The sequence below is a fragment of the Podarcis melisellensis genome (assembly GCF_964234715.1).
Source record: "Podarcis melisellensis genome assembly, chromosome: 15".
In the NCBI taxonomy this organism is placed as follows: Eukaryota; Metazoa; Chordata; class Lepidosauria; order Squamata; family Lacertidae; genus Podarcis; species Podarcis melisellensis.
The window spans coordinates 21,710,867-21,920,250 of NC_138532.1; the positions used below are offsets into that span (position 1 = coordinate 21,710,867).

General features: G+C 45.9%; 3 protein-coding genes across 5 annotated transcripts; all 3 read left to right on the forward strand.

Annotated features, from left to right (window-relative positions):
• Nucleotides 1–56,823: 56,823 nt before the first annotated feature.
• On the forward strand, nt 56,824–91,528 carry OAF (out at first homolog). The gene is made up of 4 exons (XM_081890016.1): nt 56,824–57,699; nt 78,675–78,809; nt 85,799–85,979; nt 88,032–91,528. Exons 1-4 carry the CDS (start codon nt 57,451–57,453, stop codon nt 88,304–88,306), a joined length of 840 nt encoding a protein of 279 aa, XP_081746142.1. The 5' UTR covers nt 56,824–57,450; the 3' UTR covers nt 88,307–91,528.
• A 6,525-nt stretch (nt 91,529–98,053) lies between these two features.
• On the forward strand, nt 98,054–187,039 carry POU2F3 (POU class 2 homeobox 3). Of its 3 annotated transcripts, XM_081889957.1 has the most exons (13): nt 98,054–98,242; nt 109,861–109,929; nt 136,718–136,752; nt 162,962–163,066; nt 164,111–164,213; nt 169,143–169,225; nt 172,154–172,336; nt 173,514–173,655; nt 174,585–174,721; nt 175,707–175,868; nt 179,134–179,200; nt 181,409–181,541; nt 183,807–187,039. In XM_081889957.1, the coding sequence occupies exons 1-13, from the start codon at nt 98,215–98,217 to the stop codon at nt 183,844–183,846; spliced, it is 1,287 nt and encodes a 428-aa protein (XP_081746083.1). In that variant the 5' UTR covers nt 98,054–98,214; the 3' UTR covers nt 183,847–187,039. The 3 variants fall into 3 exon arrangements, with proteins under 3 accessions (XP_081746083.1, XP_081746081.1, XP_081746082.1); XM_081889955.1 differs by lacking the exon at nt 109,861–109,929 and having other exon boundaries at nt 98,077–98,242; XM_081889956.1 differs by lacking the exons at nt 98,054–98,242; nt 109,861–109,929; nt 136,718–136,752 and adding an exon at nt 151,176–151,448.
• Nucleotides 187,040–191,780: 4,741 nt separating this feature from the next.
• Nucleotides 191,781–206,157, forward strand: LOC309357665 (TLC domain-containing protein 5-like). The gene is made up of 3 exons (XM_081890043.1): nt 191,781–192,518; nt 196,318–196,516; nt 201,764–206,157. Exons 2-3 carry the CDS (start codon nt 196,321–196,323, stop codon nt 202,300–202,302), a joined length of 735 nt encoding a protein of 244 aa, XP_081746169.1. The 5' UTR covers nt 191,781–192,518; nt 196,318–196,320; the 3' UTR covers nt 202,303–206,157.
• Nucleotides 206,158–209,384: the final 3,227 nt, after the last annotated feature.

A 209,384-nucleotide genomic window follows, 5' to 3' on the forward strand; every position in this document is an offset into this window, starting at 1 on the left:
TAATGAACTAAGGATATTAGAGTTTCCATGAGAACTAGAAGCAGAAAATGTCTGAAGCTGAGAATCTCAGCTTCTGACATTGTTGTTTGAATGTCTGCACTGCAACACTTTAATAGTTTATCTAAAGGAGGCTGAAAGTACAACATTCTGCACGCTTACTCTCTTGACAAATGGTGAGAGAATGAGAGGGAGTGGAGATTGGCAGAAATGTCTTCATTCACTTATGAGTATTCATGTGGGGAAGGCCCATAGCTCAGTGCTATAGCATCTGCTTTGCATGCAGGGGGTCCCAGATTCAATCCCTGGCATGTCTCAGTAGGACTGGGAGAGACCCCTGCCGGAAACCCTGGAGAGCTGCTACCTGACAGTGTGTGCAATACTAAGCTAGATGGACTAATGGTCAGACTCACTATAAGGCAGCTTCCTATATTCCTGCCCTCCTGGTTATTTATTCTGATTCTCTGTGGACACACACATATCCCAACACACGTCAGGTCTTTTCCTCTCTCGATGGCCCTCCAATTATCTGTGCACCCAGTTAGTTCAAAGCTTTTAATAGCTACCAGAGCATTTCAATAAATGTGGGCATTGTACGCGTCTGTGTTTATAATTTTCCGCATTAGGATTTCATTAGTGGTTCACAATAGGCCTTGCCTGCTCCTTTACAGAAGCACGGGACATGTGCTTTAATTGTTTAAAAATGCAGGTCATTAAACAAAACAAAACAAATTACATGGGCTGTTTATGACTATATATGCTGGGCTTAATCCCTCCTTCCCCTGCTGCCGCCACCTTCCTTCACTCTCTGCTTCTTGGGTTGAGGTGATCTCTTAAGACAATAGCCTTTGGGGAACTTGAGTCGATTAAGGAATGTTCTAGGGTGGAGATCTGTGTTCTCAGATGTACTGAGGCAAGTATGCAAGGCTTGCTTGCTTGCTTGCCTGCTTTTGTTCTGGATTTAACACTTCAAGTAGGAGAGAATGAACTTCAGGTAGCCAGCCATTGAACTCTGCAAAAGAATAAAGGAAGCACTTCCACAAATGTTCCATTCAACGTGGCTGGTAAGGACGTAAGAACATAAACAGCTCCTCCTGGGTCAAGCCAAATGGAGCCCAACTGGTCTAGAATTCTGTTCTCACAGTGGCCACCCAGATGCCTGCAGGAAACTCTGTTTTTTTTAATAGAATATTTATTAAGATTTTCAATAATAATACAATGAAAAAGAAAAAGAAAAAAACAACAAAAACACAAAAATAAAAATAATTAAAATCACACAGAATTTCCATTACTTATTTTCCTTTAACTTATTTCCCGGACCTCCTCATACCTCCCTTTTTTGTATTCCAATTCAGATTGTTAGTTCAGCAAATCCTTACCATTAAATTTTTACCTATTTCTAAACCTTTTTTTCATATTCTCTTAAGCATTACAGCTGGAAACCACTTAATTTCTATCCAACATCATTCTAACATTCATTAATTTTACAATATTTCTGTAAATAGTCTTTAAATTTCTTCCAATCTTCTTCCGCCGACTCTTCTCCCTGGTCTCGGATTCTGCAAGTCATTTCTGCCAGTCCCATATAGTCCATCACCTTCATCTACCTATTCTTCCAGAGTGGATAAGTCTTGTGTCTTCCAGTACTTTGCAATAAGTATTCTTGCTGCTATTGTGGCATACATAAAGAAAGTTCTGTCCTTCTTTGGCACCAATTGGCCGACCATGCCCAGGAGAAAGGCCTCTGGTTTTTTCAGGAAGGTATATTTAAATACCTTTTTCATTTCATTGTAGATCATTTCCCAGAAAGCCTTAATCCTTGGGCATGTCCACCAAAGGTGAAAGAATGTACCTTCATTTTCTTTGCATTTCCAACATTTATTATCGGGCAAATGATCAATTTTTGCAAGCTTGACTGGGGTCATGTACCACCTGTATATCATTTTCATAATATTCTCTCTTAAGGCATTACATGCCGTAAACTTCATACCTGTGGTCCATAACTGTTCCCAATCAGCAAACATGATGTTATGTCCAACATCTTGTGCCCATTTAATCATAGCAGATTTCACCATTTCATCCTGAGTATTCCATTTCAACAGCAAGTTATACATCTTTGAAAAAATCTTAGTTTTAGGTTCTAACAGTTCTGTTTCTAATTTTGATTTTTCCACCTGGAAGCCAATTTTCTTGTCCAAATTATATGCCTCCATTATCTGCCTGCAGGAAACTCAACACTTTCCCCTCTGATGATTTCCAGCAACTGGTATTCAGAAGCATTACTGCCTTTGATCACAGAGGCAGAGCACAGGAATCATGGGTAGTAGCAACTGATAGTCTTCTCCGTGAATTTGTCCAATCCTATTTCAAAGCCCCTCCAAGTTGTTGGCTATTACTGCCTCCTGTGGGAGTGAGTTCCATAGATGAACTGTGCACTGTGTGGAGAAGTGTGTGAAGAAATTGTAATTCTGGTGCTCAGACTGGGAAATGTTATGCCATTTTTGTTGTCCAAACCTCCCCAGATAACAGTTTCTGGTGAGCAGTCTACTGCAGGACTGGTTCCCACACGAGGGAGCTTTTGACACTACTGTTTTGTTTATAATCAGAATCATAGAATTGTAGAGTTGGAAGGGATCCTGAGGATCATCAAGTCCAACCCCCTGCAATGCAGGAATATGCAGCTGTCCCATACGGGGATCGAACCTGCAACCTTGGTGTTATCAGCACCAACCTCTAACCAACTGAGCTATCCAGGCATCATTGGCATTAATACAAAAATATGCAGCTTAGAGAACATTGAGACAAGCTCTGCAGGATCATACCTATGGTCCAGCAAGGACAGCATCCTGTTCCAAGACTAGCCAGTCAGATGCCTCTAAAAAGATTGCAAGCTTGATGTCAATATCCAGCAGTGACTGATGTCCATAGGCACTGGTAGGGCAGAAGGCAGGGAGCCCAACAGTAGGTGGCGCCAGAACAAATGGCAGGCAGAGGCAACTCATTCTAGTTCTGTCCCCTGTCAATCCCTTTGCAGAAATCTAAAGGGCAACACTGAGACTAAGAAGGAAGAAGTTGGCAGGCAATGCCACCTCCTGGACTGGCTGTAAGAAAGAAGGCAGGCATATGGGGGGCTGTCTGAAGGCAGACTGAGATTGGTGGGGCAGAGCTCCATCTACTGTAATGGAGCATTGTCATCAATTGTTGCTCCCCAGTAATGGGCATTTAGAGGCATATTGCCTCACAATCTGGACATTCTATATAGCTTCCATGACCTCAATTACTATAGATAGTCCCATGCTTTTGTCTTATTCTTCTTTTTACCATCTAAGCCAGCAATCATGCATCACCACACTTGGAGGCAGCATATTCCATAAATAAGGATATGTGGTGTGAGAAAGGTCTTTCTTTCACCCACTCTGACTCTGAAGCCAAATAATTTTATTGGATGATCCCCAGCGTTAAGGATTATGAGAAAAATGTCCCTTATTCCACTTTCTTCCACACCATGCATTATAAATGTAAAGCTCAGTTCTATTTCTCCTTAGGCATTTTTTTAAAAAAAAGAAATGTATTTCGTCGAGGTAACCCCTCAATCATTTTGGTTGTCCTCTTTTGCTCCTTTTGAATTAGGAAAGCTGGCAGCTGGCCAGATGGTGCTACACTTTGATATGAAGTTGGTCCCTCCAAAGCAAACATCTTGCAGAATCTCCAGCTCTTGAAGGCTTCATCTTGCTAGCCAATGGAAAAGATTAAGAATGTTGCCTAGGAGCAAGGCAAATGGAGGGATACACTGGCCCAGATCACAAAGGCAAGTCAGAATGGCTAGCTGATTGGCTACATGGCACCTGACATCATCATGTTCACAACGTGATCCCTGATTGGCTAGAATAACACCATGAAGAATCTCTATAATTGGTGCTGAAGTAGCAGCACGTTAAGGATGTAGGGGAGGGAGGAATGTAAATGAGAGAGACCAGTATTGGGGGGTGGTCACTGTAGGGACTCCTTAAAGGTAAAGGGACCCCTGACCATTAGGTCCAGTCATGGCCGACCCTGGGGTGGCGGTGTTCATCTCACTTTATTGGCCGAGGGAGCCGGTGTATAGCTTCTGGGTCAAGTGGCCAGCATGACTAAGCCACTTCTGGTGAACCAGAGCAGCACACGGAAATGCCGTTTACCTTCCTGCCTATTTATCTACTTGCACCTTGACGTGCTTTCGAACTGCTAGGTTGGCAGGAGCAGGGACCGAAGAACGGGAGCTCACCCCATCGTGGGGATTCAAACCGCCGATATTCTGCTCAGCAAGTCCTAGGCTCTGTGGTTTAACCCACAGCGCCACCCACATCCCACAGGGACTTCTTAAACCACCTGAAATATTACTCTCCACATTGAACCTCACAAAAATTCAACATATCACCCATTGATCTGTCTGGTTTTTTTCTTCAATTATCATGAGCATTCTGGGTCAGGGTTAGAATCCTATGCATGTCTTCTTCTTCCTTCTCTAGCATAATCAAGATACGCAAACTATCTAGGTCAGTGTGAGGGGTAGGGACACGAAGGAATTTCTGTGTCCTTCTACAATTGCTCAGGCCCACTTCTTGCATTTATTTAATTTTTAGTTGTTTGCACATGCGTGCAGAGAGCCAAAGTTTGTCAATAGTGGCCCATGACTCATGAGTCAGCCAGCCACTGTCATTATAATCCTTCTGTCATCTCATTCTACTCAAGGCGTGTCTAGACAGTGTAGGGTGGAGTGGGGGAAAGTGAGTGGTGGTGACGGAGTGCTGGAATCAGCGCATCTTAGGCTGTGGAAGCAATCGCATCCTCTTCATTTCCCCCACAAGCACTTCCGCAGATGTTCCATTCGCCATGGCTATTAACCCAAATGAAAGTTACCTGATGCTATGGGTGTATGATGACTTTGTCCATTTCTACTTCCTTCAGGGTCTCGTTTTCCCAATGGTTAAGTTCATTTCTCCACATTTCCACTTCAGTCTGTAGCTTCTTCTTTTTACAAGTTCTCGTGAAAACTCAGTGCATTTCAGTGCAAATTTTTCCTAATATGTGCAGGTCTGTATGAAATTTTGCATTTTTGGCCACTTGATTTCCCCTCATATAATGCATTTCTGTATGTTATTTTCACTGATATTTCCATTTTTATTCACACTTTACCCTCCATATAATGGTATCACATAGGCGCTTTCCATGTACTCCTTTCATTACCTGTTAAAAACATTTTTGTTTAGACAAGCCTATCCAAATATGTAAAATGTTGATGTGTGCTTTAATCTATTTTTAGGTTTTTGCTGGTTTAAATGTTTTTGAGTATTTTAAATAGTTGCTTTTAACTGTTTTTACTGATAATTTTATTGTTTTGTTCTCTTTGTAAACTGCTGTGAGGTTGTTTCTTTTCATAAACAAGCAGTGTATACATTTTATGAAAGAAATAAAATAAAAGGTATATGCACTTTTGTAAACATTGCTTGGATGGTGAACTGCAGTGGATAATTCAGAAAAGATGGCTGTGGTTTTGACTGTGTGCTGCTTTGGAAAATACAGGTAAGGTAGGCTCACCTTTAAATACCAACTGAATTCAATTTATCCCCCATCTCTACCAGATGCAGCAGGAAATTTGGTCTATGAAGGTCACCCAACATATCAGCGCCGTCTTTCTAGTATATCTAACCTGAGTCAATCTCTTTCAGGCTGCATGAGAGTGCAGGGCACTGAACCTCTCCCTATTCTGTCCCAGCCAGATTTTTCCTTAAAGCGAAACTCCCAAGTGAATTTTGTGTAGATGCCAGCTTGGGCAGATTATCTGAGGAAAGCCAAGGGAAGTCAAACGGGCTTCAGTAAGACTAGTCAAATTTATTAGGAGGGTTTTGTTGAACCATATTTTAATCCAATTATCAGAAGACAGTGGCAATCTGCTTCGTGAACTACATGAAATTGTCTCTACAATACTTTGGAAGCTCTTCCTATGTTGCATTCTATGGGTGATCCTATAGAATCACTTATGTTCTCCCTGTATGAGCACCATCTACTCACTATATGGAAGTGAAAGAAAGTTATTCTTGAACCCATCCTTGCTGGTTTCAGATAGACAAGATGGAAAAGACACTGCCCTCAAGCAAAATAGCAAGGGCAGCTCTAAATCCTACACCTCAAGAAGCGTCTTGTTAATGAGGCTCGGTGTCCCTTCAGAATTGTAGGATGGTAATTTAATGAACCTTAAGGTAAAGGTAAAGGGACCGCTGACCATTAGGTCCAGTCATGACCGACTCTGGGGTTGCAGCACTCATCTTGCTTTATTGGCCGAGGGAGCCAGCGTACAGGTCATGTGGCCAGCATGACTAAGCCACTTCTGGTGAACCAGAGCAGCACACAGAAACACCGTTTACCTTCCCGCTGGAGCAGTACCAATTTATCTACTTGCACTTTGACATGCTTTTGAACTGCTAGGTTGGCAGGAGCAGGGACCAAGAAACAGGAGCTCACCCCGTTGTGGGGATTTGAACCGCCGACCTTCTGATCAGCAAGTCCTAGGCTCTGTGGTTTAACCCACAGCACCACCCGCGTCCCTAACCTTTACAGGATAACAAATGCAAGGGACGAGGACAGAGCACTATGAAACTATAGAGCAAAGTAGTTTCCTTCTATTTTGCCCTGTCTATATTGTGTTCCTGCTCTGCAAATGCCAGTTTTCAATTAGGTGATGGAAATCTGAGGTTGGGTGGGTATCATTCAAGTCGTGTCTTTGCTGGATAGCTATCACTGCTGGAAGTGAACCATGGAACCAGTCTTGCCATCTTAGTTTCCAAAGGCAACTCCTTCCATCATCATCCAAACTTCACTTCCCATGCTACCTCTTCCTACTCTTCCTCTGAGATTTGTATTTTCTGCCCTATTGGCCATTCCTTCCCTGCCCATCAAATGTTATGTCTAGAGACCAATCTGCATATGCAGGAAAACACAGAGACAAGTCCTGTTTGGAACAAGCCAAATTCATATTGCAGTGTGGCGACTGCAGCATGTCACATCTGAATGCCTTTTTGAATACTATTTCACGTTAATGTATGTATAAGAAATATTTGCTTGCTGCCAACTCATGCAAAATATTGAGGCAGTGTACAGCAATATACATACAAGTTCAATAAACACAGAACACCATGAAAACAATGCAAGATAATAATGGACATGACTGGTAAACCCAGGAGGTTTAAATAGCTGCATAGACCCGTCAACATAAAAAAGGGTCTTGGAGGAAGTCGATAGCAAGGCTGCCTGCCAAATCTCTGCTGGAAGAGGGATCTACGACATGCAACCAAAGATACTAAATGCCTGATTTCTAGAGAAATCAGAGACTTCAGGGAAATGATATATAATGAATTGAAAAAGAGTATGGTGAAAATAACTTTTCCTAAGAAACCAGAAGCTTTTCTTTTAGGTATTACAGGACTAGAGATCCTGAAGGACCAGATGAAATTATTTATGTACATGTCCACGGCTGCACGGACTCTCTTAGTCCAGAAATGGAAAGATGGTACAACTCCGACCAAAGAAGAGTGGCAGTTGAAATTGATGAACTATGCCTAGATGGCAAATCTTACAGGAAGAATTAGAAGAGGAACCAGGAGGAGGAGGTCTTTAATAAAGAATGGGGAAAGTTTATAATTTATTTGGGGGGAAAACTATTGTAAACAATTACACACACTGGTAGGATTGTGTAATTTATAAGGATTTATAAGAATAGAGTTATGAAAGAGATGCAGAGGGGGAAATCATTACAGTGGTGCCTCGGGTTACATACACTTCAGTTTACATACGCTTCAGGTTACAGACTCCACTAACCCAGAAATAGTACCTCGGCTTAAGAACTTTGCTTCAGGATGAGAACAGAAATCGTGCTCCAGCAGTGCGGCAGCAGCAGGAGGCCCCATTAGCTAAAGTAGTGCTTCAAGTTAAGAACGGACCTCCGGAACAAATTAAGTACTTAACCCGAGGTACCACTGTATATTAAGATCCACAATGGGGGGGGGAGTCAAAGGGGAATTACATGTTTGCGTTTTTAATTCGCTTGCTTATGTAAAATATAAAATGCAAAAATAAAATTAAAAGAATAAAAATAAATGCCTGTGTTCTAGCTGAGGCTAGTTGGGCCTCTGTAACATGGGGGACAACTAGAAGGGCTCCTCTGGGGTTTCTCAGTAATAGGGTTTGGGAAATAAGGTGGTCCTTAAGTATTCAGGGCCCAAGTTCTTCAGGTTTGTATATTAACACAGGCAGCAGCCAAGGCATATATTTTTAGCAGAGGTGGAACATGCCGGCAACAGCCAGCTGCCACCAGTACTCTAGCCTCTGGATTCTGCACCAGCTGCAGTTTCTGGACCAGGCCCAAGGACGGCCCCACACAGATTGTGTTGCACAGCTCATTCTAGTAAAAACAACCCAGTGCATTAACAAATAATGGTTTATTTGTTTTTTGTTAACCTAGTCCTCTTGCCTGTGCAATAGCTTTCAGTGTCAAGTAGGAAGCGCCTTGTATTCCTTGATTTTCTTATGAATCTTTGCTTCCCAGATGAGTTCACCACCACTTAAGATTTTCTGAGGAGGTTCTGCTCCTTATTCCACCATAGTAGGAGGATATACCAGGCTCCACAGGGAACAGGGCCTCCTCAGTGGTCAAAAGTAAGCATTTTATGTCAAAATACATTTGAAATCTCTCTCTTTGGGGTGGGGGAGACTACACTGCAACATTCAGGGAAGACCACCATCCAATGGATAGCTGTGATCTCACTTGTACATTGGTCTCAGATGTGTGGCTCAGGTATGTTGGGGTCAGAATTTGCAAAGATAAATAGCCTCACAGGTCCCTTGTAAAAACCTTCCTATCCCAGAAGGCTTTTAATAACTTGTTGCTATCTACTATTTCTCTACCAATGCAGTCTGGGTTTTTGACACACCATGAAAACATTTTCAGCAAGCATTTCCATAATCTTATCTGGTCACTTTAATATTCTACTGCAGAAGTGGGGAACCGCAGGGTCAGGGACCGAACATGGGTCTCCACACCTCTCTGTCTAGCCTTCAGGACTCTGTCTCACAGGCCCTACCTTTCCCTTTCCCTGAGTGTTCTTGCCCAGCTGGACTTTGTCCTTGAACTCTGATCATGCCTCTCGCCATTTATGTATTCTGCATACATTTTATTTTCTTGGAAATCACTTAAGGAGCTATGATTATAGGTGATTCATGAATATTCCAAAGAAACAAATACAACTCGTGCCGTTTTATTGCTTGTTTATTGTTTTGCCCTTAGTGTTGTTGCTTGATATTGTTTCCACTTTGCGCATTGCTCCAAATGTTTTTGCATGAATAAGAGTACGAAGGAAAAACCCATCGAGTCAAGCATGGTGGCTCCTCTACCCCCTCTTGGAAGAAAGAAGGCGCTTGGAATATTACAGTCTGAAATTCCTTCTCTAACCTACCAGGGCTACAGGCTTTGCCAGATAGCTCCCCACAGACACGTTCTGCCAGTTCCACTTTCAATTTGTGTTATCTTTGGCCCTGGCTGCAAATTAGTCTTGTTCACAGCTGACTGTAACTGGAGCTTCACACGGGATTTTTCTGGACTGCAGCAAGTCTTGACGCCGCTTGCAGCAACCAATTTAATCCTCCTTGGCACAGGATTAGCAGATCCACAGAGTTTGCAAATGAACAATTTTATTTTATTTTTCTTACTGGGACAGAGGGTGGAAGAGATCCATTGAAACCCTACACTGGGTGATCATTGGCACTGTCATCAGGCTGGTTTCTGACCATCCATGCACAGAGAACATAACCCAGGATTATCTACTGTGACTGGCAGGAACACCCCAGGGTCACATGCTGAGATCTTTCCCATTACCTGCTTTGTCAGGTATGGGGAGGCTCTGGCCCTCCAGATGTTGCTGAACCACAACTCCCATCATCCCTTGACATTGTCCATGCTTGCTGAGGCTGATGGGAGTTGTAGTTCAGTGAAGTCTGGAGGGCCAAAGTTCCCACACCTGTGCTACATGATCCTTTGGGATTGCCAGGGATTGAACCTAGGACTGTATGTATGTAACATTTGTGCTCTACAACTGAGCTACAGCTCTTCCCTGAAAATATCTACCCAACATTAACTGATCAAAATTGCCCTTCACTTCCAATCTGAAGGTGTTAACAGCTTCAGTAGTGGGGGGGGGAGGGGGGAAATGTGGACACCTGTCTTTGCCCCATTCTTTATGTGTCTAACAGCAACTTCCTGCATGGAACCTATTTGGATCAGGGAAAAGTCGCAGGGGGGAAGGTCAATTTCCACCTTCTCAGCACCACTTCCATGTGGCCGCTCTGAAAAAGATGTCAAGAGATCCAGTCATGCATTTCCTACCCACGCCCTGTTTATTTCCATCTACAGAGATCATGCAGGAGATTTGGAGCAGGGGGTGACCAATTTTCTCATATGAGCCACCCAGACTGGAAGTCTGAGTCACAGAGCGAGGGAAACCCTATAAAGCATCTTTAAGTGTCATTGTGGAATCCAGAGTCCTTTGCAAAACCCAATAAAGCAAGCTTCACAACAGAGCTGTGAAATAGGTCAATTGTGCAGGTTACTAGACCTGTGTAAACAAACAAGGGAGGGACACGGCCAAGAAACAGGGAGCAAAACCTGCTGAGATATGTGTTTGAAGGATTCTCCATGTGCCACTTCCCTCCTTTGATGCAGAGTGAGCATATTTCTGCATCTTTATTTCTGCATCTTCTCCCCTTCATTTATGGGACTCAAGACTCCATATGATCCAGCTATCCCTGTTTAGAGCCACATCTCCTGGTACATGTCTCTGGTCAATCACACACTGTCAGTTGCCCCTGATTTATACTTGGCTTGTTAAAGTGCAGTTAGAATGGATTGCAGAAGTTGTCATTTTGTAGACATCAACAATTCCCATGCCCCCCACCTACTTTGGGGGTCTCTTGAAGTTGTATTGCTGAGTTGGATGCAGATGCACCTTGTTTCTGCTTTACCTACATAAAAATGCATGTTAACGAACACAAAATTTCCCCATATAAAAATGCATGTAAATGGACACAAAATTACCATGTGGCATGTAGCTACAGATAGGGAAGAATTAGGTTTTCCTTGCACTGTAATGAGGAAGTGCCTAATTTGTATTTCTCAAACCAATGCACAAAGCAAAACACAGCTTTGAAATCCACACTTCTCTGAATTTTGCAGTACAGTCAAGTAATCTGTATAAAAATGTCTATATCAAAGTAAAATGTGCCTTAAAATGCATCTTTTTGTGAAACCAACATGCAGAAATGCATGTTAGCAGGGGGAATTGTTTTGCAAAAGTGTGTGAAGAACTGCAGGTAAGATAGGAAATAAAGGAGAAACTGAAACGGATTTGCTGCCCCCTAATATCACACGCAAAGCCAAACCCACCCCACTTTGAGCCCTTTCTTCTGACATGAGGTCATGTGCAGCAGCAGCCTTCAAAGGAAATGCTTTAGCACTGGGAAAATGCAGCCCCAATGTGCAGCAAGAGGCTGTGAGCCCATCGTTTGGGAGGTGTTTTCGCTGTGAGAAACTCCTGGGAGGCTATTGGGGAAAACATGTTGAGACAAGTGAATGCTTATTCACTCTGCAACTGAGTCACGCCGCCAATTCATGTTTTCCCCCTCTTGCTTTCTCTCCAATTCTTTTTCTTTTTTTAATGAAGTGAAGGAGAAGTTTGATGGGGTGGAAGGGAAATGTAGACGGGAAGGGGAAGAGCAAACACCAAGGAGACAGGGACACAAAGAGAGGGAGCAGGATGAAAACTAGGAGAAAGTAGTAACTGAAACTGGATGTGTAAGATGGTAAACAGCAAGAGATAAGAGGCATGAAACAATGGAAGATAAGGATAGGTGGAGACCTCAGACTGGGGTCAACTGGAAAAAAAAAACACCAGACTAATCCTAGTGTAATCTTGATATAACAATGACCTTTGTATAGCTCAGTTTGTAGAGCATAAGGCTCTTTTTGTTTTTGTTTTGTTTTCTTACCAACCACCAAAACACAAACAGTGAATCCCCCCAGGCAGCTGATACATTGGGTATACAATATTCAATAATATACGTATTCAATAATATATATATTCAAATTAACCAAATCTGCACTTCTCTATACCTTAACACTCCTCCTTCCACAAGGTTTATTTAACTGTTAACATTTTAATTGCCCCAAATTGTTCAAACCTACACAAATAATTCAATATCTTCTCAAACCAATCCTCCTCTTTCTCACTGACCTTAAACCCTTTCGTTCTATGTATCTTCACAGTTAGGTATTCTAAAATTATAATATAATATATGGCTCTTAATCTCAAGGTCATGGATTCGAGTCCCACCAAGGGCAAAACATTCCTTCATTGCAGAGGGTTGGACTAGATGACCCACATGGTCCCTTCTAACTCTACGATTCTATGATCGGGGTGGAGCACCGCAGGTGTTGCCCTGCAGGTGTCGTCTGACTCCATCAGCCCCAGCCAGTATGGCCAATGGTCAGGTTTGATGGTTATCAGAGTCCAGAAGCAACTAGAGGGTTTTGTAGCAACGTAGCTGGTTTGAGCTGGGAGGGAGTAATTTCAAACTAATTCTGAATAAAATGAAAAGTAGAGCACCCCACTGTGCAGCCTGGATAGCTCAGTTGGCTAGAGCGTGGTGCAGATGATGCCAAGGTTTCAGGTTCAACCAATGAGTTGCAGAATGGGCAGGGCCATAATTCTATACAGTGGTACCTTGGGTTAAGTACTTAATTTGTTCAGGAGGTCCGTTCTTAACCTGAAACTGTTCTTAACCTGATGCACCACTTTAGCTAATGGGCCCACCTGTTGCCGCCATGCCACCGGAGCACGATTTCTGTTCTCATCCTGAAGCAAAGGTACTATTTCTGGGTTAGTGGAGTCTGTAACCTGAAGCGTACATACAGGTACCACTGTATTCACCTTCTTGGGTACAGGTCACATTGGAGATTTTTCTGAGGAAATGGGTATAGCAGTCCTTCCCAACCTGGTGCCCGGGGCTGATCTGGAGAGCATCAGGTTGGCCAGCGTATGGGTTCAAGGCTGCACTACAGGTCTAAGGTACTCCATCACAAACCAGAAGTAAGCTTAGCACAGCACAGAGTGATATCAGGAGTTTGCATTATCAGCACCTCTTTACTCTGCCATTTGACCCTTGAGGTGTATATTTTTAGAACCCACCTTATTTTTGTGATTGTCAGTTGTTTAAAACTGTGTTTCAGTGTTGTAACCCATGCTGGGACCTTACATTGAAGGGTGGATAATAATAATCATCATTATGAATAATATTATTAATAACATTTTTAACTGCCTTTAAGAGCTTCCTGCCTCTGACAAGAAAGCTCCACTACCCAAATTTCTGCTTGCCGTGCAGCTGTGAAAGGCACAGGAGCCCGCTGGAAAACAGATGGTGGCAACCCTATCAGTTAGGTGAGATACCGGCTTAGCATCCCAGAGACGCCTGCCTTGCTAGCAAGAAACACAGAAGGGTGTGCTACAGCTTTTGTGGCTCCTCTTTTTTTTTTTTTTTTTTTTGGCAGGTGAAACTTGCCTCAGCTTGCTGCATGGTTTCCCTTTGATTATCGCTGCTTTCCTTTGTAAGATGGCTTCTCTGCAGGTTTTTATGGACACAGTTTGCCTCTGTGAAATCCCTGAGTAAGCAGAAAATGTGAAGCAAGAGCAGCTCTTTCTAAACCTCATGTTTCTTTCTGAACCAGAGGTTAAGGTTCAGCTACTTTTTCTTGCTTGCTTTGCAGGCAAGGCACACAAACCATTGTTTGTAGCTCAATATTGTCTACAGTGACTGGGGTGGCAGTTCTCTGGGGTTTCAGACAGGGGCATCTCCTAGACCAGGGGTCTGCAACCCGCGGCTCCGGAGCCGCATGTGGCTCTTTTACACCTTTGCCGTGGCTCCAGGGTGGATACTAGCGAGGGGAGGAGGCGCATTGTGCGCCCTGACACTCCCCACTGTGGCGGGCGCTGTACTGGCTGTGACGTCGCATGGGGGCAGTGCGTGCGTTAGTCACGCACCGTCCCGACGTCACCTTCCCGCCCACCCACCCGCTAAATTGTAAGGGGCATGTACGCTGGTTACTGCATTGAAAGGGGGCATGTACGCTGGTCACTGTTTTGAAGGGGAGTGAAGAACACACACACAATGTTTATTTCTATGAGGAGGAGTAATTCTGAGGGGTCAAACAAAGAAATAATAAAAAAGTGACAAAAAAGTTATTTTTATAATGACGAGCTTTGCGGCTCCCAGTTTGTTTTTTTCTTTGGAAACGGGTCCAAGTGGCTCTTTTTGTCTTAAAGGTTGCAGACCCCTGTCCTAGACCTACCTGGACGTATCAGGGGTTCAACATGGAACCTCCTGCATGCTAAATTCCCCAGGAAGAGGGACTGCTTATTAAACCACTCAACAGTTGTAACTCTGTGGAGAGAATAGAGGCCTTGTAACTACACTCACTACCTCTAACTACAATTCCCAGGATTCTTTGGGGGAAGCCATGTTTGTTTGTTTTTTTAAGTGGCATGATACTGCTTTAAATGCACAAATTGAGCCCAGTTCAGACGGGATGTCAACATCAAAGCCCACTCAGAATAATGATGATAGAGCTCTGAGACTGGGGCTCTTTAAGGCCTGGTGGCATTGGATTGGTCCTTGGCTTCAGGTGACTAAGTGTTCAGTTAGGTGGTGACTCAAGTACTGCAGCCTAAATGGCATCCTTGAGAAAAACAATTCAGTCCGCAAGGCTTGTTGTGAGAGTGAAATGTGGCTCTGGTGACCCATCAGAGGGAATGTGTCACAGCCTGACTGCTGAGAGTCCTGATTCAAGACCAGCCCTGCTGGGTTCCCCCACAAGTGTGCTACAGATTCCAGAGTCAATTTTAATGGGATCCCAGAGCTCCTTGTAATGTTGCATTAGCCTTTATTCGTCAAGTCAACAATGGCTGCTTGTGTGTGTGTGTTATAAACGGTCAGTGTGAACACGTCAGCCATGTTAATAATTCGCACTTTGTTCTGAACATCTGAACATTAATCCAACATCTTCGTGATTCAAATGGACAGGGCCCTTGGAATTAATTAGACCTGCTTTCTAACGAATCACTCTCCAGAAATTATGGCTCTGTAGAAAATTGCTTCCAACCGAGCTCAGATATCAAACAATCCAACAAAATTGCAGACAGGAATACCATAAGATCCCTGTTTCAGTGTTTCTTTCTTCCTTCTCTCGGAAAGTTGTTGGCATCTTGAGACTGCGAAGGAAGACAAGCTTCCTGACCCACAACACACACACACACACACACGTACACAAACACACACATTTATTTGAAGCTGTGTCAGATCTTTGGTGCATCCAATCATGTACTGCCAACACAAGGAGTTGCCAATCTGGTATCCTCCAGTTGTATGTGGACTCCAGCTGCCATCAGCCCCAGTCAACTATGGCCAACAGTCAGGGGCATAAGAACCTAAAAAGAGCCTGTCTGATCAGGTAACCAGTCCAGCATCCTGTTGTCACAGAAGATTTGATCCTGATACGTGCTGTTTCAGGGAGCAAGATATCTGGTGGGAAGGAGACGACACTGGGCAAAAAGTCACTTGACATACAGCACCCTGCGAATCATATTCAAAGGCATCCACACACAACCACCTCTTTCTTTTCCTAGTCAGTCCTCTGACTCTCCTTATGAAGAATGGTTGAGGGAGTTGGGTATGTTTAGCCTGGAAAAGAGGAGACATGATAGCCATCTTCACATGGCTGCCACATGGAAGATGGAACATGCTTGTTTTCTCCTGCTCTAGAAGCAATGACCCGAACCAATGGATTCAAGATACAAGAAAGGGAATTCCATCTAAACATCAGGAAGAACTATCGGCCAGTAAGAGCTGTTTGGCAGTGGAATGGACTCCCTTGGAAGCTAGTGGAGGTTTTTAAGCAGAGGTTGGATGGTCACCTGTCATGGATGCTCTAGCTGAGATTCTTGCTTTGCAGGGGATGGACTGGATGACCCTCAGGGGCCCTTCCAATTCTACAATTCTATGATTCTATTATACTTCTTCCTGCTTTGCTGCCTCTACTTCTTGCCTGATGTCCTAATGCATGGCAGCCCTGGATAGCTTGGGGCCACCTGACCCAACCTGCAGCAAGTCAGGGCTGCCCCAGCCTGACTCAGGTGACACCCAGATCCCACTGAATCAGCTTAATTTGGTACGGGACTCAGGCTGCAGCTGAAACCAGTACACAGCCCTAATGAACAGAGGTTTCAAGAACTGAACCAGAGACCTATTTTACACTGGGCATAGACCCTACCAGTGTGCTATGGGTCTCCCCACCGAACCAAAATCGAGAGTCCAATAGTACTAGAGGCCTTGTGGCAGAAAATTCAACTGGATACTAAAGAACTGAAGTGATTAAAAACTCCCCTTTAATCTGTCCCAGCCTGGGAAAACCAAATCTTCTGGTACAACCTGCTCTTAGCAAACAGGCCACTTGCACCAGCTCATTCCAGAAGCACATAGCGGACTGTGGGAAGATCTTCCCCAGAAGTGGCTGCAACAGATTAGTTAGCTGTTGATTATGGATGAAGGAGGATGATTCATTGTGGTTTGTGATCTCCAACACAGAGATGACTGGCTTTAGGATTGGCAAGAAGCAGAACAGGGACAGCTAATTGTTGCTGGACTACAGTTCCCATCATCCTTGAGCCCTGGGACTGATGGGAGTTCAAGTCCAAGAGCATCTGGAAAGACAGAGGTTTCCTATCTGTGAAGGGGCAGGGAACTGTTCAGTGTGTGATCTTGGCATATCTCAAATAAGGCTCACCTTCATGCCAAACTTATCATCTCCTGCAGTCAGCATGGCCAATGGCCAAGGAAGATGGGAGTTGTTGTCCAACAACTGTTGGGGACCCAAGGTTTGGGTGTCCATGGTGCCTCTTTCAACTATCCCATCCTCCAATCTCCTGACCTCATAAATGACTTGATGCTCCTTATGCTCACAGTTCCCTTCCAAACTCTCCTCAAACATTTGAATGCAACCTTCCCTTCTCCTTTTGCAAGAGGTGAAAGTGAAATTTGGGCCAGTTCACAATCTACCTAATTCACGTTTTCTGAAACAATCTAGGATCTAAAACACAGCCATCTTTCAAACTTTGCAATTCACTGGATTTTGCAATCAAGTTCTCTAGCCAAATATTGTTCTCTAGCCAAACCGAACATACCGGGATAAACTGTCTATTAAACTCCATGTACTAGTGAAGATAACATACCCCAAAAAATTACAATACTGTATTTTAAGGGGAAATGGCTTTGCCAAAATGCGTATATTAGCTAAAATTACACGCAAACGTGCATATACGAGGAGATATTCACACTAAAATACTGATGAGTTTTTGTGAGGACTCAGGTGTGAATGTGGAGGACTGAACTAAAGAGTGGGAAAACGAGAAATGGAGAAAAACCGACATTGACAATTCACCTCTTGCCTCTGTCACCCTCCCTCTCATCTGCTGACATGTGGATTGTAAGCTCCTTGGGGCAGAGGCATTGTCTCCATGACTCTGTAATGCACCCAGAAAGGAGAAGGAACAGGACAGTGAGAAAGTAGAGGGAAAGGAAATAAGGAAAGCTTCCTGACATTAGAGAGCTGCTGTCAATCAAACCAAACAATTCTAGGCTGGATGGACTAATGATCTGACTCAGTATATGGCAGAATAATCTCTTCATATGAGTTCCCACACTGGCCAGGAGGATACACCCTGGAGCTGCAGCTGTAAAGCACACCTGTTTCATGACCCTTAAAGCCCAACATTTATTTTTGCACCTGTTGAAGTTTCAGGAGCAAAGAAGCAGATCTGCAAGGGAGCAGCCTTGGATGGATGGGTTTTTGTTGGCAAGAAAGGTTTGGAAAAGGTTCCTTTGAAGCTTCCTCCAGTTCTGCTTCATGCGGTGTGTTTTCCTCTGCCACCCAGTTGCTCGATTGCCTTGGCCCCTGTCCACTGGCTTGCTGTGTGAACGTTAGCTGATGCAGTTTATTCAGTTAATTGCAATTAACTTAAAAGCTCCGTCAAGTCCAGACTCAACCCGACGAAGCGTCATGGGACTGGCTGACGCCCAGAGAGCACACACTGGGCTAGCCCCAGGCGCGTGGATGGCCTACATGAAGGCAAGGTGGGGCATGTGATCCTGCACTCGCAGCTCCACCCAGACCCCCTACCTCCTCCCTTGGGTTGCGGGTAGGGATTGGGAAGGAAGGGAGTGGGGAAGTCCAAGTTTGGAGATTCTATCAAGGTCTGTAGCAGTGGCAGGGCTAGGGTCCACAATGTGTTCTCAGTACCACTGCTCAGATCAAGGAGGGATAGCATCTCAAGAAGTCTCTGCTATCTATTCTATTCTCTGTTTGGTGCAGAATACTCTCCCCCCCCCCAATGCTGTGCAATTGAAAACGAGGGTTGTCTCCATATAAGTTGCACACTGAACTCAACAAGCCTAAGTTGTGTACATTAAATTCAGTAGGTCTACTCTGAGTAGAACTACCATTGGCTACCTGTCTGATCTAGTAGTCTTTTTATTTGGTGATCACTCGTAGCCGAGAAAGATTGTCTTCCATGAACACGTGCCTTTCTTTTAGTTCATTTCTCCCTTTTGTCCTGATGTTCATGCTTCTTCAAAGTCCATGCCTTTGGTAGAAACTATTCTCCAATTGGAGCACTCGCAGGCCAGTGTTTCCCAGTTATCTGTGCTTATACTGCATTTTTTAAAAGATTTGCCTTAAAAGCATCTTTAAACCTCTTTTGTTGTCCACCGCTTTCACTTTCCATTCTTAAGTTGGGAATAGAGTAGATACTTAGTAGTACATCCAGAACAGAGGACACACCATATAACACATAATTAATATGTGGAACTCATTACCACACGCTGCCATGGCCACTGGCTTAGATGGCTGGAGGGGTTAGACAAACTCATCATCTATCCATGGCTATTGGTCATGATGGGACCGCTTTCAGAAGCAGCAGGTCACTCACTGAATACTGATATGGGGGGGCAATGATCAGTGAGAGAGACAAGTTGCCTCCAAACCTTGCTTGTAGCCTCCCTGTAGGCATTGTGTTGAGGGGAACAGGATGCTGGGCTAAACAGGACTCTGTTTCAAATCTGGCGCAACAGGACTCAGCGGTTACATGATGATGATGTCAATAAAGGCTGTATGAAGTTGATTAAGGGTGAGAGCAAGTGAGGACAATGAAAACATATCCATCAACATTTCCCATGGAAGGTTGATAAAGCATTGAAGAAGGAGAATGTTTTCTTTTTCATTTTACATATAAAACACATACATATACATTTACACAATACACGCACCTTATTCTCATAAAATAAAACATACCTACATTACTCTATATAATACCTACCTATACTATACATATCAACATACCTACACACCTACCCCACACAGACATCCACCAAGTGACTTGACTTCCAGCCGTTCTTGTTACGCTACTTTATTTTTCCAACTAGCTTAAAAGGTAAAGGTAAAGGGACCCCTGACCATTAGGTCCGGTCGTGACCGACTCTGGGGTTGTGGCGCTCATCTCGCTTTATTGGCCGAGGGAGCCGGTGTACAGCTTCCGGGTCATGTGGCCAGCATGACTAAGCCGCTTCTGGCGAACCAGAGCAGCGCACGGAAACACCGTTTACCTTCCCGCCGGAGCGGTACCTATTTATCTACTTGCACTTTGACGTGCTTTCGAACTGCTAGGTTAGCAGGAGCAAGGACCGAGCAACAGGAACTCACCCCGTCGCGGGGATTTGAACCCCCAACCTTCTGATCAGCAAGTCCTAGGCTCTGTGGTTTAACCCACAGCACCACCCACATCCCATTAACTAGCTTAAATGCATTCATTATTTCTTTCATCTCTGAAGATGGAGAATGTTTTCAAGGCGGTTAATATGTTTGCCCTCAAACAAACATGCACAGAGTAAAAATAAAATTTGTCATAACCAATAGTGGTGAAAGTTCCAAACTTCTCCATTGTTCCTGGTTTGAACAGGAATATCTTCATTAAACAAAACAGAAGCCATTTTACATAAGAATATAAGAAGAGCCTGCTGGATCAGGCCAATGGCCCATCTAGTCCATCATCCTGTTCTCACAGCAGCCAACCAGTTGCATGTGGGAAACCCACAAGCAAGACCTGAGCACAAGAGCAGTACACTGGCACCTTGGTTCTCGAATCCGTTCTGGAAGTCCATTCAAAAACCAAGGCATGGCTTCCGATTAGCTGCCGGAGCTTCCGGCACTCGGTCGGAAGCTGCAGAAGCTGTGTCAGCCATTCAGCTACCAAAAAACGTTTGCAAACCAGAAAAAGAAGGAAGAGGAAGAGGAAGAGGAAGAGGAAGAGGAAGAGGAAGAGGAAGAGGAAGAAGAAGAAGAAGAAGAAGAAGAAGAAGAAGAAGAAGAAGAAGAAGAGTAGTAGTAGTAGTAGTAGTAGTAGTAGTTTGGATTTGATATCCCGCTTTATCACTACCTGAAGGAGTCTCAAGGAGGCTAACATTCTCCTTTCCCTTCCTCCCCCACAACAAACACTCTGTGAGGTGTGTGAGGCTGAAAGACTTCAGAGAAGTGTGACTAGCCCAAGGTCACCCAGCAGCTGCATGTGGAGGAGTGGGGAAGCGAACCCAGTTCCCCAGATTACGAGACTACCGCTCTTAGCCACTACACCACACTGGCTCTCTATTCCAGGTTTGTGGCATTCGGGAGCCAAAACGTTCAAGTCACAAGGCATTCCAGAACCAAGGTATGACTGTAACTGGTACTCAGAAACATTTCTTGTCTCTCACCAGGCATAGCCATCCAAGCCGGGAACTATCACTGCCTTCTGCAAGAGTTCGTTCCATGGCATGACTGTGTGCTGCTTGAATAAGTTTCTTTAAAGGTAAAGGTAAAGGTACCCCTGCCCGTACGGGCCAGTCGTGTCCGACTCTAGGGTTGTGTGCTCATCTCACTTAAGAGGCCGGGAGCCAGCACTGCCCGAAGACACTTCCGGGTCACGTGGCCAGCGTGACGAAGCTGCTCTGGCGAGCCAGCACCAGCGCAGCACACGGAAACGTTGTTTACCTTCCTGCTATAAAGCGGTCCCTATTTATCTACTTGCACTTAGGGGTGCTTTCAAACTGCTAGGTGGGCAGGAGCTGGGACCGAAAGACAGGAGCTCACCCCGCCGCAGGGATTTGAACCGCCGACCATACGATCGGCAAGTCCTAGGCACTGAGGTTTTACCCACAGTGCCACCCGCGTCCCTCAACCTTTCTTTGCAGGAGAGGAAATATAAGTGGTCTATAAATTAAGCAAGTGACAATTATAATAATAGTAGCCGTAGCAATTATGAAGATGCAGCTTTTGAAAGGAGGTAGGCGGAACGCATAGGAGATCCAGGTTGCGCAGGTGAGAATTTTAATGAGACTTGGGTGTTGGTGCCTAATTCAGCCGTTCCTCCTGCTCCACCTTCCTGCAAGGCACTGGCAATCGTTCCTCCCTGGAAGTGTCAAGCTCTGCCCAAATGATGCCAAGGTGTGAATGCTGCTGCCACTACTGTCCAAGGCCGGTGCAGCCATTAGGTGAAGGTGAGACTTCCGCTTCAGGCGGCGGAAGCTCCCAAGACAGCATCCCCATGGATGCAATGCCTGCCCTGCTACCTCCATCGCTGGTGGAGAAGCAGCACCAGTGCCAATTATGGGTGATTTCCAGCAAGATCTCACCGAAATCATGTGATAGCTCACCTGGAATCAACACCAATGCCAACACCCGTGTGTGCCTCAGCTGGTGATGGCTTGTGCAATGGCCCTGCCATCCAGAAAACCCAAGGGGCCAGAAGAAACAATACAGTGTAACTTGGACTGGAATTGAGCTAAATAAATAAATTAGGGCAAGCAAATAAAGTTATACCAAAGCAGAAGTCACACCCCCTTGCCACGGGGGGGAGAAAACAGATTTGGAGCCCACCTTATTTCTGTGACTGCAAGTTGCTTTAAATTGTTTTTTTAATATTTGGTTTTAATTGTTGTAACCTGTTCTGTGACCTTGGGGTGAAGGGAGGGTAATCAATCAATCAATGATAAAAATCATAATAATTATTGAAGTTTTTTCCTCAACATTTCCCAAACCATTTAAAATCAAAGGACAGAAAGAGCAACATTTGCTTTGCATTCATTTATTGAATAGATGTGTATGTTTGCACCTCGGGCAAATTAGCCTGAGCAGCTTACAGAAATTCGACAAAAATATTTTACAGACATAGATAAGCTGCGTTAAGAAGAGCGCAGCAGCAAACCCTCTGGATAAAATTCCAATTAAATTTTTAATGTTAGCCTAAATGTGCTTCTGAAACAGAGCAACGCAGGGGGAACGGCTTACAAAAAATGTCTATTAGGAGAAAGGCACACTAAATTGCTGGTAAGTTTACATCACTTAAAAAAAAAAATGAACAGATGCAGAAATGCGTAATGGTTAGTGTGAGACTAGGACCTGAGAGAACAAGGTTGAAATCCCCACTCAGCCATGAAGTTTATGGGTGCAACTTTGGTCCAGTCACTGCCTCTCAGCCTAAACTACCTCACAGGGGTGTTGTGACTGATTCAGTGAGGAGGGGGAGAACCATGTGTGCCACCTTGAGCCCCGTAGAGGAAAAGGTGGGATAAAAAATGCAATAAATAAATGAATGAAGAGAATTCCACATTGACACATTAATCTATCTTGACCCACAGTTAATGGCCAGGATGAAGTTTTGACTTAGAAATTTCGCACAGAGGCAGAGCACTACTTCTTACCATATTTTTTGCTCTATAAGACTCCCTTTTTCCCTCCTAAAAGGTAAGGGGAAATGTGTGTGCATCTTATGGAGCGAATGCAGGCTGCGCAGCTATCCCAGACGCCAGAACAGCAAGAGGGATTGCTGCTTTCACTGCGCAGCGATCCCTCTTGCTGTTCTGGCTTCTGAGATTCAGAATATTTTTTCCCTTGTATTCCTCCTCCAAATACTAGGTGCTTCTCGTGGTCTGGTGCGTCTTATAGAGTGAAAAATACGGTAACTAGCCTACTCTTAGGTTGTCATGGTTGCCTTAAAAATGATATTGGGGACAATCTCTCTCCCGCCCCCCCAACAACTCTCACAGCAGTCAAATAAAGACAACCAACCATGCCCCCCAACTCTCTCACTGTCAAGGAAAAATAGTAAATGAATAGGGAAAAAAATGTTGTTGTGGGCTTTGGGTACATGTTTGTCATTGATCAAGATGTGTTCCCGTTCCCTCTGGTCACTCTTTCTTGTCTCCAACTTTGGGGACTTTATACCTTCTTCCCCAGACCTCTTTCTCCCTCTTGGCTGGGAATGACATCCTCAAGACTGCTTCTGTCCCACATCAACATCTGTGGGAACGTGATGTGACGGAGAATCTCATATCACCAGCAGGTTGCTAGCCTTGATGAGCGGGGGGCAGCGGGTCTATTACAGTCGTACCTTGGAAGTTGGACACAATCTGTTCCAAAACCTTCACAAACCAAAGTGTGGCTTCTGATTGGCTACAGGAAGCTCCTGCAGCCAATCAGAAACCCCGGAAGCCCTGTCGGACATTTGGCTTCCAAAAATTGTTTGCAAACCGGAACAGTCACTTCCGGGTTTGCGATGTCCGGGAGCCAAAACTTTCAGGAACTAAGTTGTCCGATTTCCAAGGTACGGCTGTATTTGAAAATGTGACTCCTGAATAACTAAGTAAATAATCCACAATATGTGATTTAACTCCTTGGGACAGGAATGAACAACCCCTGAAGACCCCCCTGCAAGATTACAATAGTTACTCCCACTTCTCAGTACCTTTGGGGACAAACAATGTCCATTAGGCAGCACAGCTGCAGACAGAAGACGATCTAAGCTTTTCTAGATATGTGAAGTCTTTGTGGTTCAAAGAATGGAAGGCCTATGATACACCCTGAAGAAGAAATGAGCAGCATCACCAGCTATTGGAAGGGCTGTAGTTCAATGGCAGAGCATCTGCCTCGCATGCAGAAGGTCACAGGTTCAATCCCCGTCATCTCCAGGTAGGGCTGAGAGAGAATCCTGCAGGCAGTGCTGGAGAAGCTTCTGTCAGTCAGTGTAGACAATACTGAGGTAGCTGGGAAGGTGGATCTACTGAATATAAGGCAGCTTTCTCCGTTTCTATTTAGGAATTGATTGATTGATTGATCTTTATTACGGCCATTGGCCCGTCACACCACCATAATGTACTTGAACCTCCAAATTTAAAACCGCCAAAACTTACAAAAAAACAGACAAGAACCAAAGCAAAACAAAAACAAAAGACCAACATCATACATTACAACAAATTTGTAGCATAAACATCGCCCTCTGCTCATAAATTAATAGAAGACATCAATGGTGATATCACCTAATTACATCCTAAAACATAGATCATGGTTTAAAGGGGTTATCCGAGCCACACAGGAGTCCGTTTCTATTCTTTAGGGATAGGACGCTGACCAAGAATCTGGCAACCATGAGTGATCTTAGGGGGTCATCATCATTTAATAGATATCTCAGTTTGGCTTCAGTCGTATCATCGGCAATTCCCTTAAGATATTGAGCAAGAAACTTGCTCCTGGCCGATAAGTGAAAAGCACAATCAAGAATTATGTGATGCAACGATTCCGGTGCCCCACAATTACAATCACATAAGAGCAATATCTGTCCATTGGAGAATCTATTTCTCAGCACGTTTGATGGGAAGGTGTTGAATCTTGCCTTTACAAAGGCATATCTATGAGCTGAGGAAGTTAAAGAATTCAATCTATTTAGGGATGTGTTTCAAGTCAGACCCAGTAAATTCCCTTAATAACAAGCGAGACTCCCTCTTCCTTGTCTTCACTTGGCCTAGATTCTGGGAGAAACCCTGCTGCAGGCTTGTATTTAGGACCCCGCCAGCGAATTGTATAGACCCAGTTAATCACTCAGTTGCCCTAAGAGCACCTGTGTGGAGTCTGAACTCTGCAATCAGAGTTCAACAGGCAACACACCCTGGGCCCTGCGTCCAGGGGCAAAAAAAAAAATAAGATACCCACACCCTCAATTAGTAGAAGCTTAGGGGAATGTCCTGAATCTTGCTGAAATCAACTGAAACACAGTCTTGTGTCATAATTTAGCCAGACATAATTACAATTACCACTCAACATTGCTGCAACAGGAACCAGGGCATGTGCTGAGTTTTCCCACATCAGCCACTAGGTGTCCTCATAGGTACACATATAAACACCAGGAGAGGGGATAACCTCTGAGCTAGGAATCCCATAGCAGTAGCAATTTGACTCCTTACTGAAGGATGTAAAAATCCTGGTACCTCTTGGGCTCAGAGCATGGGGAAGGGGTCCTTTAGGTCCATCAGCAAACAGAAGAAGAAGAAGAAGAAGAAGAAGAAGAAGAAGAAGAAGAAGAAGAAGAAGAAGAAGAAGAAGAAGAAGAAGGAGGAGGAGGAGGAGGAGGAGGAGGAGGAGGAGGAGGAGGAGGAGGAGGAGGAGGAGGAGGAGGAGGAGGAGGAGGAGGAGGAGGAGGGGGAGGAGGAGGAGGAGGAGGGGGAGGAGGAGGAGGAGGAGGAGGAGGAGGAGGAGGAGGAGGAGCCAGCTTAAGACATCAGACATCCTCAGAGGCAAAGAAGCATTGGTGAAATAGACAATTGGTCTACCTAGCTCGGTACAGGCTACACCTGACTAGCAGTGGCTCTTCAGGATTTTAGGCAAGATTCTCTCTCAGCCCTACCTGGAGATGTCGGGGGTTAAACCTGGGATGTTCTGCCTGCAAAGTACCTAGGTGTGCATAGGATGAGGTCACTGGGGTTGAATCAGGAGCCTTCTGCATGCCTAGCCTGTGCTCCCTGCAAAAGTAGGGGCCTTCACCAAGAGGGATCCACCAAGAGTGGACACCCTTTTGAAAGCATTTGCAACTGGATTGGTTTCAGTCAGCTAAATCTGAAGGGCTGTGACAAGCGTCAAGGGTTAAGGCACCCTGGGTTGGGAATCCACCTTTTCCCCCCTGCTCCTCCGCTCCTGTGCTTTTAGTAGTAGCTTGACATGCAGACATTGAGTTTTCTGCAGGCTTCAAGGAGCTTGCAGGAGCAAGGCAAAAAGAGAGTAAGGAAGTTGTCCCTTTAGGGCAAATGAGGCACTACCCCACCACTCTGCCTTCAGCCAGCCCCCATCTGCCTGCCTTCTGACTTACAAGCAGTCCAGGATATGAAATTGGCTGGCTGCCTCCTCTTCCTCCGTTGCACTGTTGGCTTTGCAAAACTCAGCAGGGAGGAGGAAGGCGGCAACACTAGAATTAGGCCACATTCACACCATACATTTAAAACAGTCTCCTACCACTGTCAAAGGGACGAGGGTGGCACTGTGGGTTAAACCACAGAGCCTAGGGCTTGCCATCTGCCCCAGTCACATAACGCCCATTCCACAGTTGTTAGAAACTTTGGAACTCCCTGCCTATTGACATCACACAGGAATCTTCACTGTACACTTTACGGCACATGCTAAAAACATTTTTTTTTAGGCAAGCCTACAAAAAGGAACAAGGGTGGCGCTGTGGGTTAAACCACAGAGCCTAGGGCTTGCTGATCAGAAGGTCGGTGGTTCAAATCCCCACAACGAGGTAAGCTCCCGTTGCTCGGTCCCTGCTCCTGCCAATCTAGCATTTCAAAAGCACGTCAAAGTGCAAGTAGATAAATAGGTACTGCTCCAGCGGGAAGGTAAACGGTGTTTCCGTGCGCTGCTCTGGTTCGCCAGAAGTGGCTTAGTCATGCTGGCCACATGACCCGGTAGCTATACGTCGGCTCCCTTGGCCAATAAAGCGAGATGAGCGCCGCAACCCCAGAGTCCTCCGCAACTGGACCTAACGGTCAGGGGTCCCTTTACCTTTATTACCACGGTCAACAGCCATAGTCAAAGCTTCCTCCAAAGAATCATGTGAGCTGTAGTTTGTTAAGAGTGCTGGGTGTTGCTAGAAGGCCCCTGTTCCCCTCTCAGAACTACAGCTCCCAGAGCTGTATCACAATCATGTCATTTTCCCAGGAAACTCTGGGAATTACAGTGGTACTTCGGTTTACAGACACTTCAGGTTACAGACGCTTCAGGTTACAGACTCCGCTAACCCAGAAATAGTACCTCAGGTTAAGAGCTTTGCTTCAGGATGAGAATAGAAATTGCGTGGCTGCGGCACGGCAGCAGCGGGAGGACCCATTAATTAAAGTGGTACCTCACGTTAAGAACAGTTTTAGGTTAAGAACAGAACTCCAGAACGAATTAAGTTCTTAACCAGAGGTACCACTGTATAGCTCTGGAATGGGGAGGGGAGGTCTCCTAAAAACTCTCCGCACCCTTCACATGCTACAGCTTCCAGAATTCTGTGGGAGAGGCATGGCTGCTTAAAGTGGTGTCATGGTGCTTTAAATGAAGGATGTGAATGTGCCCTTAGTTGACTGTGCTTGTCATTGGCTCTGGCGCCACCTGCTGCTGGTCTCCCTGCCTTCCACCCTACCAGTCTCAAGGGGCACCAGCCACCACTGCGAAAAGAAAAGATGGCAAATCTTGAGTGTGCGCTTGGCCCAGCATGGATGCTCATTCGCATAAGAAGAGCACTGCTGGATCTTGTCCAGCATTTTGTTCTCGCAGTGGATGAACACATGCCTACTGAAAGCCTGCAAACAGGGCATGAGTGCATTGGTGCATAGGTCTTCTTCTTTCATAATATTCTTTATTTGCACACTCCACATACATATATTACATATTACATTTCACATTTACAGCTGCTCCCCAGAGCCGAATTCCCTCTTCTGGCCTTTTATATCACATCTAACTTTTTCGCATTGTCTTCATCTGTTTTCTGTATTATTGTTCTTCTTTCGTATTTGTCCATAGAGTGTCTACAGTCAAATAAATCCTCCTGTATATACAATTCTTATTGTCTGTCTATATTCGTTTACAACTGCCATTGGTTACATTGATCACATTGTACATTTTACTTTTTGTCATTTTCTTTATCCAGAAATTTTCTTTGTATTTCACAGTATGAGGTTTATTTCAGTTCTACTGGTTTCACTATTTCGTCTTATCCTTCCTATGTATGACAAAATTTTCCCATTCTTTTTGCAATGTTTCATCGCCCTGTTGTCGAATTTTCCCCATTAATCTAACTATTTCTGCATATTCCATTACCTTCTGTCGCCATTCTTCTACTGTTGGTACTTGCTGTTTTTTCCAAAGCATTGGCGCATAGGTCTTCAACCAGTGGGTTGGGACACACAGGTGGGTCGCAGCACAGCTGTTGCCACCATGTTGCATTTTAGCTCAGGCTGGCAAGGCCAAAGGAGCACTACATGTGTGTCTGCACTGGGACGTGTTCTTCCGATGAGATGCTCATTTTATCTGTTTCCACAAGTGCTCCAATGTGGCAGGGGGGAGGCAAAAGCCCTTTAAAATATATATATATACATGTCTCTGGCCAATTACATACTCGTGTCTTCTGCCACATTGCAGGACGGCTTTTCATTTCATAGTAGTGATGCTATGGCAACACTGTGCAGATCCCTCTGCTAATTGCCCTTTTAGGATTAATAGTGTGCACTATGAACTATAAATCAAAAGTGCAGCTTGGGAGGCAGAGGTGGGTCTTGTGCCTGGACCAGGTGAAGATCACTGTACCAGAACATCCCATAAAACTGTCTTTTTTTGCTTTTTTCGGAGCCTGCTCAGATATGCAGTGGAATCTGTGCAAGTTTAATTTCACCCAGTGGTGCAAACCACGGGGATCTTTCCCCCACACCCTGTCCACTTTATAAATGAGACATCTATATGTTTAAGCATGGGGTGGGATAGTGGGAGGGAATCAAGAGGAACTTTTTAATGCTTCTGCTCCTCTCATATGAAAGGGAGTGTGTGTCCCGCTCCAACCTTCAGGGTGGAGAATGACATGTTTGCCAGCATCTGTTTGCCAGATGTTGCAAAGCATGCAGCACAAAGGTTCCCTCTTGGTTGTTCAGTTTGCCATATGTCACCAGGGTAATGTTTTATCTTTTTATGATGGGGCCTGAAATATGCAAATATTTTCTTAGAAATTTGCAAATATGTAAATACCATGAACAAAGGCCGGGGAAAGGGAAGCATCCCTGAGTCTCTTCTGTTACATGACCGCATTAGTCTCCATGACTCTATAAGGAAATCAGGAATGCAGAGAGAGAACAGCTCAAGAAAACATCAGCTCATTTGCTCAACCAGAATAGCCACCCTTGGATTTACAGCAGTGGTCAGGAACCTCTGGTCTGCAGGCCAAATCTGGCCCTCCAGGCCTCTCAGTTTGACCCACAGGCCTCTTTTCAGGCCACACCCCTCAAGAGTGCTGCTCTGCAATCCTCCTGGACTGTCTTTGCCTTGTTGAAATATGCCATTGAATAATGCTTCCATACCCTCCAACATTCCTCAAATGAAAATAGGGACATTTGCATCTGAGGAATGTTGGAGGATATGCACATTGTTTTTGGTTGGGGGAAAGTGGGGGTGTGGAAATACATGCACACACTCCATACATGCTCAGAGGCACTACTGCCACCTCTTCATTACTTTACACATCATGGGGCAGGACCCCAGTGCTGGACACCAGTCCTCTCCCTCATCCTGCCAGTCACTCAAGACTCACCCAGTGCTGTTGCTGGCTCCAATCTGCACTGTGGCCCTTTTAAACCCAGACCCTCCAAGTGTCCCTATTTTCCAGGGACAGTCCCGGATTTACAGAAGCCATCCTGGTTTCTGATTTGATATCAGAATGTCCAGCTTTCCCTTGGAATGTCCCTATTTTCATCGGAGAAACGTCAGAGGGTATGGAGTTATGCAACTTGCAAGCCAAGGAGATACGTAACTGTAACATTCAGAAGACATCTGAAGGCACCCTGTATAGGGCAGATTTTAAATGCTTAATGTTTTAATATGTTTTTATATGTGTCAGAAGCCACCCGGATTGGCTGGGGCAACCCTGTCAGATGGATGGGATATAATTATTGTTACTAACAATAATTTTATTGTGGAATAGGACGTCCCTATTTTCATCAGAGAAATGTTGGAGTGTATGCAAGCCCATTTCTCTCTGTGTCTCTCTCTTTCTCTCCCAGTAGTGAACTGGTGAATGACATCATCAGACTGCGCCACCAAGCTCAGAGCTAGCCACCATGTTGTGAGGGGTAGAGTGGCAAGATCTGTGCAGATCAGATCTGAAGCACCTACCTCAGAAAAGGCAGACGGGGGGCAAACTTTCCTGTTTTACAAAAGTATTTTTAACTGACCGAGGGCTTCTGGTTTTATGTTTACGTTGTCCCAAATCTGTATTTGGGTTCTGCTAGATTCCCCCCTCATAATCTGGTTTGTTCTGTGCATTTGAAATCTTTATTGTGCATTACTTGTAAGCCTACACAAGAGTCCCTTTGTGACCTAGGAAGTAAATAAATAGACTCCAGCTGCTGGGAACCCACTTGATGGGATGAATGTTCTATGGAACTTGGCTGGTCTGCTCTTCTTATACGCAGAAAAGGCACTGAATTAATAACAACTCCTCAGCTCTCCCCCCCCCCCACCAGTCAGTCAGTAATTCTAGAAATCTGCCCCAGCTTTTGATCTTTCATTTACACCCACTGAGGCCTGTCCCAAGCAGAGCTCAAAATCACCACACTTCTAGCGATATGATAGATTCTGCAGACCATTCTCAATGGCTTTCTCAGATGTGTTTCCTATCTACACAGGAGCCCTTATGGCCAGGGCCGAGTCCACAGTGTGATGCAGTGGCAATAATAATAATAATAATAATAATAATAATAATAATAATAATAATAATAATAATCCAATGCTATTCTAGGCTGCATCAACAGAAGATTAGTGTCCAGATCAGGAGAAGTAATAGAACCACTCTATTCTGGCCTTGGTCAGAGCACACCTGGAATACTGTGCCCAGTACTGGACACCACCGTTTAACAAGTATAGTGACAAGCTGGAATGTGTGCAGAGGAAAGTGACCAAGATGATCAAGGGTCTGGAAACCAAGCCGTATGAGGAACGGTTGAGGGAGTTGAGTATGTTTGCCTAGGATAAGTGGAGACTGAGAGGAGGTATGATAGCCATCTTCAAATATCTGAAGGATTGTCACATGGAAGATGGAGCAAGCTTGTTTTCTCCTGCTCCGTAGTGTAGAACCCAACCCAATGGCTGCAAGTTACAAGAAAGGAGATTCCATCAGGAAGAACCTCCTGAAGATAAGAAATATTCAACAGTGGAGCAGATGCCCTTGGATGGTGTTGGACTTTCTCTTTGCCCCACACTTGCTTTGCCACAGCAAAGGCAAGCTCCCAACCTATGCTTTCCCAAGGTAATGTGTAGTTCCCCCTTGCGAGGGCTAGGTGACTGAATGACCTTCCAAAGCTCTGCTTGGGGGTTCAGGATCACCACCCACCACCTTGGAACTCTGCAGATTGGTGCAAATCCTGAGATCTCACTGTTTCAGATCAGAAATCTCAGATCATCATAGTTGGGTGAGTTCTCAGGATCAGGTGGATGTGATGTTGTTTGGTCTGCAGAACAAAGGGACTTGTTGGTGGATGATTTGTTTGGGAGTGCATTATAAAGGGTAGGTAGATATTTCCCTCTGACACAGATGTTTAGCCGTGGTTACACTGCAGGTAACATTTGCTTCCTGGAATCCCTATATGAAAAATGATTAGATCTATCCTCAGGCTTACTGAATCAACGTGACCAAGATGAGATGAAAGAGAGATGTCTTTTGACCTTAATCTTTTATTGCACACTCCGATGTCCTTGGCCAAGTCCCTTAATCCTTGCATCCCATGGGAACCTAACTCTCTCGCACCTGACCTCTGTGCTTTTGTGAGCACACCCTCCCTTATCTTGGCACACACCCATGTGGGGAATGAAGTCTTGGTATGGCATGCAAGGTTGCTGGGTTTTCTGCATGAACACCAAAACATGGGTGGGACGAAGTGGGAAAGGGGGGCGGGCATGCAAAGTGGATTGTCTTGACTGATGTTGCCAGAAGATTGAGGGCACTGAAGGTGGAATCCTAGAGCTCTGGAGCCATGTGAGACTTTTGCACCAGGCAGAGCTTCCTGTTTCCTTTCACAACAACACACCTTTACTAGTTTGCTGAGCAGCTATCTACTTAAAATACTTCATAGACGAAAGGGAACCAGAGATTACCTTAAAAGTGGCTGCCATAAAATTAAGGAGACAGGCTTTGAATGAATCTAACAGCCAATGTCTTAATATGTTTTAAATTAGTGGTAAAGGTTTTAACTTATATATTTTAGCTGTTTTATATCTGAATTATTTATCGTGTATCAGTTCATAGGGCATGATTTTTAATCTATTTATATCTGTCTGCTCTCTATTGTTGTATATGCTTGCACTCTGGTCAGTGACCGAAATAAATCGATTCATTCATTGAGCAGCTACTCAAAACACCGTAGGGCAAAAGCTCAGTAGCAAAGCATTTGCTTTGTATGCCTGAATGGCCCAGTATACCTGAAGGAGCGTCTCCACCCCCATCGTTCTGCCCGGACACTGAGGTCCAGCACCAAGGGCCTTCTGGCAGTTCCCTCATTGTGAGAAGCAAAGCTACAGGGAGAGGGCCTTCTCGGTACTGGTGCCCGCCCTGTGGAACGCCCTCCCACCAGATGTCAAAGAGATAAACAACTATCTGACATTCAGAAGACATCTTAAGGCAGCCCTGTTCAGGGAAGTTTTTAATGTGTGACATCTTAGTGTATTTTTGGTGTTTGTGGAAGCCGCCCAGAGTGGCTGGGGAAACCCAGCCAGATGGGCAGGGTACAAATAATAAATTGTTGTTGTTGTTGTATGCAGAAGGCCCCATGTTCAAGCCCTGGCATCTCCAGGTTAGGGCTGGTAGAGACTCCTGCTTGAAACCCAGGACAGTGTCTGCCTGTCAGTGTAGGCAAAAGTAAGGTAGATGGGCCAATGTTCTTCCGGCTCAGCATAAGGCAGCTTCCTGTGGTTCTGTGTCTTAAGGGAAGGGATTTAGCTCAGCAGTAGAGCCTTTGCTTCGTGTGCAGAAGGTCCTTGGTTCATTCCAGCAGCATCTCCATGTAAGGCTGGGAGGAGTGAAGGTCATGGCCAGGGATACATTGGAATGTTAGAGCAGAGGGATAGTGTACTGATTGCACTCACTGCATTGCATTTATGTGTGGTACAATCACATCTTGTGCAGGGGTTATAGTTTGAGGTTGGTGCATATCCACAAAAACATGCATACCTGAACCACTTACTTGGAACCGCCCTGCATGACCTTTCTGGAGCCATGGACTCAGTGGGCTTTGCCTCCACCCAAGCTCTGTGATGCTCTTGCGAGGTCTTGAGGGGCCACCTCAGATCTTGCAAGAGCATCCAGAGCCCATGAAAAAGCATTCCAGAGCCCAATAAGCAAGATGGAGAACTTAAAAGTTCTTTCTGCACCGGGAAAATCCTGCACAAAAAGAGTTTTTAAGCTCTCCACCTTTAATTCATGTGATTTCAGCTGGCTGGTCTTCAACTACATAAAATTGAAACTGCACATGTATCAGGGCTGCCAACCTGAAAAAAATATTTTTGGAGGAAGTAAAGGTAAATCCTGCCCTGCATAATCGATCACAAGACGTGACACATGCCCATCAACTTGGGGGGCGGCCCCCTCAAATATTTTATTGGGGGGGCCAAGGGACATCAGCCCCAAGGAATGGCTCCTATGACATGTACCACTTTTCTGACAGGGCACCTGGTTGAGTGGGGTGGGGAGGCCATGGAAGGTTTTGAAGGAACATGTTGCGTGGTGCCATGCCTCCCTGCAGCTCCTTGCTCTCTATACATGCTCTTGTGCCTTGGGAACAAGTCTGGAAATAGGAGCGGAGTGGTTTAAAAACTGTTCAAGAATCCATCTCTTCAGATGTTCACATCAGAGAGCAGAGACAGCGAACAGCACTCATCAAATGGATGACAGTCCTGCAGGGATTAAACAAACATGGTGTCTAAAATGCTGCGAAATAAGTGTGTGTGGGGGGGGGGGGTAAGCGTGCTTGCGGAGAGCTACAGAAACTGTTGCCAGCTCTTTTCCCAGGAGTTCTTCATTAGCCGCTAGGCTTTGAAGCACTTTTGAGATTCCCTTTGATTCCTTATATGGGAGAAGATCTTTCCAAGCTTGGCTAGAGCAGCATTCCACCTGAAGCATTCTGGCTGGAGCAGAGGAGTAGAGCGGCTCAGCAGAATACCGTTCTAGCTGCAACCAAAGGAAAGGTGGCCAAAGACCCACCTATATTTTCCTCACCCCACTCTGATGCTACCTTGTGCTTCCTGTAAAGTCTACTAAAAGTATTGCAATGTATCAACGCTGTCTTTAGCATATGCACCGCCGGGGTGCAAAGATCCGCCCAGCGCCCTGAAAGTTCGCGTGCATGGCACCATTGTGAATGACAAGCATTGTTATTGAGTCCGACAAGCGCCGCCGTTGTGAATGACAAGTGGCACCACTGGTGCAGCATTCTTTGGTAAATGAGCGCAGAAAGTTGAAAGTCCTTTAGTGAAACAGTAGGTATACATTTCAGTAGGTATGCAGTGGTACCTCTGGTTACGTACTTAATTTGTTCCAGAGGTCCGTTCTTAACCTGAAACTGCTCTTAACCTGAAGCACCACTTTAGCTAATGGGGCCTCCTGCTGCCGCCACGCCGCCACCGTGTGATTTCTGTTCTCATCCTGAAGAAAAGTTCTTAACCTGAGGTACAATTTCTGGGTTAGTGGAGTCTGTAACCTGAACATAGCTGTCAACCTTCCCTTTTTTTTGCGGGAAATTCCCTTATTCCAGTGCCATTTCCCGCTGCTTCCTGCTGCTATCCCGGATTGTTAGATATCCCATAGATTGTCCCTGGGACAGGTGAGGCTGCTGATCCCTTATTTTCAAATCTGAAAGTTGACAGCTATGACTTACAGCGTATGTAACCTGAAGCGTATGTAAACCGAGGTACCACTGTATATGTATTTTGTTTTGCTAGCTTGATCAAAAATATTTATTATTTCATAACAGGTAGATAGTTAAGAACTTAGGTGGCTTCAGTGACGGGCACCTGGCACCCCCCAGAATTCAGTGCCTGGGTGCCCCGCACCCCTTGCACCCCCGGGAAAAGACAGCCCTGCAAAGTATTTCTCCACAAATCTTTCTTAAGCAACCGGAAATTAAGATGAGTTTTGCAAGGGCTCACCTGCTAGAGCAAGCTGCTTAAGAGCTCAGTTGCTACATTAACACTAGATAAGAAAAAGCAGATTCAGTTTGCATTGCCCAATTTTTCTCCAGCCCAAGGAAAGGACAAGTCTAGTTCCCAGATCTTGCTTCGCCCAGCTTGAGCCCCCAGTCATGTAGGGATAACAGTACTTTTCAGGGCTCTTGTAAGGATTACTGGGATAACACAGAGCAGAGCTTTGGGAGACTTATAATCCGGAGAAGGCAGTAGAAAGAGTTGCAAAAGAGAAGAGGCAAGCACACTTTGTATTCTTGAGCGCCACCTGCTGGCGTGCGGCCTATTGCTTCTCAAAGAGTCCGGAATGATGAGCTTCTCCAGGATGAGAAATTCACCAAAATTCAGCAGGCGTTCTGTGCCTATTGGGACAGTCTCCCTTCTCTGCAACTGCCATCAAAAAGGAGATGTTGCTTCCCTTGGTGGGCGTCAGTTTTGAAAGCCTCTTTTCTGCCCCTGCAGGCCCAGTCTAGCAGAGGGTTAGCATGGAAGACAGAAACACAGCAAGGTGGCTTTCCCTGAGTTAGACCAATGTCCCATCAGGCTCTGAATTGTCCACAATGACTGGCAATGGCTCTCTAGGGTTTCAGACTGGGGTTTCTACTAGCCCTGCCTGGAGATGCTACAGGTGACTGAATCTGGGAACTTCTCCTGCGCTCATCCTACTGCCCTGCTCCAGCCAGTCATCATTAGGAATGGGGGAAAGGCAAACTGAGCTAAATCCCACCTTCCAAACAAAAAAAAAGTGTGAATCAAAAAACATAGCCATCCTTTGAAAATTGTGGTTCTCTAAATTTTGCAGTGTGGTTCTCCAACCAAGCAATGTGTACAAAAATGCATATATGTGCAGATATATTAGTGAAAACATACAAAATGTATTAAACTAGGGGAAATTGCTATGCAAAATAAAAATAAAAATGTTTATGTGAGCCAAAATTGCATACAAAAATTGTGTACATTAGGAGAAAACTGCAGATGGATTTTCCTGAAGACTCTGCAAAATAATAACAATAGCAATAATAACCGTCAAACTGATGTGGAAATGTGGAAAGCAGTAGATTGAAAAAGTGAGAAACTGGGAGAAACCAAAGTTGACAGGTTTACTCATTCCTACATGCAGCCACCCCTGTACATCTCCATTTTCTTCTTGCACCTGAGCTTTGAATGTAGCAGTGGCCTGTTAGAATCTGCTCAATGGTAGACAGAAACTGGAGGTGTCAATCGGCTGGAGTTATTTGCTTTTCCTATCAAAAGGGGCCTCCCCCTCCCAATGCTGGAGAACTGGGGAGGTCAGGTTGTTTTGAACTTCTTGAGCAAGAATGTAGGCTCCCCCCCCCACCCAAAAAACCCAAGTGCTTCCCTCTCTTCCCTTCTCCGCCTCCGTGCACAAAATGCTAGTCCCAATTTTTCTCAAAACAGAGCTTTTCTCCCTTGCTAGGCCAGGCTCCAACTCTGGCTTGTTAGCTTTAACTGGAACAATTTCCTTTGAACCCGGCTTGAATTAATGTCACCATGGCAATGGGGGCAGGGGCTTTGTCTGTCCTGACCTGCCCTTCACCCCTCAGCAAGACATTTGGGGCAGGGGGGAGGAAAGGAAAATGGGAGGGAGGAGGATAGGGCACCACTTTGTCCAAGCTCACCACCCAGCAGAGGAAAGTTTCCCCTGCTTCTGATGTTTGCCCAAAGTCCGACCTGCAATGGAAGATAGCTCTTCCTTGGGTCTGCTAAATACTTGGCTTTCCTTGCACTCAGGATGCTCTAAGCTGCCATGTGGCAAGTACAGTGGCTTAATGTGAGTATCATCCCTCTTCAAAGAGAATTTTGGAACTGCAGCTTTGGGAGAAGAATAGAAGGTGGCGCTGTAGGTTAAACCACAGAGCCTAGGACTCAGAAGGCTGGTGGTTCGAATCCCCGCGACGGAGTGAGCTCCCGTTGCTCAGTCCCTGCTCCTGCCAACCTAGCAGCTCGAACGCACTTCATAGTGCAAGTAGATAAATAGGTACTGCTCCGGTGGGAAGGTAAACGAAGGTTTCTGTGCACTGCTCTGGTTCGCCAGAAGCTGCTTAGTCATGCTGGCCACATGACCCAGAAGCTGTACGCCAGCTCCCTCAGCCAATAAAGCGAGATGAGCGCCGCAACCCCAGAGTCGGCCTCGACTGGACCTAATGGACCTTTACCTTTACCAACTCTCAGTACCCTCTAGAGACTACAAGGGATGCGGGTGGCGCTGCGGTCTAAACCCCTGACCCTCTTGGGCTTGCTGACCAGAAGGTTGACAGTTCAAATCTGTGCAATGATGGTGAGCTTCCATTGCTCTGTCCCAACTCCTGCCAACCTAGCAGATCAAAAGCATGCCAGTGTGAGTAGATAAATAGGTACCGCTGCAGCGAGAAGGTAAACAGCATTTCCATGCACTCTGGTTTCCGTCAGAGTTGCATTGCATCAGAAGTAATTTAGTCCTGCTGGCCACATGACCCGGAAAGCTGTCTGTGGACCAAGCTCCCTCAGCCTGAAAGCGAGGTGAGTGCCCCAACCCCATAGATACCTTTGACTAGACTTAACAGTCCAGGGGTCATTTACCTATTTACCTAATAGACTACAGCTCCCTGAATTATTTTTTTGGGGAAACCAAAAGTTTAAAGTGGTAACAGAGCAATTTAACTGGTTTGTGTGAATGTGATCCAAAACTCCTCACGTTGTTCCAGCCCCCAACATCTGAAAGTGTCCTGTGCGCTTGAACAGCCCCACCAATTCTCCTCTGACTCCAATCACACCTGCAGGCTTCCCTTGACAAAGCTACAATTCCCAGAGCAGTTTAACAATCAATCTGTATTCGCAGGTAACTCTAGGAATTCTCTCCCAACAACTCCTATCACCTTTCACAAACTACAGTTCCCAGAATCCTTTAGGGGAAGTCATGACTGTTTAAAGTGGCCCCATGGTGCTTTAGATGTATGGTGTGAATGGAGCCTTAGTTCACTTACATGTACTTAACTTGTCTATAGTGCAGCATCAATGCCTCTCGGATTTGCACCAAAATTACTCCACAGCAAAACTCAACACCCAGCACATGCACTTTCATGAGTTAAATCTCATTTTCCCTCTTTTGTACCTCATAGCAGGCTGAGAAACATTCACAAGGAGTTTACAAAGCTCCCTCTAACCAGAGTCACTGCCTCCCATGCATTTGTGATTGCTGCAGCCTTTCCAAAAATGCCAGCCCTGCCCTCGCCTCCGGAGGAAGCAATTTTTGGATAAAGGGCTACTTCATCCCATCCCATCCATTGCTCCCACTCCCATCCCAGGCTTGCATGACTTGATGGTCAGCCACAATACTCATTTATTTCCATAGCAGAGGAACCTCTTTGTAGCCAGACCTGAAGGTGGGTGGGGAGGTGGCCCTTCGGCTTTGCCTGCTGGGAAATTTCTTGGCACACCCAGCTCCCCTTGTTATCTCCTTGGGAGAGAGTATGAGCCTCCAGTTCTGCCAGACTTCCCCCTCCCCCCATCTAAGACATATTTCTCTTGGTGTCAAAAAGCTGGCCTCACTTGGGACTCAGCTATACAGCTGCAACGAAATTGTTTTAAGTGGGTTTCAAGTGCAATATACAATATGACACTATGTGGTGATGGTGAGCCTTATGGAAAATTCAATGTGTTTTTAAAAACGCTTTCAGAACTTTTTTTTTTAATATGTGTGTAGATTCCACCTTGGTTATTCAGGGCATCCATTGCTTGGAAGGAAAGGGCTAGGTGCACAATTGCCACTGGCTTGAGGAGGGGGAAATGGAGACTTGGCACCTGACTGCTGGGTCACAGAGCTAGAGGAGAGGGCTTCTGAGGCCACAGGTGTGGGGAATCCAATGCAGGAACATCTGTAGCCTCTGCCTAATGCCCCCATTGAGGAAAAAGAGCACATCGTTTCTATAAATAGTGGGTTTCATTGTCAAATTGTTCTTGCCAACAAAATATTTTTCCTTCATAGCATTAGCTCTCATGGAAATCTCATTATTATTATTATTATTATTATTATTATTATTATTATTATTATTTGAATTCATATACCCAGAGGTCTCAGGGTGGTTCACAGAAAAGATCAACATAAAAAACACAATATATATAATCTAAATAACAACAACAACCCAATAACACCCCCCCCCAAAAAAGAGCCACATTTTAAAAGGGCATAGGATGTCAATCAGATTAACCAAAGGCCTGGTTAAAAAGGAATGTTTTTGCCTGGTGCCTAAAGATGTGTAATGAGAGTTAATAAGGAGACCCTTCACAATTCCCAGCATTCTATAGCAGAAAAGATTTATTGTTATGCCACTCTGGTACAATAATTGTATGTCAGTTCCTATTTAAAGGCGCATTTACATAATTCCACTTTCTGAAACCATATTGAGAAGGAAAGGGCCGTCATCCTTCAAAATCTGCCCTTCTCCCAAGTTTGCAGTGCAAGTCCAAAAATACTGGAGTGTGTATAAAACAACATTCATTAGTGAGAATAATGTGTGCCGCAATGTAACATTGTATTATATTAGGGGAAATTTGCTCTGCAAAAATGGTTAGATTAGGCACAATTGCATACAAAAGTGTGGGTATTGGGAGAAATTCACACTAAAGCACTCAGGAGGCCTTTTTTTTAAAAAAGCGCAAACTGATGTGGAAATGTGGAGAACTGAATTTACAATTGGAAAAGAGAGAGAGAGAGAACATTGTTGGAGCCACCCATCCCTAGATAAAACACATAGATTGATGCAAACTCTGCAAACCCCGCCCCGCACCCCCAGCTCTGGGAATACAATCAAGGCCAATAGCTTCTCTTAGCAAAGCCTCCAAACTCAGAAATGAGCCAGGCTTTACCTCTGAGGTGCCTCCCCAAACAGCTGCTCCAAACCCCCTTCCTGTTCTCTCCCCCCCCCCCACCACCACCCCAGCCTCTGCAGCTGGATTAAGACAGCCTTCTCATTCCTGGTTAATGAGAAACTCCTGTACTTTGTCCCATGAGCTGGAACGCCAGCCAGCATGCATGTGACTGTGTGGCAGGGCTGGGAGCTTTCGAAAGGGAGAGACGGAGGAGGGAGGGTGAAGCGGGCCTGAATTCACAAGGGGCTCGATCCCAGAGGCTGATCTGGAAACCTGCTTTCTCTGCTGAGGTTTACTGTATATGCCACCCAGTTATGAAACTGCCTTACTCTGTGTCATACCATTGGTCCTTCTAGCCCAGTGTTGTCTACACTGAGTGGGAGTGGCTCTCTGGGCTGTCAGACAGGGAGGATTCCCAGCCCCACCTGCAGATGCCGGGGATTGAACCTGGAACCTTCTGCAGGCAAAGCAGGTGTTCTGCCACTGAGCTATGGCCTTTCCTTCTGTCCTGACTTTTCCCAGCACCTGTAACACTGCCAGTTTTGCCAGTTGAGGTGGTTGAGAGGGCATACGTGGAGTAAGTAAGGCAATCCGACAGGTAAAGTGGTCCCAAGTTGTCAAGGGCTTTGTATACTAATAGCAGCCCATTGAACTTGGCCCACCTGCAAAAGGGCAACCAGTGCAGATCTCTGAGCGCAGGTGTTGTATGCTGACAAGGCCTCGCTCCCATCATTCTGCAGTAACTGCAGCTTCCATGGAAGCAGTGATCCCGTTTTGAAATAACCAGTGCATGAACTGATGCAGCCAAGCTTTCCCAGCCAGCTCATCTGCAGATTCTGCTGCTACTAATTTTGGGTGCTCGTAAAGCAAAGCCAAAATGGGGGAATACCAAGGAAGTGAGATGGTTGGAAGAAACTTGAGATTGTTTCAAAGCTGGGTGCAGGGAGATGATTAGAGCAAACTCAGGACTAAGCTACATTAGTCAAAAAAAACTGTGTTTTGAATGCGTTATAAACATGCAACATCAGATGGTGCTGGAGAGCAAAAAAAAATTATTTGCAATTTTCTATAGCAAGATTTTTGTTGTTGTTGTTATAATGATTTAATTTCTGGCTTATTCATAATGGGTTTTTTTCTGTGTGTAGATCCACCGTCATTTACATCTATCTGAAAAGAAGTCATATTGAAAAGTAGCAGGAGAACATCCCAGCCCACTTTAGGCACAGACATTCAAGCACCGCCATTATGAGCTGTTCCATGAGTACAGTTATCTAAATGCAATTGGCTCATTGGTTAAAACCCAGAAGCTGAATTCATTCAGCCATTTGAAGAACGCCTCCTGACCTTCTCTTTGCAGGCCCCCCATCTCCCCCATCCAGGCAAGATGTGGGGAGTGGGGGAGAGATGAAGCAAGAGGCACCAGAGCTCATTGTAAAACCTTTGTGGGAACTTGTGAAACTGACCCTAAAATGCACAGCTGCATCCCATAAAGGAGGCTGTTAAAAGGCCAGCTTGTCTTGCAAGGACCCATCTGACTCACAATCTGGGACTCAACCCATCAGGAAAAGTTGAATGGTTTAGGGTTTCAGTTGAGAGCCAACTGATATAATAGTTTAGGGTTTTCGTTGACAGGGGGGGAGTTTTTCTCCCTCTCTCATAACACGAGAAGCTTGTGGACATCCCATGAAGCTGAATACTGGAAGTTTCAGGGCAGATGAAAGAAAACGCTTCTTCATGCAACACATAGTTAAACTATGGAACTGTCTCCCACAGGAGGCAATGGGGGGGCCACCAACCTTGGATAGCTTTAAAAGAGGATTGCACAAATTCATGGAGGAGAAGGCTATCAACTGCTGCTAGCTAAGATGGCTAGGCTCTGCCTCCACTGCTTCTGAATATCAGTTCCCGGAAACCACAGTGAGAGAGAGTGCTTGTGAGTTTCCCACAGGCAACTGGTTGGCCACTGTAAGGATGCTGGACTAGACGGGCCATTGGCCTGATCCAGCAGGCTCTCCTTATGTTCTTAGTCTAGGATGAAGATGAGAAGACTCTGGATGGGGCAGGTGGAAGGAAGGAAAAACAGAGGTAGCCCTCTCTTGAGAAACTGAGGCAGAGAACTGACAATGCACACGGAAGGTTGAATACACTTTTCTGTTTCATAAAGGACCTTGGAGGGGGGAAATGACTGAAAGAGGAAAATATTATTATTGCAAATCTTGCTGCTATTCCTGGCTGTTGGCCGAGGGGAGGATGGAGAGCGGAGGAGGTTAACCTGGCAGAAGCTGCTTTCCTGCCCTGGCCTTGTGTTTTATCAATCCCTCAACAGGAGCGTTGGCACCAAGGCCGGCGGAACAGTGATGAAGAGCTTTTGCGTTCCTCCAGGTCCAAAACGCCACATCAGCAGGAGCAGGAGGAGCAAGGGGGCCACGAGCCTCCAAGCCGCGTGGTGAATGTAATGAAGAACAGATTGTCTCCTGGCTGGATTCCAGAGCCCTCGCAGGCACAGTGAAGCAAAGTCCTTGGGATTGTGATAGAGATGGAGGGGTGCGGGGACTGGGTGTTATTTAGGGGATGAGTTGGGGAGGGGGAGAAGAGTCAGATATCAAGTTAGACTGGGCCTCAGGCAGAATTGGGGTTGGGAGGGGGCAGGAGCAGTGGAATATATCAGAAGAAGCCAGCGAGGATGAACGATTGCACAGAAACTTGCCTGCAGAGGGTTGCTTTTTTATATATAATCGCTGGCCTGCTGGATTCTTGGCAGCCCTCAACACAACTTATAACAGGGATATGAGGAGGGGGGTAGTAGAATATGGGAACTGTAAAGCAAACGCTCAGGCCTGGACCTGACTTAAATGGGTCCCACCTCCTTGCAGTGAGTTAGCAATGCAACAACTAGACTAAGGGACTTTCGGCTGGGGACTCTGGCTGAGTACACAGCATATATATAAAACATTAAAACACCCAAAACCCAGAAAGAATCCTGCGAACTGTAGGTTGTTAATGCACACTTCACCCCAGTAGATGCATTTTTGTACACGTTACTTGGCCTGAGAAGTGCATCGTGAAATGGCAAAAACACTCAAGGATATGACAGAGGGCTGGTGAGGCTTGTGGCCTGGGGCGCGTTCTGAGGGCCAGATAGTGAGGCCTGGGCACATTAGGCCCCTGGGCCTGAGGTTTCCCATCCCTTGACTAGAAAGACCATTGCTGTGATCTACCAAAGTTTCTCCTATGTTCTTGGGTTGATAATACAATAAAGATGGTGATACCAGTCCTCACTAGACTTTAGAGGGTTTACAGTCTTGAAAGGAAGAGGAAAGTGGCAACTGATAGAGGAGATGAGGTCAAAAGGTGCAGGTAAGACAAGTGCATTTTGGGAATTGCTTTTCTTGTGTCAGCCATGGACAGCCCTTTGCTCACTTCTGCTCAATATTTCTGGATTCCAGCTCTGGGCTGCCTACATCGTGGCAGTCTCCAAATGCAAGAGGTTCAGCCAAGGCCTCTGAGACATAGAGATCTATACATGAACACCTTCAAATGTTCTTGTGCTGATGGTGATCCCTGTTCCTTTGGAACTTAGAAGCCTGTTTTAATGAAGCCTCTGCTTGGCCACTGTCCACTTGATAGGAAAACTCCGGGAATGTTGACTCAGCATAGGCAGAAACGTGGACTGCTGCCTAGGAGACTAATAGGTGAGTGGTTCTTTCCCCTTGGTTCACAAAAGAGCCAGACATGCATCCACCAGCGGCCAGGTCTTCCTCAATGGTTCCAAGTTGGCTGATGCCACACAACCTACAAGCTGATTCCTAGGTTGGTTGCCAACAACACTTCCTTGCTGGTGGCTGACCTGTTCTGCCTCGAATAAATGTCCAAGCACTATATTCCAAGCACAATTCAAAGTGTTAGTGCTGACCTTTAAAGCCCTAAATGGCCTCGGCCCAGTATACCTAACGGAGTGTCTCCACTCCCATTGTTCTGCCCGGACACTGAGGTCCAGTGCCGAGAGCCTTCTGGCGGTTCCCTTGTTGCGTGAAGCGAAGTTACAGGGAACCCGGCAGAGGATCTTCTCGGTAGTGGCACCCACTCTGTAGAACGCCCTCCCATCAGATGTCAAAGAAATAAACAACTATCTGACTTTTAGAAGACATCTGAAGGCAGCCCAGTTTAGGGAAGTTTTTAATATTTGAGGAATTGTATTTTAATATTTTGTTGGAAATTGCCCAAAGTGGCCTTGGGAAACCCAGCCAGATGGGCAGGGTATAAATAATAATAAATTGTTGTTGTTTTTGTTGTTGTTGTTGTTGTTAAGGTGAGACACAGCACCTTGGACAGCTCTATACAGGGCTCTGCCTGGCGATCCCATATGAAGAGAGCACAGGTATTGTTTGAGCAGCAGTCAGCCTCAGACAGAGGCAGAAATGGAAGCAGCAGCTCTCTCTGTTACTAGCCCTGCCTTCAGTATAGAAGCATCTTCATTGAAAGGGGCTCTATCTTCTTCAGCAGGCGTTGATCCCAATGGCACAAAGGAGACGATGGTTGTACTAGGTCTTCTGAGCTGGAGTACATGGCATCAGAGGAGGGCCGGAGACGTTTTGTTACAACGGGCTTCTCTTGCAGAAGTACTTTTTGTTTCTATTAGTATGTCTGAGGACTGGTCCTGAGCACTGAAGACAATTCCCTCTCCCACTCTGAGCTCCCAGGTTTATCCTTGAAGAATGGTGATCTGGTGGCAGAACCATAAACTGGACTCTGCTTGGTACTGCTACAGAAAATTAACGTAAGAAAAACTTGCTGAATCAGGCCAATGCCCCATCTAGTCCCACACCCTGTTCCCCTGTTCTTTACAGTTGCCAGCCAGATACCTGTAGGAAATCCTCAAGGGGAACCTAAGTGCAACAGCACTCTCCCCTCCTGCTGTTTCCAGCAACCAGAATTCAGAAGCATTACTGCCTCCAACCATGGAAGTAGAGCATAGCCATCATGGCCAGTAGCCAATGGTCCTACACACAGAGAGAGATTTCTACTGCCTAAGGTGGGCCACTCTTAATAGTTGTCAGGGACCGAGCAGAGGCGGAATGGTGGAGACCACCTTCCCATCCTGACCCTTCCAGGGAGAAGGAAGAGGAAGACAGTATAGATTTACAACAGGGGTTTGAAGGAGGTCGCAGCTCAGGGTCAGATGAGGGGGAAAGTTGGGAAACCATGGGACAGCCAGAACAACATCTGGCTGACACGTTGTCATTAGAAAGCATTCCAGACCCTCCATCTCCCAGAACCTGATGAACCTTAAAAGTAGGAGAGCGAAGAGCTCAAAGACAGAGGGCACGTAGCAGCACTGGTAGAAGTGATGAATGAGGAAGTGGGAGAGATGAGAGGTGGAGATTTACTTGGGACAACACCATTATCCAAGAGGCTGTGTTCTATAGCCTCTCTCTGTAAAGATTGAAATAAAAAAGGACTGTAAGAAACTTGTCTTTATACTTTCCTGGGAAACCAACTGGGAGCCGCTGACAGCATCCTGACAATACTGCCTCCTAGGAGGGTCAGACATGTGTGTTCACTATTATAATGAAGATCACACAAAAGCCAACTTCCTCCCCATCTATAAACATTTGGAAGTTGCTTTCAGTGGTAGATCGTATTCCTCTGTCCCAACTCCAAGGAGATTATAAGCAGCCTTTATCAACTGATTCCATGGCAGAGTATCCGTTTTGCATGCAGAAGGCCCCAGGTTTGGTTCCCAGCATCTCCAGATAGGAGCGGAAACATCTCCAATCTGAAACCTTGCAGTGCCTCTGCCTGTCAGTGTCAGCAATACTGAGCCAAACAAAGCAATGGTCTGATTTAGCATAAGCCAGTGTCTTATGTTCCTATGAGTAGTCCTGCTCCATGATTCCCTTTTTCTCTTCCCTGGAAGAGACAAATGAGCTCTCTTCGAGCTGCTGAATGGTCAAAAGACCACCCAGAAATTTTCCAAAAGGAAACTATTTAGAAATATTTCAGTTGCTACATGCAGGCTTAATAAATGGGCATCTGTGAACTAGCTGAATAGCCCCAAGAGTGTCACCACCACCAGGAATAACAACCAAAGAGCATCCGTAACCATCAAGAAGCTTGAGCAGAAACCAAGAACTGCAAGCAGATCCCATCGCTTGCCATCATTAAGAAGCTGCAACCCCCCTTTAGCCAGCTGAAAAGGTTTTCTTGGAGTTATACAGTGTGTGCTAGTCTTGGCTGCCAGACTTCGGCTTGCTGATTATATCCTGATGGCTGTTTTGGCCGTGGTGCCTAATAATCCACACCACATTTTATTTTGGGAGAACAAACGGCTCACTCGTAAATCGGTGCTGCCCTCAGCAGGGAACCAGGCCCAAGCTCTGCACCCTCCTGAACTGAAAAGGGCATGGCCACATTTATTTGCAGCCTAGATGATGGTTTAAAACAAAATAAAAGCAGGAGTACTATTGTGGATGTCAAGAAGGGGCAAGTCATCCCACAAACCCTTATCATGTGACCACCTTTCAGAATCATTTATAATTAGATTTCACCCCCTTGGTTGAAATATATGGTGTATATCTGTTGCAACCAATTAAAGGAGCCTGTGTACGAAGAGGCAGGCCCAAAGCAGAAATAGCTTGCGAAATAAGGGATGTGATAGGAGGAGATAGGATCAATCTGATGACCAAGGCAGGGGTGCTGTGTATCCTTATCTGGGTGCTCAGCTCCACCCATTCCACAGCTGTGTATACTTCAATCCTCCCACATTTTGCAACAGCTGCCAAAATTTATGGCTTAGGGGTGGAGGCAGAAATGTTGGCTTGGATCCCAAATCAGCCCCCAGCCCAAATTGGGGGTGAGCCACATCATCTGTATGCCTTCCACCCTTTAGAGCTGGAGATGATTTATGGTCCATAAACCCATTGTCCCTTTGCGTTCTCCTCCTTGGTATCCTTCCCCATGCTGCTTCCTTTTCAAAATGTCCCATTTTATAAATCACCTTATTGTTCTATTTACATGGTTCATGACTGCTTCCATTTTGCCTCTCCATTCCTTAGCTTACAACGATGGGGGTCTGTTTTGTATTTCCATTGCTTCCCCCTTAGCCTGGATATCATTTTGGCTGGACGCACAGCATATTACTTTCCTTAGATTCATATCTCTTTAATTAGATTCGTATTCCTATAGACAACGAGGACTTTGCTAGGATTAATAGGACCATTTTTGCAAGACTCGTCTTGCATTGAAGACATTTGTACCTACCCATTTTTGCTAAAGGTGTGTTGCCTAATAATACCAGTTATTCCAATATAGGTAGCACTTGGCAACTCTAAATGTTACCTTTCCACCCAGCTGTTACGAAAAACTTGGGTTCTGGTTTTCCATCATTTGATGTTTAATGTGCATTAAGTAAGCATCTTGATTTCAGCATTATTCCAAATTGATATCTGTGAGTAGAGAATGGCTGCTCCCCACATCAAATGGGGGGCGCCTTTTGCGTCGTCATGCACACACACCCCTGGACCTATGCAGCACCCGGCAGTACAGCCTGGCTTCACGCGCGCACACCCCAGCCAGGCACCTGGAGGTCTCTGACTACCTCTGCCAGTTATGGGGAGGTGTTGCCAGGAGATTTGGCCAGGTAAGGGGAGGGACCAACTTGCCCACATAATAGAGGGTGGAACTTACCAGGGAATCCTCAGTTGGCTCTAGAGCTTCTCCACCCTGCCCTCCCTCAGTTAAGCTTTCTTTTGCAGGTTAACCTATTCTTCACAGGTATGCGGGCGCTGTTACGTCACGGTCGCTGTTGAAGGGCCGGAAAGGAATTTTCCTGCATTGGCAGGTTTCGCCTTCCCCGTAGCAAAACGTCACAACTTTGGTGGTTTCAGGCCTTGGGCGAAATCCTTTAGTCTATCTTCTCTAATGGGGGGAGCGTGAAGTGGTGACCCAGTGGGCCCCCCCCCCCATGACGGCGATCCCAGGGTTTCCCATTAAAGGGGTTGTTTGAGAGGAGGCATTGGCCATACGCCAATAGGTTGTCATTGCTCTCCCTTGCGACGGCGCAAAATGCGGGGCGGGCTCTCTGCTTGAACAGACGTTCTCCAGAGCCAGCCCAATCCTCACTCATTCTGGATAACCCTGATGTTCCCCAGCTCCCCAGCCGGGGACTGGGAGAGATAAATGGCCAATGCCTAAGCCAAGGTCTCCCTACGTCTGAAATTTTAATAAAGTTGTGGCCAATTTTAATCTCATAACATAGTGTCTTGAGTCATTATTCCGCCCTGGGGTTGCCTGGGGTTAGGGGGACTTCTCCTGTCGATGCAATAGAGGAATGAAAATACAATGTATATTTGGGTTTGAATTCCTTTTAAGAGTAGTTTGAGTTAAGACCATATTGTGTGGTTATCTATGCCTTGTTATAACTTCAGCAATGTACAACACAGGCCAAATAATTCAGATATTTTTTTTAAAAGGGGGCACTGCAGCTTTGACATGCACACTCCTATGCTCAGAAATAATTTTTCCTAAACTCAGTGGGACTTTCTCACAATTATGAGTGTGCTTTGGATTGCAGCCTTATATGAAAAGAGCTAATCACTTGCAATGCTGGTTACTCACTGTACGGGACAAACAAGATTTTTTAATTTGATAAATCATCTTCATTTTAACAGATAAATTAATCTCTCCTTACAGTATTTGCTCCCCCAGGATCTCAATGTTCTCTTACTCATCATTTATTCTGGATCAGTTTGAATGCCTGTGAGCATTCTAAGGCAGCATTCATGTGCTGCCTAGGAGTCTACGTATATCAGCCTATTAAACAGATATATTTCTAAAGCCTTCTTTGTTCCGTCCCAAAATGCTTCCTGCCCACCTTAAATGGAATAACCACTTCCTCACTAGGAAGCAATTCTCTGTGGCAGTTCCCTCTGCTGCACCTACTGTAATCGCTCTGGCCTTGCTAAGAATTATGGGAAAGCAGTCAAGGAGAAATGCTTAATCCTTTGCCATTGCTAAACCGTCACTAAATTGGAACCTTTCCGTGAGAGAGAAAAGGTGAGACACACATACTTCAGTTCATCAGAAGATATCACCTCCAGTACAGTCACAACTTATTTTTACTCCAACTGAGTGAAGTGTCAAATGTTCTTGGCCTCTGTTCATGTAATTGCAACATCTGAAACTTCAAGATGCAGTTCTGAACGGGAAATGTTGTATCATGGAGTAATCTCGTAGCGTTTCCTTTTTCATCTAGATATAATCTTGCACCACAGCTTCAGAAAGTGTGTGTGTGTGTGTGTGTGTGTGTGTGCGCACAGAGAGTGTTTCTGTCAAGCTTTGAAAGGATATTTAATTGTTTATTTTATTTCTTCAAGTGCTCAACAGGCATGGGCTCTGTGTATGGATTCAGTCTCTGCAAAAGCAAAGACAAAAATCAGAGAAGGGAAACTGAATCACTTGGCTCTGTGAGTCCATACTGAGAAATCGCTTTGGAAATCTCACATTGGATGCAGCACCATAACTGATACTTTTTCTGGAATCTAGGTTTTGCAAACAAGAAACCAGCTGCTTGTGACAACATCTGAACTGTCTTTCTGCATTGCAAGGGGTTGGACTAGATAAGCCACCAGATCCCTTCTATTATTCTACTGAGGCTTATGAGTGGGTCTAGAATGATTCACAAAAGTTTGCTCCCGAGGAGTGGTTACTCACAGTGTAAACTGTAATAATCGTAGTCACAATGACTGTAATAATAATGAAAATTGATTCTGCTAGATTTCCAGGAGTGACTTTTGCGTCATGTGAAAGTTCAATTATAATACGGAACAGTTGCTGAAGCATTGAGGAAACAGAATATGGTAAATCACAGGGTGAACACAGCCTGTGAGTTATAGCCCATCCTACCCCTACTCAGAGTTGACCCATTGAAGTTAATGGGAATGACTAACTTAGATAATCATTTGTTTCAGTGGATCTACTTTGAATTGAACTTAGTTCACTATAACCCTGTATTTGGATGACTTTGTATGATTTTGCTTTTTAAACTTATGCCAATAAAGGGTAGTAGTAGTAATAAATGTGATTACTTCTAATTTCTAGTGTCTATTGTCATAGGCACTTCAATTTGAATTGAAAAAGGAGGGATGCATCACTGTTTCAATGCACTCATTAAATTATAAAACAGGAAATCTGTTTAAAAGATTCTATTTATCCCAGATGCATTCAAAAGGACCACAGTGCAGTTTTTTAAAAAAATGAAATAAACTGAAGGCAGTCATTTCCCAAAATGTAAGTGATATTGTTGCCAACTTACTTCTTCTTTCACAGCTCTTGTGTCTCCAGTACAAAAGATTTCATCAGACAAAGCTTACCTTGGCATGGAGCCAAGGGACAGTGGAGAAATCCAATTCAGACTGCATTTAAAGGTGAGCCTACCTGAATTGGTGCTTTCCAAAACAATACAGAGAGCAAAATACAGTCCTCAAAACTCACATTTCTTTGAATTTTGCAATGCAGTTTGCAGGCCAAGTAGTGTGCACAAAAATGCATATACTTGGAATGAAGTATGCATAAAAATGCATGTGTTCATGAAAATAGCATACAAAACTGGAGGAAATTGCCTTGCAAAATCTGCATATTAGTTAAATTGCGTTTACACACATGTATATATCAGGGGACATTTGCACTAAAATAAGGAGGGGTTTTCTTGAGAACCTTTGTTGTTGTTAATTGATGTGGAAATTTGAAGAACTGATAACTGGGAAAATTAAAGAAACTGAAATAAGCCAATTCATCTACTGTATCCGTATCTGGAGTGACTAGCTTTCCTGGTATGTGTTTCCAAACTGCAGTTTAAAGCACAGGATCCAGACCGATTCTAAAAATTGACAGTCCTGGGGTAGAACTCTTTGCTTCTAGATCCTGTTCAGGAAGATTGGAAGGGGGGTGGTCCACCACTGCTACCTACAGATGTGTTATAAATGTGCAAAGCTTTGCCTTCCCAGGATCTCAGGACAGTGTTTGGAATTCGGCCACATCACACACAAGATTTTTTTTTTTTAAGGAGCTATTTATATAACGTACACAATCTGTAGCTTCAAAGGACTTTGGACTCTCTATTTTCTTTTTTTCCTTGAGGGTTAACTGCATGCTTTTTTGGAATATGGGTAGTATGTGCCATCAAATAAGCGGGCACTGGCTTTGGTTATGGGGAGGGAAACAAGAAAGAGACTTTTACCTTAACTTTATACTGTTTCTGTGACCCACACAGCACAGGAGGCGGGGGCAGAGGAGGGAAGAGAGAATCTGTTGCAATGCAACAGAAAGCCTGTTGTTTGGTAGTTAGATCCAGATGTGGAGAGTGTTCCCAAATACAATACAGACTCGGGAGGAGCAAGGGAGGGACATGAAACACATTCTTTCTGCTGCAACAGCCCTTAGGTTTAGGAAAGTAGGAACACAGGAAACTGCCTTACAGTAAGTTGGACCATTGCTCCATGTAGTAGTAGTAGTAGTAGTAGTAGTAGTAATATACTTATACTCCACCCACCTGGCTGGGTTTCCCCAGCCACTCTGGGCAGCTCCCAACAGAATACTAAAAACACGATAAAACATCAAACATTAAAAACTTCCCTAAACAGGGCTGCCTTCAGGTGTCTCCTAAAAGTCAGATAGTTGTTTATTTCCTTGACATCTGATGGGAGGATATTCCACAGGGCGGACATCACTACCAAGAAGGCCCTCTGCCTGGTTCCCTGTAGCTTCACTTCTCACAGTGAGGGAACTGCCAGCAGGCCCTCAGAGCTGGACCTCAGTGTCCCGGCTGAATGACAGGGGTGGAGATTATCCTTCAGTATTGTCCACACTGGCAGTGTCTCTCCAGGGTTTCAAAAGCAAGAGTCTTTCCAAGCTGTACCTGGAGATGCTGGGGATTGAATTAGGAGCCTCCTTCATACTAAGCACTGAGCTATGGCCCTTCAGGTTTCTGCAGGCTGATTTGTGATATATGCAGATGTTTCAGCCCCTAGAAGGATTAGAGTGGGCAAACTTATAGGGCCCTGCAAAAGATCCCACCCCAGTACTCATTGATTGGGATATGGGAATCTGTTGGGCGATTGTTACATCTAGCTCAGTATTGTCCGCACAACTGGCAGGACCTCTCAGGAGCTCCTGGGCCTTACCTGGGGATGCCTAATCTCTGTTCACAGTGTCTCATTATATACGGTATATAGCATCAGCTGGGTGTCTAGGGCTGATGGGGGTTGTAGCCCATAACATCTGGAGGACAGAAGGCTGGCAAAGCCTGAAAATAAGAATGCTTGGCTTGATTTACGTTCTGCTTCCTTGCTTTTGCCGCATCATTTGTGGCCATACATGTGTTCCACAAGTCAAGGAACTGAAGACAATCTCTCTGGTGTGTTTGCTTCTTATTCATGTCTGAAACATCCCTGTGTGTCAAGGGTCTCATGCAGACTGGTCCCTCAGTATCTACTCAGAACAAGATCCTGGTTATCTCTCTGGTGGTCAAATGCCAGGGATGGGCAGGACCAGAAACAAAAGTAGGTGGAGCAATAGGTGCCAATTTCACCTTTGTATGGTAGGCTATAGTTCCTGCACATCATCAAGCGTCCCTCTCCATCCTCCAGCCAGATAAGCTAGAAGCTCTTTCTGAGTGCAAGGACAAAGTCCAGCAAGGCAAAAAAACATTCAAGAAGTGTGTCAAGCATCACTGGCAAGGGCTGTACCCTGAGGAGAGACTGTGTGGTTGAGGAGAGGGTGTGGCCTGGGTAGAGTCCCAAGGGCCAGATAGAAAGGTCCAGAGGTCCAGATTTGGCTCCCTAGTCCGGAGGTTTCCCGCCTTGCCTTCACCTCAGTTGAATCTCAAATGTGCTGTGTACTAAGCATCTGGTCTGCCGTCACTGAGCTGTGGGCCCCTGCCGTTTTCCAGATGCAACTTCCTTCCTTTAATGAAAAATAAATTTGCAACAAAGGGTTCTTGCAGCTCTGATTGCTTCCCGCTGCTTTAACTGTATGTTCCTATCTCTTAAAACGCTTCCATGGAACATCCCCAAGCAGAAAAAAAACAACAACTGGAGACTGTACGTCGTTCCTGCATTGACTTTGTGTGGGAAAATTCGCCAAGATGAACGAGATTGTTCCATGCCCAGTTAGTGATCAACGTGGCTTCATAGGAACACAGGAAGTTGCCTTAAACTGGACAAGAGCATCAGTCCATCTAACTCCGTATTATCGACCCTGACTGGAAGTAGCTTTCCAGGGTTTCAGGGTTTTTCCCAGCCCTACCTGGAGATGCCAGGAAATGAATCTGGAACCTCCTTCACGAAGAACACATGCTTTCAGTTGAGCTACAGTCCTTTCCCAAATGTATACTTTGGCCTTTGCAAGACAGGAGCAAAGGAATTTGCAATGGGTGTTTTGGGTCAGCCAAAGTTTTTTAAGAAACAGACATTTGAATGAAAGTATTCTGTGAGCTAAAATCAGAACATTGCAAGATTCTTAAAAGACTCAAATCATAGGGGCGGTTGCACAAATTTGTGTATGCCATTTCATGTGCATAGATGCAAATTTACGCCCGTTTGCAGAGAGAAAACTGCCCTGTGTGTTTTTAAAGAGAATGGAAATGAGACTGTAGATCTGGGAGCTCAATGCAAAAGTCTAGATCTGGACAACCCCCCTAACAACCCCCAGGACTAGAAAAGTTCTGAACCCAGTACTCCCTAGTCAGGTGTGAGCTGTCCCTTGCCTGAAACCCTGGAGAACTGCTCCATCAGGAAACGGTACAGTGGTACCTCGGGTTAATAACTTAATTCGTTCTGGAGGTCTGTTTTTAACCTGAAACTGTTCTTAACCTGAAGCACCACTTTAGCTAATGGGGCTTCCTGCTGCTGCTGCACGATTTCTGATCTCATCCTGAAGCAAAGTTCTTAACCTGAGGTACTATTTCTGGGTTAGTGGAGTCTGTAACCTGAAGCATATGTAACCTGAAGCGTCTGTAACCCGAGGTGCCACTGTACTAAGGTAGATGGACCAATAGTTTGGTTTAACATGAGACAACCTCCTGTGTAGTATTGGACTCTAGGTGGGAAGCTGAGTGGCAACGTGGTGCACAGGAATGCCCTGGTTCTCACTGAACACAGGAGGGGAAATAGTGAGATAGGTGGAGCACCACCTCTCGCAATTCCACCGCCTGAGGCAGGTGCTTCATCCTGCCTCATGTGCAGGCCAGATCTAGCGAACCTCCCAATGTGGTGGGACTCTGAATCCCATCAACCCCAGCCAGCACATCCAGAGGTCAGGGAGGATGAAAATTGTGGTCCAACATCTGGAGGGCATCCTGTTGGCTACCTCTGGCAGGGGTGGTGGTGTAAACAGACATAAGAAGAGCTTGCTGGATCAGGCCAATGGTTCATCTAGTCCTGCGTCCTGTTCTTATGGTGGAACACCAGATGCCAGCAGAAAACCTGCAAGCAGGACCTGAGCACAAGAGTGTTTTCCTTTGCTCCTAGCAGTGACAAATGTATGGAACCTCCATGTTCACAGATGGTCTGCCAATGAATATCATTTGCTGGCAAACCAAAACAGGAGAGAATGATCAAGAACTTAAGAATTGCCTGAAGCATCAAATCCAGGATTCTGTTTCCACAGTGGCCAAACAGGTGCCCCAATGAGAAGCCTACAAGCAAGGAGCCCAGCACAAGAGCATTCTCCTCTCCTGTAATTTTCAGCAACTAGTATTCAGAAACATTATTGCCTCCAGTCATGAAGGTAGAGCTTAGCCATTGAGAGTCTTATCACCCATGAATTTGTCCAGTCTTCTGTTTTATTTTCAATATATATGTTTATTAAAGATTTCTTGGTTTAAAAAAGTATGTGCAATGTCTCTTTTTTTCAAGCTACATTTTCTACAGATCAGTTTCATTCATTGAGACATTACAGTGGTACCTCGAGTTACAGATGCTTCAGGTTACAGACGCTTCAGGTTACAGACTCCGCTAACCCAGAAATAATACCTCGGGTTAAGAACTTTGCTTCAGGATGAGAACAGAAATCGTGCTCCAGCGGCGTGGTGTCAGTGGGAGGCCCCATTAGCTAAAATGGTACCTCAGGTTAAGAACAGTTTCAGGTTAAGAACAGACCTCTGGAACTAATTAAGTTCTTAACCTGAGGTACCACTGTAGTGTTACATTAGGAAGAAAAGGGGGGAAGAGGTGGAGGGCAGAATGGTGAGTAGGAGGGTGGCATGGGGGGCAATGCTTCTATTCTATTTAGTGTATGTGTGATGTTTTGTGTCAGTGTCACTTGTGTGGGTTCTCTTTACTATTCACTTGTATTCCTTTGGTGGTGAGAGGTTGGGGTTGGCCTAGGTGTGGTCGGTTGTCTTTGATTGCTTGTAGTGAAATTTGTTTCCATGTGTGAGTGGGGTTTGTGTTTGTGTTTGGATCAGGTTAGCCAGATTGATTCAAATGCTGCTGGCGGGTTCTTGTCGTCGTCTTGTTGAGCTATGTATGCGATAAAGGGTAACCATATCGGGGTGAAGGCATCTTCTTCTATTTGTTCCCATGTCAGTTTCAGTTTGTTGGTTGGTTTTTCTAAAAAGGATGTTTCCCATACTATTTGATACTATTGGTCTCTCCAGTGTCTGGCTATGATGCTTCTGGCTGCTGAAGAAGAAGAAGAAGAAGAAGAAGAGGAGGAGGAGGAGGAGGAGGAGGAGGAGGAGGAGGAGGAGGAGGAGTTTGGATTTGATATCCCGCTTTATCACTACTCTAAGAAGTCTCAAAGCGGCTAACAATCTCCTTTCCCTTCCTTCCCCACAACAAACACTCTGTGAGGTGAGTGGGGCTGAGAGATTTCAGAGAAGGGTGACTAGCCCAAGGTCACCCAGCAGCTGCATGTGGAGGAGCGGAGACGCGAACCCGGTTCCCCAGATTATGAGACTACCGCTCTTAACCACTACACCACACTGGCTAAGTGGCCATCCAAATTTGTGGCAGTCACTGCCTCTTGTGGGGGTAAGTCCCACAGTTTATGCATTGCATGAAAAAGACATTTTTCTCTGTTCCACATCTTCCAACATTCAGCCTCATCGAAAGCCCACAAGCTCTTACTATTCTCCATGCCATGTGTAGTTTTATAGACTCCTATCATATCACCTGCTACTCACCTTATGAATGATGCCTTAAACTTAACATTATAATTTTGTTTTGTAGCGGGGAAATCCCACCGTATCTTTTTTCAAACAGAGGGGGGGGGAATGAAAGGGAGGCGGACTTTTGGCTGAAGTTTTGCAGGGATGGTCTTGATTAAGGGAAAGAGCCCCCGCTCCCTATAAATCAAGATGATCACAGGAAGCCTGAAACCAACGGTGGCGGCATGTGCGTGCAAGTGATAAAGTTAGTTCAACTTTTTCTTTCTTTCCACTCCAGTTTTATTGCTTTCGCATTCGCTCTCCTGCTGGGGTGGGGAGCTGCATAGGCGCTCCTGCCCTTTCCAAGGCGGGGGAGGCAGGCAGGGGGCGCATGTCTCTTTAAGGCAGGTCCCACGACGGGTTGTTATGCTGGAGAGTGAAGGAAGTGACGGGGCGATTGAATGAAAAGGAGCAAAAAAAAAAAAAGGAGGAGAGAGAGAGAAAGAGAGAGAAGTAAGGGGGAGCTTGAAAGGGGAGACAGAGGAAGGAGAGGCGAGGGCCGGCAGCAGGAACAACGGGAGCCGAGGCGAGGGCAGCAGCAGTCAGCATCCGAGCACCCCTGGCAGCCGGGCGGGGCGGAGCGCAGCCGCAAGAGGACTTTCCCAGGAGTAGACCTCCCTCGCCAGCAGCCCATGCGGTGTCCGGCGGAGGGACATCCAGGGGCTCGAGGGGGCGCCAGTGCAGGGGTTTTTTTCCCCCGGCGAAGGGATAAGGAGACGGCAGGCAGTCAAGCCAGGAGCCTCCGCCAACTCCAGAAGGAAAGTTGCAAACTTTGAGAAAGTTTCTCTCCTTCTTCCCAGACGGGGCGGTGGAGCTGCGGAGAGCGTGATTGGGACTCCGGCCGGGAAGGGGGTCCTTCTTAGAGGGTGTTTGGATCAGTCTCTCTTCCCTCGCCCTCCATACCCCCCACTTTCTGCTGGAGATGCTCTGCCAGGGAGGAGGAGGAGGAGGCTGGCTCCGTTTCTTCTTGACGGCGCTGCTCTGGCCCCAGCCTCTGCCCTGGGTGGCCGCGGCGTCGGGGGCCCCGTCGGAGCTGCGAGTCCGCGTCCGGCTCCCCGATGGGCAAGTGACGGAGGAGAGCCTACAGGCGGACAGCGGGGCGGACTGCGTCACCCTGGAGCTCCGCAAGGGCGACGGCACCCTCATCACCCTCACGGCCGACTTCAAACAGGTGCGGGGCGCACGCGGGGGTCGACAGGGGCACAGGAATTGTGGCTTGGGGGGGCTTTCCCGCCAGGAAAATGTGAGGGTCTTTCCTCTAAGGTAAGAGGATGAACGGGGGAACCAACTGGAAAGGATGGGGTTAATAGATACACACCCACACACCCAATATTCTAACAATAATAATTTATTATTTGTACCCCGCCCATCTGGCTGGGCTTCCCCAGCCACTCTGGGCGGCTTCCAACAAAGATTAAAAATACATTAAAATGTCACACATTAAAAACTTCCCTGGCACATTGCTTAAACTTTTAATCTCCCCCTTCCTCCAATGAGCTGGGGGGAGCATCTATGGTGTGTGCCCCTCCCTCTATTTTATCTTCACAGCAGCCCTTGGAGGTAGGTCAGACTGAAAGAGTGCTAGATATCTGAAGGCCTGAGGGGGGCGGAACTAATTGTAGTCCTCCTGATTTTATCCTGGTGGCCTTCACATCTCTGAGTGTCTTCTTGCCTATAGTGACTGTGGGAGATTCATAAGCTCTGCAAGGATTTGAAGTGGTGGCTCAGTGAACTCTAAGCCTGAGTTTCTACCCACTAGGCTGAGTTGGACTGAGAGCTTTCAGAGGTGAGTGGGAGGTTTTAACCTGCAGGGTAAAGTGCAAGACAAGGGAAAGGAGCCAATCCATTTGGTCGGAAGGTAGTGGGATTGACTTTATACGTGTCTAGAGGGGCCTTTGGCCTCATCCAGGAGGGCTCTTCTTACCTTATGTCTTATTTCTGAGAAACAGTGTATAGGGTTTCAGCTTGGAGATTGCTTCAAAGACAGCATCTGCATCTTTGATTTCCCAACCAATGCCAGAGGTGCAACGATCACAGTGTTCTGGGGTTATTTTATGGAGTTGGCTCCCAGACATCAAAGGCTAGTTCATTCATTGCACCCGCACGCAAAAGCCACACGCATCACCAAATCCCTCTCCGCCCCCCACCCCCCGTGATTTAGCTCACTCTCCCTGCATAAAGAGGGTGGGGACCAGGATTGTAGGAATTGGCCTGGCTAGCTTGAGGATATATCTGATATTAAACATAAGTGCCTAGCTGGATCAGGGCAGTGGCCCACCTAGTCCAACATTTGGTTCCCACAGTGACCAATCAGATGCACCATGCAGGACCCAAACACAAGAGAATTCTCCCCTCCTGTGGTTTCCAGCAACTGGTATTCAGAAGCGTTACTGCCTCTGACTGTGAAGGTAGAGCAGAGCCATCACAGCTAGTAACCACTGAAAGCCTTACCTTCTATGAATCTGTCCAATCCTCTTTTAAAGCCATCTAAGTTGGTGGCTATCACTGCCCACTGCAGAAGTGAGTTCCATAGTTTAACTATGTATGGCAAAGTCCTTGCCCCCCCCCCGTCATGAATCTTCCAACATTCAGCTTCATTGAATTTCAATGAGACAGAAATTAACAGCTATATGACTTTTTAGAATACATCTGAGGGCAGCCCTGTACAGAGAAGTTTGATGTCTTACTGGGTTTTTACAATTTGTTGGAAGCCACCCAGAGTGGCTGGAGCAACCCAGTCAGATGGTTGGAGTACAAATAAAATAATAATAGTAATAGTGTTAGGAGAAAGACAGAAAATCTTTTCTCTTTCTACATTCTCCATCTCATGCATAACTGTATACACTTGCACGCTGTCACCCTTACTAGCTGTTTCTCTAAACTAACAAGTCCCAAATGGTGCAAGCCTTTATTGCAGATTTCCTCGAGGCAGTTGGTTGGCTGTTAGAAACAGAACTTCAGACTGGAAAGACCCTTGGTCTGACCCAGCAAAGTTCTCCTTATGCTCACTGAACTGCAGTGGTAAGGAGTCAAGAGATAGCATGCACATGTTTGAACAGAGACTGCATCTTATGGCTTCCATGTGCAACAGGAGCTTTCCAACCCACAGCAGCTGCTTAAAAATGAAGATCAGTCCTGATTGAAAGGCTCCCACAATGGAGTAATCGCTGTGCGGTCAGTGACACAGCCCCAAACAACTGGCTCGCTTGTGCTCTGGGTGTGGGAGGCGAGGAGCATCTCTCTGTGCCCCAGCCATTGTCCTTTCCTTATTAAGCAGAGGCGTCTGTAGATCCGTGCCTCCCCCCACCCCAGCCCTGAACGGTCCACTGTCTGGAATATGGTCCCTGGTGTATTTTGCAGTGTCCTACATTACGCAGTGGAATGGAGCAGATCAAAGAGACTCCAGCCTGGGAACTCTGGTCACTGATATCTTCTCATGGAGGGAGAAGCTTGCAAGATGAGTGGGAGGGGGGGAGTGTTTATAGAGGATCTTTAACTGTGATTTCTGGCATTAGGTTTGCAGAAAGAGAGGGGAGTGATCCCATGCAGGCCTCCACAAACTGATGCACCATGCAAAAGCCTCTTTTTTGCCTTGTTTGTGGAGGGAGAAATCTCAGATGGGTAGGGTACAAGAAATAAACGTTGTTGCTTGTTGTTGTTATGATGGTTCTGTGCTTTGGAGCAGGCCGACTCTATTGCCTACAAAGTCCAGTAGGCTCTAGAGAACAGCCTCCAAGTTTTCCTGGCAGGGGAGAGTTGGGGGGAACCCAAATTAGGACCAGGAAGTAAACCAAAGCAAGCTGTGGGGGGCTCCCTTCTCCTCCTCCACCACACTGTAATCCCAGGTAAGGGTCCTAACTAGATCTGTGTCAGCTTAACACAAGGGATGAGGAATTCACAGGCTGTTGTTCGACTCCAACTCACATCATCCCTGACCCATAGCTGTGCTGGTTGGGGCAGATGGCAGCTGGAGATCCATAGAGTCACAGAGTCCCCCATCCCTGCCTTAAACAAAACAAGTTAGGAACCAGATATGGAATCTGGAAGTGGAGAGGTAGCTGGGAAGGTGCAGTGAGGGAATGAGTCTCTGCCTGGATGGAATATGCATTCAAGGACCTTGCCCCATGTTGTAAAATGGGCATCCCCATCCAGGTGCCTTTTGGACTTCAGACCCCATCAGCAGCAGCCTGAATAGCTCAGTTGGTTTGAGCATGGTGCTGATAAAGCCAAGGTTGCAAGTTTGATCCCCGAATGGGACAGCTGCATATTCCTGCATTGAAGGCTTGGACTAGATGATCCTCATGGTCCCTTACAATTCTATGATTTCTATGATCCCTGCCCATGGGTCATGCAGACTGAGGCTGGTGGGAATTATAGTTCAAAATATGGAGGGTAACTGGGTGGCAAAGACTGTTTTAGACAGTCCTGCTCTAAGAGCAAGGCAGACCAGCTCTGACTCTGTTGTTGTTGTTGTTGTTGCAGCCTTCTAAGTTTCTATCTCTCACATTCAGCTTTTCTAGCTAGAATTGTTGAGGACTGAACCTGTGACCTTTCCCATGCAACACACATGCTCTACAGCTGAGCTGTGCCCTTCTCTAATTCTGTTTAACCTCCTTTTAAAAGCATCCTGGGCCTGTGGGTTCCACTGGTTAACAGTGCATTGTGTGAAAGCAATGCCTTTTCAACACCCTGAATCTCCTGTTGTAGCTCTTGCCAAGATGCGGTCCTTCACAAAATTACCCTCTTTAGGTGCCATCGGTCCATTGAGCTTAGCACTGTCTAAACTGACTGAAAGTGGATCTTCAGGGTTTTCAGTCTGGAGATGCTGGGAAGTGAACCTGTGACCTCTGTGCAAGCCATGTGCTCTGCCGCAAAAATAAAGCCCTTCTCTGCAAGAAGAAGGTCTGATAAGCACAGGGGTGGTAGTGGGAAAGAATGGAAGAATGTGCCTGATTATCGTGTTCTGCTACTTTCTTGTCCTTCCCTGTTAAGGTTCAGTAGGTCCTGCCTTACTGGTTGCAGGATGTCAGCTGAAGTGGTACTGGATGCTGAATTTAACTTCTCCCAAACAGTGGCGTAGTGTGGGGGGTGCAGGGGGGGCCGGCCGCACCGGGCACAACATCTGGGGGTTAGGGTTAGGGGGCACAAATCCACGGATTAGGGGCGCAAATTACTTGCCTTGCCCCGGGTGCTGACAACCCACCCTACGCCACTGCTCCCAAATCTCAGTTTTCATTTTGTTTTCAAAAAAGAAAGTTCCTAGCCCTTATGACGGTGAATATGCTAGAAAATATGCTGGTGGTGCTTGGTGAATTCAGAAGCCAGAATTCACCAAGCACTGTTGGTTAATTCGCCTCTGGGGATTTATTAATAACCTTTAGCACTGTCAAAAATTGCCTAGAATAATGCACATGTTGTTTCTCCTTGTTCTGTCGTCACAAGAACTCTGCAAATTGTTTAAGCTGAGAGAGATTCACCAAAGGTTTCTTGGCCAGCTTAATGATTGAGTGAGGATTTGAACATGGGTCTCACTGGGCAGCCTCGTCTGACACTGTTACTGCAGTGTCTGGCTATCCTGGGTCTGGTCTTGCCCTTCCCTGTGACTAGCAGAAGAAGAATTACACAATGGGGTAATAAAGAAAAGTCTATTTATGGAAAAGTAGAGCAATCGGGCACATAGCTTTAATTTGCATAGAATGAGACAGGCTGGGGAATTTAGCTTTTGATATCACAAAGTTCAGATTACCAATGTGCAATGTATGTCATGATGAAAGACGTTTGAGTAAACTGTGGTCCCTTATAGCTTGTCTGCAAGTCCCTCAAATTGTCTGCTACAAGATAAGTAATAATGGAAGGCCCCAAAGCACCCTCATACAAAGAGGGTTACCTGCTATGTTCCTGCCGTAATTCTTTCCCATCTCTGCTATGACCAGGGTGTTCTGACCAACTTCTGGTGGGACCTCCTTCCCCCCCACCCCACCCCCATTCTTTGTTTGGATTCTTTCAAAGAATGCAGCACCAAGTAGACATGGCTGTTAACCAGCCAGGCCCTTCAGCTGCCCTTAAGCAAAGGGGTGTGCTGAGAATTAATTAGCACAGGTCAATTATGCCTCGACCATTAGAAGATCTTTAACATGCTGTGTTGCTCTATAACTTTGACATACATGGGTGGACCATGCAGATCTTATTAAAAACAAGTACAGTGGTACCTCGGGTTACATATGCTTCAGGTTACATATGCTTCAGGTTACAGACTCCGCTAACCCAGAAATATTACCTCGGGTTAAGAACTTTGCTTCAAGATGAGAACAGAAATCGTGCTTTGGCGGCGCAGGGGCAGCTGGAGGCCCCATTAGCTAAAGTGGTGCTTCAGGTTAAGAACAGTTTCACACTAAAACGGACCTCCAGAAAAAAATTAAGTTCTTAACCTGAGGTACCACTGTAAATGAATGAGAGACGTGGCTCCTCTGCTTCATTGCAACTCATTTGTGTATATTGTAGATGCAAGCCCCTTGGTGGTGGTGGAGATATATATGAAAATTGTAAAGCCCTTGGGTCTTAGACCTGGCCATTTATTCTTTCTGAAGCACTGTGCACATGAATAGTACACTGTTATTGGTGGTGGTGGTGGTTACAAATGAGGCCTACCACAAAATGTTGCAGCGTCGAGTGCTGCTTTTCCCCATCCTGTTATCATTTCTCTCCCTAGCAGCACCACTTTTCAGCATTCAGCTAGCCATCGGTGGCCAATGAGCATGCTCAGCCCTCATTGGGCAGCTCCTCCTTTTAAGATTTCGCTTCTTGTTTTGCAAACTTTGGAATTCCGGTTCCTTGGGATTCCAGTTTCTTGGTTATCTAAGGTTCAGCATTTGGAGAACAGGGTCACTATTGGAATATACGCAATGGGGACTTTACGGAGGCAATTTAGTTGTTCTTGTAAGCCCTGGCAATGCATCCAAAAAGGCTCTTGTCTTTTTATCTTGGGAAAGCAGATCCTTTCCTTGCACTGTATTGGAATCTGCCTTTTGAAGCTTCCTCTGGTTTCACGAGCAATTTGCTAGAAAACCTTGGCATCTTGCTGTTTACACCTCTAGCCTCACTGCACATATGGAGCTCATTATATGGTTCTCTGGGTGCCCACATTTATCAAGGGTTACAATCTGCAAGCCATGCATTCCCAGATGTGAATGAGATCCCAATATTCCGGCCAAAATAGATGTAATGCAGGAAACCCATGATGATGTTCCACAGGGGCCATTTTTTGAAAATTAATAGAAGTCTCGGGGACTGGGACTACAGCACAGAAGGAGGAGGGTGTTATATTCTTTCTTCTCCTCCCATTCTAAGCTGCTCTTTGCCTGATGGGGGACAACCTACAGGTCACAGTGCCAGCTTGGAATGCCAGCTTGGCCCTGTGACCATGGGTGCCCGAGGCTGTGGGTGCCATGCAGCATGCATGGCCCTGGCACCAAAATTTGTGGGTGCCTGGCTCCTTCACATGGAATTTTGTGGGTGCTCAGGAGTGCAGGGCTGCAGAGAGCTGGCACCTATGCATGCAGTAGAAACATAGGAGGCTGCCTTATGCTGAGAGAGACTCATGGTCCATTCAGCCCAGTACAGTCTGCACTGACTGACAGCAGCACTGCAGGGTTTCAGAGCAGGGTTCTCTCCCAGCCCTGCTTGGAGCTGCTGGGTATTGAGCCTGGGACCTTCTGGATGCAAAGCAGGGGCTCTAACCACTGAGCTGCGGCCCTTGTATTTAAGATCAAAATATATTGGCGTTTGACAATCCTAAGATACCTCTAAACTTTCCTCTGTGGGGAAATGACAAAAAAACATATTTTTGGAGGGAGGGGGGAGTTTAATGAGGAAAAAAAATTGCATTGGGGAAAGCATTAAATGGCTTTCACACCAGTCTGATGTAGTTTGTTCTTCCTTCCAGTGACTTCTATTCTTTACTCTTTTTTATGTGAGCGGAGATTCTTATTGCAAATCTCTTGCACCACATCTCATTTGGCTCTCAGGCTGGGCAGACACACCCACACCCCAAGTGTCCCTATTTTCCAGGGACTGTCCCAGATTTACAGAAGCCACCATGGTTTCTGATTTGATCCTGGAATTTCCCACTTTTCCTTAAAGGTAAAGGGACCCCTGACCATTAGGTCCAGTCATGGCCAACTCTGGGGTTGCGGTGCTCATCTCACTTTATTGGCCGAGGGAGCCAGTGTACAGCTTCCAGGACATGTGGCCAGCATGACTAAGCTGCTTCTGGCAAACCAGAGCAGTGCACAGAAACACCGTTTACCTTCCTGCCGGAGTGGTACCTATTTATCTACTTGCACTTTGATGTGCTTTCGAACTGCTAGATTGGCAGGAGCTGGGACCGAGAAACGGGAGCTCACCCCTTCGCGGGGATTCGAAGAGCCAATCTTCTGATTGGCAAGTCTTAGGCTCTGTGGTTTAACCCACAGCACCACCTGCCACCCGCATCCCACTTTTCCTTAGGATGTTCCTATTTCCATCAGAGAATTCTTAGAGGCTATGCAGTGGCAAAGGACTTTACATCCTCCAGAGCACTGTTACTGCTTTGTATACTGAGTGGCCTGTAGGGAGGACAGGATCTAGGTCTCCACCCTGTTGATGAACCTCTTCTTTTAGACGCTGAATTTAAGAGCAGCCCTACTGAATCAGACTGATGGCCTGTCAAGTCCAGCATCCTATTCTCACAGCAGCCAACCAGAGAGTTGTAGGAAACCCTCAAGGACCCGAGGACAAGAGCATTCTCTCCTCTTGTGGCTTTTAGCAACTGATATTCAGAAGAATTGCTGCCTCCAACCAAGGAGACAGAGCAAAGTCATGATGGCTAGTAGACTCTTTCTCCTCCATGAATTTGTCCAGTCCAGGTTGGGGGCCATCACTGCCTCCTGTGGGAGCAAATGCCCTAGTTTAACTATGTGTTGCCCCGAATCTTCTAACATTCTGCTTTATTGCATGTCCATGACTTCTAGTCTTATGAGAGATGGAGAAAAACTTCTCCCTCTCCCTCCCTCCCTCCCTCCCTCCCTCCCTCTCTCTCTCTCTCTCTCTCTCTCTCATTTTTCTTAAGTTTTTTGTTTTCCAATTTAAAATACTCCTTTTACATCCTTAAGATATCAACGACTTCCCTTCTTTTCTTTCCATGGTTCATTTTACATATCATAAATTTACAAAAACTATACCATTCAGTATTCCATTATTGCTTCCATCAGAACATGTTTACACTGTTGAATTTATCTTAATGCTGCCAGTGTTTTCAGCTGTACACAATTATTTCCCATTTATTCAATAAACGTTTTCCAGTCTTCTTTAAACATATGTTCTTCTTGATCGCTTGTCCTATATGTTAAGTCTGCTAGTTGTGCATATTCTGTCAACTTAAGTCGCCGTTCTTCTTTAGTTGGGACCTCTCTCGTTTTCAATTTCTGGTGCTAACAAAACATAGGCCGCAGTCGTAGCATACATAGAAAAACTTTCCTCTATCCACTTCCTCCATGCCATGCATTGGGGGGGGGCACTTTGATCATGTCACCACTTATTCGCCTTTTAGCTTTGACTCCCTCAGGGATGCTCCTATATTAGATCCAGCCCTTGCCTTTGTGTCTGCCCTGCACAAAGATCTGTTCATAGGCAGAGACAAGGAAAGGGAGGGTCCTTCTGGAAGAAAACCATGCGAGTTCTAGCATTCCCAGATGTTTGTTCTTTCCATTACCCGCCCTACCATACACAAAGAAATGCTATTGAATTCCACAGCACTGGTGTGGTTGCTCCAGAATCCTCTTTGGATTTGCTTAGCTCAGTGATGGCCCTCCAACTGTTTTGGGACTACAATTCCCATCATCTCTGACCACTGATCCTGTTAGCTAGGGATGATGGGAGTTGTAGTCCCAAAACAGCTGGAGGGCCAAGTTTGGCCATCACTGGTTAACTGAACGTGAGTGCCATTGACAGATGCTGGAAATGGGTGGAGGAAGCTGCTGAAGGATGTAGGATGCAGCTCCCACAAGTTCCCACCAACCTAGATTAGGATGGAGAAGAAGGCTATCTCTCTACCAGTCATGCTGTGCCTGCCCGGTTGGAAGGCAGTGATGCTTCTGAATGCCATTTCCTGGAAACCACAGGAGGGGAGAGGTCTCTTGTGCTTGCAGGTTTCCCATTGGGGCATCTCATTGGGCATAGGATGCTGGACTAGATGGGCCATTGTTCTGATGCCTCAGGTTCTTCTCACGTTCTTGGAGAGGTTTTCTGCAAGGGTATCTGAGGGTGGGCATCTGCAGGAAGAAGTTCTAGCTTCGGGGAATACTGATTCTGACTCAGGTGGAGAACCGCTTTATCTTCCTGAGGCCTTCCTTCTCTTCTGGGCAACAGTTTGAGGGCCACATGTCCTCCATCCATCCATCCATCCATTCAGGCAGGCAGAAGATGTGATCGGATTTCAAGGACATATACCAGCCAGACAGAAATACTTGGGGAGCAAAGCAGTACCAGCAAGGGGGTGTGACCTAGGGAAAGGGAACGTTCTGAGGGCCAGATGGAGCGGCCTCAGGGGCCAGAGATCCCCCACCTCCTCGTATATGCCACCTTTATGGTTGAGCTGCTCATTCTTCTAAAGTTCTACTGGCTGGCCACTGGAGTCCCCTGAGCTGAATCCGGCCCATGGCAGGTTTCCAGTTGGCTTTGGAGTTGTGGCCTGCTGTTTTTTTCTTGGGGTGCAGCCTGCATAAGGCCTCCTGTGTATTCTAAAGGTGGTATCTCTGCTTTTTCCAGCTTCGTGAAGCCCAGTCAGCATAAAGCTTGTGCCGATTTCAAAACTGTACTTTGCCCCTTTTATAGCAGCAGAGAAGAGCACTTCAGCCTGGCTGCGTACTATTTGAGGAATTGAAAGTGAAAGAATTTCTGCAATCTTTGTGGCTTCCCGCTACTCTTGACCTCAACTTGCGTTATCTTGGCTTGAAACTCTTCATTCATCCCAGAGGAGGGAACGAGATGCCATCTAAGTGCTGGGAAATGGGGGAGGGTCTGCCGCTCAAGCAGTGTTTAAAATTCCTAGGTGCTGGGTTAGATTCCAAGGAAACTTTGTGGTGTAAAATTGCTGCGCCCTGGCTTGAGATCAATTCTTGCCATTTGTATAGCAGTCCAGGGTCTTCTCCAGGTGTGTGAAGGCTGCGCATACTGGTAATCCTTGCAACAGTCCTATAAAGTACAGGTGAACTGAATCCTTTTCAGCTTGAGGGCCACATAACCTTTTGGGTGACCTTCCAAACACGTGCGTGCACGCGCACATGCACACACACACGCACGCACACACACACCTCTCAATCCTCTACCCAGACAAAAAAGAGGCATTATTGGAGTTCCAGTGCACATTCCAGGCAGACAGAACCACTCAAGGAGAATGTGAAGCAGGGCTGGTGAGGGTGTGTGGCCCGAAAAGAGAGAGGGTGTAGCCTAGGAGGGGGCACGGTCTAGGGACAGTCTCTGCATGTTGCAAGTGAGGGCCTCCAGCAGAGGGCATCTTATCAAGAGGTCCCATTCTGCATAATTTAGGAACTGAATTCCCTCCCGTTATACCCACCAACATTTCTCCGATGAGAATAGGGACATCCTATTCAATAATAATAATAATAATAATAATAATAATAATAATAATAATAACATAATTCTATTATTTCTATCCTGCCCAACTGACTGGGTTGCCCCAGCCACTCTGGGTGACTTCCAACATATATAAACACAAAATTAAACATTAAATATTTTTTTTAAAAAAACCCAACCTTCCCTATACAGGGCTGCCTTCAGATGTCTTCTAAAAGTTGTATAGTTATTTGTCTTCTTGATTCGGGGGTCTCATGACACCAACATTTCTCTGATGAAAATAGGGACATCCTAAGGAAAAGCGGGACATTCCGAGATTGAATCAGAAACTGGGACGGCTTCTGTAAATCCAGGACTGTACAGTGGACGCTCGGGTTGCGAACATGATCCATGCGGGATGCAGATTCACAACCCGCAGTAGCGCCTCTGTGCACGCACAGGTTGTGATTTGGCGTGTTTGCACATGTGCAAAGCATGATTTAGTGCTTCTGCACATGCGCGACCGCCAAAACCCGGAAGTAACCAGTTCCGGTACTTCCAGGTTTTGGCGGTCCGGAACCCAAAAAAAGGAACCTGAAGCGTCTGTAATCCGAGGTATGACTGTACTTGGAAAATAGGGACACTTGGAAGGGCTGTGTTAAGTGTTAGGCAGCCACTGTCTCTCCCCTCCTTTTTTGGAAGAAGAGATCATCCTCTTCCAAAAAGCCTTTTAAGTAGAGATCTTTCCCAGTCTGCATCAGCGTAGGGATTGTTTTTAAGGTATTTTATTGTTTTGTTGCTTGCTGATGACATACAGGGCTGCTTAAGAAGGGTGGGTTATGAATCATAATAATAATCATAATAAGGCCTACATTGTACTTTAAGATAGCGATGGAAATCCTGTGGCCCTCTAGATGTTGATGGACTATAACTAACACCCATAATCTCTAAAATGTTATGTATTTATCATTTTTATTCCATTAAATGTATGCACTCTCCTTGGTGGTTAAAAAAAACCAAAACTCTCCTAGAGGTTTAAGCAGGAACCGAGCAATGGGAGCTCACCCCATCACGGGGTTTCGAACCACTGACCTTCTGATCAGCACGTCCTAGGCTCTGTGGTTTAATCCACAGCACCACCCATGTTCCTTGTAGGCTTGCCTAAAAAAAAAAATGTTTTTAGCAGGTGCTGAAAAGTGTACAGTGAAGATTCCTGTGTGATGTCAATAGGCAGGGAGTTCCAAAGTTTCTAACAACTGTGGAATGGGCATTATGTGACTGGGGCAGATGGGAACCCAACAACATCTTGGACCACAGGTTCCCCACCTCTGCCTTAAAGCCTGCCTGCTTCTGTGTGAACCTGTTCATTTGCAGAGGTCCTCTTTGCACCATTGCTCTCTGAGAGGGAAAAGAGGCAATTTGGGATGCACAGCGAGGCGGTCCGGAAGTTTCAAGGCAGGTTCTCAGCAGGAATAAACCCGGTGACGTTAAACATTAGCAAATTTATCACACGGTTATTAAACTATATATTTCCTGCAGGCTGTGTTTGAGGGCAGGCAGGGGCAGAGTTTGGCAGAATATTGCTTTTGTTATCCTGTGGAGTAGCCGTGCAATCGACACAGGGTTGCATTTTAATTAAGCACATCTTTTAAAGTGTGTGTGTGGGAGCTTTCCGTATGGAACATTTTGAGTTCAAATAAACTTGAAACCTGAAAATGGTGTTGTTGCTTCAAGAAGTGGTCCCCTAAGGCAGGGGTCATATCCTGATCCTCCAATGGCTGTGAATTTCTTGATGTCCTTGTGTTTGAACCCTGTTATCTCCAGTTTGGGCGTGTGTGGGAGAGAAATTATATCAGATCGGACCTTGTTTACATCTAATGTTAAGCCCAGACCATGAATGAGCAAACATGCAAGACTTTGGAGATAGGATCTCAAGCCATTTTTCCCTCCTGGGTATTTTTATGCTGTGCTAAGCTATGGTGTGGCTTGGTGTGTATTGTTCAAAACCTGTTCCATGGTTTAGCACTCCCAGATCACAGAATCATAGTGTTCAAAGGGCCTCCAAAGATCATTTAGTTCAACCTCTTCAATTCAGGAATCACAGCTAAAAAATCCCTGATATATGGCCATCCAACCTCTGTTTAAAACTTCCAGTGAAGAAGAGCCCACTGCCTTCTGAGGTAAACTTCAACCACTGTTGAACAGCTCTTGACGTCAGGAAGTTCCTCCTAATATTTAGTCAGAATCTGCTCTCTCACAATTTGAATCTGTTGATTTTTGTCCTACTCTCTGGAGCAGGAGAAAACAAACTTGCTCTGTCTTCCATGTGACAGGCTTTCAAATATTTCAGGGAACAGGCTAGGCATACCCAACTCCCTCAACTGTTCCTCATAAGGCTTGGTTTCCAGACAGTTGATTATCTGTCACCCACCTCTGCACACATTCCAGCTTGTCAATATCCTTCTTCAACTGTGGTGCCCAGAACTAGACACAGCAAGGTGTGCTCTGACCAAGGCAGAATAAAGTGGGACTATTACTTCCCTTGATTGGACACTATGCTTCTTTTGATGGAGCCTAGAATAGCCTTAGCCTCCCCCCCCCCGCTGTATCACACTGTTGACTCGTGTTAAGTTTGTGATCTACTAAGACCCTCTAGATCTCTTTTAGTGAACTGTTGTCAAGCCAGGTGATCCCCCATCCTATATCTGTGCATCTGGTTCTTCCTGCCTATGTTTAGAATCTTACATTTGTCCTTATTGAAATTCTTTTTGTTAGTTTTGGCCCAGTTCTCCCATCTGTTAAATTCCTTTTGAATCCTGATTCTAGCTTCTGATGTATTAGCTACTCCTCCAAGTTTGGTATCATCCGCAAATTTGTTGAGCATCGTTTCTAGTCTTTCATCCAAGTCATTTATAAAGACATTGAACAACACTAGGCCTAGGCCAGAACCCTGCAGCATTCCACTTGTCACTTTTCCCCCAGGGTGAAGTTTTATTGGGTTAGGACAGTTAGGGTTGCCATATGCCCTCTTTTTCCAGGACATGTCCTCTTTTTCATGGGTTGTCATAACAATCCACAGTTAAAAGCAGAAGTCGGAAAATGTGTCTTCTTTTCTGCTCTTCAAAATATGGCAACCCTAACAGTCACAAATCCGTCTAATGGCAACAAATGTATTAATTTTTATTTGTTGTTTCATAAAATTTATACACTGCTTGGTTGTTAAAAACAAACAAACAAACAAACCCGCAAAACATTTTCCAAAAGATAAAACATTAAAATCAAGAAAAATTCACAACCATACTTTAAAACATACAAAAGTTAAAATACTAAAACAGATTAAAATCACCTCCACTTTCTAAGCATCTGAGTAGGCTTGTCTAAACAGGAATGTTTTTAGCAGGTGCAGAAAAGAGTTCAGTGAAGTTGCCTGCTGGAGCTCAATAGGCAGGGAGTTCCAATGTTTTAGGCACTCATTTAGTAGGTTTGGCTATGGCTACATTTTGTGGCTTGCCTGGGAGAGCTAAACCATTAGCCTGCATTCACAGAACCTGTAAATTATAGGCAGAGCATCTGCTTTTCGTGCAGAAGGCTCCAGGTTCAATCCCGAGTGGAGTTGGAAGAGAAACCCTGGAGAGCTGCTGCCAGATAGTGTTGACAGCATTGAGCCAGGTGAATCAACAATCTGCCTCGGTATAACACACCTTCCTGTGTTCTGGCTGCTCTCCTCCATTTCATATCTTGCTCTTTTCACCTCGATTCTCCCCCACATACACACACACACACACACACCAAGCCTGACTTATACACTCCAAAGCCTCCCTAAAAACCCTTTCTGCTAAATTTTACAGCCCAAAAAAGAAGCAGGCGCATCCTAAATTGCATGCCGCCCTGATTAGCTTACATTCCTAATTTGCACGCACAGTTCTGGATAGCAGAAAGTGGAGTACTAGGCTGCTGAACTGCGAGGGCTTTTTTTAGGTGTTTGTGTTAATTAACTATTGGAACTACAAATGCGTAAATGGTCTCCTTTCGGATAGAACAATGGACCTGCCTTTGCTTTCGGTGTAACATAATTCGCCACTAAATCCAGAAACATTAGATGGTTAGCTTCTCCAAACCACTCCCCGCTGCTTTTATCACTAGTGCCCCTGAATTGCTTTCCAAAGAAGGATTTCCTAACATTCTCCCTTCGGGAGTCATACTGCGCAAAGAGTCCTTGAGTCCGGAACATCTGTGGGGGTGCTGATGTCACGCTGGAACTTGTTGTCTTTGCTGGGAAAGCTTCACGGAAATCCTTGGCCGCGAACCCTGTCCTCCTTTTGCTTGGCCAAGAACTGACTCAGCGCTGAATCACCTGGCATGTGTTTTTTTCTGCAGGAAGGGAGTCTGGAAAGGGACCTCCCTCATTTTGAGGAGAAACCTTTTTATTTTTTAAAGGAGTCTTCTGGCACCTTAGCAAATCTTTTATGGACTGGAGTCCATTTCATCAGCTGCATGACTTTCATCCCAAATCGGCAGCTTGCAGTGCAATCCTAACCAAGTCTACTCGGAAGATAGATAGATGATAGATAGATAGATAGATAGATAGATAGATAGATGATAGATAGATAGATAGATGATAGATAGATAGATAGATAGATAGATAGATAGATAGATAGATGATAGATAGATGATAGATAGATAGATAGATGATAGATAGATAGATAGATAGATAGATAGATAGATAGATGATAGATAGATAGATGATAGATAGATAGATGATAGATAGATAGATAGATAGATAGATAGATAGATAGATAGATAGATGATAGATAGATAGATGATAGATAGATAGATGATAGATAGATAGATAGATAGATAGATAGATAGATAGATAGATAGATGATAGATAGATAGATGATAGATACATAGATAGATAGATAGATAGATAGATAGATAGATAGATGATAGATAGATGATTGATAGATAGATAGATGATGATAGATTAGATAGATAGATAGATGATAGATAGATAGATAGATAGATAGATAGATAGATAGATAGATAGATAGATAGATAGATAGATGATGATAGATAGATGATAGATAGATAGATAGATAGATAGATAGATAGATAGATAGATAGATAGATAGACAGATAGATGATAGATAGATAGATAGATAGATAGATAGATGATAGATAGATAGATAGATAGATAGATAGATAGATGATAGATAGATAGATAGATAGATAGATAGAAAGATAGATAGATAGATAGATAGATAGATAGATGATAGATAGATAGATAGATAGATAGATAGATAGATGATAGATAGATAGATAGATAGATAGATAGATAGATAGATGATAGATAGATAGATATAGATAGATGATAGATAAACTTTATTCGCATTAGCCAACGGCCATAGCAACATAAAACAAGCAATATATACAAATAAAAAGACAGCAATGGGTATAAAGGGCAATCAAATGACCAAGATTATCATTCAGATAGTGGCCCTTAATCTCACTGCACCCTCGATAAACCTAGCAACTTTTGCTGTTGTCTGTCTACTCGGAAGTAAGTCAGGTGGTATTCAGTGGGGCGTACTCCCAGAAAAGTGGGGTTAGGATTGCAGCTTTGTAACTTGTCTGGGGTTGTCAACACATCATATATTTAATGGACCCTCCCCTCTAAGAAAAAAAGAAGAAGAATCCTGGGAACTGGGGGGTGTTATTGTGGACTTGTAGGCAGGAGTTGATTTAAATGCAATCAAAATCAAATTGGCTGCGGCAGAAGTTGAAGGAAGAAGTAGCCAGAAGAGAAGGGAAGAGAAGTCTGTGGCTGGAGCCCAGTGCTGTAAGGAGAAAGGAAACCTCATACTAGTATGGGAATGTTTGGGCGTAAAGAGCAACACCAGCCCTGTCCCCCCCTGAGTCTGGGCCAACTGAGCCATCAGAGCATGGTTTGTTTAGATAAAGATCTGGCTTTGGGGTTTAACACGCCAGCTTGGAATAATAAAAAGGAAGCTGTTCTGATTTAGCTGATGGGGCGTTTTGAGAGGGAGGCGAGAATAGGGGTGCCTGAGTTGCACAGAGGCCTCCTAGCGGAAGTGAGCCCCCAGGGAGTCACGGGGAAGAGCATGCAGGAGATGAAAGCAGCAAGGGCAGTTGATTTCTGCAGCTGACACCCTGAAATCAGCTCATCTGGGAGCAGGGTTTGTGTGCCCAAGTGCTTCTGTGCACCTGAAATCCCATCTCTTCCTGTTTGCCATGCAATCGCTTCTTCCATGGAAGATTGAATGACACTGGGGGGCGGGGTGGAAAAAGCTTTCCACAGATCAGGCGCGGTGACAAATCTGACACAAGGCCAGTTTGTTTGTTTTTGGCTTTCCTGCCTAGCCCTTCCACCAAAGAGCTGGTGGCAGTCTGCATGTTCACCTGTATCTGCATAACAGCCCTGTGAGGTGGGCCATTGCTCTCTTTTGGCCTCCCCTGTAATTGAACAGGGATCTGAAGGCAAGCCCAGCTCTCCAACCAGAAGACAGGGAACCTGCAGCCCTTCAGAGGCTTCTGGGCTCACATCTCATGAGTCCCAGCCAGCAAAGCCTGTCACCAATGATGTCAGGAGGGCCACAGGTTAGCCATCACCAGCCCACAGAGGCTGTCAGAGGCTCTCCAGCATTTCCAGCAAAGAAAGGTCTTTTCATTTGCATTTATATTTCCTCCAAGGAGCTCAAGGTGATTCTCCCACTCCTTGTTTAATCCCCACAACAACCCTGTGAGGTAGGTCAGGCAGAGAGAACAGTGCTTGGACCAAGGTCACCCAGTCAGCTTCATGGCTGAGTGGGGATTTGAACCTTGGCCTCGCAGATCCTAGTCCCTCTAACCACTATACCACACTGGCTTTCCAGCCTCACCTGGAGATCCCAGGGACTCAGGAAGAATCATAGCACCATAGAGCTGGAAGGGACCCTGACGATCATCTCGTCCAACCCCCTGCAATGCAGGAATATGCAACTGCTCCATACGGGGATCGAACCTGCAACCTTGGCGAGACTGGCTTCTGGATTAGGCCATAAACCCATCTAATCCAGCATCCCACTCTAACAGCGGCTAGGCAAATACCCCTTCTGGAACAGGATTCATTCATGTGTTATGGGGGGTGCATCAACATGCTACCTGATGTACAATGGTACCTCGGGTTAAGTACTTAATTCATTCTGGACGTCCGTTCTTAACCTGAAACTGTTCTTAACCTGAAGCACCACTTTAGCTAATGGGGCCTCCTGCTGCCGCCGCACTGCCGGAGCATGATTTCTGTTCTCATCCTGAAGCAAAGTTCTTAACCTGAAGCACTATTTCTGGGTTAGTGGAGTCTGTAAACTGAAGCGTATGTAACCTGAAGCGTATGTAACCTGAGGTACCACTGTAGTAGAGCGGGGGTTAGTTTCTCCTCCTTTCCTGTGCGGGTATCTTTTCCCTCTCCTTTCTCCAAACCCTCCTCTCCAGTTTAGTGAAGATGCCGTCTGTGACCCACTCCGAGAGGCCTCCCGACCGCCTTTCCTTTCCATACCAGGCACAGGGGAGAGAGAGCACTCACAGCCTATAAATCACCCCGCACACAGAGAGAGTAGATAAATATTTAGACTGGCTCAGCGGCGCTGCTGGGTCACCCGCTCGCTGGAGCGACGGGAACGAGAGTTCGCATGGGCTGGGGAATGATTGGGACTTGCGAGAGAGTGAAGTAGCTGGCCGACGTGGGGCCCGGAGGGAGAACCACAGCTGAAAGCAAATAGGTTTGGGAGCCAAAGAGCCGGAATGTTGTCTGAGTGACTCCTCTCTTTCTGTCGCAAGGGGGGTTTCACATTAGGGAGTTTCAGAGGTCACCCTCTCCACCAGGGAAAGGCTTGTGGACCGTCACCCGTGACCCCCTCCAGGTTACTCCATTTCATTCCCCCTTCTCCCCCCACTCCAAATATTCAGCCAGGATTCTGTGGCCACTGAGCATGCTCAGTCCTCACTGGGCTGTCTACTCCCATTTCTGCCCAACCCCTCTGATATTTGTACTTCTGCAAAACCGTGAGCTTTTCAGGTGGATGGTCCTATTTTTGCTGCATTAGGAATGGCGCTCATGCTTGGACATTGGAAATAAAGGGAATGAGTGGGTGTCTGTTGTTGTTTGAAAAGCTGTCTCAAAAGACAGGTGTGGGGAGGAGCCCCTGGGAGTAGAACTTTCAACCTTGCATGTAGGATTGCCACATCTATCAAGCCAGCAGAGCTGCAGTTTGGAGCAGCTTTCTGGACAGTTTAATATTATTTGGACTGCTCCAACCCACCCAGCTTGGATATTGCACCCTCCCAGAAAGGAAGGCCCCCCCTAAACAGTGAACATAAGGAGCTACCTTACCTGTAGCTCAGCATTGCCTACACTGACTGGCAGCAGCTCTCTAGCGTTTCAAGCTGGAGCCTCTCCCGACCCTACTAGGATTGAACCTGGGACTTTCTGCATGCAAATCCCATCCTTTGCCACTGGGCTATGGCCCTTCTCTGCAGCTTGAGTGCAGCTTCGCCCTAGAATTCATGAGGACTAGAAACATGGAACGGGCTAGTTGCATCCTTCCTCTCCAAGAGAGCAGGGAAGGAGACCAGAGAGAAGTACAAGCTTGCAAGAGAAGCTCTCTGTTTCTGTGTGCTTGGGATCGTCTCCTCTTCCCCATTCATCTTCTTCTGTGTTTTAAATGCATCCAGCCAACACCCAACTCAATCCTGGGTCCAGCATGCAGCTGTGCTGTCAGCTGTCTGGTCGTTTCCTGCATTGTCTGGCCAGCCTGTCGTACTCCTGGGAGGGGAAGACGGTGAATCAGCCTTGGAATGTATGCAGGCAGACCCAGAGGTCATCCCAGGGAGAGAAGCTTAGCCAGAGCGGAGCTCAGTTCCTGAGCTCTGGGTCTTATAAAGGCAGGTGCCTGGAATGCCACACAGATCCAGGGGGGAGAGGAGCTAGGACAGGAGGCCTCACTGTGCTAATTTAGTCTTCCAGGATGAGTCTTCTTGTAGATATGGGACTTTTTCATCCCAAGGGCCACATTCCCTTCTGGGCAGCCTTCCAAGGGCCACATTCAGTGATGGGCGGGGCCAGAGGCAGAAGCGGGCAGAGCAGCAGATGTAAAGTTGACCTTCCTATAGCAGGCTGGTTTCTACACACACACACACACACACACACACAGTGCAGCCAGGTGAAAACACTCTAAGTTACAAATAGATTTTATTTTATTGGAAGCAAGTAACATGGAAATAAAGAACACGGGTGGCGCTGTGGGTTAAACCACAGAGCCTAGGACTTGCCGATCAGGAGGTTGGTGGTTCAAATCCCCGCCACAGGGTGAGCTCCCGTTGCTCAGTCCCTGCTCCTGCAAACCTAGCAGTTTGAAAGCACGTCAAAGCAAGTAGATAAATAGGTACGGCTCTGGTGGGAAGATAAACGGCGTTTCCGTGCGCTGCTCTAGTTCGCCAGAAGCAGCTTAGTCATGCTGGCCACATGACCCGGAAGCTGTACACCGGTTCCCTCGGCCAATAAAGCAAGATGAGCGCCGCAACCCCAGAGTCGGTCACAACTGGACCTAATGGTCAGGGGTCCCTTTACCTTTACCTAACATGGAAATAAGCACTGAACTTGCAGTATATTCCACCATAGTTTCAGAAGCGGCCTACACTTCATGTGAAATCTCAGTGTGGGACTTAGCTGTTAGGGGACAGTTGTGGAAATGGAATAAACTGTCATGTGAAGTTTCTCTTTACTGCAGGTTTGAGTACCACACATTTGATTGGAATTGCAGTCCCAGGTGGAAGGATTTGTTTTGTGATTTATTGGGGATGGCATTAATGTCATTTCAATCACCTGGAAATTTCCCCATCTATCTCTTCTCTCCCTGCTCCCCCTATCATCCTCCTGTGATGTGTTTCCAGTTTTGTGGTTCAACAGCTGAGTGTCAGGTAGAAATTCTATAGTGTTTCCTATCTTGGACCTGGGGAAAGTCCCAGGATGGAAACTGGCACAGGAGAGACCAACATTCCCAGCATCTCTAGTTAGGGCTAGGAGAGAATCCTGTTTGAAATCATGGAGAGCTGCTGCTAGTCTGTGTAGACAATATTGAGCTGGATGGACCAATGATCTGGTTTGTTGCAAGTCTGCTTCCTGCGTTCTCTTTCTGTTTGCAGATTTGGTGCAGCTCAGACACAGTAAATTCCCATAATGACAACCCATATTCCCTCCCCCTTGTCTTCTCTTGGCTGAAACCCTCCTGCAGGCCTGTATTTGGAGCCCTCCCAGTGAACTGTATAGACCCAGTTAATGCCCCTGTTACCTTAAGCAATGCCTGTGTGGAGTCTGAATTCTGCAGGCAGAGTTCAACAGACAACACACCCTGGGCTCTGTGTCCAGCAGCAATAAGGTATCTGCACCCTCAGTGAATGGAAGCCTGGACAGATGGTTTACACAACCATGTCAAACTGAAACAAAGAATGTATTTTAACTCTTCCCCCTTTTCTCTTTAGGAGGTGAAGATTTTCCGAGCCCTAATCCTTGGAGAACTGGAGAGGGGCCAGAGTCAATTCCAGGCACTCTGCTTTGTCACCAGGCTCCACCGCAATGAGATCATTCCCAGTGAGTCCATGGCCAAGCTAAGACAGGTGAGAAAATGGAGGGATGATCATTGGTTCTTGCATTTAGGGTAAGGTGCCCCTAAGGCACATGATTCATCTTTTTGTTCTTTAAATTTACTGGTCCCCTTTCAGTGGAGCAGGGATCAATGTCCTAGGTGACTTTCAGAAAATAATTATAACAAGATTTTCAAATGTTTGCATAAAAGGTGCAACTATTTACCTGGAGAAAGAATTTGTGTCCAGTGAATTAACTATGCACAACCCATCCTCAGATTTCTCCCTCCATTGGATTAGAACAAATTCTGCTGCAGGCCAGTATTAGGAGCCCTAGCTGGGCACTGTGTATAACACTGTTAAATAATCCACTTAAATCGGCACCTAGATGGAACCTGAACACAGGAGTTCATGGTTCATCGCAGCAGGCATTCACCTGCTTGCAAAAGGGGGAAGAGAGAGGACTTTCTTGGTGGATTTCTAGGCCACAAAGCTGCTGTTTCTATAGGAAAAAGGCTCTGCTGTGGATCCCCATTAATTGCACTTCAGAGCCTAACAAACAAGTTGCATGCAGTAGAAACACAACCGGCTGCTTTTGTTAAGTGAAGGCAACTTTGCAAGGAATGGGATTAGGAGTGGAGAAGAAGAGTTTGGATTTGATATCCCGCTTTATCACTACCCTAAGGAGTCTCAAAGCGGCCAGCAATCTCCTTTCCCTTCCTCCCCTACAACAAACACTCAGTGAGGTGAGTGGGGCTGAGAGACTTCAAGAAGTGTGACTAGCCCAAGGTCACCCAGCAGCTGCATGTGGAGGAGTGGAGACACAAACCTGGTTCCCCAGATTATGAGTCTACCGCTCTTAACCACTACACCTCAGTTGCCCCTCTTGAACACCTGCTTGGAGACCCACAGAGGGAAAACCAGCTGGGGGGGAGGGGGGATTTGGAGCAAATAAATTGCAGGCAGAAAAGGGGGTTTTTATCCTTTCCCTCCCGCCACCTTTGTAAAGTTGTCTTCCCCGCCCCTATCCTGTCCCGTGTTGTGTGGTCCCAGTAAACAATAAGTTTGGCTTGTTGTGTGGTGTGAACCAAGGCAAGATTACATCCTTCCACTAATTCAGCTGAATTTAAATTAACATTGCAAGTGTTTCTAGCAAACAGGAAAGCTTTTGAGTAATTTCCTTAATTTTAGCACTTACTATTTTGGTCAATTTAGTATATTTGTGTGTGATGGGACGATGAGCTGCTTGTGCGTAAAATGCAAGTCCCTCAGAGTTTGATCAGGTTTTCAAACCTCTGCCTGTGACGGAGCCCCTCCAGCATGGCTGCGTCAATCACTAGTAGAATCCGAAAGTGGCTGCTTTCGGAAACGTTTCCAACATAAAAGCTCCTTAACGGAAACACGTCGTCTGGCCTCTCGGCGTGACAGTTTCCGTCGAGGTGTGGGTGTCCCTATAGGAGGTCCTGAGACCTCCCCACTGGTTTCGCTTGAAGCGTCTCTGAGCCATCCCTCCGACTCACTTTCCCTTGGAGTTCTTGCTCGCCCTCTACTGGTTCCCTCTTCCGCTGCTACTGCTCTCTCAACCTCAGGGAGCCTTTGCACCTGCGGCGCTTTAGATGTCAGTTCCCTGACATCCACCTCCCCTCCAGGGCCCCCTTCACCCCCTCCCGTCTCCTCTCCTACTGGCGGTGAGGAGGTAAAACCCCTGAAAGAACCTCCCTCATCTTCCGACGTCGCGAACACTTCCTTCCACTTGTTGCTGTTCCTACTCTCTAGGTACTCTTCGTCATCAGAGTCCACTCCATCTTCCAACTCCGACTCCGCGAACCCTTCCATTTCCTCTTCCTCATCGGTGGTGCCGAAATACTCCCTCCTAAACCTTGCTATAGGCTGAGGTTTCCTCGGGAACCTTTGGTGGAACGTTTCTGTTAAAACCTCGTCATTGACTTCCTCTGCACTTACCCAGGTGTTTTCTGACTCCGGTTCCCCTTCCCACGCCACCAAATACTCCACCTGATTACCCTTCCACCTGGAATCGAGGATTTCCGCTACATGGTTGCGGCGTTCCCTCTCTTCCAAGGCTGGTCCCCTGACGTGCTCCCCTTCACGTCCCCCCCTGTATGGTGACAGTAACGACCTGTGGAACACTGGGTGCAATTTCATGTGGTTGGGTAATCGGAGTTTGAAAGCTACCGGGTTGACCTGCTGAATCACCTCAAAGGGTCCCAATCTTCTGGGCCTCAGTTTCTTACAACCCCCTTTGAACGGCAACCCTTGGGTTGACAACCACACTTGATCCCCCACCCTTATGGTTTCACCTTCCCTTCTGTTCTTGTCTGCCTGCTTCTTATATTGTGCCTTGGCCCTTTCTAAGTTGAGCTGGAGCTGCTGATGGATGGCTTCCATCTCTTCTACAAAATGTTCAGCCGCTGGAACGCTCCATCTCTCCCCTCCTTCCCCTGGAAATGCCCTGGGGTGACACCCGTAATTAGCCAAAAAGGGACTCATCCCTGTGGACACATTCTCCGCATTATTGTAGGCAAATTCTGCCAACGCCAACTTTTCGACCCAATCGTTCTCTCTGTCATTGACATAACACCTAAGATATTGTTGAAGAATGCCATTTGCCCTTTCCGCCTGCCCGTTGGTTTCAGGGTGCCGGGCAGTTGAAAAATTAACTTCCACGTGTAGCAAGCTCATGAGCTTCCTCCAGAACCTGGAAGTAAATTGTTTGCCTCGATCTGAGGTCACCCTCGAGGGAGCCCCGTGCAACCTAAAGATATGTTCCACAAACAACTTCGCCGTTTCTTCCGCTGTGACTGCATGTGAGCATGCTACAAAATGGCACATCTTAGTTAACAGGTCTACTACTACCATGATGGCTGTTTTCCCCTTGGACCTTGGCAGATCCGTCATAAAATCTATTGATATCGCTTCCCAAGGCCGTTCTGGTGTGGGTAAAGGTTCTAATAACCCTGCCGGCGCCCTTCTTTCCCCTTTGGCTCGCTGACATTGGTCACACCCTCTTACATACTCCCTTACATCTTCCCTCACCTTAGGCCACCAAAATTCCCTGGTAACCAACCACATGGTTTTGTGTTGCCCAAAATGTCCCGCCGTGGGGCTATCATGCAACTGCTTGAGTACTCTCCCCCTCAATTCACCTTCGGGTATATACAGTGCCCCTTTGTAATACAATGCCCCATTTCTTTCCTCAAAACCTCCGGGGCTCTCGCCCTCCCCCCTGAGACCTCTGAGCTTATCCTGGGCATATTCATCATTTTCCGTTTCCTCCACCAGTTCCCGTTGCCCCACCAGCGCCGCCCCACACACCCAGCGGTCCTCCGGGATGACATGTCTCTCTTCGATCACCTCCTCCCCTTCCCAATATTCTGGTTTGCGTGAGAGCGCATCCGCCCTGACGTTTTCTGGGCCTGGCACATAACAAATCTCAAAGTTAAATTTGGAGAATTCCTGTGCCCATCTCACTTGTCGTTGGTTGAGCACTCGAGCTGTTCTCCAATACTCTAAATTTTTGTGGTCGGTGCACACTTGCACCTTGTGTTGTGCCCCAATTAATAAATGTCTCCACCTCCGGAATGCTTCGTGAATGGCAAGTAGTTCCCTGTCATACACCGTGTAATTCCTCTCGGACTTATTCAGTTTCCGCGAGAAGAATGCACACGGTCTCCACTCCGACGCACTCCTCCCCGGTTGAAGAAGGACCGCCCCTATAGCCCGGTCGGATGCATCTGTTTCCACTCTCATGGGTTTTTGTAAATCCACATGCAGAAGTTGTTCTTCCGAGGCGAAAGCCCTTTTCAGTTCTTCAAAGGCTCGATCCGCCTCCACCGTCCAAACAAATTTCTTCTTGCTGCTGAGGCAGTCGGTGATGGGCGCCGTCAAGTGGGCAAAGTTCTTGATGAACTTCCGATAAAAGTTCCCAAACCCCAAGAATCTTTGCACGTCCTTCTTGGTCTTCGGTGTCTTCCATTCCAGTACCGCTTGAACCTTGCCTGGATCCATGGCCAATCCCTTGTCTGACAAGCGGTACCCCAGGAATTCCACCTCCTTGGTATGAAACTGGCACTTCTCCAGTTTCACCCACAGCTGGTTGGCTTGCAGCCTGCCCAACACTTCTCGAACGTCCCTCACATGCTGTTCCTCATCTTCCGAATACACCAACACGTCGTCTAAAAAGGCCACACAGTTCTTGTAGAGCAAAGGTCCCAGAACGTGGTTTATAAAAGCTTGAAAACAGGCGGAGCCCCCTTGTAGACCGAAGGGCATAACGAGGTATTCAAAGGCTCCCAAAGGGGTAAACATGGTGGTCTTCCATTCATCTCCCTTCCTTATGCGTATCAGATTGTACGCCCCCCGCAGGTCCAGTTTTGTAAAAATCTTTCCCTTCCTTACTCTGGTCAAAATGTCGTCAATTCGGGGCATAGGGAAAGCCAGGGGCTCCGACACTGCATTGAGGGCCCTGAAGTCACACACCAGTCTCGGTTTGTCTGTGTTCTTTTTGTCCACAAAAAACACTGGGCTGCCCCCCACCGCTCGGGACTCTCTGATGAAACCTCGCTTCAAGTTTTTGTCAATGAACTCCCTCAGCTCCTGCATCTCCCTGTCTGACATGGCGTACAGCTTGCCTACTGGGAGTTGGGCCCCTGGGAGTAGGTTGATTTGACAGTCAAAGGGTCTATGCGGTGGCAGTTTGTCTGCTTCCCTTTCGCTGAATACGTTGCTCAGATCTGCGTATTGCGGGGGCACCTTCCCTTTGCCCATCACTTCCATCCCCGCTAGGGTGACTCTGTCTCCTCCCGAGACCTTCCCCTCCTTGCAGTGTTCTAGGCAATGCGCTGACCCAAAGGAGACCACCCTCTGATGCCAGCCCACTAGCGGATCGTGTAGCGCCAGCCAGCTCATCCCCAAAATGATGGGCGCTCCTCCCAGGATGGCCACATTAAACGCTATCTGTTCGGTGTGCCTTGCCACTCTCATTATCATCGGGACAGTCTGTTGGCTAACTTCTCCCCCCAACAGCTCTCTGCCGTCAATCGTAGTCACCTGCAAGGGGTTACTTAAAGGGATGGTCTGTATCTGGTGCTCAGCTGCAAACTCCTTACTCATGAAATTACAGGAGCTGCCTGAATCCAAAAGCGCCTTGACCTTTAGTGGGTGTCCGTTTGGCAGTTCTAGTAACACCTCTATCACTAAAGCAGGTCTGGGAGGTTCTGGCATGGGCACTTTCATTGCTCTTTGGCCTGGCTGCTGTGCCCCGACGGTGGCAGCCAGGCGTTGGCTTTTACTTGCTCCTTGCTTTCCTCTTCCTTTCCCCCAACAGCTCCTGCCATCCCTTGCCATTCCTTTCTTTGTGGGCAGACTCTGGCAAAGTGCCCTGGCTGTTGGCAGAGATAACATCTCTTGGCGCTCTTTCCCTCCTTCTTCCGCCCTTCACTGGGATTTGAAACTGCGCGCGCCCGCGCTGTTCCAACTTCCATCGGCTCTGCCGGCGGGAAAGATGGCTCTGGAATGTCTGGAATGCGGAACTCCCTCCAACGGTCTCCTTTCCCTTCCCGCCTTTCCAAAGCCCTCGCCTCCTGGCGCGCTCCTATGGCCAGCGCAGATTTGGTTAATTGGTCCATAGACTCCGCCCTGGGCCCCCGGGAAAGCTCATCTTTGACGGTTGAAGAAAGCCCCTCTTCGAAAAGCATTTGGATGGGCTCCGCCGATAGGTCCCACCCCAATTTATGAATCAGCATAGTAAATTCAGTCCAGTACTCACGGACAGATCTGCTTCCTTGCTGGCAAGCCATTAACTGCCTTCGCACCACCCCCTGCTCAATATCGCTGGAAAACATCAGGTCCATGGCACGAAAAAACTTCCTCGTGTCCTTTAAGATCTCATTATTCGCTGCCATCAGGGGTCTAACCCAATCTTTCGCCCCGGATTCGAGATGGCCAATCACATACGCCACTCGCGATTCCTCGTCGGGGAAGTCATCAAACTGCAAGTTTAGAGCGTATTGCATCTCTGTTCTAAAGGCATGATAGTTCCTGGGATCCCCCCCGAATTTCTGCACCAATCCTGGTACCTTTCTGGCGAGCGGGGTGGTTTTCTCCTTTCCCTTTTCTGCATCCTGAGCCCTCCTCTCCTCAAGCCTCGCCGTTTGCAGCGCCAACTGGATCTCCAACGCTCTGTACCTTTCTTCCAGGCTTGGACCCCCTCCAGCTGCTCCTGCACCCCCGGTTCCGGCTGGGTTGCTCATGATGCTTCTCTCTGCACAAGCTGGCTTTCGGTGACTTTCGGATTGCTGTGATGGGACGATGAGCTGCTTGTGCGTAAAATGCAAGTCCCTCAGAGTTTGATCAGGTTTTCAAACCTCTGCCTGTGACGGAGCCCCTCCAGCATGGCTGCGTCAATCACTAGTAGAATCCGAAAGTGGCTGCTTTCGGAAACGTTTCCAACATAAAAGCTCCTTAACGGAAACACGTCGTCTGGCCTCTCGGCGTGACAGTTTCCGTCGAGGTGTGGGTGTCCCTATAGGAGGTCCTGAGACCTCCCCACTGGTTTCGCTTGAAGCGTCTCTGAGCCATCCCTCCGACTCACTTTCCCTTGGAGTTCTTGCTCGCCCTCTACTGGTTCCCTCTTCCGCTGCTACTGCTCTCTCAACCTCAGGGAGCCTTTGCACCTGCGGCGCTTTAGATGTCAGTTCCCTGACATTGTGTTAATGAAGAGGCAGTTAGATTTTTATTTAAAAATATGTCTCTCTCCCCTCCCCCCCCCCATCCCAGTTGATGAGGCATGGTTGCCTCATATGTCAGTGCTGCTTTTTTTAATGGTAAACTACTGTGAGTTTTAGGGGAGCAGACAATGAACTATTTATGCCTGCGTGCTTCTATTCATTTATGGTAGTTAAAAACGCAGACCGACCCCCAGTGAAAAACAGCTGTTGGGTTTTAAAATGACATTGGTGATAGCAAAGCTGATGAGACTTTTCCACTGCTTTCTCCCTGGCCAGAAAAATCCACGGACTGTGCGGCAAGCCGAAGAGGTGCGTGCCCTTGAGCATCTCAGCATGGATGTAGCTGTCAACTTCAGCAAAGGGGCTCAGCTCAGTTCCCACATCCACAACGTCTGTGCGGAGGCCAAAGAGGCCATCTACACCCGAGAAGAGGATGTGAAGTTCTGGCTGGAGAAAGGTAGGTGGCGCCATTCCCATTTGACATCTTCCTTCTGCAGCAGTGACAGTGGAGAATGGCAAGAATAGCTAACGGCTGGCCCTCTCCAGATGTTGCTGGACTCTAACTCCCATCAGCCCCAGCCAGCATAGCCCGCTGATCATGGAAGAAGCATGGGGAACCTGGTCCAAGGAGTCTGGTCCAGAAGGTAGCAAGCAAGAAAGGCACCTGGGGAGAATGGGTGGGTTTAGGACAGGCATGGCCAAACTTGGCCTTCCAGCTGTTTGGGGACTACAATTCCCATCATCTCTGACCACTGGTCCTGTTAGCTAGGGATGATGGGAGTTGTAGTCCCAAAACAGCTGGAGGGCCAAGTTTGACCATGCCTGGTTTAGGGCATTGGACACCTTTGGATGTTGGAGGCTGGTAAAAACTGGAGGAGCTTTGGACCACATTCACGCCATACATTTAAAGTGCTATCATACCACCTGAAACATTTGTGGCTTCCCCCAAAGGATTCTGGGAGCTGTAGTTTGTTAAGAGTGCTAAAAGTTGTTAGGAGGCTCCTTATTCCACTCAGAGAGCCATAGTTCCCAGAGTGGTTGAACAATCAATCCCTCTTCCCAGGGAACTCTGGGAATGTTAGTTCTGTGAGGTGAACAGGGGGCCTCTTAACAATTCTCTATTTTTTTATATATAATTTTTAAAATTTTCTGTTTTACATTTTAAAATACTCCTTTCATGTCCTTAAGATATAAATGACTTCCCATTTTCTCTTTCCATGGTTCATTTTACATATCATAAATCCCTGCATATTTTACAAAAACTGTACCATTCAGTATTCCATTATTGGATCCCTCAAAACTTGTTTACACTGTTGAATTTATCTTGATGCTGCCAGCGTTTTCAGCTGCACGCAATTATTTCCTGTATATTCAATAAACATTTGCCAATCTTCTTTAAACATATGTTCTTCTTCTTCTCTTATTCCAGGGGTCAGCAAACTTTTTCAGCAGGGGGCTGGTCCACTGTCTCTCAGACCTTGTGGGGGGCCGGACTATATTTTTGAGGGGTGGGGAAATGAACGAATTCCTATGTCCCACAAATAACCCAGAGATGCATTCTAAATAAAAGCACACATTCTACTCATGTAAAAACATGCTGATTTCCAGACCGTCCGCAGGCCAGATTTAGAAGGCGAATGGGCCAAGTCCGGCCCTGGGCCTTAGTTTGCCTACCCATGTAATGTATTTTATATGTTAAGTCTGCGAATTGTGCATATTCTGTCAACTTTAGTTGCCATTCTTCTTTAGTTGGGACCTCTCTCGTTTTCTATTTCTAGGGCTAACAAAACATAGGCCACATTAGTAGCATATATAAATAGCCTTTTTCTACACCTGGGACCTCCTAATAATTCTCAGCCCCCTTAACAAACTACATCTCCTAGAATTATTTGGGGGGAGCTATGACTGAGCCAGGGGGCATTGCAGTGCTGTAAACAGCATAAGGCAGCTTCCTAGGTCCCCATGCCAGATCATTTCCAAATCCAGCGCAACCATTCTGGTTAAAGCCCTAAAGGAGTGGAGACTGTTATGTACTGAAGGTCTCACCTTGGGCCAGCAGGGGGATACTGTAGGTAGTTTTTACTCAGGTCCACATATGCAAATAAGGGATTGAAAGTGACGTTCAGTGATTGGATAGTTACAGAAAGTTGTTACAGTTACGTTGTACTGGAGCTCTATATAAGCAGGCTGAACCCTTCAGTTCAGTTCTGTTCTGACCTGTGAATAAACAAGAGCTGTTTGGAGAATCGCTGTGTCGACTGATATGTTCACCCACAACTTAACAGAGACCCAGTTACCTTGAGGACCACCTCCTTACCCACCTGTGTGCTTAGGTCCTCGGTGGAGACCCAGCATTGGCTGAGATCTCTTAACATCTCTCAGCACCCTTAACAAACTGAGGTTCCTGGGAATCTTTGGGGGAAGCCGTGACTGTTCAAAGAGCTATCGCAGGGCCTGGATGCGGCCTTGGCATGGGAAGTGACTTTCTGTCTTTGTGGCTCTCTTGCAGGCGTGGACGGCTCCATGTTCGAAGTCCTGCCCCAGTCGGCTGACCTTCCCAACTTGCAGCGGTGCCGCCTGTGTGCAGATCGCTGGAGGCCTTGCATCTGCAGTTATGCGCTGAGCATCGAGTGGTACCCCTGCATGCTCAAGTACTGCAAGAGCCGCGACGCTGCTGGGAAGGTCTCCTCCTACAAGTGTGGCATCCGCAGCTGCCAGAAGGGCTACAACTTTGACTACTACGTGCCGCAGAAGCAGCTGTGCCTTTGGGACGAGGAGACCTAGCAGGGCGCTCAGGCAGCCATTTTGTCCCATTGGTGCTTCCCTTCCACCTCCCTTCATGTGGCTCTGAGTCGCTCTGCCAAGATGGCTGCCTAGGAAAGGAGGAAGGTGCAGGGCCTAGAGGGGAGGTGGGGCACCTGTCAGGACTCCATTTTATGAAGCCTTCGTGTGGGTCTGTCCAACTCCTTTTCTACCCGACTGCGAACTCCCTCGGACTTGGGGATATAGGCCACATTTGACTATGACCTTGCCTAAGAAGATGGTGAGCTGTTGGCACAAGGACCTGCTCTAGGGTAGAGCTGGGGTTGTTGAAGCCTTGGGACCAGGCCCCTCATGCACCATTTGACCACTGGTCCTCTTGAATTCTTAAGGTCCTTGACAACCCAGACTGAAATGTGACCCACTACACTCTCTTTGTATCGTCAGGACAATTGAGGGGAAAGGACAGAGGCTCTTCCTTGACAATCTTCCAGAAGGAATATGAAAACAGATGAGTAAGGAGGCTCCTCCAAGCACCACAATTTTATGGGTGTTTAATCTGCCCTGTGGTGGTCATGTGGAGCTTGAACCTGTGGCCTCCATATCAAAGCTCTTGAACTTGAAGAGCGCCCTGAAACTTGCTACCTGGGTCAACCAGCAGAAGGAAACAAGCAGCCACAACAAGATGACTGTTCTACCTTGAACATGCAACACTCAGAACTGGTGTCTAAGTGTGGTGTTCCTGCCCCCTGCTCCTTTTGCATAATGATGGCAGGAAGATCGCAGAATAGCAGGATTGACACCAACCTCAGAAACAATGCATCACATCCCCTAAACAGCAGACCCCTGCAGCAACCAGTGCTTGTTATTGGTTTCAGCAGTATGGCTGTACCAGGCTATACCCAGCAGATGCCCCTTGATCAGCTGACTGGCTGAGATGGAAGAGCATAACTGAGACCTGCCTCTTGACCCCAGTTGGCTGGTTCATTGAAGAGACCTGTATCTTGTTCCCGATTGTTCCCCCCAAGGAGGAAGAAACACCAACCAGGTTCCAGTTAAACGTACTTACACTCCAACCTTGCTAGCATCTGTCTCCCAGTGGCTGAGGATCAGTGGGCAGCTAGGAACCGAAGCAGGAATGAGAAACCTATGGTTGTCTAGCAGGGGCAATAGTCAGCAATGGCTAACAAAATCTGCAGGACAACAGGCTCCCCATCCTTGCAGTATAGGAAAGCAACCCTGAAGATGTCCCAGATGCCTGCAACTCCAGGGTAGCCAGCATGGTTTGGACTCTTAACTCCCATCAGCTCCTGCCAGCATCACCAAAGGTCAGGGATCATAGGTGCTGTAGTGCAGCAGCAGCTGGACTACCTTAGGTGTCGTCCCCCCCCCCCCACACACATCCTGAGCTAACAGATGCCAATGAGCATTTCACAGGCTTAAGCACTATGGTTCTGTTTTGAGATCCAAAGCACCTGTTCCTTCCTTTCTTGTTAACAGAAAGCAATGTGCCTGTGCATGATGCAATATCCCCAAAATGTGATAGGACGAATTGATGACAATCCCCAATTTTGAAAGAGACTCTACTGATCAAGCCAAGGGGAACAAAGTAATATGGGGTGACCACTGTGCAACACTGGTGTCAGAAGTGGCCCAAGCTACAGGAGTATGTGGGCATGCCCAGGCATGAAGGAGAGAGTCTGATTTAGCTGTGATTCCTGCATTGTAGGGGGTTTGGACTGCTAGATGACCCATGGCATCCCTTCCAACTCTATGATTAAGGCATAGAAACAGTCCCTCTATGCTAATGCCTGTCTCTCCAGCTCCTATCTCAGTGGCAGAGCAATCCAATCCAAGCCTTAAAGTGCTGGTTACGTGACAGAGGTGCTACTAGGAAATGCACTTGAATGTAGACATTAGACTTGCGGTGAGCTTGACAAAAAGGCTGGTGGTGATGGGTGCAAGTTCCATCCCCATCACTTCCGGGGAAACTGTACCCTGTGACTGCACCTCAGTTTCCCTTATGTGTAAAATGTAGTGGAGAAAGGGGGAGTGGTGGCAATCATGGAGCAATATACAAAGTTTAGCAGATTTGTTGCCTAGGATTTTTACATCCCCTTTTCCCAGGAGATGGGTAACAGAAGAGCAACTGGAACCTTACCAACTGGAACCTTACTTCGCAGAGCAGGGGGTGCCCAGCAGTGTCCCTGCATTGGGGGTATGTGGATTATATGCCCCTTGCGTCCCTTCTGACTCTATAGTCCTATGGACAAAATGCTCTTCATTAAGGTCATGCAGTTGGGGTTGATGGGAGTTGGAGTCCAACAGCATCGGTGGAGGGACCACCTTGGCACAACTTGGCTTATGAGGTCTGGGTAGCCCCTTGGTGAACCAGCCTATCAATCAGTTGAGGAAGAATTGTGCACATTCCATTGAGATTTGCAGTAAAATGGCTATTGGTGGACTAACCAACCATGGCAGGATGTAAAGAGGAGACCTGTTTGGTCAGGCCAGAGGCCCATCACACCAGCATCCTTCATCCCATTAATAGCCCCATCCTCCATTACTTTGCCTTCTTCCCTTTTAAAGCCACCGCTGGCACCTTGTGGCAGGGAATTCCACATGTTTGTGTTCTGTTGTGCGAGCAATGGAGGAGAAACCTCGCTTAACCATTGGTGAGGACCCCATAATTTGATCTGCAATGTATTGCCCTGTTTTCTTTACGGCAGGGCTCACATGCTGAATTCAAGAGACCCTCTTTTCCCCCCACAGCAGAGATGCAGTGAAGGGCAGCTTTACCAGCTTGACTTCTGCCTGCCATGCAGCTGCTTGAAGGCACAGGGGTCTTACCCAGGCGGGGGGGGGGGAGAGGAAGGGAGGTCAACCACATTCTGCAACCCTCCATCCCCTCTTTTTCATTGCCATCGCCTCCTCCATGCCTCCTTCCACCACAATGTGCCTTTTTCTCTTCTCAACTCTGGACATTTCAGTCCACAGAAGTTCAAACCTTCAGTGTTTCATTTCAAAGTCATGGTTCTGTGTGTTCTTGAGCCTTTCTCACAGAATTATTTTTGTATGCATCTCTCCCGAGGAGAAGGGGGGGATGATGGGGAAGGGGGGGTCAGAGTTGCTTTAAAAAAAAAGCCACATGAAGTGAAACAAATGTAAAACTTGAATGGAAAGTATTTTAAAGCAAAGTATTTATCAAATGTAAAGTGAATAAACTGATTTCTTTTGTTTGTTTAATGCACTTTCTCCAAGGAGTCTCAGTCTCTCTATGTGCCACTCACATACAGTAACAATTTGTGCTAGAGACAAATCTAGCTGGTGCATATTTTATTTTATTTTATTTTTGCATGGGAACAACTTGATTAGTCTGCAAAGAATGCCATGATTTTACATGTATGTCTGTACCATATTTCAGATGTGATTCCGCCATATTTTTTTGCCAGCAAAAACATTTTTTGTCTGTTTCTCCCCCCCCACACACACACACTTTGTGGCCAACTCAAAAGCTAGCTCCACTGCTTTGTGTGATTTTTAGTTGCCCCTAATAAATGTGCTATATCAGTGTTTCCCAACCTTGGGTCTCCAGCTGTTCTGGGACTACAACTCCCATCATTCCTAGCTAGCAGGACTAGTGGTCAGGGATGATGGGAACTGTAGTCTGAAAACAGCTGGGGACCCAAGGTTGGGAAACACTGTGCTATATTATTGCCCCTATTTAGAGTTTTGCTAATGGATTCAGCACTGCTGGTTGCCTTCTGGGGTGACATATTCAGTAACTCCACTAAGGGGCACTGCACAGCCTTGAGATTAAGGGTCTCATGCTGTACCAACTGAGCTATCCCAAATCCTGGGACATGGTGGGACTCCAACTCCCATCAGCTCCAACCTGCAAGGCTAATGGTTAAAGGGCGATGGGCGTTGTAGTCCTGCTCTAGAGCGAAAGAGAGTAAATTGCTAAAATGATTTTAAAAAGAAAAGGAAAAAAGCAGATACCATGTTAGATGCTGGCTCCTGTGTCTGGAGACGTTGGGAGAAAACAACACTGGAGAAACGGCAGTAAATGCCATGCATTCTTCCAAACTGGTCCACAAGGGAGCGCTGTGTCCCTGTCTTTTCTCAGCGAAAAGGAAAGGGTACTAGACAGCTTCAGCATTAGGAGAAAGCAGATAATAAGCCTCCATTAGACTGCGGACATTGCACAGTTCTTTCACTGAGTTTCAAACCGTGTTTGCACATTGTCGTACACGGCAGGGTTTGATGAGTGTCTAAGATGCCTGCTGTACATCCACACCAGTGGGCAGAGTTCGGATGTCTTCACTCAAGCACTTCTCAATTCAGATTGAATCCGGTTTGGGGGAGAAAAGCACCCAAACACAGTTTTTTGCAAGAAACTACAGGATAGGTGTGGATTGTGGCTAATGTCGTGTGTGCACAGCTCCCCAAACCAGTAGGTGGAGCATACTGGATGCAGAGTAAATGGGAATAGATGCACAGCCTAAGACTGTTCACACCCTCTCCCTTTGGGTGTTAGGAACTGGTACTGCCCTGGAGAGCTGGCCAGTAGAAATTGGGCAGATTTAAAGCACTTATCTCCTTGGGGGCTGGAGGTACAGACTAGAGGATAATAGGAGTTTTTAAAAGACATGGGTGCCACAATCTTTAAGCTGGTAGAGATGGTTCACATGATAATTGCACCGACATGTTCACTGACTGAACATCACTGCAACATCCAGTGATGTGTTGCATGGGGGAACAGGCCAGTGGCCCAGCCAAAATATTCTGTGTCTGCTATCATTTTGAACATGGCACTTTTCTAAAGGGTTCACATACAATTATGCAAATTGAAGAGTAGGTGACCCCAAGGCTCACCTACTCCAATCCCGTGCGATGGAGGAAGCACAGCTAAAGCATCCCTGACAGCAGACTGTCCAACGTCTGTTCAGAAACCTCCAGTGAAAGAGAGTCCACCACCTTCTGAGGTGGTCCATTCCACCGCCGAACAGCTCTTACCAGCAGAAAATTATTCCTAACGTTTAGTAGGGATCTCCTTTCTTGTCATTTGAATCCATTGGTTTGTGTGAAACTGCTGACTACAGCCTTCTCCAGAAATTATGCTCAATCGGGTGTGGAGTCGTTTTCCAGTCTGAGGGCCAGTGTGGTGTAGTGGTTAAGAGTGGTAGACTCGTAATCTGGTGAACCAGGTTCGCTTCCCCGCTCCTCCACATGCAGCTGCTGGGCGACCTTGGGCTAGTCACACTTCTCTGAAGTCTCTCAGCCTCACTCACCTCACAGAGTGTTTGTTGTGGGGAAGGAAGGGAAAAGAGAATGTTAGCCGCTTTGAGACTCCTTAGGGTAGTGATAAAGCGGGATATCAAATCCAAACTCTTCTTCTTCTTCTTCTAGGCAACATGGGAGTGGCAGGCAGCACATGAGTCAAAAGTGGCCAAAGCAGCAGATAATACATTTTAACTTAGATCGGTAGGCTGGTTGCTACACACACACAACCAGCTCTCTCTGGCCAGGAGAGAGGAGGTGTGGCTTGGGGAGAGTCTTGAGGGCCAATATCTGGCCCTCTGCCCTGAATTCCCCCACCCCTGCTGACGATCCTGCCCCCTGCTTCACACGCATGAAGAGTGGAGATCTGCAACAGGGAAGCATTCACAAGTGGTCTTGTACATGCGAAATCTTCCATGCGACTGGGAACAGCAGAAGCGTGGAGCCTTTGCATGTAAGGCTCTGCATAAGAAAGCTTCCATGGTTGCAGATGTTTGCACAGAAGGTGCTGGTGCCAGACGCCGCTCCCTGATCTCTTGCTGATTGAACTCGTGGGCGTAATTTCTAAAGAGGGCTTATCACATATCGGAATCAAGGGAAAAGAAATGGAATGCCAGGACTTTCCATCGATGAGCCAGCTCTAATTTCCCCTGGATCAGGACCAAGGCTTCTCAGTGGACTCCCTTCCTCCTTTCAGCTTCAAGCTGTCAGTGTCTCCATGCAGAAAACCATTCCAGAGTTGTGCACTTGGGGACCACAGGAGCTCAGTGGGATGCCTTGTTCTCCCTTGCAGATTGAACAGCCAGAGTGGTCTCTGGTATTATGCCTGTCCTCTCTCTCTCTTCCCACCACCTTTACCAGCTTATGATTCATTTCCAGGTCCAATTCAAAATGCAAAAATGACCTGCTTCCCTCCACATGAATGCTGCTAGCATCCTGCCCTCCTCTTCTGAGACATTGCTCCATCTGTCTCCGCACCACTGGAGCGTGTTTGGTTGGGATCTGGTGCAGGGCCTTTTTTGGTTGTGGCACCCCGATTATTAAGCCCTCCCTAGAGAGTTTTGGTTGACTCTCTCTTCAGAGTTTAAGGAGGGTGGCAAAGACTTTCAGAATCCCATTGCCTATTTGATCTATCTCAAAATTGTGTTGTCATCTTTTCACCATCCAAAATGGCATTGTAGGCTTTTAAAAGCGGCTCACTCTTGTTTTGCTCCTGTAGAGAGAAATGAAGGAGCCAGCTGCAACGTAGCTCTGGACACTAGATGCACATGTGAACAGTGCATGTGTGAACCTCGTGTACAGAGATATCAAGAAACCAGTGGCAATGCACCTCTGGGAACCAGGTGCAACCCTGTGTATGATGTGTGATATTACCCACTAGATTTCTGCTTTGCATATTAGGGCAGAAAATGGGGGAGGGAAGGGTGAGAAGTCTGAGCTCTTGTGTTGCTTGCTTTGTTCTTTTGCAAAAAGCAAGGGGGGTTGTTGATCTCTCTCTCTCTCTCTCTCTCTCCTGAATTTTTCACACTCCTATAATGGACTTTTGGAAGGCATGTCATCATATGTGAGCAGAGCAGCATTTTGTTTTCTTTCCCACTTCTTTTCTGCAGATTTCTTTTTTTTGGGGGGGGCAGCATTGTAGATGCCAGGCTGAGAGTTCTTCTCCCTTACCTAAACTCTAGAAGAGGGATGGGGGGAGTTGTTGCAGCTCAGATTTCAGAAAGGAAGGTTCACTGTTGATTTGCATAAAGTTTATGCAGATTGACAGCTTTGCATAATTTGCATAAAGCTTGCCCTACTCTTTCGTAATCAGGCTGGCCAGTTTCCCCACCCTGCCAGGCTCACCTGTCTCCCTTAATCCTCCCGGCTGCTAGTGGGAATTGAATATCTGAGGTGGGATGCAGGTGGAGAAATTCAGTTCAGTTTTACTGTGAAAATTTCCTACTTTTCACTTTCCCAAAACAATAGGAGGACCAAAGCACAGTTCTCCTTCCAAAATCGCACTGCTTTGAACTTTGGAGTGTTCTTCAGCAAATATGTGCTAGGGGAAAGCAAGCATAAATATGCATTTATTAGTGAAAATAACATAAAAAATGAAAGGCTGGGGCAACCCAGTCACATGGGTGGGGTACACATGATAAATTATTATTATTATTATTATTATTATTATTATTATTATTTGCAAGAATGTGCATATCAGGAAAAATTGCATGCAGAAATTTGAGTACAGTATTAGGAGAGACAAATAGCTAAATGCTGCTGAATATTTTAAATGACCTTTTAAAGAAGCAAAATGATGTGGAAATGTCCATTCCTAGCCACAGGTAATGTACTCCTTGTCCAGATAGTTAAGTTTAACTGCCTTTTTGGTGTTGTGCTGGGTCAGCGGAGCCAATCCAAGGATCTCACTAGACCATCCAGATGGTTGCAATATGCATTGCTGGAAAAGGAAATCCATCACCGATAAAAAGGGCAAAAGAAGGCACAGAGCTGCGTAAAATTAGCATGTGCTAATGTGTATATAGAGTTGCATACTTAGCCATCATTACTATAATTTCAATAGAAATATAATCTGTCTTGCCATTGTTGGGAAGTCTGTGGCCAAGAGACCTGTGGACACATTCAGTCTGGTTCTAACCATGGATTGGCAACCCCATAGCTTCTCCTCCTCTTCCTTTCAAGCATTTACCGGTACTCTTCACACCAAAGGGTTTAAAGGGCTTAAGGTGGGCATAGCTCAGTGGGAGAGCATCTGATCTGCATGCAGAAGGTCCTACCTGAAGACATCGTCAGGTAGGTCTGGAAGAGGACACCTTCTGAAATCTTGGAGAGACACTGTGAAAGGTCAATGTAAAAGGTAAAGATAAAGGACCCCTGGACAGTTAAGTCCAGTCAAAAACAGTTAAGCCCAGTCAAAGGGGTTGCAGCGCTCATCTCACTTATAGACCAAGGGAGCGAGCGTTTGTCCACAGACAGTTTTCCAGGTCATATGGCCAGCATGACTAAACCGCTACTGGCACACGGAGGACTGTGATGAGTGCCAGAGCTCACGGAAACACTGTTTACCTTCCCGCCGCAGCGGTACCTATTTATCTACTTGCACTGGCATGCTTTCAAACTGCTAGGTTAGCAGGAGCTGGGAGAGAGCAACGGGAGCTCACCCCATCGCGGGGATTCGAACCACCCACCTTCCGATCTGCAAGCCCAAGAAGCTCAGTGGTTTAGATCAGAGCGCCACCCACAACCAGTGTATATAATACTGAGCTAGATGGACTAATTGTTTGACTCGGTAGAAGGCATTTTCCTGTGTTCCCAACAGCAACAAATAGCCACAACAACTAAATGGAACCTGCATATACAGAGGAAGAACACCTCTGAACCCCAGGAACATAATTTCTTATTTCGTAGCTTCCAAAGCCACCCAGCTCCAGACCTGAAGTTCCAATCTTGGGTGTGGCACCAGCATCCCCTTTGTATTGATTACATGCTTCTCCAGAATAAGGAAAGCCCCAAATGGTTTGCCCAACACCTAGTAGGGAAGTCCATTGCACAGCTGTGTCAGCAGCCCTACTAGATATGACTGCATTTTGTAAAGAGTGCCTGGGAAACTGAAGTGCTGTGTGGATGTGACCTGGTTGGATGGGCACATGTGCTGGAGAGCGCAAAGAATCTCGAATAATCCCAGATCCTGAGTCTCCCTCTCTGGCTCCTTGGGCAAGTCATGCTACCTCCCAGCCTGCCCCACCCCTCTGGGCCTGAGTTTCTCTGTGTTCATACAGGTATCACGAGTGCTTATTCACAGACCCCTCTTCTTTCTCCCATGCCTACTCAGACTAACATCCGCCTGCTCTCCCAGGACTGAAGTTGGGAGTATCATCCTGGTTCACTTTGGGGTCTTTGAAGAAGATCAAAGGCCTGCTTTGGGGGGCTGAGCAGTCAGTCAGGAGAAGCCTTCTTTTCCCTGCTTTCCAACGTGTCCAGGCATGAGCCAAGGCTCCCTTTTCCAAGAGGGAAAGAGGCCACCCCTGTTTCCAAAAAGCAGATGGGTGAGCTCCAGCACACTTCTTCCCCCTCCCCAGATCTTGCAAGGAGAGATCCTTCTTTGCAGCATATCCCAAACAGAGTTTGAGGGCGTGTGTGTGTGTGTGTGTGTGTGGTCGGAAGGGGGGGAGTTGCCTGCTTTTCCAACCCGCACATAAACACACACACACACCTCCATGCTCTCTCCTGCCACACCTCCCTTCTGCCAGTGCTGCAGGGACTCTGCCCAAGTGAGGTTACTAATATGCAAATTGCCTGCTTTGCATGGGCCTCCTGCCAGGTTCCTAGGATGTGTGTGTGTGTGTGTGTTGTTTTTTAATAATAATATATATAAAAAAACCATGATCCCTGTTGCCCAAGATGACTAGTGTGAAGGGGGTGCGGTCCCAGCAAGGCAATGTGCTCACCTGCCTCAGTGTGGCAAGAAGCATTGCTGAGCCAGAGGTGCTAGGAGCAGCAGCAGCAGCAGCAGCTGGCAAGAGAGGAGGAAGCAGCAGCAGCAAGGGGGGAATCTTGGCGGAGGGGGCAGAGGGAAGCTGGCAACCCCACGGGCCACCACTTTGGGCGGGGGCTGGCCAGGTTGCGGCAGGTACTTCTCAGCCGGCAGGATGGTGAATCTGGACCCGGGGCACGCAGGTAAGGGCCCTCCGGAGGCAAGGCGGAGAGGGAGCAGGATGGCTCGACTTGTTCTCTTGGAAAGGCTGGGGAAGGAGGCTGGCTTCCAAGCTTTACCCTTGAGAAAGTCCCTCGGGGCACCTGGATCCGTCAGTTCCACCCCAAACAAGCTCCTGTTTGCTCTGATCTCTCACTGTTTTGATCTGCACATGCCTGTTTGTGTGTATTAGAGAGGGGGGGGATGAGAACAGCAACTGGATCAGGTGAGGCTGGTGGGTTGTGCTGTTAGGAATCAGCTCCGGTGGGACAGGGAGGAGAGAGGAATCAGACTCAGGATGCTACCTTTGCCTAAGCCAGGGAGACCCAGGAGCATCAGAATCTGACAGGCCCTGGAGCTGAGTGTGGCCATCGTGTCCTTTGACCCGAAGGCTCTCTCCCCATCCTTTCTGCTCTGAGGAATGCAGGGGCCGCTGCAGGCGGTAGACTCTGCAAGTTGATGTCTGCACATGCCCAGGAATACTCTCTCCTTCCAAGACTGTGCTCAACTGGCACAGATTTAAAAAAATACCGTAGTTCTGGAGCAAAACCTTGGCTCAGAGGCAGCAGCATGCAGTGTGATGATGGTTAGGAAGGCAGACAGAGAAACTTGTAGATTTAAGCAGAGGCAGAGGCAGCTTTCCTTATGTCCGCACACCCAGCTGGGTTGTTGTCTTTGGCAGCTTCTTGCTGTGTGTGGCTATAGATAAGGAAAGGAAGACTCGCCTTTTCTTTTCTTTTCTTTTCTTTTCTTTTCTTTCCTTTCCTTTCCTTTCCTTTCCTTTCCTTTCCTTTCCTTTTGAGCTGATCTTTTTTAAGATACAGTTTTTTTTAAAGCTGATCCCAACCTCCCTGGCCTCCTGTGAAACACTTCATCTCAAATCCAGGAGAGCAGCTGCCATTCAGTGCAAACAGCACTGATCTAGGTGGGCCAATGGTCTGGTATGTGTTATGTAGCTTCCCTGTGTACCTAGATAAATTAAAAGCTGGAGGAAGACCTAGTTGAGGACTAGGCAATTTTCCCCCCCAGTCTAACCCAAGCTATGCTTTGAAGCCTGTGTTTGACAACTAAGAGAATACAAAGCATCAACAGAGCCCCTGAGCCTGTGCTGAATGCTTTCCCCCTTGTGACAAAGCAATCCATACCAGCTTCCCAGCCTCACAGAGGGAAACCACACACACCTGGAGTCAGGTGGTGGAGATGTTGTCTTTCTCACTTTTGAATTGAAGGATGGGGAACCAACCTTTGCTGACCTTCTGCTCCCAGATGTTTCAGACCACTCTGGGGAATGGAGATGGCGTGTCACAATGCATAATAAAAGGTGACACAATTTAGAAGTGGGCCAAGCTGATTCCTGGATTCCCAGCCCAGGGGGTATTCCTACCAATCTCACACTTTAGCCCTGCACATGTGGCACAGTTATCAGCTATCTCATTTCAGAGCTTCAGTGCCGTGTGATGCCAAATCCTCTTGACTGCGCATTGTTCAAAGATCCGGGCATCTCCATACGGTTGCAGGCATGCCATACATTTAATGTGCATTTGAAGCACATGGCTTTCTCCCCACAGGATCCTGGAAACTGTAGTTTCCCTCTCACAGAGGATTCTTTGCAGGGTGAGAACATCATGTGCTTTAAACCTCTGGTGCACATGTCGCTTAAGAGATATCAGGCATCTGTAGTTGGCTTCATAGCACAGCTGCCTGTGGGCAGCCAGTGGGTTCTCTTTTACACTGAATCCAAAATGGACATTCTCAACCTTGTTTGTCCATTCAGGACACTGACCTGCCGCAGGTTGCTTTTTTGCTGGCAGCCCAAGGTCACGGACCTGAGCAGCAGCATCCTGAGCAAAATTTTTGAGCGAAAGGCTGAGCATGATGCAACATGTGAGTTGGCCACAATAACATCTGCACCAGATTTCTCAATGTGCTTCACACAGGTCTTCCCAGGCACTACAACCAGTTTAGAACACAGCTGTGAGGCTATTAGGAACACATTTCAGCCCTGCTTCCAGGCTTTCTGTTTATTTCCATTCCCAGTTTTAAAGGGCTGGTTTGGGCCTAGAAGCCCTAAACTGCAGCTGCATACCCTCTGACATTTCTCCGATGAAAACAGGGACATCCTAAGGAAAAGCGGGATATTCTGGAATCAAATTGGAAACCGGGACACTTTCTGTATATTTGGGACTGTCCCTGGAAAATAGGGACACTTGGAAGGCCTGCAGCTGGGCAACTTCTAGTCCTTCAGATCGACTCCAGTTCCCATCATCCCTGACCATTAGCTATGGTGGCTGATGGGATTTGGAGGGGCAGAGGTTGCTCACTCCTCCTCTTAACAGATCATGGGAAGGACTGCATGAACCTGCCCATTAGGCGAGGATTTTGTTATAGTTCATCTTCTGATTCCCCCACCTTCCCAAGAGATGTGGGACAGCTACCGCTGACTGGGTCTTATTTGTGGTGGCGTCACATCTCTAGAGCTCTGCCCCCATGTCTGTCTGCTAAGGCTGTTTTTTTTTAAAGCAAGGGAGAGGGAATTGCAGCCCTCTAGAGGTTGTTGGACTTCAGCTCATGGGAAAGACCGTCGCTCAGGGGTCGAGCGTCTGCTTTGCCTGCAGAAGGTCCCAGGTTCAATCCCCGACATCTTCAGGTAGGGCTGGGAATATCCATGCCTGAAATCTTGGAGAGCCGTTGACAGTCAGTGCAGTACTGACCTAGATGGTCTGACTCGCTATAATGTAGCTTCCTATGTTCCGCATTTGAGTGTCCAAAGAACATCAAGAAGGTCACAGGTTCCCCATTCCTGACTTAAGGTCACCATTGAAATGTTTCATGTTTGGCTGTGGTTTTTATTGCATACTTATATGCCTACAGAGCCACTGGTTTGCAATAATAAAAATAATATTGTATAGCCTTTGCTAAAGTTTGTTTAGGCTTTCTTTAAGATGAACCCATAGCAACGAGTTGGTTAGAAAAGAAGGAATTCTAGGACTATCTCTGAATCAGCTGAGCTGTCAACACATTAGCGGTTCATGAATATGTGTGTGTGTTTGTGTAACTCAGAAAGTACAACCTATTTTCCTGCGCTCACGGGTAACCTTCTCTCGGTGAAGATTTCACTTGGCCATGGGCAGCACTCTGAGTTTTGCCTTGCCATGTTCAAAGGAAGGAAGGGCAACTAATTTAGAAACATGAGCTTAAGGATATGGCATGAAACTGGGAGCGTGCCAGTTGACTAGCATCCATAGAGTTTGGCAGGAAAGATATTAGCTATAAGAGCAGAAGAAGAGCCTGCTGGATCAGGCCAATGGCCCACCTAGTACAGCATCCTGTTCTCACAGTGGCCAATCAGATGCCTGTGGGGAATCCTCAAGCAGGACCTGAGCACAACAGTACTCTCCCCTCCTGCAGTTCCCAGCAACCAGAATCCAGAACTCTGACAGTGGAGTTAGAACAGAATCCCCAGGGTTAGTAACCATTGATAGCTTTGTCCTCCATGAATGTGTCTCGTCCTCTTTACAAGCCATGCAAGTTGGGGGGCCATCACTACATCTTGGGGGAGTGAATGCCCTACTTTAGCCATGTGCCGTATGATGAACTGCTATCTCTCTCATGAATCTTCTAAGCCTTATCACAAACATGGCAGCTGGCCCTTGGGGTGGAGGTGGAGAAGAAGGAGATGTGATCTTGGATATGTGAACATCAAAATCCTACGTGCTGGCAAACATTGCAGTGTTGTGTTTGTGAAAATCCTGCACAACCACGCTTCCCACAGAATATTCGGCACTTGTTTATTTAGCCAAGCAACATAATATTCAAGAAAGCAGCGACCCCATTGACCACACAAGGGTATCACCAAAAAGGGAGGTGCGTTAGTTTTATAGCTTAGACATATCCATAGAATAATCCTGAGACAACTAGTATCATTTAGTGATTAAGTGGTTTAGTATTGATTAGCTGTGAAATCCCGAGTTTATTCCTGCCACAAGCATTGCCATGTGCTCTTGAGGAAGGTTTTTGCAGTTCTCTGTTAACTTGGTCCTGTTTCTCAACTGGAGCCAGTGCCTTAGGAAACCTCCATTCATCTGGGGATTTCTTTAAAAAGTAAATGAATCCCAATTAGGTACTGAATTCTGTGTGCCAGTTTAGTTTGCTACAGCTTTCATTCCCCTTATTTAGTTATTTTTTTTATCTGTCCCATGAGATTTATATACCACTTAATCCGGGGGGGGGGGGGGAGCCTGCATGTAAGGAAAAGAAAAATGCTCATAAAATTCAAAACTGAAAACTATCAGGCATGATTATATACATCAAATTATGAGGAATGGTTGAGGGAGTTGGGTATGTTTTGCTTGGAGAAGACTGAGTGCTGATATGATAGCCATCTTCAAATATCTGAAGGATTGTCACATGGCGCAAGGTTGTTTCTGGTGCTCCGGAGGAGAGGACCCAAACTAATGGGTTCAAATTACAAGAAAGGAGATTCCATTTAAACATCAGGGGATACTTTCTGGTGGTAAGAGCTACCCGATAGTGGAAAGGACTATCTGGGAAGGTGATGGCCTCTCCCTCACTCACTGAAAGTTTTTAAACAGAGCTTGAGTGGCTGTTTGTCAGGAGCTCTTTAGCATTTCAGAGTGTTGGACTAGGCAACACTTTGGGTGTCTTTCAACTCTTCAATTCTAAGATTCTATGAAATTGTTGATTAAACTCAACTATTTAAGTAACAAGCATACGTAATAAAAATGGTATGCCTGGTTAGGCTTTCCTAAAGAAAAAGGATTTTAGGAAGCAAAACAAAGGCACTTGCCTAATATCAATAGGAAAGGAGTTCCAGGGAATTGATTGCTGCCACACTAATGGGTCGATTCCTTTACTTAATTCTTTCAGTGTTCTTGCAGCATGCTTTGAAAAAACAATGCAAAAAAGCTGGCTTTAATGTAATTTGTACAGATAATTGCATAACGATTCATTTTTGCCAAGTGTCCCCTAGTGTGCAGGAACTCGTATGATAGTCAATGGAACGTCATACGAAAAGGTGCAACCACAATTTCATCAAGATAGCAGTCTCCCCCCATGCAGTGTTAGATCAATACAGAGGGAGATGGGGACCTGGAAATAACTTTTTAAGAGGATTAGGCACATTTATGGGGGATAAGGCTATGTTCTACGTGCTGTTGTGCTCAGGTTCTGCATTTGGGCTGTGTGAATAGGATGCTGGACTAGATGGGCCTTTGGTCTGCTCCTGCAGGGGTCTTACAAATATGAGTGGGAGAGGTCTGCTGCCTTCATGCCCTGCCTGCGAGTTTTCTGGAGCCATCTGTTTGGCTTCTGTGGGAAACAGAGGTTGCGGAATAGATGGGTCATTAGCAGGGTTCAGCAGCTATGTGGTTCTGGTGTTCTTCATTCAAGATGCTAAAAGGTACCTGCTCAAATCCAGCATTTGATTTTAGAAATTCTCTTTGATTATGGAGAAGCAGAGCACAGAGAGAGGCAAATTCCAAAGAAATCCACTTATCTTTGGGGCTGTTTGACAAGCTACTGTCTCCCATGGTGAAAAGACACAAAGGCACAGAGTGGTGAATGAGTGGGACCTGCAACACAATTTTGCAGTGCGGAGTGCTAGTGTTTAGTATGCCAGCCAGCCAGCCAGCCCTGCCCTCCTCCAGGTCATTCCGTTCTATTTTCTCTCCCACTCAACATTTAGCCAGCATTCTGTGGCCGATGTACATGCTTGGGACGTTGTTTTTTTGGGAGGGGCCCTTCTCATCACACTGAAGGTTCCCCTCCCCTAAAAGATTTTTGTACTACTGCAACCCAGTTCTATGTGGATGTTTCTATTTTAGCTATATTAGGATCGGCACTCACACCTGAACATCGGAAATAAAGGGAATGATGGGCTTTCTCTTGTTGCCTGAAAAGCTACATTGGTATGTTTTTAAACAAAGTAAAAGAGATTGTTAACAGAAAATTATCCGATTTTGAGGTTTTTGAGGAGTTTTCTATCAGAAACAATACAAAGAGTTTGAGCTCTCAGATATATGAGCTTTTCTTATATTCTGAAACATGCCTTATGGATAATTGAAAACAATTGTAGGAAGATTAACTGGAATTGGAGATTGAGGACTCTTCCTATGTGAATAATGTGAGGCAAACCACCATTTTGCTCTGCCTTGGTGAGAAACAAGTAACTCATGTTGAAGTGTTCTTTCACCATGCTTTTGGGCTAATGACTAACAATGCAATAGGTAGCCAGAGAAACCATCAACAGCGCACAGAAATGACAGGAGAAAGCCACCTGCTAATTGGCAGCATGAATATCTCACCTTACAGAACTTCAGTCCTTCAACTCTCTACTCATTTACCTGGGAGTAAATCCCATTGAACTTAGTGGGAGTGAGTAGACATGTGTGGGGTTAGTTGAGCCAGATTTGACAAAGTTGGCTGGGCATTTAATGTGTTCTGGGGATTGTCAGTAGTTTTGGTACACTTTCAGATGGGCCCTAAGAGACTGTGATGGAAAGCGTTGCAGGGGGTGAGGGAGTGTTGAACAGCCAGAGGTATTTCCATTTGCTGAAGAGGCAAGTCACTTTTGAGAGATTTTTCTATAAAATTCAAACTGAAATCCTGCTTTGGTCCTCTTTGGTAGGACAGGAGGCAACAGCAAAAATGTCAAAACCAGCCTCCTTCCCCACCTTCTGCTCTTTGGCTTGTAGCAAATCCTCTGGCTTGAAGGGGCCACTCACTTTCGAGTTTTTTTATGTCAAACTGAAAGGTTGCTTGCCTCTTCTGCAGTGCAGGTAGCGGCAGGCTTTTATTATTATTATTAAAAAAGCCTACTTGCTGCTCCTCTTTGGCTTTGCAGAATCACTTTGTCTTGCAGTCCAACTGAAGCAAGGTTGCTGTGTGGGAATGCTGATGGGCGAAACTTGCTCTGTGTGGTAATGAAACTGACTAGTCTGGCTTGGTTGTGCAAGACATCGAGGGCCAGCTCTTCCCTTTCAAAGGCACTGGAGTTGCCTTAGGAAGAACTTGCATCTCACTTTCCGCTTGGGATTTCTCATGCAGTGACAGTGCCAGGGGGAATGGGCAGGAGAAGGAAAGGTCACCCTTCCCATCTCTGGCAAGCTGGGTCTGGTGTGTCAAGCCAGCAAACTCCTCTTGAGCCAGACCCACTTCCTAACCTACATTTCCAGCAGTTCAGTTGGCTTATAGCTTCAGGTCTGAAGGTGTTTACACAGTCGGAATTCCAGGGCGGTTGGCTAGTCTTGCTACACGTGACACCATCCTCCAGTTACCATAACGAGGCTGTTTGATGTTAGATCCAATTTAATTACATCGGGCAGGTTGGCAAGAGCTCCAGGCATATCCCGATCAGAGATCTGTTCTCTGTACCAGGGCCAGGCCAGGACTGAGAGCAGGTGTTCCTGGGCTGAATGTGCTCCAACTGGGGTTCCTGAAGTTGGCAATAGCTCTGATGTATTTAGCACAAGTCTCTGTAGCTCAGTTGATTAGAGCATGGTGCTGATAACGCCAAGGTGGCAAGTTCGATCCCCACATGGGACAGCTGCATATTCCTGCATTGCAGGGGGTTGGTCTAGGAGCAAGAGGTAGCCTACATGATTCTCCCCTTCCCCATTTTATCACCACAACAACCCTGTGAGGTAGGCTTAGGCTGAGAGGCGGTGAATGGCCCAGGATCGTGAAGTAAGTTTTGTGGCTGAAACAAAGAACTTGAGAAAAACAAATTAAAACATCAGAGGAACTCTTGTGATGGAAAGGCCTCCTAAAATAAGCTGGATTTAACCAGGTGCCTGAAACTCAGCAGTGCCAGTGGCTGCCTGACTTCTAGTGGAAGGGAGTTCCACAGAGGCAAACCCACAACTGAAGGCACAACTTCTTGTTTCAGTGATTGACTTGGGACATACTGCGCCTACATTATCTACAGCTTTGTACACCAGTATAAGAGTCTTGAACCAGACCCAGTACCTGATGGAAAACCAGTGCTTTCAACCCCGGTGTCATGTTCTGGTGGTAGACAGTTCCCATCACCAGTCTATCTGCATCATTCAGTACCAGCTGAAGCTTCCAGGCCAGACCCAAGGGCAGCCCCACACAGAGTGCATTGCAGTAGTCCAGTCTTGAGGTTACTTTACAACTAGATGAGGAAGCTTCATGGTGAAGGTTAGATCTGCCAACCACCATTAATGGATAAATGAAACCTTCATGTCCAGAGAAAGTACAGTATAGGAAAATAGAAAGCTCCCTTGTACTGAATTGAAACATCAGTCCATCTAGCTCAATAGTGTCTACACTGACTGGCAGAAGCTCTCCAGTGTTTCAGGCAGGAGTCTCTCCCAGCTGTATCTGGCAATACGGGGGATTGAACCTGGGACGTTCTGGATACAAGGCAGATATGCTACCCCTGAGCTATTGCCCTGTCCAGTGTTTCAGGCTCTTTTTGTGTTCTTATGTCCTAGATTAAATCATCCCCTGCCTCAGCAGGAGATTTCAAGAGTATATGAGTGTTCTTTGGATCTGGATCTGACTGCCACCATATTGGTGTTCCCGGTGAATGCTTTGTGTACAAGTACCCAGAGCGCTGATGAGCCAGATACCAAATTCAGGGTTTATTCAATGATATTCATGCTGTTGAGGACTTGCCCCAGGAATCCATGAACTAGCACATGAACTCCATGCAGTGAGCTACCTAGGACTGTGTGTGTATGGTGAGGCCCCTCAGCCTTAGAACGGGAATAGTTGTATCTCTCTGTGTGTGACATCAGCCCCTGTGATTGGCAGGCAATATGAAGCCTTCGGATTGGCCAGAACTGGGATAAATACCTCCTTGGAGCCTAGCATCGTGGCCATTGTTTCTCCACAGTGCGAGACCTTCTACCTATGCAGTTCAAGACCCTTGACTAGGGAGTCTGGTCTGGATAACTCCAGGCCCGGATCTGATACATACCCTCCAACATTTCTCCAATGAAAATAGGAATGTCCTAGGGAAAAGCGGGACATTCCGGGATCAAATCGGAAACTGGAAAATAGGGATGCTTGGAGGGCGGGGAGATATGGCTGCCCTTGAAGTCCTCTTGACCTGCCAAACTGTTCCATGTGAGAAGGCATGAAAAAAGCATTGTCTCGCCCATCCCACAAGTACCGATTTTTAAAAGGGAGGAACTGTAGCTCAGGGATAGAGCATCTGCTTTGCATGCAGAAGGACTCGGTTCAATCCCCAGCATCTCTAGTTAGGGTTGAGAAAATAGGTCCTGTCTGAAACCCTGGAGAGCTGCTACCAGACACTGTAGATAATACTGGGCTAGATGGACCAATGGTCCAAGTCAGTAAATGGCAGCTTCCTGTGTTCATCATTTTTATCAAGATTTGAAGCTGCCACAAGTCACACTCTTCCGAGATGGAGCTTTGATACTTCTTTCAAGCTCCTTTGTCAACCCTTCTCATTTCCTAAACCTTCAGATTATCTTTTGTTATCCTTGGATTGGTTCTCTGCGGTCTTGTAACATGCGGGGGATATGAAAAAAGCTATGTCAATTATCTCCTTCTTGGTATGTTTGATGAGAACAATTACATATCACGGAGTTTTGCCTGATTCCGAGTGATGTCTCTTTAATGGAGAGCTCACCTGGCAAAACCGCAGAGAACAGGCACAGAGCGAGCGAGTGTTATAAATAGTGTTATTAACTGATGCAAATCACTCTTCTGTTCTCAAAAAAACCCAAAAACCCTCCGGGGGAATTGGCTAGTGGAAGCTTATGCAAATTGTTTCTTACAAAAAAAACACACAACAAAAACCCAGTACTCTTCCAGTTAGGATGCAAAGAGTTAAAAGTGCCCTTCCAAAGCTATCCAGGTTTATTTAAATGTGGGCTTCTTCTTTTCTGCACCTGGTTCTATACCCATTGAGAAGAAAATGTGGGACATACCTGTAGGTAAAGGTAAAGGACTCCTGGATGGTTAAGTCCAGTCAAAGGCAACTATGGGGTTGCGGCGTTCATCTCGCTTTCAGGCCAACGGAGCCAGCGTTTGTCCACAGACAGCTTTCCGGGTCATGTGGCCAGCATGACTAAACTGCTTCTGGCACAACAGAACACCATGATGGAGCATACAGAAATGCTGTTTACCTTCCCATCACACCAGTACCTATTTATCTACTTGCACTGGTGTGTTTTCGAACTGCTAGGTTGGCAGGAGCTGGGACAGAGCAATGGGAGCTCACCCCGTCATGGGGATTGGAACAGCAAGCCCAAGAGGCTCAGTGGTTTAGACCACAGCACCACCCACTCCCAATATGTGGGACATAGGCTGCATTCACACAGCAGTTCATTCCCTGTCCCCGAAGTTTCCCTAACCATTAATTTTCGTGTTATAGTTGCGCTTTCACGTCATGTAAAAGCCACTTGCAGCAAAGTAATGGGATATAGCGAATGTTCAGTACTCATTCCTGTATTTTTAAATTGCATTTGCAGCTCCCTTAACCAGGAAAATTGAGGGAATAAAGTGACAAAATCTGGGGTGATATGCAGGGTCTTGAAGTGCATTGGTGTTTCCATGGGGAAGCAGAAGCAGGCATGTGCAGAAAAGACAGAGGAGTAGTGATGTTGTTCAGTGACTTCTGTTACTGTGCTGCACCACCAGTGTGAATGAAATTTAGTACAGTGCACCAGTATACCAGTCAAAAAGCCACCGTTCCACAATGCAACAGGTACTGCAGAGTGAAAGGAATGTTAGAAAATGGGATAGAAACACCAGCATTATAATCATGAAAACAAATGCCACATTCCCCGCATCTGAATGCGTCCATATTCTGTGATGGATCGCAAGCCTCCAAATTCATACATGGTGAACTCTGGTAAATGAAGATCTGGAATCCAGGACCCTGGCGGCAGGAACAGTAATTTCCAGGGTAAATTGCTTAAAATCATAGCCATGAAAGAAAGACCAATGCCAAACTGAGTGGGGGCAAAATGGTCCATCTATTGGTCCATCTCAGTATTGTCTACACTGACTGGTAGCAGCTCTCCAGAGTTTCAGCCAAGTGTCTCCTCCAGCCTGTCCTGGAAATGCCAGTGATTGAACCTAAGGCCTTCTGCATTCAAAGCAGATGCTCTAATCACTGAGCTTTGGTCTGCTGAACGATTTGCAGTACCTTAGATATCAGCCGTATGCCTACATTAGAGAGAATCATGCTTCATGGCTGTTAGGCTCAAGGCGTCATCATGGAGCAGTTTTTTTCCTCCTGGGGTTCCCCAGTCTCAAGAAGGAAAGCCCATCTGGAAAGGCCTGTCCCTGTTCTCCAGCCTTTGCCATCCATCTTGCCTGACCTATGATCAGGAAAATGAATGAAGGAGAAGTCTAAAAGATGAATGAAGGCACAGAAGATGAATGGAGAGGGGAGAGACCCAGAAGGGAGGAAGGCACGGCATTGCCCAAGCTTATGAATATTCCTGAGGCTGGATGTGTAGGAACTGGGGATTCAAAAGCTTGGTGGTATATTATTATAATGATGCACTCATTGAAGAGGCACAGGTGTGGGGGGTGGGTTGTGCTCTGCTATTAAAACCAGCTTGCTTCACATTTTTAGATATCAAGATGAGTGGTGATGTGGCAGATTCCACAGATTCGCAGCATGAAGGCAGTCACATAGAACCTGGTAAGACAGTTTCTCTTTTCCCAGTCCCCCGGGCTTTAGTTCCAGCTCAGGGCATTGGCAGATGGAGTTCAAAAGGAGGGCTGAATTGTGACAGCTTCCTCATAAACCTTCTCCCATAATATTCGGGGCCATTATCACTTTATTACACAGAAGCATGATGAAATGAGAGAGCAGGGCACATGTTTCTCAGTTCGTTAGAGGTGGTTTTGATCCCTGCAATGCCAGTTTAAAGATTCCCGTTGGGTATTTCAGTGATATATGGCCCCAACCAAACAGATGAACCAGACAAACCTCTCCCATTTCCCGCTAAACCTTCCAGCTTGAGCCAAAGTCTCCATGTTGGCCCAGCTCAAAAGAAACCCGTCCAGAATATTTGGCTGGTTGCAATATCACCATCTTAACCATCAGAAACCCAGGCAAGGTGAGGTCATCCTGACATGCTAAAAGTGTGTTAAAGCCCAAACAAGAACAGGGAAAACCCTTTGTGGGTTATTAAGGTCAAAGCAGTTTTCGTAATGCAGGACTGTTTCCTTCCAGATGAATAAGTGCTGTTTTCAAAAGGCTTAGGGGGCCTCTGTCTTTTAACACTGAAAACCCACAAGCAGTGTCAGCCCCATAGCTGACTCACACAGAGTGTTTGGCAGAACAGGCTACCAGCCATGAATTTTCCCTCATCTCCAAGGAAGTATTCTGCTTCTGTTGTTGTCCATTTTCTTGGTGATCTAGATTTGGAGAATGTTTATACCTCTAAGTATCACACCAGTCAAACAGAAAATCTTTCAAACTTGCGAAACATTTGCTTGCTCTTTGTCCAAAGGTGAACTCTAGAACACTTAAGCTCGCACTGAAAATGTAACATCAAATTTTGTGCCTTTTTTCAGTGTCAGGGCAAAACACAAAAGGTGTTTTTGTATCGCATGCTAAGTTTCTGCCAGGTCTAAATCTTAGCACAGGGTGGGGAACCATCTACTCCTGGGCTAGTATATTGGCCCACCGGACTTTTCTATGTCATCTGTGCCTTCCCTGAATTGGCACTTCCCATCCCAACTCTCTCTGTTTTTCTTTCTTAGATTTAGGTCCTACCTGCATTATACCTTTAAGGAAGTATCATACCACCTTAAACAGTCATAGCTTCCCCAAAGAATTCTGGGGGGTGCAGTTTGTTAAGGGTGTTTTTGAGAGTTATTAGGAGTCCCCTATTCACCTCACAGTACTACAATTCCCACAGCTCCCTAGGAAAAGGGATTGATTGCTAGTCCACTTCGAGAAATAGCTCTGTGAAGGGAATGGAGGTCTCTGTTTCACATGATGATGTCTACTCGTCAGCAAGTCCTCACTCCCAGGTTAAGTGTGTACACAGTTGCCATTGTTGTCCAGGTGTTCATGAATGAATATTACTATCTGCCTTGAGGGCTCTGTGTGGATAGGAAGGGCAGGGAACAGATTTTTTTTTTCTTCTGTCAGTCACATTATCCTGCATCAGAATTGGCAAGACATCATGGTCACATCATCATATTCAGTGCATGATATCTAATTGGCACAGAGTGAGGGTATTCAGTCATTTTCCCCCTCACTCCAAGTTGGCACTCTTGGCCCTCAGTGAGATTGTCACGGCTATTTAGGACTGCAAGGAATGTGCTGTGTGGGAGTAAAGAAGGTGATACAAGGGAGGGTTTCAAGGGTTACACAATGTGTGTGTGTGTGTGTGTGTGTGTGTGTGTGTGTGTGTGTTCAAAAAATGTCAGTTTTGGTTTGCACATATGAACAATTTCCACCCACATGGCTGTAGTGTCCTCCTCATCCCACCCATGGGTGCCAGGGGATTCTCTGGCAACATCCGTGGTGAGGGCTGGGGTGGCACAGCGGGCTCTGTTCACCCTCTGTGTCCCGCTCCTCCTGGTACATGTGCGTGCCCATGTGCCCGAAGCACCAGCAAACCCTGCTATGCCACTGCTGGGTGCAGAGCCTCGGGGTGCCACAGGGGGCAGCACAGCAATGTTTCAGAATGGAAGGCAAGAGGTGGGGGCACTGGATTTTGGCATCGCTGAAATTTGAGACACCAGGGTCTGCCACTGGGGCAATTGATTGCTACTAACCTTAATGGCTCAACTCTGCCTTCATGGTTGGACACAGTAATGCTTCTGAATGCTACTTGCTGGAAACCACAGGAGGGGAGAGGGCTCTCAGGCTCAGGTCCTGCTTGTGGGTTTCCCACAGGCATCTGGTTGGCTGCTGCGAGAACAGGGTGCTGGCTGAGACGGTAATGCAGCAGGCTCTTCTGAGGTTAAAACCTGAGGTTTTAACTGGCTGAGATGAGTAGCAGGGCTGTGCAGGAAAGGCAGGCTAGAGCTGAGGCCTGACAATACACTGCAGTCAAGGTTGTGTCCTGGCCTGAACTGTGTGCTACGAATCTACTCAAGGCACTGCAGGTTGGCCAATGGTGCGGCAGATGTTACTCCAAGCGCCCTGTTTATGCACACATCATCAAATGGGTTGAAAGCCCCAATTTAATTAAATCTCATGCCCCTGGACACACTTCTTGAGTCGCTGCCAAGCGTGTCTTTGAGCTAGCCACTTCCAGAGATATTTCAGCGAGAGGAAATAGAGCCAACAAGGTTTGTAAATGCCAATTTGACAGACTTTGCCCTCCAGGGTCTGGGAGGTGGTGGAGGTGTTGCACCAACCTAACTGGCTGTTAAATTGGTAAAAAAATAAAATAAAAAATCCCAGCTTAGATTAGCCTTAGCTTGTAGTTTGCTGGTACATAGCCAAAGTCACTTTGCTTTTTAGAGTCGCGAAATTGCTTTTTGGAGTCACGCAGGGACTTGCTTTTTGGAGTTAGCTTCAATTAGGAGTAAACTGCTCCATCACACTTTATTTTTAAAATAGGAAGAATGGAGGAGGGAGATTGCAAATATGAAAAGGGGTTAAATTAAGTGTCTTCCACTAAGGTAAAAAAACTGGTTCTTCTGTAGCGGTTAAGCAATATAAGCCATGCAGCCCTGATCTACTTTAACATCTTCTGTTTGAAGGTCCGATACAGGAGGAATTCTGTCTTCAAGGGGGAGGCAATGTGGGGGGAGAGATATATTGTATTTCAATTGAAATGAGAGTCATCTTTCTAAATTGGCATCTATATATCTAAATCAACACATGCAAATATTTTTGCAAATCTTCATTGTTATTATTTTTTGATGTACAGATCACCTTTTCCATATGCCTCAAGGCTATCTGCAGGCGTCCCATTAAAAACAGCTCGAAATGGTTTTTGAAACAGTACAAAAACAACTTGGGGATAGCTTTAAAAGCAATGCAAAATTATTGCCCAAGGCAGAGACCTTTTCATCCAGGTCTCTCTTCTCTTCCGTTTTGTGATACTTTTTGTAATTTTTGGTGGTGTGTATGTGTTTGTAGGAAGGGAGGGATGAGAAGATTATAGTAGTTCTTTCTAAATTTGCATCCGTACAAAATTTATGCAACTTGGTGTCTTTCCCCCTGCCCCCTCTTTTTGTGGTGATTCATTTTCTGGGCTTGGACTATGTGTAAAGAGCCACTGTAGGGGGGGGGGAGCTGTGAATTCAATATAGTAATCATTCCTAAATTTGCACCTATGCCTATAAATTAGTCTGTGCAAATTTGTGCCCCTTTCCCTCCTCTTTTTAGCAATACCTTTTCCTTTTCATCACTAGAGGTGTTTTTCAAAAGCTCCACTTAATGGAAAGATCAGATGAATTCTGGATAAAAGCGGAAAGATAAAAGCAGGCCAATTTATTGGGTAGGGGAGCGTGCCACACATTCTTGGTTTTAGTCCTTTGAAACAGACTCAGAGGCAGCTTCCATGAATCCCCATACTAAACGACCAAGCCAGGTGTAGGGTCTGGGGTGTGAAGATGGACAGTGCTCTGCAGGCCATGTGAAGAGTGCAGTTCCCTTGTGAAATAACCACACCTGCTGGCTCCACTCATGGAGCTAAACTTCACGTTTGAAGCTTAGCATTCCTAAGAAGCTTACTCTGTTTCTCTTTCAACAAAATTAACTTATCCAGAGGATCAAAGGGCTAAGTTGAGGACCAGACATCGTTTTTATTGTGACTTCATCAACACTGGTATGCATGGTTCTACATGATCTTGCTTTCAAAACTGTTTGCAGCTGCGAACATTTCAGGGCAGGCATCCTCCGTTTCCAACCAGTGCATGTCTCACAACTTCCAGTTGAAGTTTCATAATTTTCCTGGAAACATAAGAAGAGCCTGCTGGATCAGGCCAGTGGTGGATCAGGTCCAGCATCAAAGTGGCCAAGTAGATGCCTATGGGAAGCCTGCACTCAAGAATTGACTGCCCACCTGTGATTCCCAACAACTGCTATTCAGAGGTCGATCATGGTCATCATAGCTAGTATCTCCTTGAATTTGGCAGGTCCTCATTTAGAGCCATCCAAGTTTATGGCCATCACTGCCTCCTGTAGGAGCGAATTCCATGATTTAACTACGAATGTGAAGAATTACTTTCTTTTCTGCAGGGGCTCCCCGTTTGTGGCATGCTCTCCCCAGGGAAGTTTGTTTGGCACCTTCATTATACATCTTTAGGTGCCAGGCAAAAAAAACACGTTCATCTTTCACCAGGCCTTTTCCTGATTAATGTTCTACAGCCTTTCAAATGTGTTTGGGAGTGCAATTGTTTTGTTGTTTTTGTTTTTGCTGCTTCTTTGTGGTTTTTATCTTGTATTCTTATCTTCTGGCCCGCCCTGAAATCTTTTGATGAAGGGAAATATATAAATCTAATAAATCTAATAACCCACAAGGAGCCTGGTTGCATGTTCATGAGTTTTAGTGTTGTGAAAGAGGGAGAGAGAGAGAGAAACCACTATCCACATTCATACCACAAATGTTCTGAGTAGTGACGGTCGGCAGCAGTATTGCAGCTTTTGTTGCGCTATAGTGCAAGAATACCACCCCCCACTCAAAAAGGCAATAATGCAGGAAGCAGCGTAGAGCATCTAATAAAGCAGAATTATGTGGGACTCTTCTTGCATAAATCTGCCCCTAATATACTAAGGCTGAATTCAAGGCATGCTGCTGAATACACCCACAATAAACCCCCAGCTATCTGGAGGGACCCTTCCTGTTTGTAACTGACATCCAGCCCCATGAGAGCCCCCTTTTACCACCTGGCTACCTCTGATTCCTTTGGACTACAACTCCCATCAGCCCCAGCTGCCTGGGAAGGCAGCAGGTTGGTGAAGACTGCCTTCGATAATGAGAGAAGGTTGGGAAATGAGCCAATCCCTTGAAGCTTGCATCCAAAGCCTCTACTGCATGGGTCTCTGTGGTGGGATAGGGCATATCGTGCTGTTTCTCCCCCCTCAGTCCCACCCTTCTCTGGAAGGCAACATCAGGGAGTGGAGCTCCTGAGGTTGTTGCTTGTCTTCAGCTGTGCCCTGTTTCCCTGTGAACCTTGTACACCCCAAAACCTGGTTTCCACAGGCCTGGGAAAGCAGGAATTAGCTCTCAGCTACTTCACCAATTGTTTTTTATTGATACTGGAAAGGAAGATGGGGAATTGCTGTGCATTTTATTCCCTTTCCACTGAGAAGGGCTACCCTGTATCCTGACAACCTCTTCTCTCCCCCTCCCATCTCTCTCTCTCCCATCGACTGCCCCAGAAAAGCCAGGACATCCCGCTTTTTCCCACAAGGGCATGGCAACAATTTTGGGCACCTTGCTCTTGTGCAATTTCAGGCCACAATCTCATGTTTGAGATTGTTTTTTCCAGATCTGCAATCTCACATAGAGCCCCAAAACACACCTTTTTTTGGCATGGTGTTCCCCAAAAGTGCTTTTTCAGGTGAACAATCTCATACGGCACCCCAAAACTCACATTTTGGGTAGTGTCCCCTTTGGGGAGACCCTGATTGCCAAGCCCCTCCCTATCAGATATGCCAAAAACTAGTAGGCTAAGGATTCTGTCTCTGTGGCAACCTTTGGTGCTATCTCCCTCTGATCAATCGCAACAACACAGTTCCTCACCAAGAGGAGTGTCTTCTCTTTGATATGGGATGTGATGCAGGGAGGGGGAGAGAAAGTCCTCTCTCTTTTTAGTTTAAACCATAAGCCAGGCAAGGAGGGAGCATTTCAAACACACCTGCCACAATAACGGAATGACTGCAGGGCATTGAGAACTTCTTCCCTCTCTGCCACTGGGCAGGTGGGGAGCTGTTGCAATATCCCCTAGAGCAGATTTGGGCAAATTTCAGCTGCTGGGCTTTTTTGGGAAAGTGCGCTTATGTTTGTGCTGCAGCTGATGGTAGTGGAACTCACTGGTACTGCCCAGCTCTTGACAGGCAGTGGTCCGTAGTATATTTTGCCTGGAAACAGAGGCCTAGTTCTCACTGATGTCAAGTAGTGCAGGTTGATCATTTTACACCAGGGTGTAATTACACCCATTTTTTAAAGAACGTCATAAGTATTTTAGCAGTGAGGATGTCAGGGACATCTTGTGGCCCTCTGATTCTTTCTGCCAGGCCCTCAGGACTCACCATAGGTCACACTGTATGCCAAATTCATGCCTCCTCTGTCCGTCTCTGGGCACCTAAGTGTGGGTGTTTGCTAGCAATGTTCAGATATAATATTGTTCCAACCAAGCAGGGTTTGTGGGAATGTATGTTATTTATTACCAGGTACAACCCCCATTTATGATCCTGGAAAATCACTGTCCTTATTTATTCTTCTTTGTCAGAGGTGTCTTGATAATATTTTAAAGCCAATTGCTACCATTGTCATTACTCAGGGCTCAGCTCCCTCCTCAGTTTCTCTGGAAAATAAATGGGGAATAGTTGTGTCAGGAACAGCAAGAGTCCAGCTAAATCAGGCCAATGGCCCATCTAGTCCAGCAACCTATTCTCACAGTGGCCAACCAGATGCCCCAATGGGAAACCTACAAACAGAATATTCTCCTCCATTGTGGTTTCCAGCAAGTGATATTCAGAAGTATTACAGCCTCTGGTCAAGGCTTATTCCTGCTCTTTCCAGACAGTGGTCCATGATTTAATGCTCCGTATCTGAGTGTGGGACGCGGGTGGCACTGTGGGTTAAACCACAGAGCCTAGGACGTGCCAATCAGAAGGTCGGCGGTTCGAATCTCCACGACGGGGTGAGCTCCCGTTGCTCGATCCAAGCTCCTGCCAACCTAGCAGTTCGAAAGCACGTCAAAGTGCAAGTAGATAAATAGGTGCCGCTCTGGCGGGAAGGCAAACGGCGTTTCCGTGCGGTGCTCTGGTTCGCCAGAAGCGGCTTAGTCATGCTGGCCACATGTCCCGGAAGCTGTACGCCGGCTCCCTCGGCCAATAAAGCGAGATGAGCGCCACAACTCCAGAGTCGGTCACAACTGGACCTAATGGTCAGGAGTCCCTTTACCTTTACCTTTATCCAAGTGTGGGGGTGGGGGTTTGCCCCAAACTTTCCCCACAAAAACTCTTTCTTTAAAGATGAATTGGAGCAAACGTCAATTCAGATTTCTGCAGATTGACATTTGCTCCGATTGAACTTTAAAGAGCGGGTTTTCACAGGGAAAGCTCCAGAGCAAAAAATATAAATAAAAAAAAAGGATACTCAGACACAGAGTTTTAAATTGCGGACTGTGCTTAGAAAGTGCAAAGGAAAGGTCAGTACCATGGAGATGGAACATAGGCATATCCTCCATGATTTTGTTGGGTCTTCTTTTAAAGGCATCCAAGTTGATTGTCGTCACGTCCTATAGATGTTGTGTCTTGTGTTGCCTTTGGTAAAAGTGCATGTACATTTGTGTACATTAACCCTAAGACTTTTTATAGAGCTCATATTCATATATATATATATATATATATATATATATATATATATTCCATACCAAACAGTATTACAAAAGTAAATATAAACATAGATTACCCGCCTCCCCCCATGAACAGTTTTTCAGATTATACATTTCTGTAAATCACAATGTATCAAGTAGCGTTAAAAATGTTTAGCATAATATTGACTCTGCTACAATGCATAATAATAATAATTTTTCATTTGCATTGCCCATTGTTTTCTATGACCAAAACAAATGACTCCATTCATTAGATCCACATTCACATGATTCTTAATTCACCTATCCTTTCTTCAGTTAATCCGGTCTTCCCTTTACAAAGACCAAACCATTATATATCTCTATACTTTGGACATATAAACAAGATTCCTGGCTATTTATAAAATCAATAAAGAAATCTCAGCCTGCCAAAAACTTATCTATCTTCCATTGCCCTTTCAAAACCTGTAGCTGCTGGGGTCTCATTTGGACTGTTTGACAAGACACCATAGGAAAACCATCTTTGCTTGTTTTATTGTATACCTAAAATGAAAAAAGAACAGATGTCCTCCTGGTTTTACAACTGGTGGGATGCAGGCATTTTTCAGCATCGCTGAATACAGCATCTGGAAAGCGGAAAGCACAGCCTTCAGCAATGCGTGTGTTGATTCTAGCATTTCACAGACAACACTGGGGAGATGCACTTGTAACATCTCATCCGAAGGATCACTACATAAGTTCTTCCTGGCATCCACAATCACGTCAAGAGTGCTTTGCAGCCAAAGGAATGCACACGGCAGATAGTAAAGGGATTATTGTCAAAGATAACACTCCATGGAGCAGTTGCAGCAACAGGGGACCACTCCCCCTTCACCAGCTTATGTACCTAGTGGTACATAAAGTCCTACATTGGCTCCCAGTATGTTTCCAAGCACAATTCAAAGTGTTAGTGCTGACCTTTAAAGCCCTAAACAGCCTCAGTCCAGAATATCTGAAGGAGCGTCTCCACCCCCATAGTTCTACCCAGACCCTGAGGTCCAGCGCCGAGGGCCTTCTGGTGGTTCCCTCACTGCGAGAAGCCAAGTTACAGGGAACCAGGCAGAGGGCCTTCTCGGTAGTGGCACCTGCCCTGTGGAACGCCCTCCCACCAGATGTCAAAGAGAACAACAACTACTAGACTTTTAGAAGACATCTGAAAGCAGCCCTGTTTAGGGAAGCTTTTGATGTTTGATGCATTACTGTATTTTAATATTTTGTTGGAAGCCGCCCACAGTGGCTGGAGAAACCCAGCAAGATGGGTGGGGTATAAATAATATATTATTATTATTATTATTATTATTATTATTATTATTATTATTAGTTATTTATTTGCTGTGCTACAGTCCCTCTGGACAGCAATAACGTGGGAGCATTGGGGAAGCACCATGGAACAAACTAAAGCAGAAGGAAATAAACCACCAATGCACAGTTATTGTGTAAAGAGCAGAATATGCCAGCAACAACACACCAGGCTGGAGGAAATGCAACAGCAGGGAACACACATGGCTTATCCAAAGTTCCTCTTGTCCCACTGCTTTTCCCCAGGGAAAACTGTTCTTTAGTGCTCAATCGGAGAAAACAGTAATTTGGGTTTCCCCTGAAATACCATTTATTCCGAGCTATCATTAAAGAGCAGGTTTTCCCAGGGCAAGGGGGCGTCCTTATTTTCGTCAGAGAAATATTGGTGGGGATATTTCTATTTTTATCAGAGAAATGTTGGAGGGTATGTCAGACCCGTGCTTTCCAGGCATGGCAAAAGTGGAAGTATGGATAAGTCTACACTTGTCCATAACTTAAGGCGTCCATTTTGTTACTGGTCTAGCTGACGGCCGACTCGGATTGGTGTGGAAGTTTTGGTCAGTTGGGACTTAGTTGCCGTGAGGAAGATAGTTGGGACGTGGCGTTTGGAGGAGTCGCAGGGAAAAGTTGTTCTGGATGAGGTTTTTCCACTGTGCAAGAAATACAAACCCCTTCATTTTATTTCTTCTCGAGTTCTACCCTTTTATCCAGTAAAGTTTTATCAATCTCTTTTTAATTTCTCTCTCTCTCTCTCTCTCTCCCCCCCCCCTCTCTCTCTCTCTCTCTCCCCTTACCCACAGAAAATGATGGGGAATGTTACCTTTTTCTCACACAAGCCTCCCCACCACCAAACACACACACAACCTTAGGCTTTGAACAATAAGGAACCACCAGACCCTCCCCCCTCCACACAAACTATTTCAAGAAAACTTTCTGGGTGGGTTCCAAACTTCTGCATTAAAAACAAACAAGCAAAGCTTGGGGGAAGAAAAGCGGGGAGAGAAGGCTTCCAGTGAACAAGTTTTGGAGCAGTCGGTTGCTATGGAGATGTGGGGCCAGCAGAAATTTGCATAAGGTTGCTGATTTCCATAATGGAGCTCTGGGTAAAGCAGGGGTGGAAATTTCCATATGCCCAGTGCCCCTTGAAGGCAGTTGGGATGCAGGATTGAAGAGAAGGAATATTTGAATTTCAAATGAGGGTGATTACACGACTACATCCTGGGATGGAAAAAGGACAAAGGTGGGGCGGGGTGGAGGGAACAAGAGTAGAAAGCTAAGGTAACAAATGCTAAAAAAAAACACACCAAAAAACCCCTACACAGAATGCCCAGAATATATAGTCAGAAATCATATGGTACGTTAGGTCTTGGAGCATAGGAGGCAACTAAAATATGTGAAGGGGCTGCCCCCCCCAGGTTGATGGACATTGCCATTCAAATGGTGTGTGTGACACTCTGGGATCAATTCAGAAGCTTCTGTAATTCTGGGAATGTCCCGTTAAAATAGGGACGCTTGGAGGGTATGTGACAATTTTCACATCGAGCTTATCTATATAGATTATTTTTTTTCCTAATTCATATCTCAGTCTTGATGAGAAGTGAGGTTTTTTACCCCAAGTTCCACTAAAAATATGAACAATTCTCTGATGTTGTTTGCATTATTATACATGTAATATTATATGCCTGCCATATGCATATACACTCCAAGTTACTGGAAGCAACCAGCGCATAAACAGATATATACAACAATGCATATAACTATATAAAAATGTAGGTATTAATATAAGCTTAAGCTGCAGGCATATGGGGCTTGACTCTTTTAAATGTATTGCACATATGTAAATTTTGCATATAATCATTTGATTATTTTTTTTAATTAAAGATAAAAGCAGCAAGTGACTCAGATGGGAGCAAACTTTGATTACATCACAACCAACAAATTCCATGTATGAATTCCTTTGAAACGGGTTCCTCTCCCATCCCGTGTGTGTGTGTGTGTGTGTGTGTGTGTGTGTGTGTGTAAGACAGAGGGGGGACTTGGAAGGAGCTGTAGATTATTCTCCTGATTTAACAGCAGATTTACATGTTCACAGGTAGAATCTCTCAGTTTGCAACCTGACAAGCCCAGTTAAGCTGGAAGCTGTGCACGCAGGTAAACGATTGTGTGAGAGCTTTAGCATGTGCCAAACTGCCCAATGGGGACACATTCGCCTTTGCCCGCTAACCCTTGTTATTTAGGCAACTCTGCGGCAGAAGCAGAAAGCTGAAGCAAAGGCATGCAGCATGCCAAAGATACCTGCAGCGCACTGATCCGGGTGCCTTTAACAATGAGCCAAGCCTCATGCCACAGGGTAAGGCCAGTGGTGAGGTTTCCTTTGAGCCTGGAAGAGAAATCTTTATTGGCACCACATACAGTGCTAGCTCAGGTCCTGAGAGCGCGGCCACACACACTCCTCACCAAGCTGGGCACTGCCAGCCGAAATATTGCAGAACCGGTGTCCTCCCCAAAACATCTTTTGATAGGTGCTTTTATAGCGAGGGAAAGAACATTAAATCACTTTTATCTTCCGCTCTGCCTTCCGTCCCGATGCAATTAAGAGGCACTACTCATTTGTTGTGGCTTTGACTCTGGTGCACTTTTACAGCTGTTTAGGGTGCTTGTGCGAGCGCCGAGCATCAGGTGACATGCAATAAGCGCTCTTTGTTCTTGTGGGGCAAAGCAAGTGAGAACAGGTGTGCAGCTGCAGGGCTAATTTGCCCTGCGCCTTGCTGGAATGTAACCCGCAAACACTGTTTTCGACCGTGATTCTGCTACTCCTCAACGGCCGCTACGGCGGGTTAAGTGCGCTTCTCAGCCCGTAAAGCTGCAAAGGCAATTACATTATTACAATTAGTGGGGACAATACAATATGGCTTTCTGTGTTCCTATGCATTTCCTTTGCTTCCATGCCCTGTCTATAGGCTTCCCATAGAAAGAAGAGAGCAACATAGGAAGCTGCCTTAGAGCAAGTCGCACTATTGCTCCATCTACCTCAGTATTGCCTACACGGACTGGCAGCAGCTCTTTAGGATTTCAGGCAGAGGTCTCTCCCAGGGGTACCTGGAGATGCCATTGAGGATCAAACCTGGGAACCCCCTGCACTGAGCTGCCACCCTCCTCCACAGCATTTAACTGGTCACTGTCATATGTAGCATGTGGGACTATACTGTTATTTATGGATGCATTTTTAGCCTGCCCTTCAGATATTTTCTTCAGGCAGCTACAAATGTTTTACTAGATGGACGTTTGGTTAACAAGCACACCAGTTATCTAGTTCTGCTACTGAGAGGGCTTCAGTTTTTGTTGCTTTCATTTTAACCAGCTGCTTTTTAATGTATTTTCCCCATCATCGGTTGTCCAACCCAGCCCTGCAGCAGCAGGCAGGCAGGTGTGGCTTCCCAGCCATCGGAGAGCGTGTGTGGCATTTTGCTGGGGCCTGGGGGCCCATCCCTCAAGGAATTCCATGGAACACCACTCCTAGTCCTCAACCTCCAGCAGTGCCATCCATATTCATTCCAATAATCATAATGTGTGCAGAACCAATTTTCTGAGCTTCACTTCTCCCATCCATATGTGAGATGGGCCCCCTGCTATGGATTCCCTCTTCTTTATGGCACTTCTACTGGCACAATGGTCCCATATTTTGACTCCAAGATCATTGGTGCCTTTAAAAAAGTCCCCCCCCCCATCAACATTATTCCTCTTTACTTCTTCAGCTGCATGGGATATAATTGTTAAATGCTCCATACGTCAGAATGAGTTTCCTGGGACCATTTCTTGCTACCCATTCGCAAAGATTTAGCTTCACACTATTCACACATATTTTAAATTAGCAGTTTTAGCCTATATATTTCAACTGTTTTACACCTATTCTTTAGTTAATAGAGTTTAATTTTAATCTATTTTCATTTGCATGGTCTCTGTTTCTGTACAGTGGTACCTCCTGTTAAGTATTTTATTCATTCTGGAGGTCCGTACTTAACCTGAAACTGTTCTTAACCTGAAGCACCACTTTAGCTAATGGGGCCTCCTGCTGCCGCCGCGCCGCCAGAGCACGATTTCTGTTCTCATCCTGAAGCAAAGTTCTTAACCTGAAGCACTATTTCTGAGTTAGCGGAGTCTGTAACCTGAAGCATATGTAACCTGAAGTGTATGTAACCTGAGGTACCACTGTATATGTCTGTATTTTTGGTCTGTGACCATAATAAATCAGTTCATTCACTCAGCTTCACACTAGAGATCTCGCTCCACCCCGGTCTTCTCCTCCTCAAGGTCCCTACAGTTCTACAGAACAGCTCCCCAATGCCATATTCTTGCCATTATTCGGTACCTCTCAGTCTTGCGAACTGCTTTGCTGGCTACTTCATGCTGCACATGTACAATTATCTCCACTTGGGAAATGCTTTAATCCAAGCTGTTGCATTGTGAGATACTCTCGGAAATGATATTGTAGAGTTGGGAAAGGTGCAGAAAAGGATGACCAAAATGATATAGCAGATGGAGGGGAGGTTGTTACAATGGGGACTCTTTCAGTTTAGAGAAAAGGCGAGTCCGTTGTCATAGAATTGTAGAGTTGGAAGGCAACCTAAGGATCATCTAGTCCAAACCCCTGCAATGCAGGAATATTCAGCTTTCCCATACGGGGATCAAACCTGCAACCTTGGCATAACCAACACCACACTTCAACCAACTGAACTAGAAGTTTATAAAATTGTGCACAACATGGATAGAGAAAAAGGTTTCTCCCTCATTAACTCTTGAATTTGTGGGCATTCAATGTAGCTGGATATAGGAGAATTCAGGACAGAGGAAAGAAAGGACATCTTCATGCAGTTAATAGTTAAACTGTGGAACTCACTTCCACAGGAGGCAACGATGGCCACCAACCTGGATGGTTTTAAAAGAAGATTAGGCAAATCTATGGAGAAGGCTAGCAACAGCTACTAGTCGTGATGTCTGGGCTCTGAATTCACAATGGAGGTGGCAGTGCTTTCTGGAAACCTGTTACTTGAAACCACAAGAAGGGAGAGGGCTCTTGTGCTTGGGCCCTGCTTGTGACTTTCCTACAGGCCCATAGCTATCAACTTTTCCCTTTTCTTGTGAGGAATCCTATTCAGAATAAGGGAATTTCCCTTTAAAAAAAGGGAAACGTTCACAGCTATGCGAGGCATGTGGTTTACTCTTCTTATGTTATGAGAGGTTGCTGTATTCCACTAACCCTGGTGCTGCAAATGGCTTAGAGAAGGGGATTTCACTTAGGTCAGGTGGGGAAGGATTGAGCAATATAAACACCTCTTTATAAAGGATGGAGAATCTTTAGCCCTGTTGGACTCCCATCATTCCTGACTATTGGCCATGCTGACTGGGAATGGGGTGGATGGACCCATGAAAGTCCAATCCACACCATCTGTTCATGGGAAAAGAAACAAGTCCTTCCCTCTCCTGTTTCAGTGCAGATTTTAAAGGGATAATTGGAATACTGCAATGTTCTGTTTGTGGGGCTACCCTTGGGGTAAGTCTGGAAGCTGGTGGGGGCAAACTGTTGCTTGTGGGATTTGCACTAGCTGCTAATCTGCTACCACGGCAAGTTCTAGATGTTGGTACCAACATATCAGATGGTTCAGGGCCAGGTTGCTTGAGAGACCACCATATTATACACCTGGTAGATTGCAGTAATCTATAGGAGAGTCTCTTCTACAATTGCCAAAGATTGCAGAAGTCCTCTCTGCAGAGTTTTTAGTGTTTAGTGGGGCTGCCCTTGTTCTGTGGAACAAGATCTCTGCTGACACTTTATGAAAACGGTTGAAGACATTTTTGTTCCCACAGGCTTTCCCACCTGGATAAGTGGGTCTCTCCCACGAGTGTCCCCTGGTTAGGGTTTTGGTCTTGCTTTAAAGGCACTTGTCGTTGTTGTTTTAACTGTTTGCAATTACCTTATGTGTAAAATTGCCTTATGGCAGTGGTTTGGAAGGTGCTTAATAAATTAATTGTAGTAATAATAATAATCATTAAAGGAACACCGAGGCAAAGGACTTGTTGCTGCTATTTTTAAAGTACTTGCCAGGCAACCTGAGCACTATACACATGCTTCTATCTGGTGAAGCTCCAAAATGGCTCATCCAGCCACTCAGCAGTCTAAACATGCTACTTTCAATCTAGATTGATCCTAGATTAAGGTTGCCAGACGTCCCCGTTTCCCAGGGACAGCTCCTGGATTTACAAATCAGTCCCCTGGCAAAATACATTGAAGTTGAAACGTGTTCCCGGATTCGTTGATAAAAATCTGGTAGCCTTATTCTAGAACCTACTGTCCAGAAGGGTGGGTGGGGTTACTTGACACACACTTGAAACCCCTCCCCTTGGTTAGGTTATTGCACCTATCTCTTACCACACCTGCCCCAGATCAATGAAAAAGGAACCGGTGATTGTGCACCCACCCACAGCATATGCTGTTGGGCTGGTATGGATATAACCCCCCCCCCCGGTTAGGACTGCCTCCATTTGCCACCACAGCTGCAAGATGTTCATGGCTGGTGTGGGGAGAAACCAAGGAAATGAGCACAGGAGATTGGTATTGGGTTGAATTAGGTCACAGTTTTATTATTATAGATGTGAGTAGGCTTGGCTAAGGCAATGGGCATGTATCCAGAACCAAGCAGCCCGCGTGATGCCTGATAGGAACTCTGTGGGGTCAACTCTGTGCTGTAGACTCGCCCCCTACATGGATTGGAGTGCCACAACCCAGCACAACCGGCCATTGGGAGAGGTGTTTTGACCTATTGGTCGCCTTTAGCCCATGGGACTAAGGATCCAGCCCAATGCCTTATCTTCCAAAGTTGTGATAGTTGCTATGAAGTAGGTGAAAACCTGCAAGCCAGCCAATTTGCTTGCAGGAGAAAATTCCTTCCTGGCCCTGAATATGACAGCCAAGTAAACCCTAGCAAGATCCTTATGCCAACGTGCCTGTTCTCCCGCTGAGTGGGCCCCTAGCAGACTGGGTGGGTGGATAAAAAAATCTCTTGATGGTCAGCAAAGAAGGCAAATTGCACATGGTCACCCTCTTAAATATGGAAGGGGCAGCAGGGCCCTGCCCCCCTGCCCCCTGCCCCAGATATAGGCCCAGCATGGCTGAAGGAGGGTGGTGCCAAGTGACAATCTCATCCCCTGGCCATGTGGAAGATGGCCCCCCCAGGGACCAGCTGCAGCTGTGCTGTGCCACAAATGCTGCCCTCTCCCCATTCCCCAGGTCAGTGGGCACTGCCTTCAAATGCAACACACTGTAAAGTAGAATCAATCAGCAATGAGCTTTTATTTTCAAAATGAAACTAGTTTGCGAAAAAGCGCTTTATCAGGGATATAAAGCGGGGACAGTCCAGACTGTGTGGACTCAGTAGAAAGAGTAAGACCTCAGTGTGCATTGAACACAGAATATAAAGTTGTGTGTGTGTGCACTTTCTGAAACAACCCACAGACCAAAATGCAGCCAGGCTTTGAAATTCACATTTCTGAATTTTGCATTGCCATTCTCCAGCCAAGTAACTTGTACAGAAATACAGTGAAATGTGCATATGGATGCATGCCTTAGTGAACATACAAAAATGCAATATGTTTTGCTGGAAATTGCTTTACAAATGAAATGTGTATGTTAGCCAAAAATGCATACGAAAAAGTGTATACTAGGAGAAATTTGCACCAAAATGCCCTTGAATTCTCATGAAGACTTCTTATGACTAACTAACTAAATGTGGAAATGATAGTAACTGGAAAAATGAAACACTGAAATGGACAGATTCACCCAGTCCTACCATTGGTCATGCTGACTGGGGCTGATGGGCGTCCAAAGTTTCCCCATCTTCTAGGTTGGAGTAACCAAAAACAAAATGCAAGAACTTGGGAGACAGGATCACAGATCTCCAACATCACAACTTTCCTTTTCACTGCAATGGCCCTTGACTTTCCTCTGTGCAGATAAGCTCTGCTGACCGGTTCAGCTTGCCTTTCCTGCTTCTTTATCTCCCTCCTCTCACTCCTCTGCTTCAGCTTCTACCACTGATTCTGGACTTCTCTCTACTGCAGAGCTTCCCAGCTCACTAAGCCCTGTTACCATTTCAGCTTCCGACACCTCATCTTCTCAGTCTGGTCCCTCTTCTCCCTCACCGTTGTCCCACCACCAATCCCCTCTGAGCCCTATTTTCTTGGGGGTTCCCCAGTGAGGTTCCTTCCACCATTCCTCTGCGTCCAACTAGTCCATGATAGTAGACATGGTTTGAATCTGAATCTATTATTTCGGTCACAGACCAGTTCCAGCCCACATACAATATCAAGGAAGTCATAAAACACGATAGGGGTACATTTGAATTTGCAATTAGGTATAACAGGGACACTACAGTTAAATATATATATAAATTAAAACTTAGTCACTAAAATATAACCTAAAATTATCATTTAAGGCCTTAATCATTATGATAGCACAGCTTGTTCCCTAGGTTTTATGGCAAACACACAGAATTTGGCTACCCTTAAATCAGTTCCCTGTAGCCTCAGTGATAGTGGCAGGCCACTTAAATGCTAGAATTGGCCAGTTTGACGATGCTCACTTCCATGAATCACCACCCATCTTAGAGGAAGCCCATTCTATACCAATCAGGCACTTAAAAGATAGTAGGCATGGTTAGGATTGTGCTATGAATCAACACTTTCTGGCACTTGCAGTTGGTTCATTTTATTCACTAGACAGGGAAGGAAACAGAGATCACACTCAATAAGGGTTATGGGGGGATGGACCTGTGACCCTTCAGTTGTTGCTGACCCACAATCCCAGGCCACTGGCCATGCTGCCTGGGGCTGATGGGAGCCGTATTGTGAAACACCCAGAGGGCAGCAGGTTGAGGGAAGGCTGATCGAAAGTAGCCGCCCTCACCATCTTGCAAGGCTCATCAATATCCCAGAGTTGGGATTGCGACATAAGTAGGAGGTGGCGTGTATGTTGTCTGTTTGAAAGAGAGTTGATTGATTTATCTTCTGATTTGCTAGTGATATTGAGTGATAAACACACACGCACAAAATCTCACTGTTTTAATAAAATTAAAAAGTCTGAAGTTCCATCGGGAACTGTTGAGCTGCTCCACTCTCTCTCTCTCTCTCCTTCCTCCTCTCCAGGGAAACCTCCCCAGGCAAAGTCGCAGAGCTGGTGCCAAGGCTATGCAAAGCAGACTCATGCCTAGCTGGTGCCAGGCCAGCAAGGGAGGGAAGCAAGCTCCTCTCCCAGCATCTATTGCTGGGATCTAGCCCTGCTCATTGCACACACCACCCTTGGCATGTGCACACCAAGCTGGGGAGTGGGGTGGATCCAGTTAGGTAGGAAAACTGGGAGCGCTCCCTCCAAAAATCCTTAGCTGACCCCTCTTCCTGACAAAACTCCCTGGGCATAATCCAGTAGAAACGTCTCTTGCACAAACTCTGTCAAAATGGATCTGTTTAGATGGGACTTGCCTTCAGGAAGTGTACAGAAGAAGGATTGTCCCCATGGACTTCGCAAAATGCTTGTTGTTGTTTAGTCGTTTAGTCGTGTCTGACTCTTCGTGACCCCATGGACCAGAGCACGCCAGGCACTCCTGTCTTCCACTGCCTCCCGCAGTTTGGTCAAACTCATGCTGGTAGCTTCGAGAACACTGTCCAACCATCTCGTCCTCTGTCCCCTTCTCCTTGTGCCCTTCATCTTTCTCAACATCAGGGTCTTTACCAGGGAGTCTTCTCTTCTCATGAGGTGGCCAAAGTATTGGAGCCTCAGCTTCAGGATCTGTCCTTCCAGTGAGCACTCAGGGCTGATTTCCTTAAGAATGGAGAGGTTTGATCTTCTTGCAGTCCATGGGACTCTCAAGAGTCTCCTCCAGCACCAAAATTCAAAAGCATCCATTCTTTGGCGATCAGCCTTCTTTATGGTCCAACTCAAGTGAGCTTACTTTTAAGTAAATCCCATTGAGGTCTGTGGGACTTGGTTATGAGGCAACATGCTTAGGACAGCAGAAAAAAATTGTCTTGAGCCAAGGTGCAAAGGAGAAATTAAGAACTGGCCATGGTAGGATCGTGGCTCAGTGATAGATCACATGCTTTGCATGCAGAAGGTCTTGGGTTCGATCCATGGCAGTCAGTGCGGACAGTACTGAATTAGATAGGCCATTGGCCTGACTCTGGAATAAGGAAGCTTCATGTTTTTCTAACTGCTCTGTTTGTTTGACTCAGTATTCAGTTTCCAAAAATAGCTTTTAGGCAGGTTATTTGAGACTGAAACTTATATTCCAGGCATGGAGGGAACAGCCTTCCACTGTATATTGATCCCTCCTGGTATTCAAAGGCATAATGCCTCCTAACACAGAAGATCCATTTAGCTCCTTAGGAACTCAATGCACATTAGCACTCAAATGACCAATACACAGATTTATTTATGTCTTTAATTTTCTGCAAATTTAGACTTGAGTGTTGGCACTACTTTCCCTGCTGTCATGCTGGTACAATTAATTTAGCAGATTTTTTTTTAATTAACTGCCAAATTAGGTCTCTCTCTCATACAAACACACATCATGCAGCTGTTTAAGAGGATTAATCATTTCTGCATCTGGCATTTTGGTCCAGATTTGGCCTGGCTTTCTCAGAACCCTGGGGGGCATTGAGCTGAGCTAGAAATGACAAGAGATTCTCACCAAATGCAAATATTATCCTGGCGTTTATACCCATCTGGTAGCCTGGAGTCAGGCAAGACTGGACATTTCATGAAGCTTCTTGCTTTTCTCATCTCACAACAGAGGTGGGAGATTGCCTCAGCTGTAGGTGCTGGTTCAAAAATGAACGCAGTGCTTAGAAGCATTCTAGGTACACATGTTTCCCTTGGGAAATATTTGTTTTAGCTTAAAAGGAAAGCAGTGTTCTGCCCAAGACCCCAAATAAACTCTGTGGTGGTCCAAAAATAACTTTCTGCAGGGGCCAGTCCATTCCAAGAGCCCAGATACCTCAACACATGGAGAAGAAAGGATGGAAATATAGACTAGAATTAGTTAGTTTCACTTCTTTCCCTTCTGCAAGCTATGTCTTTCCATTTTGTCATTGTTGTTGACAAATGACAAGTGATCAAATCAGTTTTCTTGAGGGATGATGGGGGACAGCATCTCAGGCCCTACAACTTAGAGTAGCTTCCCATAAAGTTCTGTTGCTTCAGATTGTGTTTCCCACTCCCCTACTCTGCTTTCAGCTGGGATTTAATCACACCTGCAAATTCAGGTTGCACAGTTTTAGTTGTTTGGGAGGTCTTGCGCAAGAAGCACGCCAGGTTGGACAGTTTGTGACAAGGAAAGGGATGGGGAAATGTCTTGGGAAGTATAGACAGCGTTTGATGCAACGTCATCTAACCTCTTGACAAACAAATTGGAAGGAAAGCTAATTGTAACAGGCCCCATCATCTAATCTCCCTGAAAACAAATCAAGGTGCATGCTCAGTAAACAGGTCACCTGGATGCACCCTGGGCTGACAATTTGGGGGCCAGGCAACATTCTTCTGGAGTGGGCAGGTGTGGTCAAGCCGTTTCTGGCTCCTGTCATAAGATCTGGCAATGGCCACTAATTTAGAAGACTTTTCGAAAGGGGGTCAGACCAAAAATTCATGGGAAATGGATCATTCAGTGGCTACTAGTCATGATAGCATCACCCAAGTTCAGAGGGCTATTGTCTTTGATTGCTGCTTCTGGGCTCCTCACACGCATCCATTTGGTCACTGGAAGACGCAGGATACTGAGCTAAATGGACCTTTAGTCTAATCAGTCTTCTTGCATTCTTAAGTTCTCCCACACAAACTCAGCTGGAAAGAATAGAAGTGGTAGGGTTGCTTTTGGATGTTTCAGTTGTTTCAACATTTGTGTGTTTGTTGCCCTGGGCTCCTTTGGGAGAAAAGGCAGAATAAGTAGCAGTAACAGTAGTAGTCATAGTGATTGTTGTTGTTGTTTATTAAGCTACCCTTCACCTTATGGTTCCGGAGCAGATTATAACATTACAACGTAATATTGAGAAGCAACTCCAAAATTACAGAAATAAGGTTATCAATAACAACAATTTTTAAATTTAATTTCAATAGCACCCTCCATCCAAGGATCGCAGGGCAGTCTACAAAATAAAAATGCAAAAAACAAAGAACGTAGTAGCAAACGAAAACAACAAACCCACACAGAGACAAAATCTTTATTAAATTAATAAGACAACCAACTGCAGCTCCCCCCCCCACCCGCCCATTTCAATGAATGCTGAGCTTTGTGTCCTTTGCCCTCAAATGTGCCTTTTTTGGTTTGCGATCTGAATTACGGCAGGATCTCATCTGCTTCTTTGAGATGTCTGCCCCCTTCCAAAGCTCTCTCGTTTCTGTCTGGGTGCTGCTCCCTGTCACCACCACTATTCAAACAGCAGCAGGAGTGATACACACTCATTTCCAGCAACACATCTGGGGGGGAACCATAGGGACATAAAGGGAGCACCGTGCAATGTTTTGCCCCTGCATTACCAGTGCAGGATGGGACACATCACCCACGTAGGGTTAAGCAAAGTTCTTCTGAGTGCATAACTATATGTCTGCTCCCTTCGCTTCCATCATGGTCCATGATAGAGTTCATGGTATGTACATGTGCATGCATTTGTTCTCTATATTCGTACTCTGCCTTATCAGTTAAGATCCCGCTGAGGCAGCTTCAGGCACGGTACCAGTTTTCCTTGGCATTTCAAAATGCTAGCAGGTGTGCCATGCCTCTTGGGGCATGCTGGGCCTCTGGGCGCAGCTCTGCGTGTGCAGCACTGGCCGCTGTTTGTTTGGGATCAGCGATCCTCCCTGGAGACATTTGTGTACTTCCATGCATATGCAGCATATATGCAGCATATTCATAGGTCTATTGCTCCTGTAGTCAATGGCATGTTTCTTTAACAGCTTGTTCACCTGGTTTTCTACCCATTGTTTTCTGCAAGGGCTCGTGCCCTGATAATCCAGCAAGATGTTAATGGGAGTGCACCCTAGTCGGATCCCATTCATCTCAGTACACTACTTACCCAGAGGCACATTCCCAGTCAATTGCACCAATGCTTTTTGCAATCTGCAGTATGTTTCTACCATAGTAGGAGAATGCACATTTCTGCATGCAGGAAGGTCTCAGGTTCTACCAATGGCACATCCAGGAGACAGGAAAGGTAGATCTCCTCTAGAGATTCCGGAGAGCTGTTACTAGTCACAGCAGACAATACTGCACTAGAGCCATAAGTAGTCTGAAGAGGTCTATGGCAGCTTCCCATTGATGTTGTTTGTCAATGCAAAGTTTTGTTTACACAGTTGTTTTCAAAATGCTATCTGCTGGATTCAGTGAGTTGTGCAAAAGGCAGCTGTAAAATCACCCTGATCGTAATCTTGCAGCCTCCCACCTTTTTTTCACCCTCCTCACCTTGTCTCCACTACCTTGCCCTGCTTGTTGGGTTTTGCTTGTTGAGTCTTGTCCTGGATCAATCTGATGGGGGCAGTGGCAGAGAGTTTTGGTATGCAGGCATTGGGGAAGGGCTGTTGAGTCACCCAGGGACTAGAATATTCTGCAAACCAACAAAAGGACAACTTGGTTCAGACCTTTGCCACCATCAGCTCCTGAGTCCATCGACAGGTGCTTCTGCTCCTTTCCACTGAAGCAGCCTTTTCCAAAACAGTGCTCTCCAGATGTTTGGAACTCTATTTTGCATCAGCTCTGTCTTATGGGAGATGTAGTCCAAAACATCCAGAGGGCAACATTTTGCAGAAGACTGCTCTGAAAGTTAGAGCCTGGAGTTTGAGTTGGGTCACCAACAGCAAAGCACCAGAGCAAACTGCCACAAAGACCATCACACCTATTTAATACTGTGTACCTTTTTGTGGATTTGAATTGATCAAGTTAAGTTAATCAATCTCCTTTATTGGCATAGAAAAAGTGCATCGTATATATGGATCAGAACACAACACAGTTAATCAAACATAGTAATAATAATAATAATAATAATAATAATAAATTTTATTTATATCCCGCCCTCCCCAGCCGAAGCCGGGCTCAGGGCGGCTAACAACACCAAAATAGTGCGACATTATAAAAACATTATAAAAATTAATTAAAATCAAGATTGATGGCAGCCATAAAGTTTTGTAAAGGTTGCCAGAGGAGGGAGTCAGGCTGCGCCCTAACCAAAGGCCTGGCGGAACAGCTCTGTCTTGCAGGCCCTACGGAAAGATGTCAAGTCCTGCAGGGCCCTTGTCTCTTGTGACAGAGCATTCCACCAGGTTGGAGCCGCAGCCGAAAAGGCCCTGGCTCTAGTTGAGGCCAGCCTAACCTCTCTGTGGCCTGGGACCTTCAAGGTGTTTTTGTTTGAAGACCGTAGGTTCCTCTGTGGGGCATACCAGGAGAGGCGGTCCCGTAGGTACGAGGGTCCTAGGCCGTATAGGGCTTTGAAGGTTAAAACCAGCACCTTAAACCTGATCCTGTACTCCACCGGGAGCCAGTGCAGCTGGTATAGCACCGGATGAATGTGATCTCGCAGCGAAGACCCCGTAAGGAGTCTCGCTGCGGCATTCTGCACCCGCTGGAGTTTTGGGGTCAGTCTCAAGGGCAGCCCCACGTAGTAGCAGGTAAAAGGTAGCAGGTAAAGGGACCCCTGACCATTAGGTCCAGTCTTGGCCGACTCTGGGGTTGCGGCGCTCATTTCGCTTTATTGGCCGAGGGATCCGGCGTACAGCTTCCGGGTCATGTGGCCAGCATGACTAAGCCGCTTCTGGCAAACCAGAGCAGCACACGGAAACGCTGTTTACCTTCCCGCCGGAGCAGTACCTGTCTATCTACTTGCACTTTGACGTGCTTTTGAACTGCTAGGTTGGCAGGAGCAGAGACCGAGCAACAGGAGCTTACCCCGTCGTGGGGATTCAAACCACCAGCCTTCTGATTGGCATGTCCTAGGCTCTGTGGTTTAACCCACAGCGTGTCCCATAGTAGCAGGTACTTTAGGATAAAACTGTCCAGACATCGTGATGTATTAAATGGCTCTTAGGACCTCTGGTGACGTAGTTTCATAACCAATGGCATCTCCAGGAGACTGGTTTCTCTTCAGATCGTATTGATCACATATTGGAAGCCAAACTTGGCTGAAAACCAGGATATGAATAAATGAAAATACATTAATGAAAACATGGTCTAGTACACATGAGACTTGAAACTTTGTTCTGTGTGAGGCAGGTGCAGCCCAGATTTTCACCTAATCTCCTTCCCTCTGTCATGTTATTATTATTATTTTTATTCTGGGGTTTTCAAAGCATTGCTCATGTTGTCTAAGGCTCTTGGGAAGTAGAGCCCAACAACAACTGGACATGACTGGGCTGCAAGAATGATGTGGACTAACATTTTATATTGCTCTGATGATGTGGGGGAGGTTTGCATATACTTCTCTCAGTGCGCTATTCAGATTTTTATCCATTTCTTAATTTTAATGTCATTTGAGTGCATTGAATGGTTAATTGCTGTAAGTGTCACTGAGTGCCATTTCTGGGATGCAAAACCATACTATGAATATCAATAAATTAGATCATGTTTTCCCACTGAGGCTGGAGCAGTGAGTAGGGTGTTGGGTTCTGTCCTTTGGCAAGCCAGATTCACACCCCTCCTTCTCCTTAAAACCCATTTGGGCAAGTCCTTCGACAGCCGCTATCACCTCAATGGAACTTACATAGCAGGTTTGTTGCATCAGTCCTTGAGATAAGAGTCATGGAGCATTTTGTTCCCCAGAGTGTTCTGCCAAAGGGATAAATAGTAATTAGTTTGGCATCTCCTGGTTAGGATGACCCATTTCATGTGTGAGAATGAGATTTCTTCAAAGATGATAAAAGGCAGAGGCGGATTTAGGGCAGTGCAAGCTCTACAGGGGCACTGGACATGCAGTCAAGGTGGGCACCTTCTCAAAGCCTGATAAGTGCTTGCCTAGTTTCCAGAAGAGGGCATGAGGACTCATGCCTCCTTCTCAAAGCTGGGCAAGTGCATACCGGGTTTTGGGAAGGAGAAGGGAGGGCTCTAGGACTCTGCCAGAGCCTTATGGCTCATTCCCAAAGCCTGGTGCCTCACACAGGGTGGCATATTAACAAGGTCAACCCTTGTAAAGGGCCTCTGAAGGCTGGGCCTCTTGAGCTGGAGGCTGGTGCATTGGAGCAATGGGGTACTGTTCCCACCAACCTCAGCACCCCTTTTGTGGGAGATGTACAGAAAACTGTAACAAGGCATATTCTTGCTAGTTAGCATGTGAAGGGGTTAAAACCATAGAGTCGTATTGCTGATAGACAGACTCAGACCATATAAATGTGATTGGTAGAGAAGGCTCTGTGTGATGTCATTTCCCCTCCTCTTCTGGAAGGAAGAAGCAAATAAATATTTCCTTTTCCTCCTCTCTTTCTCTCTCTTCAGCCAACTAGGCCTCTTCTTACTCCAGCATCAGGCACATGCCTGAAGCTGTTTTTGCTGTAAATACAAGTATTTGACCTGTATTTACTCTTAATGCTGCTGCTGCTAAGATGAATGCTTGACTGTGAGCAAAGTATATGTTTTAAACTTACTTTTCAGTATTCAGTATTCAAAAGGGGGAGATCAGCCCAATGGCAAAGTCTTGTGCTTTCATTTAAATTGCCTAAAATGGGACTTAAGCTCTGCTCAGCCTTGTGCTTTTAAGTGCGAGTGTTAAGTTGATCCTTTTTGTGTGTTAACCCACACATGTGGGCCTGTAGAGGGATAAAATATAGTTAATATCATCCCTCAACTACCTAATAAAACCCACCACCACCTGCCTGCCTTCTTACTTGCAACGAGTCCAAGGGGAGGCCCTGCCTGTCAGCTTCTCTTCCTCAATCTCACAGTTGCCCTTTTACAGCTCAGCAGGGAGGAAGATAAGGCTGAAATGAGAATTAGAGTTGGCTCTGTCTGTTGTTAGCTCTGGCGCCACCTACTGTTGGCCTCCCTGCCTTCCACCCTACCAGTTCTGATGGGCACCAGACACCACTGCACCTCAATGGCAGGAGGCAAAATGAGATGGGTCACCCTGCCACGGCTATGCCACCAGCCACGTTGGATCCACCAAGCTCTCACCAGAAATATCTCTGACATCTCACTGGAAATGGACACCCATGTCAGTGCTACTGCTTCTTCAGTGGAGGTGACAGGATGGGCAGAGCACCCATATGGTTGTCAGCTTGGGGGCTTGTGCTGCCCAAAGTGGCTGCTTCACCCTGCCTCATGAGGGGGAGGCAGGCAGCCCTGCACAGCCCTAAAAGCTTTTTTCTGGAGGTGGGTTTTTAATAATAATAATAATAATAATAATAATAGCAATCAAACAAACAAGCAAATAGATAAATAAATGAGGTGCTTTAGATACCCAAGTCCTGAGCTGTGGCAGGTTTTAGTAGATAAATGCAGCCTTTAGCTGAGAACCTGCACACTTGTTCTGTTGTTAAAGTAACAGCCTTGACTAATCTTACATTCTCTCTCAATCTCTCCCTCCCTCCCTTTTCATTTCATTTACAGGAAATGAACGAAATGGACTGGATTTCAGCAGACAGGTAATTGCCCTTTGTGCAGATGCATAGTGCCACATAGGCTTTGTTGATATTTTGTTTTTTCATGTGACCCAAATCTCAAAGGAGCATGGAAGAGAAGCGAGATGTTAATTGTGTGCTTTACATCTGAATTAGTACCTGTTGTCTATGTTCACAATATAGGCTTAAAATGCATTGCAGGTGTTGGACTTGATGGCCGTTGGGGGATCACTTGCAACTCTGTTATTCTGTTATTCTATTAAATGGATCAAGGTATAGTGTGAATGTGGCCTTAGGCTTGATGGCATCCAAAGACCCTTCCAGCTCTTCAATCCCACGATTCCAAGCTTTCCACCCACAGAGAGCGAACGCCGGCCAAGCTTCGCTTCACCATGTCTGGAGGGTAAACTAAATTGATCCCAATCTCAGATTTTTTCCACCTGAGCATCTTTCAAGACGTGAGCAAGTTCATCAGACAGGAGTCTGGCTGGGATTCATCATCAATGAAGCTTTTGTTAACTTTCCTTCGGGTTGCCATCTCGGAATGTATCAATGCGTTGACTCATGCACAACTCGGAGATAAGCGGCTGTTTATTAGGAAACACACCTGCAAATGGCCATGACGCGTTTGACAGATGTTGTTAACAGGAAAGCATCTGCAGAGATACTCTTGATAAAGCCCAGGGCTAAAGTAAACCAGCAGAAGACCCATATGATTTATCTGTTGATGGGATGTGCCATTTCAGACTGCAGGTGGGGTTGAATGTTTCAGTAGTCCCTCCCAATTTTCCTTATAGATACAAAACCAGTATGCCAGTGGGCTCTTTCTAGGAGAGTGCTCCAGTGTCAAGGGTTAAGTCAAAGCCAAGTTATTATTTCTGCAGCAGGGTCCTCTTTCTAGCACCTTAGAGCTGTCCAATCAGCATGAAGGGGGAGCTTTGGGGCCACTACGAAGATCTGTTTTCTCTCTTTGTACTGATTGGAGCCAATCAAGGTGAAAGGAGATGAGTCGGCCACTGACGATCGACTCCTAGGGTCACTCTGGAGAAGGTGCATGGGAGAAACACTGGGGAGGAGTTGTTCTGTATGCTCCAAAGCGAAGTATTTAAGAACACTAAATAGACATCAGTTTCAAGAGAATGGTGTGCAAGTTCTGTTACGTATACTTCACACTGAGATGCCTGATCCAGGAGGGTCATTGGGGGAGAAAGTGAAAGATCTTTTTTTGTTCTTCCTCTCCCCCCACAATGCTATAACCAGGGATCATCCAATGAAGCAGATTGTCAGTGGATTCAGGACACACTGAAAAAAACCACACTAGTTCATCCAAGATGTATTATTTATTTGCAGGATCTGTCGTCATAAACTGTGGCTATTGCCATGGCCTTAGAGAACCTTTGAAGCAGATTAGAGAAATTAGCATGCACACAAAAGGTTTGGTCTGCCAATGGCTACCATTGGCAGTGATGGCTATATGGAGTCCTTGTGCTGAGACGCAGCGTACCCATGAGTACCTCTTGTTTTGGGGAAACAACAGAGGATGGCCCTGCCTTTGTGTCTGGTTTCCTGGAGGTCTTTGACTGCCTACTGTGAGAAAAGGATGCTGTATTTGATGACCCTATTTATTTATTTATTTATTCATTCATTCATTCATTCCATTTCCATCCCACCTTTTCCTCTGAGGAGCTCATGGTGGCATTTATGGTTCTCCTCTTCCTGGTTTAATCCCTACAACAACCCTGTAAGGTAGGTTAGGCTGAGAGGTGTTGCAATGTCGTTTGTGAGCCTGTTTTCCATCATGGCATGTTCTGGGAAGGAAATGTAAAGGGTGGCGGAAGATCACCCTCGTTCTGCAAGCAGAGAGGAGGAAATCTAGCAAGCGGTTGCCTGGCACCTCGCTCTTCCGCATTGTCAGTCCTGGGAGTGATTTGCAGATAGAAAGAGAGGCAGATCTGTCATTTGTCACAAAGGTTGAAAGGAAGCACCAATTTTCTGGGAGGTTCTTACCAGCAGTCCTAAGAAGATGGTGAAGAATTTGCATGCTGTAGAACCAAAATAAAGGTGTGGCCATGGGGGGAGAAGAGAGAGAGAGAGAGAGAGAGAGAGAGAGAGAGAGAGAGAGAGAGAGAGAGGCAGGCCACTGCAGGTATCTGCTGCAACAGATGTAAACAAGTAGCAGTGCATTGTCTCCAGATGAAGGTGGTATAGATCTAAATGGGGAGATGAGTTTTCTGAGTGTGGAAGCAGCCCATCAGGGCAGGGAACCAGGTGCTCAGCAAACAGGTCTCACTGTGTGAATGCTTTATTTTTATTTTTATTATTTTAATATAGTCTGAAACTCCCTGGGGGTTTGCTCCATTTGCCTTAGGCTGTTTTCATTTTGTGGAGCTGGTGCTAAGAACCAGGCTGCTTATGCTTATGTCATCCTGCGTTGTGCCAAATACATTCTCTGATGCTGCTTGCCAGCTGCTTCCCTGCAATTCCAGGGTTTGGCTGGGGCCATGGGTGGCCTCAGCTGGGACCAAATCAAGAGCAGGACATCTCCAGGCATCCGGGCTGGACTGTGGGTTTGAGGTGAACCAAGAGCTAGCAGTCAGGGCAAAAGTGTGTGTCAGAGCTGGGAAAAAAGGCAGGACTGAGCAGCAAGCCAGAAATCAGGACCGAGGGATACAAGAGCATCCCAGAGCTCAGGAAACCTTCTTACAGTCTTTACTGTCTGTTAGAATCCAGTTGTCAGTCAGGTTATTCCAAGCCCAGAGTGTACTACACTGTCTAGGCAGGTGCTGTAACCTTCAGTTTGGTGGCTCATCACACATAAAACAGGTACATAGAGAACCAAAGTGTTTTGGTCCAAACTTGGCTCCCCAGCCAGAGTTCCCCCCCGTAGTCAGTTGCTGGCACAGCTGCAGTTTGAGATGGAGCGTAGAGTTTTGTGGAGGAGAAACTAAACAAGATGGTTCTGCTCTGCCTCTACAGTCAGAGGCAGTAATGCTTCTGAATAACTTCAGAAGGGGAGAGTGCTCTTGCATTTGGGTCCTCCTTGCATCTCATTGGCCACTGTGAGAACAGTGATGTCTGCAAGGTTGGTAGAGCTTGCGCTGTCCACACCAGACAATGTTGAGCAGAAAAAATTACAGCGCAGTGCCTCCTTTGAGCAAGATGATGTGCTTGCTGCAGTACTGCAAGAGAAAATGTCCACAGTCTGGTCATTGGCACTGAGTTACATTTCCTGGAAATCTCTGCTTCTTTCTCTCTCCTTTTTAAGACCAAGTTTCTAGCCCTCAGGACAGAAAATGTATGAGTGAAAGGGCAAGAGCAAAGAAACAAAGAGATGGCTGGATAAGAATATAAGTGGCTGGAAGCTTCAGTGCCCCAGTAGCTCCTAGCCCTTCCCCAAGGCTAGCAAAACCAGCATATGTTATGCAAAATAGATAAAAATGCAGAACAAATGCATGCAAATTTGTGTCCTTTAAGGGAGATTAGGCATATCATGGACATCTTTCAGCAGCTGTTAGTCATGATGAGGTCTGGATGGAGCTGACATGCTCAGAGGTAGTGTACTTGGGAATAAAAAAGAAAAGAGAAAAAAAGGGGGAAGGAAGAAAAGGGAAAAAAACTAACAGCTTCTTCTGTGCTTTCAAAGGCATCTGATGGGTCACCATGGAAAGCAGAAAGCTGGACTAGACTGACTCTCCTTTAGATCCAGCAGGGCTTTTATAAAGTTGCATTCTCAAACGATGCAAATTGGTTAGACTTCCATTAGTTACACCGGTTGCAGAATCCTCTCCTCCTCCCGTCCTTTCTCAATCCCTCTGCGCAGAATTTGAATAGATAGCAGGGCACTTAGTTAGGTGATCAGGGTGCCCTGACTTCTTTCTCTGGCTGAGCCATAAGTGGAGGCCTTCCAAAAAACAGGCTTTGTAAGACAGAGCTGATACCATTCCTGTCTTCCTGACATGCATTTCCCAGCCTCCACCGCAAGGCTCTCACTCCTTTGAACCCCTTTGAAGGTGTTAAGTACTAAGCTTGTGTGCATTTAATTAATCTTCTCCAATACGAGCCAGCTGTGAGCCAACCGATTTTTAATTTGGTGAGCTCTGGGCTTGTTGCCCTCAAGGTTTTTTTTGAGGCTTGTTTGCTTTTTGTCATCTTCTGTTGTGTTCCGTTGGCTGCTGCATCAGATCTCCCTCTTGTTTCTTTCTGCCTGGTCTCAGTTTCACTCTGCCCTTCCAGGGCCTCATCTCATCAGAACATCAGATGAGCCCTGATCCATCAGCCCAATGGCCTACCTATTCCAGAATCCTCTTTCCCACAGTAGCCAATCTGATTGCTTCCAGAAGCTCAGAGAAAGGGTAGGAAGGCAACAGACTTCCATTACTGTTTGCTCATAAGAGCACAGATGGAGCAGGCCAGAAGCCCATCTGCCCCAGTGTCCTGTTCTGACAACTGGATGCTCCAATGGGAAGCCCTTGGAAAGGACATGCATCCCACCTGTATCACACAATAGGGTTGCCAGCTCAAGACCCTGAAATTTCAGAGCCCACACCTGAGACCTAGTGATGGCCCCTGGTGATGGCACAAGAGGCAGGTCCCAGTGGTGTCCTTAAACATGACACATCCAGCATGTCAAGGAATCATAGAGTTGGAAGGTACCCCAAGGCTCATGCAATGCAGGAATCACAGCTAAGGAACCCCTGACAGGTCGCCATCCAAACTCTGCTTGCAAACCTCCAATGAAGGAGACTCCACCACCTTGCAGGGTGGTCCATTCCACTGTCTGGCAGCTCTTACTGTCAGAAAGTTCTTCCAGGTGTTTAGTCAGAATCTCCTTTCTTGGCATTTGAATCCCTTGGCTTAGGTTCTATCCTCTCGAGCAATAGAAAACAAACTTGCTCCACCTTCCATGTGACAACCCTTGAGATATTTGAAGATGGCCATCGTATCACCTCTCAGTCTTCTCTTCTCCAGGGGAAACAGACCCAACTCCCCCAACCATTCCTCATAAGGCTTGGTTTCTAGACCCTCAATAATCTTGGTTGCCCCCCTTCTGTGCACATTCTATCTTGTCAATATCCTTCTCAAACTGTGGTGCCCAGTTTATTCAAATTAAAAAAACACACCTCAATGTCTAAAAAATGAGCAAATGCATAATTGCTTGCAAATTAAGTTAGAAACCTTACCTAAAGGGGATGTTCCCAGGTCCAGGGGAAGTGAGGGGATCATAACTTCTTACCTGCTTAGGGAAGCTGGGTATGGTAGATGCTCTTGCCCACCTGCAGATTCAAGGAGAAAGGTATCAAAGGCTACTAGCTGTGATGACTATGCTTTCTTGGCAGGTGTCAGCTAAAAAAGAAAAGGGCCACCAAGTCCTGCTGGCTACATTATCTAACTAATCTAAATCCAGTTTGATGGTGTCACTGTACTACATAGCCAGTTCATATTGGCTGTGTGACAACAACACAAAGCCAACTCAGAGTGAGGGCAGCATTTCATGGGCTTATTCTGAGTAGAACATCATTTTCAGACTGCTCTGCAGGTCTTCTGATTTATCACCAAAACTGGGTGAGGCGAACTGGGTCATTTCACCTCAGCCTCAGTTTTTAACGGTTGTTGGGCTACGGGAGAAACAAGTTGCCTTTCTCAGTAACGTAGTTAGGGGGGCGGTCTGCACTGGCCGGCAGCTTCCAGAGGGCTGTCGAACCACAGGTTGGTGTATGGATTGCAGGGTGGGTGCCATCATCAGTGGGCCACCCTTAAGTGGGCCCAGCATTGCCAGAAAAAGCAGCATGGGGGTGGCTCACCCCTGCCCCCTTGGGCGACTTGCCCCCACCCCCACGGGTGGCTACGTTCCTGGCCTTTCTTACTCCTGATCTTTTGGTTTTTGTTTATGTTTTTATTTTACCATCTGGTCGGTTGTGCATGTCAATACATGCAGGGATGGTACTTGAAAAGCTATTATTATTGGCGAGCTATGGTCATTGTATTACATCTCTACATAGGATGGCTTTTCTGGGGTTCGGGGGGGGGGACCAAATGGTGGGAAGGTTATGTGTCCACATAAGAATCTGCAGTCCCCACCTTGCCAGAGTTCCCCAGTGTGACTTTGATAAAGTGGCTTGGACATTGCATCTCTTAAGTCGTGCCAAATTGCCCTTCCGTTCTCTGAGCAGTTGCATAAGATGAGCCTCCTAGATCAGGACAGTGGCCCAGTACAGTGGTACCTCGGGTTAAGAACTGAATTCATTCTGGAGGCCCGTTCTTAACCTGAAACTGTTCTTAACCTGAAGCACAACTTTAGCTAATGGGGCCTCCAGCTGCTGCCGAGCAATTTCTGTTCTCATCCTGAAGCAAACCTGAGGTACTATTTCTGGGTTAGAGGAGTCTGTAACCTGAAGCATCTGTAACCTGAAGCGTCTGTAACCCAAGGTACCACTGTATTCCATTCTCACAGTGGCTGACCAGATAAATGCCTGGGGGAACCTGCAAGTTGCACATGAGCCCAACATCACTCTGCTCACCTGCCATTCCCGGTGACTGCCATTCAGAGGCACGATGCAGGAGGCATGACAGTGGAGGTAGAATGTAGACATCATGGCAAGATAGAAATGATGTTTGCAGAAACCCATGAATAACTGATGGGAGCAGGCTGGGTTCCATGTTTCTTCCCACCCCAGAAAAGCAGGATAAATTTTATCCCAAAGAGCCAATGTTGTGTGCATGTTTCAATTGTGTTGTAGATTCCAATCCATGCTGTGAACATGAAGGATCTAGATTTATTTAGGCTGTTGCACAGAGTGCAAGCTAGGGACAAGAAGATATGATTTGATTCAAATTTGGTTTTTTGTATTTTGAAATTTTATTTGCAATATTGATATTACATACATACAAAAAGGAATATGGTTATACAAATATACGGTTCCACCTAAACATTAGGAAGAACTTTCTGACAGTAAGAGCTGTTCGACAGTGGAATTTGCTGCCAAGGAGTGTGGTGGAGTCTCCTTCTTTGGAGGTCTTTAAACAGAGGCTTGACAACCATATGTCAGGAGTGCTCTGATGGTGTTTCCTGCTTGGCAGGGGGTTGGACTCGATGGCCCTTGTGGTCTCTTCCAACTCTATGATTCTATGATTCTATGAAATAATACAAATTACCTTAACAAACATGTACCAAAAATGAATAATAAAAAGAAAAATGCAAAAAATAAAAGGGGGGGAGAGGGAAAATAAAAATATCGAGAGAGAAGGAAAAAGATTGACTTCCTTCAACTGCTATACAATTCCTATAATCTCATATCTTTGGTTGTCTGTAACCATTTTAAACTTTGTGGAGAGACAATTTGTTTACCTGTGGAGTTTTTAACCTGGACTAAGCCAATCGTAATTTGGGGAACCTACCTTCTTTATATAATTTATAAAGATGAAACTAACAGAAATAGTAAGAAATAAATCAAGTGGGGGAAAATCAGGAGAGGTTTGATTCAAATTTAAAGGGGAACTTCCCTCATTCACACTTTGCAAAAGCAGTATGCATAACGAAACACAGCCATCCTTCAGAACTTATACTTCTCTGAGTTTTGCAATGCTGTTCTCCAGCCTAGCGGTATGTACAAAAATGCATATAGTAAGGTAAAGTGTGCAGAAAAAATCCATATAAGTCATCGAAATTATATTAGGGGGAAATGCCTAACCCCCCAAAAAAGTATCTATTAGGGAAGATTGCATAAAAGCATATGTATATTTGGAGCAATTTGCACTAAAACACTGGTGGGTTTTCAAGACAAACGGTTGTAGTTTGTTTGTTTGTTTTTTGGGTGTTTTTAAAGAAAACTGATGTAGAAATTTGAATAACTGAACTTTAGACTGATGTTGGCATTCGTCTGTCTTGGGAGACAATGGAAGAGTGTGTCTTCAGGGATAAGTCAAACTGTTGGAGAGTTACAGCACCTGCTATGGCTATAGAGACTGATACAGAAAGTACATGTTCTATATTTCTGGTGGGACAGATGACGTCAGCTTGGTTTTGCTGCTAGAGGTGTACCATATGACAGTGAAAAATTCAGAGAAACTGAAATTTACTGAGTCACACATCCTTAGCCCTGGGAAAGGATAGTTTGAGGGCCTACCAGTTGCCAAATCAGCCTTATCTAGTTCTTTGTTATTAATCTGCAGCTGAACAAGCATATCAGATATTTGCTGGATGCTAATATTATTGCTCACTTGCTCTGCCTGGACAGTTCCCATATGTGGGCATAAGACTGAATTTCCCATTGACCCAGAAGTGGGATAATTTTTTTATGGCATGTGATTTGGCTGGCTAGCATGAGTCATCTCAATATATATTTCCTCCCCTCTGTCAACAAACCCCTTTCCCCAAGAGTGTTTGCTTTCTGCTTGTGGTGCATGAATTTCTGGAGTGTGCAAACTGATCAGAAGCTCATCTTCTTCTCTGGTTTATCTTGGCATTTTGAATGAGAATTGGAATAAGAAGCACCTGGCTGCTGGATCAGCCCTAGTAATGTGTACCAAAATGCATATACTACGGTAAGATGTGCACAAAATTGCATATACAGTCATACCTCGGCTTGAAGTTGCTTCAGGTTGAGAGCTTTCAGGTTGCACTCCACGGTGACCCAGAAGTAACGGAATGTGTTACTTCTGGGTTTCGCCACTCACGCATGCGCAGACGGTCAAAATCACGTCATGCACATGCACGGAAGCAGCGAATTGCAACATGCAGGCACAGATGCGGGTTGCGTTTGCTTCTGGATGCAAATAGGGCTCCAGATCAGATCCCATTAGTATCCAGAGGTACCACTGTAAATCATGAAAAGAACATATAAAACGAATGCTATTAAGGGGAAATACCTGACCAAAAGGGACGCGGGTGGTGCTGTGGGTTAATCCACAGAGCCTAGGACTTGCCGATCAGAAGGTCAGCTGTTCGAATCCCTGCAACGGGGTGAGCTCAAATTGCTCGGTCCCTGCTCCTGCCGACTTAGCAGTTTGAAAGCACATCAAAGTGCAAGTAGATAAATAGGTAGCGCTCTGGCGGGAAGGTAAACTGCATTTCCATGCACTGCTCCAGTTCGCCAGAAGCAGCTTAGTCATGCTGGCCACATGACTCAGAAGCTGTACACGGGCTCCCTCGGCCAATAAAGCGAAATGAGCGCCGCAACCCCAGAGTCAGTCACGACTGGACCTAATGGTCAGGGGTCCCTTTACCTTTACCTGACCAAAAATGTGTATATTAGGGGAAATCTAATCCAGCATCCTACTCTCAAAGTGACTAACAAAAGACCTCTCCTGGGAAGCCCACAAGCAAGAGGTGAACCCAACAGCCCTCTCCCCACTTGTGATGCCCAGCAACCAACATTCAGAGGCATGCAGCCTCTGAAATAGCAAGGAGGGGATGCTGAGTGTGCCATGTGACCCAGATCCCACAAATGGAGTGTGGGAGCTCTCCAGCAAACAGCCTAAGGCTGCGGGGTGGAGGGAGGCCGCAAAATAGCCGTTGCCATTTCCAAGAACTTTTTGGGAGAATTTCATCAGTCCTCAAGACATTAAGCAAGAGGAGCTGGCCTCCTGTTTATGAGAAATACTTGTAAGTGAGACATTCGAGTTGGTTTGACAGGGCCAGAGGCACCTGACTATCTCCGCCCGCATCTCTGTCCCTCCCACCGGAGCCCTGCTGATGTGCTGTTATTCATTCATCTGGTTCCTGTGGGGCTCAGCATCAGCATTGCTGTGTCTGCAGGATGTCTTCATGAAGCAGCTTTGTGCCAAAAGTTTATAGATCAGTTACAAAACAGAGGGTTGTTTTTTCTTCTTCTCGTGATCATTATTAGACGTAATCGTCCTCCTATCCCTTCCTTTGCCCTTATAGGTAAGGGAAAAGCTGGAGCGAGTAATTACAGGCAGGTTGGGAGATGTTCCTTCTTCATCACTCTCCTGTCTTGTGAAATGTTTATGAAACACCTCCAAACGGGTTATGCAAGTGAGCTTTGATCATTTTCCATCACTTTGTTGTTCAAGTTTTGTTTTGTTTTGTTTTTGTTTAGTTGGGGGTTTTTTTCTCATCAGCCTTGAAACGAGATACCCATCGATCATGTGCCAAGGTGACCCCAGAAACTGGATTAGGCTTCTGCAGAGCAACCAAACATGTGATCTGCTCTTGCCTGTTCATTTCCCACAAAGGCCGTGTCACCTGCTGGCTTATAGATCCCAAAGTCAGATCTTTTAACAGGTGCTTTTGGGTCTGCATACATGCAGGAGAATAATATTGGGGATGAAACTGACAAACAGGCAGCACTGCTTTCAGATGCAGATGGTGGATTCCAGATTTGAATCCACACAAAAAAGAGCTCCCTGCAAGCAGAAATCCAGCACAACAAAAAGAAAGGTTGTGATTAGCTGTGTTCCCTGCATTGGATGAGATTAGCCTTTGGGTCCCTTTCAACTGTATAGTTCTATGCTTCTAGGTTTTATCCCAGCAGCATGCTCGTGCTGATTTTCTACAGGCAATGAGTTTTGGGCATCCAAAAATATGCGTTCTGAAGCATTACAAGCCCATTCTGCCAATTTGATGCATTTGTTTCTTAGGTTTGTGTTCCTCCATTCCTCAAAGGACTGCAACTAGCTCTTGTCTCTCCTCATTTTTTCCCCTTTGTAACAACCCTGGTGAGGTAGGTTAGGCTGAGAGACAGTGATTCACCCAGTTAGCTTCGCAGCTGTGGAGAGTGAATTTGAACCTGGTTCTTCCAAGTACTGGTCTAACTGCTGTACCACACTAGCTCTGTACTTAGAAACAGGATGAGGGGGCTAGAAAGGAGGAGCACATTTTTGGATGCTCCTTTATATAAAAATCTTCCTCCAAGTAAAAACAAAACAATGCACGTCTAAAACAATATTGTTATGAATTTGTTGGGTGCCTGGACTCCCCCTTCTAATTTCTGGATGCCAGACACTATGGTACTGGTCTTCCCATGTCTAAGCCAGCCTGAATGGCCGTGTCCTTTAAGCAAACAAAGACAGGGGGGAAGCCACCAACAAGGCAAAGGATGCAGAGCCCTGTCCTGAGCTGAGAGATAGCTAGCGGGAGACAAAAGATAGAATTGCAGGAGAGAGGGGCAGAACTGGAGTGGGTGGTGATGCAAGTTGAAGGAGAGTTGGTTGCATTTGGCAAGTTGTTTGCAGGATGGAAAAAGGAAGACCAGAGCACCATGGGCCTGGCAGTGTTGCATCCAACCATTGCAGCCATGAGAGAGACTGAACCCGCTTTCAGTACAATGCTCTGAACTCCTCCAGAGTTAAGGCTGCAGTTGTGTGTAAATAAACCATATCTCATAAAGACACCACAGTCTCTGTGGCAGTCTTACACGAATCCTGTAACCCCTGGAATCTCTCACACAGCTGTACTCTGTGTTTCTGATCTGCCACTCAGTAAGACCAACTTGTTAAAACCCATCTGGCTTTGGAAAAAGTTTGCTTCCTGCACCTGCACATATTACTTCCTTTTAAATGATTTAGAGATCTCCAGTTTGTCAGTGGGGGGTGAATCTATTGACTACAAAGGCTGGGAATATTCTTTTTTACAAAGTTATCATTTTAAAGTTGATTTGCATATTGATTTGCAACCATCCATCAGCACTGAGGACTCCAGTCCTGACAATGTTCTCCAGACTGAATGGAGGTGTCTACTTAAAAAGCGAAAATGACAGAAAAGGGAATCACAGTAAAGTGAACCCACAGGGGTTTTCAACCAGTGTGCCATGGCACCCTGGGGTGCCTTGAATGGTGGTGAGGGGTGCCGTGGGCAACACTGGCCTCTGTCCACCAACCCTTGCTATTGGGAATGGACAGGCAAGTAGGAGGCCAGCCAGGCAGGTGCTGCACTAGCTTTTCTTGTGCTTGTTGTGTGCAAAGCTTGCTGGGAGCAGAGAGCCCAGTGCTGAAGGGGAGCCTTTCCACTATGCAGGCCTGGCAGCACTGCCACTGCTGCCACTGTTGCTTCCCAAGGTAAGGTGCTGGCCTCACGTTCACCTTTGGCCAGTCTCTGTTGGGCCACTAAGGCTGGGCGCATACTCTTCCCAGGCCCCTGTGGGGCAGTGTGAGGAGGCACCTCTCTCTGGGGCAGGGGGGGGGGCGCAGCTCAGAGACTGGGATAGCAGCGGTGGATGCCTGGAGGACTCCCAAGGAGAGGAGGCTGAGGGAACACTCCACAAGGGAGGGTGTTCGAAAAAGGTGAGAGGCTGCCAGCTCTGCAGGCAAAAGATGAAATCACTGGGCTCCTGAGCCACACAGGGGTGCCACAGAAAGAATGCAGTTGGTTAAGGAGCCAGGGACTCAAAAATGTTGAAAACCTATGGCCTACCAGAATGTATAGGCAGTAGGCAGCTTAGCAGATGAACAGAGGTAAACTTGAATGCACCTCATTATATAGTAATGCCAGCCTCTGGCAAGATTATAAGTGGGTGGGTGGGGGTGGATTCTGAAATTTGAAAGTATCTGACTGCTTCATCCTTTCTCATTTCTGAGAGCTTCTTTTTAAGAAACATCTTAGCCCAAGGTAACCGGCAGAATACATCCTATCGGTTTACAGCATCTAAGATGAGGGGTTATCCAATGCAATGAAACAAGAAAGGAAAAAAATTAACAACAATTAACACCCGAGTCAAAGATTCCCAAACAGATTAGCTGACATCAAGCAACTGTAAAAGTTTTTTATGGAAAGGGAAATGAAAAGAGAGGCAATTAGCTTAATAGCAACCCAAATTTTCATAATATTTTCTGCGGTTAATAAGCACAACTCGAGCGATGAGCTTACAAAGTGCAAATTTTGCTTTCCTATGCGGGTAACAAACTCCTGTAAATGCTTCTGGCTTAGTTCACCTAAAACCAACCCCTCTGAGATGGGTCAATTTAAAAACATGAGCCAAAGTTCTGCTGCACGCCAAGCAGATATTCTTAAAACCACAATTCTGTAACTTGCACAGTGGATCTTTCTTCTGTACATGCACCTCACTGCCCCTTTCCAAATATCCCCATGAGTGTTGGGGGTGCAGAGCAGGAAGAGGTGATGGGGGGCTTGTTCCCTCCTGCAAGTGTAAATTCTCACACTTAGCACTGCATTGAATACATTCAGATGTCAAAGGCAAAAGAGCCTTTTCCAGGGCTGGAAGCAGTGCCCCTGTTAGCAACAGACTTATCCTCTTGAAGAAAATAGACATATCCTCTTGCAGAAAATACTGGCGCATGAGATTGGCATTGTAGGAAAAAGTACCTTCTCCTGTTCCTGTTCACCTTGGTTTATTTGACTTTGGTGTTAAGTCAGACAAAGCTCCAGGAAGCTTAACAAGATCTGGAGCTTTGTCTCCGTAATCTGCATATGAATTTTCTTCTAGATCTGCATAGGCAACTTGAATATTGAGAAGGTGTGGGAAGATCAGCTCTGGATCCAGCCTTTTGTGGTTTGGTTGCATTTCTCATTGATAATAACTGGCAGCGATCAGCAAGACTTGGAAGGAAGGCAGGAGAAAACCTCGAGAAACCAGCAGCAACTAGGAACGGGTGGTGGTGTTTGCAATCATGTTTGCATTTTGAAAAGAAATTACCTAATTCTCAAATGTGTATGCAAACTGAAACACGGCTATCCTCCAAAATTCATACTTGTCCGAATTTTGCAATGCAGTTCTCCAACCAATGTGTATGAAAAAAATGCACATTAGGGGAAAGGATGCATAAAAAGTGTTGCATATGTTGGTGGAAATCACATATGGAAAATGCATTCTAGTAGGAGAAACAATGACATGGTACAGTGGTACCTCAGGTTACATATGCTTCAGGTTACATACACTTCAGGTTACAGACTCCGTAACCCAGAAATAGTACCTCGGATTAAGAACTTTGCTTCAGGGTGAGAACAGAAATCGTGCTCCGGTGGCCCAGCAGCAGTGGGAGGCCCCATTAGCTAAAGTGGTGCTTCAGGTTAAGAACAGTTTCAGGTTTAGAACGGACCTCCGGAACAAATTAAGTACTTAACCCGAGGTACCACTGTACTACAAAACTGCATGTCGAAAAGTGTTTTTAGCACTAAAATTCAGAGAACTTTTCACGGCGATAAAATAAAAAACTTCGGAATGCTGCAGGAATGCGGAGATCTGAAATCAGTTGTTGGGGAAATGAGAAGCTGAAACTGACAGGATCTGTTTCTCAGGTTGGCGGGCTCTGTTTTGCTATTTTAAGCCTGCCAGTTTATCGCGAAAATTATGAGAACAAGGGAGGGCGATGCTAAGCTGAAAAGAATGAAACAGCCCAAACTGGCAACCAGCTTGCAATACCAACCCTAGCTCATGTTCTCATGATGTTCGTAGCTAGGTTGCAAGGGACACACCCCTTTTGGCTTGGACCGCTTCCAAACACTTCTGTTTTGGCAGCCGCTAAAAAATTGATCTCAGTTTGGAAATAACTTGTGTTTCTTCTGCACCCGGTGCCGACTGGGACCGTCCTGCTCATGGGCAACCCAGGGTATCATTCCAGTAGCTGACATACTTCTCCCTACACCTGGTGCCTGGTTTGGATTTGCCCTGGAGAGTTGGCTTTAGACAAGAACACATGAAGCCTTGGGTGTTCTTTCTGATCTTCAGGAGCGGTGGCTACGAAGGAGGGCCTGCCATGCTTTTCTGAGTTTGGTTTCGAGCTCAGAAGGGACAAAGGGGTGAAAGGTATAACCTTTTTGCTTTTCCTTAGTCTGCTGGGGGATCCTAATTGTCATTTGAAACATGGTCCAGATTGTTGGTGACTAGGGAAAGAGGGTGGTAGACAAAGGATCATGACTTATCCTTTGAAATGCACAACAACAGAGCACTGGGCAGAAGGGGTTGCAATAGCACCCTTGCTTGGACTGCAGAATAAGGGGGAAATATTCTCAGTCTTGTGGGTTGGTGGTGTAGTTCTCTCTGAAGACTCTCACATCCACTGTAAAAAAGAGAGGTGACTTGGTGCACTTTCCCCTTTTATAATCTTTTACCCTTGGGCATTAAGATGCTTTTTAAAATAAATCTATGTATCTTCTTTTGCAAATAAAAAATATATTAATGAGGAGGAAATTGCACTAAAAAAGCTGGTGAATTTCTCCCTTTAAAAAGATAATCACAAATTTCTGCAATATGCAGAGAACTAAATTGAAAATGAGAAAGTGAGAGTTGCAAAACTGACAGAGCCTTTCATTCCTAGGTGGGAATCAGCAAAAACTAGATGCCTGTCTTGTACAAGCAAAAGTCTCTTCTGCTTCTACAAAGACCGACATTTCCACCTGTTCCAAGGTGGCTATCAATGATTTAAAACAATACAAGATGGGAAAGCAAAGTTACATATGTATTGTTTTTCAGGTAAAAGGTGGTATTTAGAGGCACCTTCAAGGGTTTTCATCCTCAAGGTTCCTTTGTGGCTCTGAACTAACTTTACAGAGAACAGGGCAATGTTGCTTCTTTTCTTTATGTGTCAATTAACTGAAGCCCGTCAAATGTTTCAAGGACAGAATTGTAGATGCATTTGATGTTTCTGGTTTTACAGTTACTATGACCTTGGACAACTCGGCTCCTTGCTTAGTAAGACAGATGCACAGGCTGCAGGATGGTGGTAGATTGTCCTTGATTAATGACAGCATGGGAAAAAAGCGTTGATAAAACAGAAACAGAGAAGTAAAAGGAAATAGGACAACAAATGGGGAAATGTTAATTTATTTCCTAGCCAAATATTTTGTTCACGTAACCAGAGGGATCATTTTAGTCGTGTTTTAATGGCAATCATTATCTGCTCTCTCTTACACTCATCCAGTTTGTTCATTCCTACTTACTTACTTTCTGCCTCTTTCATTCTTTCCCTTCTATTCATTTTGGCCAAAAGTTTATAACTTGACAAGAGCTTAAATTGAATATATTTCCTGACACCACAGGGAAAGTTTCTACAAACTATAATCTGCCTTTTCAGATGGAAACTAAACTACTTTCAAATTTGGCTCTAGATCGGAACAGTTTACCTGGAGAAATCATGCACTAGAGGAGCCCAAAATATTCTCAAGAGATTGAACGCATCTCGTTTTAATCCGATTGTAGCCAACAGTGTTTGCAGTGTGCCTAATGTAAATATATTAACTCACCAAGCAATCCAAACCCTTCATGATTTATTTCATTCAGATTTGTTGGGAGTGTATGCAAACTAAAATAAAATCCTTTTACAACCTGGGTGGCTTTTTAAAAGGGTGTTAGACAACTTTCAGGAGCATAATTTTATTAATAGCTGACAACTAAATGGAACCTCCATGTTCGTATGAAATCTACCTCTGAAGACCAGCTGCTGGGGGCAATTAGAAATAATAAGCATGCATTTTCCACTGATGGCTGTAAAAAAAAATATGATGGATTAAATGACGGACCTTTGGTAAAACCCACCGTTTCCTTTTCCTCATTCTTCTTTCTAAAACCACCACATTGCTAATTTCTTGGACGTTTTAAGTTTCCCTTCTATAAAATACTAACAACGTGACTTGCATGAGACTGTGAAAATTCAGGAAATAGTAAGACAACAAATGTTTGACTAGATGATGGACCTTTCAAGTTGATCCATTCGTTCGTCTTGTTGCCTTCCCTTTGTTCAGTTCACTCAAAATATGCTATTCTTGCCTTAACTGTTCTATGGGGGGGGGATCCAAGCTTTTTGAAAAACAAAGGTGGTGAATGTGGGAAGGAATGATGGGCTCAGGGCACATTTTTAAAATTCCCCCCCCAAAAAAAAAAAATTTGTAGCAATCACAAGTGGACAAAAGCAAACAGGGGGGTTGGGGTGCTGATCTGCGCCTTGTGAAACTGTACTGTTGTGTGTGTGTGTGTTTTAATTTTTAATTTTTTGCTTTGGGCAAACCTTTTGCGGTTCCAGTTTCACTCTGTTCTCATGCCAGGTGAGTAAACGATGATTAGTCACTATAATCATCAAAGACTGAGGGCAACCTGGTAGGATGCCTGGGCTCTGATGTTCGTTGTGCAAATCCTCTGAGAAATACCTTTTGGGGTGTTTCTTTCCTCTCCTGCTCTAATACTCCATCCAAAGCCTGGCAAATCCCAGTTACTGCTCAAAATCAACTGGGAACTCTCCTGTTTATGCTTTGGCCTTTTCCCTTTTCTTCATCGCCTTGATGCTGCCTTGATACCAGTTTGCCTCGTTCAGTGTTGTCCACACTGGCAGGCAGCAGTTCTCTGGGGTTTTAGGCAGGAGACCTTTCCAGACCTGCCTGGAGACGCTGGGTATCGAACTCATGAACTTCTGCATGCAAAGCAGATGCTTTTGGCCCTTCCAGGTGCATGTCCCTGTGTCATTTGTGTGGCACTGGTACACATTCCCTCCAACATTTCTCTGATGAAAATAGGGACGTCCTATTCCATAATAATATTTAAAAAAAAATATTATACCCCACCCATCTAACTAGGTTGCCCCAGCCACTCTGGGCAACTTACAAAATACAGAAAAACATAATAAAACATTAAATATTTAAAAACTTCCCTATACAAGGCTGCCTTCGGATGCCTTCTTCAGGTTGTATAGTTACCTATCTCCTTGGCTTGAGGGGTTGCATAATTCGATACCCTCCAAAATTTCTCTGATGAAAATAGGGACGTCCTAAGGGAAAGTGGGGGGACGCGGGTGGCGCTGTGGGTTAAACCACAGAGCCTAGGACTTGCTGATCAGAAGGTCGCAGTTCGAATCCCCACAATGGGGTGAGCTCCCATTGCTTGGTCCCTGTTCCTGCCAACCTAGCAGTTCGAAAGCACCTCAAAGTGCAAGTAGATAAATAGGTACCGCTCCGGCGGGAAGGTAAACGGTGTTTCTGTGCGCTGCTCTGGTTCGCCAGAAGCGGCTCAGTCATGCTGGCCACATGACCCGGAAGCTGTATGCTGGCTCCCTTGGCAAATAAAGTGAGATGAGCGCCGCAACCCCAGAGTTGGTCACGACTGGACCTAATGGTCAGGGGTCCCTTTACCTTTAAGGGAAAGTGGGACATTCCGGGATTAAATCAGAAACCGGGACAGTTTCTGTAAACCTGGAAAATGAGTGCATTTGGAGGGACTGAGTATATGCTAGCTTCCAGCTGTCACTGGCTTGAACTAACTAAACCAGAGAAGAGGCAGGAAGAAAATAAAGCCTGAGAGGCGGTGAAACGTTTTATCAACAAATACTTACTAAAAGAGAAAGAATCAGTGAGGGATAATTAGGCTTCCTTTCTGCCAATCATGCCCCCCCACCCCCCACGTTCAAGTAGCTTATAGTAACTGTTGTTTTATGCCCAACACTGCCAACCAAGTTCAGTTTGCCTTAGCTTTGGCAGTCAAACACTTGGGTGTTTTTTGGTGCATTATCAAAAGGGCCAACTAAGTTACAGATCCTTCCTCACCCAAAATGCACTTCTGGGAGCAGAGCTCTCTGTGTGTCAGCTACATTGATTGAAAAGCTTGTCATGGTGTGTGCCAGCCCATTCACGTGCAGGGTCCCTCTGCCAGTTGGCACAGCGGGTCAGCCTTGTACCCTTGCCAGGCTGTTTCTGGTAAGGGAGCCCTAAGGCTAGAGCAGGTTGCGGGTGGGGGGAATCGACACAGAACTAACTATGGAAATCACTGCCATAGACTGGTTGCAGGCTTGCAAATATTAAGTCTGCAATTCCATGCCATCTGACTTGGGAGCGACGAAGAGTCTTGCACAGCACCTGAAATACTAACACATTTCTCACGGTATTAGGAATACCGTGCACAGATCTGGTTGCCTCCTCTTCTAAAAAAAAAGGATATTGCCGAGTTGGGAAAGTGTCAGAAAGGAGAGAATGAAATCATCAAGCAGGTGGAACAATTCCCCCATGAGGAAAAGTATCAGCATTTGAGGCTTTAAAAATTAGAGGAAAGGCAACTAACATGTGACATGATAGAAGTTTATAAAATTACCCATGCCATTGAGAAAGTGGGTAGAAAGGGTGGAATCCCCTGTCTCATAACACTTTTTTTAAAAAATTATTTAATCATTTTTTCAATACAAACAACAACCGCAAAAGACACATACAACAAAAACCATAATAACACTAATAACACAATTTGACAATTCAGATTTGAATACACTGATATACCCATGACAACACCTTTTAAACAATATTTTCCCACCACTCTCTCCTCCCCCTACTTCCCACCGCTATCCGCCTTATCGCTTAAATATTCCTTCCAGATTTCTTCATATTTATCCATTCTTAATTTGTGTCGACATGCAATTCGTTCGTATGTAGCTAATCTGTCCATATTATCAATTCATGTGCTCAATTGAATCTTTTTGTGGCTCATCCAATTGATCAAAACAGGTTTTTTTGCTTCTAATATAGCACAGTACATCCATTTTTATTTTTTTTTACCCCTTGAAAAAAATTTCTTTTTATTACTCTTGCTATAAATATCCTCACCTCGTACCAAAATGATCTTATCATTGGGCAGTTAATCATCATATGTACTAAGTTCGCATTTTTACTCCCACATCTCCAGCAGTTGTCTGCACTTGTTATTTTCTTCTGGTATAGTTTTGCTGGAGTCCAATGGGCTCTGAATATTATTTTCTGTTGAATAAGTCTTAGTCTTAGATCCATAGAGGCTATTTCTGTTGATTTTATACTTGACTCCCATATATCATTTGTTATCTGTACCCCTAACTCTTCATTCCATTTTTGTCTATCATATTCTAAATCATATTTCTTCCTGTTGAGCAGGGTTTTATATAGTGCAAGTGTAGAGTTTTTTGTTTTTGTTGCAGAGTTTAAATCTTGTAGTAGCATGGGTGTTTCCGATGCTGCTATAGCGTCAGGGCCAAACTGCCTTTCCAACATATGTTTCAATTGGATGTATTGCCATTGTGTTTCGCTGGTTAATTCATACTTTACTTGCAAAGTCTTATATTCCACAAATTTTTAATTTTTATCAATTAATTGATTCAATGTCAAAATACCTTTTTTCATCCAATTTTGCCAAATTATTGCTTGTTTTCCAATTTTTTTAATTTTGAGTTGGCCCATATTGTCTCATAACACTTGAATTTGCTTACATCCAATGAAGCTGAATGTTGGGATATTCAAGACAGATAAAATGATAGAATCTTAGAGTTGGGAGGTCACATGGTCTAAACCCCTGCAATGCAAGAATCTCAACTGAAGCATCCATGACAGACAGCCATCCAACCAAAAGAAAGTACTGTATTTTCCTGTGTATAAGACGAGGATTTTTTATTTTAAAATTATGTTTAAAATCGGGGGTCGTCTTATACAGTGTGGGGACGGGCGATTGGTTGCTGCCACAAGCAGGAGATTGTCATCGGCAACGCGTGATATTGTCTGCATTTTTCTGGGGCAATCGCCCCCCCCCCAAAAAAAAAAAAGCTTAACAACTTCTGGCAATCTCCCCCACCCCATTTTTTTAATTTGGAGTCCCCAAATATAGGGGACATCTTATACACAGGGGGCATGTTATACACATAAAAATACGGTAATTCTTCACACAGCTCATGTGACCACCAACTTGGATGATTTTAATAGTAGACTGGACAAAATCATGGAGGAAAGGTCTATCTATGGCTGCTAGTCAGGGTGGCTGTGCTTTTCCTCCACATATCGAGGGGGAAATGCTTCTCAAAACCAGTTGCTGAAAGCCAAAGGAGGGGAGAGGGATCTTGTGCACAGGTGCTGCTTTTGGGTTTCCCGCAAAGGAAAAGGTGGCCGCTGTGAGAAAAGGATGCTGGACTAGATGGGTCATTGGCCTGATCCAGAAGACTCCTCTTAGGTCCTTGTGTTCCAATTATGGTGTCAGCTTCCCTTGCCATAATGTGCTTTTTTCTTTCGCTATCTACTTTCTCAGTGTCTTTTGATGCCATTGACCATGGTATCCTTCTGGAGTGGCTGTCTGAGATAGGGGTGGGTGGCATCTCTTTGCAATGGTTCTGGTCCTACTTCGATGGTCATTTCCAGAGGGTGATGCCTGGGGAGTGCTCCTCTTTTTCCATATGGAAACCAGAGTCAGAGGTCATACATTTTCTATTACTGCGGAATGATCAGGAGCTCACCAAGTTAGTGGCTAAATATCTCTATTTGGTTTTTTGTCGTCGAAATACACTGCAGACATCTGATCTCCCTGAAGACCAAGAGATGTGACGATAGACTGCTCTGCCTCCTTTCTTTTAGCAAATGTTTTGTGCCACTGGGGAAGTGGTAATTCTGTATTGATTTGTTTTGGATGTTGTATGTGATGCCAATAAAGGTTTTACAATACAATATGAATATATATATATATATATATATATATATATATATATATATATGCAGGTTTTGGTGTCCTCGGGTGTCTTCCCGTGTAAAAGTTGGGGTGTCTAGGCGACGTTTCGACGAGGTCTCACTCGTCATCTTCAGGCTGGTGCTTTCGGCTTCTTGTTACTGGAACAGAGCAGGATCTCAGTGTTTGAGTTCCTATAAATACTGTTGAGGGGGTGTGGTGTATAGCCTCCAATGTTCTGGGCAGAGAGGAAGTTCCCAGGCTAGTGTGCCTTTTCTTCTTTTGTTCCTTAATTACTTGAGGGATATCTTGAGTGATTTCTTGAGTGATATCCTGAGTACCACTTAGGTGGGTCATTAGGTGTGGATTAGTTGCTAAAGTCTTTGTGTCTTGACCTCTTGAACTTTGTGAAGAGTTTTTCTGAGAAGATGGCTGTACTGCACTTAGTTGTGCTCTGGCTTGGCTTCGTGTATAGGGGCGAGCTGTGGTTTTGTGGCCTGTGTCAGCCAGATCTGTGTAGGGATTGCAGGGGGGTGCAGCATCCGGAGGTGCCACCATGGTTTGGCTACTGGATGGTGTCTGTAATTTATCTGTGGAGAGGGTCTGGGTTTGGGTCTGGTGTGGTTGATTGGTGATGGCGTTCTGTGTGCCTCTGGATCTGGTGTCAGTTTTTGTGGGGAGGGCTAATTTCCAGATGTCTGGCAAGCGGGATGTGTCGTCACGCTTGTTCATGTTGTGAGGGTGTTTCTCTATCTCGATGGCTTCCATGATTATTCTCTTGTGGTGATGTTCCATGTTAAAGAGCAATTTGGAATCTGCAAAATTAATTTCGTGTCCTGTTTCTTTCATGTGTTGGAAAAGAGAGGAAGTTTTTTCTTCTTTTTTGACGGCATTCTTGTGTTCTGCGATACGTGCATTTATTCGTCTGTTTGTTTGTCCAATGTACGTGGCTGGGCAGACTTTGCAGGGTATTTCATAGACCCCTTGGTTTTCCAACTGGATTTTATCCTTGGGGTTTCTGAGGATATTGGCTATTTTTTGGTTGGTGCAAAAGGCTGTTTTGATATTGTGTTTATGGAGGATTTTGCTAATTTTATCTGTAGTGCCCTTGATATAAGGAAGGAGGGCCATGCCATTGTTTTCTTATATCAAGGGCACTACAGATAAAATTAGCAAAATCCTCCATAAACACAATATCAAAACAGCCTTTTGCACCAACCAAAAAATAGCCAATATCCTCAGAAACCCCAAGGATAAAATCCAGTTGGAAAACCAAGGGGTCTATGAAATACCCTGCAAAGTCTGCCCAGCCACGTACATTGGACAAACAAACAGACGAATAAATGCACGTATCGCAGAACACAAGAATGCCGTCAAAAAAGAAGAAAAAACTTCCTCTCTTTTCCAACACATGAAAGAAACAGGACACGAAATTAATTTTGCAGATTCCAAATTGCTCTTTAACATGGAACATCACCACAAGAGAATAATCATGGAAGCCATCGAGATAGAGAAACACCCTCACAACATGAACAAGCGTGACGACACATCCCACTTGCCAGACATCTGGAAATTAGCCCTCCCCACAAAAACTGACACCAGATCCAGAGGCACACAGAACGCCATCACCAATCAACCACACCAGACCCAAACCCAGACCCTCTCCACAGATAAATTACAGACACCATCCAGTAGCCAAACCATGGTGGCACCTCCGGATGCTGCACCCCCCTGCAATCCCTACACAGATCTGGCTGACACAGGCCACAAAACCACAGCTCGCCCCTATACACGAAGCCAAGCCAGAGCACAACTAAGTGCAGTACAGCCATCTTCTCAGAAAAACTCTTCACAAAGTTCAAGAGGTCAAGACACAAAGACTTTAGCAACTAATCCACACCTAATGACCCACCTAAGTGGTACTCAGGATATCACTCAAGAAATCACTCAAGATATCCCTCAAGTAATTAAGGAACAAAAGAAGAAAAGGCACACTAGCCTGGGAACTTCCTCTCTGCCCAGAACATTGGAGGCTATACACCACACCCCCTCAACAGTATTTATAGGAACTCAAACACTGAGATCCTGCTCTGTTCCAGTAACAAGAAGCCGAAAGCACCAGCCTGAAGATGACGAGTGAGACCTCGTCGAAACGTCGCCTAGACACCCCAACTTTTACACGGGAAGACACCCGAGGACACCAAAACCTGCATTCCTGTACCCGTGAAAATCTACGAAAGCAAATATATATATATATATATATACACACACACACACACACACATACATATAGTCACAATACAATAAAAACAACAAACTCATCTACAAGAGATAAAGAAAAGAAACTAAAGAAAGAAGAGACAGAAGAAGAAACCACAAAATTTTCTCTCTCCACTATATGTTAACTTTCATCCCCTACAGAGAAAGGTGTTCCCTCCCAGCTCTCACCTGGGCTCACCCTTCTCTTCTCACCCACTGAGCTCTCCCCTTACCTTCCTCTCACACAGGGTCCTCAAACTGCCTTTCCGCTTGGGGAGTGCTCTTTGGCCCTGCGGAGCCTTCAACATGGGGTTCCTCAGAGTTCAGTTTTAACCTCTGTGCTGCTTAACATCTACATGAAACCATTGAGTGGGGTTATCTGAAATTTTGGGGTATGTTGCCAGCAATATGCTGATGACGCACAGCTCTACTTCTCCTTTACAAATGTGGGGGTGGATGTGCTGGGCCATGTTCTTGTCTTAGTAATGGACTGGGTAAGAGTCAACAAATGGAAGCTCAATCCAAATAAGGTTGAGGCACTGCTAGTGGGTGGTTCCCTGTTCTTGATGGGGTTAGAATACCTCTGAAGGAGCAGGTACATAGCTTTGGGCTTTCTGGACCCTTTGCTGCTTCTTGAGACTTAGGTGGCGTTGGTGATATGGAGTGTCTTCCATCAGCTTCGGCTGGTGGCCCATATGCCCCCTATCTGGATAGGGATAGCCTAATTTATGTCATCTATGCTCTGGTAGCCTCTAGGTTAGATTGCTGCAACATGCTATACAAAGGGCTGCCTCTGAAGACTGTTCAGAAACTTCAGCTGGTGCAGAATTCGGTGACCAGGGCATAGTACACCATTCCTGGCTCGACTGCACGGGCTGCTAATTAGTTTACAAACCCAATTCAAAATGCTGGTTTTGACCTAGGTAAAGGTAAAGGTACCCCTGCCCGTACGGGCCAGTCTTGCCAGACTCTGGGGTTGTGCGCCCATCTCACTCAAGAGGCCAGGGGCCAGCGCTGTCCGAAGACACTTCCGGGTCACGTGGCCAGCGTGACATCGCTGCTCTGGCGAGCCAGAGCTGCACATGGAAACGCCGTTTACCTTCCCGCTGGTAAGCGGTCCCTATTTATCTACTTGCACCCGGAGGTGCTTTCGAACTGCTAGGTTGGCAGGCGCTGGGACCGAACAACGGGAGCGCACCCCACCGCAGGGATTCGAACCGCCGACCTTTCGATCGGCAAGCCCTAGGCGCTGAGGCTTTAACCCACAGCGCCACCCGCGTCCCCAGGTTTTGACCTATACAGCCTTAAATGTCTCAGGACCTCCTGTATGAACTGACCTAGACCCTGTGATTGTCATCGGAGGCACTTCTTCATGTGCCTCCTCCACCAGAGATCAAGAGGGTGGCAAAACGAGAAGAAGCCTTTTCTGTGGTGGCTCCCCGTTTGTGGAATGCTCTCCCTAGACAGCATCTTCAAAAGCAGAGACATCACCTTGCCAACAAAGGTCTGTATAGTTAAAACTATGGTTTTCCCAGTAGTGATGTATGGAAGTGAGAGCTGCACCATAAAGAAGGCTGATCGCCAAAGAATTGATGCTTTTGAATTATGGTGCTGGAGGAGACTCTTGAGAGTCCCATGGACTGCAAGAAGATCAAACCTATCCATTCTTAAGGAAATCAGCCCTGAGTGCTCACTGGAAGGACAGATCCTGAAGCTGAGGCTCCAATACTTTGGCCACCTTATGAGAAGAGAAGACTCCCTGGAAAAGACCCTGATGTTGGGAAAGATGGAGGGCACAAGGAGAAGGGGACGACAGAGGACGAGATGGTTGGATAGTGTTCTCGAAGCTACAAACATGAGTCTAACCAAACTGCGGGAGGCAGTGGAATACAGGAGTGCCTGGCATGCTCTGGTCCATGGGGTCACGAAGAGTCGGACACAACTAAATGACTAAACAACAACAACTCCCCAGGGGGGCTTACCTGACACTTGAAGTACATATCTTTAGGCACCAGGTGAAAATGTTTCTGTTTAACCAGGCCTTCAGCCCTGAGATCTATGGGTACAGGACAGTATACAAATTTAGATAATCTTCAAAACATTATCTCAATGTCAATGTGGTTGTTGGAGCAGACAAATTCCTTCATTGATCTCCCAGAAATGTTTCCATCCTTTGCGTACAGAAGTTGGTGCTTGACATTCTGGGGACCTCAAGCAGGGTTACAACTGATGTGTTGGGGAGGCTCCTTTGACTACAAGAAACTGAGCCTTTTGTGTCATCAGCCCAATCCTGTGGAATGCTCTGCCACTAGAAATTCGGCAGGTGGCTTCTGTGCCAAGTCTTAAACATCTGCTGAAAACTTTTCTATTCCAGTAGTTTTGCGCAGACAGTTAAGGATGCATGCACCTTTCCATAATCCTTAGTGGTGAACCATTCCGATTTTTTTTTTAAAAAAAGATAGTGGTATGTAAATATTTTTTATAACTAATAAATAAATTCTACGGCAAGTCAACTGAAGCCACGAGGGGTACAGACTCCTTGAATTCTGCACCCCAAACCTGCCTTCCCTCTTCTCCTGCCAGCTTTGTGATCTTGGCGAGGGTTTTGCAACAATGCTGTCTTTTACTCTTTCACACAGATTAAGACGGAAGACCTCGGTGACTCTTTGCAAACCGCCATTCCCTCCAGATCGAGCCACCTGGTACAAGGGCCCTCGATGATGCCTGGAGGGCAAATTGCTGGGGTAAGAAACTTTCGGTGATTCACACGGACAAGTGTTGATCAAAAGCAGTTGTAGACCCAGCGAAGAATTCCTGTATGGGGTGTGGCCTTAAGGCATTTGATGCACCACCAGTGCTGAAGCTAAGCAGGTCGAGGTCTGGTCAGTGCTTGGATGGGTGACCATCTGTGACCTTGTGGAGCTGCAGGTTGTGGATAAATCAACTATAAACAATACTGGCCACATGGTCCTATTAAAAAGAAAGGCTACAACATTTAGGGCTTTTAGTTTAGGGTTAAGAAAGGTAACCGGAGTGAGGGGGGTCATGGTTAGAGGCATGGTGTAGAGAAAGTGGATGCAGAGAAGGTTCTCTGACTCCTGAACCCAAGGTTATCCGATAAAACTGAATGGCTGGAGATTCAGGACAGACAAAGGGAAGTGCTTCTTCTCCGTGTGTGTAATTAATCTGAGGAACTCAGTGCCACAAGATGTGGTGACAGCCACCAGCTCAGATGGCTTCAAAAAGGAATTAAGCAAAGTCATAGAGAAGGGGAGATCTGTCAACAGCTGTTATCATGGTGCCTCGGTGGAACCTCCATGTTCAGGGGCAAGGTATCTCTAATAGCAGTTGCTGGAGACAGCAGAGAAAGAAGAGAGCTATTGCTTTCAAGCCCTGTTTGTGAACGTCCCAGAGGCAGAGTTCCTGTCTGGACCCTGTGAGAGGGTCTTTTTACATTCTGATGAGTCTACCCTTCTCCTGATCATTTTAAATCTCCAAGAGGTTGTTCTGCATTTGTGGGAAGGGGGAGCATTCAAAACACCTGAAGTCTTTGGTTTCAGTCTAGCCACAGATTGTGGGCTTTGGCCCTCAAGTGCAGAGTCATCAACCAATGAGAAACCGGGTGATATATTTGCACATGCTTGGACAGTTGTATATTTTGGGGGAAAGCAAAGAGGGGAGAGCAACCATGGTAGCGAAGTACATGGAGAGGGGTGGGCAATGGAGCATATGCAGAACTGGGTGAAAAGGTCCCACTGACTGCGACTTTGGCTCTTATTTTCCTCCAGGATATGAGTTCTCTTCACACGTTACAACAGCTCGTGCAGGTTCCAGGCCACATGCAATCCGTTCCCCTTTTCCTGCTTTCTCAGGGCCCAGCAGGACAACAAGGTAAGGTTTTAGTGTTTTTAGTAAACTGCTTTTTTGTTTCTGTTTTGTTTTTTACAATCGAGTGGCACATATATTGCATGAAATAAGTAAATGAAAGAAAGTAAGAGACAGATCTTTATTTGTACGCAAGCTCTCCCTGCCGCCACTGCCGTTGAATGAACTGAAGTTCTCCCCATCCTTTAGGCCTATGACCTGCCATCCCGCAGCAGGCAAAGCCATTTGGCTAATTTTTGTCTGCCTCATTTAGATCCTATCTCCCTGGATGTTGCAAAGGCATTAAAACGTCTCCGCCAGCGCCGTCTGGTAGGGTTCTGCAAGACCCACTTGCAGTGGCGTGCGTCTTTTAATTACATTTGCATGCGTGTCTCTAATTTGCAAGGTGCCTAGTCGCAGATGAAACAATGGCCAACCCCTACCCTGTGGGATCTGACAGGTCTTTGTTTTCCTTTCTGCTACTCCGGAGACACACGGGAGTAAAAGGGTGAAGCAATGATTCCGCTGAAGTAGTTAAACAGCTGCAAAGAGCTGGGATTACGCAGCCAGTGACTGGGAGCAGGAAATTAGGAGGGTTACAGTGATAAACTCCTGCAGTGACTCAGTTCTCAGTAACATAAGTGGAGCACTCCCTCGCCTCAGTGGCTACTTTCAGCAATGGGTGAACTCAGCAACCTGCACCCAAAACCAACCTGGCTCCATTTCCTCACACCCCTTAAGACATGACTATCTCACACACCTCTGATTTAGTTTCTCTGCTCTCCTATCAGTTGCACTTCTTCCTAAAATCACAGAAATGTAGAGTTGAATGGAACACCAAAGGTCATCTAGGCCAAGCCACTGCAACTATTATTATTATTATTATTATTATTACTACTACTACTACTACTACTACTACTACTACTACTACTACTACTGTGGTACCTCTGGTTACGTACTTAATTCGTTCTGGAGGTCCGTTCTTAACCTGAAACTGTTCTTAACCTGAAGCACCACTTTAGCTAATGGGACCTCCCACTGCCGCCGAGCCACCGGAGCACGATTTCTGTTCTCATCCTGAAGCAAAGTTCTTAACCCGAGGTACTGTTTCTGGGTTAGCAGAGTTTGTAATCTGGAGCATATGTAACCCAAAGTACCACTGTATTATTATTATTTCTATTTTATTTATATGCTGCCCATCTGACTGGGCTGCCCCAGCCACTCTGGGCAGCTCCCAACAAAATATTAAAAACACAATAAAACATCAACCATTAAAAACTTCCCTGACCAGGGGAGCCTTCAAATAGTTGTTTAACTGTTTGACATCTGAAGGGAGGTTGTTCCACAGGGCGGGCGCCACTATCGAAAAGGCCCTCTGCCTAGTTACTTGTAACTTCATGTCCCTCAGTGAGGGAACCACCAGAAGGCCCTCAGAGCTGGACCTCAGTGTCTGGGCTGGATGATGGGAGTGAAGCCACTTCTTCAGATATACAGGGCTGAGACCGTTTAGAGCTTTAAAGGTTAGCACCAACACTTTGCAATTGCAATGTAGGACTTGCTGCTAAAAAAATCTTGTCAGATGACCACCCAACCTCTGTTGAGAAACCTCCAATGAAGGAGAGTCCACCACCTTCCTCTCTGACAGGAGCTCGTTCCTCAGCTTTTGCTAAAGACTGCCACCAGCCCATGTCCGCACCAAATATTGTGCAGCGAGTGGAGACGAGCTTTCTTTCATCTGCCTTTCCATATGCACAGGGGAACCAAAAGAATTGCATCCAATGTGATCTAAGGAGAATGGGTAAAAAAAGAAACCTATTGTACCTTTTACAATGTGGCCAGCTACTCCACAGTTCTGGAGGTGGCCTCACAAGAACATACCAAGCGGTGACAAAAAGACAAAGAGAATTGAATATTTGGGTGGATGGGGAGCCAGTAACCTCCTTCAGCTATTCAGCACAAGTTTTCTAAGGTGGGAGTCCTGTGAATGCAGATAGTTATACCTCACAGAGTCAGCTTGTGGATGATGGCAGTGATGGTCACCACTGGATGGTTTTCGATGAGGATTGGACCAATTCACAGAGAAGAGGGCTATCAATGGCTACCAGCCACGACAGCCATGAAATTCATTCACATATTGAGGCAGCAATTCTTCCAAAATACCAGTTGCCGGAAACCACCAGGGGAGGGGAGAGGGCTCTTGTGCTTGAATCTCGCTTGCGGGTTTCGCACAAGCACCTGGCTGGCCACTGCAAGAACAGGATACTGCTCCCAGGGGGCCACTGGCTCTTCTTATGTTCTGATGCATGCGCCTGCATGCTGCAGCTACCCTTGGACGCAAAAATATTGACTACACCTGTTGTTCAAAGGGCAACAGCCTGGCTTAAATATTGGACGAAGGGGAAGGACAAGTGATGGCTGAAGTAGCAGAGACTGCTCCTTTAGAGGGAATGGGGCAGGGCCCCACTAACCTCAGCCCATCTCCAACCAGCCACCATTTGCTCTGCCTGCCAGCTTCCTCTCCCTCCTGCTTAATCTCCATGTTGCCCATGTATAACTCTGCAACTCTGCAGGGAGGATACTGGAATTAGTCACTGCCTCTGGTGCCACCTACTGGTTGCCTCCCTGCTTTCCACCCTACCAGCTCCAATGGGCCCCAGCCACTACCGAAAGCAAGATTTCATTTCTTGGTGTGTATGTCTGTTATGCAAATTGCAGAGTGGGGAGAAACCAGGCTCACGCCGCAGTTGAAAATCTGCCACAACGTCTTCCTTTTATTTTTCCTCCAACACCCACAGCCTGTCTTCTCCCTGGTGCTAAGATGTCATCCTGTCTAGTGGCGTTAAGGCCCAGTTTGGAAATCCATGCTAAGAAAGAAGGGCAGCTGCCAATTTGTCTGTTTGAGGGCATGTCATTAATCTCATGTGCATCTCATTTCTGGTGACATTGCACCATATTGTGGAAGACGCTCTCATTTTGGAAAGGTTATATTATCCCTAGGTGGCCTTAGGCAAGCTCCTATTTCACAGCCTCAGCCACGCGTCTGCAAAATGGGAATTATACTGCTGAGCTGGCTTGCCTTCCTGTGTTGTTGTAAGGATTACAACAGGATGTCTGCAAGGTGCTCTGAGCACTCAAAGGCAAGGATAGACAAAGTGGAGCCCTCCTAAGTGTTGCTAGACTACAGCTCCCATCAGCCTGAGCCAGCAAGGCCCAATGGTCAGGGCTAGTGGGAGTTATAGTTCAGCATCATCTGAAGGTATGTATGGAGGAGAAGTTTGATTCTCTTTGCCTTTATAAGCAGACTGCGCTAAAGTGCACTTTCTGAAGCAATACACAAATGGAAACACAAGCATCCTTCGAATTTTGCTGTCCTCCGGACTTTGCAGTGCACTTCTCCAGCTGCATAATATGAACAAAAACGCATATACTGGGGTACTGTGTTCATTGAAATGTACCATATTTTTTGCTCTATAAGACTCACTTTTTCCCTCCTAAAAAGTAAGGGGAAATGTGTGTGCGTCTTATGGAGCGAATGCAGGCTGCGCAGCTATCCCAGAAGCCAGAACAGCAAGAGGTATCACTGCTTTCACTGTGCAGCAATCCCTCTTGCTGTTCTGGGTTCTGAGATTCAGAATATTTTTTTTTTCTTGTTTTCCTCCTCCAAAAACTAGGTGCGTCTTGTGGTCTGGTGCGTCTTATAGAGCGAAAAATACAGTATATTGGTAACAATAGCCTTAGAAAATGCCTTATATTGGGGAAAACTGCATACAAAAGTGGGTATATTTAGGAGAAATCCACACTCAAATCCATACTTCTCCCCAGGTTTCCAAGATTCCCAGTCCAACCTGGAGATGGCAGGGAATCTGCGTGCAAAGCAGATGCTCTAACCATGAGCCAAAGCTCTTCCCATCCTTATTCTCAGGGGTGGCACTCCCCATTTCACTCGCCACTGGCACCACACCACCCTTACCTGCATTGCCCACTGGTGCCCACAAAGCGCCAGCAGCCGCGCCAACTTCCAGCGAGATCTTGTAAGATCTCACCAAAGTCTTGTGAGATCTCGTTTAACAGGGCCAGCAGCAGAGGCCGCAGACAAATAGTGGAGGTGAGGCAGGCACCGCTTCTAGGGCTTCCGCTGCTCAAGGCAGACTCCTCACCAGTGCCAGACTTACATATAAGCTAAACAAGCTATAGCTTAGGGCCCCACTCTCTTGGGGGGCCCCAAAAAAATTAAAGGAAAAAAACACCTGGATGTACATTTCCAAAATATAAGATAAAAAACAAATAAAAGAAAACCTACATACAGCAACAGTGTCTTGTGTTGTGTAGGCTCCTATTTGTTATGTGCAAATGGCTTTAGATACCTATTATGAATTACCATATAGCATATATTCAACACAAAAAACAGTGACAATTGTTGTTGACAAAGGACAGCTGGACATATAAAGATCCCCATTACCTTCAGTAGCTTAGGGCCTCATCAGACCTAAATCCAGCCCATAGCTGTCAACTTACAGATTTGAAAATAAGGGACCAGCAGCCTCGAAAATAAGGGATCAGCAGCCAAAATAAGGGCTCAACAATTACTTTTATAAAATACATATTTTGTTGCGTGCGAATGGCTTTAGATACCTATTAGGTCCATAAATTACCATATAGCATATATTCAACACAAAAAAACAGCAACAATTTTTTGTTGACAAAGGAAGCTGGACATAGAAAGGGCCCCATTACCTTCAGTAGCTTATTTAAGAGACATCATCAATAAGGGACAGCAGCGGGACATGGCGCTGGAATAAGGGAGTGTCCTGCCAAATAAGGGACGCTTGACAGCTATGATCCAGCCCTGTTCCTCACCCTTTGTCCTCAGTGGACCGGGCCTGCTTCTTCCTTCCATCCTGAAAATTGTTAGGCAGAGACAAAGTTTCTCACACTTTCCCCCCCTTTCTCTTCCAGCTCTGCAACCAAATCTCCTCTCCTTTCCTCAGCAGCAAAGTGGGATCCTCCTTCCCCAACATGGACACAGCTTGACCTCTCAGGTAACGGCCGCTTGGCAGGGTGTTTAGCTCATAGAAATCATAGAGTTGTAGAGTTGGAAGGGACCATGAGAATCATCTAGTCCAACTCCCCCCCCCCCCAATGCAGGAATATATTTTGATTGGATTAATTTGGTTCGGTTAATTGAGCTGAATTCACTGTTGAGCCGAAGCCAGTATTCTCAGATATTCAAAACATCCAACATAGAAACTGAAATTTGGAATGTGCCATCAGATCTTAAAATTCAGCTGCTTTGGGGGTTGCGGGTCACTTTGCCAGACATAAAATGTACAACCCCATCATCTGCTGGCTGTCAACATCATTAGCCACATTGCCAAATATGAAAACTGTTGCACAACAGCTACACATATTGTCACATACTAGAGCCCAGTGGATGTCCGCTTCTAAATTCCACTGCCTACTGTAAGATATGGTGAAATACTATATCCCATTGCATGTCAACTATCAGATCCTGACAAATCAAGTTTAAAGAATTGAAAATCAAACATATGATATCAAATAACAGATCTGTATGATCTGTATTGTTCTATTGGTACTTTTGCTGTGGGGTTTGTAATGACCTTTGGGTAGAACAATAAACTTTGATTGATTGATTGATTGATTGATTGATTGAATAGCAGATTTCAAGCATTCAGCAAATATTTGAGCATTTGGGGAATGTTTGATGAACTTTCAGTGCCTAAAGAGAAACTGATGTGCCGTTTTGCAAATGAATTCATTTCAGCTCTAATTCAGTATCTAGCCTAGGAACTGCAAAGCTCAGTAGGAGCACTCCTTGAAATCTGGTGCAGAATTATCTCTGGACAATCCCAAAGTGTTCAAATAAATGGCTGAATTTTCAATATATATGAGAAATCCCCCTTGTCTTGTGGCCACAGTCTTAACACTAAACTTTCTGGAGAACTGAATTTGGAACTAGATGGAAATATTCCATTGGGAAGCACCGTGGGAATTTGACTCCGCAGTTGTGCTCACATTGAGCCAAGTCCGATACAAAGGAGGGGAGGAGGGTGGAAAGGACTCTTTCCTACCCACAGTCAAATTTGGATTAATCTGAGCAAGTTCTCTTTTCTGCTATTCCTTGGGATGATGAGAGCTCCCTGTGGCTGTTTACTGAAATGTTCCACAAAGCTTAGGGCTGTGGAACATAGTTTGGTCACCCCTGGGCTACTCAGCCTAAAGGCAGCATGCATAGAATCCTAGAGCTGGAAGAGGCCTCTGAAATCATCTCATCCATCCTCCTGGCCAAAGCAGAAAAGCCACTATGATAGGATCCCTGATAGGTAGCCAACCAGCCTCTGCCTATGAGGAAAGGTTACGGTTTTCCCACAGGCATCTGGTCGGCCCCTCTGAGAACAGGAATGCTAGACTAGATGCCACTGGCCTCATCCAACAGACTCTTCTTATGTTCTTATGCTTTAAAACTTCTAATGAAAAGAGGGAGGCAAAATCACAAGCAAAGTGCCTGAAAACTGAAGAGGAAGCAGGATTTGGAAAGGCCTATCAACCTCCGCCAACAGAAAGCATCCAGTCCCATAGTGTCTGATCCTGGGACACTCCCTCTACCACCAGGAGACACCTAGAATGATGGATGAGAGGAAACTGTCTCCATAACACCCAGGCCTCTTATGTCATCTTCAGATGTGTGGGTTTCTGCTCATCCTAAATTATACGAGCAATCTTGCTGGATCAGCCCAATCAGCCCTCTAGGCCATACCGAGTGTAATTAGGAATGAAAACAACTAAATTTGATTAGTCATTGTTGCAATGAATGTAGGATAAGAAAATCCCTGCTCACAGCCGGTTGGAGGATCGTATAATTGAGTCTTCCCCCTTGTATATGACTTCCTTTGTGGAGGAAACTAGCACATCAGGGCAAGAGCATTTATCGTCCTTGCATGCTAGATTTGTAACTACTAGAAATGTTTTCCCCACATTTGTAGGATTCCCTACCACCACCACCCAACCATCAATCTGAACTGGTATAGTCCCAACAGGGAAGGTAATACCCTCTGATTATTCTGGATGTGTCTTGATTAGCTCTCACGTCACACCCATACTATACATTTAAAGCGCATTTGACACACATTTAAAGCACATGGATTCCCTCAAAGAATCCTGGGGACTGTAGATTACAGAGCCACAATTCCCAGCATCTTTAACAAACCACATTTCCCAGAATTCTTTGGGGAAAGCCATGGCTGTTTAAAGTGATAGGATTCTACTTTAAATGTATAGCGTATAGTGAGGCCTTAGTTTCCAATGGGTATTTTATTGTGTTGATCAATGTGTTGTTCATATTGATGGTTTTCTATGGGGTTACTTTGGCAAAGAATTTGTATTGTACCAGCCACTTTGGACACTTTAATTGAGAGGCAGGATGCAAATGTCTACAGCCCACAAAAAAAACACACAATTGGGTGAGGGTGGAAGTGGAGTCATAGAATTGTACAGTTGGAAGGGACCCCGAAAATCATGTAGTCCCACCCCCTGTAATATAGGAATCTCAGGGTCAGCATTTGCCCCCAACATCATCGGACAAATGAAACCACCGCTACTACTATCTGCCCTGAGCCCCCATTGTTTTCATTTTTTCTGACCCAGTGCTCTGAGGAGAGCGGCCATTTTAATTCCCCACAATACCCCTGGTGTAGCAGCGCTATGGGACAATGCAGGGAATCAAAATGGTAGCCCCCCAACCATCCAACTATCCTTCGGGCCACTATCTCTGGCCGGTGAATTACCAGGGTTGTGCAGTCAAACCGGCAGCACGTACCATGATGTCTTTGATGTTTTGTGAACGTGTCATCTGACCTGTAGCTTAGACCCTTCTAAACATCTTTCCTGGCGAGTGCTTTTGTAGGGTTTTTTCTCCCAGTAATGACGGGACAATGTGTATGTTTTAACAGGCGGTGGGACGTCCTGGGCACCCCGGATCGTCGTTGGAGCCCCACCTGGAAGTCCCTCAGCACTTACAAGTGAGCAAACACTTGCCGTCCTCAGTGGCAACAGATGAAGCCAATGATCTAGAGGAGCTGGAAAAATTTGCCAAGACTTTCAAACAGAGGAGAATCAAACTTGGGTTCACTCAGGTGAGGATGGTCTCCTTCAAACTGTAAAGGCTTGTCTCAAGGCCACCTTGCCTGTGTCTTGAGACCTTCAGCTGATGTTCTTCTCTGAGAACCTTCACTAGGGAAGGTATTTCATGCAGCAGAGAGGGACAGTGCCTCCTTTGTGGTAGTGCCCCACTGTGGAATGCCCTCATGGTATGGTTGGACCAGAGCTCCTATCATCCCTGACCACTGGCCAGATCTGATGGAAGTTACAGTCCAACAACACCCATTCCTGCCATAGAAGAACAACGAGCGCTGATACTTTAATCCTTACTGTCTGGTTAAATCCTTTGCCAAGGCTTTTTGAACGCTGGTTATGCCTGGTGTTTTAACTCAGAAGTGGAGAACTTGTGGCCCTCCAGGTGATTTGAGGCTGCAACTTCTGTCATCTCTAGCCATTGGGCATGCTGGCTGGGGCTAAAGGGAGCTGGAATCCAGAAACTTCTGGTTCTCTACCACTCCTCCAAAACCTGTTCTATGTTGAAGGGGTGGGTTTCAATAAGAAGATCCTGTTTTTTTCTTATCATTGTGTTATCAGTAGTAGTATTCTTAAGTTGGGTATGATTAGATCATGGGTAGGCAAACTAAGGCCTGGGGGCTGAATCCGGCCCAATCGCCTTCTAAATCCAACCCTCGGACGGTCTGGGAATCAGCATGTTTTTACACGAGTAGAATGTGCCCTTTTATTTAAAATGCATCTCTGGGTTATTTGTGGGGCATAGGAATTCATTCATTCCCCCCCCCAAAAAAAAAAATATAGTCTGAGGGACAGTGGACCAGCCCTGCTGAAAACATTTGCTGATCCCTGGATTAGATGGTTGTTGTCATTTTGTTAAATGTATTAACCTGCCCTTTGCCACCAGGTCCCAGGGCAACTTACAACAACTTAAAGTTCAGAATTAAAAACAGTTTACAATTGCAGGAATAGGGCCCTGAAAACACACATCTCAGGTGTCAAAGAGGGACATCTTCAGCATTTGCGGAAAGCTGTTTAGCAAAGATGCCAGACCCACCTCTGCTAGGAGGGAGCTCCCCGACTGCAGGGATTGCCCCAGGGTTGGACTTAGATGATGCTTTGGGTCCCCTTGCAGCTGTACAAGTCTATGATTCCCCTCTGGTGCCTTTTCCCTTTCCTGACCTCTTCTGCCTCCTGCAGGGCGATGTGGGGCTGGCCATGGGGAAACTCTATGGGAATGACTTCAGCCAAACCACCATTTCCCGCTTTGAAGCCCTCAATCTGAGCTTCAAGAATATGTGCAAGCTGAAACCATTGCTGGAGAAGTGGCTGAGCGATGCAGGTAGGCTGGTGTTTCAATTCATCTTCTTCTGCAAGCCGGCATTTGAATGAGCTCCCGTTTCTCGCAGGTTTGCTTAAAGAAAAAAAAGAAAAATATATATATTTCCTGCTCTAGCTAGTTTTACTGTTTCAGCATGGGTTGAGGGGTAGAGAGCTGTGTCTCCTCCCCTCTCAGATTTTCAAACTCTGGCAGGATTGTAGGGTATAAATAGATGCTGTGCTTGTTTTCCTGAAGGAAACAGGATCCCTCATGAATCATACATCATTGTCCCACTAGGGGGCAATAGAGGGTGTGATAGTCTCCCAAGACTGAGAGAGAATAAAGTGAGTGTAGGATCCAAACAGAACATTGCAAAGTAAGACGCCAGCTTTCAAGTTCAACAGAACTCTGCTTCAGTTTGGATGTCAAGCAGAACAAAAACAGAAAGAGGGGTGTCTGAAAATATTTTTTATACAGCCCACCTTTTCTCCAAAGAGTGCCAGGTGGTGTATATACTTCTCCCCCTCTCTATTTTATCCTCACAACAGCCCTGTGAGGTAGGCTAGGCTGAGAGGCAGTGACTGGCTCAAGGTCACCTACTGAGCTTCCTGGCTGAGTGGAGATTTGAACCCAGGTTTCCCGGGTCCTAGTCCGACACTCTAACCACTACACCACACTCATGTCTCTGTGGGGCATGGTGGGAAGCTCAGCCCAACCTTTTGTCTTGTGGCTGGTGCTTATGGGAGTTGCAGTCCAAGATATCTGGAGGCCACCCAATTGGGGGAACAGACCTGAGGTCAGAGCTTGGGAACCTGTGACTAGATGCTTTGGACTCCAATTCCTGGCAGCATCAGCCAGTAAAGCAAATTGCCAGTTTTCTGCCATAATCCTTGCACACATCAATATATCGGCTTTGAATTAAATGGTTTGCCTATCTCCTTGCTCCATAGAAGCTTCCCCTTTGGACTCTTCCGTGAGCACACCCAGTTCCTACCCATCTGTGAGCGAGATGTTTGGCCGCAAGAGAAAGAAACGCACCAGCATCGAGACCAACATTCGCTCCACGCTGGAGAAACGGTTCCAAGACGTAAGGGAAACAATCCACTTGCTGCTTTTAGCCGTCGAGCATAATATGGGGAAGTATATAAGGCTGGAGGTTTGACAAGGCAAATGATGAGAAGCAAGAAGGGATGTCTTCCATCACTTCACCCCACTGGTCCTTCTAGGTTTTCCTCCATCCTAAAATAGTGTTATAGGATGGAAGGGTGTCAGTCTAGATGACATCCATGGATTCCTTCCAGGCCCGTGATCCTGTACACAGTGAGGTTCAGAATCTAGTAGGGGAGGCTGCTGAACCCACCAAACCAGTTCCTTTTGTTAAGGTAATGGTCTTGGCTAGCCAGTTAAGTACTTCCATTTGCATGTCCAAAGAGGTTGCTCTGTTGCCATAGAGACAAATGGGTGGGCATTTTCCCACCTCACCTTGCTGGATGCCATGTCAGCCTAGGAGGGAGAACAAAGGGTGCTGTGTGAGAGACAGTTTTTTGCTGATGCTGGAAGCTGGAGACCCAGAGGCTGGGCCCAAAGATGTGGCATTCGGCTTCCCTAGAAACCTAAAAGGAAGACAAGTTCTGATGGAGTGTAAATGCTGTGAGCCCCTTCATCCTATGTTCAGGTCGTCCACATGTGTAAATAAATCCATATGTCCTAAAGATACCACAGTCTCCATAGACCTTCATTCCCAGGAAACTGAAACCTGAGTAAGTAAGTGCAGGAGCCCCCAGAGTCTCTCAGAACACAGAGATTCAGTGCTTGCAACACTATATGATCTAGGGCTGTGTGCAAGATTTGACTGGTCCACGTCCTGAACTAAATTGAGCCAATTTGGGGGAGTGGAGGATTCAGACATCCCCAGATCACTGCAGGTTGAGCCATCCAGTGATCTGCGGCTGTCAGGCAGTCCTGTGAGCTGCAGCATGATGACAGCCTTACCTTTCTATATATATAGGAAGAAATAAAGCGTCCCTTACCGCTGTGGATGGTGTTGCTTATCTCAGCCTTTTTCTCTTCAGAACCCCAAGCCTAGCTCAGAGGAGATCTCCATGATTGCAGAACAGTTGTCCATGGAGAAGGAAGTGGTCCGGGTTTGGTTCTGCAACCGGCGCCAGAAAGAGAAGCGCATCAGCTGCCCGATGCCCTCCCCTATCAAATCACCCCTCTACAACTCCAGACTGGTAAGAGCTCCTTCGCCAAAGGGGACTGGCCACCAGTGGGCATTGCTAGATAGTTAAAGGACTCGAGGTAGAAGCCCATAGTGCACATTTCTTGCAAATTGGCATGTGTTAATTTATACATAGATAAAAAAGGTAAAGGACCCCTGACAGTTAAGTCTAGTTGCAGACGACTCTGGGGTTACGGCACTCATCTCGCTTCACAGGCTAAGGGAGCCGGCATTTGTCCACAGACAGTTTTTCCAGGTCATGTGGCCAGCATGACTAAGCCGCTTCTGGCTCAACGGAACACCAAAACCAGAGCAGCGCACGGAAACGCTGTTTACCTTCCTGCCGGAGTGGTACCTATTTATCTACTTACACTGGTGTGCTTTCGAACTGCTAGGTTGGCAGGGGCTGGGACTGAGCAGCACATTGTGGGGATTCAAACTGCTGACCTTCTGATCAGCAAGCCCAAGAGGCTCAGTGGTTTAGACCACAGTGCCACCTGCGTCCCACTTATACACAGACACCCCTGGGCAAATTTAGGTGGTGGAGCTCACACGTTGTGCCCAGGAATTGTTGTTGTGCCCAGTTCTAGTCCTACTGGCAGTGGCCCACTGAAGTTAATGGACCTGACTAACTTAGGTTCATTACATATACTCCAACATTTTCTGTCCCAAATTCAGGACATACACACCCATCATGCTGCCCCTGCCTCCACCCCTCACCCACCCAGGCTGCCTTGACCCACTAGCACCCCCCACCAGCATGCCCGGGCACCCACCGCCTTACCTTTGCCAGCTCACTGCTGCCGCCACTGCAAGGCCAAGGCTGCCTTCTCCCCCTCTGCAAGACCCACCAAGGCAGTTTGGTGCATCCCTTTTACACAGCCAGCACAGCTTTCCAGAAGGGTGCACCCCTGGCAATGTCAAAGCGATTTCAGAAGGTGCTCTGTTGCCTGTCATTCCAGGATCCAAATCTCAGCTTCTGTGATGTCCCAGTTAAAACGGGACAGTTGGGGGGTATGTCATTAACTAACTTGGGTCCAGTCTGAGGGGAACGTAGTTGGCTCCAACTCAAAGCTTGCTGTTTCTTATTTGGAGCTCTGCTCCAAAACACTGGATTGAGGAAAGCTGTTATAAACCAAGCTGACCTGTCCCTTCTCTCACAGAAGCTGGACTGTCCACACCCCATTGTCCCTGGCATGTCCTGTTACAAAGACCTCAGGCAGCAAATGTCAGCTTGGAGAGCCTGCAAGAACAGGCAGTGCTAAGCTGGATAGATTCGAGGTCTGAATGCTGAAAAGCATTCACACAAAGACTGTGCTTTGAACATCATGTTCCATGTTGCCAACAATGTGCTCCTGGTGTATCAGGGCCAACAGAGCACCTCTCCCTGTTGAAAATCGCTTTGCAGGTGCCTGGTGCATAGCTCCACGCAGCTGCTGCCTGCCTCTCTGTCTTTCTTAGAAAGCAATTTGAATTGCACATGCACCTACATGAAGGAACAAGTGGAAGTGGGTTGTGTGAATGGCCAAAGAGTTGTCGCTGTTGGCATGAGCTGGATTCTGTGTGGTCCTCACCTTACGCTGGGCAAAGCATTAGTGTATAAACACACTTTGAAGTGGAATGCAGCTGTTGCTGGGGTAGAGCATGCCAGCTCCTTCTAAAGGAATGGCTTGCCGTAGGGGATCAACGCAGGAGAGCCAGGACAATATAATGGCTCATGATGAGTTGTCAGCCACAAGGGCCTTGCTTCAAAGGTTTCTTGGCAGCCCTCAGTAAACTGCCATCTCCCCAAACACACACACACACACAGAGGCAGTATGGGAATAACAGCCATGGCCTACCTTGCAAGATTGTTGTAAGTGTTACTGAAATGGGGTACAGGTATCACCTGAAAAGCTCTGTTAGAAATGCTGCGTGGAAAAAGGCTGGGATCCAACTGAAACTGTGACGGAGAGTCTCCGTCGCCAGAATGTCAGCCAGCTTCCTGAGATGCTATCGCTCCAAATTAACAAGGCCCCCAGCAAATGGAAAGAGCACCTTTTCCCTGATTCACCAGGACTGACTCAGAGAGGAGAGCACCCTCTGAGGATGACTCATTCACCCAGCTTCCTGCAAGGCAGCTGCTTCTAGCACAGCACAGGGTGCTCTCAGGCTGTCTCCGTTTTCGGGTGGGATCCTCTCCTGTGTCAGCAAATCCACATTGTGCAATCGTTGTCGACGGGGAGCTCTTGTGCAACAAATACACCGCTCCCTGCCTCCCCCCCCCATAGACTTTTTGCTTTGAGATATATATATATTAAAAAAAATGTCCAGTAGCACCTTAGAGACCAACTAAGTTTGTTCTTGGTATAAGCTTTCGTGTGCATGCACACTTCTTCAGATACACTTCGTCGGACCAACACTACCTACCTGAATCTTTTTGCTTTGAGGAAAGGGATGGGGAAATTCACTAGACAGTGTGGGACAGAATGCTTGCCTGGACACAACATCCTCTAACCTCCCCTACAACAAATCAGAAGGCTCCTGAAATCGGCAGTGTCATCTCATCTCCCTGCAAACCAATCACAATCAATGCTTTTTTATTTAAAAAAAATTTAAAAAGATCATCTGGAAGCAACTATCATCTCCGGCAGCAAATGTTGAGTTGGAAAGGACCTTCGCCAAACTTTTATTAGGGGTTACAAGTATCGGCCATGATAAAACATCCATATATAAAATTTAAAAACATGGACAAATAAACAGCCATGTAAAATATGTAATAACAAGGATTTTCATTGGAGTTTCTTCCTGCTAAATAAAAAGGAGGCACTGCTAAGTACCACCTGCATTATACATTTAAAGCAGCATCACATTTCTATCACAGACTTACATCTCCCAGAGTTCCCTGTGAAGAGGGATTGCTTGTTAAACCACTCTGGGAATTGCAGCTCTTTGAGGGGAACAGGGGTCTCCCAACAACTCTTACCCTTAAGAAACTACACTTCCAAGGATTCTTTTGTGGGGGGAGCCACAGTCTATATTTTGACGTATTTCCTTTAAAACAGCTAAAAAATTATTTATTTTAGATTTTGTGTTTGGATTTCCAACCCTGTTTTAATGATGATGCCAAAAATGAGCTTCTCGTTGAATGATTTGAGGCTCTTTTAGCTAACTGACTGCTTATTTGTGTTTGTTTTTCTAAGCACCAGCCATAGGACTTGCAGTGGACAAACCAACCAAAGCCAATATTTTAACCCGTCACCCCCAATGATCCTCTTTTGCTTGCTTTTCTCTTCCAGGTCTCTACCTCAGGATCCTTGGGTCCCCTCTCTGTCACTCCTGTTCACAGCACCATGCATGGGGCAGGTATGTGGGGGTTTCCCCCCCAGGAGAACGTTTCTCTGTTTCTGTTTTTTCCTTCCATGATTCAGCCCCTCTGATCCACTTCTCTAGGTGGGATGGGGTTGGGGAGGGAACATGGAACCAGCCTGTCTTTTGACTCAGGCCTTTGGCACCTCAGGCCCTGCAGGGATATTCCTCTGCACAGCTCAGACCTTGCCTAGGGGCACAGGACGAGGAATGCATATATATCGGCTTGAAGCAACCCTGCCAAATCTTTGGCCGCAGGCTTTCCATTGATACTGTAATGGGCAGTTGGGCTGTGAAAGCCCAACAGGGTAAAATGGAAGGGTGTGATGACAGACAGGCCAGAGGGCAGGTTCTGGAGCAGACAGACAAGGAGGTAGGGAGGAAATCTGCATCATTACTCCACTAGTCAAACAACTCAGACTGAGGGGCTGGGAATCACAGAATCGTAGAGTTATCTACTCCAGCTCCCTGCAATGCAGGAATCTCAACTAAAGCAACCATGGCAGGTGGCCATTCAACCTCCGCTTAAAAAACCTCCAATGAAGGAGAACCAACAACCTGCAGAGGGAGTCTGTTCCACTGTCAAACAACTCTTACTGTCAAGGAAAGGACTGTAACTCAGTGCCAGAGCATCTGCTTTGCATGCAGAAGGTCCCGGGTTCGATCCTTATCATCTCCAGGATGGAAAGAGGAAAGACCCTTTGTCTGAAACCCTGGAGAGAGGCTGCCAGTCAGTGTAGACTCCCAGTGTTGCTGAACTACAATTCCCATCATCCCCAACAAGCACGACCAATAGCGATGGGAGTTTCAGGTTCCACAACGTCTGGCAGGCCAAAGATTCGTCATGCTGGTGCAGACAGCACTGAACTTCAGGGACCAATGGTCTGACTTGGCCAAAGCCAGCTTTCTATGTTCCTATGGCATGGCTTAGGCAGTGGTTCTCAACCCGTGGGTCCCTAGATGTAGTTGGACTACAACTCCCATCATCCCTGAGCTCTGGCCTTGCTAGCTAGGGGCGATGGGAGTTGTAGTTCAACAACATCTGGGGACCCACAGGTTGAGAAAGGCTGGCTTAGAGCAACTGTTATATAGAGCCAGCCAAGCCCCTGTTGGATCTACAGGTCAGCTGATCTGGCTAGTCCGAAAAACAGCAGTACCATCTCTGGCCATTGTAGAGGTGGCGCCACAGCACAGTAGAGGCAGGACTGAGAATTCCTTCCTTTGCCCGGTGGGCACAAAGAATAAGATGCCCGAGTCCCTGTTTCAGTGCAGCCACCAACCACCAGCACCTTACCTGTTTGACTTCTTGCTTACATCCAAACCAGGGTGGAGGGCAAGGGGACACTAGCTCTCAGCTTCCTCCTCCGTAATCTCTGTGTTACCACAGTGGAACTCGGCTGAGAGAAAGATGCGAGCAGGAGGGTGGGGGAACGAAGTTAGAATTAGTTGAATCTGCCTGTCCTTGGCTCTGCTCCCACCAACCATGTCCCAAATCATTCATTTCTTGGAGGAATTAGAAAACATTCCTGTTTACCCAGGCAACTGGTGGCTGAAGGATACTGTCCCTGGCAACCCCAAGGTCATTTGGGAAGGATGTATTTAACTGTAATTGCATTTAGACGTCTTTAATTGTCATTGTTTTTAGAATGCTTTAATCTGTTTTAGGACTGTTTGTGGTTGTTTTTAGTTTTGTATCTATATGCCACCCTGGGGTCCTGCCCATCTGGCTGGGTTTCCCCAGCCACTCTGGGTGACTCCCAACAGAATTAATAACGATAATACTAAAAAAGCAATAAAACACCAGACATTAAAACAATCCCTAAACAAGGCTGCCTTCAGATGTCTTCTAAAAGTCAGATAGTTGTTTATTTCCTTAACATCTGATGGGAGGGCATTCCACAGGGTGGGTGCCACTACCGAGAATTTATTATTATTATTATTATTATTATTATTATTATTATTATTATTATTATATTATTATTATTATTATTATTATTATTATTATTATTATTATTATTCCCGATGGGCATCAGCCACCACTGAATGGAGGGCCTAAGAAAGAAGGGTCAGAACAGTGAATAAGTGAAATGGGGAGAGGAACCAGGAACAAATGCACTGTTAAGATGCAAAAGAAACCACAACTATTTGCATGCACCGGAAGGTTTGAAGGGTTTTTCTTTAAGGATAGTTTTCTCTCTCGCACAGTGACATCATCATGCTCTCCAGGGAACTCCAGCCGGCCCTCGTCTCCTGGCACGGGACTCCACGCCAGCAGCCCCGGCATGTCCCAGAGCAACTCCAAAGCAGCCATCAACTCCTCCAGCTTCAACTCTTCTGGGTAAGGCTATGTCGGGGGGAGCGGGGTGCAGTTAAAAGAATAATTGAATTGTAGAGTCGGAAGGGACCAGTGGGGTCACCTAGTCCAACCCCCTGCAATGCAGGAATCTCAGATAAAGTTTCCCCTGGGATCATGAGAATAAAAGGATGGTGAAGAAAGCCAAGAAGCAGGATATGAGTCACCTGAGCATACTGAAAGTCCCAATCCGGCCAGGTGCGACTGTGAGTTTTCCCCGGGTGCTGAATTTCCACTCCTGGGAAACGGTTGTCTTCTGCTTTAAGGCTTGCAGGAAAATGAGCAGCTGCACTTGGAAAAGTTCACAGTTGCAGAACTGCACCTGAAGTCAGACAAGGATGCCCACTGGAGATGTAATAGGTTGCTTTCATACTAGCCCCCGTGCTCTGTAATTGCTATGCTTTGAGTAACCACTTTTTACAGAGAATTTGGGAAGTGCCCTTGTCAGCTCGCTGCAGTCCGTTGTTTTCTGTGTTAACCTCCTGTAACTTTTCAGACGTGATTAGCGATTTAAAAAAAATGCTAAAGCAGCAAAAACCTGTTAAGTGCAGACTTTGGGGGGCCACTGTGCCCTTAATTGAAAACTTCCTGTGTGCTAGTTCAGCCTGTTTTATTGCTTTGGACGGATAGTAATTAATTACCCTTTAATTTCTTGTTAGGTAGTCAGTTGCTGATCCCTGGTGGAAGGGGCTTAAATAGTCATTCCCTTGCTGCTGCTGCTTCCTTTTATAGTGAAATACAAAAAAATTGCAGCCTTTAAGAATTATACACACACCAAAAAAAAAAATCTGTACAAAAAAAATCATGTCTTGGCTTGAGGGCAAATTTAGAATTGGAAAGATGGCACATGGTGAAACAGTTGGTACAGATCCACACCGTATGTTTAAAGCACATATAACACACATTTAAAGCAAATGGCTACCCTAAAGAATCCTGGGACTTAGGCTTGAGTTTGCCTTTTCTTCTCCCTTATCCCTCCCCCTCCCCTTTCCTTTTCTGTAATGTCTTTATATTTAGGGTTGCCATATGGCCTCTTTTTCCAGGACACGTCCTCTTTTTCATGGGAAGAGTCGTCACAGCGATCCATAGTTAAAAAGTAGAAGTCAGCACGAATGTGTCCTCTTTTTTGCTCTTCAAGACATGGCAAAATATGTAATACATAACCACCCCTCCAAAGAATCCTGGGAACTTGGAATTGTAGCTCTGTGAGCAGTTAAGCAACAGTTTTCTCAGGCTTCTCTGGGGGAGGGTGTGCTTTAAAATGTTCTTTATAAGATCGGTGTAGTTGTTAGCTTAGTTCAGAGCTTTCCAAACTGTGTGTCGCGACACGTTAGTGTGTCAGCTACAGTGTATACATGTGTCTCGTGAACATTGCCTGCACTCCTCCTGGGGCTGGAAAGGGGTTCATTTAACCTCTGGCTTGCTAGTAAAAGTGAATGACTGTGTTGCAAAATGATACATGTGTAAAAAGTGTGTCACCAACATGAAAAGTCTGGAAAGCTCTGCTAACACCATCGCTTGCCCCTGTCTGAATTCTCACCATAGGAACAGACAAGAGATCTGATCATGCATGCCCTGACAGTTTGGCCCTTTGTTATACATTTAGGTTTTTTATAGTCTTTTTTATTAAATTAACAATCAATCATACATAAATAAGCATAAAAATGTGCACCTCACCACCAAGACCATTCCATTATATCTCTCCAAACTCCCAAAATGTTGACACCTCTTGCGATGGTTTGACCCCTTTCTGTTTTAACAATACAAATTCTAAGAACACCCTCCATATCCCTTCAAAATCATTTCTCCTACATATTCCCCATCTTACCTTCAAGGCACAGGTTAATTTATCATTAATAGCTATATCCCAAACCTCTTTGCACCATTCTTCCGTTTTATATTCTGTTTGCCCCTTCCACTCCTAGCTATAATAATTCATGCAGCTGTCAATAAATAGCCTGTGAACCTTCCACCCCATCATAAACTGATAATAATGCTACCTCTGGACTTTTGGTCAGCTTTAACCCCGTGATTTCTGTTATCTCCTTAAACACCCTTTGCCCAAAAAAAATTGTACATATTTACACCCCCAACACGTGTGAACGTAATTCCCTGTTTCCTGGCATCCCCTCCAACATAACACACATCTAGTTTTTATAGGCATGCATTCTCTCTCTCTCTCTGCAGAGAAAACAGTTTCTAAAGCCTCGCCTTTGTGTCTTTTTTTGTTCTGTTTATCCTTGTGAGCAGATCCTGGTACCGATGGAACCAGCCCACCTACCTCCACTGAAGCCCCATTCCTCAAAGAGCATCCAACTCCACCTTCTTCTTCTCTGCAGAAAAAGAAAAGGAGCCTGAACTTTTGTGCTATGGTCCTGCTTCTTAGGGAACAGTGGCTCAGTCAAATGCATAGCCCACATGCCACAACCGGTCTCCCTTCAACCTCACTTGATGGCAGCAGCTTTGCAAGCAGAACTGTCAAAGAGACTAAAACGGTGACACATGGCAACGATGCATGCGCATAAGCCCTTTGCATCATGTCGTCCTCAGGCGCTTCTGCATCCGGTTGCCTAAACCTTTTGCTCTGTAACTGATGCCTGGCGATCTTCGACGGGGAAGTGGTTCTGTCTTCTCTCTCTAGTTTGTAAATGCTTTTTTGTTGGGAGGCAACTGTGAAGACGCATCCATTCTCCCATCTAAAACGAAAGATGCATCCGCGGAGATCCCCACCCCCTAAGCTAAGCCAAGGCTGCCAAATTAGATTTCCTGAAGGTTTCAATCCGGATTGGCGCTTTCAGTGTCCTGCAGGTGGTGCTGTGGAGCAAGGTAGCTGTGCTTGGATTGCCTGTGAGTGATGCATTTGCTCAAAATTGTGGGAACGTTTAGGTGATCTGGATGCGTGCAGGTTTTGATCCCCAGGCTCTTTGTGCTGGGGACCTGGGGACCCCAAAGCTTCTGGGGAGCAAGATAGACATGGAATTGACATGCATCTAATTGTTCAAGAGTGAGGGCCGACCCTATCATTGGGCAGAGTGAGGTTGTATACATGTAGTTAGTCTCATTTGTACTCCCTAAGCTAACCAGCTGCAATGGAGGGTGATTGCTCATTTGCTGACATTGAAGCAAAACACAGCTACCAGTCTGGTTGGCTTCAGTGAATGACATGGGGAGGGTACCATCCGGGCCTGCATCTCAGGTAGCAAAATATCTTGGACCAACCTTGGATGGTATATTCACCAAATGGGAACTTTTTCACCCAACATGCCTTCTCCAATATTTGGGAGGTTGTGCTTTAGAATTGCCAATGCCTGTGATAGATGTGTTAATTTAAAAAAATATATATATTTTAAATGGTCTCTCACAAGGATCTCTGATTAAACAAGTCAGGCATTTTTCCCCACCCATGGTGGTTCAAGCTGTACCTTGAAAAGTCCAGATTTGCCCAGGCATCTGCTGGACAAATGCCTTGATGAGTTAATACATTTCATCTTCACAAACTTAAAAATCTCAAGCAGTTTTGAAACCATTCTACAAGTTCTTTTAAAAAATAAAAGAAGCACACATATCTAGTCATGTAGACACCTCCCTTTTTTCCATTCTAGTGAAACATTTTGGTGGGGAAGATTGACTGGACAAAACTGCTTGTGAGCAGGTCTAAGTCAATTCTACCACTCCCTTGATCTGAATGTGACTAGGAGGGGCAACAGTAAATAGAAAACACGGAAACAGGTTGAATAGCCTCTAACCCCTGGAGTTTGGCAACACACACTTACATGCTAAGTTGTTGGGGTGGGGAAGAAATTTGATTCAGTTTGCATCCGAAGGCAAACCTACCTAACTGAACTTTCCAAAATGATGCACAAACTGAAGCACAGCCATCCTTCAAAATTCTCCGTTTCCAAATTTTGCAATGGATTTCTCCAGCCAAGTAATGTGTAGAGACTAGGGCAAAGCATGCATAAAAAATGCATGAAGATAACCTACAAAAATGCATTTATTAGGAGAGATTGCTTTGAGAAAATGTGCCGGTTAGGAGAATTTTGCACTAAAAAGTGGTGAATTTTCACAATGACTTTTTTTAAAAAAAAGAAAAAGAAAATCACAAACCAATGTCAACATGGGGAGACCTTAACCTTTGGGTTGGAAAAACAAGAAAGTGACAGAAAGTGAAACTGACAGACCTGCTCGTCCCTCACTAGCCATGCAAATTGAATCTTCGTTCCCCTGTTTCGCTCAGTTTGTACAATTCCCAAGCTGCCAGGACTGGGCCAGAGCTGCTGCTGGTAGCAATAAAAAGGACGAGTCATTTCTTTTACCCCCGACACTAAATAATTGTGTGGCATATGGGAGGGAGGAGGTCAGCAAAAGTCTGTTCCTGGGAAAAGAGGCTGCCTAGGGTCCCATATTCAGAGCAACTGGAAAAGCAACTGGGTGGAGGCAGCCTTTGGGTTGGGAAAAGTTTGGAGAGGGAAGGATGAAGCAGCCTTTCCCCCTCCAGTCACACTCACCACCTCCCCCAGCTGCTTTCCATTAAATGTGCACACAGAGACCGTGATGCACATCTGCTATGTAATGAGTGGCTTGGAAAAAGCCTCTGAAACCAGCTGATCTGGAAGATTCCTCTTCTAGAGCAAGTTCTGTTTATTCACAACATATTTGCTGCTTAGACCAGCGACTGGGAACCTCGGATCTGGGGGGGGGGTTAACCAGGCCTATCAGGATTCTCTCCCCACCCCCAAGTCACGTGTCTTCCCACCCCTCGCCAAGCCTGCTTTGCACACTCCTTAGATGTTTTCACCTGGCCGGAATGTGTCCTTGGAGTCTCCCAATGCCTTTTTGCTTTCCTGGAGAGGCAGGGGAATGTGTGATCGTGTGCAGAAACTAGCCTGCTTGTACAAAGGTAAAAATTGCATTCGTTTCTCCAACCCGCTTTTGCCCCTTGCCCTGCCCACTTCTGGCAAGTGGCCCCCACCCAGCAGGAAATGTGGCCCTCAGGCTGAATAAGCTGCCCAACTCCTGCCTTAGACAATTGCCCCTCTTGCACTGTAGATCTTTTTTTGCCATCACATTGATGGCAAGGAATGAATATAAAACTATTACCACTTTGATGGCTCCAAGCCCGTTAGAACTGTACTCCTCTGTTCTTTTACGTTTTGGGTTTTGTTTGTTTTTTAATTATTGTTATTAACAGTCTGTCCATTGGGTTTTTATATTAGCTTCCAGGCAAAAGAAACTTTGTCTAATACCGTGATTGCAATCGTGATGTTTGTTTAAGGGGGGGGGGGATATTTTCTGTATTGTAAATAGTTTCTCTTCCACCACCCTACATCTTCTGTGTCTTCCACTCTTCTCTCTTTGGGAGAATAGTTTGTATAACTCAGGTGTGAATTTTGAAGATTTTGTGTCTCTTTTTATGTGTGTGTGTTTGTGCATTGTTTTGATTTCATTAAAATTCCTTTTAAATGCTGGGAACCTCCTTATCAGATCAATGCAGAAAGTTGCATTTCTTTACAGAACGAGGCTGTTTATCTGTTATCTAGTTAACGCCCATGACTTCCCCCCAAAGAATCCTGGGAGTTGTAGTGCTCAGAATGGTAGCCCTGGGAGGAATAAACTTCAGTTCCCAAGATCCTTTGCGGTAAGCCATGATTACTAAAGTGATATAAATAGGCTTTACAGGCAACCTTGTTTCAATGTCACCTCAATGACTTTTATTTAGGGAGGAAGGTGGCTTCCAAACTGGTCCTGGGTGGGTGGGCAAGACTGAATAAATCAGTGGTCTTACTACAGGCTGACCATTCCTCCCTCCAACCCATACCTCGAGCGATCAGAGAACACGTGTCAGCATAACTTGCCCAGACTCTCTCGCTCTTCTTAGAGGACTAGCTGTTGCAGATCTGGATTCTGCAGCTGTCTGGAATTCCAGCACAGTTCCTGGAGCTGGCAGTTGGTGAGCAGAGGCAGGGACGCTTCTGAATGCCAGTTGCCGGAGGCCAAAGGAGGTGAGAGTGCTCTTGTGTTCGAATCCTGCTTCTAGGTTTCCCACAGGCATCTGTGAGAACGGGATGCTGGATCTTCTTATGTGATATGCCTGCACACCTGCAAATCATTTTCCCCCGGGTCATACAGATGATGCATATGATAATGTGATTAATATAAAATGTGCAGTCGTTGCTCCGCCCACTTTTGCCTGTGGCCCCACCCACCACTAGAATGTGGCTCCCAAAAGATTACCCTGAAGGAAATGCTTCCCATAGGCTGAAAAAGTCTCCCCATCCCTGCTCTGGAAGGCAACCAGTACTTTAAACTCCTCTATCCAGAATTGGGTGATGACATGCAATGTAACCACCAATCTTGTGACAAAGAGTGTCCTGACTGGTGATCGTCAGGCAACCTGCTGCTTTCCTAGACATATGCTGATTGGTTTTCCTGTGCTGTCATTCTCATATGTAGGTGTCATGGAGGCGAAAAGGGATCGCTCCTCAGGTGATTGCATCTGGCTGTACGCAATCCAGGGATAATTAATCCCTCGTCAATCCATAATTATGGGACATACATGAACAATTAAACCCATGTTGATTTCCATTATGATTTGCGGGCGCCTAAATGTGTCAAATGTGAATAACCTGAGCAGTGTGTCAATACCGGGCCCCCACAAGAATATTGAGTGCAACATTCAGCATCTCAAGAAACTCAGTTTTCAATTGATGTTTTTAAAAGTGTCTCATCCTTAAGGCTATTGGAGGGGTGAGCATATGTCCAATGCCTGGTGAGCTATCAGGCAAAAAGTAGGGCAGGAGCGGCTTCTCTTTAGGAACGCCTGTGCACCTCTGCCCTAGGAAGCAAAGTCTTTTCTTAAGCAAAAGGTAAAGGTAAAGGGACCCCTGACCATTAGGTCCAGTCGTGACCGACTCTGGGGTTGCGGTGCTCATCTCGCTTTATTGGCCGAGGGAGCCGGCTTACAGCTTCCAGGTCATGTGGCAGGCATGACTAAGCCGCTTCTGGAGAACCAGAGCAGCACACGGAAACGCCGTTTACCATCCCGCCGGAGTGGTACCTATTTATCTACTTGCACTTTGAAGTGCTTTCAAACTGCTAGGTTGGCAGGAGTTTCTTAAGCAAAGGACGCCCTATAAAATGTGGAGACTAGGCTCGAAAGATGAAAGTCACCACTGGCTTATATGGCTTTGGTTAGGTTAATTTGTGGTCTGCCAATCACCGTTAGTCATGTTAGCTCAGCGAAACCTCCATGTTCAAAGGCAATCTACCTTGGGATACCAGCTGCAGGGGAACTAACGGCACAGGGTGGATATTTTCTTCACCCCCAAACTTCTGTGAGCTTCTCAGGAGCATCATTTAGCTGGCTGCTTCTGAGCCGAACGCTTGGCTAGATGGGCCTTTGGTATGGTCTTACATTTATTTGGTGACAGTGGCAATATCAAGGCAGAGGCTCTTCTTATTCCAGCAAAGGACTGCAGTACCAGGATGCCAGCCAGGTGAAGGGAGTTCTAATCTAAAACATCTGGAGGGCAACAGGTTCAAGAAGGTGGCACTGGATGTTTTCCATAGCCGTCAGCACCGTACATAATGGCTTGAGATGCTGTCAGCCTATAAAGTCAATATGATAGGCATCCCTTCTATTTGGCTTGCTCATCTTCTGCTCCTCTCACAAGGGAGATGGCCCTCAGTTGTTGTTGTTCTCCTCCCTTATGTTGGATCCTGTTACACGGCAACTCCACCCTAACTTCCTGCCAGCAGTTGGTGCTTAATGATACAGACAGTGCCAGAACGTGGGCAATGACCTCTACAGCTAGTTATTTGGGGCACGTAACATGTTGGGTTTAGGCAACAGGTTTCATGGGATGCTATGCAGTCATTGTTGTTGTTTAGTCATTTACTTGTGTCCGACTCTTTGTGACCCCATGGACCAGAGCACGCCAGGCACTCCTGTCTTCCACTGCCCCCCGCAGCTTGGTCAAACTCATGCTGGTAGCTTCGAGAACACTATCCAACCATCTTGTCCTCTGTCGTCCCCTTCTCCTTCTGCCCTCCATCTTTCCCAACATCAGAGTCTTTTCCAGGGAGTCTTCTCTTCTCATGAGGTGGCCAAAGTATTGGAGCCTCAGCTTCACAATTTGTCCTGCTTTCTCCCCATCCAAAACGAAACCTCTGAAGCAGCTGCCACTCCATATTTAGGAGGTTAAATGCATAATCATAAAGAGAAGATGGGGGGGGGTGAGCTTGACAGCTACTTTTTCCTCTGGCAAGTATCCATGGAGGGCTATAGAAATTTTAAGAACAAAAACAACTCAGCACAGATGGATGGAGGAAGCTTGTCTTTCCCTCTATAAAGGCATGTTTGGACTAGAAATCAGAAATGTGCTGTTGCACTCAGGTCTCGCTTGTGGGTGCTTGGGCACCTGGTCAACCCCTGTGAGAACAAGATACTGGACTTTGGTCTGTTGCAGCAACTAGGCTCTTCTTATGTAGGACTCCTGACAACTCTAGAGGCAGGTGGTGTGGCTTGTGATTCTTTCTTGGGGGGGGGGAATGTTCAGAGCAGGGGGTGGCTCTGAGGGGAAGCAAGAACTCCCCCCCAAAAAAAAAAATTCCCTAGGCCCCCTTTTGCTCCCCTCTCTCATAACACTAGAATGTATTCGCATCCAATGAAGCTAAATGTTGGTAGATTTGGGATAGGTAAAAGAAAGTACTCATGTTGGTAGCTTCGGGAACACTGTCCAACCATCTCATCCTCTGTCGTCTCCTTCTCCTTGTGCCCTCCATCTTTCCCAACATCAGGGTCTTTTCCAGGGAGTCTTCTCTTCTCATGAGGTGGCCAAAGTATTGGAGCTACCAGCATGAGTTTGACCAAACTGTGGGAGGCAGTGGAAGACAGGAGTGCCTGGTGTGCTCTGGTCCATGGGGTCACGAAGAGTCGGACACGACTAAACGACTAAACAACAACAAAAGAAAGAAAGTACTTCTTCACGCAGCACAGAGTTAACCTATGGAACTCACTCCCACTGGAGGCACCATTAGTCACCAAATTGGCTGGCTTTAAAGAGGATTAGACACATTCATGGAGGCGATCAATGGTTACTAGCTATGATGACTGTGCTCTGCTTCCGCTTTCAGAGACTGTTCTGAAAACCACTTGTTCAAAACCACAGGAGGGGAGAGTGTTCTTGTGCTCAGGTCCAGGGGCAGATATTATATGAAACTAATGAAGCTTAAGCTTCAAGGACCCTAATCCCAGAGTGGCCCCAGAAGTGACTTTAATCCGCATTGCTTTTTTAAAAAAATGGGTCTAGTACTGTAGAAGCAATCTGAGTCACACAACTCAAATCGATTAGCTTTTTGTCAAAAACTCAGCAGTACAAATGCTATAATGTAAACAACCCCCTTGAAAAAGATAACAGTGGTTACCCAGACCTCATTGCTGGTTGTTAATAATAATAATAATAATAATAATAATAATAATAATAATAATAACAACAACAACAACAACAACAACAACAACAACAACAATAATAAATGTCACCCATCTGACTGGGTTGCCCCAGCCACTCTGAGCAGCTTCAAACAAATTAAAATATCAAACACAGTAAATCATCAAACATTAAAAACTTCCCTATACAGTCGTGCCTTAGCAGTTGAATGTTTTGGCTCCCGAACACCGCAAACCCGGAAATGAGTGTTCCAGTTTGCGGACATTCTTTTGGAAACTGAACATCTGGCAGTGCTTCCGGGGCTTCTGATTGGCTGCAGGAAGCTCCTGCAGCCAATCTGAAGCCATGCCTTGGAAGTCAAATGTTTTGGAAGTCTAACAGACTTCTGGAATGGATTCCATTCGGTTTCCAAGATATGACTGTACAAGGAAGCCTGCCCCCTAACAATTGTGAAGGGGTTCCCATAAGTGTTCAAACATTAGGGCCCTAAAAATTTAGGTTCACCACTGCTCATGTCCTAAGGGGTTTTCCCCAAGCATCTGGGCACTCACTGCGAGAACAGGTAAAAAAGGTAAAGGTAAAGGACCCCTGGATGGTTAAGTCCAGTCAAAGGCAACTATGGGGTTGTGGTGCTCATTTCACTTTCAGGCCAAGAGAGCTGGCATTTGTCCACAGACAGCTTTCCAGGTCATGTGGCTTTTTACCTTCCCGCCACAGTGATACCTATTTATCTACTTACACTGGCGTGCTTTCGAACTGCTGGGACAGAGCAATGGGAGCTCAATCCATCGCAGGGATTTGAACCGCTGACCTTCCGATTGGCAAGCATAAGGGGCTCAATAGTTTAGACCACATGGCATGGCGTTCCTTTTGAGAACAGGATGCTGGTCTAGATGGGCCACTGGCTGATGCAGAAGGCTCATCTCCTGTCCTTATGGGCCCCATTCTGGCACTGGATACGTGTCATTGTGACTAGTAGCCACTGACAGCCACCTTCCCATTGGGACACCATCTGGGGCCACACCTGCAAAGCATACGCAAAACAATTTGGTAAGTGTAATGACCCTAATCTCGTTCCAGAGAGCCCAGAGAGGAGGAGGAGGAGGAGGACTCCTCTCTTCCTAACAACCAATTGTCCTCACCAACCAGCACTTTTTCACCCAGGTCCTTCTGAAGTATAATCACAAAAGAATCTGGTTTTACTTGCCGGGCAACAGACGTAGTAAGCCTGTCATAAAAAGGAAATGTGAAGGACCAGCAGTCATAATAAACCAACCTGCCCTCAACTGGAAGGTTATAAGAGACTGGGGAGCCCAGTGACTCATAATGCACATGGGGGAATTGGCCTCCATGCTACTGGGACCAGGAAGTTAAAACTGCTTCCTGAGTTTCTCTGCGAGCCCTTTGAGACAAATACAGTCCTTCATTCAGCAAGAAGTTACAGAGGAGGCCACTGGCTGTTTGCTGGACTGCTGGTGGAGTCACAGCCATTCCTGTTTCAAGGAACTTGTTTGTGAGTACCTGGTGGGAATCGTGCCCCTGTAACTTTCATTTTGCTTGTAGGGGTGGTGAACTCACCAGGGGCTAAGGAGCAGAAGGAGGTGAGGAAAAGAGTAGGAAAAAAATATCTGGAAAATACACGGATTATACACAGCTGTCTGCTAGCTCATTGATCTTCATGTCCTCCCAGAGACTGGTCTTATTTATGTGTAAACGTTTTTATATTCCACCTTCTCACAAAGCATCAGGGCACCGCACAGCAAAATTACTGGGTTCTTCTTGTTTTTGTTTTTGTTGTGTATTTTGTGTTTTTATCGTGTGTTTTTATCTTGTGAACTGCCCTGAGACCTACGGGTATAGGCCAGTATACAAATTTTAGTGAGGATGATGATGATGATAAGCTTTTAAGACGACTGTCTACTCAAGATCATTTTAAACACGTGTGTGGGCCTGTTGGCATTAAACAGTCTTCCAGAGAGACCTGAAAGTCAAAAGTGAGGGTGCCTGTCAAATTTCTGCTGCTAGAAACTTAGGGGACCAGAACCATTAAGGTTGTGTACACATTACTGGCCTAAAACACTGCTGGGTCATTCTTTTTCTCTGTTTGGAATAAAGCTGGCTTGAGGGGAAAACGCATCAAAATGCAGCATTTCCTAAGAAATGAAAGGATACATAGAGGAGGGGCTTTTTTTCAGTCAGAGCTCATCGGAGCTCAGTTCTGGCACCACTTAGGTGGGCACCATTGCCATTCTAAGAGAATGAGGGAGAAGTTCATGGTGAGCTCTGGCACCTCTTCCTCTTGAAAACTAAAACTGCATACAGGGTAGATGTGGATTGTGCCTAAAGTCGTGTTTACACTGCATCCCAAACCAGCACTGGAGTGTGTACTCATACCAAATGCCCAACTCCTAGTTCATAGAAACCCCTTTCCCAGCCCAAATTTGACAACTGTGATTACGAGGGTGAGCCACTAGATGGTGTCTCTTGCAACTCCATGCATTTTGAAATTGTCAATGAGCAGAAGGCTCACTTGATCCCCCGGTTGGGGTCTTGTTTCCTTTGCTTATTCAGTTTTGCGCCAGGGTTGCAGTCCTCCCCATGCTCCACCCCCAGCTTTGTCAACTGCTGTAGTAAACTCAGATAAAGGAAAACGCCTTTCTGTAAAAGAGTAAAAAGAAAAAGAAAGGTAAAGAACCCCTGGATGGTTAATTCTAGTCAAATTAGACTATGAGGTGGGGCACTACTCTCTGCTTTCAGATGTCAAGGGAGCCAGCATTTGTCCACAGACAGCTTTTCCAGGTCATGTGGTCAGCATGACTAAATCGCTTCTGGCGCACTGGTGAGTGCCAGAGCTCATGGAAACAACGTTTACCTTCCCAAAGCAGCAGTACCTGTTTATCTACTTGCACTGGTATGCTTTTGACCGCTAGGTTGGCAAGAGCTGGGACAGGGAACTCACCCCGCCGAGCAGATTCGAACTGATAACTTTACAATTGGCAAGCCCAAGAAACTCAGTGGCTTACACCACTGTGTAATCCCCTATAATGGATGGGGCTGATCGCCTTGATAATGTTCGCAGTGTAGGCTCTGAGTTTGCGCTTGTGTAACCCTGGTTAAAGGTGATGAGTGTGATGACACCAAGAAGCTGTTGGAGAGGGCAAGCAAAAGTTGGATTTAGTCTCCCCAGTTTCTCCAAACAGCTCCAGGGAACTTTTACTCATATTTTAACAGTGATTGTGCACAGGAAGTCAAGTCCCGGGGAAATATGCACGGAGTCCATCCTCTTGTCATTCTTCAGCTGATCAAAAATCATGAAGGGATGTTTTTAAGTGGTTGACCTAATTAAGTAACCACTTGAATGGCCGTCCCTTTACATATTGAAACAGGCCATTGTTTTGTGGAACCTGTATAGCAAGTTTCCCTTAAGCAAGAGAGCAGTTGGGATTTCTTAAAGCACAGCAAGTGCCCCCTGCCCCATACCCTACTTAAAGGGAAGAAATCCACCTTTACGATTTCCACTGCATTTTTGAAACAAATAATGTGCAAGGCAGGGCTATGTAGAAACAGGGTCAGCCAGCCCAAGAGACAGTCTGAAGCAGCTGCCTCGAGCGGCAGAATCCCACAAGGCAGTGCCCCCATGGAAACCCCGCTTCCCCTGCCACTGCAGATCTTACAGAAATCCACTGCCGCTGCACAACTCTGGTAAGCCGAGCTTCCACTGAGAAGGGGCAGTGCCTTCTCATTTTGCCTCAGGCAGCGAAGCAGGACAGGCTGCCCCTGTTTGTGTGTCTCCAGAAAAAGGCAGCATTTGGTTCTGGAGGCAGTAATCAACATCTTGAGAATCTCTGCTTTAAAGAATCAGGGCAAGTTTCTAGCCCTTATGGCTGAGTCAGAATGCGTCAAAATGCATGGTCAGCTTTGGCTGAAACCTGGACGTGGCAAGGTTGACTCAACGTTTCCAGCAATCAGGGGACAGAGATCAGTGTCCTGAGGAACTAGCATCCCCCAACAAAATCAGAGTTGTGCAAAATAATATGAATCACATGATAACATGAAATGGAAGCGTTTTTACATAACTTCTGTTAATTTGCATAATTCACACAGGTCTCAGAATTCAGGTTATTTGGTGTGGAATTTTTGGGCAATGTGGGCCATCTGCTCACATAAGGCACTGATATGACTGGGATGAACTCTGTGTTTTTCCTGCCTGAGCTCTACATTCTTTTGCTTGCACAAACGACCAGGGTTTGTTTCACAGGGCCAGTGACTTTCCAGAATTTAAAGCTAGGCTTTAAAAATAAAATAAAGGCAGAATAAAGTTTAGCCAAGTCAAAGCCTGCAGCTAGGGATGCCACAAATATCTGTGATTTTCCACGCCCACCATCATAGCTGCTTATTTGCTATTAAAAATACAGTGTCCTGAACAGGCAATGGCAGGTTTCAGCATTCAGAACATTATTGTTGCAATCATAGGAATGTCTGAAACTACTGTGTACCAAATCAATCCATCTAGCTCCATATTATCTGCACTGACTGGCAGTGGCTTCCCAGGGTTCCCCCCCCCCCAGGCAGGGGTCTCTCCCATCCCTCCCTAGAGATGCCAGGGATTGAATCTGAGACCTTCTGCAGGCAAAGCAGATGCTCTACCACTGAGCTACAGCCCTTCCCTTAAGACATAGGAACATAGGAAGCTGCCTTATATACTGAGTCAAACTACTGGTCAATCCCAAAATTTGCAAGTTCGTCCGAGGTCACAATCGGAAATCAGGCAAACCAATATGCTTGGTATTCACTGTAATTGTTCTTTGTCTCTGAACTTTACACAAATAATTATTTCCTGCATTGGTTCTGACATTTTCCCCATCAATTGAAATTAATCTTGAAATTAATTACTGTACAGTGGTACCTTGCGTTACATACGCTTCAGGTTACAGACTCCACTAACTCAGAAATAGTACCTCGGATTAAGAACTTTGCTTCAGGATGAGAACAGAAATCGTGCTCCAGCAGCGCAGCGGCACCAGGAGGCCCCATTAGCTAAAGTGGTGCTTCAGGTTAAGTACAGTTTCAGGTTAAGAATGGACCTCCGGAACGAATTAAGTACTTAACCCAAGGTACCACTGTACATAAGTTTCAACAATGGCAGATAGTGAGATGCGTAATGTTGATTCTAGCAGAAGCTGAACTGTAGCAGAGTGGAAACAGCGCTGATTGCAATGAAACCGCAACGGGACAGAAGTCAGCTCCTTAAATCCCCAGTTGTAACTGACTTAATCCATACCTTTCTCTCCCCACTCTTTTTTGGCTACAAGATTATGATTGTCATCATTCTGCAAGTGATCTGCAGCCTTGTGGTCTGGCTGTCGCTCTATGGCGGCTTCTTGTACCGGAACAAGCATCGCAGCCCCGAATGGAGCTGCCGGCTGGTCACCCTTTTGCACGGGCTAATTGTCACCTTCTTCTCCGGCTACATCGCTCTGATTGACGGGCCCTGGCCTTTGACTCATGCAGGTATGCAGAGATGATTCATCCTCAAGGGGGTTGTCAGAGGTAAAAGGGGGTCAAATGTGGGTGCAGTTGCTCTGCTCGCCCACCACGGCTAAACCTCTGTCTGCTATGCCATCAATCCCCATCCCAAAAGCACAGCTCCGCTGTGACTTTATTCATCCACCCATCCATTCATTCCATTTACATCTCATCTTTCCTCCAAGGAGCTCAAAGTGGCATACACAGTTCTCCACCTCCTCATTTTATCCTCACAACAACCCTTTGAGAGGTATGTTAGGCTGAGAGACTGTGACTGGCTCAAGAATGCCCTGTGAGCTTCATGGATGAGCAGGAATGAATGAATGAATGAATGAATGATCTCCTGGGTCCTAGTCCAACCCTCTAACCACTAGCTTCATGGACAAGCAGGAATGAATGAATGAATGAATGAATGAATGATCTCCTGGGTCCTAGTCCAACCCTCTAACCCTCTCCATTGGCTGAGAGTATGATTTGCAACCCTGATTGCTCCTAGAAATCTGAAGGACCAGGAAAAAAGACATCCCAGGAAAAATAGGGTGAAGAATTCCATTTCCCTACCATTTTTCCAGTTTCTTCCCCAACTTCTTTTATTATGAACTTAAAGAAAACTGGGATATGGGGCATTTTTTTATTTGGTTTTCTGCGGGGGGTGGGGGTGGGAGGCGGATTCTGGGCATTCACACCTCTATTGTTCACTGAGTACAAATAATGCCATGTAGCTGTTATATAAAGCGCTTTGGGATGTTCAAAGATCTTCACTTGTAACTTGTACAATGACCCCCGAAAGGTAGGTCTGTATCATCGTCCTCATTTTATATCAGGGAGAAGCTAAGCTGCAGCTCAGTGCTAGAGCATCTGCTATGCACAGAAATGGCCCCAGATTCAATCCCCAGTGGCATCACTGGGTAGGGCTGGGAATGTGCCCCTGCCCAGGACCCTAGAGAGCTGCTGCTAGGCAGTGTAGAGACAATACTGAGCCACATGGACAAACAGTCTGACTCGGAATAAGTTGAGGGCAGTGGCTTGGCTATGACATTCCATTGACTCCCATTTGTCATTGCTTCCCCTAACCCAGGTTCCCACCATTCTGATCTTCACCTGATGTCTTACTCCTGCACTTTATCGTCTACTCCCGGCTCCATCCACTTCGCCGCTTCCATTCCTGCCATGCCTTCCATCCAGCTCACTTGAGTCTTCTTGCCTCGTTCCTCTACCCTGCCATAATTGTTCTTCCCTCTGGTACACATAAACTTCCCAGTTTCGCCCTTCTGTCCCGAATCAGCCGACTGAAGGAGAACAAGAGACCACATTCCTAGGCACCAGCTTTCCACAACCTGGTGCCCTCCTCCAGCTCTTTTGGACTATACCTCCCATCAGCACCAGCCAGCGAGACTGTGCCAACTTGGACTGGTGAGAGTTGTAGTCCAAAACATATGGAAGGCACCTGGTCATGGAAAGCTGATGGCCTGGGAGGAAACTTCATTGAACTTGTTGGGCCTTACTTCTGAATTGACGTGCCAAAGGCTGACCTGTAAATTCTGCAAAATTAACAAATGCATTATCCCATTTATAGTTGCAGATTGCGGCATTCCCACCCACCCCCTGAAGAATTTCTGCTTCCTACAACTCTCAGCTTTTGTTGCTGAGTTTTTATCTACCTCTTCTTCTTTTTAACAGCAAGATTCTAGTCCATTTGAAATGATGTTTGAAATTATATAAATAACGTCTCCATAAAATGTGGGTTGCATCAGTGAAGATGTTTTCCCCTTTTCTGTTTCAAGCAGAGAGTCCATGTTGCTGGATAGGGTCCATTATTTCATTCTCCGTGCCCACAATGATTTTCTACGCTCCATTACACAGCTAAAAATGTACACTGGATTTATTTAGAACTATGACTTGCTAGCGCTCATCTTCAGAACTTGTCACAAGTGCTAGAATATGGAAGCGAATGAAAAAGGGAAGTACCTCTGGCCATGTGCAGAGGGTCCCATCTTAGCACTGAGCCTCTCCACTTCTCTGAATATCTGGGAAAGGGGGTCAGAGTTTCCAGATTGGAAGCCTTGGTATGCAGGTAAACTGTAACCTTCTAACATCTTCCTTTGAAAACAAAACATTATTATGCCCCTACTTTTACTTTTTCAGTCATTCTTTGTACTTTATACATTAATTGCATGTCATTCCCATTCTCTCTGTTTTCTGCTCACAATAATCCTATGAGGTAGTTACAGATAGGTAGCCGTGTTGGTCTGCCATATCAAAACAAAACAAAATCCTTCCAGTAGCACCTTAAAGACCAACTAAGTTAGTTCTTGGTATGAGCTTTCGTGTGCATGCAGGTATCTGAAGAAGTGTGCATGCACACGAAAGCTCATACCAAGAACTAACTTAGTTGGCCTATGAGGTAGGTCAGACTGAGTGATAATGACTGACCCAAGATTGAGTTAAGCAGGGATCTGAATGCAGGTCTCTGCTAAAATCCATCAAACTGCTTGCTACCCTGCATGGCCACTGGTTATGCAGATTGATTACCATAATGTCTGCATGGTCTGGGAGCAAATCAGACTTGCCCTGTAATGACATCACAATCTCTGCAATTTCCGAAGCGTGGGTCCTGATGGCAGTTCCTAAGATGCTTCAGGAAAGGTCAACTGTTATCTGAGATCTCCAGTTTATTTTTGCTGGAGGTTCAGTGGCCAAAAAAAGGGTGAATTGCTAGCCTCAGAATTTATTATTATTATTAAGACAGACAGACAGAAAGACAGATAGGTAGATAATAAGCAAGTACAACAATTCCCAAGAACCTTATGCAGTATTATACCTGAAGGAGCGTCTCCACCCCCATTGTTCAGCCCAGACATTGAGGTCCAGCTCCGAGGGCCTTCTGGTGGTTCCCTCACTGCGAGAAGTGAAGCTACAAGGAACCAGGCAGAGGGCCTTCTGGGTAGTGGCACCCGTCCTGTGGAACACCCTCCCATCAGATGTCAAGGAAATAAACAACTGTCTGACTTTTAGAAGACATCTGAAGGCAGTCCTGTCTAGGGAAGTTTTAAAAGTTTGATATTATTATTATTATTATTATTATTATTATTATTATTATTATGTTGAGAGCCACCCAGAGTGGCTGGAGAAACCCAGCCAGATGGGTGGGATATAAATAACAAATTATTATTATTATTATTATTATTATTATTATTATTATTAAGATATAATATCCTTGGTGGTGGTTGCAATTGCTTATTAGTCCTGAGCATGTTAGAGCACACTGCGAACATGATTTCAAACTTTCACCCATAACAATGAGGACTAGAACTTTAACAGTGACCCCCAAATGGTGGAGCTTCCGCTACCCTGCTGTCAGATGACCCACCATCTTTTGCCACTTTCCTTCTTCGTCCTTGCCTTTCGCTCCTCTCTTTCACTTGGAACAAATTGACGCCTGGCGCTCTGAATGTCATCTCCCCTTGCTGTGTCCTCGCAAGCCCTCGCTTGCATTTAGTTCAGCTCCTGATCGCCAGGATTAGGTCTTTATAACTGTTTCACGAGGCACCTGTCGTCCTTGTGGGAGTATCTAAAAATTCCTCAGAGCCTGCTCTTACTCTAAGCCATTTGGCCAAATGACATCTGAGCTACTGACACCAGCTGCAAATCCCCTTTTCTCCACTTGTGTAATTACTGCTGGGGTGATCAGGGGGCCCAGGGCACCATCTGGGCAAAGGCACAAAATGGACATCAAATATACTACAGTGGTACCTCAGAAGTCGTATGGAATCCGTTCCGGAAGTCCGTTCAACTTCCAAGATGTTTGGAAACCAAGGTGCAGCTTCTGATTGGCTGCAGGAAGTTCCTGCAGCCAATCAGAAGCTGTGGAAGCCCCATTGGACGTTCATGTTCCAAAGAACATTCGCAAACTGGAACACTTACTTCTGGGTTTGTGGCTTTTGGGAGCCAAAATGTTTGACTCGCAAGGCATTTGGGATCCAAGGTACAACTGTATTGTATAATAATGTTAACTGTGTTGATTTTTCAGTGTAGCATAACCAGGCATGCTTTTGTAGCTGATGAAGAACCAGACACCAGCTTATTCCAAGGCATAGTATGAGCAGCAGGCCAAGCCAGAAAGGCAATGATGCAGCTTATTATTAGTTCCCTGCCTACGGTGCAATGCTGAAAGCTGCCAAGGCTGTAGTGGAGAATTAAATGAAGGGTGTGCAGCATCAGGAGCTGCACCACCAGCGGACTTCCTGCAGAAGAGCTTCCAGGCAGGAGCAGTCTATCTGAGTAATGGGAATTCTCAGTTTGAGTGGCCTTGAAAACCCACAGACATTTTTTATTTGCCCCAATGCCACTTCACAGGAACTTAGGAAACTGCTTCCCACATATCTTTTGGTCCATCCTGTATTATCTATTCTGATTGGCAGCAGCTCTCCAAGAATTCAGACTCAGGGGTCTCTCTCAGCCTGACCTGGAGATGCCACTGAATTATGACTTTTCCCCCAGAGCATATGGGAGAGATGCTATTAAAAACTTGGAAGTTGTTCTGGGAATACTTATGGAGCATCTCACAGAACCAAGGCTTGAGTTTTGCGTGCATGCAACACACACACACACATACACTTCAAAACCAGATTTCCTGTTTTAGAATCTGACCTTTGGATGCATAAACATGATATTTGATATCATTCCCAAATACCCTTTTCAGAGTAAGTTTCTCTTTTGAGAGCTTGCTCAAATTTTGGTGATGGAGAGGATTGAGTTCAAAAAAGCAGGGGAATAGGTCTGGGACATCAAATGGCAAAAGCATTGGATTTTCAGCGTGTAAAATGTGTTTTTTGTTACAGTCGTACCTCAGAAGTCAAACGGAATCCATTCCAGAAGTCCATTCGACTTCCAAAATGTCCAGAAATGTCAGCTTCTGATTGGCAGCAGGAAGCTCCTGCAGCCAATCAGAAGCCACGGAAGCCTGTCGGCCGTTTGGCTTCCAAAGAACGTTCACAAACCAAGACACTCACTTCTGGGTTTGTGGCATTCGGGAGCCAAAACGTCTGAGTACCAAGATGTTTGACAACCAAGGTACAACTGCATTTTAAAGAGCAGTTTAGAAACTTATAAGGTGCAAGGGTCATCATTTCAAGCAACGTTAGATTTGCACCCTATGGTTCCATTTCAACTCTGCAATTCTGAGATTCTAGGATGGCAAACTCAGTCAACCCATTTTTCTCATCTTTCCAGGCTACCCCAACACGGCTCTCCAGGTCTGCCTGATGTGCTTGTCGCTGGGATACTTCCTCTTCGACTTGAGCTGGTGCATTTATTTCAAGAGCGAGGGCAACCTGATGCTCTCTCACCACATGCTCAGTGTCGGCGGCCTGGCTTTCGTGCTGATGATTGGCAAGTCTGCCACCGAGATCAACGCTGTCGTCTTTGTGAGCGAGATCACCAACCCTCTCCTGCAGCTACGCTGGTTCCTTCGGGAGATGGGGCGCTATCAAAACCTCCTGGGGGATGTGGTAGATTACCTTTTCGTATTTCTCTTCCTGGGGCTGCGCATCGCCGGCGGAGCATGGATTGTACAGTCGGTGATGACTTCGCCCAACACCATCTGGATGCTGAGGGGTGGCGTCCTGGCAATGTATGGAGTGTCCTGGGCATTTATGCTCGATATCCTCAGTTTTGCCAGGAGGAAAACAACGAAGAAATATTTTGCTTGGAAGAACGAAAAAATGAAAGGAAAGCTTCCCAAGGAAAACGGACATCTGCCAAAATGCTGACTTTGACTTCCCAGTGGGCTGTTGTGAAATAACCAAGCAATAAGCAAACGGAACCTGGATAGCTCAGTTGGTTAGAGCGTGGTGCCGATAACGCCAAGGTTGCAGGTTCGATCCCCGTATGGGACAGCTGCATTGCAGGGGGTTGGACTAAATGACCCTCGGGGTCCCACCCAACTCTACAATTCTATGCTCTTATGAAGTAGGAAGCAACTTTTATGGACAGGAAACTGTCAGGGTGCTTCACATAACAAAAACTGGATTGGGAGGAACCAAGGAACCGCTGACCTCCAGAGCTCGTTCCAAAGATGAGGGATCTTTGGGGCCAGACACGAATCATGGTTTGAATTGAATGGGTGGATATTCACCTTGAAGGAAACTTGGCAGAAAATGCCAGTGCTGGAGGAAGGACTAAACCACAAAGCCTGCAGGCAAGTGGAGGCTGGCCTGTAGGGGAAACAGGGCATTCCTCAATCTGACCTCAGCCAGCCCCCATGTGTCCTGCCTTTTTTCTTGCAACCAGTGCAGGAGCTGGCACTGGCTGTGGGTTCTTCCTCCATAGTCTCACTGGTGCCTTTGCAGAACTTATCAAAGAAGAAGATGGAGACAAAACCTGAATTACCTCTGCCTCTTACTGGCTTCAACTCTGCCTGTCATTGACCTCCACGCCAAGGATGGTTGCAGCCTCTCTGAAGCAAGGATCTGGCTTCTTCCAGCTGCTCCACACTGCCAAAGCCCATCCAGCTGGATTTCACAGTCTACAACTTCCTTTAGATTGAGATACTGGAGGGTTCTCCCTGGCTCCACCAACAAGATCTCCATACATGCTCCAAGCCTATGGATCCTGACTGCCATGCAGGCCTCTGACAGTCTCTTGACTCGGCTGCCTCGGATATCTCAAGAGGAAATGGCAGGCATCAAATCTGGGTCCACCATGCAGTGGTGTAACGTGGGTTGCCAGCACCTGGGGCCGTGTGGAAGGGTGGGAGGGAGGGGAACGGATGGAGTACATATGTGTATTCAACTACTTAACAGTGTCCACATCACCTGAGAGATTGCAGCCACAGACTTAAGAAAAGAAGAGTTGTCCCTTTGTCTGGAGAGGTCGCTTCCTGGTTCAACAGAGCCCAGCGATGGAAGTATGCAGCTGTATTGAGGCAGCACCGGGTGTTAAAATTTTGCGCTCCGAACAATTTTGCACCCGGGAAAACTGCCCCGTGGTCCTCCCATGCTATGCCACTGCCATTGCGCTTGCTCTTGGCAATCAGACTGGGTTTTTTAAAGCCTGCCAGCTTGATTACCAGAGATTTACCAGGAATCTTTAGCTGTGATCTATGCTAGTATGGACGAGGCCAGCATTGAAGCAGGAATAATTTGAAATTTGCCTGCATCTGAAAAAATGCCCATTTGCAGCTGAACTTATTTCCTAACCCAGAAGCAGCCCTTCCCTTCCCCTCGAAGCAAATATTCCCTTGTTGTAGTGCACTCAAAGTGGCCGTGGCAGGTGTTTTCTCTTGGCAATACAAACCTAAGAGCTGTGACAATTGTGCAGACTCCTTGCTCCCGTTCCTAAACGGGCATCAGCATGGGGTCGGAAGACTGCTCCAGCTGTCACAAGTGTTATTTTTTGCACTGCAGTTAAAAGCTGCTGCTGCTCCCTCCCTGCGATGTCAAGGCAAACGCTGGTGCTTCTCATCACGGAAGTCGCTTGGGAATCTCCAAGCAATGATTTTCAGAAAGAACAGATAAAGAGGTTACAGGTTGCCCTGTCGGTTTCCACATGGTGCTTTTCACAGGAAGGGTTTTTATACCGTGCCGTGTCCTGAATCTGCCATCCAGAACTCTCTCTGGTGCTCAGGGGGATAATTTGTGCTAATCTTCCTGTGCTCCAGAAAACTGCCCTTGATCTCCCAGGGGCGGCGGTGTCTCTCTGGCTACACAGGAGACTTGCCTGCAGCTCAGACTTCGGTGTGGCTGTGAAGCCTACTCACTTCTCAAGAAGTTGTCGAATGCCTGCTTTGGGTTTGTGAAATGGACACACACACACACACACACACGAAAAGCTGCTGGCATTTCCCCTTGACTCCGGCAGTCCAAGTGTGTGTATGCACACATATGCATTCATGTGTGTTTGGGAGAAGGCGAAAGTTGCAGTCTTATGACGGTTTAGCTGTAAGTGGAGCTGAAGGATAAATCCAATTCTGTTTGCAACAATATGTCAACCAAATTGCAGCCATCCTTCGAAATTTGGACTTGTCTGAATTTTGCAATGTAGCCTAGCTAAGTTAACCATACCCCCAAAAATGCATATACTGGGATAAAGTGTGCATCAAAATGCATCTATTGGTGAAAATAGCATACAGCATTGAACTATGTCAGGGGAAGTGGTATTGCAAAAAGGTGTCAATTAGGCAAAATTGCATACAAAAGTTTGAATATTCGGAGAACTCTGCACTAAAAATGCTGCTGAATTTTCGTGATTCCTTTTTTTAAAAAATGTAAGCTGATATGGAAATGTGGAGGACTGAACTTAGGAATGGAAAAATGAGAAACTGCAACTGACATATTTGCCCATCCCTACTAATAAGTAAGCTCTACTGAACTGAATATGGGACTTCCTTCTGCATAGACATTATAGAATTGTGTCATAAGGAAATATCTACCTTGCCCTACAGGAGATTTACAGCACAAGGATATGCACGTCTACAGAAAGTAAACATCACCTAGTTTAATGGGACTTACTCCTAAGTGAGCAGGAACAGGATTGCAGCCATAAACTGCATTAATCATCATATTTATGTGCTTATTTGATTACCTCCTACCCCCCCCCCCAATTGACACCTCTGGATTGACACCACCATCAATAAACCATTTGGGTACAGCGAAGAGATCTCATATACTGAAAAGTCTTCAAATTGTTGATTCAGACAGGGCATAAGGTTGAATCAACACTTGAATTCTTCAAAAAAAAAAAATCAAGAGAAACTATACCACTAGTCAAACCCAACAAACACATATACCACCACCAAATCATTCCAAAGGAAATATATTTAGGTGTAATGCTGAAAGCTGCTTAGCTGCCTCATAGCTAACCTAAAAAATAAATGGTGGCTTATATAGAATGCCACAACTCCCAGTCATGAGAACAGAGGACAATCTCAGCTTTCTTGAATCCTGTCTTCCACCTCTTAGCTCCAGCAGGGCTGGATCTGATTCTTGGCTGGTGTGTTAGTTACAAGCAACTATATAAGAAAACGTTCCCCAGCCAGGGAGGGGTGGCCTCTAGGTGTTCTGGACCATAATTCCCATCAGCCCCAGGATCATCATACAGCCATGTTGGCTGGTAGGAATTGTCGTCTTGAAATCTGGACAGCACCAAGTTGGAGAAGGCTGATACAGTATCTCCATTTTTATCCAACAATCAAATTTTTCATCTTGTCCCAAATATCCCATTCAAGCAAATGAGTCTTCAGCTCAGTTTCACCACGTGGATAGCAGTAGTACTTGCCGACAATAGAAAATTATTTAGAGGGGGGGAATCAGAACACGTCAGATACTTTGTCTTGGACAATCCTGTAAAGTGGGCCAGTATTATAATTCCCAAATTGGAGGTGGAGACTGAGAGGGCAATGTGGAGACTGAGAGAGACCCAAAAATTGGGGGTGGGGCTTTCCTAGTTCATAGCTCTCAAGCTGTGATTCTGAGCACACTTCCATGGGATAAAACAAGCCAAAGAGCTGACCGAAATGTGACCTTCTTCATTGAGAGCAGTGTCTCTCTCGCGATGTACAAATCAATGTTCTTTTTTTGTATTTATTTATTTATTTTCTGAAAAAAATAAAATTTATTGGATTTTTACATGCAATAATAAATGAGCAGCGTAACGCCTCCACCCCCCCAACCCTAAAACAGGAATCAAGTTGTACATTTACATGAGCAATTCTTATCGATTCATGTCAATTATTCAAATGGGCAGTATCGTAATGTCTCATGAACAGCACAAACATTGTTTTATCTGTTACAGGCAGTTGTTCCCCAGGAAAAATACTGCTTTGGAGAGTGCACCTTTAAGACCTAGTTTCATCTGTGTATTGAATAAATGGCCACGCTACTGCATAAAATTTATCCGGCATTTATTACCGGGAGCATGGCAATAGAACTCCCTCCTAGCTGAAATTAGAGACGCCTTCTGTCTCTCGAGCTTCAGATCTTCCCATTTCAGCAGACATTTTAAGGATTTGTTTCCCTCATTTTTATGACTAATTCTAACTGATTTTAACTGTCGTATGCTTTTCGTCATTTTTGTGTACTCCGCTGATAGAGATGTCAGCAATTAAGCGGTATGTAATTACCTTCAATCAATGAATCAATCCCTTTTGAGTGATCAGTTATTTTCTCAGCAATAGCCCACGAAAGGTGCTTCATAGAATTGTAGAGTTGGAAGGGACCAACCACGAGAGTCATCTAGTCCAACCCCTGCAATGCAGGGATCTTTTGCCCAATGTAGGACTCGAACCCACAACCCTGAAGTTACTAAAAGAATAGTCAATACATCCTTAGTCCTCATATCAACATTTAGGCCTTTGAAGAGGGACAGTGAAAACAACTGGGGTGAGGTATCTATGGTCCCTTGAATTGTTTTGGATACTTCGGGGGACACCAGTCCCCCAAATGCCTTTAGTAATGCTAAAAAATGCATTTATTGATCTTTTTTCTGCTTAAAGCCATTTTACAAATGATGGCTGCTCACTTGAAGCAGTCTCTTCCTATACATGCCTAATCAGGTGTATGTAAGTCACACAGAATTCCGTGGGAGTTGCTCCCAGTTAACATTTTATTTATCTGTTTCATTTGGGAGCATTTAATAAGCATTGCACAATGTAAAAACCAAAACAGTATCATTAAAATACCAGCAAAACCGTAGTATAAAAGCAGAGGGAAACAAGTATAATAGGATTTCTAAGACATAAAACGGGGTCCTTGATCTCCCCACCCCCAATAATTCTTTACTGAAACTTTTCCATCATACAATACAATAAAACACAAACTAATCTAAATAAAAACAAAAAAGAGTGAAGTAAATGCAAAGCCCACTCTCAAAGGTATATCTTAATCTTTGTCTCACCTGGAAGGTTCCCTTCCTTCTCCCAACCTCCCACCCTGGGAGATCTTCTCTTCCCAGCCTCTCATACAGGGTCCTTGATCTTATGGGTCAAGGAAAGCCTAGGCGAAAAGAGAAGTCTTTACAAGACCAGTTGCTGGAGACCGCAGGAGGGAAGAGTGCTCTTGTGTTTGAATCCTACCTGTGGGTTTCCTATAGGTATCTGGTGGGCCACTGTGAGAACAGGATGCCAGACTAGGTGGACTAGGTCCAGCAGGGTTCTTCTTAAGACATCTGAAACCACTGATGGTCACCTGTACATCCTCACAGTACAGGGCAAGTGAAGAAGAAGAAGAAGAAGAAGAAGAAGAAGAAGAAGAAGAAGAAGAAGAAGAAGAAGAAGAAGAAGAAGAAGAAGAAGAAGAAGAATTTATTTATACCCTGCTCAGGGCAGCTAACACCAGTAAAATAATAATAGTAGTAGTAGTAGTAGTAATAAAAAACCAATTTAAAATACAGGTTAAAACATAATTTTAAATGCAGCTTCATTTTAATAGTAGCCCATAGATCAAAACCATAAGGGGAGGGAAACATAAGGGTCAGACTGAGTCCAAACCAAAGGCCAGGTGGAACAGCTCTGTCTTGCAGGCCCTGCGGAAAGATGTCAAGTCCCGCAGGGCCCTAGTCTCTTGTGACAGAGTGTTCCACCAAGTCGGGGCCAGTACTGAAAAGGCCCTAGCCCTAGCTGAGACCAACCTAACCACCTTGTGACTTGGGACCTCCAAGGTGTTGTCATTTGTGGACCTTAAGGTCCTCCGTGGGGCATACCAGGCGGTACGTGCACATTTTGAGGTCACACAGCTATTAGATTTGACAGTGTGTGGTGTCATGAGCAGAATACAGCTGATCCTTCATGTCTGTACTGACGGGGAGTGAATGTGCTTAGATGTGCAGCCTCGAGAGGTGCTTCACACTTTTTTTAAGAATGTTCCTTGCTGCTTCTGGAAAACACCTTTACCTGCTCACTTTCCTCACGCTGAGTTCCACATGGAGCTCTGTTGCCCACCAGAACCCGACAGAAAAGAGGACTGAACTCCTTGCTGATGCATGGGAAGCTCAGTCCGAATTGCTCACTGCCTCTCACCCCCGTGGGTTGGCTTTGACAGGTGGATGGGCTGCCCAGCTGTCAATCACCTGACTTTATTATTGTGTCATATGATTGGCATGCAAGTGGCAGTGTTCGAAACTCCCATTGTTCTAGGCGCATTTGGAGACATGGAATTTCATTAGCACAAGCAGTTTCTGAGCTCTGGGCGCAGTACTGCACCTATGATTTTCAATTAAAACTGCCGAGTGGAAGGAAGGGAGGACTTTTTTCTGCCTCCTCACTTCCAACTACTCTCTGAAGACTGGAGAAGAGGCCCTCTTAAGAGTATTAGGGGGTGGCCAGGGGAAGGACAAGACCATGTGAAAAACGAACATAATGTTTTAGCTGCAGTTCATTCATTTTCAGCTTTGTATTTTTGTTATAAAAAAGAGTGCCTAGACATTCTGTTGTTGCGCCCATAACCTAGGGTCAAAGTTGTCATACGGGGTGGGGAGGAGATAAATATTTTGTGGGGAAATGCCATATCTGGAAATTAGTGAGGGAGAGGGAGAAAGGGGAGAAAGGCCCAAATCACTCCTCTGCTCCAAATGGCAAAGAGTGATATTTCTTACAGCAAGCAATTAGCCATTCACTAAGTATGTAAAGGAACACGGGTGGCACTGTAGGTTAAACCACAGAGCCCAGGGCTTGCCGATCAGAAGGTCGGCAGTTCGAATCCCCGCAACGGGGTGAGCTCCCGTTGCTCAGTCCCAGCTCCTGCCAACCTAGCAGTTCGAAAGCACGTCAAAGTGCAAGTAGATAAATAGGTACCACTCTGGCGGGAAGGTTTCTGGCGTTTCCGTGTGCTGCTCTGGTTCGCCAGAAGCGGCTTAGTCA

Bases quoted from the DNA above. Each gene is read 5' to 3' on its own strand.
- OAF (XM_081890016.1), top strand. From the start codon at position 57,451: ATGCTCTGCCAGGGAGGAGGAGGAGGAGGCTGGCTCCGTTTCTTCTTG. The intron at 78,810-85,798 runs GTGAGAAAATGG...CTCCCTGGCCAG, and splicing joins CCATGGCCAAGCTAAGACAG to AAAAATCCACGGACTGTGCG. The intron at 85,980-88,031 runs GTAGGTGGCGCC...GCTCTCTTGCAG, and splicing joins GAAGTTCTGGCTGGAGAAAG to GCGTGGACGGCTCCATGTTC.
- POU2F3 (XM_081889957.1), top strand. From the start codon at position 98,215: ATGGTGAATCTGGACCCGGGGCACGCAG. The intron at 109,930-136,717 runs GTAAGACAGTTT...TTTCATTTACAG, and splicing joins AGGCAGTCACATAGAACCTG to GAAATGAACGAAATGGACTG. The intron at 174,722-175,706 runs GTAAGGGAAACA...TTTTCTCTTCAG, and splicing joins TGGAGAAACGGTTCCAAGAC to AACCCCAAGCCTAGCTCAGA.
- LOC309357665 (XM_081890043.1), top strand. From the start codon at position 196,321: ATGATTGTCATCATTCTGCAAGTGATCTGCAGCCTTGTGGTCTGGCTG. The intron at 196,517-201,763 runs GTATGCAGAGAT...TCATCTTTCCAG, and splicing joins CTGGCCTTTGACTCATGCAG to GCTACCCCAACACGGCTCTC.